The sequence below is a fragment of the Aphelocoma coerulescens genome, unplaced genomic scaffold (genome assembly GCF_041296385.1).
Source record: "Aphelocoma coerulescens isolate FSJ_1873_10779 unplaced genomic scaffold, UR_Acoe_1.0 HiC_scaffold_73, whole genome shotgun sequence".
NCBI classification, from domain to species: Eukaryota; Metazoa; Chordata; class Aves; order Passeriformes; family Corvidae; genus Aphelocoma; species Aphelocoma coerulescens.
In genome coordinates, this window is record NW_027184060.1 from 2,898 (window position 1) to 247,759 (window position 244,862).

General features: G+C 45.7%; 12 protein-coding genes across 28 annotated transcripts; 5 read left to right on the forward strand and 7 right to left on the reverse strand.

Annotated features, from left to right (window-relative positions):
* The first annotated feature begins 1,244 nt into the window (after nucleotides 1–1,244).
* On the forward strand, nucleotides 1,245–19,208 carry LOC138102385 (ceramide synthase 4-like). Its single transcript, XM_069000094.1, has 10 exons — nucleotides 1,245–1,250; nucleotides 1,660–1,860; nucleotides 4,332–4,450; nucleotides 6,394–6,451; nucleotides 8,866–8,916; nucleotides 12,697–12,789; nucleotides 13,419–13,547; nucleotides 13,802–13,908; nucleotides 14,304–14,460; nucleotides 17,124–19,208. The coding sequence occupies exons 1-10, from the start codon at nucleotides 1,245–1,247 to the stop codon at nucleotides 17,313–17,315; spliced, it is 1,113 nt and encodes a 370-aa protein (XP_068856195.1). The 3' UTR covers nucleotides 17,316–19,208.
* Nucleotides 19,209–19,293: 85 nt separating this feature from the next.
* Nucleotides 19,294–36,428, forward strand: LOC138102379 (ceramide synthase 4-like). Of its 3 annotated transcripts, none has more exons than XM_069000079.1 (13): nucleotides 19,294–19,380; nucleotides 21,013–21,113; nucleotides 21,681–22,067; nucleotides 23,488–23,691; nucleotides 26,033–26,150; nucleotides 28,075–28,193; nucleotides 29,381–29,438; nucleotides 29,988–30,038; nucleotides 30,751–30,843; nucleotides 31,698–31,826; nucleotides 32,365–32,471; nucleotides 34,266–34,410; nucleotides 35,489–36,428. In XM_069000079.1, the coding sequence occupies exons 3-13, from the start codon at nucleotides 22,018–22,020 to the stop codon at nucleotides 35,564–35,566; spliced, it is 1,152 nt and encodes a 383-aa protein (XP_068856180.1). In that variant the 5' UTR covers nucleotides 19,294–19,380; nucleotides 21,013–21,113; nucleotides 21,681–22,017; the 3' UTR covers nucleotides 35,567–36,428. The 3 variants fall into 3 exon arrangements, with proteins under 3 accessions (XP_068856180.1, XP_068856183.1, XP_068856181.1); XM_069000082.1 differs by having other exon boundaries at nucleotides 34,345–34,410; nucleotides 35,489–35,572; XM_069000080.1 differs by lacking the exon at nucleotides 31,698–31,826.
* Nucleotides 36,429–39,176: 2,748 nt separating this feature from the next.
* On the reverse strand, nucleotides 39,177–42,150 carry LOC138102381 (kelch-like protein 23). 2 transcript variants are annotated; one of them, XM_069000087.1, is made up of 4 exons: nucleotides 41,929–42,150; nucleotides 41,097–41,721; nucleotides 39,949–40,360; nucleotides 39,177–39,730 (listed from the first exon to the last, which is right to left on the reverse strand). In XM_069000087.1, the coding sequence occupies exons 1-4, from the start codon at nucleotides 42,016–42,018 to the stop codon at nucleotides 39,418–39,420; spliced, it is 1,440 nt and encodes a 479-aa protein (XP_068856188.1). In that variant the 5' UTR covers nucleotides 42,019–42,150; the 3' UTR covers nucleotides 39,177–39,417. The 2 variants fall into 2 exon arrangements, with proteins under 2 accessions (XP_068856188.1, XP_068856187.1); XM_069000086.1 differs by having other exon boundaries at nucleotides 41,097–42,150.
* Nucleotides 42,151–43,911: 1,761 nt separating this feature from the next.
* On the reverse strand, nucleotides 43,912–49,055 carry LOC138102382 (U6 snRNA-associated Sm-like protein LSm7). Its single transcript, XM_069000088.1, has 4 exons — nucleotides 48,958–49,055; nucleotides 48,644–48,734; nucleotides 47,355–47,426; nucleotides 43,912–44,979 (listed from the first exon to the last, which is right to left on the reverse strand). The coding sequence occupies exons 1-4, from the start codon at nucleotides 48,997–48,999 to the stop codon at nucleotides 44,837–44,839; spliced, it is 348 nt and encodes a 115-aa protein (XP_068856189.1). The 5' UTR covers nucleotides 49,000–49,055; the 3' UTR covers nucleotides 43,912–44,836.
* Nucleotides 49,056–49,109: 54 nt separating this feature from the next.
* LOC138102380 (signal peptide peptidase-like 2B) lies at nucleotides 49,110–81,888 on the forward strand. 3 transcript variants are annotated; one of them, XM_069000083.1, is made up of 15 exons: nucleotides 49,110–49,217; nucleotides 57,836–57,955; nucleotides 60,091–60,273; nucleotides 61,489–61,578; nucleotides 61,936–62,075; nucleotides 62,912–63,054; nucleotides 63,897–63,993; nucleotides 64,149–64,265; nucleotides 65,755–65,836; nucleotides 66,636–66,710; nucleotides 66,845–66,907; nucleotides 68,274–68,373; nucleotides 69,338–69,415; nucleotides 71,700–71,860; nucleotides 72,854–81,888. In XM_069000083.1, exons 1-15 carry the CDS (start codon nucleotides 49,161–49,163, stop codon nucleotides 73,139–73,141), a joined length of 1,794 nt encoding a protein of 597 aa, XP_068856184.1. In that variant the 5' UTR covers nucleotides 49,110–49,160; the 3' UTR covers nucleotides 73,142–81,888. The 3 variants fall into 3 exon arrangements, with proteins under 3 accessions (XP_068856184.1, XP_068856186.1, XP_068856185.1); XM_069000085.1 differs by having other exon boundaries at nucleotides 71,700–71,928; nucleotides 72,854–72,939; XM_069000084.1 differs by lacking the exon at nucleotides 49,110–49,217 and adding an exon at nucleotides 49,282–49,303.
* Nucleotides 81,889–88,096: 6,208 nt separating this feature from the next.
* LOC138102362 (transmembrane protease serine 9-like) lies at nucleotides 88,097–113,995 on the forward strand. 3 transcript variants are annotated; one of them, XM_069000049.1, is made up of 20 exons: nucleotides 88,097–88,167; nucleotides 93,995–94,129; nucleotides 98,712–98,863; nucleotides 100,640–100,767; nucleotides 101,186–101,253; nucleotides 101,681–101,859; nucleotides 102,981–103,022; nucleotides 103,988–104,159; nucleotides 104,385–104,659; nucleotides 104,847–104,983; nucleotides 106,182–106,497; nucleotides 107,316–107,487; nucleotides 108,946–109,217; nucleotides 109,920–110,056; nucleotides 110,538–110,895; nucleotides 110,984–111,100; nucleotides 111,733–111,904; nucleotides 112,219–112,484; nucleotides 113,017–113,153; nucleotides 113,639–113,995. In XM_069000049.1, exons 3-20 carry the CDS (start codon nucleotides 98,740–98,742, stop codon nucleotides 113,798–113,800), a joined length of 3,234 nt encoding a protein of 1,077 aa, XP_068856150.1. In that variant the 5' UTR covers nucleotides 88,097–88,167; nucleotides 93,995–94,129; nucleotides 98,712–98,739; the 3' UTR covers nucleotides 113,801–113,995. The 3 variants fall into 3 exon arrangements, with proteins under 3 accessions (XP_068856150.1, XP_068856152.1, XP_068856151.1); XM_069000051.1 differs by having other exon boundaries at nucleotides 112,336–112,484; XM_069000050.1 differs by having other exon boundaries at nucleotides 101,684–101,859.
* Nucleotides 113,996–115,503: 1,508 nt separating this feature from the next.
* On the reverse strand, nucleotides 115,504–116,703 carry LOC138102376 (mitochondrial import inner membrane translocase subunit Tim13). The gene is made up of 3 exons (XM_069000074.1): nucleotides 116,520–116,703; nucleotides 116,307–116,375; nucleotides 115,504–116,231 (listed from the first exon to the last, which is right to left on the reverse strand). Exons 1-3 carry the CDS (start codon nucleotides 116,643–116,645, stop codon nucleotides 116,133–116,135), a joined length of 294 nt encoding a protein of 97 aa, XP_068856175.1. The 5' UTR covers nucleotides 116,646–116,703; the 3' UTR covers nucleotides 115,504–116,132.
* A 1,319-nt stretch (nucleotides 116,704–118,022) lies between these two features.
* On the reverse strand, nucleotides 118,023–154,959 carry LOC138102372 (lamin-B2). The gene is made up of 12 exons (XM_069000060.1): nucleotides 154,723–154,959; nucleotides 146,256–146,392; nucleotides 135,279–135,435; nucleotides 134,464–134,589; nucleotides 131,883–132,053; nucleotides 128,626–128,751; nucleotides 128,207–128,427; nucleotides 127,354–127,645; nucleotides 126,724–126,831; nucleotides 125,785–125,904; nucleotides 124,295–124,396; nucleotides 118,023–123,199 (listed from the first exon to the last, which is right to left on the reverse strand). Exons 1-12 carry the CDS (start codon nucleotides 154,957–154,959, stop codon nucleotides 123,158–123,160), a joined length of 1,839 nt encoding a protein of 612 aa, XP_068856161.1. The 3' UTR covers nucleotides 118,023–123,157.
* Nucleotides 154,960–171,382: 16,423 nt separating this feature from the next.
* On the forward strand, nucleotides 171,383–173,126 carry LOC138102361 (large ribosomal subunit protein eL36). The gene is made up of 3 exons (XM_069000048.1): nucleotides 171,383–171,578; nucleotides 172,313–172,447; nucleotides 172,996–173,126. The coding sequence occupies exons 1-3, from the start codon at nucleotides 171,486–171,488 to the stop codon at nucleotides 173,083–173,085; spliced, it is 318 nt and encodes a 105-aa protein (XP_068856149.1). The 5' UTR covers nucleotides 171,383–171,485; the 3' UTR covers nucleotides 173,086–173,126.
* A 1,115-nt stretch (nucleotides 173,127–174,241) lies between these two features.
* Nucleotides 174,242–193,804, reverse strand: LOC138102359 (lon protease homolog, mitochondrial). Its single transcript, XM_069000047.1, has 18 exons — nucleotides 193,726–193,804; nucleotides 191,655–191,743; nucleotides 191,130–191,249; nucleotides 189,744–189,972; nucleotides 189,163–189,224; nucleotides 188,491–188,620; nucleotides 188,007–188,090; nucleotides 186,048–186,268; nucleotides 184,405–184,543; nucleotides 183,444–183,622; nucleotides 181,658–181,745; nucleotides 180,136–180,258; nucleotides 179,279–179,395; nucleotides 178,855–178,995; nucleotides 178,604–178,769; nucleotides 177,391–177,599; nucleotides 175,941–176,105; nucleotides 174,242–174,622 (listed from the first exon to the last, which is right to left on the reverse strand). Exons 3-18 carry the CDS (start codon nucleotides 191,204–191,206, stop codon nucleotides 174,458–174,460), a joined length of 2,295 nt encoding a protein of 764 aa, XP_068856148.1. The 5' UTR covers nucleotides 191,207–191,249; nucleotides 191,655–191,743; nucleotides 193,726–193,804; the 3' UTR covers nucleotides 174,242–174,457.
* On the reverse strand, nucleotides 193,414–194,115 carry LOC138102363 (lon protease homolog, mitochondrial-like). The gene has a single exon (XM_069000053.1). The coding sequence runs from the start codon at nucleotides 194,113–194,115 to the stop codon at nucleotides 193,414–193,416; it is 702 nt and encodes a 233-aa protein (XP_068856154.1).
* A 1,843-nt stretch (nucleotides 194,116–195,958) lies between these two features.
* On the reverse strand, nucleotides 195,959–234,787 carry LOC138102373 (excitatory amino acid transporter 4-like). Of its 10 annotated transcripts, XM_069000069.1 has the most exons (13): nucleotides 234,656–234,775; nucleotides 220,114–220,230; nucleotides 210,049–210,306; nucleotides 209,084–209,221; nucleotides 208,067–208,271; nucleotides 207,166–207,208; nucleotides 206,253–206,593; nucleotides 203,849–204,082; nucleotides 202,615–202,809; nucleotides 202,053–202,187; nucleotides 200,511–200,614; nucleotides 198,311–198,340; nucleotides 195,959–197,629 (listed from the first exon to the last, which is right to left on the reverse strand). In XM_069000069.1, the coding sequence occupies exons 3-12, from the start codon at nucleotides 210,260–210,262 to the stop codon at nucleotides 198,336–198,338; spliced, it is 1,614 nt and encodes a 537-aa protein (XP_068856170.1). In that variant the 5' UTR covers nucleotides 210,263–210,306; nucleotides 220,114–220,230; nucleotides 234,656–234,775; the 3' UTR covers nucleotides 195,959–197,629; nucleotides 198,311–198,335. The 10 variants fall into 10 exon arrangements, with proteins under 10 accessions (XP_068856170.1, XP_068856171.1, XP_068856169.1 ...); XM_069000070.1 differs by lacking the exon at nucleotides 198,311–198,340 and having other exon boundaries at nucleotides 202,741–202,809; nucleotides 234,656–234,778; XM_069000068.1 differs by lacking the exon at nucleotides 198,311–198,340 and having other exon boundaries at nucleotides 234,656–234,776.
* Nucleotides 234,788–244,862: the final 10,075 nt, after the last annotated feature.

The following is a 244,862-nucleotide window of genomic DNA, read 5'->3' on the forward strand; positions in this document are numbered from 1 at the left end:
AGCAGTCAGAGCCAAACCCCAGAATTCCCAGTGATGGCTATATTCCTTTGCCATCTAGCAGCAGTGCCAGGGTGCTGCTAAATTTCCCTGTGACTAGTCAATGCTTACCTGTGTTTTTGTGATAACTATGTGTCTTGTTGCCAGCAAGCACACTTAGCCCTGGCCCTTCTCTTATGGTAGAAACATATAATTTTTGTTGGTCTTGGTACATCTTTGAATGTTCCTATAGCCAGTGATGCCAAAGGAATTTCCTAGAGATGGTGACAAAGAACAATTGATACACAGGCACGTGGGTTGGCTGTGCAAAAGAAAAGTGGAAATGAGCTGTTATATGAATGAGCAAAATGTGTACCCATTCTGTGGTTTAACAGAAGTTACAGCATTCCGTAGGTAGGGGGTCTTTTTATAAAATTGCTTTTAATACTTGTTAATTAAATTAAGAAATGAGTTCTTGAAAACTTCTAAAAGACCCTTCTGAAGGATGATGGACCTGAAATAGTCCCTAAAGACATGCATATGGAGTATAAGCTCTATGACTAGCAGAGACCACAGGTAACCACACCAGATAATCACAGCCATAAATATATCCTGTTTATATCCCTATTTGGAAGTAGAACACCTTTAAACACCTACGTAGTGAAATAGCTTTTGCAGCTTTTTTAAGCGAAGTGGAAAAAAAAAAAATGTTCTGTATCGAAATCATTAGGGAGAAGTGATCAGAGGACCTGCCTGGACAGCAGCAGTGACCAGGCAGAGCAGGTGTGGGGCTCAGCACTCGCTGCCTCTGTCAGCTCAAACAATCTTCAGCACCAGTTTGCAGTCAGTAACACAGAGACACTTACCCAGTGGTAGTGTGTAAAAGGGAGCAACTAATAAAAACAGCTAATTTTCGAGAAATTCAAGTAGAATTCAGTTGATTTGGGTCTCTTTTTTTAATATTGTTTGACAAGTTTCCTATTTGTGCCATATTTATGCAGGCTCTCACTTCACACCTTTGATGAGGGTGCTTCCTGCTGCTGAGGTAGAGAGGAGTGTCAGTAGTGGAGGAGTTGAATTGTTGAGCATGGGAATTCTCTGAACAGTTTTCCTTGGATAACTTTTTTCTATTTATGCAGATTTCTTTTGCTTTATTTCACTGTGAAAGACTGAAGATGCACAGCTGGTGCAAACATCCATTCCTTGTGACAAGGTTTCTAGTTGTCATGTCCTTATTTTGCAACTGTGTTTGATTTATATTTGGAAACATGGAGGTAAGTTACTCCAGGAAAGACCAAGTGGCTTTCTGTTTCAGCAGGACATTTCTTCTGCATTAATACTACACCTCTGGCAGAGCCTCCCTCTTGATCCCAAGCCAAGGCCTTAGTTCAGGTGAATGCCATGTATGTTCCGTGTTCTAGATCAAGCAGGAAACAGCATTTAGGCTTTATCACCAGTGTGGTACTCCCCATCAGGAGCAAGCAAGCCAGAGACCTGTGATTGGTGATTCAGAAGTTGACAAAGCAGGATATAGCACTTGCCAACCTCGTGTAAATTTGAATATCACAGCACAGAACTCAGAGCAGTAGGGTACAAGTCCAACAGTTCATACTGTAAGTTTGTGATTTTACCTGGTTAACAAGATACTCATCTTCAGATTCACATGTGGGAGGCAGCTGTTAGGTACTGCATCATGTTCTAACAGTGCTGCAAAATCAGAAATCACTGCTCTGGTTTTGGCTGACCCTTTGTGTTTTCTCTTGCAGAGCCATAGCCCTGCCCCTCAGTACCAAACTGGGTGTGAGAGACAAGCAGAGACCAAAAGCTCAGCCCAACCCTGTGCTGGAAACATTCTATAGTACACGCCGCAAGAACCCTGGAGAGGTGAGTCCCTTCTCCCTTTGCTTTCCTTTAGATTTTGTGTCTTTAGCCAAAGAAAATCCCATCTGGGATCCTGAAGTTTAGCAATGCCATTCAGATTTGGAAGCTCAGCAAAGGAAACACTGTAGCACGGGTCCCCCTGCAATGCCATCAGCTCTCAGTTCTGCTTCCGAACTCCTGGGAGGAAACGGTGCTCTCCAAGGAAATAGTGACAACTCCTGTTCCCTGCAGTGCTGACCTTCTACACAGCACAAACTGCAGCACAGGGGGCTCTGCCTGAACGTCAGTGACACTTTCTTACTGTCAGGGTGCCCAGGGTGCCCAGAGAGGTGGTGGAGTTTATATCCATGGGAAAACTCAAAGCTCTCTGGACACAGTCCTTGACACCTGGCTCTAGGTGGCTCTATTTGAGCAGGGCCCATTGGACGAGGTGACCTCCATGGTCCCTTCCAACCCCAGCCATTTTGTGATGGCTTCTTTTCACATACTAGCAAATCCTGTAAAAAACTAGTCACATCAGCTGCCTTGAGCTGACTCCACATGGCTAGTCACTGTAGCTCAGCCAATGTGTCTTGCTTGATCTCCTAGTCTTTGACTGGGTTATTCTGTTGCCATGCAATCCATGAGTTTGAGATTGGCCTTGCAAGAAGCCAGAGTCTTTCTTGGTCATCATCACAGAGATTGTGAGGGGCATCAGAAACCTGCAAACACAGCTGGTGGATAGTTTTCCCCTGAGGGATAAGAAGAGTGATTTTCAAGAAATTGGCAAGATGACCCAGAGTTATAATGGCTGCTGCTGATGGGAAAAACCACTGGCAGGATTGTGAATTGTCAGGCGATACTAGAATTAAATCTGGTCAGTGAAGTCACTGGGTGTGAACTCTGTGGTAGGGAAAGGAGTCTGATTTTCATTCAGCTTATTTTTGTAGGCTATCTCTTGGCCTCAAAGCAATAGCTGTGAACTCTTACCAAGGATGGGTGAGCAGGGGGCTCACCATGGGTTCCGGTCCCAAGGAACAATTCTACTGCAAACACATTGCTTTGACAAGGCTGTTGCAGCATGGTTTGTGCTGCAGTGGGGCATGAGGAGCCCCAGGACATGCAGTACCAGGTTAGAAATAAAGGAAAAGAGGCTAAAATTGAAGTGTAGGCATTGGTCTGGGCAGTGCAGCCAGCCCATCTCTGCAGCAGTGGGAAGGAGTGTTCTCAGGGACACTTGCCAGTGTGGTGGTCCCTGACCTTCCACTTGCCTTTCTGTCCCCAAAATCCAAACATTTCTCAGTATAATTGCTTCTATGGCAGAGATCTAACTCAAGACCTGGCTTTGCCACCAGCTTTTTCCCACAGCTCTCCCTGCACCCCCGTTGCACTGAAGTGGTACATTTTATCCCAGCAGATCTGGGATTCCAGAACAGATCCTCACCATGAGACAGCAGCATGAGATGGAGCAGGAACTGCTGTCTGGCTCTCTCCACTGCCTGGGTACACCTCAGCCAGTGTGCTGGCTTCCTTCCTCTCCCATGAGCTCTCAAACCGCTGCTTGGAGGCAGCTTTTACTTGTCCAATACAGTATGAGAGTTTGTAGTTCTTGGCAGCCTTTTCTTGGGAGGAATTCCACATGATGGAGCAGTTGGAGAATATAAATGAGTGTCTCCGTTTGTCTCCACCACGAGGACAGAACTCAAAAAACAGCATATCTGAAAGCAGCATATCTGAAAATTGGTAATGAGCTTATTTTTGTACAGCATGCTCAAACTAGGTAAGTCACTCTCACATGATACCAATTAAGGTAAATGCACTCCATGAAAAACTATTGCTTTACTTAAAAAATAAGGCTATCCATGATGACACTTCCAAGTAGGAATATAAAACATGACAGACTTCTTTCTTGTCACATGCCAAACTCTTAACAGCCTAAGGACAAGAAGGAAGGTAATTGCAGGATTTCTGTGAGTAATCTATTGAAGAATTACCCCTAACAGGTTTACCAGAACAGGAGAATATCTGGCAGGAAAATGATGTTGCCTCTGCTCATGACATTCATCATGATACTGCATCAGAATGCTGAGAGGCATGACAAGATTCAGTGCAGAACTATAAAATACTATTTAAGCTGCAGTAATCTTTCTTGGAGTGACAGATTTAAGGGATTTGGTCCCTGAAGACAGGGTGAGGAAGTGATTTGACAAGTCACATGAGGAGACAAGACCAGTTTGAAACTGAGGAAGTTCATATAAAAAATGAGAAGTTTCAACATTAGCATTAACAACCAATTGATTAGAGGGGAATTGAAAGATTTTCTGCTATCCAAGATCTTGACAGTAGGAATGGACAGCTTTCAGAAAGATGCCTTAGCCTGAACAGACTTGGGCTTGCCAGGGGCTCCAGCTGGGCTCTGTGGTGGGTCATGTGAGATACTGCCCTGTCTGACCTTTGAATCTGGATCTGAACGTGCTGCCTCACCTGTTTTCCAGCATGAGCTGCTCAGTTTAGCCAAGCAATGTGACCTGCCAGTGAGGAAGGTGGAGAAGTGGTTCCGGCGCCGGAGGAACATGGAGCGGCCCAGCCTGTCGAAGAAGTTCAGCGAGGCCTGGTGAGCAGGAGCACAAGCCATGAACGTCAGGTTTTCACAGGAGCTGAGCTCCACAGACAGCTCACTGCCTCCCCCTGCCCTCTATCCCTACACAGAGAGATCCCAGCTCCCTGTGTGCCCTCCATCCCTGTGCAGAGAGCATCTTGGGTCTTCCCTGACCCACTTGGCTCTGCTGTAATTCTCTGCTGCTGCTCTGTTACAGAAACATTTCTTGCTTTTCCCCCCTTATTTGCAATTCCAAGTCTCCTTTTACTGCTGTATCTTTATTCTTTACTGGGTCCTTGTTTCTGACTTTTCCTGACTTTGTCAGACTGGCATTCTGCTCTGACACACATTTGTACCTGAAAAACTCTCTGCTGTTTACATCTTACTGCTTTGCTACCTACTAAAAAGGCACCCTTTCTGTTGGTTTCCCATAGTTTCCCTTTGCCTCCCTGCAACGAGATTCCTTCTGCTGCACCTTTTCTGCAAATATTTTGCACACTGTTGCTTTCAAAAGCCACAGGGTTCTGCTGTCATTTGACTTCAGCATCCTGAAAGTCACAAACTGGCACCCTTCCACAGGGGTGGAAACTTGTGAACAAAGAACAAAAACTGCCTTGGAAACAGCTGTGTGGAAATCCTCCTTGTTATGTGGAAGCACAAAATAAATAATCAGGTCAGCCAGATCTGAATGTCAGTCCTGGCTCAGCTTTTCACAGAAAAAGAGGATTCTCCACAGCTTGGTTGGAATGCCTTATTTACAAGAGGCTGCTCTGCTTATTTGTGTAAGGAATTGGGTTCTCCCAGGAAAGCCACAAAAACAAAAGAAATCATTAAATACCTGGAGTACTATTCATCTATCTAAAAGTGTGTATCCATAGGGTAGGCATCAACTTTGAGCTCATCAGCTTGTGCTCCATTTAACACTTCACCTCTAATTCAAAACCCCTGCCTAAAAACCCTAATTCAATAAGAAGAAAAGGATATGTATTACTTATTTATAATAGTCTAGATAGTTACAAATATTTACAGAAATAGTGAAAAAGGAGTTGTAAAGCAACAGTGTTTATTCTGCCTCCATCCAGATGAAATGTCAGCTCTCCCTGCACTCTGATGACTTGTAGTAAATAGTAACAGTAAATAGGAAACAGTAAATCCTTTCCTGCCTCTGAACCCACTGAGGATAGTGTCCTTCCACCTGCCCTCTGTCACCATGTGCACTCTGTAGACAGAATGTCTCTCTGATGTGACGTAGCAGCTTTGTAGAGTTTATTTTTGTCTTGGAATTCCTGGGGGTTTCATTGACAGGTGGAATCACTCAAAATGCAGTTATGTGTGAATTGTTACAGAGATTTTTGGAAATTAAAGGACTGGTTTAGACAGTTTTATTCCTTTGAATATTTCCTGTGGTTCATTCATTAATAACTTGTTTATTCTGTTGGGATAAAATTCCCCTCATTCCTTACTACGAGTGTGAATATTCAGGTGACCTGCCTCTGTCCACTGAACTGGGCAGTTTGTATGTACTTCTGTGTGGGTTTAATGTTGGTAAATCGTTACTGGCTCCTGACTGGGCTAAACATGACAGTAATTAGTTACTGTACATGATAAATTTAGCACGCTGGGTCTCCAAAGGCCTAGGAGAGAGATTGGCATTGGTTCACTTTTACAAATTCAGCTGCTACTGCTGGGAAGCTTTGGGATTATTCTCTGAGTGATTTTAGTCAGTGAGATTCTTGTGTCTTCTGCCATCTCTACAGCAGAGGAATTGCTCTTTGTGAAGTCTGTGAAATGTGCTGGTAACATGCAAAGAGCTGCTCCTGTTTTGGTCAAACCTTGAAAATACAAATGTGTCTTTGCCTTAATAGTGTTGTTCTTTGAATTAGTGTGAGGATACACAGACTTTCAGCTCAGGCATTAACTATTGGGATTCTAATGCCTTTTGTTTTGTTTGTTTGTAGCTGGAGATTTACATTTTACATCATTTCTTTCTTCACCGGACTCGCTGTCCTGTACGATGTGAGTACACAAGCAGTCACCTGCTGTTCTACCCAGCCAGTGCCTGCAAGAATGGCAGAATTTGTTGTCAAACATGTCTTTTCAGACCTTCTTCTAGAGGTTTTCCATACAGGTTGGTGTGTGTCCCCTGCATAGCACACTTAGGAGACCACAGACATGCTGGACCATGCTTATTTTAAAGACTCCAGGACCAAGATGTTTCCTCTTCTTCTGGCAAAGCAGAAGACAGCTGGGGTTGTGTAAAAGTGCATTTCTGCAGGGTAGGAGATAGAACACTTACCTAAGCTGGAAGCTGCAGGGCCTGTTTGTGTGTTGTATCCAGTACCTCTTTAAGGTAAAGAAATCAGCCTACCTTAGGAGCATGGACTGTAATTTCATAATTTTATCTGTTAATTTTCTGTTCCTTACCCAGGGTGTGATTGGTTCAGGCTCATGCCTCTGCCTTTTCTCCAATTTGGTAAATAGTGAGTCCTCTGGATACAAATTGAACGGCCTCACCAGGCAGAAATGGTAACAGGAGCCATGGGTATGCTCTAGTCCCTGAGCTGTGGTCACTGACCTGGGACTGGGGGCACCGGCCGTCCTCTGCCTGTGTTTTAAAGGTTCCCTAGGTGAGCTTTGCAAAAGTCTTCTGGTACAGTCTGATGGGTTAAGTGATGGAAAATGTGCACATCCCAAGGCAGCAGGCACAAACTCTCCTTGTAACCCCTCATTATTGTTACAAGTGAAGGACTTCTGAACTTGCACAGACTTTTAAATCAGATTTTAAGGTACTCAAGAGTATGAGGATTATAGGATGAGCTAGCTGAGGAGTGAAGGTATCTGAACCCCAGCTGCAGTGTTTTGTGGATCTGTACGTCAAAACAGAAGGCTGTTCTTTGAGACCAGCATTGAAATTTGGTCTGGATGATCTGCTTAGCATTGTACAATGTTGCCCTGTGGCAACAAGGGGCAAAATCATATTCTTCTGTACATTATCTGTCCATTATATGGATGAAATATAATTTGCACTTTTTGTGGCTCCTGTCTTTATTAAACACACATCTTAGAATTTTCACAAAAAAGGGAGACATCCATCCTACAGACAGCACCTCTAGATCCTGTAGCAAAAATGTTATCCTGTTACCTAAATGGTACTAAAATGACTACATTAAAAAGAAGGACAAAGACTATTACATGACAGGGCGTATTTGCATGTGAGATTTCCTGAATTTCACGTGTTTACTTTGTAACCTGAGTAGCTTTTTAACATTGCATTTGTTTTTGTGAAGCACCCTTCTTTCTTTAGGAGAAAAGCAAATTTTAAATTCTGTATTAGTAGTTTCAGACTGATAGCAAAAACCTCTGCCCATGAGTCAGTGAAACAGCCTGTAACAAAGGAAAGTTATCTTCCAGTAGGCCACCAGAAATCAGCTGTATTTGCTGAGAGTAGAGTAATGATGAAATTCAGGGATCTGGAGTTCCTTTCTAGCTTAGGTAAGCAGTATGCTGTAGTTGTTTCACAGTTTTTGTTTTGTCCTTTCTGGTTCTATATCACACACCTCTCCTGGTTCTGCACATGTATTTGGTGTAAATTCTGCTCCCAACCCCACTCCCAGACTGTGTCTGTTCCAAATTATCACTGCACCTAAAACCACTGCCTCCTGCTCCCCCTCTGTATTGCCCACACACCAGTGGTGCTCAGTGAGAAGAAGAAATGCTGCCTTCTTGCCTCAGCTCTGATACCTGGAGTCCTGTAGAAGTTAGAGAAAATTACCCTCATAGGTGTGAGGCATTGCTGTGTTCTGTGAGCTCAGATCCAGTGTGGGCACAGCACCAGGCAGAGCATGCTCCATGCAGGGAGGACTCTTGGGGACTTTAGTTGCAATGTTTCTATGAAAGTTTCAGAACTGCCAAGTTCTAAACTACCAATTTTCTATTGAACAGAGTAGGATCTTTTCAGAGGTTCATTACTTAACAAACCTCAGCATAACCTTCACTGTTAAAGGAAAAACCACATAACCTGACAGACCAGTTTTCAGCTCTCTATCCACATTGAAGTGTTATGTCTAAATCACAGATATTCCTCATGAAATACTTGTAAGATTATTTTTAAATGCTGAAAACACCACCACCACCTCAAACTTGTAGGAGACTGCAGAAAGCTGGGAGGAGTTTTCTCTGAGCTATTTTATTTGGAAGGCTAAATAGTGTGTGAGATTTCAGGCAAATAGCCACAATTTGGAAATGTCACAAGCAGATGCACGTCCTTCTAGTGGAAATCTCTTGGCAACTGGATTCCAGACAGCGTGACCAGCTCTGCCTGTAATAAAACACAATAAAGTCTATAGTAGTAACAAACTAAAGGAATTAGATAATTGATAAGAAAAGAACTGCTCTGATATTCTCACATACATCTTGCATTTTTGTTGCAGAAGCCTTGGCTTTGGGACCATAGAGAGTGCTGGACAGGATATCCACAACAGGTGAGTCACACGAGGGGAAATTGCTGTTATAAATCTTGTATTGTGTTTCTGTATTTTTTGAAAATTGGATTATATTAGTGACAAAAAGAGGACACTGAATTAAATTCAGACACAGAAGAGCTAAGAATTCAAAGCCAGGCCCTCATCTAGGGAGAACATCTTCATACCCAGTGTCATCTAAACACAAGAGAAGATGAATTGGCAGAGGACTTTGTCACTACCAAGAGAAAGTGAAGACTTAACATTCCAGGGTTTTTTGTCTGACAGTCAAAGCCAGAGCAAGACCCCTTGACTGTGTGTGGAGGTTGCAAACCCATAAAGGGAAAAGTAATGCCCAATTCTAACAGTGTGAGCCACAGGAAATGTAATGGGACAAATGACTGAAGAGTGAGGCAAAGCCTTTCAAGACGAGTTCTGAAAAATCCAGTATTGCTCAAAGGCCAAAATTTTAGGAGCAGATCTGTAGTTCTGTGTAAAAATGAAACCATGCAAACAAGTGGGGCTTGAATAGGAATGTAAGACTGAAAGGATCACTCGGGACCCCCTGTCTCTTGCTCTGCACACTTGCAGTATGTGTCTTGTCAAAAACAGTCAGAGCCTCCATAATGGCACACTGTGATGGACTGACCCTGGCTGGCCAGTGTGCCCACCAAGCCCATTTTTCTCCTCCCTCCTCAAATGGAACAGGGGGAGAAAATACAGCAAAAGGCTCATGGGTTGAGGTAAGTACAGGGAGAAAGCACTCCCCAGTTACCATCACAGGCAAAACAGGCCTGACTTGGGGAAAAATTAATTTAATTTACTATTAATCAAATAAGAGTAGATTAATAAGAAATAAACCCAAATCTTAAAAACACCTTCCTGCACCCCTCCCTTCTTCCTGGGCTTAACTTCACTCCCACATTCTCCACCTCCCCCACTGCAGTGGTGCAGCGGGGATGTGGAATAGGGGTTGTGGTCAGTTCATCACACCTTGTCTCTGCTGCTCCTTCCTCCTGCTCCAGCTCTTCTCTGCTCCAGCAGCAGGGTTCTCCAGTGGGAGACAACTCTCCATGTACCTCTTCACTGTGGGTCCTTTCCACAGGGTGCAGTCCCTTAGGAACTGACTGCTCTATCATGGTTCACCACAGGTCCACAAATGCTGCAAGGAGCCTGCCCCAGCACAGGGTCTCCACAGGGTCAGAGCTTCCTTAGGGCACATCCCCCTGCTCTGGTCAGGGGTCCTCCAGGGACTGCAGGAACTGGACTTCTGCTCCCTGTGGACCTCCGTGGGCTGCAGGGGCACAGCCTGTCTCACCATGGGCTGCTGGGGAATCTCTGCTCCTCTTCCTCCTGCACTGACCTGAGGGTCTGCAGAGTTGTATCTCATATTCTCACTCCTCTCTTCACATCACTCGTGCCCAGCAGTTTTTTCCATTCTTAAATACGTTGTCCTCAAGGCACTGCCACTGTTGTTCATGGAGCCAGTGGCAGATCTGTCTTGGAGGTGTCTGGAATTGGCTCTGTTGGACAGGGGGCAGCTTCTGGCATCTCACAGAAGCCACCCCTGCCCCTACCCTGCTACCAAAACCTTTCCACGTAAATCCAACACACACCCATTTTCCAACATTTGTAACAAACAGAAAAGACCAAAACCAGGGCTGGTCATGTCCCAGTGGAAAAGAGCAAGCCAAGGACAAACCTGTGTATTAGCAGGAACAATACAAATACAACACAAATGTATTAATGACAATTTCTACTAAACAGACCATGACCTATGCTACAGACAAGGACAGAAGAAACACCTATTCTCCCAAACAGTCTGATCTTTGGGGGGGAAAAAGTAGCTTCTGATCCTAGAGGTGATCCAGAGCTCCTGTTTGGATAACCTGGAGTGTGACCAGCACATACCAGCTAGGGAAATGTTCACATCCTCCCTGGAGGGGGATCCAGCTGTGCTTCCTCTTGTGGCCAATCGCTGGTGCTACAAAGGAAAACAAACTAAGATTTATGAAGGCCATAAATAACCAGTTGGTATTTGGGAGCACAATACTCCACGTTCCTTTGGAAATGGTTGCAAAGCCCCTTTAATCATAGTAATTATTTATCAAATAGATTCAGGTTTAAGGAGGTCATATAGTGCCACAACAGCAAAACTGCTGTTAAATAACAAGGTCTTGCAGAGTGGGTCTAAGCTTTCAGGTTCCCAGCTGTAAAAGCCCAGATAATTTACCCAGAAGAATGTGAATTACATTTCCTGCTGGGATTGAATTTTCCCCCCATTAGTTTGATTAAACTGGAAAATCTGTGACAGAGTGCAGGGTATCTGAAGCATCCTCAAGCCTAAAAACTGAATGATTATTCAGCTACTCCTTTTCCACCATAATGAATTGGTTTATGTAGTTTTTAAAGCTCTGTACTGTCTGCTCAGGAATCTGAACAGTGCTGAAGAAATCCTAAAAATATTCATGGGCTTCATGGTGGTTCCCTAAATGTTTGACATGGTGTGGTAAAGTGGAATTTCCCCTGCTGGTTGATTTCGTTGTGTCACAGAGGACATTTAGTAAGTGAGCATGTTGTTCAGTTGAAGTCTTTCCCTCTGTAGCTACAAGAGCTAGCTTTGTTGATTTGGTTGTTGTATTGGGTTTTCATGGCCTGGTTTTGGTAGCAGGAGGCTACAGGGGTGGCTTCTGTAAGAAGCTGCCAGAATCTTCCTCCATGTCCAGCACAGCCAATCCCTGACAGCTCCGAGGATGGACATGCTGCTGGCCAAGGCTGGGCCAGTTAGAAGCAGTGGTAACACTTCTGTGATAACAGATTTAAGAAGAAAGAAAAGAAAGTTATTGCACAGTTGTATTTGCAGCCAGAGAAGAGCGGGGCGAGAACATGTGAGAGGAACAACTCTTCAAGATCAGTGAAGGAGGAGGGGCAGGAGGTGCTCCAGGCACCAGAGCCGAGATTCCTCTGCAGGCCATGGTGAGACCATGGTGAGGCAGCTGTGCCCCTGCAGCCCCTGGGGATCCACGGGGGATGCAGAGATCCACCCACAACCCATGGAGGAGCCCCATGCTGGAGTGGGTGGATGCCTGAGAAGAGGCTGTGACCCCGTGGGAGACCTGTGGAGAGAGGAGCCCTGCTCCCAAGTTGGAGCAGCCTGTCCTTGAAGGACTGCACCCTGTGGAAGAATGACCCAAGCCACGGCAGTTTGGGCAGGGCTGTTTTCCGTGGGATGGACTCACACTGTCACAGCTCACAGAGAGCTGTTGCCTGTGAGATGGGCTCATGTCAGAGGAGTTCATGAAGAACTGTGTCCTGTGGGAGGGACCCCGCAGTGCAGCAGGGGAACAATTCCTCTCCCTGAGCAGCAGGAGAAGCCATGGGTGATGAACTGACCATAACCCCCATTCCCATCTCCTTGCGCCACTGGGGTAGGAGGTGGAGCTGGGAAGGAGGGACGGGCAGGGGGAAAGGTGTTTTTAAGGGTTTGTTTCACTTCTCATGATCGTGCTCTGATTTTGTTAGCAATGAACTTAATTCATATCTCTAATTAGAGTCTGTTTTGCCCATGACTGTATTTGATGAGCTATCTCTCGTGGTCCCTATCTCAACTCATGAACCCTTTGTTGTATTTTCTCTTCTCTGTCCAGCTGTGCAGGGGCGTGAGAGAGCAGCTTTGGTGGCTGCTTGGCATCCAGTCAGCATCAACCCACTGCAGTTGTCTTTTGCCTTGAAAGGAGTTTTCACTTGCAGCCCTTGCACTAATGTATCTGATGGGTATTTCCCTGTCTCTCCCTCTCACAGCCTCTCCAACCCTCCCTGTTCTGGTATTACATGCTGGAGCTCTCCTTCTACTGGTCACTGGTCTTCACCTTGCCCTTCGATGTGAAGAGGAAGGTGAGTGGCAGTCTCAGGGAAGAATCAAGTACAAATAGGACACAAGCTGAACACTCAGGAGAGTGGTCTGTTAGAGCATGTGTATAGTGCTAGTCAGGCTTTTGTGGGACTCTCTCCTTGCCCATTCACAGGAATTTCCACTCAGTCACTGGCTTCTCTCCTCTGGGAAGTGGAGAACACCAACCCTGACATAGAAAGATGCAAAGTACTGCAGAGTTCTCAATCCATACTTAAAAGCCAAACATAAAAATTGCTCTTCTGCAACTCTTCTAGGGTGCACTGATCACAGAGACAGGAAAAGAGGTGGTTCTCTGCCAGTAAAGCTGCTTGTGTTCCTGGTGCCAGTGTCCCAATAGACAGTGCAGCATCAGATCATGGCTGGTGGAGGGAGAGAATGTTCTTTGTTGTGAGATCCTAAGTGTACACCACAAGCTCTTCATTCCTGGGTCTCTTGGTTGCCTACATTTCTAGAATGCGTTTGGTAAAAGAATTACGTGGGTAAGACATTGCAGTGGGAGGTTTCTTAGTCACTGGGTAGAGAGATATCATTGCTACCTGCAGGAACCACACTTGGACTGGGGCAGGAGGTGCACTGTGTATTTTATTCTCTGCTGTTCCCTTTCTCATAGGATTTCAAGGAGCAGATAGTCCATCATGCTGCAACCATCTTCCTGATCAGTTTTTCATACTGTGCCAACTACATCCGCATTGGGACGCTGGTGATGGTGATCCATGATGCCTCTGATTGCTTCCTAGAGGTGAGCCAGGCACAGCCTAATTAGCAGTGGTGCTCTTCAGACACAGAGTGCCCTTCTAACACAACATGGCCAGGCACTGGGATGTTCCACAGATCCCTCGTGCTGCTCTGCTGACCCAGCCGAGGGTGCCCAGCTGAGAGCTGGGCAGAGCTGTGGTTACCTGCATGCAGGTTGTGTTCTACCTGTCTCATTAGCCCCTGGAGTGTGTGCAGATGCTGTCTTGGCTGCTGTTCTATTGTTCTTTCTCCTTGCAGCCAACTAAGATATTCAATTACATGAAGTGGAAAAAAACTTGTGACAGCCTCTTCATGATCTTCTCAGCTGTTTTCCTGATCAGCCGCCTGGTCATTTACCCCTACACGTGAGTCTGCTGCAGTGAGGGGACATGGAAAAGCTGCTTTCTGGAGACAGGATGATTAGCTGGGTGCTGCAGCCTTTGCTTTTCAGTCCTGGAGCATGTGTTCCTGCCCTTTGCACAGGCTGAAGTGCCACATGGCTGCTGCCTTGGGGTAAACAAGGGTGCTCTGCCTTGGAGTTTATAGAGCAGTCTTGAAGCCCTGAAGGGTGTTGCAGAGGAGGAGCCCTGGGCTAGTGGCTCTATCCTGTGTACTTCGGGTGGGAACTGATAGTTGGCTCACATGTAAAGATGGAAGTGGCTGACCTGAAACTTCCTCTGTGACTACAAATTTCTGGGGCTTAATTGTGGCCCTACTAACAACATGCTTTCCCTCCACTGCAATTCCCTCTGTTTTGCAGAGTGCTTTATAACACCTACTATTACTCCATGGAGATATTCCAACCCTTCTTTGGATACTACTTTGTGAATGTTCTCCTGATAATTCTGCAGTTGCTCCATGTCTTCTGGTCCTGCCTAATTATTCACATGGTCTACAAGTTCATCCTCCAGGGCACGGTATGCATCAGTTTGTAAAGGATACTTCCTTCACATCACATGGGGGGGGAGGGTCCACCTAGACTGCTTGAGAACACAGGGGTCCATCTGGCATGGATTCCTTATTATTCTAGTGAAATTGTACATGTACATTACCAACAGTGAGGTGGAAGGAAGCTCATTAATATTAGGGAAAGTTGACTCAAAAAATTTTTATGAGTCACTACAATATTGGGTCCACTTTTGATGCTTATATTCAACAAAAATGCAGATTGGACTCCAGGAGAGGTGTCTGTGAACAAAGCCAGTGACATCTGAGTAAAAATCCCAACATTTTGTGCAGTGTGATTTGCATTTGTAACAAGAATAAGAAATCAAGGCAGATAAAATTGTCATGATTGGTGAGGCCAGTGCAAAAGTGCTTCCCTTATTGTACAGGATTTTCAATTACAGTTGTGTTATAGTACTGTAGATTTCTACACAGTAGGTATTTCTATCTAAACCAGCTGCCTGGGTTCTTCTTGCAACAGTGGAGGGCAACAGGCATGCCCAAATCATGATCCATTCCATACTGTACCTGGCAGTGTTGCTCAACAGGCACAGAGCAACCAGAGATGAGTATCTGAGCTCCAGCTGTGTAAACTGAAGTGAAATGCATCCCACATCCCACTCTTTCTGGCCTATAGTATTTGCTGTGAGACCAAACTGCTGCTCAGCATGACATTCTTCCCAAAATCAAAGCCATGACTGGCCACATGCCAAGGACGCAGTCCAGAGGTGAACAGTCAGTGCCTCGTGGGAGCTGACCTCAGAGCCCAGGATGATTTGTTTTATTAGTATCCAGCTGAGGAATTCTGTCTTACAGGAACTGAGAGCAAGCACTGAAGGCTCCTCTTTATCCGTATTGTCCCCATTTTCTTTATCTGCCTTCCCTTAAGGTAGCACAGAGCAAATTACTTGCAAATCAGGAAATGGGGCCGGAAATGAAGATACAACTGAAGACAGCCTTTTATTGTTTTCCTAGTTTTTGTGTGGGCTGAATTATCACTGCAGTTACTGTAATGTAAAATGATGAGGTAATAAATAGTCTTATTAAAAGAAAAGAACCATCAGGGAGGAAAATCCTGGAGTATGTCCAGAATTTTTCCTGTTTTATCTAAAATCGATCTGCCAGATTTGATGTAAAAATATATTTGAAATATTTCACTGTGTTGAGCAGTGAAAAGCAAAAAAAAAATTGTCCTAAACAGAACTGTTTCAGTGACAATATTCAGTAGCCCAAAGCAGCATCAGGAATACAGGACATTCTCTCTTTGAGAGCCATGAAACTCATGCTACAATCAGTTCATGTTCTTCTTGCAGGCCTTTCTGGTCTCCATGGTTTTCCTCTCTGGCTACAGGATAATCTTTACCACCTTCCCACATGATGTTCCCTAATCCCCAGTAATTAGAACTCAGCCTAGATCCTGAAGTACGAGTTTTACTCCCTCATAGAGGGAGCAGCTTTATAGTTCCTTTGGGAATCTTGCCAGATTTAAGGCCTCAGCCACATTCTCTGGCTATAAATGGATAAACGTAGAAATATTGACTATAATTTGTCCTTAAGCTGCAGATCCAGACTCCTGCATATTTCCTGAACTGTCAGTTCCAGAGTGATCCAAGGTGCAGGTTGTTCACAGCAGATAGCATCTCCCACCCATACCGTCCTTGGAGGCAGATTGAATTCAGTGCAAGTTTAGATTTTTACAAATCCTGTCTTCATCTGGTTGTAATGATATCTGGAAAGAGCATGAACCCAAATAGAGTTCTCAATATGATCTGAGAGATCTCAAGAACAATGGACCATAAATGGAGACTAAGTTTCTGGGCAGTACCTGATTTGCTCCTGAACAGTTTCTAAAGCTCAGGTCACAGGAGGTGTTTGCAGCTTTCCCTCTTTCCAACAAGGAGTGTGACACTGTGAATTTGTCCCCAGTTTTGACATCTTATATGGCAGAGTAGAGACAGCCTGAGAAGCCAGGGAGTGCTGAGCTGCTTTTTCTAAACTGTCATTTTTATCCCATTATTTTTTTTTGCCTTTCTTTTAAGGCAATGAATTAAATATTTACAGAAGTGGATTATAGGTCTCTCAGTCAATAAACAGCAAGAGGAAAAGCCTGCCCATAAAACTGAATGTAGTCAGAGTGGAGTGGCTTTGTGTTGAGCCTTTGGTTTGTTTGGAAGCGTGCGTTTCCAGCCTGTCCCAAGCAGTGTTGTCAGCCTGCAGCCACCCAGGCCATGTGTAGACAGAAGTTAGCTCCTTGTCCCTTTTGGAAAGTGTAAAAGAGCTTGATTAACGGCCCCATCCTTCTCCCACAGGCTGATGACCAAGGGCAGCAATGTGGATTTACTCAGGCTTACACAGTTGTCCTCAGTCCTGGGCATTTGTGGTTTTGTTTTGCTTCTCAGCCCTTTAATTGCTAATGTGTATCAGGGTCACAGGTGAGATTCCAGTGAGACTGCAATCAAAGAGGCAGGGAGAACCTGTTCCCAAGGGTAATGTAAAAGCTGAGGGGACAGAGCAGGACTGTGCTGCGGGTGAGTGGCTGAGGCAGCAGGTGCATGGTCAGCCTGTGGCTCAGCCAGCACTGCTGCTTGTGCAACTGCTGTGTTTGTCTGGCTTCTCACTTAACCTGTTTTTGTAGATGGAAAAGGACATGAGAAGTGATACAGAAGAAAGTGACAAGGATGAAGAAAGAGATAAAATTAGGGAAAAGGAGAAAAATGGGATCACGTATTTCAGCAACGTCACAAGCAATGGTTACATCCAGAGGAATGGGTCTGAGCCACTGAACAACAGAGCCCACCTTGCCAACGGCCACACCAAGGAAAGATAGCTGCTGTCCATGTGCTGCTGGTCTGGCCTCCAGAGAACCCAGGCCACCATCTGTAGATACAGTTTTGCTCACTGTGTAGATAAAATGGAGTGCAATTGCAGTATTGTAGCTGAATTCCTGCTTCCCATAAACAGAAGTGTTTATAGTCAGTGATATTTGAAGGAAGTTTTTTGTCTTCCTTCAGTAAAAGCTTACTATAGGCTGTAGTCTCAAAACAGATAGCAAGGGATCAAAGTGGTTTGACTTGTATTAAGACTGTACCATAATTGTTGTCAAATGTGTTAATCTTGAAAAATACTTTAGAAATAAAAAGGTGGATAAATTCTGGCAGTGTCAAGTTTTACCCACCTAATGTTTGATAGGAATCTGCTTAGCCTGGATCAGCCTCTGGAGGCCCTACCTATTGCCAGTAATTATTATGGCTGACAAGTGACAAATCTTACCACTGGGATACCTCTTCTGAGAAAACAGGTGCCCTGTACACACTTACAAAATTAAAACTGAGCATTGTGAAATGAAAGCTTTGGAAAGGCATAAGATAAAACATGTTCTTCTCAAAGGAAGTACTCTTTGTGCCAGTGACCAGTTTTGTAATGCTGTTATCTCAGTGCCTACTTCTTGCTCCTAAGGAGAGAACTCCAAAGCCCAGGCTGGAGGAGTACCCATGCAAATCACATTGGCAGAGCTAGAAATTCCGGACAGCTGTTTCTCAACTGTCAGGTAATCCTCTAAACCTGTCTTGGAAGGAAGTAGTCAGGAGAAGGGAGGTGACTAGGAATTATATAGTCTAGAAGACAGCACTGACTAAAGTGCTCATGTTTTCACTTAGTGTGACTGGCACAGTGGGAAATGTTTACAGAGTCAGCTTGTGGCAAGAAGGCGATATATTTCCCCTGCCCTCTGAGGAAAAAGGGTCCAGAGAAAATCTGCTGAACCTTATGGAATAATGCTTTAGCATGGCCTTCTAACTCTAGGGCCTTTGCCTACGTGTATCAAGAATACCAAGTATAAAGCAGTGGTCCATGAAGTCATGATGTAGTGCTGATTCAGTTTGTTTAGTTGCCTTATCTTGTATCATGGGTAGTCTTAGATTTTTGGATTGTGCAATCTCTTAAAACATTTAAATTAGTGTTATATGATTTTCTGTTTTATCGGTCACTTAATCTATGAAACTGAAGTATTACCAGATTGACTGTAATGAGTGCAGGGACTTAGACTGCCGAGGCCATGCAGACACTTCTCTTTATGTACCTAGTGCTAACTGGGCGGGGATGGGACGTGGACCAAGTAAATACCTTATTTGAGGAGGTGGTGCACATGTTTAAGTTATAAAGCAAGTGACACCACAGAAAGACGAGGATTTTCATCAATCCACTCAGGTCACCTGAGATGTGACTGAGAAGCTTTGATCTGAGCTTGTGTATGCTCATCTTTGGTTTCAGTCAAAATACATTTGGATAATTGGATTTCTAAACTGGAATTGGATAATTTCAGAAAGGAATAATTGGTTCCAGCATGCGTGAGTCCAGGGCAATAACATGCTGTGGGAGGAGAGCATCTGCTCCTGCATTGTCATTTAAATCTTGATTTGCTGAAGACAGTCTGCCTCTGGAGCCTTAGCTCAGCTGGTGAAAGCATGGTGTTAGGGTTATGGGTTTGATCCCTGTATGGGCCATTCACTTAAGAGTTGGACTCGATGTTCCTTCTGGGTCCCTTCCAATGCAGAGTATTCTGTCATTCTGTGGTCATTGGAAGTTGGAAGCACGTGTTCTGTACGCTGTGATCTGAGCGTATGGTTTCACCTCTCTGCAGGTAGTGTGCTCAGGAGGATGGTTATGTATCATTTTGTACTACTGAATGTAAATGTTCTTTATAAATTACTTTTAAAGGTTTGATCGTCTGATCTCTTTTCTACTTCTTTAACCACCAGGAGGTAAACCTGGCTGGCTGCACCCTACATGTGATGAGGGGGACCCATGTGGGTGCCACTGCCAAGGGGAAGACGTTGCATACACAGGACACACAGCCACACTGAGCCATGCCAGTAAAGAACTGCAGCTGCCAGGTTTGTCTCCTGCTCAGTAATACTGTGTTTGGCCCTGGAACAAGGGACAATTTGGGACATCCCTACACTAGACCTGGGGGCAGGCCAGGTTATTTGGTACTGCCAGGACAGTGGCAAGTCCAAGATGGCAACACTGGGGAGGTGCTTCGGCCTTGCGAGGGTAGGAGGAGAGAAATTATTATCTATTCTTCTTTTCTGTGAGGTTTTAGGAGGCATGGGAAGATCCCTGTTGTAAAATCACACCACCTCTCCTCCAAGGAGCAGAATGCTCCCCAGAGTCTGCACAATGGCCAGTGGAGCCAGTGTATGTTAATGCCTGCTGGATTTGATCCTCAGGGCTTTGTTGTGTCCCTGAAGACTGAGATAAACTCCTTTAGGAGGCAAATCTGGTTCTTGTTAAAGGACACATCAAGGATACAGGAGAGCTGTTGGATTTGAGCAAGAACTACTGAGTGCTGCCTTTAGCTGAGGAACTGAGCAGGACAGTGATGAGTCGAGGCCGATCAGCTGCTGAATTTGTTTACTTGCCATCAACTTGGTAAAGGTCAAAGAAGCATTCAGTTTCCTCCCTGCTCCCTCCTTGCTCCACCTTCTCTCTTTATGTTTGCTCCAGGGCTGGGAAGCTTCTTAGTAGTGTGATAGTGTTTAAGAAGTTAATGTATCCATCCCCTCCTCTCTTCACACATGGGGCCTCACAGCTTCCCCCACAGAGCAGTTGTTGTAGAAAACCTGCAGCAAGTCTGTCACTTGTCTGCTGAGAAACCCAGCAGAGCAGATCATGGAACCACCAAACCCATTAGGCTGGGGAAGGCTTTTGAGATCATCAAGTACAACCTGTGACCAGTCACCACTTTGTCAACCAGAGCAGAGCACTGAGTCCAGTCACTTCTTAATTACCTCCAGGAATGGTGACTCCACCACCTCCCTGGGCAGCCCATTCCAATGTTTAACAACCCTTTCCATGAAAAAATTCTTCTTTGTGTCCAACCCATACCTCCCCTGGCATTGCTTGAGTCCTTCTCCTCTGTTCCTGTCCCTGTCCCCTGGGAGCAGAGCCCATCCCCCACCTGGCTGCACCCTCCTGTCAGGGAGTTGTGGAGAGTGAGAAGATCACCCTGAGCCTCCTTTTCTCCAGGCTGACCACCCTGATCTCCCTCAGCATCTCTCTAATGGAGAGATGGAGCACTGGGCACCACAGCAGGGCCTGACTCTCTTTTCCCCCATACCTGGATCCCCCGTGAGCACAGACGAGATGCACATCACACAATGTTAGTGAGCAGCTGTGGGAGATGAGGCAGCCAGCTCCAGGTGAGCCACGAGTAAAAGAGCATATACTGATGCTTCCAGGCTGCTGTGAGGTGGGTGAGTCAAGGCTGGCACAGTGTGGCCCCCAGGCTGTCCTAGCTCAAAATTAGGGCTAACATGAATCTGCTGACTCCAGTAGATGTGGACATCTGGTACCATTTTGGCTCGTTTTAAAAATAGTTTGGCATAGTTGTTTCCTTCCTCCTGCACACAGTAAATTTCAAAGATCTCCATACATCACATTATTTCACTCAGAAATGTGTGCCCAAGGGAACCTTTTCTTGGGTGGGTGCACTTGGAACGACATTGCTTTTCTCATTCTCACAGGTACAGCAGACACAGTGCCTGCAGATAAGGGCAAGGCCTTGTTCAAAAAGCTGAAGTCGTGTCTAAACAAGGGGAAGGACCTACAACTTTGTCAGATGAATGTAAGCATGTGATAAAGCAGGTCAAAAAACATCGTGAGAAACAACTTGAAAGGCAATACCAGTCTCTGAAACATTGGCAAGACAGCTGATTCAGAGATGATGGTGGCAGACAGCAGGAACACTGAGACAGGTCAGGCTAGAGACAAGAAATGCAGTGAGCTGCCCTGTATGGCTCCCCAGCTGAGGGAGAGAGGGTCCAATACCTGACATCTCACTGAGGCCACATTCCAAGAGGATCTGCTTCAAGCCAATGTGAGAAGCTACAGCTCTCTGTAGTCTGACATGCAGACTGGTCAGAGCAGTAGAAAGTACTGTATGTGATAGAATTTTTGGAAACAGACATGAACATAATAGGAAAGAGTCCCCATGGGGTGGTTTGTGGGGAAGTTATGTCTCACTCTGCTGGAGTTACCCCAAAGAATTGGTGAGCACATGTAGTGGAGAGAACCTGCACCCTGCTCAGCTTTGCAAAGGCATTCAGAAATGTCCCTCACCAGCCTGAGGAAATCCACCTGAGGTGACTATGAGAGACCAACATGGATTGTTTTCAGCTGTGTGTTGTTGCAGGTGCCCCCAAAAAGGGGGAGGGAAAGGCAGATGGCAAAATCAGCCGATAATGAAGGTTCCTCAAGATGGTGTTGCAGATTGGCTGCTGCACTTCACAGCACTGAGAGACTGACAGAACACAGCTGAAGCTGAGTGGAGCAGAGGAAGGTGATGCACAAGAAAAGGTGAAGTGCTGGGCTGTGTGTGAGCACCCCAGAAGTGCTCTGGGGAGCAGTGCCTCAGCTTTGTGCTCAGGACATGATGGTTCAAAATGCAAACAGGATATGGGATGTTTCTGGCCAAGATGAAGGAACCAAAACTGAGACTGCTGGGGCCCTGAAGATGCCAGAAGATTTTAATGGATGTAGACAGTCTTCCCCTAGGACCTCCATCCCCACCCTCAGCCAGGTATCAGTGTTGATTAACTGATGAGGGTTTTGCAGCCTGTGAGGAATAAGACCACTCTTAGTAAAAATTAAAATAATTTATTAAAAACGGAAAAATTGAAAAATTACAAAGATTAGCAAAATATAAAAATTTGGGATCCTAGTGGCTCAGGAGGTATGCCCCAGGAGCGCAGGGATTAGAGATCTTCAGGCTTAGACAGCACTGGACCTCAAGTAGAAGAACTTGCAGTGCTGGGCTGACTTTCAGCTAATCCAAAAGTCAAAGGTAAAAATTATTAAAGGCTCCTTAAAAGGAGTAAGGCTTAAGTACCCAGCATTGACGTCCACTGCAGCTGATCTACAATGGTCTGTGCTGCTCTGAGGCTTGGCCTCGTTGTTTTATAGTGCCTTTGCTCCGCCCCAGTCTGCCCACAGCCCGCCCACAGCCTGCCCACAGCCCGCCCACAGCCCGCCCACAGCACACCCCTTTGGTCCAAAGTGATTGGGGCTTTCCTTTTGACAGATCATCTCTGTCTACCCATGGCTCGTCGTTGTCAGGGGGGTGGTAACAGCTGAAGGGTGGTAACATGCCCTCATTAAGATTCAGGTTGCTATGGGGCTTACTTGAAGAATAAGGGCTATGGGGCTAAAAATAGCAATTGGCTGTTAGGACTGGGGTTTTGGAGTTAGTCCCGAGACTAAAGTGCAAAGCAAAACCCGCCAAAAAAACCATTAAAATACATCCAATACCTCCCAAAACATCCACAGAAACAGACAATGAACATAGGAGAAACAACTCTTACAGTGTACAAGTGGTTTAAAGTTTGAAAAAGGGATTTTTAACTAGGAAACTTTTAACTGGGAATTTTAACTGGGATTAGTGCAAATACACTGTTTTGAACAAGTGAAAACACTAATAATGAAGCTTGATAGTGAAAACCCTAATAATAATAAGGCTTGATTTTTGTACCTGGGTTGATGGTTTAACTTTATCATTCAATTAAAAGAGCTGTTTAACTCAAAATTAACTAATTAAGGCACTTAACATGCAAAGACCAAGCTAATTAGGGATTTCATGTATGACACAGCCTGAGAAGGAAAAGCCTGGTAGAAAGAGGGGACAAGAGAGATGCCCCAGCTGATAGTGTCACCAGGTAGGGACTTCAGTCATCTGTGAAGCAGAATGACATTGAAATCAGCCACCTCCTCAACACCCACTAAATTACTCTCTTGTACTAGGACATCTTACCCCACCCCCAAGCTCACAGGCAGGTCAAAACAAGTGATGCTATTTCAACTAGTCTGACATACTCATGGGATTGAGCAAGAGGTGGGGACAGTGAGTGATGAGCTGTTGAGTTGGGAATCCTGATTTAGCAGTTGAGTTGGGAATCCTGATTTAGCAGTGAGCTTTATGCCTTAGTAATACCTGCTTGCTGCAGGCAGCCTCTGCTTTCTGTGCCCACCATCTTGACCAGAATGGGAGTGTCAGAGGGGTTCTGGCACCATGAATACTGGCTGCCACCTGGAGCTACCTGGGAAGATTTGAAGGAGTCTGCAGACGTACGCTACCCGCAGCCTCAGCACCTCCTGCTCTGCATCCCTGGTGCCCTGCTATTGATCTTTGTCCGATTCATCTTTGAAAGGTGAGTGCAGCACCTCTGGTTTCTCCTGTGCTGGTTGCCACCAGGGCTGCTCCAGAATAATCCTTACCTGCCTCCTGACCACCACAAAGTGTACATGTCCCCAAAAATAATGAATCTTTCTGCTTTTCATAGCACATGGGATTTGTGTGGCAGCTCTTTCCTCTGCCCTCCCTCTCTCCTGTACCTGTAGGTGTGAAAAGTCCATCTCTCAGTCACATCTCAGCTGTGCATGGAGGGTCCGGAGACAGGCCAAGACAGATTAGGGAGCTTGCAACGCAGATAAGGGATTTACTGGGTATGTCAGTGCTGGGAGCCCGTAGCTGAGCCAGGGTTCAGCCTGATCCCAGAGGATGCTCCTGAAGGTGCCATGTGAGCTCCCTACCCTGGAGCTCTTAGGGCTGCTGTGGGACCACTTTGCTCACACCACTCTTTGCCCAGCTCTGCCCTGCTTTCTCCTCCTGACACCAGAGGACCCCAGTTCTGTCAGGGGTGATGATGCACTCCAGCGTCCCAGCTGCAGGCACATCACCCCAGGGGAGCCTGAGGACTGGCTGGCATCTCCCCAGAACTTGTGTGTGGAAGTGAGGCAGTGGCACATGGACCGCTGCTCTCTACTGCCCGGGCCAGCTCCAGCGGTGTGCGGCAGGAGTGGGGAGCAGCCGGAGGCACGGAGCTTTAGAGCTGCTCCTCTGAAGCCTCAGCTCTACCCTGCGGAGCACCGGCTCCGGACACTGTAGCAGCCAGCAGCCCCCGACGAGGGGAGAGAGAAAAAGTAGCGAGGAGGCTCGCCCCGGGGGCTAATCCAAGTTGATGGAAGAGAATCCACCGAGGACAAGCCCCGCCAGCCCCGCGCCCATGCCTTACAAAGGGAGGGTGAACAAGGGGAGTAAACCAACTAGGGACCAATAAACGGATTAGGAGGGAGGGATGCTGAAGGGATGGACTCACATCTGGTCCAATGGTCTTGGTGGGTGGAGGGAGAGGGGTCACATGCCCCAATGGGGCGTCGAGGTTTAGGGGATTTCCAAGAGGGGAGGTATCCGAAGGAGCAGGATCTCGGGGGACTGACGGGGGCCATATCAGGGTAATTAGGGAGGGCTCAGGTGATGGACACCGAACCTTCGGGAACAACAGGAGGGGTTTGGGTGATTGATAGGGAGAGAGCCAGAACAAGGGGAGGAGAACTACCATATAGGGAGCACCGGGGGAGCGGCTTGGGTCTGGGGTAAATCAACTAGGAGTAGGAGTGGGGAAGGTAGGGATGAAGCACTGGGGTACAGAAAACATATGAAACTACAGTAAAAACCTCAGATCACCACAAGGCAGATCCACATTGCTCATCCCATGAGATTCAGGAAGGGCTTTGAGCCCGTTTTCCAGGAACAAGGATGCATGGGGAGGTACAGACCAGCCCTCAGCACGGGAAATTGGAAGCCGGTCAGTTAAAGCAGGGCCGTGTGCTGGTGTGGGCAGAGCTGCCAGGATGCTTCCCACCAGGCAGAGCAGGACTTCAGCGGGGGAAGAGGGAAGGACATGAAGTGGCAAAGCTGTGGTCAGCAAACCTGCCCTAAGCTGGGACAGGGGGTCTCTCCTGGAGGAGCTTGGGGAGCACTGAACCGTCTGCCCTCAGTGCTGGTTCCTGCCTGCAGTGCACAGCCATGTGAGAAGATGTGGCAGATGAGGGCTGTAGGAAGAGCCAGAGTTAATTCCAGGGTCATCCGGTCTTCCCTCAAAGACAGGAAGGCAAGTTACACTTGCCTGGCTTCCTAGAAACAACATGATTTGGAACACAATGCCTCCCACTAGAGCTTAGCTGGGGTTTCCTGCAGGAGCCAGCATATCCCCACGTGTTCTGTCCTTGGCTCCTGCTGCAGCAAGTGGTCAGGTACCCTGGGCTCAGAGCCCATGGGACACTCAGACACTTACAGACTGGTTTTGTGGCATCCTCTGGATTGCTCAGGAGCACTGGAAAGAGGACCAGCATGCACTCCAACACAGAGGCATGCTCTGTGTCCTGTTGCCTCAGCAAAATTAATTATTGCTTATTTAGCCATTGTTACTGTTGTCTCCACTGTGCATCCTCAATTTTGCCTTGGTGCCATTGTGTTTCTGAAGAAAGGGCATTGGCCTGACAGAGCCACCAAGCCTTGAGCGTGTGCTGGAGCAGTACTGGGAGCCTTGGGCTGTGCCTTGGGCTGGGTGTGCACTCTGGCAGTGCTGGAGTGCTGGGGCAGTACATCCAGCACAGAACACGGCACTGGCAGCATCTTCCTGGTGGCTGACCCTGGCTGCCAGTGTGGGCACATAGGTCCTCTCCTGCCAGAACTCTTTCCTCTTACAGGACCGTGGCTCTGCCCTTGGGCAGGGCATTGGGGGTGAGTGACAAGCAGAGGCCCAAAGTTCAGACCAATGCCACGCTGGAAGGCTTCTACATTCTGCTGGGCAAAACCCCAAAGAAGGTGAGTGTCCCCTGTGTCTCATTGTCCCAAGAGCCCAGGCGAGCAACACCTCTTTCTGTCTCTACCCCAGGCCAGGCAAACCAGCCTCACAAGCAAGGCAGTTACTGTTAAACACTTTTCCTGGGAAAGATGTATAAGCAGATATTGCAGCAGCTTCCAACATGTTCAACAGCTGCAATCACAGCACCTCCTGACCTGCTGCATGTCAAACACAGCAGCTGCTGTGAGAGCTGCTGGCTCTGGCGAGAAGGCAGCCACCACCCCTTTGGGTAGAGACTATTACAGCTGCTTATTTTTGGCAGAACTGCAAGTCCTTCAGAATCACAGAATCACTTAGGTTGGAAAAGCTCTCTGAGATCACCAAGTCCAACCATTCTCCCAGCACTGCCAAGGCCATCAGTACATCCCCACGTACCACATCTACACATGTTTTAAATCTCTTCAAGAATGGGAACTCCACCACTGTCCTGGGCAGCCTGTGCCAGGGCTTCAAGTTTTTCCAATCTAAACCTCCCCAGGCACAACTTGAGGCCATTTCATCTTATTCTGTCAGGGACTTGCAGAGAGCAAGAAGGTCTTCCCTGAGCCTCCTTCGCCCTAGGCTGAGCCCTGCCAGCTCCCTCAGCTGCTCCTCATCAGATTTGTGCTCCAGACCCTTCTCCAGCTCTGTTCCCTTCACTGGACATGCTACAGCCCTTCAATGACTTTCTTGTCATGAGGGGCCTAAAATTGAACCCAGGATGTGAAATGCCTCACCAGTGCCCAGCACAGGGGGACGGTCACTGCCCTGGTCCTGCTGGCCACACTATGGCTGCTACAGGCCAGGTGCCATTAGCCTTTTTGGCCGCCTGGGCACTTCTGGGCTCATGTTCAGCCACTATTCACAAGCACCCCCAGGCCCTTCTTTGCTGGCAGCTTTCCAACCACTCTGCCCTGAACCTGGAGTGTTCCATGGGGCTCTTGTGACCCAAGGGCAGGGCCTGGCACTTGGCCTTGTTGAACCTCACACCACTGGCCTTGGCCCATTGATCCAGCTGGTCAAATTGCCTCTGCAGAGCATTCCTGCCCTCCAGCAGATCAACATCCCAGCCAGCTTGGTGTCATCTGTGAAATGACTGAGGGTGTCCTTGATCCCCTCTTCCACATCATCAATGAAGATATTAAATACGACTGGCTCCAAAACTGAGCCCTGGGGAAAACCATTGGTCACCAGTCTCCAGTTGGATTTAGCTCCATTCACCACCAAGATCATGATCTCTGGGCCTGGATCATGACACACTGATGCATGGATTAAAAAAATAATTTAATCTGTATGAAGCTTTGTCAGATTAATTATAAAATGCTCATGAGCTCATCTTTACATTCATTTCAATCACAGTTTATAAACCTTAACTCTTGTCATGTTATTTGGAGTTCATGCAGAAAATGAGGATGATGGAATTGATGGCTTTGAGCCTGTGACTGTGCCACTTCAACAGCTGAATGGTTTATTGACATTATGGAGTGAACCATGTGTCTGTTTCTTTAACTTTACAAGATGAAACTTCTTTTATCTTCAGGTTTTCCATCTGTAGCTGATAATTATAAGCCAAAATTGTATTAGAGGTGGAAAAAAATGTATTTAGACTTCTATAGCCAGACATTGCATCCCATTGTGTACAGCTGGCAAAATGTAAACAGGGAGAGGTTGTGTTTACTTCTGAACCTGCATTTATATATGTCTGAATTGGAGTTTTTAAATGGCCAAAACAATCTGGGATTTCACAAATGCAAATAGAGTTGATGCAATTTTTTTCCAAAGAAAGGTGTTCTTTGAGGAAAGGTGGACAGGCAGAAGCAGCTCCTGGGAGCAGAGCTCTTCCTCCCTCCCAGGGAATGACAGCCTCCAAAAGGCTCAGTCCTTCCTCCCTGCTCTGTTTTGCAGGAGGAGCTGGTTTCACTGGCCAAGAAAAGTGACCTGCCGGTCAGAAATGTGGAGACCTGGTTCAGGCACCGGCGGGCCCAGGACCACCCCAGGCTGATGAAGAAGTTCTGTGAGGCCAGGTAGTTGGGTCTGCTTTTGGTGATGGAGACCTCCAGTGGGTCTGCATGTCATCACTATGCTCTGCCCTGTCCTTTCCCCAAACACGCTCCCAGGGGAGCTGCTGTGGCTGCGAGCAGAGCCTCTGTGCCATGGCTGGGTGCCATTACTGCACACGCTGACAACAGAGCCCCCCACAGCACTGCCAGCTCCCTCCCTCCCTCCTTCCTTCCCATTTTTACCTTTGAAAAGTTAAATTTGCCTCAACAGAGTCTACTGGCCTTACTGGAGAACAGGTTTAAATCTTGAAAGCTCAGAGGGATTATGAACACCAAAGCCACTTGTAAAATGTATTAAACTTCTTTTCAAAGATGATCTTGATACAAAATTAAAATTTTAAGATATTGTCAGCATGGATATGATTGGGCAGAAAATGAATCCATGAAGTGCAGTTAGGAGGCAGTGCAAGCCATGAAGGAGGGAGGTTAAAACTGAAAAACACAAGAAAGCACCAAAATCTTCATAGCTTTCCTTTTTCCCAAGTTGTTTGCTCTCTTATATTAAATCTTCCTGCATATCTCAGTAATACATGGAGTCAGGGTGGGGGGAGGAGTCACCAAGTGTCTTGATCAAGATAATTAAGCTATCTCTGGTTCTCACCTTGAGGTTTAATGCTGTATATGCATAAAGACCCCCATCAGTTAAGAGATCTACTCTTCTTCCCCCTCTGAAAAAGAAATTATTCAGTGCTTGAATCGTGTTATTATGTTTAAAAAATATTCTCCACCTGAAATCTTGTTCAGTGCTTCCTACTGCAGCATTTCTGAAGAAAGTAATAAATCCCCCAGTATTCCTGTGCCATCACTGAGAAAAATTGGGTGCCTTCCACTGTCTGGGGTGTATAAGCATTTGATAGGTGATCTACAAACATCCACACAACAAAAGGAGACAGGGAGAGGCATCTTACTGCATCCTTTTAGACACTGATGGAATGCCCAAGGAATTTGGGCAAAGCGTGGACCTCAGCAGAGCCTCGCTGGGCAGTGGGTACCCTGCTGCCTTACAGCACATGCTTCCATGTGCCAACAGAGCTGAGATTCTGCAAATCTCTGTCCAAACAAGCGTAGGTTCTCCTGTGGGCATCCTGGGCACAGCCTGGGGAGCTGTTTCAGTTCTGGAGGTGGTCTTAATTCCTTGTTTTCTGTTTTAGTTGGAGATTTACTTTCTATTTCACCTCTTTCTTCTCTGGACTGGCTCTTCTGTATGATGTAAGTATGTGAGCAGGGTCATGCTGTGAAGTGACACCTTTCAAGGGTTCTTTGTTCATTGCAAATGAGGCCGATAGTCCCAGGCCACTCTAAAGAACCCATTGGAAGACCATGTGTGGTCATGACTATGGGTGCAAAGCCAAAGAAGGACAAATTCAGGGGTATGGAGCAGAATCATCCTCAATCCTGAGTCAGCAGTTCCTTTTTCCCTGGGTGGACCTGGCTAGGTGTCAGTGATGTTACCCTGCTGTTCTTGTCTTAGATCCTTGTGTAAGTGCTTCCCCACAGGTACCCACACACAGCTCTTGCATCTCAGACAAGAGCAGGACCTGTCCTCACTGTGCCTGCTGCCCACTGCTCCAAAGACTCTCCATATGACATCCTGTACATTCACTAATGATAAATGCATTTTGCCAACCACTTTCTCCAAAGCTCAAAGCCAGATTTGATCTAGCATGGGCACACTGAATTCTTGGAGTACCTCTTCCCATGGTCTTTACATGTCATTAAAAGGCTCTGGGTTCTTACTGCTGCCTTCTCTATACACAGAAGCCCTGGTTTTGGGACCACACCGTGTGCTGGTTGAAATTCCCACAACAGGTGAGCAGCAAATACATGGAATCACAAGATAATTCATATTGGAAGAGAGATCAGGAAGATTCTTGTCTGACCTCCTGCTTGCAGCACTTAGCTGTGAGATCAGACCAAGTTACCTAAGGTTTTTTCCAGTTTAGTTTTGAAAACCTTCAAGCATGGAGACAGCACAACCTTATGACAAAAAGCTTTATACTTACAACTCATTATATCCACCTGTCTTATTTCAACACCCCTCTGGTCTCAGCCTCACATTATGCATCTTGGCAAACAGTTTGACATCTGCTTGATGAGCTCCTCACACGTGCTCCACGTGACAGCCTAAGGAGAGCTCTGCTCAGAGCAGGCACCTCTTCTCACTGAGTTTCTCTGTCACCCAAGTCTGTTTGGAAGTGACTCTCTGTGGTCACAAAAGGTGGTCAGGATGTCTGACCTCTCAAAGAAGGGACAGAGATGAGGTATCTGAACCCCTGGAGAGGGGTTCCCAGCTGCTCCCAGCCCCTTTGCAGACAGGCCAGGGCTAGTCCTGGCTTTGGGCTGACCTTGTCAGTGCATCAGCAAACGGTTCAGTCAGTGGGAACAGGAAAATTTAGGCATGACCAACACCTGCTGTCCCAAACATGGGTTGAATGAAGGGGCTTTGCCCAGGAAGACTCCTCCCCTCTCCTGAACCCAGGGCTAGGCAGGGCTGTCAAACTGCCTATCACTTGTCTTACAGCCTCTATCACCTGTATTGGGCTCGTTCTACCTCCTGGAGCTCTCCTTCTACTGCTCACTGGTGGCCACCCTGCCCTTTGATGTGAAGAGGAAGGTAAGTGTCAGCAGCACAACCACAACCAGATGGCTCAGTCAGCCCCCACCGTGAGGCTGTGCCCCCGTCCCGCTGTCAGCTCCCCAGGGGTGCAAAGGAGAAGGCACAAGTGCTGCTGTGGAGACCCTTGTGCACATGGGCCCCTTCAGCTCTCGTATCCCACCTCTGCACCTTGCACTGGGCCCTGCTCGTGTGTGGCATGGCCTTCCTGCCTGCTAGGCTGGGCAAGTGCTGGGAGCTGACACAGGGGTTCCCATGGCTGGTCAAGGGACAGGCACTGGGTGAACATGGCATCATGGCCTTTCCAGCTCTCAGATGTTGCCTGCACCAGAGGGCTGTGTCCTCCTGATGGGAAGGACCTGGCCTGCCCTGATGAGGGTCTCTAAGTGTATGTGTGACTTTTGCAGCATTTCAATTTGGGCAATTGAAGAGGCATGGGCAGTTGAAGAGCTCCTCCATTATAGCCCATGGATAGGACCTGCCCCAGGCCAAGGGCAATCTACTGTCCTTACAAAAGGTTCTTCAATACACAGAGGACGGATCTGGAAGTAAATAGGGGGTATTAAGAGAGCAGTTTTGGAAGGGCAGATTGATTCATGGAAACTTATAAAAATCTGTCTTTCAGCATGTTTGCACCTACACATATCTCACAGGTATTTGTCTGGGTTTCCATTAACTGGGCATAAAGGAGGAGATTTTCTTCTTAAGATTGTGCAGGACCTCAGAGAGCTGTAGTGTGGTGGGGAGCACTGATGCTTTGTGGACGTGTTTGACACATCCTAGTGAGGCAGGAGCATTCAGGAACAGATGCTGCCAGGGCAAGGTAAGCCTGACAATCTCTCTTCTCATGCCAGGACTTTAAGGAACAGATTATCCACCACATCGCCACCATCACTCTGATCTTTGTCTCCTACTGTGCCAATATGATTCGGTTTGGGATGATAGTCATGCTGGTCCATGATGCCTCTGATTATATTTTAGAGGTGCGTTACCCCCACCTGGAAATCATGGAATGGTTTGGGCAGGAAAGGACATTAAAGCCCGTCTCATTCCAACCCCCTGCCATGGGCAGGGACACTTTCCACTAGATCAGATTTTTCCAAGACCCATTCAACCTATCCCAAGGATGGGGCAACCACAGCTTCTCTGGCCAGCCTGTGCCAGGGCCTCACCACCCTTTGAGTAAATAATTTCTTCCTAACATCTAAGTCTCTCCTAGTTTAAAACTGTTGCCTGTGTAAAAAGTCACTCTCCCAGTTGCAGGCCTGTGCTCATGCCTGTGGGCAGCACTGGCACCTGTGCACGTTGCTACACATGACACATGAGTGGGACACATGTACGTCAGTGACAGTGAATTTAGGAAGTCCTGGTTCTACTGCTCTTGTGGAAAAGTAATTGGATGCAAAGGGACTGGGATACATCCCTACAAGCCTGGTCATCCTTGCAGGACATGGGAAATCCCTCAGCCCCTGGAAGGAGAACACAGGCACAAGGGGTATATGGAAATTTGTTTCTCTACAGCTTGCCAAGATACTCCATTACCTGAAATGGAAGCGGGTCTGTGAAACAGTATTCAATGTTTTCGCTGTGGTTTTCATCATCTCCCGGCTTGTCATTTTCCCATTAATGTGAGTAACATTTTTCTGTCCTCTGAATGTGGGTATTATGGGCTGTTTGAGCTTCTGGAGAGGTGACCCTCCATGCTGAGGGGAGGAAAGGCAGAGAACAGAACACTACAAGTTCAAAGATCAATTCAACTGGAACAGAAGAACCCACAGCAAAAACCACCACCCGGGTTTTTACTATATTAATGAATTAATTCTACTAATTAATCTAGAGCCACAGCCTCTGCCCCTATATTCCCACTCCTTGTGTTATAAGCACTGGTTCCTATGAGAGAAAGAAGGTGCAAACCATACTGGCTAGAATTTCCCAAGAAATTCTTAGCAGACTAAAAAAGGCCTTAAAGCTTAAAGGTCTATTAAGATAAAATTAGTACAGAAAAAACAGCACAGTAAATTTAAGGTGATCCACCACGTATCTGAACTAAAACAAGAAAATCATGAGGGATTCAGGAGATGGGACATTCAACATGTTGGGAGGGCATTGGCAATGATTCCTCCAGAAGTCACACACAGGCACCAGCCTTGGAGAATGGCTTTTATGTACACACATCTGGTGACCCTTCCAGCCTTTAACTGGGCTGAAGTTGTTCTTCTTTCCTTACCACTGCCAGAAAAGCTGATAGTGGCTAACTTCCCATAAACTCATTCCACAACACTTGCATTATAGTCTAAGCTTTCTGTTTTCTTTCAAACCAAACATTTCATTTGTTACACCAAGAAGAATTTTAAAAATAGGACATGCTATACACACATAGGGAGAAGTCTCTGTTGCTGTCCTATGTCCCTGCCCTTGCTGCATACCACCACTGAAGATGTTGAGTTTTGAGCTTTGGTGGTGCTGCCATTTAGTCTGGATGCCTATGAGGCTGACTTTGCATGACAAGTCCTGTATTCGGGTGGTCAAATTGCTGCCTTAGAGAGAAAAGCAATAGAAGCTTTAGGCAACTTTCCCTGAGAACAAGTGCAACTTCAGTTGTCTCTGCTACAAAGTGCGAAGCCCCAGTATCCCAACCTGCTGTCCCACAGTATAAGGACAAAGGTAACAGGTGTCCTGGATCAGATAGGTCCATTGAGATCAGCACCTCTCAGCACCACAGCAAGCAGCAGAGGTGTAGGAAAACAAGTGCAGAGCAAATACACGCTGTGTCCAACATACAATATATGCTAAGATGTTCATGTCATAGGTAACTTGTAGAGGAGGACACATACTAGCACTCATCATTTCTCTCCTATGCTGAACTGCTCTCTGTCCTGTCTGCTTTCCACTTCCAAACCTGTGGTCTCCTCCTTTCTGTTCTCGTCACTGAGGATACAGACTTTCTGTGACTTTTGCTAAAAGTAATTCCATGCCCAGCTGATAATCTGCACCCTTAACTCTTCCCTAACTTCAGTTTAAAAAGCCATGTGTTATCTTTTTATATAAGTGGCAGTGGAGAGGTCCCCTTATGGTCTCACTTCTGTCCATAGTTCCTCTCAAGACTTATTTTAGGGGAAATGTTGCCACTTCCTGCCTCTTCTAGGGAGCATTGCAGGTTTCTGATAACTGACCTGTCTGCAAAGCCTATTGCATTGTTGGTGATTTTAATACAGAGCATCTGCAGGTCCTCTGGGACTTGCTTTGTGAGAGCTGGGCACAGCGTGAAGCCTGGTGGTGCCATCCTGGCTGAGCTCAGCTCTGCCCTGGGAACACATCAGCCAAGCCATTGCCCAGAAAGAAACCTGATCCTTGTAAGTCTGAAGATACTTAACCTGCTTTAGTCTTTTGTCTTCTGATTTACCTCTCCCTCTTTCCCACAGCGTTTATTATTACTTTGTGACAAAAGTTTCGTTGTTCCCCATAAGCTGTCTCATAAGTGCTTTCCTGATGATCCTGCAGTTGTTACACATTTTCTGGTCCTATGTGATCATCCAGATGATCTTCAATGTCATCCTCCGTGGTGAGGTATGAAAAGTCTTTGTCTCCTTTGTGCCACCACTGCTCATGAGAGAGCATGAGGTTCAGGGTGACTCCCACCTGCCTGCAGGAAAGCAGGAGAGAAGTGGGATTGCCCCACAAACAGCCCAGGAGCTTCTTAAGGCATACGTTGGGAGTTGTATGGATAACGAAGATCAGAGCAGGAGCTCACTTCTAGCTTGCAGCTGTGTTCTAGTGACATGGGAGCCATCCACAGACCTGTCTCCTCACTGCCTAATCACTTCTCAGTATGTAGTTTTGGAGAACTGGAACCTGTTGGTATGTCTGAAGTGGAGTAAGGAAGGAACAACCAGGTAAACCTGGTTGATAGCACACTGTGTATTTGCATTTCTGAGTTTTGGGTGCCTTCCACAGGCTCTTGATGCATGCCAGAGTTTGTATAGGGATCATTGGGAGAAACATTGTCAACAGAGAGGGGAGCTCCCTAGCCTGCCTTGCTAATGTAGGCAGATGGCATCGTGGGAGCATCTGAGAAGATTTGTGAAAGCTCTGGGGACCTGTGGCCAAAAAAAACCTCTCCGCAATTTTGGTGCTATGCCTTCACCTTTCTTGAGTTACCCCTTCATCAAAGCTAAATTACAAGAAAAAGCCATTTTTCTGAGGAAATTATGGAGGATATGCTCATGGAGGTTGTAGACAATTGCAAAATAAGGAGCCCAGTCCATATGCTTGCTGGATGAATCTGTGTTGGCTTTCACAGCTTCAACAGTAATAAATTGCATAGGAAATATGCAGAACGACTATACATAGAATAAATATTAACTTATTTTCAGGAAGTCACATTACAAGAGCTTTACTAGGGTGACAAAAAAAAACCATTCAAAAGTTAGGTGAAACCATAACAGAGTTAATATCTGTCAGCTTAAGTCAATCTCCCTATGCTGGGACAATTGCAGCACTGGCTTTAAGGATATGATCACACCTCTTATTTCTATTTTAGCTGCCAGGTTAAGTCCCCAGGGCTATGAATGAAAACAGGACTAGTCCTCTTTAATATACACCATTACATATGTTTTGCAGCTCATTTAAACTTTCTTTTCTTCAGAAAAGACAAGATGCCAGAAGTGACACTGAAGAGAGTGACAGGAGCGAAGGAGAGGATCTGGCAAAGAACAAAGAATAACACAGGGCTTGCTGCAAATCACCAAGATCCAAGCAGTCTTTGAATGTGGGAAGGCTGAACAAGAGCTGGGGGAGAAGCTGGACAGGGCTTCACTGCAGTCTGCCTGAATCAGCATCCAATGCCTAGGTGGAGGTGAATTTCATCACATCTATAGGCAGTTAAGTCTCTTCAGTTTTTTCTATAATTCTTCTATTAGGATTATTCTTTTATTACTACTCTATAATCACTCATCCAGAAAAAAAGGGTCTACAAGCCAAAGTCCCACTGTGTAAGGAGAAGAGGGGTTGAACAAGCTGCTAAAGTTATGACTCCCATCTGGGATTATCTCAAAGCCTTCCCAAAAGGTTCATGAGATAATAAATTAAACTGTGGAAGATTTAACCAATTTGCAGTTTCAGAAGACAGTAGCAGTCATCGCCAGCCACCCAATGAAAGGACTTGCATGTGAAAGGCACTGGCTTAAATGGCAAATAAGTTTTCACTTTGGTAGTATAAAATGGTCAGGCTCTGGGATAAACCACTTCTGCAACTAAGGCCTGGCCAAATGATACAAGCTGTATTTGCTGTATGAATTCTACAAAATAGCTCTAATGTCTAAAAGATTTTATTTACTGAATGTCTACTCTGGGAGAAGTCTCCTAAAACTGAAAGGAACTGAATTCTTCCAAATGCACACTTTTCCACCAGAAATTATACATAATAAATGGAAGCTTTCCATATGGATGTATTAATTTTGTTGAGATTTCATTTTTAAAATTGGAAAATAGGAGTGTTACAACACTATCATCTTAATGGGATAGTTTAGGGGTTGGATGATGCTTCACCTCATAATTTCTTGCATAAGATCTAATTTTCTGAATTTATAGTGTAACAAAAAAAGTAAAGTAAATGTAAAAAATTAATTACATGTAAACAAAAAAAGTCTGTTTTATGTACATTTTGCATTAAATCTTTTTAGATCATCAGATCATATGTCAGTGGGAAAATCTTCTTTGAAACTTGCTGGCAGCCTGACATCATGTAACTCAAAGGCTGAACCAGCTTTCCCTTGAAGGACTCTGGAATTTGGGTTTGCAGGCTGCAATGCAGGAAGGCAGGCAGCCACCCTCTCCCTGTGGAACACCAGCCTTGAGCAGGATGTCACCTCACTCCCACTAGCTGCACTTTGGTGGGGGTACAAGGCCCTTCATTGGGATCCTTGGTGTAAGGGTTTGCCCATGAATTATTGTCCCTTGTCCCTTCAAGTACATGCTTTTTTTTAAAGCCCCAAATGATACATGAGAATCTCAGCATTTAAAAGATTTATACAGCCTGCAGGGCACAACTGGCCCCTGGGCCCAGAGAACAGGCCCAGCCTTTGCTGCTGCAGCCCCATCATGGGATCCCTGGCTCTGGCAGGGGAGCTGGCAAGGAGGGGAAGCCAAACTGGACCTAGAGGGCTCTGTGTCTGCAGGCCTGCTATCCTGACAGAGCTGTCAGAGGGGCAGGGCTGCTTTTAACCAGCACCTCTCAGTTTTTAAGGCCTCTCCCCTTCTCTGGAGATGTTAATCGTTCAGCTCAGGAACTCTCTTGCTGTGTCCCATCAGAGAACAGACTGACAACACAGGTGACAGCAGCAGTTGCAGTGCGTGCAGCCTCCCAGCTTGCTTCTGCTGCACCAGCAGGGCAGTCACTCACTCTCTCTCCACCCTTGGGAGGCCTGAGTGCCCTTGGAGATCAGTCCCCTACCACCCTGCGTCCGTAGTCCTGCTGTCAGGGTTTGACGCTGGCTAAGTGCTAGGTACCCCCAAAAACCTACTCGTGTATTTTCCTCTGCTACAGCTGAGCAGAGGAGGGGAAATTAAAACAAAGACTTCATGAACTGAGATAAGGATTAGGGGAAGAACACTTTAAGACAAAACAGGTTCAAAACTTAAACAGTATAAAGAAAATTATTAACAGATTTAAAAGTAAAAAGGGTAATAAGAACTAAAATAAACCTTTAGAACACTTATTTTCTTCCCAGCCCCCTCTCTCTTTCCCACTGACAGCTCAAGGACAAAAAACATGGGGTTTTGGTAAGTATTTTACTTTCTAAGAATCTTTCTTCAGTTCGTTCAGAGAAAGGAGTTCTTTCTTCTGCTGTGCTGTGGGGTCCTTCCCACAGGGGACAGTTCTCTAAGAATTTCTCTAGCATGGTTTTAACTTTCACAAACAGCAGCCTGGCCGATGTGCTGTAACGTGAGTCCCTCCCGTGGGCCAAGCAGTCTTCCCACAACTGCCTAGCGTGGGTCATTTTAGTTCATGGGGTTTAGTCTTTTAAGGATGAGCTAGTCTGGAAGCAAGGGTCCTCTCTCTCTGGAAGCAAGGGTCCTCTCTCTCTGTTCGAGTTCCTCACTAGATTACAGCTTTTCAGTATCCACATGCTCCAGTGTGAGCACTGTTCCTCACGGGCTGCGTGTGGGTATCTGCACCCCCCAGGCACCTCCTGAATTATAGGGAAACAGTTTGTTGTGTTACAGTCCTCACCACGGCTTGCAGAAGAATTTCAGCTCCGGCACTTGGAGCACTTCTTCCCTCTCCTTGTTTTCACTGACCTCGGTGTCGCGTTGGTTCTCCTCACGTGTCCTCACTTTTCCTTTTTCTCTGACTTGGAAGAAGGTTGGTGTCTGTAGGTTTGTTTGTTCTCAAGTTCCAGCAGTTGAAAAGTTCTCAGAGAGCTTTGCTGCACTTGAAAGGTTGATCCCGCCGGGGCTCCATACCGGGGAACGCTGGCCATGCTCTCATTGCTGGCCACGCCGTCTCTGCGGCACCGCATGGGCGGCCCCGGCCTCGGGAGCGCCCCGGCCGCACCAGGATCGCCCTCGGGGGCCGCCTCACCACCCCTCGGGAGAAGAAAGAACTGCCCGTGCTTTTTTCCTTTCTTAAATATGTCATCACAGAGGTGTTACCAGCTTCTCTAAGTGGGCTGGTAACCTGCCCATCGTCAGAGCCCTCAGCAATTATCTCTGTGCCAGACATAGTGGAAGCTTCGAGCAGCTCCTCCCGCCCACTAAACCCAGGCTGTGTTAAACCAACACGCCTGCCTGGGAAATGCTCTTCCTCATACACAGTCTTTAATTACAGCTGTGTGCAGGACCCTGCTCCTTGCACCCTCATTTCAGTGCTTTGGGATGGGCATTTTTATTCTGAGTCTCTGCAGCTGTGAACCCAAAGAGGACTAAGGAAACTGAAGCCAGATTCTTAAGACTCAGTGTGCAAATGTTTGTCATCACATACCTGAGTGCATAAATCCAGAATAAGTGTCCCTCCTTCTGTGGTGCTCTCCAGCCTGGAATAAAGGTAATTTTAGCTATAATTAAATAACCTGTGAAAATTGCTTATTTCAGGCTGAAATGATACTGATATTGGGTATGGCTTGACAGCAATTGCTGTTTGGGTGTTTGGTTGTTTTTGTTTTTTTTTTTTTGCTCTGTCCTACAGCACTGTGGGCTTATAATCCTGATGAAGATTCCCTTGAGACACATTTGATTTATTTAGATCCTACAATACTTTCTAACACTGCTGCAGTGATTTTCCTGTTCATTCCAGCTGTTCAAAGAACAGAGAGCCACAGAGGTTAAAGGTCAGAACAGCCCTTTATTGAGCATGAACCCTAAGGAATTTATGTACCATAACAATACCATCACCATTTTCAATAACGACTTGCAGCCTTTGTGTAAACAAAGTTTTCACTGGCTTTTGCTTCAAGTTCATTTGTCAAGTAGAAAAAAAAAAGTAAAATTACAAAGGAACAAAAATTTTAAAACGTCACAGGCCAAAGTTGATGCAATCTAACTCCCTTCAGCTGTAAAGCACATGATCTTTCACTCTCATGCCCATGTATCGAATCTTCGCACAGAGACACAGCCATGAATAGGAAGGGGGCAAGGGAGTTTGTTATCTATGACCTGGCACATGTCAAGGTAGGGATCAAAGAGGACTACAGTGGGGAGGGCACTGTTTCCCTTCCTCTGTCCAAGGAGATAAATTTGTCCATTCACGGTGCTGCATCCCATGAAGAACTTCTGGGTCAAGCATTCCTCATTCACCTGGGTCCATTCATCTGTCTCCACATCAAATCGAAAAGCTCCCCCTCCTACAGTGTACAGAGCCCCATTCAGGGACGTGATGCAGAGGTCATACCTGAGAGGGAAGAAACCCTTGATCAGAATCAACAGGAAGATTTGGCCCCTGAAATATTCAGGGTGACCTTGGTCCTCAAATCAGAAGTCCTGTTTAAACAGAGAATCACAGAAGTGTTGCAGGGACAGGACTTCTGGATTTCTACAGAAATCTTCTTGGAGCAGGACCAACACTAAAACCTTTCATCTTCTGCCAGGTCCCAGAATATTATTTCATACCTTGGAAGAGGGGAGAATGAGATGACATCCCAGCTGTCTGTCTCTGTGTTCAGCCTTTGCACTCCATCATACACATGTCCATTCTCATCCAGGCCACAGACCACATAGATCCTGGCTCCCACACTGACCGCATCACCTCTCTCCACAGGCTGAGCCATAGGACTCATGCTTTCCCACTCCGACTCCGTCAAAGCCATGCGCTCCACTGCTGGGATTATCCCTTCATCTGTGCTCCCTCCAAGAACATACAGGTAGAGCCCTACTCCTACTGCACAGTGGCTATTGCGGGACTTCTTCATGGCTGGCCCTTCCAGCCAGCAATTGTCCAAGCAGTTGTAGATGAGCACCCAATCCACACTGTACCACACAAACTCATCCCGGAAATATCCTCCTGTCACAAAAAGGAAGCTCCCTGGGAAGACAGCAAAGAAAATATTAGTCACATGAAGGCTAAAAATTGCTACTGAGAGCTGGGATTCTCCTTTTTCCCTGGGCTGTACTGATAAGGTGCAAGATGAGGAGAGAAAAATCACTGCTCTGTCAATCAGATTGCAGTATTTAATTCCTCATCCACACAGATACACTACGCCTACAGTATGCAGCCAGTCTCTCCAAACCTGCTCCCATTTTTGAACAGAATCATGGAAACACTGGTTGGAAAGAACCTCAGGGATCTCACTTCCAAACTCCTACCAGTAATGGGACTATTACCAACACTAATACAAGAAGCCATAGTATTGAGCTAGCTTGAAAGTCTCCAAGCATGAAGATTTCCCAACACCTATGGATAAGCTTAATGTAATGGCAACTATTAATGAGAAGTCACCTGTCATCTGTCTAAACCACTACAAAAGAGAAGGCCAAAAAAATATACTGCTTAAAGCCAAGTCCTTAGACTAATTCCAGATAAAGCTACTGCAAGGAGCTCAACAGACTGCATAGTTTCTGCTATATGAGAAGAAATAGTGTTGTCTAGCATTCTCCCAGGACTAAGGAAAACAAAACCATTCTTTGAACAGATATGAACACCAATGTGAATGAAGTTTTAGCAATGCTGTGCACAATTTTACAGCAACAGCTGGACTCCCTGCATTTGGGACTCTCAACTTCTGTTTGCATTTGCTCAGTCTCCCTTATCTGTAAGTTACCTACTGCTGCCACTGCATACTGGGTGAGGTTCCTGCGCTGCAGTGGAGAGCAAGCCTGCCAGGTCCCTGTTTTAGGCTGAAAGAGAAATAATTCTTGCTGTTCCTTGTCATGCTTTCCTCCCAGGACATATAAGGTATCATAGCTCCGACCAGCATAAGGACACAGTTTTGGATTTTGCCAGCTGGGTGGAGGACAGCTGTCTAACTTCTTTATTAGTCTGGAAAAGATATCTGTCTCTCCAGCACGCCTGCTGCGTTTCACCAAGATATCGAGGAAGGACAGACTCAAAAAAGTGACCCTGACTTCGCCCACCAAATCCATAAATTCTTCCTCTCTTGTTGCCGGGTCCTCCGTTATCCAAATCATAATACTGTCAAAAACCACATCCTCTCTTGAAACGAAGAGGTCATCACTTTTCAGGAGCTGCATCAACATTTCCTTGGGTAGTGCCTTAAATTCCTCCTGGCATATCACATCTCCCCAGTGAGTGAGAGCCACATTCATAGCAGACACATACAACTCTGTAAAGGCAAATTGCTGTGAGTAAGTCATCAGGCCCAGGCAGTTGGAAATATGCAGTTCTCTCTCCAGAAACTTCTCACACAACAGTTTCACCCTGTCAAACTGAAAAAAATCAGCTGTTTCCAGTAAGCTGGTTACATTTTCTTGACCTATGAGCACTTGGGCTGTGCGAGTGAACTCAAGTAGCGCCTGAAAAGGTGCTGCATCGATCCCTTTGATCACTATGTGCTCTTCAGAGCTCTCTCTTGCTCCTCCAAAAAACATGGCTTCAAAATATCGACTGTGTACTGAAAGCACCCTACGGCTGACCTGGAAGAGTCTCTCTCCAACCTCAAGAACTGTGTCTGCAATCATTTCTGTCTGAGGTCCCAGCTCCTGTGGCTCTTGTGCAGGCTCCATGCTTGTAGACTGCCAGGCAGTTAATTTTAACTCAGTCTTATGCTGCCCTTACCCATGTGAGATCTCTGGAAACATTATCCCCCTAGCTAGGATAAATATGAGATAAGCCAATCTTGTCCTAAAAATAGAATGTTTTCTACTCTCCTGCTTTCATCTTCTGTCTTTCCTGTTGCTTTCTGAACAGCAATAGCAAAACTGCTGTATAACCAAAAAAATGTAGATTTGACTGGTATCTACATTTTACCAGGTAAGGCCACAGCAAATTAGGGGAGCTGTTGCCCAAGCAAAGAGCCTGGGGTAGAAAGAAAAAACAGGAGAAACAACCAAAGCTTCCTAAGCACTGGGTAAATACCGAGAAGTATTGGTATTTACTGAACCCATTTGGAAAAAAGCAACCATTACCTCATCTTTCATTAGTTCAAATTTAATCAAATACCAAAGTGATTACAGTATTTATTATGTATCTAACTTTATACTTTAGTAAGAGAGAAGAGGAAGGAGTAAGCCCCCATTCAAACCCAGATGGCTTTATGTGTTGTCATCTTCAATCTGAACGCAGTAAATAAATACAGATGTAGGACAAGCAACAGCTCACTGATGCCACAGTGAATTTTTCCAGAGCTATTAAGTGAAGAGATTTGCATAGTGACCTTGAAGTAGAGCCCCTTACCCAAAGAGCCCATACCAGCAAGACTCACTCCCAGTTCTTGGCAGAGCTCAGCAAACAGAAACTGTGCCAGTGCCTCACCACCCCCATCATAAAAACTTTCTTCCTTATTCCTAGTCTGGATCACCGCTCTTTTAGTTTAAACCATTATCCCATGTCCTGTCACAACCCCTTGTTCCTATCCTGCTAAAATGTCTGCCCCCTATCGTTTTCATATTCTTCTTTTCAGGTACTTGACTCCCAAGTCTAACCCTGAAGTCTGCACTACAGAAAAGGAGAGCCATGCAGCTCACAATAAAGACCAAGCAACCAATCAGCTGAGCAGGAAATGCTGGGAACATGCCCCTCTCCAGAGCTTACACACTTGACCCATGGCTTCAGGCAGATCTCCCTCCACTGAGAGCCCAGAATCCACCCCAGAGAGCTGTTTCTGATGCTACACTTAGAGTGCAAAGATAATGCAGTATGTTACTGGCATCAACACCAGCAATCTTTATCCCACCTAAAGAACAGTTCAAGACTCTGCTCAGGCTGACGGCAAGCAAATGCTACTCCTCACACTCTAAATAAGGACTCTCTTTGGAATTGTGCAGTTGCATGAACAAGTTTTGTAGCATTAGAAAAAAAACTAAATTGTGAGGAGCACTACTTTATAGACAGCTCTGTGAGCCCCCTGATTAAAATCCAGAAGCATCCAAGTTCACAAAGGCAATACATCACACAAGACACCTGGTCCCTAGTTTCAGAGCCTCCTGGAAAAGCCAGATTCACTGAACTGAAATTTAGTCTAAGCTTCCATCCCTTTCAGAGCTGACCTATGAAAGGTTATGCACGGGAGAACAGTGCTGTGGCCAAAATAACCAATACAACCTGTACTTGCCACGTGTTCTTGCCAACCTTCAGGAACAAAACTGCTGCTGCCAGCAGAACAATTCACTCTGCCACAGCCTCCTCATAAAGAGTCCTCTATAAAGGCAAAAACAGGTGGCAAAAGCAGGTCACATACAGGCTGCAGGTACATACCTCAATCGGGCAGTCTTTGAAACTCTTCAGAAGTGGAACCAGATGCTCTCAGGCCTTTCCCATTGATTCCCTGTCTGAAGCATGCTCTGGTCCCTCCTGATCCTGCAGTGCTTATGCACCTCCTGAACTAACTTAATTTAGTTTTACGGCTGGAGAACTGTAACATCAGCTGTTTTGCACTTTTACAGACTAAAAACCAGACATTTAGAAACAGATTAATTTGTCTTTATTCACTCAAAACTCCTCAAATCTTGCATTTTCTGCAGTATAAAAGAAATAAAAATGTTTACTTACAAATCAAGTTATAGCAAGCAGAACCACAAGTGGATAGCTACAATATAAAAATATGCAGTATTTCCAGACACTGCCTACAAGTGAACAAACATTAGGATATTAAATATTCTTCCCCTAAAATTCCAAGTATCAAATAGATACCTCCATAAGGTTCAAGTCACTCAACCAAGATCAACCACAAGTTAGATCAGTGCTCCTGTAGAAAATGTGTGAGCCTGCTGATACACAGATTACAGCCCACCAGATCTGGAACAAGTGCTGGAAAAGACCTTCTTGGCTACATTCCTTGTAAAGGTGAGGACACTACACAAGGAAGTAATTTTCCTGCACAAAAGAGACTGAACTCAACAGCAGAAGACTACAACATAATGTTTCCCCAGCTGAGTGCTGATATCTAAGAGGAAGAAAAACATGTTCTACTGTATTTAGGCTTTAGACTAATTCAGATTAAATACATTTTAATGTATTTAAAAATGGAAAAAATATAACCAATATTCAGGGCATTCTTAACTAATTTTATGGGGTTGTTTCAAAACTCACAAGATCAAGAAGGTCTCAGACAATTCATGACAATATGTTCTCTCCTGTCAGCTCTAAACAATGTAGTTACACACTTATTTGGGGGTGGGAGGAAAACAAGAACGTACTTCTTACATTCCCCATCCTCTCATCATTTATGAAAGCCACAAAAATAAAAGTTGACTTTTTTTCACACTATCAAATACACATTCAAACCCCCCCTCCTCCCCCCAAACCAGGAAGCTTCTCATACACTGACAGTTCTCTCCAATGACTTGCACCCCTGAAGTTTTCAGAGACAATCCAAAGAAAGCATTAGCCATCTTGCTGCTGAATGAAAGGGTTTGGAATAGCTTCCATTCCATCCTGTGGACAAATCAGAACCACAGAAGTCCCTCTGCAAACCACAAGTCCCAGCTGACGTGTGTCTTCTGTTAATTTGAATTGATCATCTGGATCTAAAAAGCAGAGATCCACGGTTAGAACAGAAAAGTAAGAAAAAGAAACCAAATTCCATCAACTGCAAAAGGCACAGACATGCATGTTCTTTCCTGGAATAACTGCTTTGTTTTATGAACACATGAACTATACAGGTGATGCAGCAGTGACATCTGATGTTTTCAAGACCTTTCTGACAGTGAGCAATACAGTTTGTATGCAACAAAAAGCAGAACACATTTATTAAAGAATTCAAAGGCCCTTTCATTCATCTAACCAGTAGTATACATGCAAGTGATTAAAAAAAAGCTCTTGATTCCATTTCAAATGTCATTACAGACAAACACTTGGGGATCAATGTCAATCAGAAAAAGACCCTGACTTGTAAATGCACTAGGGAAGAGAGCACCGGTCCATTCCCAGACCAGGCCAAACAGGGCTGAATCAGGACAGACAAACACTTACAAATCAGCCAGTTCTATCTTCCATGAGATCGCTCTGTATTCAATAAAAATGAACACCACATTTTAAAACTCCCTTTTAAAGAGAACTCAATGCTTCAGGTATTTCCTTTTAAGGAGGTAAGAGAATACTCTCCAAAAACACTGTCCTATCAAATGGTACATTTTGTTTCAGAGAGGAGAAAGAGACACACTGCTTTAGTCAAGCTTTAGAAGACAAGAGTGGCCAGTAAGATAACTAGAGAGGAGCTCAAACAAGGACTACCAACAATGTTCTATCACAGGGAATGTGCTTAATCTAACTTCTGCTGTAGAATCATAGAATGGTTTGTAGGGGAAAGGACCTTTAAAGGTCATCTAGTACAGCCCCCCAGCAATGAGCACAGACATCTTTAATTAGCCCCAGTTGCTCGGAGTCCCACCTTTGAATGCTCCCAAGGATGGGGCACATACTACCTCTCCAAGCAACTTGTCCCAGTGTTTTTATCATGATCATTATAAAAAAAAACCCCTTCCTTATATCTAAATCAACCCTATTTCAGTTTAAACCCATTACCACTTGCCCTGTCACAACAGGGCCTGCTGAAGCATTCATCCTGTCATTTTCCTTTATGTCCCTTTAAAGTACTGAAAGACCACAATAACATCTCGTAAGAGCCTTCTCCTCTCCAGGTGAACATCCCCAGCTCTCCCAGCCTGGCTCCAGAGGAGAGGGGCCCCAGCCCTTGAAGCATCTCCATGGCCTCCTCTGGACTCACTCCAGCAGCTCCACGTCTGTCTGATGTTGTTCCCCAGGACTGGAGGCAGCTCTGCAGGTGGGGTCTCACCTGAGGGAGGCAGAGGAGCAGAATCCCCTCCCTGGGATGAAACCCCCATCCCTGCTAGGCATGCAGCCCAGGATACAGCTGGCTTTGTGAGCTGCAAGCACATTGTCCAGCCTCTCATCCACTGGCATGTCCAAGTCTCAGCAGGGCTGCTCTCCATCTGTTCATCCCCCAGCCTGCATTTATACCAGGGATTGTCCCAAACCAGGAGCAGGACCTTGTACTTGGGTCTTGTTGAATCTCATGAGGTTCCTGTGGGCCCACGTCAAAAACTTCTCCAGGTTCCCCTGGAGGGCCCTGTCCTTCAGGTGTGTCACCTGCAGACTGAAGGTGAACTTGATCCCATTATCTATGTCACTGATGACCACTAAACAGTACTGGTCCCCACAGAGATCTCTGAGGGACACCCCTTGTCACTGATGTTCATGATGACATTAAGCCATTGACTCTGGACCATCCAACCAATTCCACATTCACCAAACAGTCCACCCATCAATCCATCTCTTTTCAATTCAGAGAGAGGGATGTTGTGAGGGACTATATCAAAGGCTTTACAGAAGTACAGATAAAAGACATCTGTAATCCCTTTCCTTGTCCACTGATGGAGTCACTCCATCATAGAAGGCCACTGGGTTGGTCAGACAGGATTTTCCCTTGGTAAAGCTGGTAAAGCTATGGTGGATGTCTCAATTCACCTCCCTGTCCTCCATATCCCTTAGCAGACCTCCAGGGAAGATCTGTTCCATGATCTTCCCAAGCACAAGAGGTGAGGCTGACAGGACAGTAGTTCCCAGGCTCCTTTCTACCCTTTTGAAAAATGGGTTCAATGTTTCCCTCTTTCCCATCATCTGACTGCTATCACTTTTTAAATGTTTTAGAGTAGCCTGGGAACTACATCGGCCAATTCCCTCAGGACGTTCGGATGCACGTTGTCAGGTCCCATAGACCTGTCACCCCATCTCTTTCTTTACAACATAGTTATCCCAAGCACGCTGCAATTTGGGTGATGTTAATCTACAGTTTCTGCTTATTCACTCACAGAGCTGTAAGATTTCTGTTAAGAAAACCACTCAGGGAGGGGAAGCTTTCCAAAGGCTGTATGTTGCTTACCTCGCATATACTCAATGGTGCCATCCAGCACAAGGTTCAGAAGAGGGTCAAATCCTTTCAAGACACCACTTGCTGTTGAAGACCACACAGAAAACAATGATTAGGACCAAAATAAGGTATACAGCAACATAAGACTGCATGAAAGGTACATTCAGTTCTCCAGCGCTGTTCCCTCCTTCAGGCAAGACCAAGCAAATGAGACCAGAGATACTAAAGAGTGTCCTCTTTCTCAACGGCAAGTACACAAAAGCTGGTCTACATTGTGCCAATTAAAACTTACAGACTTTTCAATCAATTCTTCAAAATGTTCTTCAAGACACTGACATTTCTGCTTTCAGCCAATTTCAAGGGCATTTTAATAATCTTTCTGCATAACAAGTCAGTACAAGTCACGCAAAAAAAAAAAAAAAAAAAAAAAAAAAAAAAAAGCAACCCCAAAACGGAATACATATCCTAAATGAAAGGTTATGGTTAAAAATTAAGCAAGACCATATTTTAAGTTCTTTCCTCAGAAACACCATGTTCCAGCTGCCCTCCTTGCACATCATCTCTTTAGCTTAAGCACTGCATCACGGGAAGGCACTACAGATAAACCAGCACTTTGTCCTAATGCAGGACATGATTCCACAAGACTAGTCACTAAATATATCACGAAATTACACAGAGCGACTTCCCAGTTTGAAAAATACACTTATCAGTAAGGAGTGCAGGAGTCCAAGAACTTCCAAACCCTCATAAGCATTAGGTCCCAGTGGAGGTTTAAAATGCAGCACATGGTTAACTCAGACAAACAAGAGCCGGCGGGTGGCACCAACCGCATTGGGATTATCTTCCCAGCTGGGAAGGGACGGAGATGGAAAGGCATGGTGGCATATATTACACCGTGAACTCCGGGCATGCTTACCATGCCAAGAGATGAAAGGCACGACAGTTGCATTAATTGTTACATCCATAAATGTTTCTTTGTTGCTTTAAGTGCACCCTTGCAATGCAAAAAAAAAAACAAAACAAAACAAAACAACCCAGCCAAAATAAGGCCCTTCAAGACAACGAATAAAAGCATAGATGAGCCATAAAGATAAAAGCGCACCCAGGAGATTAATGGAAAAGTTAAAGAGAAAAGCTTCACAGCGTAACTGCAACCACTAGTAAGTAACAGCACCCGCGACTCCTCGCCTTCCCTTGAAGGGAAGCAGCGTGAGCAGGAGGGCAAAGCCGACAGGCGCTGGCTGAGGGGAAAACGCTGAAAAGCAGAAGAGATTCGTGCTGCAGCCACGCGCCGGGCTCACCTTCCCGCCCGCCCTGGAACTTCACCCGGATGGTCTTGTCGATGTACTTGGAGAGGTCCAAGATGCTCTCCTTCTTCTTCTTCTCCTTATCCTACGGCAGAGCACAGACGGCCCAGTTAAAGCGCGCTCTCCGCGGGGACACAGCCCCGGAGCACTCCTGCGGGATCCCGCGGCGGCGGGACGGGCACGGGCACGGGGACGGGGCACGGGGCACGGGCACGGGCACCGGCACCGGCACCGGCACCGGCACCGGCACCGGCACCGGCACCGGCACCGGCACGCAGCCACAGAACCCAAGCCACCCCACTCCTCACCGCCATCTTCCCCGCGCCGCCGCCGCCGCCGCCGCTCGCCATTTCATTCGGCGCCGCCAGAAGTGACGTCGCGCCCCGGCGGAGCCCGTTGGCGGCTCGGGGCAGCGGGGCGGGACGTCCGGGGCGGGCTCTGGGTACCCGGTGCGGAAGGGCCCGGCCCGGCCCAGGTCGGAACAAAGCGGCGGCGGCGCGGCGGGCCCGGCATGGCGGCGCGGCCGGCCCGGCTCCGCCTCTGGCTGCTCCTGCATCTGCTGCCGCAGGTCAGTGGCTGTGCCGGGCCGCGCGGGCACCCTGGCTGAGGGCGGAGAGCGGCCCCGGGCGTAGCCGGGCCCGGGCGGGCTGTGCGGTGAGTCCGTGCCCGCAGCCGCCTCCCGCGGGCGGGAGCGGTCCGGGCGCCCGGAGGTGCTGCAGCCGGGGCCCCGCAGCGGGCCGTGGCCGAGCCGTGGCCGCAGGAAGGCAGCGGAACGCATCGGGCTGCCGGCCCTGCCCTCCGTGATTTGGCAGTGTTGATGTATCTGTGGGTTTGGGGCTTTTGGGGACTTTTTTGTTCTTTCCATAGTAAACAGCGTTTTCCTCGTAGTTCTTAAAACCTCGGGTCCCCGTGGGCCCAGCCCAGCATCCGCGCCAGGCAGCCCCGAGGAGGGGAGCCCAGCCGAGCCCCCGGGTCCCATCCCCGCAGGGACGACTCTGGGCTTATCCCGACTGACAGACTCCCTATGAGGAAGGATTCAGCAGAAAAGAAGGGATTTCTGCTGACCCTGACCCTATAGTCTGTCTTGAGTCTTGTACTGTCGTTACTAAAATATTAATTAGTTTTGTGGGATACGTTTCTAAGGGTGTGACGAACTAGGCGTGTAATCCTGATACAGGGGAGAGTGGATTTCTAGCAATTGCATTGCATGGTACATAGCTTTTGCATTTAAAGTGGTGGTTTGTGTTCTGAAAATTTTGAAAGGTCATTTAAACTTCTTGCCTGTTTATTAGGTAATTTGCAGCTATGTCTTCTTGAATATTGTTGATGTAACATCTTAACATGGCACTCTAAGTTTTCCTTCTTCTCCATCTGTCTCCTTACTGATTCCTTGCCAATATTTTTTAGTTACAGAGTGGTCTGGTTGCCAGCTAACTTCTTTATTTCTGCATCATCCTCTTTTTTCATCCATCATCTTTTTCTGCATTGTCTCTTCATTATGCCCTTGCATGCCCTGTGCATTTTGTCATCTCCACTGATGCTTCACAGGGACTGGTAAGCCCCACAAATTAATAAGATGCAAGAACAAGTCAAAGACTGGCATAGAGTCAGTTTGATCCATCAGTTTGGAGAAGGTGAGCACATGTCAGTGCAGAAGGACAGCAGGTGAGATAGTCCACTGGTGGGTACTTGGAGGTCTTGCCTCCAGCTCCATGCACTGCAGCACATTCCTGTCTGTAAGCGTTTGGTATATCTGTGTGGTGGAAGTGTTAATGTGCTTGAGTAAGCTTGGGCAGACTGGCCAGGATGCTGAAACAGTCCTACTGCTGCAGTGAAAAATGGATGTGCTCTGTGCTGCCAATATGTTTCTGTTAGCCAAGCTGGCTTTTTAAAAACCTGCTTGAATACCTTGTACTGTGTATTACTTCTGCATCTCTTGTGCTTGCACTTGTTGGGATGGTTTTGGGTAGTACACCCTCCTTACTGTGAGGCAGAGAGGAGTGCTCTGCTGCACTTGTCCTGTTGTGGTACTCCCATGACTGATGGCTGGAGTTACTCCGGGGGGCAGAGCTGACAGCTGTTGTCAGGAGCTGCTGTGTGCCTTTGCTGTGCACCAGCTGTACTCATTATCAGTGCCTTACTCTTGCCTTAATGGTCATGAGCATATACCTTTGTCTCCCTTCTTGAAACAGGATAATAGAAATTTTTTCTTTGTTTGTTTTCCCTGGAGCAAGAGGAGGTAGTGTCCACATTTGCTTCTATGTTCTGATTTAGGGAGAAGGATCAGCTTGGCTACTGAAGCATGGCTCTTCCAAATCTGGGTCCTCATCTGGGAACACTTAAAGAGGGGTGAGATCTTATAGATCCAAGTACAATCTGCACTCAGATCTTGCTTTGGTATTTGAGTTCTCACATTTCATTTAACTTCCCTGGCATTGTTACCTCTCAGTTGTCCTGTAACAGCAGCAGATACACATGAGCCCTTGGCTAGTGACGAACATAGTAACGTGATCTGCAGTGAGTGCGTTGCATCTAGCTCGTCTTCACTATAGCAGCTTTCAGCAGAATATATTGAAATGAAGTGATGGATTTGTGCTTTAAATCAGGGCTCATACTCTATGGTATGGGTCCAAAGAATTGAAAAGACTGAAATTCTGCATTAAGGTTGTGGCTGACAATTTATTCTCCTAGAATTACTGCATTATGAGTATGTAGCTCTCTGCACTGCACAGTGTTTGTTGAAGGAGTGTTTTATTTGTGTGCAGCTTTGCTGCCTGCTGTTGCTGGTCTCCAGATGGATCAGTGCAATTAATGGGAAAGAATGACTCCAGCTCCTGGGAACTCTCACATGGTACTTACTGTAAGAGTAGGATAGCTCATTCGTTCCTTCTTCAAAGAACACAGCTCCCAGTGTCTGTGAAATCCCTCTGAGATTTGGGTGACCAGGTCAGTTAGTAGAGCTACTGAAAGTGGAAAAGGTATATGGGACATCCAGGTGAGTGTGGGGCCAGAGGCAGGGAGGAACAAACAAGGCAGACATTAGGTTGGCTCAGTCACACACAATGAAGTTTCTTGATATATGGGTGAGCTGAATTCTTCATCTCCACCTTCTTCCATCATTTAACTTGCAAGTCCCAGTGCTTGCCTCTGAACTGCATTAATTCACCTAAATAAACTTGCACAGCAAAAAAACTGGGGAGTATTCTGCTCTTTTATGCATTAATCTGTGGAAGGCCCTGATGAGGTTCAGAGCCAACAAGTATGCCCTTCTAATATCACAAACATTAGATTAGCTTGTTTGCCTGTTAAACTCTGCCCTCAGATTTTACATTTCTGTTGTGTGAAAACCTTTTCCAGTTTTGCAGCTTTATAGAAAACACTTCCTTTTGTGTTAATTATACATTACTGTGTGCTTTTTAAGCCATAGGATCAGTAAGAAGCAAGTATTATAATATACCTTATTGTCACAGCAGCTGTTGTTTTTCTGTGTTTGAAAAAGGCTGGACTTGATACCCAAACACTTGGAAAAGAGCCTTTGGGGTTGTAGGAACATTGTATAGGATCTGCACAGGAGAGGACATCTTCTCCTGGGTTAATCTAGGATATGAAGTGGTCTCTAGGATTTAAGATCATCATAAATGTTGCCACCATGCCAGTGCATCAGCAGCACTGCTTTGAACTTTTGTTGTCTCATACTTACTGACATGAATAAAAGCAAAACTGGAAGCATCAAAGTGGATAAGAACAAACTACTTGTGGCTGTTAACAGATTTCAGAACTATGCTTTGATTCTAAGTGATAATAGCTTTGTAAAAATGTCTGTTAATCCACATTATCCACAGATTATATTCTCCACAGAGTTTCTAAAACTCTGTGTTCCCTCTTCTGCTTTTAGCCCTGCTCATATTGCCTTTAATTCATTCCTCTCATGCTTGATTTTTATTTGGCTTTTGGCACACAAATCCACATAGCTTCTAAAATGTTTTGAGCACTTCACATTAGGAACCTTTTACTCCCTTAATATTTCTTTGAAGAACATCCATTAAATAGCTCAGAAAGCAAAATTGTGTGTAAATGTCTCCTGGGTGCCTTTTAGGAATTATTCCTGAGTTCCAGTAACGGTTATCTCCACGGAAATGTAGCAACACACCCTGTACTTACTCTCATTTTAAAGATGTGTGCCATATATCTTATAGATGTAAAACTTCTAACTGTACAGCTTGATTGTTTCCCAAATGCATAAAGCTGTTCAATTACAGGAGTTAGCTCCTGCAAAACTGCCTGAAGATTTTGGAGAGAGTTGTACATGTAATACTCAAAACTAAGATACTCCATGTTTGGTTTGCTTATCTAAGCCCAGTCAGACCATGTACAATAAGCAGGGAACATTCTTTTGTTCTTGTCTTTTGTGTGTGACTGTATTTGCATCTCTGTTGCTTCTTACTCTTGGAAGTCAAATTCAAGGTAATAAGTACGGGTTACTCTTCTAAATTACTTCTTCTGTTGAAAGTAGTTCAGGTGCTATGGTTGGATGCCTGAGATATGAGTTAACAAGTCCACTACGGCAGGGAGTTGGAGTTCTTGTTTCCTCACAGCATATGCACAATAGTGTCTCCCTTTCTCCACAGATATCTTGGAAATTTGCACTGTGCTCAAGTGGCTTTAATCTGCACTGAGCTGATCAGTGTGGCCTCCCGTATCAGCATGCTTCAGGACAAATGTCATTGGTTCTAGAGGATTTAGTTAACACTAATGTTATGAAAAAGGGAAAAAGTTGCTGCATGAATTAACAAAGACCATTTATATGCAGAAGAGCGAAATATAAAGATCTCTACCTCCTATATATTTTTACAATGATGTTTCTTTACTGCTTTGCTGGCATCTTGCAGCAGAATGCCATCATTGCTTCTGAGCACACTGTGTGTGTTAAAGAGCAATTTTACAATGTGAGGGGTGAAACATGGGCACAGGTTGTCCAGAGAGGTGATGGGTGCCCCATCCCTGAAAGTGTTCAAGGCCAGGTTGCACAGGGTTTGGTCTACTTGAAGGTTTCCCAGCCCATTGCCAGGGGTTTGGACAAGGTGACCTTTAAAGGTCCCTTCCAACCCAAACAATTCTGTGATTCTTAAAAGTGTTCCAAAAAACATATTTTTACCACAAGTGTCTCCTAGGGGTGCATGGTAACTTCTGTGTAGTAGTTGAAATAAAGAGGGAGAAATAAGAGTGATGGATTCTTTTAATGGATTTTTGAACAAGCGTGTTAAGATATGACATTGTTGCTGACTCCAGTCATCTTTAGCATCTTGTTCCTCAGCTGCTGCATGAAGAAACAGATGTGTAAGGTGTATTTTTAAGAGTGTAACTGCATAATTATCAAATCACTGGTGTGTTTAGGTTATGAATGTTAAACTAGATGTTGACAAATTCGTTGACAACTTCCTAATTAGTAGCAGCAGTGATTAGGGATATGACATTACATTTCTCTCCAGAACAAAGTTTCATCAGTTCCAGTAGGCACAAAGGGATTTCCTTGGGGAAAGCTAAATCAGAGCAATAGAGCAATTAAACATGTCTTCAGTCAATGACTTCAGTTCTGTTTGAGTGCTGGACAGGAGAAAGAGAGAAGGAGGAATGGAAAGGAAGGAGTTGAGTGTGTGGATAGAGAAGAGTATGACACAAAGGGGGATGATAGAAACATGGTGGGGTGTGGGACTTGTTTGTTTGGTTTGAGGAGATTTTGATTGGTTGGTTGGTTTTGGTCTTTTTCAACTTGCTGCTGGTTGTGAACTGATGGTCTGTCCTCGTCCTGTGTCCTGGGGTCACTAATGAATGAGTGTTCCACCAGAAACCAAACGTGTGAGTAGTTCACATGAGAACCAGATCAATTATTGTACATGTTTTGGATGTTGTATGTATGTTTTTAAACAAACTTCCAAGTGCTAAGTGCTAGTAAGGATTAGGGAGTGTCCTCAATAAAATGGAGAAACTTCCCATTACAATAGGAAACAAATGCCCTGGGAACACAAAAATGATAATAGAATCCAGTTACATTAACAATGTTTGTATTCCTAAGGACTGGATTTCCAAATCACTGGGCTGAAATAGTATTTTGAGACAGCTACATTTAATATGTGGTCAATTTTTTCCTGACTATCTAATAGCTTGTATGAAGCTAAAATACACATATGCTTTGCATTTGCTCTCAGCATCATCCTTTTATAATCTGTTACCAGACAGCACTACTTGAACATTGAAATTGCTCTGTAAGAGCACTGTGAGGCTCCAAAGCAGCAACTGAAGATCAGCAAGACTCTCTTTCAAAAAGAAGCATTGATCTGGATTCATATAATTGAATTACATTTTAAAAGTTAGGTTTTGTCCTGCTTTCTGAGCTTTTTTTTTTTATCTTAATGTATTTTTATCTGAAGCATTAAAATCTTTTTGCAGGAGCTGGTCAGATCATAATCTGAAATTGAATTCTTAATGTGTTGATGTTCAAACCTGACCAGATGGTCACAGAATGCATATGAGCAGACTTTGCACTGAGGTGCTGATGTTCAGTATTTTGTATAAAGGAAAGACTTCTTAACTTAGACTTTTTCAGTGAGTGGAGATGGTGCCTGACAGTCCTCCCAGGACAGAGCCTGCAATCCCAGTGTTGCTGCCCTGAGGAGCACAGAAGTGTCCTGTAGAACTTGATGGCTTGTTGTTAAAGTGATGCTCTGTGTGCCTTCTCATTCCAGCGAGGACAAGAGCCTCTTGTCAGAGAGAGAAGCATTGCAAGCATTGCCACTCAGAAATGGCCAGGAGGATTTATTTCAGAGTCCTTAGAACAGTAAGAAGAGACCCCATTGTGTTTCTTCAACCATTTCCAAGATCAGGCAGGATTTACATTTATTTTGTCTCAGTTAATATGAGAATGAAGTCACCACTAATTAGAGTTAAAGAAAACCACCACTAGTGGTAGGGAAGTTGCACGTACTTCCACTGTTCGTTTGTCTTCCTACTTCCTGATTCCCTGGTTAAACATCTACTAGGACTTGGGATACAAGCAGACAACTGTACTTTATTTTGCAGGTTATGTACATGCATACATACATACATACATATATATGTATATATATAGTCTTGTAGGTGATTTTGGTTCAGCTTTTTGGGTGGAAGATGAGGAATATACCTAGTACTCACAAAACTGTGTCACTGTATGCAGGGAAGGGAAGGAGTAGACATTTAAAAAAACAGAGCTCATCATGAAGAATAAGATTTGTGAAAATGTCTGTGTTAAGGAAGCACAAGTACCTACTTGTGATGACCAGTCACCCTATGCAAGCCCCCAGATCTTTCAGTTTTGCTGAGAAATGGCCTGGTACAATCTGACATAACCAAAATAACAAGGAAATTGCTGTGTTTGCTGTGTGGTTTTGGGGTTTTTTTGCAGGGATGAGAAGCTGAAAATATTTGTGTTAAAATCAGTGCATCTTGCAGTTAGATCTAGTGTGAGCAGTTCACTGAACAAGCAGGTTACATACTGTGTACCACAACTGACATGTCTAAAACTGGTAGATTTGCTGCATGTTACTGCATGTTACTGCATGTTACTGCATGTTACTATGTTTATTTTTGCTGTAGTCCTTGTTCTCTTTCTCCATGTTACTGCAGGATCTGGGTTCTGTTATCTCAGTTTCCAGGAGTTCTTCAGGAGAATTCTAACATGTACATGATGCAAACAATAGCTAATCTCCTTATAAAAATGAACATGACATTCTGTGGGTATGGAATATCTCTGTTAATCATGTGCCTGGTTGTGACCCCTTCCAACCTCTTGGGCATCTATTCACTGGGTGAGCAGAGTGAGAAACAGAGAAGGCCTTGACACTCTGCACACTGTTCAGCAATAGCTAAAACATTAGTTTGTTGTCAGCATTGTTTTGGGCACAAATCTAAAACACTGCACCATACCAGCTGCAATGAAGAAAATTAACTCCATCCCAGCCAGACCCAGGACAGGCCTTTAATTATAAATCTCAGATCTGTAATCTTCACTATGTATATTGCTGCAGATGTTGGAGTCTTGACAACAGTAATGACTGGTCACTGAAGCAGTGATGAGTAAATGCAGTAGGTAGACTTGGGAGTCAACATGCACTACCTAGGACAGAAGAGCTGCTGCTGCTGTGGGGTCTTGCCACATTTTCAGCAAAGGTATCCAGGGTTGAGTTTTGGAGTGATGTGAATCTAGATTTGATCGTTATTTCAGGCTGTACTTTCAGGATTTCAGGTGTCTTATTCACAGAATCATGGAATGATTTGACTGGAAAGGGACCTTAGAGATCATTTAGTTCCAGGCCCATGACATGGGGTGGGCTAGGCCAGGCTGTTCAAAGCCACATCCAACCTGGCCTTGAACACTTCCAGGCATCCAGGGGCAGTCCACTGCTCTGGTGAACCTGTGCCAGGGCCTCACCACCCTCACAACCAAGAATTTCTTCCCAATATCCCATCTATTCCTGCCCTCTGGCACTGGGAAGCCATTCCCTGGGTCCTGTCCCTCCATGCCTTGTCCCCAGTCCCTCTGCAGCTCTCCTGGAGCCCCTTTAGGCCCTGCAAGGGGCTCTGAGCTCTCCCTGGAGCCTTCTCCTCTCCAGGTGAGCACCCCCAGCTCTCCCAGCCTGGCTCCAGAGCAGAGGGGCTCCAGCTCTCAGAGCATCTCTGTGGCCTCCCCTGGAGTGGCTCCAGCAGCTCCATGTCCTCCTGATGTTGGGAGCCCCAGAGCTGAACACAGTACTCGAAGTCTCATATCTGCATAGTTCTGCATTATTCCAGCTTCTTTCCCTTGCTCTGGTTATATACATATGTATACCAGTCTAGTCTACGTTGTTTGAGGTTGACTTTTTGGTTTTTCGGGTTTTTTTTTTCCTTTAAAGACATCCAGTGTGGTTTCATTTGATTCTTTTACCAGTTGTGGTGTAGGAGGGAATCTGCCTAATGTATCTGAAGTCTTTCTTTGAAGCATGATGGAAATAATAACAAATTCCACTGTACTCCCTGCACAGATACAGAAACTTTGTAGACTCTCTTGTTTTTCTTTAAAAATACAAAGCAGGCCAGTCAACAGCAAGTTACTCTCATCACTTCTGATATTTTATGTAACCTAAAATTCTTGTGAAATTTTTGTTACATTTTCAGGTTTACTGTGAGTATGGGATGGTACATGTCCTTTCAGAGAAGGGGAGCAGCAAAGGAAAAGACTACTGTATTCTCTTCAACTCTCAGTGGGCCCATTTGCCACATGATCTGGGTAAAGCTGTAAGTACCTAGCTAACCAATGACAAAAGAATGTATAAAAATGCCTTTGTTACAAGGGAACTTCTAATTTCTTACTTCGATTAGTAGAATTTGAAGCAACTGCTTTGTTTGCTCTGCTTAGAAAATATTTTATCTGTTAAGATCTCTCTAGGCAGTGCTAGGATGGCAATATTAATTTTCAGACATTGTGCAGAGGTAATGACTGTTGCTGGTTCAAAACAAAAATCTTCCTTTTCAGTGATGTGATCAATGAAATTAAAATGGCACATACCTGGGCTTGCAAAGGAGTTTTTGTACATCAGCACCATACAAGAAGATACCACATGGCTTTTCTTATATGCTGAACTGTGGCCTTTAGTGTTTTCTCAGTGTCATGTGTAAGATTAAGTAGTCATAAACTGTGTCAAGCTTTTGCTGCATTATCTAAAGCTGTATGAGCTGAAAATTGAGTAAACTCTCCACTCTTTTCTGTGAGAAAAAGTTACTGTCACTGAATGATGAAATCAGCAAATGCACTTTGAATGAGCTACTAATAGGGGAAGATGTAGTTGACTGATACTTGGTTTATTTTATTCAGCCAGTTGAGTGCCCCACATAATTAACAGAGTTCCTTACCAATGTATGGGCAAGTCTCAGTTACTTCTGGTGGGTTTATCACAAGTGTAGATTAGTCCCTAGATTCATCAGTAGTTGCCTCTGCCTTGTATAGACTCAGCTGATAAACTCTTGCACTTGCCCTGACTGTGGAATGTGTAAAGCACATGCATGACTGACTGTAGTATTTATGAGAGCTGGGGACTGTACTGTAGACATCTTGTTTAAATCAGTCTCATAAAAATTCACTAGAGTTGTATCTCATAGCTCTGCAGGAGCCAATATAGTCTGGAATAGCTTGCACAGACACTTGGGTAGTGTATGCTATATCCCTTGCCTATCCCTGTCTCCTTCCTTGGTTCTTTCCTGCTTTTCCCTTCTTTCACATTCTCGCTCCTCCTCCCTCAGCACTCCAGAAGTACGGTTCATTAACTGAGGTGATGCAGTACACCACTCTGAGCTCACTCTGCATTTGTGTTGTGCTCTGATAGAGGGATAAGCTTACCTGAAACCTGGACAACCAGGAAGCGTGGGTAGGAGCATTTCACTGTCTCTAGAGGTCAGGTTGGAGACAGCAGTTTTTTGAATTAAGGTTGAAGCTACTGACAGCCTGACACTTCCCTTTCCCTCCTAAAACAGTAGAGTCCATTACACAGGTATGGTATATCGTGTACCTGTGGATTTCTAATACAAACTGTTCCATGTGTCATTTTTTCAGGTTAAAACTTTACTTTGACTCTTCTCAAACCTAACAGCTCACCTCAGCAGGGGCTGAGACTTGTTTCTCTTAGCACAGCTGGTTTGTTTGGGAGATAATTGCAGTTTTCAGGTAACTTGCAAATAGAGCTGGGCAAAGATACTGGTGGTTGTTTAGATATTGCAAGGAACAATTTGTGCCAGTGTTATTTCTAAAACCTTGAAGTGTCTTTGGGATGTTCCTGTTGAAACACACCAGATTAGATGTCTTTGGGTCTGAGGAGAGCCAAAACTAAGGAATTTGGGCTTGCAACATCTCTGGATCGCAAGTGGTGAGAGAAGTAGCTTAGAATCCAGTATTCAAGTACTTGGGATGCAGAATCTCAGCTCACTGGACACAGTAGGTTTCAACGTGGAAGTTTATTTTTTTTGCCTATGCTTTTGTACTTTTCCCCAGCCTGTGTTTTGGTTTCTAGCTGTTCATACCCTCCATCATCCCAGTCTGCCACTCTGCCGCCCCAAAAAAGATAAAACTTTGCTGTACTCCTCCCACATCCTGGCTGTGTGCATCAAAACAGCAATGATGTTGAAGAAAATAAATGCAAGTGGAGGTTGTATCCCAAATTTTATTACCAGCAGAATTCTGTACAATAAGGTGAAGCAAGGCAGAACCCTACATGATAGAGAAGGCAGCACTGTTTCAGCTTTCGTGTTGCTCTGAGAATACTCTACCACTCCAGTACTGGAAAGTTTTAAATCACTCTTTTGAGACTCTGGCTTCTGCTCTTGACTTCTTCTATCATTTTATGTTATATATATGTATTTAACTAATTTCTTTTTTTCAGTCACTCTTGCAACTGCAGGATCAGACAGCATCTGTTTTGTGTTCTCCTTCTGACGTACCTGATGGAGGATTTAATAATCAAATCCCCATGGTGATGCGAGGAAATTGCACCTTCTATGAGAAAGTGAGGCTTGCTCAGATAAATGGGGCTCGTGGGCTGCTGATTGTTAGTAGAGAGAGACTGGTAAGTTGCTTTTTATCTTTCTATGCTGATGATACTCCTCTGATGCCAGATATTGTCTTGTCTTTGTGTCCTGGGGTGACGTTATGAAGCCGCTTTATCCCTTACCCACCCTCTCAGTGCCCAAGGACGCTGTGCCTTCAGGATGCACCCAGGCCGAGTGCAGGGCGGTTCAACGGGGGCCCAAGGGCTCGGGGGGTCTGGGCAGGGCTGCTTTTCTGGGTTTCCTTTGTGTTTCAGCTAGCTGGGAAAATGTTCTGTTGGGTTTTTTTTCTTGTTCTTTTTTCCCTTTCCTTCCCCTTGCCTCGCTGCCTCCCTTCCCTCCTCGCGGGTCCGGGCAGCCTGCGGGGGCGGCCCCGGCTGCTCCGAGCCCACGTGTCTGTTCCCTCTCCGGGAATTTGCTGTATTTTGAGGGGCTTTTTAATCCTGTTCTACCCTGGGGTTTTGTTTGTATGTTAAGAAACTGTTTGGTTTGTTTTTCCCACTTTCACTCCTTGTGACCCATTTGTCTTATTGACCAGGAAAAGGGGAGGAACACTCATTCCGGAGTGTTTCCTCCTGAAGTTTTGTCTCAAAAATGGAGACACTTTGGTGCACATTGCTAGTATTTGATGTTCCTCTTTAAAAGAGTGTGTGTGTGTTCCTGCATGTACATACATTGCATGGTTATGTGTGGATCCGAAGGAAGAATGAATGAAACAAGAGGCACTCATTTAAGTAGGAAGAGTCTGCACAGAGCTCATGTGACACTCAAGTTAAGGGCTCAGAATTACCCTTATTCCAAATGAAATGCTAGAGTCAAAGGATGAGGTTGGTGTGTGACTCCATCATACTACCACACTGAATCTAGTGCTCTAGATTCAGCTGGAGCATCAATGGCATGTATTTTGTAAAATTAGTAGTTTTGAAAATAAAATCAGTAGGTTTGAGACCTGGTAAATACTAGAGGCACACATCAGTCGTAAAACTGTGACCCTAATAAGCAAAAGATACTGCTTGAGATTTGGTTGCTGCATTTTGCTGTTACAGTCTTACATTACTTTTGTTTTACTGGGAACAGGCATGTATTTTGACTTTTGAGTGTTTGCTGTCATTAAGTTCCCTTCTAGGATATTTTTCAAATTAGCAGGAACAGAACTTGCACCTTTAACCCTTTCAAAGGAGTAGAAGTATTTGCAGAAATAAATATATTCTTACCTGGTCTGAACTGTCTTTCAGGTTCCTCCTGGAGGTAATAGGAGTCAGTATGAAGAGATTGATATTCCTGTGGCTCTGCTTAGCTATACTGATATGTTAGATATTGGCAAGGTAAACTCGATACTAAAACCTCTCATTTATATTATCTCATGTAAACGAGTCACTGCTCAACAGTATTAAGTCCACCTTAAGAGCTTTGAATATGTAGAGTGTACTCATGAAGATGGTGTTATTGTGTTTTGGGAAAAAAAAATCAAATCTCTTGGAAGGTTATTTCTCATCTTTGGAATAAAATCAAAATACAGCCTGGTGCTGGGAATGAATGTTACTAATAGAAGAGCCAGTAGATGGCTCTTAAGTGTTTATAATAAAGCCTGATTCTGAGGTTGCTTAATGAAAATTAAATAAATGAACCTTTGCTAAGGAGGCTTTTTGGATGCCCTTCATAACTTTAATTTACCTCCACAGAGTTTTGGCAGCTCAGTGAAAGGAGCAATGTACGCACCAAATGAGCCTGTGCTGGACTACAACATGGTGATTATTTTTGTCATGGCTGTGGGGACTGTTGCAATTGGAGGCTACTGGGCAGGAAGCAGAGATGTGAAAAAGTGAGTAATTGAATGGAGTATAGCAGTTTTCCTGTATTTTTCACAGAAAAAAAAGTAGATGGTGTTTATGTAAGGATCACCTGGCAGCTCTGCTAGTGAGGTTAGGAGACTGTAGCCAGAATGGAAAAATGCTGATGTGAAGTTTGAAAGGCCCTGAGCCTTGCATTGGTTTGGTCACTGTAGGAAATCATTAGAGTATAAATAGCATGTAGAGCATTTTAGTATTTTGCCATGTCAAAAGACAAAACATTTGGAAAGCTCAGAAGGAAAATTATTAAGAAATAGGCTTCCTGTTTGGGCTTTTGCAAAAATTCACCACAAAAATACTTTGTAAAAAAATAACAAAATTTGCTTTTACTGGTATAGGGCAAACCAAATTGATTGGATGGCTAACATACGCTGATTTTGTTATCAAATTTTCAATGAAATTTTATTATTACTTTTTGCCAGCAACTGGGGTTGGGAGAAGGAGGTCATTGTGCCACACTTATTTCTAACATTTATTTTGTATACACAACCTGATTTAGGAATTTCTTCTGAAGTCAGCAAATTATTCTGTGTCAGCAAATTATTCTAGTTTTCAGGATTCAGTTGAGTTTTTAGTAAATGAAATAGTGCTCTAGATAAGTTAATGCAGCAGTTACTGGTTTATGCATTGTGTTATAGCTGATGTTCATGCATCCATGGAGAATGTGGTGTTCCACTGACTTGAGTCAAAGCAGGCAGTGGTGTTGTGACATGTTTTCAAGCCCTTGTGTTTTTCACTGAAGATTCAGTCTCCTTGTGTATCTTGTTGCAGAAGGAATGAACTGATGGTAGCCATGTTACTCTTTCAGGAGGTACATGAAGCACAAGCGTGATGATGGAGCAGAGAAACACGATGATGAAACAGTGGATGTGACTCCCATAATGATCTGTGTGTTTGTAGTGATGTGCTGCTCAATGCTCGTCCTCCTTTATTTCTTCTATGACCACTTAGGTACTCTTAAGGTTGTATTTATATTAATACATCTTCAATATCACAAGGCTGCCATCATTTAAAGAACATTTTATTTTGAAAATAATAATCAAACATCTCTCTTCTGTCATGTGTCTTCATCACAAAGTGATTTAAAATACTGTAAGAAAGCTCACTGAGTAGATTTCTAATCCTTCTTTTTGTGAGGTTGGTCGTAAAGCTTCTTGCAAACATTAAAGCCTGCTAAGTAGATACAGACTTAGTATCTTCCACTTTTTATTTTTGTTAAAGGTGTTCTCAGACCTATTCTTTCCTCTCTATTATTGTTCAATTTGAAGTCAAGATCAAGGATCAATTTTTTTATCTTTATAGATGATAATTTTCTATTGATCACTCATCAGATTGACAAAAGACGTGAGAGCCTAATGCACTGGAACTTCCATCTTCACATTTCTGAGGAAGTAGTGAAACATGCATCCCATCTATATTAATTCATTTTGCTACTTAGTGATTTTAATGTTCCCTTATAATGCTCCTGTATACTCATAAAGAGAAGATAAATGCTTTGCCATAGGTTGCCTTTGAAGCTTATGACTTACTTTAAGAAGATTAGGATAGGCATTTTGATTTGTTGAAGTAGGTATTGCATAAAGTACACCTGAGTAAAAGGAACTAGAATTAGATACTTAAAGAGCATGAATCTAATCAATCATTTGAAGTCTCTGAATTTACCTTTCACTGTTGAAATGTAAGCCTTATTTCTCATTTAGTCTTATTGGCTGTCTGTTCTTTATTCAGCCAGGATACAAAAAAAAGCATCTCTTGCCTTATCCTACTTGGACTTAATACTTCTTTTCCCTCAGTCTATGTTATAATAGGAATATTCTGCCTGGCTGCCTCGATTGGTCTTTACAGTTGTCTGTCTCCCTTTGTAAGAAGATTCCCCTTGGGAAAGTGTAGGTATGTGGCAACTTTCAAAATTTTAATTGGGAAACTTAGGTTTTTATACAGTTGGGTAGGTGTGGGGTTTAAAAAGTGGCTTCATGCTTCAAAATGTGATAAAGGAAGAAGGTATCTACATAGACAACTGAAGCTTTGGTGTGTTTCTTTTTCAGAATCCCAGACAACAACTTGCCTTACTTTCACAAGCGTCCCCAGGTCCGGATGTTGCTCTTGGCAGTATTTTGTATCTCTGTCAGTGTAGTCTGGGGAATCTTCAGAAATGAAGATCAGTAAGTATATGTTTTAGTTTCTGTGCTAAAAACTGTAATACGCTTTATAGTGTAAGTAACTGACATCCATAAAAGTCTACATGTATCCAGAATTTAGGAATGACAGGGAAAAAAGTAGAGACACACAGAAATTCACAGTTGTTCCTTATGTACTTCATCTTTTTCTTGTTCATTTAAATTACAGAAAACTGTCTCTTGTTAAGCTTGAATTTCTCTGAGTCCCAGTCAGTATTCTGATCTCTTTGACTTAAGACAGCTTTTCAGAAGTGATATGGAAAGTTGGACACAAGTTGTCTAACTTACTTCTTCATGAGAATAAGAACTGGTAAGATTGTCAGATCTTTAGTTTCTCTCAACTCTCATGTATGAGTCAGTAATTCTCTACGCCCAGTGTTGCTGTGGTACCTAATTGTAGCATGTTCTTACCACTTTTGTTAGAGGTGGATCTTTCATGGACTGTTGTGTTTTGGCTTTTGTTTGGGGTTTTTTACCTCTTACCTCACTCCCAGATATTTCAATTTCCCCATGTGTACAGGATGTGTTCATCTTCTTGGTTCCTCTATCAGGGGCTCAGTATTGGAACTGAAATGCTGGCTTGTGTTTCTGATGATGATACCAGAGATGTCTGACTTGTGCTTTGAATGCATGTTACTGCTTTTGTGGGGTCTGTGTTCCGTGTGGATCGTTCAATGACAGAACTCAAATCCAGGAATCAATTCTGAAACACCTTTTAGAGATATAAGTGTCAGACTGAGTAGTACAGAATATAATACAGTATAGAGATGTTCCAACCTGCAATATGTAGGACTAGGAAATCCATTTTCTGCCTCAGAGCTGGAGTGAGCCTGAGTGTCTCCTGCACAAAGCTCCACCAGCAACTGCACAGGTATTGATCCAACAGCATCATCTCTCATTGCACCTAGACCCTAGCAATTTTTGGGAAACCTTATTGTTGTTTGTCTCAGATCCTACTTCTCTTTGACCCTAGCAGTTGAGAGTAAAGCAAAGAGCACGTCTATACTCCACTTGCAAAACACAACTGAAAAACAGGCCCAGCTGTAAATTTGCCTCAGCACACGAGGGTGCACACCTATATGCAGGACAGAGGACCCCAGCACTTCCTATTTTGGTATCCACTGACCTCATTCAGCCAGTTTTCAGTCTACCTCACTGCTCATTCAGCTTGTACTTCATCAGGTTCTCTGTGAGGGTTTTATGGAAGATTGTCAGTGGAAAGCCTTACTGAAGTCTAGATAGACACTATTGCACTCTTCTTCCCTCATCTCCCAGGCACTTCTTTGTGGAAGGTTATCAGGTTGATGAAGAACAGCTTCCAATTTGCAAGTTCATGCTGACAACAATGTCAATTTCAAGCAAGTACTTTGAATAAAGGGGGTTTTTTTTGTCCCAAGCAGGTCCTTAGTGAGGACAAGGCTTGGTCTCCTTTTCCTGCTGTTTCCTGCAAAAATGTTACTCTCCTCTTTTTAAGGTGGGCCTGGGTTCTGCAAGATGCTTTAGGAATTGCTTTCTGTCTTTACATGTTGAAAACAATTCGCCTGCCTACATTTAAGGTATGAAAGTTAAACAGGTGTAAAGAGAAGATGTTTGCATGTATGTGTTTGAACAGAGGAGTCATAATAGAGTATATTGCCTTGGAAATACACTTCTATTCATATGTAGTGTGGAAAAAAGGGATGCAATGAATATAATGTAGACCAATAAATGTCATGTGATTGTTCTGTAGGTTCTGTAGAGTGTTGACTGGTAAATCACACACCAGCCATTTATTTATGGGTTTGGTGTTAGGGTTTTTTTGATGGGGGTTTTTTGTTTGTTTTTGTTTTGATTGGTTTGGGTTTGTTTGTTTAAAATTGACATACAACTAATGCATCAGTCTAATGTTTTTTTCAAATCTTTATGAACTCAGTCAGTATCCTAAGACAAAAATCTGTATTAGTCATTTAGTTGCCCCTTAAGCAGCTCTTCAAACTCCTGTTTGAAATTATCTTCACTTATAAGTTTGTATAGACTGACAGGATATGGGTGTATAGTGTTTCAGGCTATGCCTGGCATCCTCCAGTGCAGAGCTTCTTTGTGTTTCCCAGCAAACTGAATTCGTACCATTTCCAGATTTTACATGATAAAGAATTTTGGGCACTAACATGTAATTTTGTGTTTAATAATTACTTTCTTTTATATGATGAATGCAAGACCCTATTCCTCAATCTGAAATATTTAGGAATTAGGAAGAATACATGGATGACTTGTTTTAGTCTTTATTAGCTTTTTCTTTCACCTTCTAATTCCTGATTCTTAGCTGTTTGCTAATGTATAGTGTGTAAATACCAAATATCTTGTCTCTTCCTTCAGGGTTGTACCTTACTCCTCCTGGTTCTTTTTGTGTATGATGTATTCTTTGTATTTATCACACCTTTTCTAACAAAGGTAAGTAAAGTGCTTCTCTATTGCCTGCTGCCCACAGAACAAAGTGTAATAACTTGTTTCTCTGTGTCTTCCTAAATGATCCCAGAGCTGCTGAGTGAAGTGTTAATTTACAATTTTCCTGTTTTTTTCTTTAGACTGGGGAGAGTATAATGGTGGAGGTGGCTGCAGGCCCATCTGATTCTGCCACTCATGAAAAGGTACTGCATGTAGTCTGAAAATCTGGCACTAACTTTCAACTATTACAATTTTCACTTCTCTAAAATTCAAGACCCCAAAGCTGAAATAGAGATGCCAGTCTGAAAAGAACTTAATGTGGGAATAAGTGCTCCTGAATGTTTATTCTGGAGGGGCAAAGCAGACTTGTAGTGGTTCATCACACCAGCTTTGGTTTTCCTTTATCTTTTTTTTGACAGGGTTTCAATATAAGAAAGCTGGTTAGCTCAGCTTCACAAAAACATGACCACATCTGTGAATATTAACTTACAGCTAATTAGACATAAGCATCTTTTCCTAAAGAGATAAAACATATAATCAGTCTGTCTCTTCCTTCTCCTTCCCTTCTATGATATTTGCTTTATGAAAAGCTGAGGCTGTAGGTAAAGGAGAGAAACACAAATTGGAGACAGAAGAAAACAGAAGTCAGTGTTCAGTGGGTTTGCACCGTTGGACAGCAGCCAATTGCATGAACACCTTACAAGATGTGGCTGACTCAGGGAGGAAAGTATGTGAGATGTAGGAGACAGATACAGTGAGCAAAACAAAAAAACTAATCTGTAGGAAAACCTGGTTTTGTTAATTTAAGGAATAATTGGATCTATTTCAGTAATGAATGTAATAGTGTCACGTGGGAAAATAGCAAAGAAAATTGTTGTTTGCAGGACATGGATCAATCCATACAGTCTGTACTAATTTCTTTGACTTCTTTTGTTTTTCTCTCCTGTACCCCTTTAGTACCCCTTTGGATTCAACTTTATGCACAGAATGAATTGTATAAAACAGTAATGAAAGTATAAGTAGATAAAATTATTTTGGCACTAATATAAGAAAAGAAAAAATAAAATAAAGTTTCTTTAATGTACTATAATAAAGAGAGTACAGGTTTGCAATGGACTGGGGCATACTGTGCCTCAACATTGCAAATTGTGTAATAAATAGGAACACTAGGGGCAGGGAAGAATCTTTAAAGTGATTTGAAAAATGACTTTTTAAAATTATTCATGTCTTGCTCTTTTGAAACTTTTATTACACCCAGGTGAATGAACTGTATAAATTGTTATTTCTTATGCACGTAGCAGCTTACCTAAATTTCTTACATACCTGCAGTTAAAGCAGAGTTGATACCTGATTGTATGTGAGCACTTTGAAATTCACATAGTATTTAGAAAGTATTTCATCGCTCCCATCTTAAATGCATTCTGTTAGTTATCAGTAGTATTGTATGTAATTAATGTATAAAAAGATACATTTTCTGTATTTGAAGCCTTCAGTTTGAGTGCAGCAGAAACAAATTCTGGTAGGTAGTGTCACTATGCTTTTCATCAGACATGTCTCTCTCATTCCAAGCTCCCAATGGTCCTGAAGGTTCCACGACTGAATTCCTCACCATTGGCTCTGTGTGACAGGCCTTTTTCTCTCCTAGGATTTGGAGACATTTTAGTTCCAGGTATTGTTTAGCATGTTAAGAATTTTACTTGTTGCATTGTCATATTAGTTTATTCCTCTTGTACTTCTGCTTCAAGTGGTAGGTTTGATTGGACTACTATAAACATGATAAATTTTTAAGTATAGGGGTTTTTTGTGCACTATTCACCTTTTCAACAAGAAAAATGCACGTTAATCTTACGGTGCAGTTTCACATGGAGTGATGTCAAGAAATGTAGAGAAATTGCAGGAGTTGATTTAGCAACTGATTCTATACTGTAAAGCATCTTTAATAGTGTGGCGATAGAGGAAATTATTTGTCCATTTGCACATGGTTTAAGTACAGATGCCTAACCACTCACAACTTCCTGATGTTGTTAGTCACACTACATCCGGTATGTCTATCACACCTTCTCTCAAATTTGGTTTTAGATAGTATGTAGAAGTATTCCTGGCATCACTGCAAGTGAAATATTATGCACCTTCTGGCTTTCAGATTTCTTCGGAGAAATAATTTGTTTTACTTTCTAGTATTTTGGGAAATATGAACCCTGTCATCTCCATTAGTGTCCCCTCCTCCCCCAGTCCTGCAACAAGCATAGTCATTAACCATAAAATTATACTGTCTTCAATAGCAGCTTGAAGGGCTGAACTTACTCTTGCTCTTGTTGTGAACACTGTATTTTTAAAAATGTTTAGTAGGGATGGGATGACATTTTAATCTGTGATCTGCATGTTTGTAGCTGTTTATTTTACTTTTGGAGTGCTTCTGATATATAGGGCTTGTGCCATCAGATAACTGGTTTGTAAGTTGTGCAGCCTACTGGATGTGTTGTCATGGTGTTTAAACACAGGGTGCCAAGGGAGTTTTGGGGGGTGGGGGAAGAAAAATTCTTGAAAGTTCCAGCTGGTTTGATGGTTTTGTTTTTATGATGTAGTGCATGTCTAGGTTGAAAGCATATTGTAACTGTTCTTTCCTTTCCTAGGCTTACTGGTAGCCTATTGCCATAGGTTTGATATTCAGGTGCAGTCATCCAGAGTCTATTTTGTAGCCTGCACGATAGGTACGTACCACAGTGCCACCTGAACACGAGACCTACAGGAGTGGCTCCCTCTAAAAGCGTGTCATCAGTCTTACATGGCATAGTTTGGGGTTTTTATCCTGTTCCTCCTTTTATTATTGAACAGAAATATTTAGCAAAGTGCTTTCAAGGCTAGATCTTCCATCACCAAATTAGCTGATGTTGCTTTTCTGAGCTGTCTTGTCTGCCTTACGTAAGGGGAGCTCCTTGTTACCATGGCTGCCAAGGGTCTCACTCTTGTAGTTACACTACCTTTACACATGCTCAGCTACTCATTCTGGTTTCTTGATTCATGAAGCTTTGAATTTATTGTGCATGAGAATTCAGGTTCAGGGATATCATCCTTTGACTTTGTTCTTAACTTCTTGTGTAGTCTGAAAATCCATGACCTATGATGCAGGGAATTTTATTATGATGACTGTAACACCTCTAGATAAGTCTTCTTCTTTAGTTTGTAAAATCTACAGAGTTACATGCCATGAACTTAAATACTCCTCAGGAATAGGATCTGACAGATTCCTGTTGTCTTTCTTACAGTGTACTCCTGCTAGCAAAGATTTCCAATGCTTGCAGTAAATTTCATGAGAAATTTTCATGATCAACTTCTTTAGAAATTCTTTTGAAAAAATACGTAGGTTCATGGACACTTCTAGCAGGGGTAGAGAGATGCTTTTATTTCAATGTTCCAAATCATTTTCTCTCATATGTACTTAAACAAAATTGTTGTCTTATCTGGTACTTTCAAAATGTGTTTGCAGAAGTAGGAAAACGTTGTATTGATAAAGAGTCAGCAGTGTGCTTTTGCAGCACAGAGAATGAGCCACATACAGGGCTGAGTTAGCAAGATGGAGTCAGCAGTTATGAGAGGAGTGATTATTCCTCTCAATTTGTCACTTAAGACTGAGTCTTAACCTGGATCCCTGGTGCCAGACAGACATTGACATACTGGAGTAAATCCAATGGAGACCATCAGGATGGCAGAGGGCTGGCCTACAGGGTTGTAAAAGAAGAGAAGGCAAAGAGGAGATTCTGTTGCTGTCCACAGCTACCTAATGGGAGACTGCAGAGGACAGAGAGACTTTTCTTACAGGTGTGCACATAAGATGTGAGGCAATGGACTTAAATCACATTAAGAAACAGTAAGAAATATTTTAACTAGATATAAGGAACTCTCAGTAATAACAGAATATGCCCCCCCCCCCCCCAAATATTTTCAAGAACTGTAAAGAAGTACTTTTTATTTTAATCACAGCCCTCTGAGATCATCAAGTCCAGCTGTTAACCCAGCACTGCCAAGCCCACAACTAACCATGTCCCCAGATGCCACATCCACACATCTTTTAAATCCCTGCAGGAATAGGGACTCCAGCATTGCTCTGGGCAGCTGTGCCAGGACTGGAAAACCCTTTTGGGGAGGAAGCTCTGCCTAATATCCAACATAAACCTCCCCTGGCAGAACTTGAGGCCATTTCCTCTCGTCCTGTCCCTTGTTCCCTGGGAGCCCACCTGGCTCCACTCTCCTGTCAGGGAGTTGTGGAGAGCAAGAAGGTCCCCCCAGAGCCTCCTTTTCTCCAGGCTGAGCCCCCCAGCTCCCTCAGCTACTTCTCTCAGCCTTGTGCTCCAGCACTTCCCCCAGCTCCGTTCCCTTCTCTGGACACGCTCCAGCCCCTCAATGTCTTTCTTCACCTTCTGAAGAAAAATCAGTTGGATTAACTTCATTGTCTTGAAAATGTAATTGAAAATAATTACATTATGAATCCAAGCTGCTTCTGTTCTACTAAATAAATTTTTCCACATTTATGCAGAAATAGAAAATAATAAAAACATATAACCTAGAGCAGGCTGGCTTTTTTTTTTTTTTTCAGCTGTGTGGCAGGATAGTAAGAAACAGCCAAAGCCAACCCAAACAAGAAGCACATTATAATGGTCAAAATATTTGTCTGTATCTGCTGAATTCATAAATATAATATGAGGCACAATATTTCTTATATTTATTTTGCTTAAGGTAATTATTTAATTGCACGGTATGGACTAGGCCAATCACACTACTTTCACATGTTATTATCAATAGAAACGCTGTAGTATTCCAAGTTTACATGACGTAAATAATGCTTCTCTCTAAACAGGACTGAAAAGCTTCTGGAGATGTTTTACATATTACTTGAAAAATGTTCCAATGAGAATGTTCCTTTAGCTAATTATTTAGTTGTGCTTGAGCAAAGCTATATCTGAGTAACTGGTTTTTGCTGGGTTTCTTTTCTTCCAGCATATGGCATAGGCCTTCTTGTGACCTTTGTTGCCTTGGCACTGATGCAGATGGGGCAGCCTGCTCTCCTCTACCTGGTGCCCTGTACTCTCCTCACCAGCTTCGCAGTGGCCCTTTGGAGAAGGGAGCTTGCCATGTTCTGGACGGGCAGCGGCTTTGCGGTGAATACCAGTTTGATATGAGTGTCTTCAGGAAATGCTAATGTTATAAAAACCTAACTAGAATTAAAGTTGAGTAAAATATTGCAGTATTATCACACAAACACAAAGATTTTGGTTTTGCTTGATTGTTTGCTTTTTTACATACCTTTTTTTGCCTCAGTAAGGTTTTCTGGTTTTTGCAGTGTTTATGGCCACTTAAATCAGACTACTGAAAAGTAAAGTAGACCTTGTCTATCCTTGATTCTGCCAAAATGTTACTTGTTTGATCTCTCTTGGAAGTATCAGTAGTAGTAAAAGCTTACAATATTATATATAATGTGGAGTTTAGTACTATATAAAATATACCCTTAAAATATTTTCTTCATATTTTTTCATAGCTTACTGTTTATGAAGGTGGAAATGTAGTTCAGTATAGTAAATTACCACTTTGTTTCAGTGTGCTGAAAGTGAAATTAACTTGTTTCAAAAAGGAATCATTTCTATCATCATGCATGATTTTAGTTTTTGAATACTTACTAGAAGGCCAAATCTATCAAGCTAGAGGTAGCCCCAGTGAGTTCTGTTTTATTATTCAACTATTTGTGATAACCTTCACAAGCTTCCACAAGAGAAATTAATTTAATTGTTAGATAAATATTTGAGATCATCTGAAATGTTATGTAAAAGTTGCCAGTTCTTGTGCACTGATAGTAAAGGTGGGCAGAACTGGACAGTGGCCAAGGACCAAGTGCCTGTTGCTGCCTTATCAGCAGAGCACATCTGAAACTGGTGAGGAACAATCACTCAGAAAGCAAACACTTTTCTGGAAGGAAAAATTCCCCTGATGTCCTATAAAACACAAAGAAAGGATAACTGTATACATCTGTCCACTGCTGGAGAATGGTAACAGGGATGATGGACCTTTAATCTTCACCTTGTATGACCATTACCTCGGATAACTGGACACAATAGTTCTTGTTTTCCATCATTCTAACTGTGATCTTCCATTTACAGAAAGACCTACCTCAGCCTCCCGTGGTGATAGCTCCTGTCAACTGCCCTCAGCTTCCCAAAAACAGCAGTGTACCAGCCTCTCAACAAGACACAGAGCAAATGACCAATCCCACCCTCCATGTGAAGGAGCTGCACGGCTCCACGTCAGCTGAAGAGGAGCTGGCTGATGCCAGCGCAAAGACAGACCAGTCAGAAATCTCTATTGCCCAGAGTGAGGAACCAACTGCTCAGAATAAGGATGACCTTGAAAGCAAATGCCTAAATGCAGAACAAAACCAGCTGGAATAAGTGATGTGATAAGAACTCCTTACTTTCCCTCACAAACATATCTATATAAAACCAGTATGTATTTAGGACTGGTTTAGTAGGGTTTGCTTTCATTGAAGAACCTCACTGGGAGTCTGATCATCAAATCCAGCAAGGAATGTTCTGTCTCCAGCTTCGGTACAGCTACACTTCAAACATATTTCTGAAATATGGTGCTCTCCAGGAGTTCTGATGTGTGGGTTTCTCTGATCACTGTTAGTGAATGCCTTTGACCATTTGTTCCATTTGCATTATAGCGAGGTAGCATTAAGAGTCTTTATTTACTCAGTACTCTGTGCTTGTGTGGCTGTTTCACTGCTTTACCATGGTGTAGGTTAACATGGAGGAAAAGCATTGAACAAGTCTGCTACAATGCTTACTTGAGAGAAACATGGTCTTTTTCTTTTTTCTTTTTTTATTTTTTTTGGCACTTTTCTTATTGTCACCTTTTACTTTACTTCTCCTGACTTGTCAAAGCCATTGATGAAAGGGAATGCATTATTATAAACTGACATTCAGGAAATGCAGAGAATGGTTCAATTACCATTACTCCAAAAGGCTTTATACTACCATGGTGCATTAAATGCATCTCTTAACTTTTTTGTCTTTGTTTTTACTTCTAGGTACCTGGGCTACTAGTCTAGTTTAAAAGGCAGGATGAGTAGAGCTCCAGGAAGCTTTCTAGGCATTCATGTGAACTCTTAAGGGCTGTCTCTGATAATAAACAGGGTTGGTCACAGAATGCTGCCTGGAAGCAAATGCTTATTAAGAATGTTTAGAAATAAAATACAAGCCAAATAGGTAAAAAAAAAAAAGGTAGTAGCACTATACTAAGCTTAACAGGCAGTATTTTCATTGGGAAAATGTTAAAGTGCAGATGTTCTTATGTTTGGGGCTTTGAGCTTCTATTTGTTGTTCATTCAAGGAATATAATTGTGATTTCTGATTTTGAAGAAAATAGTCTGTTTTTTCATTCCCAGCAGAGCACATATGGTGCTAGAGACAGTTGTAACTTAAAGCTACTTGCTGCTCAGTAACTTACCAACTGCCTAAGTCATGTTTTGTCTTTGCCCCAAGAGTAGTAGCCAAAGCGTGGTCTGTCAGGTTCTGGAATGAGCCTGGGATCTCACCTATTATTTTGCATCTCTTGCTACATTGTGAAGGAATTTGTGAATTTAAAAATTTTGGGGTGCAGCTGGTCTTACTTCACATTCCTGAAATTGTGTGTTTTCCTGTATAACATGATTGAGTCTTTTAGGCATCAGCTTTTGTACATAGAAAGATGATGGGATTTGTGTATTACTTGTTCCATCTGAGTATATTTGGCTTTATCAGAGGAGTCTGTTCTGCACTTAAGTTGCAATTCCAGAAAGCCTCAAACACTTCACACAAAAACTGAAATCGAAAATTGAAGTATTATAGGATCCTTAGATATGATTCCAGATTGCATGGAAGAAATACTCCCAAGTATTTGAGAGCCCAAAATGTCATTTACAAAAGTGTTGTCACAGTGATGCAATGAGAGGCCTTGCTGTTGAATTGGAGTTGAAGGGCTCTCTTCTCCAGTCTGTCTGTTAAATATCAGCCATTGTCTTTTTGGCTAGGTCTTCCAAAAGTTTGCCCTGTGCTTTTTGGATGATAACTTCTGTGGGCAGTGGTAGCATTCTTTCTCTAGAATGTGAGCAGCTTTCTCTAAAACCACACTGTGGCTTCAGAGTTTGGCCAGCTCCCGCTTAAAGACTTGAACCTTGTCTGATAGGATGATACTGAGTTTTTTGGAAGGCTCCCTGAGTCCAACGGCCAACACTGCAATTAATTTACAAATTGCCCTAATGGAAGATAATACTAAAGTGATCTGGTTTTCAGTCTCCTCTTTAATGGACTGTTATTTTGGCCAGCAGTAACCCGAACCAGTTCTTACTAATAAAAAGCAACAGAAACATTTCACTGAAAACTTCAATCAACTGGATTATGCCTTAAGTCATTGTGTAAGTATGTGTATTAAATTAAGAAAGCAATCTTGTGTTTAAATAATGAACTTGACAAATAGCAAGATAAATTGGAGACTGACTCAAAGTTCTATTGGTTTTTGCCTTGATCATCTCTTAGTCATAATGTTGTTTGGAGTAGCTCTCTACATGTTTAAAAGCCAGTAACTTTCTGACGATGAAGCATGAGGTATTATCTACTTGAAAGTGTATTTAAGCATTTGTTCTCCTGTGTGGTTAGGAAACAGTTTATATCTCAGATTGTTCATAGCTCAATTAGAACAGAAGAACTGGTGGCACTGAACTTGTAGGCATTTCACAGTTGCATTTTGGACCCAGGTTTTGGGGAATTTCCATCTATTTTTACATGTCACTTTTTTTTCCCACAAACAACAAAGAATGCAGAAAAAAAACCACCAATAGCTTCTCAGTGCAGTTTAAAGCATGTGAAGTGGCAACAATTTACAGATTTTGACTATCTCAGTACTGTACGAATCAGGTGACCCTGGTGCTCCAGTTTGGCTGTGACTGTTCAGACCCTGATCCTGGGCAGTTCAATTGCTTCCATCAAAAACCAAGGCTGTTTTTTTATCTTTAAAAAACCTCCCTGATCAGCTTAATTTAAAACTTAATGTTGTATAGGAAGATAATGCATATCAGTTCAATCTGGCTGACTCTGATTTTATTTGATGATTTCAGATACACGTTACACACCAAACTTGAGTTTTAATATTTAAAGTAATGAAAGTAATATTAATGTTAAAAATAATGTTGATGGGCTTCTTGTTTATGTTTTTCACGTACTAAGCCTTATCTGTCTAGAAATTCAGTAAGGGTTCTGTTCCTGAGAACTTGTATGTATTCAGGGGAGGCATTTCTTTTAGTCAAAAAAAACCCCAAATGAACAGAAAAACCCCAACAACAACCAACACCACTGAGAAGAAAATCCATCTGAGAAAACCTGACTCTTTGGATCACAATAGTGAGAATCAGATTCCTTCAAGTGTTTGTTTTGGTCTGTTCCCTCCTGAAGGATTGCCCAAATGCAGCTGAAAGTAGAATGGAACATGAAAGACATGGGTGACAAGAGGGTGACAAGAGAAAAGTATCCCAAACCTTCTTTAAATTTTGTGGATTTTATTTTTCCTGTCACAAATGAAAAACATTTTAAATGAAATATATAAAATAGAAACTGAAAAGAATAGATTTAAAAATATATTCTGGTTTTACCAGTGGCACCAATAAAAGCACATCCACATATGTAAGAATTACACTTGCAAAAATATTTAATGTTTTCTCTAAACTTGGACAGATGCGAGACAACAGAAAATCTGCAGCACAGCCTATTTTCCAAAAGGTTTATTAATGTGTTTCATAGAAAACTTCATTTAGAAAACTGTGGGTTTCCAAATTTCTTGAACATTTTCCATGGTCTTAGATAATCAGTCAAGCTTTTCCTTCAGAGGATGCTCTTTCCTTACAGTACCCCTCAGTATGGCTGTTGTTAAGGACGTCTTGACAGTACTTTTCAGCCATGCACATTTCTGTTTCAGCTTTGGTTTTGGCATTCCTGATGCATTGTTCCAACTGGGAACAGATCATGACTACCATGGTAGTGCCTAGTGACTTCTGAGTATGCTGGAAACAGGCACAGACTGTGGAGCCAGACAGAGCCCAGCAGCCTGTGCTGAAATAACAGCATTGTGAGCTTGCAGCCTGTGGCCGCAGTCATTATCGAATTAATCTGCCTCTGGGAGATGCTGTGAATTACCTGCAGCTCTTTAAAAAAGCCAGTATTGGGTGTTTGAGAGCAGTGTTGCCTTGAAGTTCAAGCTGACATGAGCTGTTTCCAGTGCAAGATCTAGTAGTTTTGTTCTTGTCTTTAGCCCCATGGCTGGGTATGTGTTTCTGGTTTCTTCCACTACACAGGCTGTATAGGATGTAAAGTCCATGATATTTCTTTTCAACAGCAGCTTCATTCAGTCCAGGAACAAAACAGAGTATTTTGTTCATGCTTCCATCATTTGCTGTGTTACCTGCAGTACACTGAGGGCTGAATATGCTGGCCAAGCAGTAATGTGTACAACTAATGATTATCAACGCTTAGCACATAGCAGATTGACACAAGTGTGAAATACAGACATACCAGTAGATCCAAATACTCATCCAAAGCTTGCAGAGATGGTGCTTTTTTCCATGCCAAGTATAATCTCTGGTGTTTTAAAAGGAAATCTATGTAGGGCTGTGTCTCCAGGCAAATGAGGACAGGAACTGTGGTCAGAGGTCCAGAAAACATCAGCAACAAGGAGCAGTGAATCTTTAGGTGTTTTAATCTCGCGTGTCATTTCCCGGCTGGGGCAGGACATGAAGAACAGAGCTGTACTAACAGCTTTTCAGTTCAGGTTTTTGCCAGTGGTGCTGGGTAGGGTGGAGAGAGGGAGGATAAGAAAAAACTGAAGATGATTCAGAAAGCATGAGGAGACACTGAACAAGAAAGGCAATGGAAGAGTTGACTCCAAAGAGAAAACCAAAGGGCATGATAAATATCCAAAAATCTGAAATGCTGCTGGAAATTGGTTTGTCATTTTCAAGTAGGGATGACATTAGAATTAATAGACAAATTACAATAAGGAAACTTTGGCACTGGTGGTAGGAAAATTTAGGAGTGGATGACAGGTGAAGGGCTCAGTGGGGCAGGGCAGTGCCCAGTGCATGAGCTCCTTTGGTTCTGCAAGGAGAAAATTGAACCACACCAACCAGAGTCATTTCATGCCACTGCCCCTTGGGGCCAGCCAACAAGCCCTGGCCTACCTGTCCAGGTATAGTCTGAGGGTCAGGATTCCCGGGGTTTAATGATGTTATAGCATGAACTTTATCCTGGAGTACTCAATTTATATATCATGAATGCTGTCAGGGTGTTCTGTAACCGCTGTGATGGATAGTTCAGCTCTTGTGATACAAAGACTGTTTTCTGCTGCTTAAAAGTGATAAATCCTCTGGAAAGAAACCACATCAATTTTACTCTTTTTTGTCTATGTTTAATTTGTTAAATTGCTTCTTGCACACTGGAACATTTTCAGAACACGACAGCTTTGTGTGCTACCAGAAGCTTCCTTTGAGCACTGGCATAAAAGAACATTCTTTTCACTGATCCTCTCTATCATCTCTATTTATCAATTATGTGCTATTCTGTGAGGGCTCCACCTTTTCCAGTTTTGCAGTTAAATATTCAAATTACATGGAGTACAGACAACATTTTGCCATCTGTAGATTAGTGATAGGTGATGAATAATGTGTTTAGATTGGATTTTCTTGAGTTGGGAACTAGTGTACTGTATACAATCATCTATAATTTTGGGAACTAGCAGAGGACTTAACTTCGTGTGACGCAGGGGCTCAGGCTTGGTTCTGTTTCCCAGAAGCTGTTGGTGAGTCCAGCAGCCAGGGGTTACAGGTGCCCATGTTCCTATGATTATTTGGAGTCACCTTCCTTAGGTGAAGGTGGCATTACAGTTTATCCAGTTTTCTCATAATACTTTTCTACATGTCAACATGCAAGTTTAGCTCCAGATGGCAAACTTCATCCAGGTGTTTGTTTCTGAGAAATTCTGAGATGATCTGCAAGCTAGATTTTTTTGGTTGACAACTGCTTCCTGCTGACATGTGCTGTATGTTGAGAACTGACTTTGAGTGTTTCATGTAAATATTGGTCAGCTGAAAATATGCAGAGACCTGGTCTCAAGCCAGCTCATCACCAGCTCATGCCCCATCCCTGGAAGTTCAATGCCAGGCTGGATGTAGCCCTGAGCAACCTGAATCTAGTGGACAGCATCCCTGCCCATGGCAGGGGCTGGAATGAGATGATCTGTAAGGTCCCTTCCAACCCAAAATATTTTGTGATTCTAAGATTCTGTCATAACTCTTAAAAAAATTGGTGGCTTGGGCTGGTAGGAGCCCTGCAGCAGCAGACAGCCAACACCTCATAGTCAAGAGCTGCTGAAAGGTCTCCAACCCTGAGAATGTGACACTTTGCTCAAGCAGCAGCACCGTGTTCCGTCGGTGCAGTGAGGTTTCCCGGAGCCCGACCTTTGGGGTGGGGTTGCACACAGGAGTTATAGCTGATGTTATTTCCAATACAATAACTTCTTCCTTAAGCCAGAGGTTCAGAAAGGATAGAAATAGCTCTTTTCATCTGAAACATGTATGTGTAGTCAGGAAATTGCAACAAACCTGGAACTTCTTCCATTGTGGATCCAAGCTTTGAACGCTGGGATGGTGGGAAGGTGGTGATGTCTGGGGAGGAGCACAGTCCTTTACATGCATTCCCCAGCAAGGAACCAGAAGAGAATTTTATTGTTCTGCTCTGACCGAAGTTGGTTCCAATTTATGTTGAACAAAAACTTCAAAACAGTGGTTTAGTTTGACAAAATAAAAAGCAACCCACAGTGGCATAGGTTTTTTGGTTTGGGTCATAATCTCCTTTTTCATTATCCAGTAGTGGAGACTGCAGAAAATATATATCAGAGATGTTAGAGCAGACCCTAAGTTGGCAGCGAGCCCATGTGGAGAACAGGCTGATGGCTCTGATGGCCAGTTCGTGCAGCAGCCTGCCTGTGCTGGGGTGAACATGTCGCTTGTTTGTCTTCATACTTTGCCACTTGTCTCTTCCACCAGCCTTTTGACTCTCAAACTCTCAAAGAGCACTGGTTGTGGGAGAGCAAGAAGGAATCTCTGTGTCACGGTGCACTCCCGGTGCTGTATGAAAGGCATGAAACAGGGAATTGACCACTGTGCTCAGCCTGGGGCCTGGGCCGTGCGCTGCGTTCCTCAGGGGGCTGAACGTGAAACCTCTTTGATCCTAAAGTCAGTGACAGTAACTATGAGCTCTGTACTTTCAGCCTAGCAACATAGGAAAGCAAAACCTAAGAAAAATCTGGATTTACAGCCCTGCCCATGGACGCTCTGCTCATTGCTGACCATCTTCCTTCAAGGCTGGAGGAGCTGGGGTCTGATAACCTGCCAGCAATCCACGAGCCCTCTGTGACCCCTGCTAGTGTTACTTTACTAAAACTGAATCAGAAGTGCTTTGGGTGTGGATTGGTAGGAGGCTGGAAGCAAAACTTTCAAACCATATAAAGGGGATTTACAAGATAAGAGTTAAGACCCATTCGCTTAATGCGCATTTCTTGGATGCTTGACAGTCGCTGCCTTTAGAGAGGAAGTTGATTCTTGGAGGTAACATTATCAGTAGAACAGTCTTAAATGTCTGGTGTCTTTGTGGAAGGACTTTGTAATGGTGTTCAAATAGTAGTGTGTAGGATAGTGTTATGAAGAGTGCAGACTAGAAGATTGTTAATTTTAGCACTTGCAAATGCATGTGTTTACATATGTACGCATGAAGAACAAATTTTAAGCTCATTTCAGGTACTGAAGGAAAGATTTTCTCTTGAGCCAAACGTATTACATGTTTTTGCTGTTTTAAGATCTTCTATGCAGTTTGGCCCCTTAATAAAATTTTTAAAAATTAGAGACAAAAAAAACCCCCTATAAAACACTAAAAAAACAACCCCTCCCTCCAAAAAAAGAACAGCTAAGAAAGTTAGCCAGTGTAGGAAGACTGGTATGAAAACTTAGTTGGAGTATTTTTCCTGCATGGGGCTGTTATTTCCAAACAGACAAGCTATGGTAATGAAGTGCAGATGGGACATAAAGAATGAGGAATTTATTTCTCTGTAAGGATGTAGTCAGTGATGCTGATAAAATGAATGTCTTTCCCCAGTTCCCTGGTTCCTACCTTGTCAGTCAGTCTGTCAGTGTATACACCACACGGATCAGTTCCACAGTTGTAGCTGACTGTGGGGTTGTCGATCCCCCATGAGAAGAGGGTCCCTTTCCCCCCACACAAGCTGGGGAAGGTGTAGCATTTACTACTTGATGACTTGCAAAATTGTGCATATTGCATGATATCTGCAAGGATAGATAAATCAGTAATTCTGTGACTTTTGTCTCTGATACAAGTATCTTATATCTATGGTACAAGATATTTTTTCTGCTGTTATTGTTTGCAATAACAAAGAACTGACTGTGTCACCTTGCTGATCCCTTCCTGTGCTGACAGTAGGAGAGAGCCATTGCGAAGACCAAGGGAAAAAGCAAGTTTGTTTCTAAGTAGTAAAAGACATTTTTGGCAAACATTTCTGTTTTTCCAAAACTGTAGGTCTTACCATAGTACATGCATCAGATTTTCAATTCAGTCTGGGTGGCCTTTTCCCACCCTATGTCTGTATGGATCTTTAAGGTTTTGATACCAGCCCTCCCTCTGAATTACAGCCTTGTATCCAATTGCACAGCACATCATAATATATATATTTTTATATATGTAAATACATTGTAATACATAGGATTTCCAGTGACTAGATGTAGATTAGCTTTCCTTCTGTGATGTAACATGGAAAAAACCCTATTTCAAAATTAACAGGGATGGCAGAATCTTAGGACAAAGACGTGAGAAATATCCCAAGGGTTTCTGTAGAGTGCATTTTCTGTGGAGTAATGAAGCCTGTTTCGGGCATATATAGATACGATGAAAGAAAACAAACTTGAAAATGTCAACTATTGTGTTCATTTGGTTTTTTCCTTTTGTTTTGCTATCAAAAAACACTGGAATTTCCTTTAGTCTGTTTTAGTTTAAAACTGTAAAAATTTTCTAGAAGTGTCAAATAAAGATACTTAATTTTTGGACTGAGTTTTGCTATTTTATATCACCCTTAAGTTTGAAACACTTTTTTTTTTCTTGTTTGCTCTGGGATGTGATAAAATGTCTTGTGGAATTTATAAAGATCACCGTGTACAGCTCCTATGAGCTGGATTCCGTGCAAAATTCTTAAAACTTGCTCAATACCAGAAACAGTGTTTGACATCCGCACACAGTTCACACAAGTAAATCTCTTTCCCTGGCCTTTTTAACCCTGGCAGAATCCCAGAACAGTTTGGGTTGGAAGGGACCTTAAAGCTCATCCAGTTCCACTGCCCTGCCGTGGGCAGGGACACCTTCCACTGTCCCAGGCTGCTCCAAGCCCTGTCCAGCCTGGCCTTGGGCACTTCCATGCTCTGGGCACCCTGTGCCAGGCCTCACCAGCCCTTTAAAGCTGTGTGATCAGCTGTACTGATAAACTGGGTTTGACTGCTCTGTTGCATGCTGAAGTGCTGTTGCTTGGGAAGGCAGGTGTTTACTCACAGCCCCTCTTTCTAAGAAAATGCTGAATATCTACTGAATTACAAGGCAAGTCATGGCTGTATCCAGGAATGGTACAAACTGACAGCAGGCACAATTCCACTCCTGCATTTCACTTTTAAATACACAGTACAGCTGAGAAAAGAGAAACTGAGAAATTTCTTGTGATATCTGACTCTAAAAAACAACAACAAAAACAACAAAAAAACCCAAACCAACAACCCCCCCCCCCAAAAAAAACCCCAAACAAACAACAACAAAAACAACCCAACCCGCCAAAAAAACGAGCTGCAGCAAGAGAGCGTTTCTGTCTGGGCTGTCACTGGGGAACTGAGACAGCTGCTTCCATTCAGACAAGGAGAGTTCAAAACCAGAAAGATTGGGTTTGTTTTAAATAGAGGGTGGTAAATACTAAGAGACAACCTGGACACGAAGCTCATCCTAAAGTGTTGTAAACCTCAGCCTGTATTAGTTGAAACAGTGCCTGGTATGCTAGATTTAGACATACATCTGCATGCTGGAACAAAATCAGCTTAATGAACGAATTGTGTGACCATTATATTCTTGTACTTGGCTATTCCTGTATCTGTTGCATAGACAAGGACAGAGCATTTGTTGTTTGTGGTTTTTTGGTGGGTTTTGTGGGTTTGGTGGGAGGGGGTTTTTTGCCTTTTTTTTTTTTTGCGGGGGGGGTGGTTGTTTGGGTTTGTTTTTTTTTTAAAAAGCCCATATTTTGGGTCTTGGCAGAAAGTAATGCTCTAATGCAGAGTGACACCATTCAAACAGGAGGAGGTTGACTGAACTGCTGGTTTGCTGAACGCTTGTGGTGGAGCCCACAGTTCTCCCCACAGTGCCACAGGTGCAGATCCATCACTAGTGAAAATCTTGACATTCCGAGCTTCTCCTGACTACCTTGGGCATTTGCCAAAGATCTGTCCTACGTGACCATTTCTGCATCTGCAGGCACAGTTTGTGCGGACTATTTACAAGCATCTTATCTCTGTACACCTTGCTCAGTGTTGCAGCAAAACCCCCTCGGGCAGCTCTGGGAGGAAGGGCTGGATTCTCCACATTCTCCGCCCAGGATGATGGCTCAGTTAAGTACAGGGATTGCTCTATGTTCAGGTGCTGCCTGAAGGTTGGTTTCAGGGCACACTGAAATTCCCACCTGGAGAGCTCCTGTGCCCATTGTTGAAATGTGTTTTTGCAAATGTGTTCAGTCAATTGCCGACTTTCAAATCAGCTCATTGCCTCACTTGTGCAAGTGATTAACTGGGGAGTTCTTGGACCACCTGGGGACTCCAGGACTTGGCTATGCTGCAAATCTGTCCTATTTTTCTTCTTGTGGGAACTTTAACGAGGCATAGACAGTATTTTGATCTGGATTTTCTGTTTAAATACAATTCCCATATTCACGGTTTCTCAGTTTCACCTCCAAGATAGATTTGACTCTCTAGATCACCTCTGCATACTGCTCTCAGTTAGAAGAGCTCCTTGGAAAGAGATGCAGCTTTCAGAAGAGGGGTGCTCTGTTGTCCTGGGGTGACGTTATGAAGCCGCTTTATCCCTTACCCACCCTCTCAGTGCCCAAGGACGCTGTGCCTTTAGGATGCACCCAGGCCGAGTGCAGGGCGGTTCAACGGGGGCCCAAGGGCTCGGGGGGTCTGGGCAGGGCTGCTTTTCTGGGTTTCCTTTGTGTTCCAGCTAGCCGGGAAAATGTTCTGTTGGGTTTTTTTTCTTGTTGTTTTTTCCCTTTCCTTCCCCTTGCCTCGCTGCCTCCCTTCCCTCCTCGCTGGTCCGGGCAGCCTGTGGGGGCGGCCCCGGCTGCTCCGAGCCCACGTGTCTGTTCCCTCTCCGGGAATTTGCTGTATTTTGAGGGGCTTTTTTTTATCCTGTTCTACCCTGGGGTTTTTTGGTGTTAATAAACAGTTTGGTTTTTTTTCCACTTTAATTTCTTGTGACCCACTTGTCTTATTGGTAGAGGAAAAGGGGAGGCCCTTTTCCCTTCAGAGTGTTTCCTCCTGAAGTTTTATCTCCAAACCTGAGACATCTCTGTCTCCAGTGGCTCCTAGGATCACCCTGCTCCCAACAGATGCTCCCGAGCAGGTCATGTTACGGTCAGGTATGTCTGCATCCTCTGCAAGTGCACAGCCATCTAGCCCAGCCATTCAAATGTTCCATGTTTTCCTCTGTGTGGGGCAGGGAAAACCCCCTTTTACATGGAGGATTACAAGGAAACACCACCTGAGCAGCAAGACTTGGCCTGCTGCCCCTTCCTAGGTCAGCCTGCTTCACAACATGGGGTTGGACTAATATGGACAGAGAACATTAAGGAGCTTCGTGGACTCTGTGGTGTGGGGGTTAATCCATCCCAGGGGAAGAATTTTATAGTCTTGTTGATCTTGAGGAGGTTTCTTTTGCCCTGTCAGCTGTACTCCATTACATTGTTACAGTCATGTCAGCTGTAGTCTTTAAAGCTGGAAAAAATACCCACACCACCTACTACAGTGATTAGGGCAATAGTACTATTCACAGAAATCGTTATTTCAGGCTGTATTTTCAGGATTTCAGGTGTCTTATTCACAGAATCATGGAATGATTTGACTGGAAAGGGACCTTAGAGATCATTTAGTTCCAGGCCCATGACATGGGGTGGGCTAGGCCAGGCTGTTCAAAGCCACATCCAACCTGGCCTTGAACACTTCCAGGCATCCAGGGGCAGTCCACTGCTCTGGTCAACCTGTGCCAGGGCCTCACCACCCTCACAACCAAGAATTTCTTCCCAATCTCCCATCCAGCCCTGCCCTCTGGCACTGGGAAGCCATTCCCTGTGCCCTGTCCCTCCATGCCTTGTCCCCAGTCCCTCTGCAGCTCTCCTGGAGCCCCTTTAGGCCCTGCAAGGGGCTCTGAGCTCTCCCTGGAGCCTTCTCCTCTCCAGGTGAGCACCCCCAGCTCTCCCAGCCTGGCTCCAGAGCAGAGGGGCTCCAGCTCTCAGAGCATCTCCTCTGGACCCACTCCAGTAGGTCCATGTCCTTCCTGCTCTGAGGACCCCACAGGTGAACACGGTGCTCCAGGTGAGGTGTTTCAAATGAAAAATTCATTCCAAATTACCTCCAGAAGTCCAAATGAAGAGTATATTTATTTTGTGGCTTTGTACCCCCTGGATGGGACAAAGGGCATTTCAACTCTGTGGCCATTACAGAGCTGTTCAGTAGTTGCATACTCTGAAAACAATTCCAACGAAGTTCAAGCAACTTTCATTAATAAGAAGTTAGTGAGTCACTCAATATTTCTGTGATATTTCTGTAGGGAAAAAAAGAGAGAGAGGGAAACTCTAGCGGAAGACAGCCATATAACCATCAGTTTTGTATATTTACAAAAAAGAATAGTGCAGAATTTAATTTTATGAAAAAAGGCTTTTTCTTCTGAAATGTCTCTCATAAAGTTATGTAGGAGCATTATTCTTTTCTATTCCTATGTTCTCTTATATCATGATTGGTTTATCACTCTGAAATCAAGACTTAAAATTTAATTAAATTAACTAGTACTTTTTTTCCCCTTCAAGCATGAGAAATGTCTCTTCCCAGTGCAGAAAAAGAAAATGAAACAAGGAAATCTGCACTTAAAATGTCTTTTGGGGGCTGCAGTGTGTGTGACATACGTCTTGATGTGTCAGGATGGGGTTCTCATGATAAAAAACTCTTCATTTCTGATCAGTTTTCATAAGCTGCTTTCTGTCCCCATTCCATTTCTTAGCTGTTGTACCACAGGGAAAGAACTAGGAGACACAACCATTTAACGTCATGTTCATTTTTCCATGCCCTCAGTAAAAGGATCTTCCTGGGAAGCAGAATGAAGTGAATGGTCTTTGAAATCCTTCCATTTAAAGTTCTTCTCACTCTGTTTTTAGCATCTAGAAATTTTCATGACCATGGAAATAATTCCATATCCCATGCACAGCATTTTCCAACACTCCAACATGAAATGTAGCAAACCTGCTAAATACTGTTAAAGACGTTTAAATCCTTCTGGTGCACCACAGTGTTTTTCTGATTGTTCTATTAAATTTTGAGTATTATATTGCTTTAGTGCAGTGTTCATTTTATCTGTACGTTGCAACAGTGTATGCAGCAAACACAAGAGACAAGGGTGGTCCCAGCTGCCCCTGTAGAGTTTGGTTGCCAGAGATCACATCCCTAGTGACTTGACTTCTCAATTAACTTTGAAGTGTTTGCTCCCAGCCCCTTCAGCAGGAGTGCAGACTACTGCTCCTAATTTCTTACTTATTTGACCACTGACAGATTTTGTTGGTTTCTTCTTCTATTGCAGTCCTATCTCTCCTCCTCCCCTTATTACTTTTGGGCTTTGATTATGCAGTTTTGCATCTCCATTCAGTCAAAGATACATGCAGATTCTCTTTATCTGGTGAACTATTAGAAGGATGTCAATCCCTCACTCAGCTGTTTCACAGGGATGTACAGTCTGTCTGAAAGAACAGGAACTGCTTGTGGTGTTCACTGGCTCACAGCCAAATGTGTTCAGATACAGATATTGCAGCATTTTTCTGGTTATTAGCTTGGTGCTAATAAGACCGAGGTTCTGGGTTTGATCTTCATATGGACCATTCCCTTAAGAGTTGGACTCAAATGATCCTTCTGGGTCCTTTCCAACTCAGACCAGTCTGTGATTCTGTAATCATCCAAGTCTTCATTATCGATGCTCAGAAGGAAACCTAAAACAGATTTCAGTGGTTGTTGCTTAGTCTGGAGAGATCCATGGGACAACAGATGTTAGGAAGGAAAGGATATAATCAAAACAAAATCAACTTCAGAGAAATCTCTGTGATAATTTTATCATTTCAGAATCCTGTGTTCTTTCATTGCTTTGATATCAAACACATGAACTGCTGAAGTTTGCTGTTCATGTTGAAGCTACTTAGGGACAGAAGTGGGAGTTGGATGAGAGCTGACCGTGTCAAGGAGCAGGCAAAAATTCAGACTAAAGCAAAACAAGTTCTCGGTTTTACACGTATTTTTTGTCTTTTCAAGATGGCAGAAGGGTCATCTGTGGGCTTAAACATGAACTTCAGCGCAAGGAACTCTGTCCAGTTTTGGCCTCTGCTGTGGGTATGTGTGATGTTGGATAATCCCTGCCCGTTCCTGTGCAGCAGTTAGGCTGTTCTAACACAGAGATTGTCAGGATGGTAAATACAGTATGAATTGGAACGGCTATGGATGGCTGACTGAGGAAATTAGTAGGTTGTTGGGGTTTTTTTTTAATACTGCTCCTTTTATGGTTTCTGTGTGCACGGGTCAGTGCTGGTTAACACGCCATCCCCGTGGCTTCAGTGTGGGGGGCTGCCAAGTTCTGGTGATGGGGGGAAATTCAGTGTTGCGGGTATGAACCACCCCACTTCAGGCAGCTATTTTCCTTTCTATCCTGCTGCTGAAAGGGATGGGAGTTGTACAACGACCTGCAGGAATGTCCCGTGACTGGGGAGAGGCAGGAGCTGGGGCATCACTGGTCCAGTTCCCAACTCAGGCAGCTGGGGAGCGGGAGGAGGAAAAGTGCTTAATTCCAAAGTTCAGTGAAGCAACAAACCAGCTCTTCAGGCTGAACCGTTCCTGTCTCTCAGCCTGTGCCTTTAAGCTCCGCCGCGAACTCCCCCAGTGCCTCCCACCGCCCCCGCCGGCGCCCCGCGGGCCCGGGGGATGAGCTCGGGGCGGCTCCGCTTGGGGAGAAGCTGCCGGGGAAGGCACCTGGCGGCAGCGGGAAAAGCAAAGCAGGTGAGTCCCTGCTCCTTCTTATGAGCCCTTTTTACTTTCTTCGAGGTGCCGGGGTTTCTTGGCTCGGATGGGAAGAGAAAAACCTGCACCTTTCCCGACAGCTGCACCCACCCGTGGATGCTCCTCGCCACGCGGCCCCACGGCCCAGCGCGATCCCTCCTGCCCGGCTGGGGCTGGGGCTCGGGCAGTCCTCCTCCTCCTCCTTCTCCTCCTCCTTCTTCACCACCTCCTTCTGCTCTTGCTCCTTGCTTCTTCATCAGGGTCAGACAGGTTTGCTGCCTGCACCTGCAGATTTTCAGACAAGCAGGAGTTTGAAACTGCTTCTCCACGCTGGATTTTCCCCCATGCTTGGGGAAATCCCTCGCGGTTTGCTGGCTCTGAGGAAACGGCCTGTTTCTGAATTTATTGTCTGTGGGGAAAACAGCTCAACTCACCTTTTATTGAAAGTAATAGATGGAAACAAATTCCGTGCTTTCTTTTAGTCGCTGATGGCTAAGCAGCTTTCCTTACGTAATGCTGGAGAGCTTTTTAGTGCTTTTCGATTCCATGTAACTCTTAACGTGATTCAGGGGAGGTTGGGAGCACTTTGTGCAAACGGGTGGGTAGTGCTGGAGGGGATTCGTTCTGCAGCAAAGGAACCCACTGGCTACAGAAATGGGCTCCCCATTGAATGTCTGTGGAAGTTTGACCCTTCTGCCAGTTGTGCCCCGCAGCTGTGTTTCTGTAGCACGTTTCATCCTTTGCCTGTTAACCAGTGTGGGTTCAACCACCGCATGTGGGACCTAATGGATGAGCCTTGGTCAAAAGCGACCTCTAGACTCTTCTCTGAAAGTACTGGTTAAGAGAAACATCTTAGTTTCTTAAACACTTTGGAAACCAAATGCAGAGAATGGTCTATATTATTTGAAAGCTATAACAAATTAGGAAATATTCTAGAAAGAAAGCTCAGGGTACGTGATGGAAAACAAAAAGTGCAACTTCAGCAGTAATGCAGACCTAAATGCTGAAACAAGCAACATTATCACTGTAGGAAATACGAGAGCGAAACAGCCGTGGCAGTGGGCAGCTTAGACCTCGGCACGGGACAACTCTTATGAGCAACCTCTATGGGCTTGAAATAGCCTCATTATTTGAGCTTAAATAAATGTTTCTGTAGCTGAATGGTTCTTTGTTCCCGCGGTGGACGGGAAGGGCTCGAGAGTCACGCTGCTTTCACACCCACTTGTCTTCCAGCCCTGAGGCTGCCCTGCAAAGAGCTCCGGCACAGCCCGTGTCCTGCTTGAGGGAGGCCCGAGGTGTCAAACAAGGCAGAGCCGCCCGGGGCAGGGCTTGAGCAGCCCGTGTGTGCCAGAGTCCTGCGGCCTCTGCCCGGGCATCGTCTCCTCAGGCAGGGGTCTGGCCAAAGCTGTGCATGGCCACACAGCATCCGCGCTGGAGTTTAGCATGCCACACTATCCCCTATCGATACACGCACAGTTTCACTCCGCGGCCTCTCATGGGTTCAGGCGCTGTGAGTTCACTGCTTGGCTGATATCTTTAATCACTGGCTGGTTTCTCTGGGTGAGTTCTTCCTTTGAGGGAGCATCCATTGCAGGTAACTGATTTCAGGGTAGCTTGGGGGTTTTGTGTCCATGAATACTAATGCCTACCTGACAATCTGTAATAACAGCTGAAGCTAGGTAAAAATGTAATTTACACATTTTTTCTAATGTATGTAAGCTGGTAAGAAAGAATAAAATGTGATTATTTGCAAAATGAAGACCTCTACTTTAGCCCCTGTTCCTCCAGGAACCTCTGGTGCCAGTATGTCCATTAGCTTCACTGGGACCAAGATTTCTCCCACAGCCTCTGCACAGGGCCAGACAGTGTTCAAGGGAGGTGAGTGAATGTCAGTGAAGGAAATGACATGAGTTAAGCATGTGAGTTTTTCTTGGCCATTCATAAGCTGAAAAGTATCAAATTATATAGTGCTCCTATTGTGGAAAGCAACCGGACAAACATGGACTTCCTGGCTTACTGGATACTCCCTATGTGTATTCAGTATTTACTATCTGCACTGAGTTTTCAAGCCAGCACAGTTGGGGGTAGGGGGGAGGAAGCTGCCTTTATTTTATTGTGTAATCCATGGCTACAAGTTTAAGAAGTAATTGCAGGTACAAATCTGCCCAGTACTTTGTTAGCAGAGGGAGAGCTCAGGGCTGAGTGTCTCCAAGGTGGAAGTGATGTTAGAGTCTTTGTTACCAGTGATAATACGAGCACTGGGAAGCTCAGCTTGTCTGTCATGCCCCAGCTGAGACTGCTGAGCTGGCAGGCAGGGAGAGGATCTTCTTACTTGTAAATTGAGAGACATTTGTAGATCAAGAGGGACAATAAACAAGGCTGGCACAGTGTCATTTGGCTTGCTGAAAGCAGGACTACAGCTGAACCAGATGCACCTCCATGATGAGTGCTGCAGGTGAGCAGGGACACGGGATCCTCACTGATCTGAGTGGCAGGGACTTTCAGATTCATTCACTTGCAGGCTGTGCATGGTCTGGGGGCTTGCAGTGTCAGGGCTTTTCACTCAGCTTAATAACAAGAGGTGTCCTCAGCTCAATCTGCAGTCTCTTACGTCACAAGAGTTTCTTTCTGCTTGAAAGTAGGGTCTAGCCTTTCAAATGCAGCACAACCTCCTCTAAGTGTTAACCTACAGAGAGATGGGGACATGGACATGCTCTATACATCCATTACAGAAACTGGAGATGGGTTAAATCAAAAGGATTAGAGAAATACAGTGTTGGGTGATCCAGGGAACCAGTGTCATGGTAGGTGAAGCTCATGTCACACAAAAAAAGATCACGTAGCCAAACCTGTATCTGCTGGTCATGGGATGGTTTGCCTTTGATGCTGAGCTCTGTCCTGTATCTGTTCAACCAGCTGCTGCTGTCCCTGCATGGGCTTCTTTTTCATGACATAAGATCATCTCATCAGAAGGCTTAAGGGGAAATATATGGGCTAAGCAGGAAACAACAGTGTTGGAATAAGTTCCAACACTCCTTTCTCTGGAGCCCTACTCAGAGAGTGGCTGTGGGACACCCTTGAGCCATAAGGAGGAACTGGCAGGAAGTTTTTGGCCTCTCCAGACTGACATGTCCTCGCACTACCCCACCGCCCAATAGATACCACTGGTTATAAATCCACCCCCCTATGAAAGCATTCTACCCTTCTCAGTAGCTGTTGCCACAAGTTCTGAGCCTCATTTCAATACAACCAAATCCCCAGCTGTAAGGAAAAATCATAAGGCTTGACCCCATTTTAATGGAGATATTTGAGGTCGGCTGTTCCCACTGCCTTGCTCTGCCAGCAGATCTGTTTGCACACCCACATCTATCTCCTCTGGTCATGCTTCTGATTTCACTTACAGCAAATGACCATCTTCTCTCCTGCTCAGACTCATGGTTTGGTGACATAGATATGGTTTGTTGTTTTGGTGGCTGTGATTTTGGATGGTGAACCTACCAAGTGAGGCATATTGGAGTCTGCTTTCTGCTTTTGGGCAGAATAGAAATATTTCTCCATCTGGAGAAATATTCTGCATCTGCTGTATTCCCCCTCTGAAGTGCCACAAGTCTTGCCTTGGTGATAAAACTTGCCTTTGGCTGCAGGCTCATTAATTGCTGAGACTGCAGGCAGATCTGCTGCTGAGCTTGTGGTCTGCCTTGAGCAAGTGGCATATTTTTCATACCTGTGCCATCATTTTGCAAAAGCTCTGTCTGCGTGAACATTTACAGGTCACAATGAGTTTTACAACCCCTGTGTCTGAAGGTTCAGTAGACACAGTATTGTTGTGTTAAGAGCCACACTACCCCACTATGGGATGAAGCAAATACTTTATTAACACTTGGTTATTCAAATGGTTGCAGCATATTGGCTGCCCTTTATAATCACAGTGTGGGAGAAACCCAGCATGCTAGAATACAGAAATGCAGCACAGAGACCCCAGAGCAACCCAGACTCACTGTCAGGGGGTTGGGTGGGGGTGGGGGGTGGTTTCCTTGCATTATCCCTTGGGGGATATCAGGGTTTCTTCACATTTGTTGTCTGTAAATGAAGCCGACTTTTGAAAAAACGGGTACCACTGTTTCCTGTCTTTCTTTCCTCTGGCCAACAGTTCAGAGCGGGGCATCTCAGCTTGTGTCCCTGTAGTCGAAGGCTGCTGGTAGGGGCTGGCAGACTGGGAATGGGAGAAGTTGGAGAAGAGCAGGAGTGAGCCTAGGGCAGTGCAGTGCAAGATTGGCATGCCAACCCTCCTATTCTGAAGGGAGAGAGACTGGAGAGGGGTAGGAAGGCAGAAGAAAAGGCCTCAGGAGGTGAAAAAATGAAGAGGAAGACACAGTGAGGTGAAGGAAGAGAAGTATCAAATACTGGAAGAAAGAAGTCCAGGGTATGTGGAGGTAAATGAAGAAAACCAGCCCTTTTGCTGGGCAGCAACCAGCACGGTACTGGGAGGTCACCATTGTGCTTCAGACTCAGGAGCTGTGGCATTTTGCAAGAAGACAGTTTCTACCTGAAAACAGGAGCCAGCACAATTTGTGCTGGAGAGCGCCGTGCTCTGGGCCAGTCCTACAGGTGTGTATGGCATGGGATCACCTGAGCTGGAGAGACACCTGCCACGGTGAGCCTGGGTCTGTGCCCAGTGCATGGACAAACAACCAGGGTGCCTCTCTCGTGGCCCTGCCTTTCCCCCTTTTGCTCCTGAAGGTGATATTCCCCCCACATGCTGCACATGCATGTTCTCACACACACACATGTGAGATCACACACACATGCTATTTGTCCTCTTTGACTACAAGAGTGGGTGTTAGTGACAGTTTGGCTAATTGGGTAAAGGAATATTTTTACCACATCACTTTATATTTTACAATTTCCCTACTTGAACCAGCTGAGAAATAAAATCCATCTTCCAAGGAAATCCTATGGAATGGCTCGAGGCTGCCCTAGAGCAAAATTCAGACTTCTGTGGAGAAGAGAAACCCTGGGCTGCCAAGCAGCAGCAGAGCAGTGGCGGTAGCCACCACCCAGCCCCGCGGCAGATCCTCAGGGACAGCCAGAGATGGTGGCAGCCTGCAGGACCGCGCTTGCTGCCTCTCTGCTGCACATCAGAGGTGCCTTCTCTGCTAAAATGTAACAGTGAAAAGACACCCCACTGAGACTGGACTGAGAGGACGCTCTTAGGTCAGAGTTCCCCACATCCCACTCTCAAGGGCATCATATTTTATAACCACTCACAATTTATAAGCTGACAAAAAACCATAAATGTGCTTTTACTTCTCAATATTACTACTGGAAACTCATGACTGTTAATACTCTCCTAATTTCTCCCCCACTAGCAAAATTTACTTTTTGCTCAACTGATTTTATGCCACAATATTTTTCACTGCGTATAGCTTCTTGCTACAGATCTCCACTATGCATTTATAGATGATCCTTACTATCTTTCAGCAAAAAAAAATTACAATCTCTATTTTGCTCTTGCAAAATGGGCTTTCCATTTACACATCCTTTCAACTCTTTTTAACTCACACCACTGACACCAAAAGAAAATAAACTTTCCTTATACTAAAAGGGAGAACAAAGACAAGTTTTGATTCTTTTGGGAAGTAGAAAGTTTCTCTAAACACTCTATTTTTTCCAGTTAAAATGCCTCTGCAGTCACTAATACGAGCTTCTTTCTGGGGTTCCAAGTACCTTTGATTGTAATATGACTTCTACATGCAGCTAAGATTGTATTGTCAGAAAAACAACCAGCCAGAGCCAATTTTGTCTGCAATGTTTATTTTTTTCTCAGATGCATTTGTCCTACCTTTGAAGTCCATTGTTGCACTGGTCAGCACACCTGGACTAGATTCCTGAGTGCCCACATTCAGCACACTGCAAGAGAGACGGTGACTCCAAATCCTACCAAAGGAGGGACCCCTCATCTGTATGTATTCAGGTCACAAGGACCACTGGAAAAAAAGTTCCCTACTTGTCTCCCCTTTGATGCCTGAAGTGGCCACCTAAAAAACAGAGACTAGACAGGAATAAGGGAATAAAGGTATTTATTGGAAAGGCCTTCAAAGATACACCCTGGGGAGCCAGAGGCTACTGCCAAGATGGACCCCAAGGTGGACAACAGGTCACGAGTTCTTCGCACTTTTATAGGTTTGGTTCATTTGCATATCAGGGTTAATCCTCCAGTTAAAGCCTCAGTTAATGATGTGTCTTCCCCAAGCTTCCCCCCCGCCCCCCCCCCTTTAGAGGCTTTTGGTTTATACTTTTTGGGCCTAGGACAGTCTGGGTGTCCTTGAAGAGCAGGCCTGGAGAGGCTTTGTTATGTCTGCCTGGCATGAGAGAGCAGAAGTGAACCGGCTACAAGAAACTTCAGAGTTACACACTGGGCAGTACAGGATTTGAAAAATATAAAAGTTAAAACCCAAGGCATCACCTTAACCAGAGCTGAATTGTCAGAGATATTATTAGCAGAACCCAGGGGCCACAGCGCTGATCTGTGCCAGGCTCAGTTACAACTGGAAAAGAATATTTGGATGTCTGCTAGAAAAAAAGAGGCATCTTGGACAGACCCTCCCTTCCTCTCCCCTTTCTCTCTGTTGACTCACAAAGGAAGTGATCTTTTAAAATCTGTTATCTAGAAGCTTCATTTTAAAGAGCTGCTGACGCCTCTTGGAAAACACTGAAAAGCTCTTCTGAAACAGGGAGCTGCTTCTCCCTGTGTGCCTTTCCTCCCCTCTTCCTTTCATTGCTGGATGCATTTACATTAGAAAAGGCTGTTCCTCTGCAGCTTCTCTGAAGTCACAGTCTGATTTACAGCAGTAGTGAATCGATGCTGCGGCAGCCCAACCTCTCACAGCACCGTCTGAGTGGACAGGAAGCAACCAGGTGAGATGTTCCTCAGCAGGACAGATTTTGGAACAGAGGAAGGAAGACCTGTTGAGGGTTTAATACTCTTGACGCTGTTGATATCAAGCCAGAGTAAGTTTGAGAGGTAATAGTGCCTTGGCAAGGCTTTTCTGGTGTCTCCTGTAAATCTGAGTTTCCCAAGTTAGAGGTTGAGTCCTCAAAAAACGCACTCTGAAGCTGAGCTCTGGACCCTTGGCCAAGAAGGTTGGACTTCTGTGGATTTCCACTCTGACCACACAATTTTTCTGAGGCAACTTTAGCCTGCCAGCTGGAACAGAAAGATTGTGTGTCTTCTTCCTGCCTGTGATGGAGAAATAATAATCCAGTAATTTATTACATTTTAGGACTACAGGAAATCAGTGTCCTTCCTTGTCTCATCAAGCTTGCTGCAGATACTAGGCTGTCTGAATGATAGAATAACAATGGATATTCCAGGCTGGTTTCATTCCTAGTGATACCCAATTGTTGATGATGTGCAAATAAAGGCCAAATACAGTCTGGCTTGTACTAGCAAGACTGCTGACAAAAAAACCCCCCCAAGATAGATGTTTCTATTTTTGGCATTTTTGAATTCACACTTGGAGCACCATATCCCATCTGGGCATCTTCAGTGCATGGAAAAGAATTGACATATTGAAACCAGTCTAGCAAAGGCCAGGAAAAGGTGGAGGCAGGAAAGGTGATGTGAAGGGGCTTTGCTTCTTTTGCAGGACCACTTGAGGTAAAATACTAGAAGCACCAGTGCCAGTGCTGGCCACAGGGAAGGAGAATCTGCTCATCAGGGTAGCATAGCTACAATCAAAGAACATACTAATTGCTCTGCATTACTATGCATTGGGAGCTCTCAGCTAAATGCTGTAGTGGGCTTTGCCACCGTGATTTTATAATTCATCCAGAATTCCTGCAAAAAATATGGAATAGCATTGGGCTATATGAAACCTCATCCTGGAATCTGCCTCATAAACAACTGTTTTGTTGAGGGTGAGGTTTATTACTTAGAGAGTTTTAATCTATATAACATGCACCTTGGGGATACAAGTAGCCTAATGCCAAGACTTCCATAGCCAGGTCAGAACGGTCCAGCAGGAGCAGACAATGATTTCTGATGATTTCAATGCCAATTAGCTCTGGTCCATTCACGAGCCAGATTCCCAGGCAGGTCTCTCTCCACAGCTGTCTATTCAGACTGCAGTTTCATGTTTAAGGATGTGACTGCACTCTAGTCGTGTTTGCAGACCTCTAAGATTACTCTGAGATAAATGTTGAACTTTACAGCTCAACTGTTCTGCCTGTTACTGCAGCTCCATGACTCCTGAGCAGCACCAAAGCATCCCCTAGTGACACTGGCTGGGTTTAGGATCTTCATGAGGGGTGATGTCTAAGACACAAGGAGCAAGCCAAGATGTCAAGCCCCTTGCTACTCGGCCCTTGCTAAGAGCTGAGGTACCTGTTCACCCTGGCATTGTGGGCAGTAGGACCTTGAAACCCTGCTGCTAAGCAGGCCTGTGTTACTGCCTCCTGAAGAGCAGGTACAGGGTGCTGCTGGGCAGGTTCTGTGCTCCTGGGACACTGGCTAAGCATTCATCCAGAGCCTGTGCAGAACATGGAGATGCAGGCATCAGGCTGGTTCATGCTCACATCAGCCATAGCCATTGTGAGCATGAACACATTGGACACCACCACTCAGTGGTGGCCTCCTAGGAAGACAGAGAAGGGGAACCAGGCAGGGAGGAGCCACTATGGTTAAAGTGCTCAGGTCCTACAACTTGAATCTCCTGACTGCAGCCTGGGGTATATTCAGAGGACACAGTGTGTATCTACCCTTTCCCTTCTTGTGGCAATGCACTGAGAAATATCTTGGCATAAGGGTCAACCCCTGGACTGGTTTTGCTGATTCAGGTTTATCTGAGAAAATGGAGGATTGGCTCCATCGGATTGGTGATTCACCACTCAAACCTCTTCAGAAAGTCAATATACTGAAGATGTATACCATCCCAACATTGGTACATCTGGCTGACCGCACCGAGGTAGGAGCTGGGCTCCTCGAATCCCTTGACCCATTAGTTAGAACTTCAGTCAAGGAGTGGCTTCACCTTCCACCAAATACGTGTGATGCCACCTTGTATTCGAGTTGTAAGGATGGTGGACTAGGTATCATCAAACTGGCGGTGCTTATTCCAAGCATACAAGTGCGAAGACTGCACAGATTGGCTCAGTCTTCAGATGTGGCTTTGGTAATGTTTTTGAGAGGGGAACATCTGGAACTGTTACATGAGAAATTATGGATGTGAGCCAGGGGTGAGAAAAAGTCCATCCTGCTGATTTGGGAGCCTATTCCAATGTCAGAAAGTCTTGACGGTGGTGGTGAGAATATATCTGAATGGGAGGCTCCCATTCCCAAAGTCCACTACCCGAGACCTTGTAATTGGCAGAGAGTTTAACAACTGGTTGCCCAAGGCCACATATTGAGAACTTTGAGAATGACAACATCAGTAATGGATGGTGAACATGGTATAGAGGCCTACCTCACAGGAAGTTGATAACTGCGCTGCAACTGAGGGCTAACGTCTACCCCACAAAAGAGTTCCTGGCCAGGGGTAGGCATGATGACTGTGTTAGATCTTGCAGACATTGCGGTGCTGATTATGAGATATCTGCCCACATAATCGGGACCTGTCCAGTTACTCTGGATACCAGGACCAAGAGACACAACTCCATCTGTGAGACCCTTAGCCATGAAACTAAGAGAGAGAATTGACTGTGTTCCAGGAACCGCATATAAGGGACGATGACAATGAACTGTAGAAACCTGATTTGATCTTCGTTAAAGAAGGAAAGGCATTCGTGGTTGACATGACAGTTCGATATGAGCACTCTAACCCATCACTGAAGGATGCTGCTGTTGAGAAGGCTAGGAAATATCAGTGCCTTCTCAGATTCGAGACCTTATGAATGCAGCAGACATTGAATTCATGGGCTTTCCCATAGGAGCACGGGGGAAGTGACACGATAAAAATTCTGAGTTGCTGTTGGCCCTAGGTCTCTCTAAGACAAGGCGAGAGAAGACTGCCCAGGGGCTCCTCTCCTCTGTTGGTATTGTACATATGTTCGCTAGCAAAGCCTGTTCAACTGTACCCGCTTAGTAAAATATATCTTGGCTGTTGACATCGCTTGGACAGTGGGTTGGACACATGGGAAGGGTCTGTTCTTTCACTCATACTGTGTTGCCCATCACCCATATTTGGGTCTAAATTTTTCAGTTTGAACTAGGTGGATGTGGCACCCTTACTTAACCTGGAAAAGAAACGTGTAATTTTATATGTTTATTTAGTAGCCAAATGCCTCGTCATCTAATTAGTGATGCGCATGAACAGATGAACGAGATTCCCACTGTCCCTACCTACTATCCAGCAAAACCACAGCCAAGGGAACGGGCTTGGCGGAATCAGCAGGGAAAGAAGACCCTGTTGAGCTTGACTCTAGTCTGGCGCTGTGAAGAGACATGAGAGGTGTAGAATAAGTGGGAATATCCTGGGGTAACCTTAGCTGGCATGACAGATTTCATCCCAGTCTTGTCATTTTCCTCCTCTTCTTTTTAATCACAGAACCCATCTGTAGAGCTGCTCTGAAAGCATGGACCAGATAAAGCCAGGGCAAGGCACCCAGAGAAGGAGACTGGGGGCCTGCTGCTGGAAGGTAACCGCTGCTGCTGCCGTGGCGGGCAGCGCAACAGCCCTTTGCCTGGGGATCCTGCTGGGTGAGTGTGCAGCCAGGTGCATTCTTTCAGTTTATCAGCTCCAAAAGAGAAGTGGTCTGCACTGCTTATAGCAAAAATCCTCAAAATCCTCCTACTGAGGACAAAGTGCAGACACCTTTCTGCATGTATGCACAAAAACTGCAAGGGCTGTAGTCAGCTCATGTTCTCAATATGTGAGTTTGGAGCACTTTGTCTTCAGTGCCTCATGATACATATGCTCTATTCCTTTTCTCCTTGACCAGTCTGATGTCCTTCTACAACAAGATGACCTGCCTAGTGGATGAGGGAAAGGCTCTGAATCTGGCCTACCTCAACTTCAGTAAAGCCTTTGGCACCAGTTCCCATAAACATTTTCTTGAAGAAACTGGCTGCTTATGGCTTGGATGGGTGTGCTCTTCAATGGGTAAAAACTGGCTGAATGACCAGGCCCAGAGAGTGGTGGTGAATGGAGTCCCATCCACCTGGAGACTGGTGACCAGTGGTGTTCCTCAGGGCCACTTTGGGGCCAGCCCTGTTTAATACCTTTTTCAATGATCTGGATTAGGGGATCAAGGGCACCCTCAGTCAGCCCCAAGCTGGGTGGGATGTTGATCTGCTGAAGCAATAGTGTGGCCAGCAGGACCAGGGCAGTGACCGTCCCCCTGTGCTGGGCACTGGTGAGGCATTTCACATCCTGGGTTCAATTTTAGGCCCCTCATGACGAGAAAGTCATCGAAGGGCTGTAGCATGTCCAGTGAAAGGAACAGAGCTGGCGGAGGGTCTGGAGCACAAATCTGATGAGGAGCAGCTGAGGGAGCTGGAGGGGCTCAGGCTGGAGAAAAGGAGGCACAGAGGAGACCTTCTCACTCTCTACAACTCCCTGACAGGAGGGTGCAGCCAGGTGGGGGTCAGGCTCTGCTACCAGGGAACAAGGGACAGGACAGGAGAAAACAGCCTCAAGTTCTTCCAGGGGAGTTTAAGATTGGATATTGGGAAAATATCTTCACTGAAAGGACTGTCCAGCCCTGGCACAGGTTGCCCAGAGCAGTGGTGGAATCCCCATCCCTGCAGTGATTTAAGAAACATGTGGATGTGGCACTTGGGGACATGGGTTAGTGGTGGCCTTGGCAGTGCTGGTGGAATGATTGGACACGATGATCTCAGAGGTCTTTTCCAACCAAAACAATTCCATGATACTATGATTCTATCCTCTAATCTCTCCCTGTGACTTTGAAATTTCTTGTCACTGGACCTTGCTGCCTCTGCCATTTTCTATCACAACCACTTGCAGTCACTGATCACTGCCTGTTTGACTGTCCCACTCCAGAGCATGACCACCATCTCCTTCCCTCTCCCACCTCTGTCCTGCTGCTTCTGCTGCCCCATGGCCAGATGCCACCTCAGGCCAGCACCCTGGTGAAGACCCCAGTATGACATGAGTGACAGATCCCACCTTTACAGTCACAGCTTCTGAGCTGGCTTCAGTATCCAGCAGAACTTTACCGAGGCTGTTCCTGCCGCCAACCTCACGTTGCCAGGCTGTATCCATCTGTTCATGAATATCTGTCTCAGGCTTGACAAAAATCCACTATTTTCAAGTTCAAACAAGTTCACTGCAAAATGCTATTACTGCACATGTGCAGGGTATCCCAGTTCAGTTATGGGGCACCCCTGAGGCAGCTGGGATGGTCAGGGACAGTCAAGTTGCTAAAAACAGGGGGTTTAAAGGACATGATGAGATTCATGTTGCAAAGCAGTGAGGAAAGCTGCCTCTGACAGACCTTCCCTCTCTGGCAGCCTGCCATTCCGCTGGAGAGGCCAGCTTTGAGCACACAGTGGAGCTGCAAGGAATCATATTCAACAGCAGCTTACAGATGGAGAACTCGGACTACTATAGGGTGCTGACACCTGCTCTTGAGAGGCTGGTGAGTTGATCTGGGCCTTCTGAAAAAGACTTGTGAAATACTGTGGTGGTAGCACCAGCAGAATCTGTTTGCCAAGTGCAGGAGGAAAACTAGGACTTCTTAAACGTCAGCAGGGTTTGTGACTGTGGGGCTGAACTGCACTTCGAGAGGCCTTGTCAGGGCCCTGAGAGACATTTGTGGAGTGGGAAATGTGTGTTCAGGCCTGTTCCTTGCAAATGAGGTAAGAAGGCACAAAAAAAGGGTGCCCTAAAGCCAGGGTGGGAAAGAGGTTACACATGAGCTGGACATGGGTGCTTCTGCTGCCTGCAGAGGCAAAAGACCATGCATCAACAGCTCCAGATTCCAACAAAATCCCAGGTATCATCTATTCCCACCTCCTTGGGGGTCCAGTGTGTGACCATCACTCTCTGCTTTGCAGTTTCTGTCCAGTCTCCAAGAATCCCAGCTGGACTGGAGTTGCACCGGTTGCACCATCCTGGGCTACAGGTGAGTGTAGGCAGCTATCTCTGCAGACCCTGCAGCTCATGTTTCAGGGCATTCTGACAAGCCTCACCAGGAAGGTGAACTCACACCTGTGCTCTTGTTCAAAGCTAGTACAAAGAAAAACTGGTTTTTGGTCAAGGCTGGATTTTCATCTGGGATTGCAACAATGTTCTGGATTCTTTCATTTGGAAATGCAGTCAGAAAGGCAGAGGAAAACAATTTTGTTCAACCACAGCTTTGGGCCAAAGGAAAAAAGAATTCAAATGACCACTTCAACACAGAGCACAACTCCAGAGAAACCTTAAATTATTAAGAGTCAAATTACTGAGAATAGGGTTTGTTTCCTTTGAGTTCCCTGTAGACTAGCACAGGAACCTGTCCCTTGTACTGATCATGAAGCCAAGGTCCCCGTTAATTCTCTGTCTCCCAGTAGGAACGGAAACTCCAGTGTGATCGTCCATTTCCGCCTCCTCTTCACTCCCCAGGATTCCCAACCCCTGAGCTCTACCTTGGAGGAGGAAGCTCTCAGGCATGGGCTGGCGGCTGCCCTGCACAAGCAGGGGCTCTCCCTGGCTGCCTACGGGACCATCTCCTCAGCTTCTCTCACAGGTATGGCCCTCCTGCCACTGCCAGGCAAGCAGAGCAGGGTGCCCTGTGCCGGGGCTGCTGGCACCCAAGCTCACACAGCTAAGCCACCATATGTCTCAGCCAAACTGCTGCAGGGCTTCAGCTCTGGATATCCAGTCAAGGCTTCATGCCCAGCAGCAGTGTTAGAAATGGGGGTGCTGCCAGGCACCCAGCAAACCAATAAAAAGGTCTGCCTGGCTCCCAGCTGCTCCAGCTTCACCAGACAGCAGCAGAAACCAGCCTAGATCTTGGCTGCTGCTTAACAGACATTTGTGGGGTCCCCAAATACCCCTCCAACACTACTGCTGTCCTGCTGCTCTGCCCTGCAAGAGCAGCTTGAGGGGCCACAGCAACAACAGAACCTAAAGCAGAAATTGCAACTGCTTTGGCTTTTCTTGCAGCACCTGGAACCATTCTGAGGGACAGGGGATGAAGCTCCAGGAGGTTAATTGCTGGGTTGTCTGTACCTACCTGTGCACAGCAGCCCTCAGAGCTGTAGCAATAACTACAGCTCAGGTTGCTATTTCTCATACTTGAATTACTCTCTGAAACCACCTGATAAGAAATTCTCCTTTCCTTCTGTGACTGTGGAGTTGTGTGTGACCGTAGGACTTCAGGTCCAGCCAATTTAAAAAAACATGTGCCTGGGAAACAAGAAGGTGTGGGCCCCTCTGCAGCTCCCTCCACACCCTCTGCCACAGTGGGCAGGATCCCTGGATCTTTGGGAGCCTTGTGCTGCCCAGATGGAAGGTGCCTAGAGTCCCCTTGGCTTTAGGCAAACAGCCTTGCATAGCTTCAGCCCCAGAGTCTGCTCCTGAGAGGCAGCTCACTGCCACAGCTTTTGGGAATTTCCCTCTGCATGTGGAGTCACCCCAAAGCCTGCAGGGCTGTAGGGGGTTGCTCCTCCCCTGCCCCATGGCAGAGCATGGGTCCCCAGCAGGGACCTTGGCCCTGCCTCACACTGGCCATGGGTTGGCAAAGAGAGAGCTTGGCGGGAGAGGAAGATGCAGCAAAGCCTGTGGCAGCCCCAGCCCAGGAACACAGCTCCAGGAGCCGGGGCTGGGCTGCCCTTGCTGATCCTGATTCCTTCCTCTTTGTCTCAGGTCCCAACAAGGTTTCTCCCCACAGACCTGGACTGAAGTCAGGTAAGAGCCAGGCAGCAGGAAGGGTCACCTGCACTCTGCAGCCTCCTCCTCCTCTTCCTCACCAGCAGCCTGGATCCAGATACAAAAGGTGCTTGGGCCCCATCTTGTTCATAGCCTGATGGCCCAGGGCCCTGCAAGCTCAAAACAAGCTGCAGCTCTGCTCCCAGCACCATCCTGCAGGGACTCTGGCCCAGACAGGGAGCAGAATGACAAGGATACGGTGGTGGTTGCCCCTGGGGAAGCCAGGGGAGAGTTGCTGTGTGGACTGCAGAAGACATGAGTGAGTAAAGCCTCGCTGTCCCCAGGGAGCTGCCCCTGAGACACAGGCAGTCACTTGCTCCCAACATCCAGTATGTGAAAAGAAAGCCAAACAGCTGATGCCTCTGATGGAAGGGGCTGTGCTGAATCTCTCAAAGCAGGTCTCCTGGACATGGGGGCCAGCCACAACCCACTGCTGCAGACCTTGACAGGTGGGACACCATTGGCTCTCAGGCACTGAAGAGAGCCAAGGATACGGCATGACTTTTCAAGCCAATAGTAAATGGCTGCATCAAGAAAGGGAAACTGCCCTGGAAACACCTTGGTCTCACCAGCTGTGATGGGTTGTGACAAGATCCACCTTCCTGGTGGGTTGGCACAATGGACAAGAGCCACATGCCCATGAGCTGCTGGAAGCTGATCATGAGGCAGTAGCTGAGCTCGTCATACTAGTCAGGATGCTGCTCTACAGTTTCTCGCCCTAGAAGAGTTTCAGGGAGGATGCTGTGGTGGGCCAGTGCTTTGCAGTGCTCTTTCCAAGCCTGCAGGTTAATAGCTGCCCTGTGACATCCCAGGTACCATCCTGCTGTTTGAGCATATGCAGCAGCACACACAAGCTGAAGCAGCTTTTCCCACTTGCCCCCAAGAACGTGTTGCTGGGGTGCAGTGGCAGGATCCTGATGCACTGGCTTTCTCCTCCCTTTCAGACTGTGGGAGTCGCCCTGCCATGCAGACTGCCAGCAGGATAGTTGGAGGCTCAGAGGCGTCCAGAGGAGAGTTCCCATGGCAAGTCAGCCTGCGAGAGAACAATGAGCACTTTTGTGGTGCTGCAATCCTCACAGAGAAGTGGCTGGTGTCTGCTGCTCACTGCTTTACTGAGTAAGTTTTAGTCACTCCACCTTCCACCCTCCATCCCCATTCCAAAAGCTGCCATATCTGCTCAAGCTCCCACTGCACCACTCTGCCCCATCACGGGGAGAATGAGGAGTTTCCATCACTCCTGGAGTGGATGGCAGGATGGGCAGGATGGGCAGGAGGCAGCTTGGGTTTGCAGGACAGTGTTGTGGCTGCAGGCTCACATGGCCCGCACTGTGTCTCCTCCAGGTTTCAGGACCCAGCCATGTGGGCAGCTTACACAGGGACCACCTCCCTCAGAGGCTCTGACAGCAGTGCAGTGAAAATGGATATTTCACAGATCATCCCACACCCCTCTTACAACGCTGACACAGCTGACTATGATGTGGCTGTGCTGGAGCTGAAGAGACCTGTGACCTTCACTAAGTACATCCAGCCTGTGTGCCTGCCAGATGCTGGCCATCACTTCCCCACCAGCAAGAAGTGCCTTATCTCTGGCTGGGGCTACCTCAAGGAGGATTTCTGTAAGCAAAGCATGGCAGCCAGCAGAGGAGACATGCTGGGGTGTGAGCAGGGCAGGAGGCATCGGGGAAGGGAACTTGGACCTTGCTCTGGCCAGCCGGGGTGGGCTGTACCCTGAGCTGCTGATCCTGTGCAGGGCTCCCTGCACTGAGCTCACAGTTTGAGCTTTCTCACGTCTTTCTCGTTCAGTGGTGAAACCTGAGTTCCTGCAGAAAGCAACAGTGGAGCTCCTGGACCAGAACCTATGTTCCAGTCTCTACAGCCATGCTCTCACAGACAGAATGATGTGTGCTGGCTACCTGGAGGGGAAAGTCGACTCCTGCCAGGTAAGCTTTGCCCAGAGAAGATGGCACAGCTGCCTGCACAAGGCTTTTCCCTCCCAGTATGCACCAAATGACACTTGAAGAAGCAGAACTGACACTATGGTCACTGTTTCCCCTTGATGTTTGAGGCCCTGCTTTGGACACAAGCACAGATCAATGACTGCAGGGGACACAAATGAGGATATGTTCTCTACTGCTTAGAGCAGGGCACTGTTGTTTAAGGGGCTCTTTCAGCTAATTAACTACTTTTCTTCCTGAGCTGTCATCAGGGCTGGCCATACCAATGTTCCACACATGTCTTCAGATCAAAATCCAGATAGGCACAGGACAGCAGTGGAAACTAAAACATACACAGCAGTTTTGGTGACCAACAGTGGTTTTTTACTTAGCCTTTATCCAACCTGGAACTGCAAGTGATCAGCTGGTGACAGGCCTGCCTTTCATAGTATGGAGAGAGGAGAACTGTGATGTGTGAGGAGGACTGTGATTTCTAGGTCTGTCTCTGTGGTTTGGCAGAACCATTCAACAGAAACCAGCTAAACAAAACTGCACTTTTCTGGTGGTAGTGCTTCATATTTCTGCACCAAATACAGCACAAACACCAGAGAAGGGGCCAAGAATGGAAGATTCAAGGTTGGGTGATGAGCATGACCCATCCAGTTATTCATTACTGGTCTAGAGCAATCTTATCCCCAGAAGGCATTACCAGCTTCACAGACACCACGTGTCCATCAGTGATAGTCACAGGGCCCCACAGTAACCAAGAATTGACCAGGGAACCATAGACCAAATCAAGAAAAGCTGATGCAAACATTAACGTGGTGTCCCTGGGCTGTGTATCAGGCAATGAACACCCATCATCTGGCTGTGTACAAGCTTCTAGGATTAACCTTTATGAGGTTTAACAAATTATTAAAGCAGTAGAAATGCTAAATCCTAGATTTTACAGATGGTGTCCTTTGTTCTTCTGGCATATAAAGGGCACAAGGCTACTGCATAACAGCAGGACAGTGTTCCCACATGGAGGAACACCCAAAGGCCAGCACAGAAATGCTCCACTCATCACTAGGTTGGAGCAAATATGAAGTGAGTTAGGATACACAGGGACAGAGAGACCCCAGCTGGCAGAGGGATGCTGAGGGTGGCCAGGGCAAGCTCAGTGCACCCCCAGGGAGATCTCACCATCTGGCTTTTCTTGCAGGGTGACTCTGGTGGGCCCCTGGTTTGCCAAGAACCATCTGGCAGGTTTTTCCTGGCAGGAATTGTGAGTTGGGGTATTGGATGTGCTGAAGCCAGGCGGCCTGGGGTTTACACACGTGTTACCAAACTCAGAGACTGGATCTTGGATGCTATTTCTGCCTTCCCTACCTCCATAGCCCATACTGTCCCTCCAGTACACTTCAGTACTAACAGTAACATGGTCAGCGCTGAAGAGGTCAACACCATCACCGGAGCAACCCCTACCACCTCACCAGCCCCAGCTGCCAGCAGGCCAGTGACTGCAGCAAGACCACAAGGTATGAGCACCCACAACGAGTGCATTTTGGCAGGCAGAGTGACAGGTACAGGTCCAAACATCAGGTTTGCTCCTCTGCTGAACTTCTGTAGGGTGAGCCACACAACTCTGCCTAAATGCTAAGGCACAAGTGACACTATAGGGCTGCCCTGGCTCAGTCCAGAGCAGCCTGGCAAAGTCACTCAGTACCTCTGCAGTTCCATGCGCTCCTTTGCTTATGTGACTGTCTGTGTAATCTTGCCTGTGTAACTGGTCTGCTCTGGCAGGGCCAGAACAGGTCACTGAGGCACAGCAGCATCTGACAGTATTTAATCTGTTGGTCGCTTACTTTTGCTTGCCACCTGAGGAACTCCCAGCAGTTCAAAACTGATGGCTGCCCCTTCACAGCAGCCATGCATCTCTCCCTGAAGGGAAGGAGGCCATGTGTCTGCAGGATGACCTGTCCACTCCAAGGAACCCTCCCAGCAGCTTTGCAGGGAGATGCAGATGAAGGGTATTTTTCTAAATCTAGAATTAATATTTTATCTGGAATGGCAAGGCTAAGAGGCACAGAGCTGCTGATTACTCTGCCTTCAAGAAGGGCCCAGGATTGATGACTTTCCAAGAGCAAGATGCAGAACAGCAGCTTGTGTGAAAGCTGTACATGGCCACCATCAGGCACTGCCACTATCAGCTGGCAGGGCTTGGGTAGATATCTCACACCTCAGCCCTGACCTGTCCCTGCTAAGGCTAACTGGTTAGAGAGCAAAGTCTCCCCTTGCTTGTCTTCTGCTATTCTTGTGAGGAATACTCACAAGTCCTACTTTGACTTTTGTTCAGAGTGTGGAGGACGACCTGGGTTCTCTAAACCCAGCAAGATTGTGGGAGGAACAGATGCTTCCAGAGGAGAGATCCCTTGGCAAGTCAGCCTGAAAGAAGACTCAAGACATTTCTGCGGAGCCACCATCATTGGGGACCACTGGCTGCTGTCAGCAGCTCACTGCTTCAATGAGTAAGAGTCCATCCCTGCCCCTGCTCCAGCTCACCTGCCCACCGGCACAGAGCTGTGCAGCCAAATCCACAGTGAGGCACTGGAGTCAAGAAATGGAAATCAAGAACACATGTGGGACATTAATTTTTGCTAACTAGACGTTCACAGTAAAAGGAGTTTGTGGGGAGCTTGGAATGAGGCAGAGAAAGGTTAAAGCAGCCTGAGCAGGGAGCAAGGACAACACATCTAAGAGGAGTGGAAAAAGGTGCAAGAAACAAGATTACAAGACAATAAATTTATTAAAGAAACAAGAGAGTTTCTTTAATAAATTTAACCTTAAAAATTGTCTGGAATATATGAAATAGAGACATGTGGTCAGCTGGTAAAGGGAAAATGGTCAGTTCAATCCTGCATATTTCTGCTAAACTGCAAGAGCCCAAGCTCAGATTTATAAGTAGCCTAGATAAAGAAATGAGTACCAAGAAGATAATGCTTGTCAAGAATAAATTCCTGGAGGCAGAAAAGGTGGGTGACTAACTCTGAAGGATTTTAAGACAACCTCATGTAGGCAACAGATGGGCAACAAAGCAGCAAGTGAAATGCAAGGTAGACAAGGGTGAAATGAGGCACACACCAAAACCAGCAGTGCTGTCTGTGAATGAGGATGAGTCTCCATCAGCTGTTGCAATTCAAAACAAGAGGTCAGAAACGTGTGGATATTGCCCTGAGAGCAGCAGTCCTGTGGCAGGGACAGTTAATGAGCACAGGAATGCAGTAAAAACAAGGGAGATGAGCAGGATGTTGCTGGTAATGCACAGCACACCGACTGCTCCAACATCACAGGGAGGGCAAGAGTAACACTCACTGTGTGAATGTGCACACAAGGCTCAGGGATGAGCTGGGTGTGGAGCAGCATCATAACAAGCACAACAAAATAGATCAGACTAGACCTGGGAAAAAAAACAACTGGTGGGAAGACAGTGTTTGATGGGACTGTACAATAATTAAGGGTACAAAGAATTTAGGGAATGCCTTTTGACTGTCTTTTTAAGATAGCAAATAACCACCAAGAGCAGGTGGAAAACAATCAAAAGGAAGCAGTTTTTAATAAATGTCATTAAACTGAATATTAAAAATTCACCTAGGGTTAAAAAAAAAGAATAAAACACAACTTTAGAAAATTCCAAATAAAACCAAAGAATCCAGCAAGACCTACTGAATACAGAGACACCACCTGTGTGCCAGAACACTCCTGAAATCAAAGATTTCTGGAGATTAAGAGAGGATTGTTATTGCATGTTTACTTTCTCTTCAGGTAATATCCAAGAGGTGCCACTGCTGGAAACAGTTCTTTGGGCCTGACTTAGCTGGGCTGCTGTGCTGTGTGCTGATCATGTAAAGCTGTCTGCAATTTCAATGTCAGAATTCATGCCAGGCATAAGTGTGTGAGTATGCACATTTAGGTTTATGCATTTGCAGGACAGTTCCAGAAGAGATTGAAGCCTACGTGGGAACAACATCACTAAATGGAACAGACGAGAATGCAGTGAAAGTCAATGTAACAAGAGTGATCCCGCATCCCCTCTTCAACCCCATGATCCTGGACTTTGATGTGGCTGTACTTGAACTGGCAAGACCTCTTGTCTTCAACAAATACATACAGCCTGTGTGCCTCCCATTTGCTGTGCAGAAGTTTCCTGTTGGCAAGAAATGCCTCATTTCTGGATGGGGTGACCTCCAGGAAGGGAATGGTAAGCAGTAATGCATTACCTGCTGATTTGCCTTGGAGCAGTGATACCCTGAGCAGCAAAGTCCATGTCACTGTGACCCACAGTCCTGGGAACGTATAGGACAGGGGTCAGTAACAGGGACCGTGAGGAACTGACAGAAACACAAGGATAAGCAAGAACAAAGGCACACAGAGCACTACCTTAAACCACAGTTACCTAGGAGTCACCAGCAAACAAGGAAATAGAGAGAGCAGCTTGGTGGGAACCAGGAGAAACCTCCTGGACTGCCCTCAGTAGCTCTACCATGCTAAGCAAGTGCCAGGCGCTTGCCTCAGAGCCTGCTGCAGCTCTGGCAGGACAGTAGGCCAGCCACAGCAGCCACTCTCAGGCACAGAGATGTTCCAAGCAATCAGCGTAAGCAAAGGTCCTGCTATAGGGAGAAGGCCTGAGAGGGGCACATGTGCTACCAAGGAAGTCCAGCTGACAAGAAGCTCACAAGCTCTCAGGACCACGGGACACAAGCTGCATGCAGAATCCTTAACACAGACTAAACTGCACCCTGGGGTGAGCCACAAGCTTCAGGGCCGCTGAGAAAACAGGTTATATAGGACTCAATTCCCATGTGGGATTAGACCTGTTTTCCCAAAGTACATGTTGAGTCAGTCTAAAAGCCACTAGTTCCTTCCCTCTGCTGCACTCACTAATTCTGTGGTTTTCATGCAGACACCAAGCCTGAGATCCTGCAGAAAGCATCTGTGGGCATCATAGAACAGAACACCTGCAACTTCCTCTACAACTTCTCCCTCACTGACCGAATGATCTGTGCTGGCTTCATGGAGGGGATGGTAGACTCGTGCCAGGTAAAAGTGTGGTATTTCTCTACTCTCTAGATTGTTCTAGAAAGCTGGGCTAGCTCTGCCTTCAGCAGATACCTGTGAAATATTTACTGAGCTGCTGTAACCCAGCTGTGTAATTCCCATGTACCTGAGCACAAAAAAACCTCAGCCCACTACTTGGGAGATTTAGAAAAGTAAATAAAGCTCCACCAAGTTGAGAATGACATCCCACCATTCTGTCTGGCCAGACAAATCCTGGACGAAGCAGATCTCTGGTGGCAGTGAGTCAGTGGCAGTTGGTGGCAGCTGTGGAAAGGTGCTGACAGGAGCCAGGTTGAGCCACTGACCCTAACTTCAACCTCTGCACACTCATGCCCTGCATACACACTGCGTGACAGACCCACAGGGCTGGAGAAAGAAGAGCTGGGGGTAGTTAAGTCCTTCTGGTGTGACTGAGGGGCAGAGCTGATTGGACTGAGCAGCCATTGTCTTGCTTCTTCTGCAGGGAGATTCAGGTGGGCCCTTGGCCTGTGAGGTGACCCCAGGAGTGTTTTACCTTGCTGGCATTGTGAGCTGGGGATTTGGTTGTGCCCAGGCTATGAGACCTGGTGTGTACTCCAGAATTACGAAGTTCACAGACTGGATCCTGGACACCATCTCCCAGTTGCCCAACACTGGCACAAGCATCCCTTCCAGTTCAGCCATTCCTAGAACTTCTACCACAGCCATTTTTATCCAGCCCAGCACAATGGCTGCAAGTCCAGCCAGCAGAACCACCCTGGGAAAAAAGATGAGCACAACCGCCAGTGAAACCTCCACAGCTCTGAGAACAACCGAGACTGCCAAGCCCACCCAAACTCCAGGTAAAACTGGTAACTGATGCGTTGACATGTTGGTAGGATGCTTCCAGCACAGAGGGTACTGAGCAGGCCATGGGTTATTGCCTTCCAGTGGTGCCTTGTACCAGCCTCACTTTCAAGTGCTCCAGCAAGGTGTGTATTGGAAAAGAAAATCCTGAATGTGACGGTGTTGTGGACTGCAGCAATGGCTTTGACGAGCGCAACTGCGGTGAGTTCTCCTCTGCAGCCCCTGGCTGCTGCCAGCTGTGCTCTACATGACCCAGACTCCACAGTGGCACCCACCATATTCACACCAGCTGTCTTGGGCCCAGACACTGGGGGCCTGGACCAGCCCACTGTGGCCCGGATCATACTTGCTCTGCCAGAGCCTAAAACAAGATAAAGCTGGATGACCCAGATCCAAACTTACTGCCAGAAAGTGTGGCCTCTTCTACTGTGCTACAGACACCAGAACCTATTTCCCAGCACATTGGGCTTCTGGCCAGTCAGTCTGGTAGCCCAGAGTGGCAAGACAGCTCTGCACAACATGGCAACCCAGAAAGTGTCTTGTCAACCCTGGGACTGCTCTTTGGGCTGCACATTCCTTGCCATGTGACAGCTCAGCCAGTCCATCCAAATATCCACTCCTCACATACCACATCCCTGGAAGGTGTGATCTGCGATAACAAGTCCGCACAATATATTCTGTCTGTCAAGCCTTGCCTCAGCTGGGGGAACTGAATTCATCACATGTACATGCTCTCCTAGAAGGTTGTCCCACAGCACAGGTTATGGAAGGCAGGCAGTCATTCCTTTCATTTAAGGTTACTTAAAACCACGGTGCTTCTTCCTCTGTTCCAGACTGTGGCTTAACAACTGCTCTGGCCTTCAGCAAGATCGTGGGTGGCAGCAGCGCGGCTCGAGGAGAATGGCCCTGGCAAGTCAGTCTCTGGCTTCGGCGGAAGGAGCACAAGTGTGGGGCTGTCCTCATTGCTGACCGGTGGCTGCTCTCTGCAGCTCACTGCTTTGACATGTAAGTCTGAGATGAGCTAGTTAAGCCAGCTGGCTCTTGGCCTCAGTCCCATCAGCCCACCTGCCCTTCCCCCTGCCTCGCAGTCCAGCACCCTGGCTGGGATGCTGTGCCCTGCAGGAAGCACACACCCCCTATCAGAGATATGGCCCTACAGGTAAGTGTGAAGAGGAACGAGTGGAGCAAAGCCTGAGTCTACCCACTGTTCTGGAGACAGGGGTCCTGACTTCCCAAGGTGTGGCCAGCCCCACAAGTAGAGGGATGGCCCTCCTTGTGAGGCTACGGTCCTAACAGCCAGGTTTGCTGTCTTTCTGCAGTTACGGTGACCCCAAAATGTGGGTGGCCTTTCTAGGAACACCCTTCCTGAGTGGCATCGATGGCAAAATGGAGAAAATATTCCGTATCTACAAACACCCTTTTTACAACGTCTACAGCCTAGACTATGACGTGGCACTACTGGAACTGAGCACACCTGTCACGTTCAGCAGCACCATCAGACCTATATGCCTCCCAGACAATTCTCACATCTTCCATGAAGGGGCCAGATGCTTCATCACAGGCTGGGGCTCCACAAAGGAAGGAGGTACTGGCTGAGAGGGCCCTCCCACATCCATGATGGCTAAGCTCAATGCCACCTTACACTACAACACAGCAAGCCCAAACATCTACAGTTCCCACACCAAGCACTCCCATCCCAGGCCATATGCTGCAGAGGATAACAAGCTGGGCAAGGCCTGGTGTCACCATCATCTCCTCCCCGGCTACCATGCATTCTAATCCTCCATTTGGTCACACCTCTGCCCTCCTGGAGCCTTGGCAAGCTTCCTACATGCCAGCCACTGTGCTCCCCACCCCCACAGCAGCTGCTCCAGCTGTGCTCCTGCAGTACGAGGACCACCCCAATACCATTTGTGTCTGGTCAGTCAAACTGCCTGACAAACTACACACCCAAGGGACCTTCCTGTGTTTGCTCTGCTGAACCAGGCCTGATTCACTCACCCAGAGCAGGTCTCTCCCTCTGGCAAGCAAGTAAGGCTGCAGGGACCCCACTTCTTCACATGCTGCTATTTCTCATGTGCTCTTCAGCCAGCTAACAGCAATACTTGTCTCCTCAGGTCTCATGTCAAAGCATCTGCAAAAAGCAGCAGTGAACATGATCGGAGACCAGGACTGCAAAAAGTTCTACCCTGTCCAGATCAGCAGCAGGATGCTGTGTGCTGGTTTCCCACAGGGCACCGTCGACAGCTGTTCAGTGAGTGCAAGAGCAGCAAATGCTGTGCTTGGGACAGAGCAAGGTCGTGCCAAATCCCTAGGCTATATTCTCTCAGGAGGGCCCTGCCCTGCCTCCCCTAGCTCAGCTGTCTGTTCATCCATCAGCTGGCTGCTGCTTCTATCCACATCCATCCTGCACACACCTCATGCTGCTTGCCCCACCAACCTGTGACAGGTCAGGGAAACACAGAGAGGTAATGCTAAGCGAGAGACCACAGGGATACCACGGAGCCTATTCCATAACCCTATTGGACCTCCAAACACACTCTTCTATGTTCCAGAACCCCAGTCTCAGATTGTTCATACAGGTACATCACTGAGCAGTCCTCCAGCTTAGAATGAGGCTCCTGGGGAAGTGGGGAACAGGACGGCAAATGCCCATGACCCAGAGAGAAAGAACATTTCACAGCTGGGGGAGCTGCACTGCCTGTGGCTTGATACTGGATCCTTTTCCTCTCTCTGCAGGGCGATGCAGGTGGGCCCCTGGCATGTAAAGAACCCTCAGGGAAGTGGTTTCTAGCAGGAATCACAAGCTGGGGCTATGGCTGTGCCAGGCCATACTTCCCTGGTGTCTACACCAAAGTCACAGCTGTCCAGGGCTGGATTGCGCAGAACCTCAAGCTCTGAAACTGCATTTCACCACTCAGGGAAGGTGACGAATGAGAGGAGTAACTGCCAGAGGATGAACTAACCCCTCAGCTATTGTACATTTTTCTGATGTTGCAAAGGGGTGAAGATGGCCTTGCAGGTATTAAGCAAATGCCAGTTTTGTGTGAACCGGTGGTTGTGACACCAAGGCATTTGATAACTGCTTTGCATAGAAAGGTACAAATTCTAGACATTTTCTATAAATAAATGAGGCCTGTCCCATCTTAAGACCTGGCCAAACATACTGTGCATTAAAACATGACCTTTCTAGCTGGATGGGTGCCGGAAACATCTGCCAAAGATTCATGGAATTTGGCTGACCTCTGCCTGTGAGCTGTCATCCCAAAGCCATGCCAACAGACTCGTGAACTTCACCCCAGCGCAAAGTTATGCCCTTGCAGAAGCTTCAGATCTCACTGTCTTGATGGAGCTGTGCTGTGCAGTGGCTTTTGGGAAGGGTGTGATGCTGTTTCCAATTAGTGCACGGTACTGGAGAGCTCAGTGATGACCTCCTGGCTCACCATTTGATCCCAAGAGAATGCAGGACTAGAACAATTAGGAATTTAGACTGCACAGGCCCTCATCGGTACTAGAGTATTAGGACAGGCTTCTCACACAGCCCCCTGCAGCTCCTTTGCATTAGGTAACAGGTGGTGGAACTAGCAAAGATTAAGGCATGGCCACAGAGACCATTGTCTACCTAAGATAGGTCGGAAAAATTTAAATTGCTGAGATAGTGGTGCCAAGTATACTTGTCAGGTCCCACCAGCCAGCATAAGACATGTAGACAACTTTGTTCACAAGAACTGCTGCAGAGTTCATGTGCCGAGTCTCAGGCAGAGCAGACTTAGACAAGTCCCCAAAGATTCAGCCACCAAAAGTGAACAGCTGCTCATTCCCCAAACCCCTTCCTCATTTGTGGTGCTTTAAAGTCTGCATCTCGGTATAGCAAGAGGTTTCTTCTGTCCCAACCCAGCTGGCAGCGAGATCCACAACTTTCCCAGACAGAGCACCAGGCTAGGTGGGAGACCTGGCTTCCACACATGGCTCAGCTCCAGATGGGTTCAGACCCATGGCTGGAACACTTGTGGGATGTTCCCATGAACAAAATGGGACTACTGCACAGCCAGTGCCACAAAATTCATACAGCCATAAAGAAAAGTAAAAAGCCCCCTAAGCAAACATGTCTGAAAGCACTTTATTTTCAAGTAGTCATTCTGACAGTCTGGAAAGGAAACTCCAGTTTCAGTAAGTCCAAATACCCAATTATCTCCTCACAGTTTACCTTGTGTGAGAACGCTTTAGGTTCTATCACATCCCTCTGAATGTCCTAGCAGGTATGGAGATGTCATCCTTCCAGTCTATCTCTGGGTCTGGCAAGCAGTGAAATCTTTTTATAAAATACAGAAGATTTCAAAAGAAGGGACTTGAAAAAAACTCACTACATGGGTACTGTTAATCTCCAACACTCTCCTCTTCCAGATGTTGTATCCACTGGTGACCACATAGCACAAACCCACCTTTTCACGAGTGGTGTTTAAGCAGAAAACAATAGAGAGCTGCACCCCAAAGCAGACCCACATTCCTTGTTGCAGACATGCTCCTCCATCAAAAAAATGACACTTAGAATGTAGGCTCCAAGATGGACTGTATGCCAGAGTCAAGCCAGAAACTACAGAGTATCACAGCCACACAACACGCTTTATTCCATACAGAAATGAACCTAAGTACTTCCCAACATTGTTCATCCCTCGCCGTGCTTGCACAACTATTTGCAAGGCTGTCCTGCTCCCCAACACTGTGACTGAGCTGAGTCAAAGCCCACAAGCCCAAAGATAGCCCACATAGTGCTATACAGATACAAGGAATGAAAGAGCCAAGGTTGCATGTGGAGAATCTTCTGGCAGCTTTTCCACTCATGAAAAGACACTGGGCAACTTCCTGATGGATAGGTCCATGCTGGAATCCCGAGTAAGGGCATTGTGCTGCTGGCTTGGCTTGGCCCCTGTTTTCCACAGAAGGCTCCTTGCCTGTCGCAGCCCTTTTGGCAGGGATTTATCAATTGATATAATGCCTTGGGCCAGTATGGACAGTTGGGAAGGGCAAGAAGTAAACCAAGCAACTCATGGAAAAAATCACTCTCTCCTGGAGCTGGTGCTAATAAAAGCCAATGGATGCAAAAGGTTCAGCGAGGTTTTATTGCTCTGCCATGGCAGGGGCTGGGAAGGCAGCAGGATTTACCCCTAACCACCTGGACTGGCCGCTCGTCCCTTCCCCACATGGTCCCTCTCGGCCCGGAGGCTGGCAGGCGTCACATGTTGGCTCTCTCCCGCTGCAGCCGAGAATTGTAGGCTCGGGAAACTGTGTTCCAGGAGTCCATGTACCGGTCCATGCACATGGCGATGCACTTCTGCGGGACACAGAGCCTTAGCGGCCGCCCCGAGCTGGGAAGCCGCGAGTCCCCACTTCTCCCGCCCGTCCTTACCTGCTCGGAGTTGTCCAGGGCGCCGCCGGGCTTCCCGATGCACTTCCGAAAGCACTTGTCCGTCATCCGCTGCGGAGAGAGCCCGTGAGCGGGACCGCGGCCCGGGGGCTCCGGCCGCAGCCGCCGCCCTCGCTGCGAGGGGAGCGGGGCGGCCTGGCCGCGACCCGCACCGGGACCGAGCCCGCCCCTGCCCGCCCCGCCGCCCCTTCTGACCTGCAAGAGCTCCTGTGCGTTGGCCACGGCGATCTGCACCTTCACCTGCTCCATGATGAGCCCCGGGTCCAGCTTCCCCCCGCCGCCTCCTCCGGAGCCGAAGTCGGAGCCGAAGCTGCTCTCCATGCCCAGAGACGCCGCGGCCCGGGGGCCCTGCGCTGCCGAAGGGAGAAATGGCGGCGCCCGGGACTGCGGTTCCCGGCGGGCCCCGCGCCGCCTCCGCCCCCGCGCCGGGCGGGACCGAGCGCCTCAGCGGAGCCGCCTCAGCGGAGCCGCCGCACGGCCGGGGATGCCCGTCCCGGGATGCCCGTCCCGCCATGCCCGTCCCGCCGCCGCTCGTGGCCCGTGGCCCCGAGCGCTGGTGTCACCGCCGGCCGCGGAAGAGGCGGCCCCGAGCGAGCTCCCAAGGGATTCCCGGGCGCCGGGCCGGGCCCGGGTCAGACAACAGCATTCGAGTACTAGGGCTCAGCTCAGCCCCACGAACTGAGGCAACGGGAAGGGGCTTTAAACCGGCAGCACCCGAGACACAAACGCTGCCCAGCTGCACCCCGTGGTGAAACACCGGCTCTGCTGGGATCCCCGCAGAGAGAAACTCCCCTGTGAGTTGTCTCCGGAATTCACCCCTCTGTTCTTCGAGGCTTCCTTCTGCCTTACATGACTCAGGTGAGAGGCCCATGCCCTTAAAGTCTGCCTCAATTCCATTACACTTACCTCTGTTAAGTAAGAATGCTGTGGGACGAGGTAGAAGCAAATGGAAGGGGACAATGCTACGGAGTTCTTTTTCATGGGTGAGATGTGATGTGCAGGTAGGAGATGGCATGAGAGGAGGGGACTGAGTATGACAGCAGAGCTAAAGCCAAAACTGGGCTCATCTTCACTAGCTCAAGCCTACACTCCAGAGTATTGCAAACCATATCATCCCGTCTTTGGATCTGCCCACTTCAAACAGAATTCATTCCTACCACCTTGCAGAAGCATCATCAGCTAGCACTAACAATGGGACAGCTGCCTAAGATACAATTTTAAAATGAGTACGGACTGGAAGGTGGGCTGGAAGCTGAGCCAGGTTGGCAAATGCGTTAGCTTGTGGCAATGCTTCTGGGGCATCCCTAAGAATCCATCACTGCCAGGGATTGGTATCTGCTCTCATTCTTATTTAGCATCAAGTAAGTTAAATCGAAAAACCCCTTCAGTGCAGGGGTGATGAGAAAGCAAGGGAAGGTTTATCTGCTCCAGCTCCTGATATTCTTCCCCCTGCTTTTGTTGGTACTGATCAGAGAGGACAGCACGTTCTACCAGCACTGTGTCACATTTACGGAAAGCGTTCGCTTGCTTCTGGAGTGCGCCCCACGATCCCCAGATCCCCTCCGTGATTCAGCTGATCACTGTTAGGAGCACAGCTCTTTGTGTCCTCTCTCCACACTTACTAAAGGCCTCCTTGGATGAGTCCTCTCAAACAGCCCACATGACCTGTGTGTTTGTTAATAGACAGAAGGAAACCAATAAAATGCAAAACATTTATTCGAGTGTGTTGTACAAAAAGTTTCCAGTCATAAAATGTATATTACAAATCATTGAAAAAGACAAGACATTTGGCATGCATATTCTAAAAAGAAAAGAAAAACCACTTTGAAATGATAAAGTCTAGATCATGATGTAGATTTTCTGAGTTTCAAGTGAACATTTTATAATTTTGCCTTTGTGTTTCTGTTACCAATCTTTTTAATAATTCCCTATTTAAAAAACTTGAACCTTCCAAAAACTCATCTGCAGCAGCTGACTGGAGGTGGTTACTGCAGTGCCCTCAAGCCAGACCTATCTAAATCAAAATTTTGTTAAAAAATAAAAATCATAATTCAAGTCACAAGGCATCACTGCTATGAAAATAAGAGATCAACTGTATTTTGTGCCCAAATGGAAAGCAGTTTGGCTTAAACTTGCTCAAAATAGATTATTGCTTGTAATTTTAGTGTAATGATCTGGGTAGCTGAATATACAGTAACATCTGCCTTACCAAGATGGACTTGTCACTTCAGTAATAGCTAACTAGAAAAGCTGGAAGTTCAATAAACCACATCTTATTATCTCGAACTCCAAGTCAATTCACTGCTTGTGCTATTCTGAATGGAGGCTTTGAATATCAAGCATCCTTTTCACTCTAGACCTTAGCATTTCAAGAAAGGCATGTTTACAAATAATAATTGCATGTAAATATGATCTTGTATAAAAAAAACCAACAAACACCTTTAAATAATTTTAAAACTGGTTTAAAGCTAAGCATATTGAAGGGCAAATAAAAATTCTGTTTCCCAGGCCATTTTAAATGAGAAAACAATCTCTCCAATATAATTTGTCCCGACATTCAGCTAAAACAGTGCTTTGAAAAATGCAATCACTATCTCACCTTCCGCTCACTGGTTCACAAGGCTTTGCTCACACAGTTTGGACCCAACAGTGTCAATAAAATGCAGGATCAAATATGGATATGCCTTTGTTTAGAGATAAGACTTTCAAAAGAAGATACACAAAGAAGAGATAGAATGGTTTAACAGTGAAGACATGAGAGAAGTGGCTACAAGAGATCTAGAACATACAGCATGCATGTTTTCCTACAGCATCAAAACATTTCTGATGCACATAAAAGGAACAGATTCTCCAATGTCCTGGGGTGCAGAGAGGATTTTTATAGGTCTGTTCTAACCTGCAACCTCTGTTCAGGTTGCAGTTAAAGGGCCTTTATACAAGATGACCATTAAAAAAGAAAAAAAAAGGTGTATAAAAGCCAGTAAGATCCCTGAACTGAACATGAAGTGTCCCGTTGCTCAAGGACAGACACCACACGTAGTGATCTTTCACAGTATAGTACTGCTTCACACTGCAGTACAATTCCCACATTACTGCCAGCTTGCACACATGCTCAGCTGGCTTTTACATCACAGGAAGCAGATATTTATATTCTTCCTGAGACTTTTGGTTCCTGCTACAAACACAGACTATGCAGCCAACTCCCCATCTAATGGCAACACAGAGCTGAAGACAAGTGAGCAACATGTCAGTGCAAATGATGGGTTCTGTCAGAGCCAAGCTGGAGCCCCGTGTAGGCATAAAGAGACCTGCTGGGAAATAGAGCTGTGAAGCAACAAGGGAAACTGGAAATACAGCTGAAATGCAGCAGCAAAGGAACCACAGGAAACATGGAACAAGGGAATCCCAGCCACTCCCGCTCCTTGCAGTATGTCACTGCAATGCAACAGTTAAAAGGAACAAACGCAGAAGCAAGGGAGACAAAAGTGGCATGAAATGCCAGGGACTCTGAGGCTACACCTCACTCCAGAAGACACCACATTCCTGACAGGTCTGCAGATGGATGGACTTGTTCTGAGACAAGTATTTTCATGTGGCATGAGCTTAGGAGGAGGCAGGATGCATCTATTGTATTTTATATGATATTCTGTTATGATCTACACATAGGAAAAACTATTTACTATTTCATCCAGAATAAGGTTGTATTTCTGGAATAAGAACATCCATATGGATAGTTATGCTCAAGTAACTACTCTGATAAAATCTTCATTTCCCTCATCAGGGACACCTTAAAATCATTTTTCTCCAGACAAGTCAAATCTATTTCTCCTTCAAGCTTTATGCCAGGTATCAGCACTGGAGTAGAACTGCTGTCCACGTTCTAATTTCGTCAAGACTGGTTCATATACAGGATCAAAGAGAAAAAGGGGGAAAGGTGACACTGGATTTCATTTGGACAAAAAGCTTTAAATATCCTGAAAATTGAAAGAAATCCTTGAAAGATGGAAAAAAAAGAAACAATGCTTTTTGGGCTGGTAAAGCTACAAAACTGCCTCCCAGTCTGGCCAGGACAGTGCTGTTAAGACTGAAGCTCAGCATCAAAAGCAAGAGGCCGGGATGGTGGCTGGAGAAGGCGACACACAAAAAAGAAATTACATGGAATACAGTAGTTCTTCTGTATCTTGTAATTTACAGCCAGGAGTTATTTATCATATTTTTAGTAGCCTATTAAAAAGCACTGTGGTAACAGAATCATCCACATTCAGACTGTTGGCTTTTCCCACAGTGTCAATAACAGGTTTATTTGACCTGTATATACCTAAACATGGTCCTGAAGAATCAAATAAACTGTTTCCAAAGTTAAAGGACACAGTTCCAATTCTAAGGACAAATTCTGCAGACTGTTACTCAAGGGCACAGTGCTCATCACAAGAGATCTGCAAGCACCAGTTCTTAAGGCTACAGGAAGACACATTCCCCATACAGTAGCTGTTAAGAAAACTATGGCTCAGGTAGCAAGAGGTTCTTCATTCGAGCTGCCTTTCTGAGGCCATTCTTTACAGGAAACAAACAAAGAAAAAACCACAGAAAAAATGCAAATTAACTGCATGTTCATTGCTTTAGTATTTAAGATCACAAAATAATCTTAAATTTACAGGACAATCATAAAGGAATAAGCAGTCTGAAAACTGGCCGATGTAAAAAAATAAATATAGATCTTTAGGGAAAAAGCAAAAAGCCTCAAACACTATGTCAGTAGAAGCTGTGGGTCAGAAAGGGAAATGGTGTCCAGTGGTTGGAAGGTGTGTTGCAAAAATAAATTTACATTGATTGCATTCATTTGCATAACAGTGAATTTAGAAAAGGTAATTGTAACAGTATGTCTGAGAAACATAATTTCACTAGATACATCTTACAGAGAAAGAGACATGATTTACTACATATTTAACCTTCTACTCAAGCAGAGTGGGAAAATTACATTAGAAAGATGGCCAAGTACATCAATGCAGTTATCCCATCAGCCCAAACAGCCAAACCTTCATCCTGTTTTTTTGTAATGGGTCTTCTGATAATGGATTAAAACATAATTCTAAATGTCTATTCAGCAACTCAGTCATCCCATTCAAACAGAGAAAAGTAGCATCTTTGATTTATTTTTAAATGGTAAAATAAATCCTGAAGCTTAAAGCCCCTTTTGTTCCCACCCTGCTTGCATAACAAAGCCATCAGCCAGAGCCACTAAACTGACTTTCTAGGTTATATCTGTCAGTCACGATACTGTTCAGAGAACATAATGTCCGAAAGCCACCGAAAACATCCAAACCTTGTCACTTGTCTGATGAGTCTTAACTATTTGAATGACAAGATCAGAGTTCAAGAGTGCAGGTAAAAACAGGATTCTATGCTGGAATCAAAGGGTATCCAAATTTTGTATCCAAACTAGTAGCTGAAAAAACATTTGCATTCTTTGGAGCAGTCAAGTATTTTCCCTCGTGCTTAAGGATGAACACTAACCCTTATGGGACTCAAGAGTTATCTCCAGAGAAATGCAGCAGCAGAAACCTTAAGCTAAATGGACACTGTCAGATAAAAAATGCATCCTATTAAAATAAAAATCACGTGCTGCCCATACAACACATATAGAAAATGTGTTTTTTATTATTCTCCTTTCACTCCTTGTTAGACTTTGCCTCGAGCACTTGAACGCTGCATCACTTGCGTCCTTAACAGAGGCAGTTCCTTTGACTATTTAAAAGGCATTGAACTATTTCTGCCCTATTTTGCAAATATTGCTCCTTAGGATATCTGACAATGCCCCTTTGAACACAAGAGAAGTATGAACAAGCTGTATCTAGCTCTGATTAACAAAGTCAACATTTACATGGGATAACCTTTAAAATCCCCAATATTTATCATTGCCAAAAGTATAAATATGTTTTACTTCTAAAATCTTAATCAAATATCCTTAAAGCTGAATATGTCAAAAGGATTAAATCATAAATACTGAATATCACAATTTGTGTCCATGATTTAACTTGTGACAATGGCAAAATCCCTAAAAATCAAACATTGCAAACTCTGGGTTTGACACTTCCAACTTAGGATGGTGTGTATGTTCAGGAAGCAGAACCCACCATTCTCCATCTTCTGAAATGATGACATGGAGGTCAGGTGTGACAGACCCAGATGTTTTACCATTAGGCTGTCAAATCTTGGAGAAAGACACGATGGCAAGGTCCTGAGTCAAAAATGCCTACAATGAAGCTTCCCTGTGTCATTGCAATTGTGGAGCAGCACTTTAAATGAATCTGGGGTCTAATTTTCCTAAGCTGGGAATTGCTGAGGATACCAGGCAGAATACTAGCATTTCTACAACTGTGGAGGAAACACTCTGTGAATCTCTCCCAGGGCCCTGCAGATGAACACACTTCATTGAACTTCTTTTCTGGGGGTATTATACTGGTTGTATATGTAATTATCCATTTACCATACACTCAAGGAGTCTCATCTCATTTTAGCTAAAAATCTCTTTTCTGCTTTAGGTTTCTATGTAAGACTTTAAACTCTGTATGGGGAAAAATATTGTATTCCAATATAGCGTTTCAACGAAGAGGGAAAAAATAAAGAAATCTATTAAAAATTCTGGCAGTTTTGTTCAGTAAAGTTTTTTTCTGAAATTTTTTTTATAAAAATGTACCAAGGAGTAAACTTCAAAGAAATCAGGTGATGCATATAAAAATAGTTTTCAGTGGCTCTGGAAGGAAAAAATAGCAAAAATAAAAGGAAATAAATGAAGGGGAAAAAGCGCAAATAATAGTTTCTTTCTTCTTTTTTCACATCACTGAGCATCCTCTAGAGGTTGTTCTGGGATCCCCCTAAAATAAGATAGGCAGAGTTGAATTCAATTCTTACCAGCTATTCAGATTGCAAGCCTAGACTGGTTATCATCTCAGATGTCAAAAGCACTTTTTAGTAGTTTAGTTATATTAAGGGAACATCAGTACTCTAGAGGAAGTAGAGCACATGCCCCAGTCTGCTGCCAGGACTGACATGCTGCCCCTCGGGTTGTGCTTTCCTGCAATGGGTTGACTGGTTAGTCCCCATTTTTCCAACAGTGATACAGATGACAAATTAAATTGTGATGTCATTAGCTCGAGACCAGCAAGTTCCTTTATTTCAAATGCTGATTCCATTTGAGAGAGATCTCTGCTCTACAGCTGCTTTTTTGGGTAAGAAAAGTCAGTTGCTTTATACTACAAATACACTGCTCAATCTCTTTGGGACCAAAAAGCTTTGAGAACTTACCTGCAAACCTGCACAGAATGGGTTCTTTGTGAAAAGAGCTACTGATGGCCACTGATCAGAGGAACAAATCCCTTGAATTTCAAATTTAAAATATTTTCTGATATCACCTATACATCTTTCTCCTTTTTTTGCTCTGTCAACTGCTGGTCACTTATTTCACATTATTAAACTAAGGGTTATCAAAGCATTGAGGTGGTATTATTAAGAAAAAACAAGTTTATTTCAGGTGTAGAAGATATATTGTATCAGAAAATAAACCAATAAACTGAAGCTTGCAGCAAGAGAAGTACCACGCATTCCTGGTTTTCAATGGTTATCTGGTAATATTCTGCTTCCAGCAAGAATGTCCCAGCTCTGTTGTACAGAGCAGCAGACACTGAACAGGAGGAACACTGCCTGCTAATACTGCAAATGTGTGATCTGAAGCACAGATACCCTGAGCTGGCATCGGCCACTGCCTGAGCCGTACCAGGATGGATCCCAGCAGTAACTCCTGGCAGCACCGCTCACATTGTCCTCTCTCTGTGCACTGCAATGTTGCATTGGAAGAAAGGACCAGGAAGCTCAGAGCTGACAAAAGTTGAAGGGGACCCCCTCCTAAATCTTACGCCCGATTGATCCAACTAATGAGGCACAAGTTAAATATCTTGTCTGCATCTGATTACCTGTTGGTTGAAAAGGTCTTCTTCTCCATATTCTGCTTCGTCTTCTTCCTCTTCATTCTCTCGCATGACTACTGATTTAGTAACGCTTCTCACTGCAACTTCCTACACAAAATGACAGATAAGGAGATGGCCAGGAGTCATTATCTATCCATTAAGTTTTTGCTATACCATCAATATAATATCCTTATTAAATTTTGGAGAGTTTAAAGCAACTTAGCCTAGATTTAACACTAGCTATGCAAGCAAATACTGGTAATATCCTGCAAACCACAACATCATTCCTATTTCTGTGCACTAAAAGGCATGGTAATGTAATTCACCCAACTTGAATTCTCTTTTATTACCCTGGGATTTAAGAGGAAGCAGACATGTTTCAGGTGATTAGTAGTCAGTTTTACACAAGGTCACAGCAGACACAGGTAAGAGCTGACTGAAACACAGTGTAATGTGAGAAACTAAACTTTCTCAGTATGATTACACAACATTAAGAATATTTGCAATTTCTAATAAATATTTAGTATCAATTGCATATGTTGGTTATCAGCACAGTCTTACAAGCCAGGCACTAAAGAGAATTCAAAAAGCCCAGGAAGCTTCCTTTATTACTAAATTCTTTTTAACACTTATAACTAGTAAGAAATTCTTCTCCGTACTTGCACCATGGAAATCACGAAAATCTCTAGTTGTGGAAAATGTTGCCCTTAACATACACTCCTAAGGTAAAGGTAACCATAGTGAAAACAGACATGAATTTGAAATTTTTTCAGATACTAGTTTGACCACACAGTTTGGATACTGAGTGTTAGCTTTCTATTTGTACAAATTACCCCCACTCCTACTTCATCCTGCACACAACGTTGTTCTGGAAAACTGCCAGCGAGAAAGGCAACACAAAAACTGATACAACTGTGGTCTGTCTCCTTTTCCTAGTGCTATCAGATTGCTGGGATAATGGCATGGTTATGAGTAACAGCCAAGGCACGATTCTCTCTTGCAAAAGTCATCTGCAGGGATGGTTTTAAAAAAATTAGCTGTGAGCAGATGTAAGACAATGCAAAATGCTCAGGAACATCTGCCCAATGAGAACTTATGATGTGCTTCTAACATGGAAAGGACAACTATCTTCCTACATTTACACTGCACCTCAGAACATCATAGCAACTATATAATGGAACTTCAAATTGCCAGAAATGTTTCTTTTCTTTGTCTCTTTTGAAACTACATACTGCAATTCCAAACAAATTCTCTACTAGCAGCATATTCTTCTAAAACAGGAAAAAAGTGCCTATGGGCATAATCATGACGATCACAGTCTTCAAAAATATCCCAAAAATGTCAGAGATATGTACAGACTTAATTATTTCAGTGTTATAAACTGTCATATTAGAAGACAATAGGGGAGATCTTACAATCAGGATCTTGTCATTGTGTCATGTCACCCCACCCTCAAATTAAGAGTGGGAGATAACGAGCCCATGGACACAACCTACCTCTCCTTCAGAGTTTACGAGGTAAGTGCGGATATTTCCACCAGTGCCCCAGCTGCCTTGATTCTTCCACACGAGAACAGAAGGGGGGCTGTGAGATACGCCTGCATCTGCTCCCCAGATCTAGTGAGAACAACAATCTGTAATTAGCTGTTTATCCAATTTTTTCCTTTAAATATACATATCCCCCTAATTCTCCTACTTCACTCTACGTACCAAGTTTTTTTTTTCTGAATTCCAATGGCAGTTTTGCCCTACTTTTAACTACACTATTACTTGTAGTAAGGTATTTAAAAAATCTAATATTGCAGTCATCAATTCTTTTCTGAACAAATTTCTTCTACCACTGTCTCAATAACCATACTTTATGGAGCCAAGGCAAAAAGCAGCATGTAGTCTATCAACCTAACCTTTTATATGTATATGAACAATTGATACTTAAGTAGAAATAGCTGCAAGTGATTAAAAGATACATTTGTTTCTCCTTAAAAGAACATGCTGCAGACTGAAAATAAAATGTAAAATTATTGAAAAGCAGCTGTTCTACTACAGTTAATGCTGATAAAATCCAGTCTTAGCTACAGTCTACTAGTCTGGATGAATGCTCTGAACTATTCCCATTTCTTTAAGAGGTTGACCAGGATTAGGGTTCCAAACCTGGGCAAAGTTGTTTGGAAACAAATAGTCCTTGATTAATCCTCCAAAATATCTTTTTATTCAACTTTCTCTGTGTCCAAAAAAAAAAGTCTTAAATACTTAAGTACTAATACAGAAATTCATTTTTTGTTCTGCATTTTTATAACTGAAATCCTGCTCCTCTAAAGTGAGATCCATGAACCCCAAAGTTACACCCCAAATCAGGCTGTAGCAAACTTCAAGATTTCCAATTGCCACAGCATCAACAGAAGGATATGTTGTTGACATACTGTAAATACAACTTACTGTAACAGTCTGCCCAGCTCTGAGGACATACTTAGGAGTAAATTTGTAAGCAATTTCTTCTCCATCTCCAATTTGTCTTTTCAGTCTCCAGTTACCCAAAGACTGATCCTAACAGAGAGAATCAGAAAGTTATTCAAAGCGAACAAAACAGAACGAACAGGCATCAGAGTCTAGGTCTTTGTTATTACAATAATGGGAATATAAATTTATTTATATGGTTGTTAGACATTTGCATTCTACCTTGAAAGTATTTGGTTATATCCAGTTAGTCTAAAGTGTAAATCCCATAAGGTCATTCAGCAAAATTTTAAAAGCTATTCATTTCACACAACAAAGTTCTGCTAGACAGCAGGCTGTTTCTGTGAGCAATGTCCCAGCACACATTTACACATTTGGGACACAAATTGTGTTCTCTTCCTGCAGCAAACATTACACTCATGTTAACCAACCATTATGTTCAACTTTTCAAAAGTTGATTCCTGGAGTTGATTCCCATTAATTCTTGGAGGATGCTGCACCTTGAGATGCTGCTCCTGCTCTCCACATGGATGTACCTACTCATGCTGCAAAGGGCTGTGTAACATCTCAGTTTAGCTCCTCCTTGTTTTCTATAAGATCTGTGATGCTCACCTTCTCCGAGTTGTTCTTAAGCTGAACATATTTGCCCTCCAGGTCTATCTCTTCTATGCTGATACTTCCTGTAGCTGAAGCTTGCTGGGACATTTGAAAACTACTGCTACTGCTGCTGCCACTGATGCTTCCAGTGCCGATCCCACTTGTTCCACTGCCGGAAAGCTCCTCTGCTTCAATACGTTTTCTCTTGCCTCGAGAAGAGCGAACAAGTGAAGTGCTGCTGCTGCTGCTGCTGGAGGTAGCCCGAGAGACTGTGACACGGGAGGAGGGACTTGGAGAGAGCTTCAACCTTAACACAACCAAGAATGCATTTTAATGAATTCATCCAGAGAACCACAGACAAAGCTACAATATCCCCAAGTAACCAGACTGTAATGTGCTCTGAGGCTGACAGCAGCCTCACTCTCTAGGTCAAGAGGACTTCATACACAACGAGGAGGGGGCTACCCATCCCTGAGGAATGTTCTGGCAGTATGACCATGTGACACAGAAAGCAATGCTACTGAGAGCAACACAGATCACTTAACCCCTCCCTCCAGTACAGCTACTACTAAACACACTATTCTCAGGCCCCATGATTTAAAACCACAGAAGTACAAGCACTTGAGTAAAAAGATGATATGAAGACCAAGCACAGAATGATATATTCCACTGTACTCCAAGCCCATTATAAAAACCCAAAATAAAGACAGTGTTCAGTTGAGAACAAGTGTTCCATGCAACTGTGGTGTGAAGCCAACTTCAGTGAAAGGAAATCTGGGCATTCCTGCACAAGTGGTAAAAAAATAAGTGCAAGAAATGAAAATAACACTTGTAAGTCCTGAGAAAAGAAAGTGGAATCTGTACGTACCTTTCCTCTTCTCCTTCCAGGAGTTTTCGGTAAGCACTGATCTCCATGTCCAGTGCTAATTTAACATCAAGCAGTTCTTGGTACTCTGTAAGCTGAAGCTGCATCTGGTCCCTCATGTCTGTCATTTCCCTCTCCTTTGCATCCAGCATCTTCCTAAACTTCTCCCGTTCACCAGCCATCATTTCCTCCAGTTCCCGAATGCGATCTTCTGCTGCACTGGCCTAGGCACACAGCACAAGAGAAAGACCACTTGGCATCCATGCAAGTCCACTCAAAAAGTTAAAAGCCTTCTCCCTCCCAAATGAACACAACAAAGATTTCTCTAGGTAAAATTCAGAAAATATGAAGGGTCAGAAATGTTAATATATTCACACAAAACAGCTGTTTGTTTGACCCAAAAGCAAATTTAGTCCCTTTACCTGTTTCTGAAGACCAGAAAGCTGGTAGCTGAGAGCTTCTATCCTCATGCGAGCCTCCTTCAGCTCCTCTCGAGCTGCACCAGCAGCTTTGTCATTTTGGTCAGAGGACAATTTGGCATTCTCCAGCTGGAAGGAAAGTTTTATACAGCTCACTTGTACTGAGTTAGAAATCCAGCAATATACTTTTGGTAAAAAAATAGCAACTGTTTAATTTTAAAAATTTTAAATGGTCTGGTAAGTTTAGGATAAGAAGTGCATAACATTAAGAAATGCTCTGAGGACCAGGAAAATCTATTTCAGATCTGTTCCTAGAGGATTTGCTTATGCTGTTAAAAAAATACTCTATTAGCCCTTCCATTATACAAGCAACCTTAGTTTCCAAAAAACTGACCACGTGCTCTGCTTGTTTGTCCTAAGGCAAATCACACTGGGTGACAGCAAAGGCTGCCTACCTAATTCCTGTCCTGGTCCAACAGTTCCCTGGATGCCCAGAGACTAACTCAATAAAATATTCCACAGGTATTATGTCTCTGCTGGCCATTTGCAACTCAGGGACTTCCTAAGTCAGAGACAGTATTTTGCTCCCTACTACCTCTCCATGGGTTTCTCAGGCAGGAATTTGTCTCTGCTTTTTGAATTTTTGGGGCAAAGAGTTTAGCTCTATATTAAAGAACAATCCTTTTTGTTTCTTCTCAATCTGCCATGGACATTCACTGTTCCTGCTCCTACTGAAAAAATAATAAACCATCACTCCCCATTCACCTTCCCCCATGCCATTTATCCTTTTACAGACATCCACTCTATCTCCCACTTCTCTCAACGTGTCTCTTTTCCAGGTGAAGGTTTTATTTAAAGTTTTCTCATGCATGACTTGTTTCCCACTCTACATTGTCTTTGTCAGTCTGGTCTGTATTACTCTGTAGTACCTTTGAAAGAAGGAATAAAACTACCCACGGCACTCCAGACAACATCCTGTCCCAGAGGCAAAACAATGGGTTTGGTTTTATTCTCTTTCCCGAATAGTTGTCAATATATGATTTGGTTTTAATTTTTGTTAAATTCACCTAGTGAACAAGCTTCATTTCTAGTGGTTAATTTTAACCAAAACAGAGAGAGCAAAACCAGAACTGTTACATGGTAAGTTTCATGAAAGCAGAGAGCTAGAAAAAGCATCCTTTGCCATGCCCTGCATCCTTGCATGCAGCTGGACTTCAACAATTTTGCCACACTGTGGAATCCACTCAAAAACTAAACCGATCCAATTCTAAGAATAGTTCCAGGGAGAAGATGTTCTTTAGCCACACAGCACAAAGCTTTATAAAATCAGTCTTCATTAGCTCTGCTATTCACTAGGTTCTGAGCAGCACACACAGAGCCTTCTTTAGGCTACAGATTTTGAAGGAACTTCAACTACACACTCCATTACTTCTTGTAAAGTTTAATATTAAAAAATATTTGAAGTCTGACAACCATTCACTATCTTACAGTCATGCTGGCTAGTGCCAAATACTTGGAATTTCTATTGCTTATTATCACAGATCATGATGATCTTTCTTAGAAACCCGTCTTAAGTATTCAAAAGTCACGATAAAGTCTCCCTGGAGAGTTCTCCTGTCCAGGCTGAACACCCCATCTCTCTCAGCTCCCTCCATAATAGAGGTGCTCCAGTCCTCAGAGCCTCGGAGACCTCTATTATTTTGTGGCCTTCTCTGGACTTTCTCCAGCAGCTCCACATCTGTCCTGTACAAGAAGTGAGCTTTTACCCAAGACCGTCTCATCCTGGAGCTGCTCAGTAGCTAAACCTAATGATTTGCTTTGACATCATATTCCTTCCCAGCTTTGGTTCTCCAACAGGGACACATCTTTGTTCAGAAATCACAGAATGAAGTTCACAGCTAAACCCTTCCCTTCATATTCCAACTTCATCCATAACAACCATCTTTTATGCAGGGAAAAAGCAGCTTAATTTGTTCATTCCCCTATTCAAAGCTTGCACTTTTTCATTCTCTAAGTCTGTATATTGCAGCCTTTTCTTAAAAATTTTCTTCTAAGCATCTTCTATCCTGGATCCCCTTCAGACTGTGACAAGTCAATCCAAATAGCTCCTTGTATAAAGTATTACATGTTCCAGAGTTCCGTGAATAATTCCAACACTGCCAACTGTACTTAATTTTGGGGTTTTAGTATCTATTATCTATAGTGTTGCTGCTGTAAGTTAAATATTTGTAGATCTGTGTTTCTCAAACCAAATAATCAACCTGAAGAATTCAGAGGGAGTCTCAGTGAAGGGTGGGGAGAACAATGTTAGCAGTACCATCATTCTTCCAGCACAAGAGAACAAGAAGTGGCTCTAACTATTGACAACAGCCAGAATTGCCATGATGGGGCTCTGAGCAGCCTGGTCTAGTTTAAGATGTTCCTGTTCAAGGCAGGGGGCTGGACTAGATGGCCTTTAAAGGTTACTTCCAGCCCAAACCACTCTACAATTCTATGATTTCCAAATTATATACCATAGTTTTCATCACCAAAGCTGGTCAAGAAAGGTCTGATGTCTTGCCTGAAGTTTCCCTGTCACCAAAGAAATCACAGCTGCATCTAGTAATTTTCCAGTCCAGAACTAACTTAGATCATTGAAATGTAGCCAGGCTTAGACATATTCATAAGTGTATTGGCATGATTAAGAACACTGCAAAGACCACAGTAAGAGCAAAGTGACAATGCACCCTTAGACAAGAAGGCCCTTCCAATGTGTCTATATTAGTTTGCAAGCTCACTGCATCCAAGCAAAAGCCCATACTGAAACACACCTATTCCCAAGCTCTCCAATCCCCCCCTCCAGCTTCTTATGCACAACATATTGCACATGTTGCAAGTCTTCTCTACCCCCTCCATTTGTGAGGAAAAACTGGATCCACTGACATAATAAAAGAACCCTTATAGCAGAAGACATTGTCTAAACAGCTACTGCATGACATCCACTGTTCCTACTGTGTCTTCTGCAGAGACCAAAAACAGCTACACGTTTTCTCACTAACTGACCTCTCTTGGCTAAAGCTATTGCTTGCTATTACCTCTGGCTATACCCTCCCTGGAAATGCACCAGCACACAGGTCCCAGGGAAGGCATTTGAACACTGGGACAAAACTTCCTCAAGTTACAGTTACTGGTCTCCTTAAGAGCAATAGAGCTGGTAGAAGTGGTTTTTATCTCACAAACTGTGCTTCCAGTCTGACAGCGCTGTGGACAGCAGTTGTTACCTTAGCCTGATAGGTCTGCTCCAGCTCCATCTTATAGAGTTTGACTTGTTCATCGTGTTGGTTTCGCAGATCCTCCAGAGCCTGAGTCATTTTGGATTCATACTCCTGTTGGCGGCTTGTGTCCACCTCGATCAAACGATGTTCATGTCGTTTTCTTGTTTCCCTTATTTCCTACACACACACAAAAGAAGAGGGACAAATTCCCAGACTAAGGTAAACAGTACAAGCAGTTAGAGTCAGACAACAATTAACTACTGCAGCACTAACTATTTAGTATAATGGAGCTAAGTACTACAGGCATTTAAGCCTGGGAATTGCTGCATGCACTAACAGATTCAAGTATTCTCATTTGTCAGGATGTAATTCTTAAAAGTGATCCAGCTTAAAACCAGCTTCAGAAATAGCCATGTACTGTCTAAGTAAGGAGCTGGTTTATGCTACAAAAGTCAAAATGGGGGGAAGGGAGGTGAAAAAACCATCAAGTTTTACATAGCAAAGAGATTCCATATGCTGCACTACAAACTCTGTCCTTCTTAATAAACATCCTGACATTACAATAGCAGTCTACACAGAGTCAGATGAAAATGAACACCTTTTGTGAACATTATATATATTTTAAAAAATCATTACAGAGATAAACTGCATCTTCAAACTTCACTCTTAAGCACATGCTGATCTCATATATTTTCTATATACTTGATGACCCTTCTCATAAGATTTTGATTAGAGTATTAATAAAGTAGCAACCCAAGCAATCCTGAGAACACAATTTTTTATGATTAGAGTTTGTACTAAGAAATTTTCATTTTTAGAAATGTATGAGTTTTCTGTGCCTAAGAACAGTGGTTCCAAACTAGTAAGGTACTAGTAAGTACTCATGCACTTATTCATGCAGAGACCTGGCCAGGTCTGAATGTGTGGTATGAGAAAAACAATTTCTTCCTTCAGGGCAGGACAAACAACCAAGGAATGGTTCTGAGTACTGGGAGGAGGCCTGAAGTTAGCAGCAGGGCCATGAGGAACAACAGCAAGTGAAGCAAGGCTCAATTTTGCCAGACTGGAGTCATAACAGGCTAACACAAATTCAAAGCAACTTTACTAGCTGTTTTGCAGAAATGCTCTACCTCTAAAGATAGATCGTGAGAAACATGTCCTTTTACTGGCAGCAATGTGCTCTGAAATGATATGGAAGAAGCTTTCCCTCTGTGGTTAATTTTTACACCAAGAAAACTAGCAAGCAGCAGTCTCTCAGTAACTGCAGGCAATGACAGCTCAGAAACTGAAGGAATGTCGTGGGGGACTACAAAGGATCAGGTGAAGGGCTGAGCTGATCCAGCAGTTCAACACCACTAGAATAAGCAGGCCTCACTTGCCACACTCCCAATCACAATGTCTTAATTCTAATGGAGATTTGGACCCTTCAGTGAACCAAATCAATTCACTAACGTCAAGGAAAATCAATTTCCTGTAAAGCAAATCAATTTCTTTATTGCTTCGTGTGTTGAATTGGTGCATACAAGAAACAAAGAGCTTCAGGGATGGCTAAAGAACACTCACCCTTGGGCACAGCAAGCTTTAGCAATAGCTTCTGCTGTTTCATTTAGCTTCACCTTCAGTCAATAGTGACACATTCTCCCCAAGAAAAAAAGTTATTTTAAGGTCCTACAACCAAACAAGGGTCTGTCACTGCAGTCAGTGTACCAATTCAACCACTCCAGGGGCATGGAAGTGAGACAATGGTCAGTACATCTCAGGGTGATCTTTGGTTTCTTTGCCCTGCTCCAGCCCCTGTCCCCTGTCCTTAGCCACACAGCCCTGTCCCATCCCTTAAACCAGTCTGAGCACTCCTTTGGATTCTGTGGTAAAACATAACTCAGCCACTAAGTGGTCAAAAATTCAACTCAACCAAAAAAACTTAAGTATCCTCCTAGTTAACCTGGTTGAAATGGTTTGGTGCATGGTGAGCCAAGCATCACACCTAGGTGAGATGAATGGCAGAAGCATGTGGAGACTGCTCAGCAGCCACTCATTAAATGAGCTTGCAGAACCACCAAAGATGGAATAAACAGACATAACACTTTGCATGTGGTACAGAGAGAAGGTCAGGCTTCCCTTTCCCAATTCCCACTATTACAAAAATTTTGGTCTTCACTAGAACCATTCACCTAACAGGCAGAAAACTATCTCTGCAATAAGCAAGGCAGTTGCATCCTGCTCTTGTCAACAAAAACAGGTTATAATCAGGTCCAGCAACCAAAGCTGGTGCAAGTAAAGAGCAGGGCCATGCAACCAGGTCCAGAGAGAGAGAACAAGAACAACCCTTTCCCACAGCAGTTAGCTGGCTCCATGAGTTCACCTGCCCATAGAACAATACTCTTGTCAGCTGGCTCTCATACTGACTCCACCACTGATTTACCACGTAAAAAGGTGTAAAACCTTTAACTATTTTATTACTCAACCCATTTATAGGAAGGATAATACTGATTTTCTCTACCTGGACTAGTTACTAGCTGCTCATAGTCAGTTTGATTAAACACTACATTAACTTTGGACAGTGGCAAGATTACTATGTTGATAATACCTCCTCAAATACATTCTTCCTGAAATCCAGATCCTCTTGCAAGCTCTGGCACCGATTTTCCAGGTCCACACGCATGAGTGTCTCCTTCTCCAACTGCTTCTTTGCCACAGCATGACCATCTTCAGCCTAGTAAAGAATTTTAAAGATAATTTTGTCTGGATTCCTATCTTCCATCCATAAACCTTTTATGGTCTTCATTTGATGTCTTTGGACCACTTATTCACAATAACAAATCTAATGTCAAGCCACTGATTTAAAGAAAACCAACCCACACCACCACCACCAGAAAGAAACACAATAAACAAAAGCCCCACCAAAAAAAAAAAGAGAGTGTGTGTGTGTGTGATATTTAAACCAAGCTTGTATGTTTGCATACCAGCTACTTAAAATGTAGGATTAGTTTAATACATTTTGATACAGGAGCCAAGGATTATTAATTCCTCAAGCACAATATGTTGCACTTTCTTTTTCTTGCTAGCATGGTCCCACTGGGTACTCCAGCACAAGTGTAAAATTATGCAGGACCTTACAAAGGACAACATTTGATAACCCAACATCCCATGAGTATAGAAACACCAGACATTTTTTAATAAAAGCTTCTGATGAGCAAAATGTCTAAAATAATGTGTTGATTTGGTTGTTTTACATAGATTTTTTACAATGTAGTTTTGTATCCAAGAGGGGCCAGGCAAAGGTTCAGCAGTAAGCAAGGTGGATCATTGATATTCAGACTATAAACTAACTGCAAAGAAAAAAGGGAATTTACACTACACAACCTGTCTTGTGCTAAAGCAAGAGAGCACTCCCCACCATACCTTAGCAAGCTGGGCACGCAGATCAGCCACCTCTGCTTCCAGACTGCGTTTCTCATTCAGGACAGTATTGAGTTCTGCTTCACTTCTGTGGAAGAGAACTTCCAGATCCTTGATGCGACCCTGAGCCACAGACAAATCTGCATCTTTCTTTTTGTAGCTGGAAAAACAAAAGTACATTATACTTATATGTGGGTGCACAGCCATCCTGAGCATGTCCTGGTTACAGCCACAGGTATTTTGTTATCACACACCTTTTATCAAGCCCAGCTCACCACTACATGGCTCCTGCAGTAACCTGCAAATGCTGCTGATCATTGACCTGGAACACCCCCAAAACAGTACCATGTGCAGCCAGTACCACGTTCTGTAAATGCATAGCATGGTAAAAAACACGTCATGGACAGACATGGGAAAAACAAGTGGCAACTCTGGCAGCCAAAAGATGGTAATACACACAAGGTGCAAACAGTACTTTTGCATCTGGCAGCTACACAGCTGATATCCTTTACTTTGGAGTACAGCTCATGAAGCAAAGTACATGCAACAGCCAAAGAGGCCTGAACATCCCCAGGGTTTCATATCTGATGTGGTCAAGCCTATTCCTCATTATATATTCCCACACAAAGTAGTAAAATAAAGCAATCCACTATGGAAATGTGTTCACCTTTCAGGAATAAACCAGTATTTCTTCAGCAGTATTCATTACAGCCAAAGCATGTCCAAGTGCTTTAAATACCATTATTTGAGCTGTTATATCTAACTTGCAGATATCATCAAGGTAATCTTCCTCCTGCCCACCAAGTATTCATCAGTCTTTTCAACTAACATAGTGACTTTCTGCAGCTTTTCTCAGCATGTATCATTATGTTATTAAAAAACTGTTTTGTTATGTGCTGTAATCCTTGTTGCTGCTTAAGCTCGCTGTTCTAGTCTCACACCACATGAGATGCAGGGAACAGGTTTTTTATTTTTTTCTGTTAAGACATCTCAGACCTAATTTTTCTCCTTTCCTTTCCTCAAATTTCTAATCTATAGATCTGTAGTTTGCACTGTGGTACATAAGCTGCTTTTAAGGGCCCACAGAAATAACTTTGAAGAGAATTCCTACTACATATAGGCTCTGTATTCAACCTGCAACTCCAAACATGGAAAAAAACCATTATGTTTGCAAAGAGAAGAAAAAAAAGCTGAAACCCAATGCTCTAGGTTTTACAAACCTTAGTGACCGGCCCAAATGCTGAGGCTTGGTTCCCAAACTCCTCATCACTTGTACTGTCTTCTTGAATTTCTAATTTGCCTGAATTGGCTAGAATTATTTTACAAAAATCCTCCATTATGGGGTATTGGTGTGCTCTACATACAAAATTTCTTTACATGGTTCAGCATGATGTGCACATTTTTCTAAGTTAACACCTTTATTTTGTGATGCATGCAGCTTGTGTTTTCTCTCTGCATTTCATGGTGTAGATCTTGGAATTTGTTTTCATTTAACTGTAACCAATTTTTCTTATCGGTCCAGTCTGTCACTGTGAATTCTGTTCTGCAACGTATGTGCAGTGTCTTCAAATTCAGCAGCTTGCTGGAGGCATATAGACAAAACATGGCTTCTACTTAAAAGACATTTATTTAGCAGCCATCAGAAGGTCACAAGCACTGTATTACACATGTTGTGATGTAAAACAAGCCACTGTGCCTGTGTCACAACCAGTCGGACCTGGGAGCCTTCTGCCTGTACAGGACCCAAAGGGCAAATGCCACTTCACTGTGAGCATGAAGAGCAGTATGTGCTCACACAGCCTCCTACTTCCTCCCACCTGCAGAAGCCAGGCAGCAAGCGAGTGCTTCCAGGGATGGGAATGAATAGAAGTGTTTGATGTACAGCCTGACAAAGAGCCATAGAGAATTCTTGACAGTGATAAGTAACTTTGGCCCCCCTCAAGGACACTAACAACATTGCAAGCCACTTTCATTCACATTTTTATTTTCACTTATAATTTCAGCCTGGTTTATTGCCCTCATGCAAAAATGTGACAGGTTTTACAAAGGTAAAACTGCTTTTGGGGGTCTCTGAATGTTAAAAAGTTCCCAAGAGCAGTCAGCGCATCTGGTGAGATGTGACAATGCTTCAAGGAACACCACATTAGGGTAACTCTTGAGAGTTCTTTGTTTCCAGAAAGTGCGAAGTTTGCTCAAGGGAAATGTTTCAGTGACCACAGAATCACAGGATTGTTTGGGTTGGAAGGGACCCTAAAGCCCATCTCATTCCACCCCCATCATGCTCCAAGCCCTGTCCAACCTGGCCTTGAACACTTTTAGGGATGGGGCAGCCACAGCTGCTCTAGGCAACCCGTGCCAGGCCTTTACCACCTTCACAGGGAAGAATTTGTTCCTAACATCAAATCTAAACATACTCTCTTTCAGTCTGAAGCCACACCCTGCTGTCCTGTCCCTACACGTGGGGTAGGTAGCAGGCAGAGGAAGTCACAGCATGACATTCACCCCTCTCAGAGCTGGGAACATGCAGCTCCAGCAGAAGACTGCTACACCAAGCAGAATGATGACACCTGACAGATACTGACCTTCAGACCTGGCTTGACCTGGGGAAAAGTGATGCCGGTAAAGATACAAACAGACACTTCATGAACACCAGGACAGGAGACTTTCCTTAACCAGGCCATCAGAGTTACCTCTGCTATCAATGAATGGAGCTTATTCACTTCACCAGACCTGGTTCAACAGTCTTGTGGGAGGATGGCGTTCTACCCAAGCAGAAATGTTGCACACCTCATCATCCATACCTCCTCCACTTACCCCCTCCCTCCAGCAGTCAAAAGTTTTGTCAAACAGCTGAAGATGAAAACACAAACACTGGAAGCCATTACACAGCATATAGGACAGAACCATACCTGCTACAGAATAATATGAGAATGGCTATTTTTACAATAATATTTTAATTCTAGCTTTAAAAATATGTCCCTACTCCTGATACAAACATCTTTAAAAGTTAAGCTGTTCCTTACATAATATAAATGGTGTTCAAACATCCTAAAGATATTTAATTTTTTATTAAGTGAAACTACCCAACTGCTTTATGAACCTAGTTACAAACTTGGTTCAAAGGAAAAACTTTTACATTCATGAGTTGCATTCAAGGTACAAATAGCACATATATGTATGTATTGTATATGTTATAAAATACACAGAATCACAGAAAGGGTTGGGTTGGAAGGGACCTTAAATCTCATCTTGTTTCACCCCTCCCATGGGCAGGGACACCTTCCATTAGACCAGGTTAGCTCCAAGCCCCATCCAGCCTGGCCTTGAACACTTCCACACAGATGGGGCAGCCACAGTTTCTCTCAGGGCAACCAGTGGTTGGATGTTATGTTCTTCCCCCAGAGGGTGGTGGGGCACTGAACAGGCTCCCCAGGGGAATGGTCATGGCCCCAAAGCTGCCAGAACTCCAGGAGAGTTTGGACAAGACTCTCAGGCATAGGGTGGGATTTTGGGGCGTCTGTGCATGGCTACGAGTTGACTTGATGGTCTTTGTGGGTCCATTCCAGCTCCAGATATTCCATAATTCAATGATTCAGTACCTCACCACCCTCACACAGAATTTCTTTCCAATATCCCATCCAATGCTACCCTATGTCACCCTTGTCCTACCACTATCTGCCTTGTAAAAAGTCCCATTCTGTCTCTTGGAGCCCCTTTAGGCCCTGGAAGGGGCTCTGAGCTCTCCCTGGAGCCTTCTCCTCTCCAGGTGAGCACCCCCAGCTCTCCCAGCCTGGTTTCAGAGCAGAGGGGTTTCAGCCCTCAGAACATCAGAACACATGGCTGCTGGGGTTTTAGGAGTTTCCCCTCCATTTTCTTTTTCTGTTAAAGAATTTTCCCCATACATGTTGCCAGGGGGACAAATTACTGGGTACTTAAGAAAAACAAAAGACCTGGCCACAGGGGGAGGGGTCCATCGGGCTACTCTTTTTCACCTGGGTTTGTGGGCTGTTAGTTCCCGGGCGTTTGGGTGGAGAGAGAGGCTTGAAGGAACTCCTCAGCACTGAAGACTTCTGCTTTTTCGGCTGCCTGCCTGCCTTCCTTCTACCGGAGAAGCCCCAGGATCCCAAGCTCGCCTTCCCTGCCCCACTGGGAGCTGGGCCGTGGCCGCCCTGCCCCGCTGTTGTTTCGAGCCTTCGCTGCGTTGTAGCCGTGCTCGTCCTGCCTGCCCAGACCTCCAGGGGGTTCCCACTGCAGTTTGGATACATCTCGTCTGCCACCTGGGATTTGTGCTCGTCCCTGCCGTTCCAGCCTGCTGTTCCCGAGGGTCCGGCCGGACACCGGGATCGGCTGCCCAGCGGTTTGTGAAGCTCCTTTGTCCCATCCCTTCCCGGATCCCAGGGCACCGGTGCCGCTGCTCCCCGAGCTCGCTCCGGAGCGCCCCCTGCAGCCGCGGGGGAACCATCGCACCTGCCCTGCTCACCGGGAGCCGCCAGCGCCCCTGCCGGCTGCGAGCGGAACTGCACCCGAGGGGAAAGGGCCCGACAGCCGAGAAGGCTGGGACTGGGTTTGGGATTGTTTGCTGTTACTGCCACAGTTATTGCTGTTTGTTTGACTGGTTATACACATATAGATGTATAATAGTAAAGAACCGTTATTCCTGTTCCTCATATCTTTGCCTGAAAGCCCCTTAATTTCAAAATTATAATTCAGAGGGAAGGGGGTTGCATTTTCTTTTTCATTTCAAGGGAGACTTTTGTCTTCCTTGGCAGACACCTGTCTTTCAAACCAAGACAGTGGCCTCCTCTGGACTCGCTCCAGCAGTCCACATTCTTCTGATGTTGGGTCCCCAGAACAGAACACAGTACACCAAGTGGGCTTGAGGGGGCAAATCACCTCCCTTGACCCACTGGCCACACTTCTTTTGATCCAGCATAGGATATGATCAGCTTTCAGGGCTGCAAGTGCACATTGTTAGCTCAAATTCAGTTTTTCATCCATTGATTGGTTCTCCTCAGGGCTGCTCTTGATCCATTCCCACCCAGCCTGTGTCTGTGATGGGAATGACCCAACACATATGCAGGACCTTACACTTGGCCTTGTTGAACTTCCTAAGGTTCACACAGGCCCACTTCTCCAGCCTGTCCTGATCTCTCTAGGTGGCATCCCTTCCCTCCAGTGCATCAACTGCACCACACACATTTTGGTTAACTGTTCTTTCTCATTAGAAGGAAGTGCTTCCTGCCCCTTGCCCCCCTCACCCCCTAGACTCACACTCAGTTTCCAGTGGGTACTCTGAAAGTCTAACGGAGATTATGAGCTGGTGGCTCCTGAGATAATAGGAACCCATAGGGAAACACATGTGAAACACCTCCAAGAAATTAACGGGCATTCATCTAAGAAGATGACACAGCCGACAGCCCAGCTGTATATCTACACCAATGAATGTAGGGTGGGCAACAAACAGGAGGAGCTGGAAGCCACTGTGCTGCTGGAAAGCTGCGACCTAGTCGCCACTGAAACTTGCTGGGATGAATCTCATGGCTGGACTTCAATTATCAACAGCTACAGGCTGTTGAGAAGGGACAGGTGAGGAAGGAGGGGTGGAGGGGTTGCCCTCTCCAAGAAGTGGATTGAATGTGAAGGGCTGTCTCTGAAGAACAGCCATGAGCATTTCGAAAGCCTGTGGGTAAGAATCAGAGACCAAGGCCACAATGGGAACCCTTGTAGCTGGTGTCTACTCCTGGCTGACTGATCAAGTGGAGCCTTTTTTCTCCAGCCACAGGAGGCATTGCACTCGTAGACTCATCCTGCCTCAACCATCCCAGCATCTGCTGGAAAAGTAGCAGGTGACCAGAAGGCTATTGGAAAGCACTGAGGATAGCTTGTCAAGCCAGGTAATAAACAGCTCTACCAGATGGGATGAGATACTGGACCTGATGGTCATCAATACAAGTGAGCCAATCGGTGATGTCAGGACAGGAGGCAGCCTGGGCTGCAGTGATCATGCAGTCCAGGAGTTTGAAGTCCTGAGAGACATGGGTCAAATGAAGAGCAATGAAGAACGAATTTTAGGAAAGCAAACTGCCTGCTGTTCAAGGAGTTAGTCAATAGCACCCCCTGGGGAACTGCCCTCAGGGACAAGGAAGAAGATCTTTTAGGAAATTTTCTAGAGCACAAGAGCTCTTGATCCTCAGGACTAGAAGGCAAGAGACCAGTATGGATGAGTTGAGACCAGCAGGTCAAACTAAAAAGCAAGAGGATAATGCAGAGGCAGTATTCGTATGGACTGGTATCCTGGCAAGAGTACGGAGACGCTACCTGGTTGTGTAGGGATAGGGTCAGTAGGGCCAAGGTGCGGCTGAAGTTGAACTTGGCAAGGGACACCAAGAATAACAAGAAGAGCTTCCACAGGTATGTTAGTCAGAAAAGGAAGGTCAATGCAAGTGTACTTCTTTGATGAACAAGACTGGCAAAGTAGTAATAACAGATGAGAAGAAGGTTGATGTACTTAACAACTATCTTGCCTCACCCTTCAGTGGCAACCTCTTGAGTAGATGGACCACAAAACAGGAACTGGGAAGGCAAAATAGCTCACCCTGTAAGAGAAGGTCAGGTTTGTGACCACCTGAGAAACCTGAATATACCCAAGTCTATGGGACCTGACAAGATGCACCCCAGAGTCCTGAAGAATTGGCTGATGTAGCTGCCAAGCCACTCTCCACGACATTTGAAAAGTCATGGCAGTCAGATGAAGGCCCAGGTAACAGAAAAAAGGGAAGCATTGCACCCATTTTTCAAAAGGGTGGGAAGGAGGACTCTAGGAGTTACTGACCTGTCAGCCTCACCTCTGTATGTGGGAACATCATGGAGCAGATCCTCCCAGAAGCTCTGCTAAGGCACATGGAGCACAGGGAAGTGATTCAAGACATCCAGTACAGCTTCTCCAAGTTCTGTTTAGCCAACCTAGCGGCCTTCCCTTGTCCACTGGAGTCACTTCATCGTGGAAGGGCTATGAATATTGTCTGTCTGGACTTCTGTAAGGCCTTTGATAAAGTCCCCCCCAACATCCTTCTCTGATAATTGCACAGGTAAAATTAGACAAAGGCATCAATGAAGAAAAGTAGTGCACATATGCATAAATAAAAAAGAATTCAAAAATTCAGATTCAATTTGCCTTTTGAAAAGGAAGGCAAGGAGCATAAGCAGGGGTAGGAACCCTGCACAGAAGGGCTCTGAGAGGGCCTTACTTCACCTCTGCCCAAAGAGGCCACAGCAAATCTGGTAACCATAAAACACTTTTGAGTTCTGTAGCATCCCTGCCACTCACTAGGGCCTTGGGAGACATCTCTGACTCTGATGTAAAATACTGTCTGGAGCTTACCCTTCTTCACACATCAGCAGCTCAGAAGCACTCAAAATGCAACCATGTTTAAGAAATTATTCATAAATAAAATAGAGAACAAGACATTGAACACTGTTATTGTACAGCAGCATCTTGAATACTGGCTGAAGTTCCAATTCTGCAAGCCTTCCTTCCCAAGAGGATACACTAAAACAGGAAAAATTACAGAGGGGATAAAATGTTGATTGAAAGCACAGAGCAGCTTCAGGAACAGAAGCAGTAAAAAGTTTCCACTTGAAAAAACGAGATCATTAAAGAGAAAAATCCTAGGAGATATGAAGGAAAATACAAAAATAAAGGGATAAATGAACCAATGAAACTGGGCAGGTGGATTGAACAACATGTTTATACAATATGTATACCTACAATACCTACAATATGTAGGTAAGCTCAGAATCCCCTTGCTATGTCTAAGAACTCCACAAACAGCTGGTCTCAGGATACTGGTCACACTTTGAAATGCAAACCTATTATGGCTATTATACAGAATCCAGCTGGACATCAGGAAGTCCCTTAGCTGAAAGGAATTGCTGAAGACTGGAAGAGTATTCCAGAGAACTGCTGCTATGCATGTTACATTCTTTTCTTCTCTAGACGAATGGCTTTCAACAGAGATTGATTAACAGGCTAAGTAGACCTTTGGTCTACAAACTACTCTAGAAAAAGCTTTGGGATGCTTCTTGTTGACTTACTAAGCAAAATTATATTCAATTATCCCAAACACTAAAAATCCTCCAAAAATGTTACAACATCAGTAACACAGTAAGAGAAAAAAAATCTAAACTAAACAAAATATGTGCCCCAGAATCCAAACCCCGGGAGTTGAATCTGCACTCACATGGAACCCTGAGGTAGTGTCATCTGTCAGTATCTGAACAAGATACAGAAAGACATAAGCAGAAGTGCTTGCTCTGAAGTCCATTACACTGACAGAAAAACCTTGTTCTTTCCTAGACCACAGACACTGCCACAAATCCTTGTGTTCCATCCAAGGCTCTTGGATGCATCTTGGTCAGCTGCTCCATAAGTTGAAATTGTGCAAGTAGACAGCCCCAAGAAGGAACTAAAAGAAGGGTAAGCCTCAAGCTCCTTTGGACACAAACTAGGCCTGATGTCACCACCTCCAACCACACCCCGTGGCCTCCCTGGAGTATCTTCAGTGCCTTCAAGGCTTTCCATGCTCACAAACCCAGGTTTTGGGAGAAAAAAAGAAAGGCGGAATCTTCTTTTAAAGCAGTAGCTTGACTGTTTTTGGATCCTATGTCTTGAGGGAAGTCTATTATCTCCTGTCCCAGCAACCCAACCTATTCCAAGCAAACAACGGAACGACAGTGTTTGGGATCCCTTCTGGCCAGACTGTGGTGGCATCCTTAAATCTCTCCTCTGTAATCAGCTTGAAAGAGAGACAGAGGTAATAGTAGTGAATATAAAATTATGCAATAACCTACTCTTCCACTACACACAGTTCTCAAAGCAAGTTTGGTCTGAGAGAAGCAACATCTGACCATCAGCATGGACAGGGAAGCTTCAGTAATGAGCTAGATGTCAAGTGAACACAGCAAATCAGACAAAAAATTAAAAGTTGCATTTGCAAAGTCATACTTAAAATGTGGCCATATGACAAGCCAGACACCCTGAGAACACTCCAAGTACAATACAAGCATCTCAATGGACTGGAAGGAATTTGGTAGAAGAAACTCTGAAGCTGAAGAAGAATTCAACTCTACTGCTATGAACTGTAAAAACAGAGAGAAACCCAGAAAACCGGGTATTTTTTCCTCATCTATTGCAGAAGACAAACAAAAAGTTAAAATCAATTTAGTAGAATTGGTCATTGAAGTGACTGGTAAGGGACAACTCAGTTGTCCAAACAAATGATGAGGGAGGTGATCCAAGGGAAAACACCATCACTTTACATGCACAACTTTCTACAACAAGGTATTTGTAAAATCTCTTACAGCTATCAAAAGTCTAAAGAACAGGAATCAACTGGATTCTCATTACCTACCAAGTGAAGATACTTCTTACAAGGATACCTTAATCAAAAGAGAGAAATATCATCTTGCAGAACACAAGAGGTGAACCAAATTACCAGTTACTACTGTTGCTCTCTTCTGGAGTTTGCTTTAAAAGCCAAGCAAGAAGAGCACTTGCTATCCCGAGACAAGAGAAACAACCCTAAAGACCACGTGATGCCAATGGCCATGCAAAATATACTATCCAAAATAAATGCCAAGACTGCTGGCCTGAGGCTTTGAAGGGGAAAAACAGTCCTAACAGGAACATCCCAGTAGGGCTGGGTGGGATTCACCTCACTGCACTTCAGGGGTTTTATGGCTGACCTAGTTACCAGAGGGGTTTTTCATGGTTGACAAAAGCTGAGCTAAGCGAGTCCACAAACACCAGTGCACAGGTCGTCTGGCCACATGCAGGCCTATGGTATTGGCCGTGCTTCAATAGGCTTTACACCGACTCACCCAAATGCAGATGCCTACACTACTCCTATTTCATATTTGGACAGTTGTTTTAGGGCAAAGTCCAAAAATATCTCCGATAGCTGACTTTAAAAAGAGGGCCCAGCATAGAAAATGAGTATCCAGTGATATAGCAAAGTTTACAGAGAAAACATGAAATACTTTATCATAAATCAACTAACTAGTCAGGAAAAAAAAAGACAAGGGAAGGAAACACTTAAGTCCTTTTATAACCACTAGTTGCAAATGAAGAGAAATGAGAGACTTACACAGTAGGCCTGTAGTGGCACCGACAGATTAAAACCTATTTTATGGCTGACAACATTGATAAAAAGGTGATGTACATAATGACCTGCTCAGGAAAAATCTGTAATTCCCAAATCTTATCTATTAAAATAGGTACCAAAATTAAATTAGAAGCAAAAATTGATTTTTGCCACCACATATATTAATTTTAAAATGAAGTTTCTACTGCTAAACAGTATTTGATTACAAAAATTCCCATGGGAATTGAAATAACGGCTACTACTTGGCTTCAGGAACTGGTTCATTATGCCAGTTCTCTGTGAAGCAAACTGAACAGCAGTTTTTAAAAATTTAATCAGTACAAGGTCTTTTCCCAGCACATTTGCATTGTAGCATCATGTATTTTCAAGGCAACACTGCTTCCATATTCCCAAACTGCTCAGGGCCACCCTTTCCCTTTTCTTCCATTTCTCCCATCAGTCGTGCAGTGAACCAGACTACAAAAATGATGAATTAACCCTCCTTGGATGGATCAATTTTAATCTAGATCATTTTCTCAATCCAGTTTACCAAGCAGCTGCACACACGCATGTCCACGTAAGGGGAGGTACAACAGGACAAAGCAGGCACAGCCATCTGTTTGAGCCTCAAATCACATGATATTCATCTTACACCTACAAATATACTTGTGTATATACTGCTGGAATTATGTGCTCTGACCAGCTCTACCAACAAGCTGAAAGATTTTCCCTGTGACAAGCCAGTATCTTCTCACTGATCTGCTTCCAAAAGGCATTTTAAGAAGCATCATTTGTATAATTTCCACAGCAAATATATATAAAAAAAAGGAATCCTCACCTTTTATTGAACTCCTCAAGTTCTGCTCTCAGTTTTCCTATTTCAATTTGTAATCTAGCCCTCTCTTTGGCAGTTTCATCCAGAACTCTTCGAGCATCAGCCAGTTCAGACTCATAGAGACTCTTGATTCCGCTCACCTAAGGGGAAAAAAGAAATGAGAACATCCCAACGACTATCAAAGAACTGAAACATAGGACCAGGTTACCCATAAGTTTCTTTGAAAAATGGTGTACGATATGATTTCTGCCATTTAAGAACAATCTATATTGAACATTTTCAATTAACGAGCAGTCCCAAAGATTTAGTTTTTATTACTATTGCAACAAAACATGCTATGTTTGAAATGTGCAAGCCTTCCCAAGAGATAAGCTGAACTAGATCAGTGCACCCTACAATCTTAGCTTCAATTATTTGCCCTCATTCCCAATACTGATGCTTTGAGAGATTGTTTTAAACACTTGAGGACAGTTTGTGGACTATGAGGCCAAGGGCCCATTTTGATTCTGCTGCTCTTGCACTACAAAGCTATGAAGAATCTGAAACCAGATGAACTAGAGAAATGGGATATGTTCAGAAATGAGCTTCCACTCTTGTTCTCTACCTCAGAGGATGAAGAACTACAGACTTCTCCCTGTCCCAAAATAATATATAATCAGTGATACAGACTGTATGAGGCACCTCAAAGTCTTCTATACCTTTATATTTTTTAGAACACAAGATTATTTGAAAGGTGTATCAGCTAAAATGTACAGACCATGTAAAATTGCTGCTTTTGCTTCTGTGAAAAGATACCAGAACAACTTTCACAGAATCAGAGAATATGCTGAGTTAGGCCTGTCAGGAGCATCGAGTCCAACTCTTGGCCCTGCACAGGGCACCCCAACAATACCACACTGTGCCTGAGAGTGTTGTCCAAATGCTCCTTGAGCTCTGGCAACCTTGTGAGCACTTTCCTGGGGAGCCTGTCCAGTGCCCAACCACCTCCTGGGAAAAAACTTTCTCCTGATATCCAGCCTAAACCTTCACTGACTCAGCTTCATGCTGTTTCCTCAAGCTCTGTCATTGGTCACAAGACTGTACAGACTGGTACCTGCCCCTCATGAGGAGGGTGAAGATGGCATTGAGGTGTCCCCCCAGTCTCCCCTTCTCCAGGCTGAACAAACTGAGTGCCCTCAGCAGCTCCTTTAGACCCTTCCCCATCCTTCTGGCCCTTCTTTGGACACTCTATTAGCTTGTCTTTTTTATACTGTGGTGCCCCTCCCTCGCCTGGCTGTGCCTGATGTCCCCCAGGACACGGTTGGCTCTCCTGGCTCCAGGGCACTGCTGACTCGGATCCAACTTGCCGTTGACCAGGACCCCCAGGTCCCTTTCTGTAGCTCCTCTTCAGCCTCTTGTTCCCCAGTCCATCCACACAGCCATGGCTGCCCTGTCCCAGGGGCAGTATCTGGCACTTGCCCTTGTTAAACTTCACATGGTTGGTGATTTCCCATCTATCTGATTTGTTGATGTTTCTCTGGAGGGCCTCTCTGCCCTTACAGGAGTTGACAGCTCCTTCCAATTTAGTGTCATTGGCAAACTTTCTTAGTATTCCTTTGAGTCCTGCATCCAAGGGTCATTGATAAAGATGTTGAAGAGAACTGGGCTGAGGTTGGAACCCTATGGAACCCCACTAGTGACCAATGCCAGCCTGACATCACCCCAGTCACTATAACCTTTTGTGCTCAATGCCTGAGCCAGCTGCTCACCCACAATGTGACACGGCTATCCAGCTGTATACTGGACATTTAGTCAGGTGGATCCTGTCTCTCTGAAGCAGTTGTGAATCCTGAAAGACAGTTCCATAGTCACAGAATTACAGAACGGGTTGGGTTGGAAGAGACCTTAAAGCCCATCTCATTCCACCCCCTGCCATGTGCAGGGACACCTTCCACTATCCCAGGTTGTTCCAAGCCCCAATCTGACCTGAACAATTCCAGGAATGGGGCAGCCACAGCTTCTATGGGCAACCTGTGCCAGGGCCTCACCACCCTCACAGGGAAGAATTTGTTCCTAATACCCCACATAACCCTGCCCTCTGGCAGTGGAAGCCATTCCCACTTGTCTTGTTATTCGAGATCCTTGTCCAAAGTCCCTCTCCAGCCCTCTTGGAGCTCCTTCAGGCACTGGAAGGGGCTCTAAAGTCTCCCCAGAGCCTTCTCTTCTCTAGACTGAAGAATCCCTACTCTCTCTACCCATCTCCATAGCAGAGATGTTCCAGGTATTGAAGCATCTCTGCAATGTCCCCTGGACTCCCTCCAGCAGCTCCACGACCTTCTGATGGTGCTCCCCAGGGCTGGGGCAGCCCTGCAGGTGGGGTCTCACCTGAACAGGTCAGAGGTGCAGAATCGCTCCCTCCCCTGCTGCCCACGCTGGGGGCTCAGCCCAGCAGAGGGGGGGTTTCTGGGGGTCAGTGCTTATGGCTGGGGCAGGTTGAGCTTCTCACCCACCACCACCCCTAAGTCCTTCACTCCAAAGCTACTCTCAATCCATTCTCCACCCAGCCTCTATTTGTGCTTGGGGTTTGTTGTAGAATCCAAAACCCTGTTGCCTCCAGCAGTTGTGCAATCCAGAGCTGCTCTGCAGGATCTGCTCAGCTATCCTCAAGCCCTTCACTCTCCCCACACCACCTGGGCCCTGATGCCACTGACAATCACTGTCTTGGTTTGAAAGACAGGTGCCTGCCAACGAAGGCAGGAGCTTCCCTTGGAATACAAAATGTGACCCCCTTCCTTCCAAATGATTGTAACTTTGAAATTAAGGGGCTTTCAGGCAAAGATCCGGGGAAAGGAGTAAGCGTTCTTTGCTAGTATATCTAGATCTGTACAAGGAGATGAACCAAGAGCAGCGGCAGCACCGACGAGCAGCAGCAGAGCCCAGCGCCAGCCGCTCCCGGCTGCCGGCGCCTTCCCCTCGGCGCAGCTCCGCTCGCGGCCGCCAGGGGCGCTGGTGGCTCCCGGCCGGGCAGGGCGGGGGCGCCGATTCCCCCGCGCCTGCAGGGGGCGCTGTGGCGCGAGCGCGGCCGCCTCTCCACACGGCAATGGCGGCTGAGGCGGCGGCACAGGGAGAGAAGGGGCTTTCCTTTACAGACTCGCTGGGGCGGCCGGGCTCAGCGGCACTCGGGAAGCGGAATGGACTGCAGCAGGAACCTCGCAGCAGCAGGCTGGAACGGCAGAGGCGGGCACACGCGGGTGGCAAACAAAGTGTAGCAAAAAATCTGGAGCTGTGCCAGGAACTGCAGTGGTCAGGCAGACCCAGGGTGTCATGTTAAATCATCGCAAAACGCAGGAAGCACCAGCAGAAGGCAGCGAGGCTGGGTAGAAGCAGCCGGGAGATGCTCCCTTGGAGGGGCTCAGGGCCCCGGGTTTTCCCCTGAGGCACCCACGTAGATGGTGAGGGCCCTTCCCAGGGAGGTGAGGCATTGATAAGGTCCCAGTGCAAAGGCTGCTCTTACGAGCAAAGGCTCACCCACAGTAAGGAGAAAGCAGTGCAAGACAGAGCTCTGCAGTGGCAGTGAATTCTCCCCGCAGTAGCAGCAGCCCAGCCATCTCCCCTCTGATCCCAAGAGTGAGCAAGGAGCTGAGCCCAGCCCCTGATCCCCAGCCAAAACCTCGCGGTATCTCTGCATTTCCCAAGAGAAAGCCCCCCAGCTTAGAGACTCCAGCCAGCTGCACCCCTTCCGCCCATCTTGGCCACATCTTTTGTCTCTCAGGTATTTATCATTCTGGTCTCTTAGGAAACAAATGGGAGAAAAATTCCCTAAGAGAGAGAGAGAGAGAAAGAAAAAAAAAAAAAAAAAGACAAGTCCTAACCTCCAACAACCAGCCAGAGCCATGTAGTTATGTTTGATACTCTTCAGGTCCCTCTTGTCACTAGCACTGGTCCCTTTGTGGAAAAGCAGAAAGGATAAAATCCATATGGGCCATGTGAGCCTCAGCAGCCTCTCTACAATGTCCAGAACACAAGCCCTGGGAAGCAGCAATGAACCTTCCCAGGTGACAGGTTCAGCCAGCAAATGGGTCCCTCCACTGTGAAAATGTAAACCCCATCTGAAGATGATGGAAAAAATAGAACTAAAACCTGAAAATGGAGTTCAGCAGAAAACAGAAGGACATGCTGCAGCCCAATCCACTTCATGTCCATGTGCACCCAAACATAACTCTTCCTGCAGAGACCAACCTCAACACCCATATTGCATTACAAATGTTGCTTTCACTTTTCCCCCCCTCTTTTGCTCTCACGTACCTGTGCCGGGAGCATTCAAAGCTCACTAGGCAGTGGGTCAATGGCAGACACACCAACACAGACGCTCCCAAAGCAACTGCTTGAGAAAAGCTGCAAGATGTCACTCAGTGAAGACTTGAAACACGTCAAGAAGGCACTGAACCAACGTGCTAGGCAAGAAACATGCTCCAGCCAATCACAAGTGACTCCAGACAAATTTGGTGATGAAACATTAATCTCATTAGCACACATTAATGTGTAAAACAGAAGTATATTCCCACCAGGTGTGGCTCAGTATGGTCTTATTTAGCCAGTTATAGATTGACAAAGGACTGCCAGTCAGCTATGGCTCAGACTCTCCAAGAATATCAGTCAAGCTCTCAAGAACAACGAAGATGTGCATGTCACCTCCCAGATGATGTCTACAGTGCCAGAAAACCATTTAACCCAGTATTTTAGAGGCTGCAACTTGAGTGACCCAACATCCAGAGCAGCATCTGAGCATGTATTTTGCAGGTGGCAACTAGGCAACATCAGACCCTAATATCCTGGTCATGACAGTAGTTCTGGTCACCACACATGGTGCACACTAAAGGGCACGGTAGCGCCAACACTGGCAGGTAAGAGGAAACCAGGTGAGATTGCAGCCACCTGCACTCACACCCACAGAGCTGGGAAGACACAGGCAAGGAGGGAACCCCCATAGATACTGCTTTTGTCACAAGGGCAATTGCTGTCAGCAGCTGACATTCCCAGGGATCTTATTTTTCTCTCTAATTCTCCTTTCAGAGGGTGAGCACAGTGGGGTGTCCTCGGAACAGTGCAGTAATCCCTCCCATCCCCACCAAAACATCTGTTCTGGAAGGCTGCAACCATAAGCACTGCAGGAGAGGACAGGGAGTTAGTAAAAGGGAATTGAGGAGAGCTCTAGGACTCTCCTCTTAGCTCTCCCAGTATCTCCCGTCCCAGCCTCACAAATCAGGTTATTGCAACAGTGACCCCAACAGTGAGAACAGCATCAATCATGTACTAGGGATGTAGAAAAACAAGGGGATGAATTCAATTTCTCTTCTATCACAGGCCAACCTACACAAGGGCAGCAACCTACACAAGGTTCCCCCAGCTACATCTGCAAACTTTTTTTGCATTTGTCTGAGGGCTTACTGCATACACTTTTTATTTGTCTAGGCACCTATTGCATACAAGTAAAGCAGCATTGGACAGGGTAGGAAAAAGGCTATAATTGATAAAGAACTAAAGATGAATCAACTGCAAAACTCCTTTTCTCTGCTATTAAGAGATGGCAGCCCTGTGTTCATCAAAAAGAACAGGAATAATATTGTTGAAAGGCCATGCTGAGACTGCCACACGGAACAGCAAACGGCTGCTTTCTGCAATCTTGTTCAAATTGGTGATTGAAACAAGGAGAAAGAACATCCTGATCAGCCAATGATTAAAGAATCTTTGGCAGAACAGTGACTACAGTCTTTGCCTGAGCAGCATCAGTAGAACTTCTCTCATCTAGAAGACACTACCCTAAACCAGAGCTTTGAGCACAGATCAAAACTGTTCCCATGCATGTAGGGTGGGGGCAGGGAGTGTCAGGAACAGTCACCCGTTACTCAGGACATGTCACGTCAGTCAATAATGGTCTTACCCAGCTCAAGTATGGTCCCCGTGAGATACTGGAGTGACAAGCAAAGGACAAACATCTCTCTCATGGTACCATGGTTCTGTCTACTGCTAGCTATAGCTATCCTCAGCCTTGAGAAATTCACTTTCGATCATGGACCCCATCATCTGCTCTCTAGGCAAAAGTCTCAGGTAGTAACCAAGAGCCCATTGGTGTGCAGTCCCTCCTGCCTGCCTCCCACAGCGTGCATGATACCACCTACCCCAGTGGCAGATTATGTTTTCTGCCATTACCAAAGATAAGCCAAAAAATATAGAATATTCAGTCAGCTTTTATAAATAATAAATAAGATCAGACTCAAATTTACACATAGCTGAGGACAAGCAATGGGAATTTTCATCTTGAACACTGTGGAAAAAGAAAATGGTCTCCTATAAGCATGTAGAGCTTAGACGCTTGTGTATATAAAGATATAATATCGTAGAGAGAACTGTATGCGAATTTCACTGCACTATGTTCAGCTGTGCTTCTACACAGAAGTTAGAGCTGCTTTGGGGTTTGTTGGGAGGGAGTTGTGGGATTTGGAGGGTTTATTTTTAATTAATATCTTATTTCACACTAAGCCTAATCATTTTATGAATGCAAATTCCAATGGTTAATAAGAAAACTGAATTGTCAGCAGAAAATCCAGTTTACTAGGTTGGTCCCAAAAGTGAAAGGACAGTATTCTCCCATTCCAGTAAAACCAAAATCTGGCAGCTATGTGAAGTTTTACTGCTTCCACAGTCTTAAACCAATGTCCGCTATCCAGCACTAAAACAATAAAACTACAAAGTTTCATTTTGTGGATATATGTAAAGAATAAATAAACCTTCCTAAAGGGATGGGGAAAGTATTTAATAAAGGTGGTCCAGTGACAAGCCAAACCGTCAGTGTCAAAGAAGAGCTTGATGAAACCGATGAAGTTTGTTAGAATGTGTCTAAGGATTAAGACCTTTTTGAAGTCTGGATGAAAATACCTGAGAAGGAAAGCTCAAGGGCAAAGAAACCAAAAGGTTCCTATCAAAATTCTCAAGTTTATTTTCCAGTTACTGCATCAGAATACTTTTCGGAGTTGCTAACACACAGAACTGCTGTTAGGAGCTGGTTTATGCTCACGTTAAAAGTCTAATGAGATTATATCTACGTTGTCTGCTTGCCCTCTTACTCTTGCTACATGTGTACTGTCAATAGAATTACATTCTGCCTCTTGCATTTCAAAGGGATACTCCTTCTAGCCTCCAGCGATATACAGCTTAGAAGTTCCGTAAATTAGATGTGGTTATTTTGTTTATAGCATGATTTCACACGGCAAGTGATGTTTCACGCTTAGAAATAGCTAGTGATTTGAAAGCGTGGAAGTTACAATGTATCATTAAGTGACACAAAAGGACTTTAAAGGTACTTCGGTTTTGGGCATACATGCACTGATGGCAGGTACTCCAACCACTCCCCAGATAAGACATTATCGTATCTGCTCTGCTTAAACTAAATTAAATCAAACCTTCCTCCCACCACCCCAAGCATCATCAAATCAACATCTTAAGGGGTAAAAAAGGAAAACCAAAAAAAAATTAAAAGCTACACAGTGGCACAGCAATCCACCACATCCCAGAAGTTACAGTCCAGCATGTTTACTGATAGGCTTTCCACAGCAGTTTGACATCATCTCAGCGCTGGGACACCGCACCTTGCTGAGGGGGTTTGGTCTTGCACAGGACGGGACCATCCCCAGTGTGCCACCGACTACATCCTTCCGCCATAAGGGAAGGAGAGTCCTGGGGGCGGCAGACACCACAGAATAGGGAAAAGCAAGGCTTAGGAAAAAGAATCATCCAGTTTTGCTTCCAAGATTCCAGGAAACAAATCAGTGTCGCTTACAAGGATTTGATTCCGAGTATTTATGGGGTCTGTAAAAGATTTCCTACGGCGAGAGGCAAAGGCAGTCTAAACCCTTTCTACATCTTCCATCCCATCGCATCAGCCGTCAAGAGAGAAGCCGTAGGGGACACCGAACACCCCGGTACCAGGGTACGCGCGTGCTGTGGGCGCGGGGCATCGGAGGGCTCGGACCGCCCACGGTCCCGGCCGAGCCCCGCCCGCGGCCGAGGGACCCGCGGCGGCTCCACGCTGCAGCCCGGCCGGCCCGGGAGCCGGCAACACCGCCCGCAGCGCAGCGTCCGCCCCGCTCCGCTCCCGCCACGGGCTCCTGCCGGTGCCGAATCCCGGCCTGAGCCACCTTGAATGTGTCGCCAGTGGCCTCTCAGCCCGACACCGCGGCCAGAGAGCCCCGGCAGCCTCGAGGGGCCGCGCGGGCAGGCGCTGGGTCCGCACAGCCCCCGCTCCCCGCCCGGCGGGACGCGCATGGCGCGGCAGCCACACGGAGCCGCCACAACGCGCCCCGAACGCGCAGGGAACGGGCGGGAACTGGCCGGGCGAGCCCCAGGCCGCGGACCCGCCCCGGGACGGAGGCGGGGGGGGGGGGGGGGGGGCACCCCACGGGCCGTCGCTGCTCGTCCCCTACTCCGGCCGTACCTCCCGGGTGGTGACCTCCTCCTTCTCCGAGATCTTCAGCAGCAGCCGGTCGTTCTCCAGCTCCAGCGCCCGCACACGGTCAATGTAAACGGCCAGGCGGTCATTGAGCTGTCGCAGCTCCTCCTTCTCCTGCAGCCGGGAGATGCGGGTCGGCGAGAGCGGGGTCCCGCCGGGGGTGCCGCGGCTCGGAGTGCCTGACATGGCGCTGGGCTGGCGGGCGGGCGGGCAGCGACTCATTCAATCCCGCCGCACCGGGGGAGGGAGCGCTAAGATGGCGGGCGGGCAGCCCCTCCCGCCGCGGCGCCGCCTGGGACATGCAGTCCCGGCGCCAAGATGGCCGCGGGGCGGAGCGCTGCCCGCCATTTCGCGTCCTATCAGCCCCCCCTACCGCGGGGCCGGCTCGGGCAGAATCGGGCGCGGGCCCGGTTCTGAGGTGAAGAGGTTTTGGTGGCAACAGCGGAAGGGACCGGAGCGACCGACAGGACTGACCCTCATCCGCTCCCGGCGGAGCAGCAGCCCGGGTCCACATACGGGGCTCAGGCCTGTGGGGTGATCGGTTCCCTGACAGGGTGTATTTGTGTGTTTTCACTGTAGTTCCCTAAAACATTGTCCACAGCCGCCTGTGGGCTGTGTGATTTTGTTGTGCTTTGCTGTCGGCTCTGCGCAGGCCAGGGTCCAGCTCTGTGCTGAAATGGAGAAAACATGGATTGGACGTTCCCAAGGTTGATGTTTTAGGAGTGCCTAAAGAGTGATGTTTTTTGGCTATGTAGTCAAACTTTGTACAAACTAAAATCCACTGAGAAGTTTTCTCTTCCTAAATATTTGGAGTAGTATTTTTCCCAAAGTCCCCAAATTCTGTCAGTTCTTGCACATTAACTACTATAAACTGGATTACCATTCCCAAAGCTGTTCCTGGCCTTGTGCCTTTCAGCTACAAGGGAAGGCTGAGAAAAAGGAGAACTCGGTAGAACAGACTCAAAAGTCTGTCATCTGTATGAAGAGCAAAGAGAAACAGTAGCAAGAGCATTATGCAAAGATCTGGATAGAGAAAGGGGAAGACAGCAAGAAAATACAGCATATGATGTGAAAACTTATGGACCCAGGGTGAAAAAGTAGGTGTTTGGCCTCAAAATAGAACTAAAACAATCTTCATGTGAAATCCTAGTATCAAGTACACCTCAAACTGGAAAACCTTGGAATAAACCCAGGAATTCTGGATGGTCAATATCCATGTGGGCAAATAGCTGTAAGTCTCTCAATCACTGCATAAATCACAGGTTTTCACCTGAATGCATTTGTCTCAAAATGTGCATCTGATAGAAAAGGATTTGTCCCGGCTGCTGTGAGACAGCGGAGTGCCTGTCTCACCTGCTCGGGCATCACCTCTCCTGGGACAGCACTGAGCGCCCCTTCACCTCCGCCCGAGAGCGGGAATTTCCACACCCAGCTGCGGAGCTGTTGGTATCAGTGGGTTTCCCCAGGGCTGTTTATGAGTGACAGCTAAAATGGAAGCAAGATCACTCCCCGTGCGCTTTCTGAAAGGCACAACCTCCCTGCATGAGGGTCACTGCCGGCAGGGCGCTGCCAGTGAGATCTGATCATACAATGTGCGACTTGGCGTAAATCTCAGCTTTCTGACTGAATCTGGAGAAGGAAGCAGAGAGGAGACTACAAATCCCAGGGTGCTGTGGTCGCTGCTCGCAGGGAGGTCGGGTCCTGCCCCATCCGCCTCCTGCTCTTTGTTCCAGCCACACTTGGGAGTTGCAGTACAGTGCAATGCGTGTTTTGAATTTTGGCGCCCGTCTGCAAACTGTAACCCAACTGCTGCTGGACCGGCTCCAGCCCCAGCCCCTTGTCCTGCCCCTTGTCCTGCCCCACGCAGTCCGTGTCGTCTCTAACGGCACTGCCTTCCCCGGAGCAAACAAACAAACAAAAATACCCCTGAGCATCAAGCCGTGTACTTAGAGTGGACTTTTTCTCTCTTTAACATTCAATTTCCAACAGTAGCAAGTTCATGGAAGACCAGCTATAAAATCTGGTTGCGTTAAGACAGGAAAAAATATTTTAAAAACGCTGAAAGCCTCTGTATAAACATTTTTGGGTTAGGTCATTTTTACTCTTCTGATTTGATGTGATAATCTCTGCATCTGTCATATTTTTGAAATTATTTTAAGCTTTTTGCCTAATTGTGATTGATAATGTAAATCGGATGTAAATCCCCTTTGTTCATGAAGTTTAGCCCTCAGATTTTTTTAGATAATGGCTTACAAACTTTTAATGTTTCAAGAGTTTTTGTGGTTTGGGGTTTGGTTTGGGTTTTTTTTTTGCCTTCTAGTGCTACTGGGTATTTTCATAGTGCTGCTATCAATTGTATTACAGTAAACTATTTTTTTTTTCAAAATATACTTCCTGAAATATGCATCAATAATAGTGCCTGATATTTTCTACATTTTTTAAAAAGTCCTTTTCTTTAGCAGTAACCCGGACACTTGCACACTTTCATCCCTGACACCAACTTCCCCTTGTTTAACAGAATATGTATGTTCACTTTTCCAAAGAGAATGGTTTGGCAGTGAGATGGGGAGAGGAAGCACCAAGGAAGAAAGGGAAGTGCACAAGCTGAGTGCCCACTCACCAGCTGTGTTTTCCAGGGGGTGCAACGCATGTTTCAGTTGTGGTATTGGCATCTGTTCAAATACTGGTCCTCTTGGATCCCTACTATGAGAGGGATTTAGTATTGAACCAGGGTCAATATGGTTATTAATCTCTTAATATTTAGCAGTTGGTTTTTCATTAGAGACCTTGACAGGTCTTTGCTACCGTAAGCAATTTTACAATAAACCCCTTCTGTACAATAAACTCCTTCTGAGCAAGTAGAATGGATTTATCCCAAGACAGAATATTTTAGTGTTTGACAAAGGGACAATATAGGGATGTGTCAGCCTTACCTGGCTGGGAAAACAGAGGATCCTGGCAATTCCTGGGGCTGCATTCCTGGGCATTCAGATTGGGAACCTGTTCAGAGTACACTGAGGCTCCTGCCTTGCCCACTCTCCCAGAATTTCCACTTTGTGGAAAGTGGAGCAGAGGAGGAAGCTGCTGCAGGTACAAAGTCAGGAACTTGGAAGAGCCTTGGGCTCAGTATTGAAGCTCTAGCTCAAAGACACTTGCAATATATCTGACTGTCTGCGTAGGATAAGAATAAATTTTTGGGATGTCAGACACAGACAGTAGGGACAGGCTCTGTTTAGCTCTGCAGTGCTTCTACCACCAGGTAAATGAAGGAATTGCTTCCAGTACATAATAAAGACAAAGGAAAACCTTGTGTATCCTTTGATACAGAGCACCTTCTCATTTGTTGACCAGTTTCCTGTACATTTGTGTCTAACAAGTTTTCTGAGGCTATCTGGGATTTCATAACGACTCTGACATTTTCATAAATCTGGAGATACAGGCTTTCCACTGCTATTTCTTAACTGCTTTGGTTTCTCATCAGCTGCTGCCATGCTCTCCTCTTTCTCATTTTACACTCTTTTATTTGTATGTCTTTAATAGAATTATTTCTATATTTACTGTAGTCACCTAACTCCACCTCTGCATCATGTTCTTCACCTTGCTTGAACAGCCAGACAATGTTTCATTGATTGTCTCAGATATTGTCATTGATTTCAGGAAGGAACAAGGACTGAATATATATCACATAACATTTTCCTACCAGTCCAAATTAAATTTGGCCTCAACATTAGTGTTCAAAAAATTGCTAGCAATGACTCCAAGTCTGGAAGAAGCACTCATACCTCACCATGGAGTTCTGCTCCTGAATTTCATCTTTCATTGAATAAAATTGCTTCCAGCAGTGTCAGGACAGAAAGCACTAAAGCAAGTAGAGAAAATGAATGGTATGCCATGAGTCATGGATGAAACCTTCCTCATCCACTATGAGAAAGTTTGCTGAGATGTAAAAAAGAGCAAAGAGGAATGTGGCGCACAATTGTGGGGTTAAAGCAAACAGACAGCAGACTGTCTGTAGGACAAGGGGTTTTTTCAAGACAAGACATCACACTGTAATGTGTAGAGAGTGTATTTATTTCTGAATCCAGCATCTAATGTTTGACAGGAGTTTTGAACAATAATAATCTTTTGCTACAGCATTTACCTCCTTACTGAGGCAGAATTCAAGCTGTTATCACACTGAGAGAAGTGTTAACAGGTCTGGACAGAGAGAATTCTGGTCTGTGCTTGGAATTGTTCACTCTTTTGTGGCAGGAAGGCGAGTAACTTCTAAGCGTGGCCCTTTAGACTCTTGTACTGGAATGAGACCCTGGTCTCATGTGATCAGAAAGAAATGAGAATTTAATTCAGAAAACACTTCATATTTTCCCCCATCTCAACAGAAAAGGGGCAAAAGAAGATGCTGAGGGGGTCAGTGCTCAGGGCCCCCCGACTTCCCACAATTCCACTTTGTCATTTTTCTACAGAGTGATTTGCTTATAATAGCCCATGCTAAAAAGATCCCCGTCTATAACGCAGGAGCCAAAGAGAGGGTTCCTGCTCCTGCAGTACAGCTCATTCACAGGCTTCCCTAGGCACAGGAGGAGGTGTATGGTGGGATACATCAGCCTTCAGGGTAGCATCACCTACTGTGTCTCATGCCCACTGGCTCCTGAGGACTCAGGAATTCTTCCAAACTAATAGGAAAACAGATTTCTTGGTAGTTGAATACCGTGAAAGCACCACTGAAAACAGATGAGCTGGCCAGGTAGGAAAAATACCACTGCTTCCTTCTAGTCAGACTGTGGCCAGCCAGAACTGTAGGTGTGCCTGTGCAGACCAGATGCTGTTTAAAGAGATAAATAGCAACATTACACTAAGATCAAGGAAGGGATTATCTGCCTCACTTTTAATGAAATATTGGGCCAATAATCTCTAACACTGTGAGTTTTCCCTTTCACATACGGAGCTGGATTTTATTCTAGTTACACTTTCAGGGATCCAAAGACAAGAGTGTCCTCTGCAGCCTGCCAAGGTAGCCCCAATTCTCAACACTCCGTGGAGTTCAGGTTCCCTCATTTCACATGCAAGCCCTTCATCGTTTAGCCATTTAGTAGTTTGGAGAGCACAGTGAAGGAGGGTGGGGACTGGCTCTGAATGCAGTTCCTCTGAGTTCACAAAGCTGGCGTTATCAGCCAGGAGCAATCCCAGCTCTGCTCCAAGAATCACTTAAATCATTGCTACACCGGTGGAGCTGTGGGAGGGGAGCACACAATGCTCACACCCCTGCACTATTATTATATAAAGCCTGGCACTGATCTCCATGCTAATGAAAACAAACCCAGAGGTTTTTTCAAAACAACCATTTGGCGCTTAGTTTTCAAATCCACAGCCCAACTGCAGCTGGCTGGGTGCCCATCACCATGGAGTTATTTACATATTTTCCTCCAGCAGCTGCAGTAACCTGTTCTGTTCCTCGTGTCTGGCCAGGCTGGCTCAGCCTTTGTCATGGTCTCATTGGAGGGAAATATTTCAGTCTTGTGCTATTTAACAAACCAGCTCCCAGTGTGTTGGGAGTTCAGTTCTTAGTGCAGAAAGGTCAAAGCAGAAACCTTTGGCTTCCCTTTGAAAGAGAATTATCTACTTATCCCATCATACACTGTAACATGCATTTGGGAGTGCTGATTCCTTAAGCTGGAGCTTCTGTCAAAGGTAGAGTTTACAGAGTAAACATATGTGAGAAGGAAGAAGACAGGCATAGAGAGATAATGAGGTATGTGCATGGGATCAGTCTCTCTTGGACATATTACATGATTAATCAAGGAGATGAAAGGAATGCTTTCTGCAACTCCAAAGTGTGCTCCACCCAAGATCTCAAAGTACTTTACAAAGGATAATTCATTAGGCTTTATAATAATCTTGCAACAAAACTAAGATGACCGTGAAGCTTATTCAGTTAATGTCTGTATGTCTTGAGTTTTATGGAGTCGCTCTTTGAACTTGGCTTTCAGGTCACAGAATAATAGAATCACAGATTGGTTTGGGTTTGGGTTGGAAGGGACCTTAAAGCTCAACTTGTTCCAACTGCCTGCCGTGGGCAGGGACACCTTCTACCTTCCACAGGTTGCTCCAAGCCCCATCCAGCCTGGCCTTGGACACTTCCAGGGATGGGGCAGCCACAGCTTCTCTGGGAACCCTGTGCCAGGGCCTCACCACCCTCACAGGGAACAATTCGTTCCCAATATCCCATCTATCCCTGCCCTCTGGCAGTGGGAAGCCATTCCCCCTTCTCCACACCCTTGTCCAAAGTCCCTCTCCAGCTCTCTTGGAGCCCCTTTAGGGGCTGTCAATACATCTGTCTCATTGGAAAACGTTTTTCCAGTCCACGGCTGGGGACAACAGTGAAGTGCTGGAGCACTGCCTCAGTTAACACTTGCATTGGAGCTGCATGTCCTTGAAGAACAGCCCCAGCTAAGCATGAACCTACAACAGGAAGCCATTTCCTGTCTTGAGTTTGGTACAGTCAGGAGAGATCCTGCCCTACCCCACTCTCCTGCAGCCTGTGCCCTATTCTGAATTTTGAAGGCTAGCAGTATCACATCACTTCTTTCTTTACCACCATCACACTGAGGATGCATGTGAGTGGGCAGGTGCAAGAATCAGATGTTTTGGGCAGCCATTAAAGAGATTTGCTTGGATGGAGTAAATGGGCAGGAGCTACAGCAAATGAGGAAAAGCTTTTGTTTGATGGCGATATTTGCAGGCTTCCTCTGCACTGCTAAACCCCAGTTCTGGGTATGAGAATAGCACAGATTTGTAGGATTTAATATGTTTTACACAGTCTGCAGAAATCTTGAATGTTCAAGAAAAATCAGCTTCAGCATGGCCCTATGTTGTGTAGTGTGACAGGCTGGCATGCAGAAAACTGCACCCTGGAAAGATCAGGGCCATTGCTCAGGGGATGGATGGATGTCCTCGCTCGTTGGGTAATCTGCCCAAGTGCAGGAATTTAGGGCTGGGCCTGCTCTGGCTGAACCTCTGAGCTTCTTCAAGTGCAAAAGGCATAACCCAATGGAATCCAGAAAAAGCTGCTGGGTTCAAAGTGCCAAGCTTCCCAAACTCTAGAGAACTAACAAGTGGCATGGATTCACTGACAGTCCTTCCCTTGTGCCAAGGAGGCCAGGCCAGTTCTCCTTCAATATATCAGGAAATATTGCCCCAGTTTACAGGCACAGTGTCCACCTCTGTCTCTCCCATCTGTGATACTCCCATCATAAATGATTCAGAACATCATCCATCTCTGGGGATTTACTCACACCACTAACAGAGATGGTTCCCAGCCCAGTGCAGGTGTGTGCAACCCCCATGGCACATGTGGCCACATCCTTAAGGCCTGCTTGAGGTCTAGAACCCATTTGGCAGTTGTCTTGGAGAACGGACTACCTGAAAACACCTGTCTGATGTGTGAGACATACTCAACTTCAAACAGTGGGATTAATCTGGTATTTGCTGGGTAATAAGGAAGGAGTTGATAAACCACGATGCAGCTGTCGCTTGGTTTGCATTTTTATAGCAATTTTGCTATAAATTTCCCCCCATTTTGGAGTGGGAAGCCAGCGAGTGCTAGGAAACTGCAGACACTTAAATGGCCTCAGAATGGAGGAAGGCAGAGAGATCAGTTTGAGGTTACAATGGTCAGTGAGGCCATTGGCAGCTTATACTGATGATTTAACATAAAAAGCAATAAAGAGTTAAGTCAGTGATGCATGGTGGACATTGTGTAGACAAGCCTCCATTCGCAGGAGTCAGAGTGCCGATGGCTGGAAGTGTGCATGCTCTCTTCTGTGCCAGTACTGCGCTGGTCTGAACTGGTCTGGAGAAGCTCAGATCTGCTCAAGCCTGTCAAGTTTGCAGAACATAAATCACTCTTTGTCCTCTCTACCCCTGCTATGCAGATATGTTTGGATGGTACACCACTAGCTGTTCTGGTTCAGTGGCCATCCCACCCAGTGGCAGGGTCTGGAGGACTGGCCTGTGGCCAATGGGGAGAATACCTCCACCCTACATCCAGCAAGGAGCTGGGAGTTCTTCCAGTGTAGTGCCTGGGCACCTCAGGTGCCTAGAGTTGCTCAGCCAGCCTCAGGATATCTTTGGCTTCATGACTAGGACTCCCACAAGGAGAAAATTCTGTGTGAAGAATCCACACTTCTGTGGGCCACCCATGGGCACTGTGACTACTGAGCCCGTTACTTTTGCTCTGTTGTTACACAAATCTCTTGAATTTTATTTACTTTTCATTTAGTTTTTTCTTCTCACCCTGTATGTTTCTCCTTTGGTGTCAATGACAGGCAGCACCCTGGCCATGCCAACTAATCATGACCAATTTTCCTGTTTGTTCTTGTCAAAAATACCTTCTCATGTAAAAGAAATAGCAACATTTGCTTTCTACAGGACTCTGCTGTTGGGCTATATACAAGGAAGGATCGACACCTCCTTGGAAGGCGGATACTCCCATTACTCTCATCTTCCCAGGAAACAGTCTTGCTGGGTTGTTCCTGAAATCCCTGGCCCGTTGGTGAGTCTTCTTCTGAATCAACTCACCCTAGGAAGGACCTCCCCTTTGCAGTTCCCCCATCTTCCTCAACCTTTGCATCATTCTTGCTGCTTTTCTGACTTCTTCTGGCTCGAGAACCTCAGTGCCCAGTGGCTACTCCCTGCCCTGCAGGAGGTCACAGGTATGCCCCAGACTCTGCAGATGCCCTTAGCCTGCAAGGATAAAGTGTGGGCAGGTAATCTATTCATGCAAGATAGGAGCAAGAAATGTTAGAGTTCTAAGCCTTTGTGAACCATGTTTTGTCATGAGATCAGTCATGGAAAACTGCTTTGTAGCTGCCTGGTGGGATATGGTGCAAGCAAACAGCACAGCAGAGAGCCAGCTCACACACAGCTGCTCCTCTGGAATGGTGTCACTGGAGATTGAAGAGGAGCTCTTCTCGCCTCCACCGTGGACACTCAAAGCCCTCTTGGGATGGGTAAGAGTTGTGCCATTGCTCAGCGGGACTCAGTCTGGGCAGGCAGTGTCCAAACAGCTTCTCTTACAAAAAGCACCTGGGGCTGCTCAGGTAAATGAGCCCCGTTCACCTCGGGGCTGCAGAAAAGCTTGTGCCAGAATGGTGGAGGATCCTTCACACAGGCACTCTGCCTCTGCAGACATGCCTCCTTCCTCTGCAGCACCTACATAGATCCTCCTGCACAGGGCACAGCAGTTTGCAGCAATCGCCCCCTTCACTGGCTGTGACTGCTGCCTGTGTCTCTTATCCGTGCCACAGACTGAGCACCTCAACCCACCTTCCCCTCCGACCTCCCTTTCCCAGTCAGGTTCATGCTGGCAACCCCTTCTCCTGTGTCCTGTTCCTGCACAGCAAAGAGCTCCGTGCTGGGCCTGGAGGAGCGCTCCTGCCTGGGCCCAGAGCACCATGCCTGGGTCAGCGAGAGGTGTGGGGGGCCAAGAACACACCGAGCTAGAAATGAGGGCCAGCTTCAAACCTCTGTCTGAAACCTGAGGTCCTCACAGGCTCCACTGAGATGCCAGTTTGTGCTCCTGCCTCTCTCTGGAAGCTCTTTATGGCTGGACAGCCCAGGACCCCACTGGCACATAGTGACAATTGGGTAGAGTCCATCCAGCCTCCTGGCACTGCCCAAAGGGGCAATGCCCCCTTGCTGCTCCCTCCACACCCTTCAGCCTGCTCCCCCTTGACAGCAGTGACTTTCAGCTGGCCCACCAAGGGACTGAGGCATGGGCTCATCCCCACAGAAGCCATTCCTAGCTACATGGCATCCAGCCACTGCAAAGCATCGGCCTCCTTGTAAAATGCAGCAGGAATACAAATGGAACTTGCTTTTGTCCAAAGTGACTGCTTCTGTGGGTCTGTAAATGGCCTTTCCCACCTGATAAACCTTTCCATCCCCAGCAAGACCAGCAAGGAGGACAGATCAGCATCACCATGGTCCCACCATGCAGTGGCCATGGGGCGCAGCAGTGTGAGACCCCCTGTAGAGTGGCTGTAGGAGAAACCACTTTTGTGTGGGTCCCTAAGAGAAGGCAGGACATTGGCTTCCCAATGACAAAAATAAAGGTCGTTTACCCAAGGACATACTTTTCACTTGGAAGTGATGAGCAACTTGGAAGACCAAAGCTAAGGCATCTATAATTGCAGAAGTGGATACAAAATGAAGGAATTCCATCGCATGGCAGCAGAGGTGAGGCTGTTAGGCTATAAAATCAGTGTTGTAAGGCCCAGGGAAGGCTCAGAAGGGTTAAATCCTTTCCTTCAGCAGACAGGAGCAGCCTGCCTGAACTGGCAGCTGCAGATGGTTCCTCTGCTCAAGCGAGCAGGCAGTTGGACTGGTCAGGTGGTCAGAAACTATACTTCAGCAGAAGGCACAGGCAAAGATTGTTTTGAGGTTTTTCCTAGAGCAGCTGGATTTGGGAACAGTTGCTGTCTGTGGCAACGTGGGTGACAGCTTTAGCAGTGTGCATGTGCTATAAAAGAAGACCTTGCACTAAACAGAACATCAGAAATACAGGCAGTTCATGGGTGTTGCATGTGGTGACCAGGGAGCTGCTGCAGGGGCAGTTGCCTTTCTCCTCCTCACAGGAGGGCAGTTTCATGGCTCCTCTGTGTGTGTCTGTGTCCATGCACATGTGCTGCTCCAGAAGGGAGACCATGGCTTGAGCAGAGCTGCTGGTGCCCTTGCTTGTGGGGTGATGTAGGAAAAGGATTTAGCTTGCTGTCTCTTCTCCTGGTTTTGGTAGTATAGGCTGTTGGTTTCAGATCTAGCTGCAAAGTCTTGCAAGTTATCAAATACTTCTGGGGGATACTGTCTGGACCTCGGTTTACTTACTAACAGCAGCATGTTCTTTAAAGTCAGGTTCAAACTATTTCACCTGGAAGAACAAAGGACCAATGTGAAAACTGTTCTGTGATGTGATGTGCAGAGCAGTGTTTTGTTTAAAAATGTGCTAACTAATAAACCATTACCAAAGACAGTAGTTCAAGTCTCTGATTGCCTCAAAGAAGGGCTTAAAAACTCTAAGAGAGCCAGTGAGGAACACAGTAGCCATGCGGCACAAGGCAACTGGAGGCTGGCCTGGCTGAGCTGAGATCACTGCAGCAGCTCTCCATGCTGCAGCAAACACCGTGTGGGAGAGAGACAGCATCCAAAGGCAGCAGGATCATTCCAGTGGGAGAGGGCTGTTTTTATCAAAAGAGGTAGTAGTGAAGACTCTGCGGTGACCTTTACTTCCCTATCAAGGAGTTTAAGCAAAGAAGCCTCAGTTTGGCTCCAATTGCTCCCTGGGTGGTTCCATTACACACCAGGGACTCCTCCACATCTGTCATCTCACCAACAGAGGCTGAACAGACCCTTGTCCAGCTCTGTCCTGCCAAAAACAGGACAACAAAAGAACACAGTGGGCATTGGTGGCAACTACCATCAAGTGCCCAAGCAGGGCCAATACAGCACTCCATGCCCATGAGAGAGGCCTTGCTCATCATCATCATCACAGGTTTTGTGTCTCACACAAAAGAAGCCACTTCTTAGCTGGTAAAGAGAGATGTTATCATTTCTGTTGTCCCCACATCCTCTTTTCAGAGCCGTGTTCTGTCGTGGTGCATGGGAGTATTTCCATCCCTGACTCAGAGGGCCACAGTTGCAGAAATACTGTGTATGATGAACCCCATGCAGAGATTTTTGCTGGCTGCTAATGTAAGTAATTATATCCTGGAAGACAGAGAGGCTCCACCACTTGGGGAAACACCCTGCATGGACATGTGAAGCACAGGGCAGAACCACTCAGCCCTGAGCCTTGCAGAATTGAGTGGGGCTTTCAGCTGTTTGAGGTCCAGAGGCCTGAAGTGGTACAGCCAGGATGCACTGGGGAAGGGGCACTTCCAGAAGAAACCAGACATTGAGAGCAACACCATCTCAGCTCAAAGGGAAAGCCTCTGGCTACCTATGGGAATGGTGCTGAAGTTCTTTCACGTTGGTTGCTATGCATATTTTGTAAATTAACATAAGATAGTAGCCTCTGAATTTAAAGTAGCCTGGATTTAGGCATGAGGCTGAGCCTGTCTCCTGCCTGCCTCCCCTATGACCAGCCCCTACCAGCCTCCTTGGGGCTGCTGGCTTACAGGGTGACCCATACTGCCTGCTGGAAGACATCTAGCAGAAAACCACATCCGGATCTTGGCAAATGCAAATACTTGCATCTTGCAAGGCCTTGGCCAAGAAGGGGTAAGACAGGAAGGCAGAGCACTGCTGAGCAGCATCAGGCTGCTGTCCTGCCTGTCCTCCTCCCTTCTGGGGAGATGATTCAGTTAATACTTGGAATAAATGGGTAAAGGGTTTCCCCCACTGTGCCAGCTATGGGAGCATATCCTGTGAGAGCATCTTTCATCCGATGTTACACAACAGCTTGTTGGTGGGTACAGGCTTCACAGTGACCCTCTGGGAATTCTGGCTCCCCTAGCAGAAGGGAAGGGAGCTCTGCCTTTCCATAGCTGCAGGTGGTGGATCTCAGAAGGTGTGTGTGGCTTTTTGGCCATGATGTCATGAAGGGGGCTGGCTGAAAGAGGAATGTAGTCAAATGGACAGGTGGAAATCAGTTTGTACCTGGTATGTCTGCCTGCCTTAAGAATGCATACCTCTGCAGTGAGCAGGATAAGCTTCAGGTTCAGAAGAAAATGGAGTCCCAGGTACCACCACTCAGCTGTGCATCCTGTGCCTCTGTCAGGCAGACCATAGGTTGTGCTGATTCTGTACTTGGAAAAGAGGAAGGACACTAAAATAAACTTCATCTATCTCGTGACAGAGAAAGGCTCTGTCTTGGTTTGAAAGACAGGTGCCTGCCAAGGCAGGCAGGAGCTTCCCTTGGAATACAAAATGCGACCTCCTTCCTTCCAAATGATTGTAACTTTGAATTTAAGGGGCTTTCAGGCAAAGATATGGGGAAAGGAGTAAGCGTTCTTTGCTAGTATATCTAGATCTGTGCAAGGAGATGAACCAAGAGCAGCGGCAGCACCGACGAGCAGCAGCAGAGCCCAGCGCCAGCCGCTCCCGGCTGCCGGCGCCTTCCCCTCGGCGCAGCTCCGCTCGCGGCCGCCAGGGGCGCTGGTGGCTCCCGGCCGGGCAGGGCGGGGGCGCCGATTCCCCCGCGCCTGCAGGGGGCGCTGTGGCGCGAGCGCGGCCGCCTCTCCACACGGCAATGGCGGCTGAGGCGGCGGCACAGGGAGAGAAGGGGCTTTCCTTTACAGACTCGCTGGGGCGGCCGGGCTCAGCGGCACTCGGGAAGCGGAATGGACTGCAGCAGGAACCTCGCAGCAGCAGGCTGGAACGGCAGAGGCGGGCACACCCCGCGGTGACAAACGAAATGTATCAGAAACTCCGCAGCTGTAGCAGGAGCCGCGGGGTATCCCGGCAGGCAGGTGTGGGGTTACAGTGAAGCGAAAAACCCGGAGCAGTGGGAGGGAAACGGCGGGACTGGGCAGCGGCAGCCGGGCTCCCGAACACGGCAGGAAGAAGCTCCCTCAGAGGGGGAAGGGGCTCGGAGTCCCGGGTTTTCCCTGAGGCACCCCAGTAGATGGTGAGGGTCCTTCCCAGTGAGGGAGGGTGTTGATAAGGTCCCAGTGCAAAAGCTGCTCGTACGAGCAAAAGCCTCACTTACTCTAGGATAAAAGAGTAATGGGCTGGACTCTGCAGTGGCAGCAGTAGGAGCAGCTCGACTGTTCCCTCTGATCCCGAGAGGGAGAGAGAGGAGAGCCGAGCCCAGACCCTCATCCCCCAGCCAAAATCTCGCAGTATCTCTGCCCTTCCAAAAGAAAGCCCCCTCAGCTACGAGAGTGTAGCTCCACCCTTCCTCCCACCTTGGCCACTTTTTTTGTGTCTTAAGTACCGGTCGTTATTGTCTCTTAGCAACAGACAGGAGAAAAATCCCCGAGAGAAAAAAAAAAAAGGCACAATCTTAACCTTCAACAGGCTCTCTTCATAAACCTGGAGCAGCCAGGGAAGGGTAAGGTGCTGCACTTTTCCTTCTTTCCTTGGTCTTTAGCCAGGTCAAGATGAACTCTGGCTTTTCCAGTTCTGTTCCTGATGTCCATGCAATGCCTGTGTATGTCTCTTGGGTAGTTTTGATGCTGCTTCCACCCCCCACGTTCTTAATTTTTGTATTTAAACGTGATCCAGAATTCTCCACTCAGTCAGTCTGGCCTCCTGTTGTACTTGCTCAACATTGGGATGGATCGCTCTTATACTTGTTCTCCATTGGTTAATCAGAAATTCAGGTGGCTGTTTTACATCTACCTCAGCTCACTTCTCCTCCAGGCTGAAAAAGGCCTGTTCCTTCCAGTGCTCCTCATAGGATATATGGTCCAGGCCTCAGACATCTGCATGACTTTCCTCTGAACTTACTCCAGTTAATCAAAGTTTTTCTTGCATTGCAAGGCTTGAACACAGCACCACTGGTGTGATCTAATGAGTGAAAGGTAAAGGGAACAATCCCTTCCAGGCCCCTGCCATGTGCATCTGCCACAGCAGCCAGGACACGCTGCAGATGTTCAGCCTATTTATGGTCCACTGAGCCCTCCATGTCCACCTCAGCAGAGCCAGTCCATCCCAGCTTCGGATTCAGCTCCAATCCCAAGGCTTCCTCTACCTTACCTACTGTTTTTCTGCCCCACTGTCCTCGGGCTCACCTGATGGGTGACCTGATCTTGCTTGTAACGTCTCTAAGAAAGTAATAAGGCAAAGAGTGAACAGATATAATGCAGAATCCAAAGAAGGATTCAGAGAGATGCAAATCATTTGCAAATGCTGGGAATGTGGGAGAAGGCATTTAGCAATGTTGGAATGGGGCAAAATCTTCTGGAAACTGAAAACCTGGATCTTCTATTAGGGACTTGTGCAGGCAATGATAGGAGGCAAGAACACTTGTCTTAGGGAAAAGGCAGTTTTGAGGGGTGTCCAGTGCAGCATAGAAAGGTCAAATGATGAGAAACCCAAGGGGAGTTCGGGAACTGTAGATCCATAGGTTTCTGTGTGAATGGAAAAGGTGTCCTGAGGGGAAGGTGGCAATAGTCAGGGTGTGAGAGGGAAGAGCCCCATGAAGCTGCTGCTGGTGGGTTGGTGCTCACAGACCAGGCAGTGGGAAGCAGCAGGTGCCGCCTCCTCCTCTTCCAGGCAAGGGTTTATTTAAGGGCCACTTGTACCTGACGAGGTCACAGAGCCAGAGCAGGGGAGGGCCCTTCTCCAGCACACCCAGAGCTGAGTGAGCAGCCACCCTAAGGTGGCTCCTTGCACATCGGCAGCGGCAGGAAAGGTGACGGGAGAGGTGACACCTCCTTCAGCTCGGGGCTGCGGCAGCTCCTCCTGTGAGGAGCCCAGAGCTTGTGGATAGGGAGACCTTTAGCTGTCCTGTGTGATAGTTCTCAGTAGCAAAGATCGTATCAAACTCGTGTTGATTTTAGAGGTGCAGACTGACAACAAATTTGGCATTAATAATTTTTATTTGTTGACTTTCAGGAACATTTGGAAACATTTCAGAAAGGCAGCTCCTTCTGCTGTGTAGGACAGTCACCTCCACCCTGCGGACGCCTGTTCATACTCCGCCCTCCTGTGGAGAAAGGCATCGGAGTCAGACCGGTCGCACGAACATTCCCCACTGCTGGAATCCGAGCCGGGAGGGGGGACACAGTCCAGCGGGCCCGAGGCTGTGAGCCGGGACCGCTGCCCTGCGATGAAAGGAACCAGCCCTGCAAAGGCGAGCTCTACAGCAGGATGGAAAGTTCTGTAATTTGTTTTAAAAGCCAAGATTTTCAATTTTTGAACTAATACTTTCAAGTCAATATTTTTATTTTCAACAAATTAAATAGAATTGTCTTTAAAACCAGAAAACAGTTGAGTTGCACATATTCACCTCAGTTCTCATTCAGAGGTAAGAAAATCCAGTATCTTTTATTCCAACAAAATCGTTTAATCTATTCTTTTAGATTTGTCTGTCAAACCTTATCGGATCCCTGCCAAGCGATACCAAAGTTATAATTTATGGGGGAAAAGTCCGTGTGTGCGGGGCTGGGCGGCCCTGCGGGGTCTGTCCCCACGGACGCGCCCCGAGCCCCCGGCCGCAGCTGAGGGGTACCAGCAGTCCTGCCGGACCCTCCGCTGCGGGGTGACCCCTCCCCGTCCGCGCTGTCCCCTCACACCCACAGTGACCCCCGGCAGGCTGACCGACCCCCGGCAGGCGGACCCCCGGCAGGCGGACCGACCCCCCGGCAGGCTGACCCCCGGCAGGCGGACCCCCGGCAGGCTGACCCCCGGCAGGCTGACCCCCGGCAGGCGGACCCCCGGCAGGCGGACCCCCGGCAGGCGGACCGACCCCCGGCAGGCGGACCGACCCCCGGCAGGCGGACCCCCGGCAGGCGGACCCCCGGCAGGCGGACCGACCCCCGGCAGGCTGACCCCCGGCAGGCTGACTGACCCCCGGCAGGCTGACCCCCGGCAGGCGGACCGACCCCCGGCAGGCGGACCCCCCGCCCCTCATAGCGCACCGCTCCCGCCGCCAGGGGGTGCCCGCGGCCTGGCTCGCCGCCGGAAGCGGCCCCGTCCCGGCGTCCCGCGCGCGCTCGTTCCTTCCGGTGCGGCGCCATCGGTGCGGCCCAGGTGAGGCCGGGCGGGTCCGTGTCCATCCGCGTCCATCGGCTCCCGGTGCCGCAGCCATGGCCATCCGGTACCCCATGGCCGTGGGCCTTAACAAGGGCTACAAAGTGACCAAGAACGTGTCCAAGCCCCGGCAGTGTCGGCGCCGCGGGGTGAGTACGAGATTCTGCCGGCGCGCGGTGCCCCGGGCCCGGCTCTGTGGCGGGGGCTGAACCGGCCCGCTACCCCCGCTGTGCAGCGCGGTTATGTTGGTGTGTCCGGCGCGGAGCCGCCCAGCGCCTCCGGCCCAGTCCCGCGGGGCTGCGGCTCGGCGCTTTCGCTGTGGGGAGACGGGAGGGCTCCGAATCCGCGAGCTGCCCGTGGCTGCGGGACGGGCGGGGCTCGGCCGGGCAGGGCAGCGGGGGGCTGTGAAAGATGTGTGCCTTCTAGAGTCTCTCCTGTTGTTCTTCTCTTGGTAACAAAAGGCAGTCCCCACAAAACTGCCCGGAGTTTCCCTCCTCGGAGCTATCTAGGTCCGATAGATGCGTGTATTGTTACGAGACATAAATGCATCGGGGCCTTTTATCCACTCTGATTAAATGCTCCGTGTAGCTGTGGTGTCCGATGTGCGTTGCAGTGCAAACCGTGGGTCCTGCTTTTCCCAAAACTGCTGGTCCTCGCCAGTGTGTGACACATCTGGACCCGAGGCTGAAGCCAGACTGGCACAGCTGGTCAAGCTCACGTGCTCCGTAGCATCTGCCAGGGATTAGGTGTCTTTGGGACGTGCCAACAGCGTGGGCTGGTTTTGGGGCCCAGCCGGGAGTGTGCCACAGCCCTTTGCAGTCCCCTTTGCATCAGCCAGCGCGTACGTGCCTTGTAACCTGTGTATTCCCTCCCCTTCCCACAGCGCCTGACCAAACACACCAAGTTTGTGCGAGACATGATCAGGGAAGTCTGTGGCTTTGCACCCTATGAGCGACGTGCAATGGAGTTGCTGAAAGTGTCCAAGGACAAACGTGCTCTGAAGTTCATCAAGAAGCGGGTGGGTCAATCAACTAACAAGGATGGCAGAAACTGTCAGCTTTCTGTTTTCTGCCTTCCTTTTGGAATATTTGGCTTTTTAATTAATTTTTTTTTCTGTTGTTTTGGAAGTTACTGGTGCAATATGATGGAGTGGAGAGAATGTTCCTTGGGTTGGGTGGGAGAGCAGGAGATGGATACAAAGGTACTTTGCCAGAAAGGGCCTGAGCTCAGGGATTCAGGCTTGTCATGATTTACTCCATGATTTGTGTGTCTGGTGTGGGGAAGATGAGAGCTGCACTGATCGAGGTTGGGTGCCATTAACCAGGAGACTTTAAATGGGGTTCCTTGAGTTGTAACAGTTATGGGCTGAAAGCAGCCCCTTTGGTGTCCCAAATAACTGTGCTGAGGTACTACTGAGACACGATGGCAACCTCCTAGCTGGAGGTTGAGTCCGTCTTTCCAGGACTTTACCATTCTGCCTGGTTTTGAGGTGTGTTGGCAGTGACACCTGCAAAAACCCCAGCCTGTGCTGGGTGAAGACTTGAGTGCTCTGCTCTCTCCCTGCAGGTTGGCACTCACATTCGGGCCAAGAGGAAGCGGGAGGAACTCAGTAATGTCCTGGCAGCCATGAGAAAAGCTGCTGCAAAGAAGGATTGAGTTGCACAGGCTGCAACACAATAAAGTCCTTTCTCTCAGAACCAGGGTAGTGAGTATTCTTGGTACACACACTTCAGTGGGCACTGCTGGGGGATGCTGACAAGGTCCTGAACTTCAGTGATCAAGAACTTGGGTCAGTGGTTTATTGTACCTACAGCTGGAGATGCTGATATTGGTGCTGCTGGGACTACTCCAGAGGGGAATCCTCTGTGACTTATGTGGAGTCTCAGGACTTGGAAATCTCTGGAATAATACCTTCTGTTTCCTACTCTGTCTTCAGACCTAGATGGTGGTAGGAGGGAAGTGGGCAAAACTGGCTTTTGAAAACACTAGCTACTTTACACTCCTTCCCAGGGCACATCAGCCCATTCCTTATGCAGCTTAACCTGCTCGTGTTTCCCTCTACACCCTCTATTCAGGCCTGTTTTCTGCAGTGTGTTAGCAAGTCATGAAAGACAGCTGGAGTCAGCAGAACTGCTTGGACTTCAGTAGCTGGGTTCTTTATTCTCTCCTAAGGGCTCCCTTGCTGTGAGATGACAAGGGCTGTTCTTCCTGGCTGAGAAAATATTTTTCAACTAAACTCCATGCTATTACTCTTCCCCTCTTTAAATTCCTTTTTCTTAGAGTTCATTGGAAGATGAAGTACTCAAGTTCTCTGGTCCCCAAGCCTCTGTTTACTGATGTACAACAGTCATGTCAAGACATTTAATTCCTTTTCTCACTCCCTCAATATGATACAGCTGTTGCAGAGGCACAGGCCAGCTGTGGTGCAGCACAGTGCTCACTGCTGATCCTGAGCATGTTGCTGTTTGGCCTTGGTCTGCTCTCTTTAAGCCTGGAGTTCTGTCTGGTGGTACTGACCTGGTGACTGAACCTGGAAAGCCACATCTTGATCAGCTGAATGTACCAGCTCTGCTGAACTACCTTAGGATTTCAGTGTCCTTTCAGCCTAGCCTAGGCTTCTAAGCAGAGACAGATTCTGAGAGCTACTTGCCTTCTGCCACATCAGGAATAACAGCTGTACATCAGCCTGGCTCTGGGTGTACTGTTCAGTCCTTTTCCACAAACATACTGAAATTTACAGTGAAATACCTGAAACATCTTCAGTGAGAAGAGACCAGACTAGCCCCACTGCTGGTGGCTGATAACATGCCTGTTCCTTTGGCAAAATTGGAAATCCTTTATTGTAGGTCATAATTCAGTATTAAAGACTGAGAAGTATTTTATTCTAGCAGAGCCATAATTCATTTTGGCAGCTGCGCAGCAGCAATAGCTTCATGTCCCACTTCAGGATTGCCCCCAGTCATTCATCTCTAGGCAGGGGCTGAGTGCTCAGGGATAGACCACCTTCCAGCCATCAGGGCACGGGCTGTCATCCTCCAGTGAGATCCAGCTGTGAAAATGCTATATCAAATACCTCTTTGTAGTGCTCCACAAAATGCACTTCCAGTCCTTCTGTAATGAATCCAGCAAGGTCATAATAATCCTTTTTGTTCTCTGATGGCAGAATGATGCAGGTAACACCTGCTCTCTTTGCCTGTGGGGAGAAAAAGTTGGGCTGTCTTTTGACTCCTAGGAATCCTTCCATGTACCAGAAACACGCCCATTTCTGAAAGTAAGGAGTTATTTAGGAGCATGATCCAGCTTTACTCTCTTTGGAGAGCACCAAGGGCATTCCTGACAGGTATCACCAGGGTGAAGCATGTTCTAGATCCTCCCTCAAGCCCCAAAACACATACTCTCCAGTGCCATCTCAGCTGCAGGGACAGATGATGGGGGAGGCATTTTAGTTGGACTATGTCAGCACATTGGGGGATTGTTTAAAACATCCGTATTATATTACAGAGTTTTAAGGGTCTGTTCCAGCTTGGGTGAGGATAAAGCCTAAGATGAAAGCAAGAGTTGGAAACAGCTTATCAGACCAACCAACCCCATCAATACCCTTAGCACAATTCTACAGAACCTTTTGCTAAGGACACCTTCCCTGGAAGGAGTATGGAAAGCAGAGCTGCTCCTCCCCCAACAGGTTTGTACCCATCTGCTTTAGGGGTGATTCTGCGTTGAGGCCTATGGCCACTCACACTGCTGCAAGTGCAGCCAGTCAGCGCCATCGCACACGTTAGTCCTGTACTGACTGCTACAAACAACTGCTCATTTTTAAGTCATACAAGGAAAAGAAATCACATTGCAGAAGGCTGTAGCCCAAATATATCTGGGGACAGAACACGATGTGGAGCCCCAGCTCAACAGAGGACGTAACATTCTTGACAGAAAAATTTGTGTGGTGCAAGGCTTATGTAGGCCAGAATTGTGCAGGTGAAAAGTAGGGAGAGAGATTCAACTCCTGGAATTCTGAAAACTGCAAAGGGTTGAAACCAAAAATACAAGACACTAAGTTCCTTTCATCTAAAACAGACAATTCACACTGGAACTAGGGAACAGAGCCTTGATTTTAAGAATGTACCTTAGAGATGCTGTCAAATCTCCACTGGATGCCCTCCTTAAATAGGCAATTCAACACAGCACAGGTGATTGAACTGTGCTAGTCTGACAAAGCAGACAGCTCTGACTGCCAGTTAAAGCTGTCAGTCACCTTCAATTCTGCCAGTCTAGGTGGAATTGAGCTAGGCCAACACAAAGCCTGCACAAGCCTGAGGTTCCATCCCTTTCCTCACAGCCAGAGACGGTCAAGATTGCCGTGTTCCCCTGCAGAACGTGTCCAACCTGTGTATGCAATGAAATCACTGCCTCTCCCAGTTCAAGGAGCCACCTCTCTGGCTGTCCTGTCCCCCCTGAGCCCAACCCAAGGCTCTCTCCCATGGACGATGCACAAGAGACAAGAGAAGAGCTCTTACCGCAATAGTCTTCTCCTTGATCCCACCAACAGGAAGAATTTTTCCAGTCAATGACACCTCTCCAGTCATGGCTACATTCTGCCTCACTGGGCAATTCATGGCCAGCGACAGCAGAGCTGTTACAATGGTACATCCTGCGCTTGGTCCATCCTTCGGTGTTGCTCCCTGTTTAAAAAAACAAAAAGCACAACCCCCCTGCTCATTCAAGAAGCAGCACAGCCAGACAGTACCCTTGCCCTTGTTTTAACATTGTCCCCGTTTCATGAAGCCTCACAAAGGTTTTTGCATGTGTGAGTGATGGAATGAATCCTGGTATTTGAATTGGCTGATTTATTAACAACTGTGACATTCCTCACCTTATTCATGAGGAATAATCCATGAGTCCACAATGTGCTTTCTGGCCTGATGCCACCACCATACTCATTGGGCTCAGGTCTTTGAATAAGCAACATCAGTGGAAAAAAAGAGCACAAACACTTTGAAGCTCTTTGTTAGACCTAGCCAACCATGGAAACAAGGAACAGAAGTCAACATCACAAGGGGAAGAGTGTCAAGAGCCACAAAGTAGTGGAGGACAATACCGAAAACCATTCAAGGCAGAAAAGATCAGTATATAAAGCCCCACAAAATCCAGGCCTGAACTAGTGAGTCTGGATGTATCTGAGATCAAACCTCTTTGAGGTAAGAGCAGAGGAAATCAGTGTTTGAGAGGCAGTAGAGAGAGAGATCATGTCTGCTGTTTTCTCATCTTTCAGGCAATGAATTCACAGACAACAGTGCAGTAGCTGGACAGACACACAGCAAGTTGCAACAAGGACACTGCGCACAGAGCACTCAGTAGTCCAGAAGGAAAGCTTGGGCACAATCACAGTTCAAAATCTGTCTTCAGTAAAGCACCTGCCCAAAGCTTGCTACACAGCATGTGAGCCACTCTGAGCACTGTGTGCACTTATTTTCAGCCCCAAATATTGGACAAATGCAATCACTGCCATTATGTGGACTAGGAAGCATGGCACAGAGATCAGGAGTAGTATTTCCAATTATGTGTAAATGACTTGAAGCCTTTAAGAAGGCCTGGTAACACAGAGACCTAAACTTTGGAGTCCTTGTAACTTAATACAAGCGTTTATCCAAATAACTTATCTCTGTGTCATGGTTTCCCCACCTGCACAACAGGGCCAACAGCTACAACAAAAACTTAGGTTTCCTTAGAAAATTATCCAAGCCCCTGTATTCTTGCCACATGCTTGCTGTAGAAAGGAATGGAAACATGGCTCATAAGAAGACCTTCACAGGAACCTGAAGAAAATGCCTTCATTCCTGGGTTTTACTGCTAGAAGAAGGCATTCTGCACAACATATGGACAATAGAAGTGCCTTCCAGCTTTACATCCAGGGGAGCAAACCAGCCTGGCTGCTGTGCATGCTCTGTGAACTCTGCATCAGTTTACCTCTGGCACATGCAAGTGAATATGAGAAGACATAAGAAAGTCATTGTTGGGGTCCTTCTGCATCAGAAAGGCTCTTGCAAATGTGTATGCAATTTTGGCACTCTCTTTCATTACATCTCCTAGTTGCCCTGTTACTTCAAGCGACCCATCCTTGTTCTCCTTGTCTTTGGGTCGCCTCAGGGATGTTTCAATAAACAGAGTGGAGCCTCCTAAAAAAAAAAAAAAAGGAAAACAACATCTGAAAAAAAGTTAAAGGAAAATTAAACCAGAAAGTTTTGGTGATGCAGAAGCTATGTCAGGCATTTGGAACTGATGCTCACTAATGAGACACTAGCCCTTGGGTAGAGAGCAGCTGAAACCTGTTCCCAAATACCTTCAGGAAGGCCAGCTAGAAATCTCAACAGTCTCCATTCATTGCTTTTTTGGACTTCATCTTCTAAGAACACAGATGCAATCCCTACTTAATGGAAATAATCAAGTTCTTATAATGGTTTCATGTTCTTTGTTTCCTCCAGAGAGTAAGCGGAGTTCATATCATAAAACACTTTTAGCCACTTCAGTTCTCCAGTGCCAGGAACCTATTTACCTTTTCCACCATACTGATAATTTCCCTCTTAACCACCTTAATTCTACCAAAGGTCAATCTGAATACGCAGCAGTCATCTCCTTTGCTGTGTGCTGTTATTTCCATCCTGTAGTGCACAAAAGCCCCCAAGTTACTAGGTGAGTAATCCAATGAACGGTAAGCAGCCAACTGCACCCACCCCACAGAATGCTGGAACACCTGTACCTGCCCTCCACATCAAAAGTCAAGTCAGTGTTGCACATCACTGACGAGACACAGCATTCCTCAGCTGTGCTGTGTGTCACAGTGGCACCTCCTGCTGCTGTTAAAGAAGCAGACCAGATTTTGTCTTCTCTGTAAAGCCTTATGCTTTTAGTCACTGCTATTCCTAATGTATGTCATTTGTATGGGATATGGAGCTTAAGGAGAAAACATGCTGGCCCAGAGCTAAGATAAGCTTGGGTAAGGGCATAAGAAAGGCTCCCTTCTTCAAGGAAGTAGTATTCAGGATCCAAAAGCCAAAGGAAGTTCCTTTTACTGGTGCCTGTAGAAGAATGTCACTGGACTCAGTTCTGTTTGACTGTCACATTCAATTTTTGAAAATGATACAGAAATGTAGACATTAACCCAAAATTAATTTTGTCTCACCCATAGCTGTCCAGGCCAGACCCATCACCACTCCTGGGGGAGTGGTTTCATACATGCGATCCACAGTGAAGATGGGCTTTCCTACAAAGTCCTGCAGGTTTTCAGGTGTTACTTGGACCGTCTCTGCTTCTCCACTCACAATTTTATAGGCAGATTTCCTCAATACCTGGGTGAGACAGTAATTTATCTCTGTAGAAAAAGCTGAGAATGCTGATGCACAGTGGTCACAGTTACACATAACTTTCCCTCACCTTTTCTACTTGTTTCTGCAGATTCCTCACCCCACTCTCTCTGCAGTACTGTTTGATGAGAACAGTCAGGACATCCGATGTGATCTGGGCTTTGTTTTCATCCAAGCCACATAGAACTCGTGCTTGAGGGACCAAGTATCTCTGAAAGAAATAATGTCCCACATCCTTCTCTTAGTATTTGTGACAAAAGCCTGGTGGTTCCAATTCACTCAATGCTGTTAGCTCAATGTTGCTTTCTGGTGCCCACAGCCTATGGAACACTGGAGTTATGTTAACTGTGTGTTCAAATCAAAGGAACTCTGTCCAAAATACCATGTGCCTAATTTTTTTGGACACAATTGGATGTAAATATGTAAGCCTTAATCTGCCAAAAAAAAATTTATCAGATGTAATTCACATAAAGCACAACAGTGATTTCTCTTACCTCTGCAATTGCAAGTTTCTCTTCTGCTACATATCCTGACACGTTTATCACTTCCATTCTATCCCGCAGCGGCTCTGGAATGGTTTCTGTTACGTTGGCAGTACAAATAAAAAGTACCTGGAAGCATTACAAGATCCTATTAAGCACTTTCATTAACCTGCTGCTTTACTCCAAGTACTAGTTCTTAAGTTCTGTCTTTCTCTGTCTGAAGGGCTAGAGCAAGATCATCTTTTCTGTGGAATTAGTTTTTATTAGAAGTTTTGGATTTTAGAACTATGTAACAGCATGTTCCCTACCCCCAAAATAAATGTTTAGAAACACACAATGCACAAACTGGGAAATCAGAATGGTTTGATAGGGACCAGGAAACGGGAGATCTACATCTCACTCAGAAGTTCTTTCTACCTTCTAGGAAATTAGCACAGAATGACCCTATTATCTATACCTATTACTAATATGTCAATTCTGCAATTTATGTCAGCTGCACAGAAAGTGCAATGGTGTCTAAAGATGACAAATTTCAAAAGCTTCATAGCAGCATTAGGCCACCTCCCTTGACAGCAGCTCTGCCAATCACTATGTAAAGGAAAACTCTTGCCTTTTCCAGTGGACACCACACGTGTTTGTCCCTGGCTCTACACGGAGTTAGGGCTACAGGACATACGCCAGTGATCATGTTCTTTCATGTGCAGACACTTCAGTTAAAGCCAATTCCTGCAGAGACAGCTGTGTACCATTTATTTTCCATCTGACTTTCCAACCGAATAAAATGTCAGCATCTTTTCATGGACAGGAAATCTCTGCATTGATACACATTCATACATTCTGGCTCTACAGCCTCTGCAGAAAAGAGATACCTTTGATAAATCGACAGGAACATCAAGATAATGATCCAAGAAGTTAGAGTTTTGTTCTGGATCCAATAGTTCTAGAAGGGCCGAGGATGGATCCCCTTGATAGCCTCTTCCTATTTTATCTACCTGTGGGAGAAAAAAAAGTAATGCTCTAAGAAGTTTCCTACCACGATAAATTCTCAAGCAAGGTTTTTTTCAAGGCTCCATCTGAAAATCTTCATGAGTGTTCATTAACATCCAGTACCAGTTTACCACTTTTCTGTGCACTCATCCAAGTCCCCATGACCTTCCTGTGAGCACATGACACACCTGAGAAGACACAGGGCTTTTGAGTGTTGCAGAAAATCACTGTGAAGTCTCAGGCAATGTGCATACAATAAAAAGCACTACTACTAGTGGGCTACTACTCATTAAACTGAGATAAGCTATAGGCACAGACCAGAACACTTACTCCACCAGTGGGAGGACTGGGAGTGCTAGCTTACACCACTTCCCAAATATATAAACTCAGACACTCTCCTTACTCTCCCCAAGGTGCAAAGTGCCTACACACAACCATTCAAGCAGAGCCCAATTAGTGACCTGTGCTGTTGTCACAGTCATAAGTTAATTGAGGCTCGTGGAGATTTCTTGAAGTCATCTTGACCAACCCCATTGCTCACACAGGGCCACTAGGGCCAGCTGCCCAGGACCATGGCCAAGGTCATTGACTCTTCCAGCACTGCAAACTCTCCTTCTAAGGATACAAACAGGGCCACGGCTTCTCCCTTAGGAGTAGTGTTAACTGGATGGCCTTAATGAAATTTGCTTCTACAGCCAAGGCAGGGCTTCTGGCCAACACCACTCAAGTGTCATAGCCTCCAGGTTCCATTACCTTTCAAATCAAGATACTCATTGGTTACATCACACTGCAACAGATGACAGTTTATCGGTCCCCCATACCATTCCCAAGACATCTGCTGTTGGTCCTTCCCAGGTATGGCACACAAAAAGGCCAGAAAGACCTTCAGTCTATTCTGAATACCTGCTATTATATCCTGTCCTTATTTGCTTTTCCACAAAGCATTAGGCTGGTATCCCTGACTCATTTATTCTCAAATAAGACCACAAATTGACAGTAAGCATCTTATTCCTTATAGTCCTGCTTTAGACCTACTGAGAGTGACTCCTGCTAATAATCACACAGGCAATAGTGGATTTGTGCACAGTGATGTGCTCACACCTATGCAGGAAACACAAGAACTACGGAAACCTCTGCATATCCAGTCAGGTCCATTAGGATCCAAACAGCTGTAATTTAATCAGAAGGACACAACTAAAATTTTAAAGTTGGAGTCTGTTATAAGGAGAGAAAACAAAGCATCTAAGGTATCAGTGTCACCCAGAGAACTTGAGAGCCCAGCTTCATTTAAACAGAAAGAACCTGGGATTTTTAGGAGTGTTACTGCTTCACCTTTTCTACAGTGATCAAGAATTGGTACAAGTCTTTAAGAGCAAAACCTAGAAGAAAGACCAAATACTTCACCTCATCAATCAGTATAAGTGGATTCTCTGTCTTGGTCTTCTTCAGACACTGGATGATTTTTCCTGGCATTGCTCCAACATATGTCCTCCTGTTTTACCAGAGATTGTATTTAGAGAACCATTGCAAAGCACAACACATATCAGAGCATACACTATGCAGCTGACAGAATAAGTATATCCTGCTGGGAAACAAGTCTTTATTTCTTCAGTATCTATCAAAAGCATTCTCCATCACCATATTAAGCACCAAGACCCACCTAGTTTGTTTCTAGTAAAGAACTGACATGAATTTTGGCAAAATACTCCTGGATGGCAGTTTTTATCTTTAGTTTTAACCACTTCTCAATTAGAGGAAAGCAAAGAGGTAAGGCTGAGAATAGAGATGTTTGAATTTTCCCATGAAAATTCTTTTGGCTAAGAAACGTTAGAAAAGGTAACGTGTCCCTTCCTCACTTGATAGGAACAAAAAGACCAGTGTAAATCAAAAAATACTGGAGGAACAAACTGTTAATAGCAAAACATAAACTTCCTGCTAGAGATTGTTTCTGGTTCAGAAACAAGCAGAAGCAGAGGAAGAGGGTAACAACAGAGTGAATGCCAAGAGGGACAGAACAGAGAACATCTGAAAAGCATAGAAAATAGTTCTCTCTGCTTCTGTTTAGGGCAGAGCCTTGCAGGTTCAATTTACTCCGCAGAACGGCTACTCTTACTGGTTTGAAAACACTGCTGGTTTTATGTTCAGATGCTGACCCTCTCCTCTGCTTTGGTGAGGCCACATCTGGAGTGTCGTGTCCAGTTCTGGACTTCCCAGTTCAAGAAAGATAAGAAACTGCTGGGGAGAGTCCAGTGGAGGGCTATGAAGATGATGAGGGGACCAGAGCATCTCTCATGGGAAAGGTTGAGGGAGCTCAGCCTGTTTAGTCTGGAGAAGGGATGACTGAAAGGGGATCTTATCAATGTGTACAAATATCTGAAGGGTGGGTGTCAAGAGGACAGGGCCAGACTCTTGCCAGTGGTGCCCAGTAACAGGGCACAGGGCAATGGGCACAAACTGAAACACAGGAAATTCCACGTGAATATGAGGGAAAACTTCTGTACTTTGAGGGAGGCAAAGCTCTGGAACAGGCTGCCCCGAGAGGCTGTGGGATCTGTTTCTCTAGACATTCGAAACTTGTCTGGACACCATCCTGTGCAACCAGCTGTAGCTGAACCTGCTTTAGCAGGGGAATGGTCTAGATGATCTCCAGAGGCCACTTTCAATCCCAGCCATTCTAAGACTTTGTGTGTGTGGAAGAAAAATAAACCTATGGAAGGGTCACATCTACTGATTTATGATTCACTTCTTGTTCTCCCCATGAATGTTCTTGTTTCCAAGTTTTCCTCATGCAGCACCTCCATTTTGATTATTCGGAAACCAAGTCTCAATCACACTTGAACACACATGTGAATGACCCTGTTCAAACTGTCACCATTCTCTAGTTCTGACATTTACAGACAGGCATGTATTAGCATTTGGCACCAATCCAATGGTTCTGGGTAGCTCACTCAGCTTTTCAAAGCTGAGAATACACAAGAATTAGGGAGCAACTGCACTTAAAAACACAAATATAATTACATTCCAAACTCCACCCTTTGCTATCTTTTTCACCTCTTTCTGTATCTCAACTCCTCTCAGCAAGGGTTAGCAGAACAGAGATGAAAATTACACACATTGTCCAACTCCAGTTAGGTTCCTATTTACATTAGTAAAAACTGCTGGATAGACAAACTGCTTAAGTTACACTGACCTGTGTCCTTTTATTTCTGCTACATCAGTCATCCCTCCAACACTGAAGCGGAAGTACTCTCTGTTTAGGGCTCTGGCAATCGAGCGGGCAATACTGGTTTTGCCAACTCCAGGGGGACCATAAAAACACAGAATCTTCCCCTGGGTGGATCCTCGCAGCTGGCTGACTGCAATAAATTCCTGTAAAACAGATAAAGTACCAGCAGTGAACAGAAGGGAATGTCAGCAACACCAAAACACATTTGGTATCAGGTCAAGCAGTGATTACAAAACAAGCATCATACACAAAATTGGTCCTCAAAGGATTTGGGGAGAGCAAGGGGAGAAGCTAAATCAGGATGCACCTGTTTTCCCTCTGGTTATTTACATACTTGGTTGTCCCCAGGTTCTGTGCTCTGTATCACCTCACCAGAAGAAGCAGTCTCTCTCTCCACTGCCTTGGAGTGAGAAGACAGAGTTCTAGTTCTTCTCCCAGCTTCCCTTGTTCTCACCTGAGTCTCTCAAGCTACATGAGAGCATCTCCTACTGTACCACTCCCCATGGGCTAAGTTAAGCTTGCTTCATTTCACACTTCTGTGCCAGACAACCCTCAATAACACTGAACAGTTGAGGAATCAAAAGATCACAGTTCAGAACTGAAGCCTCAACTGGCTATACACTTACAGTGAAGAAATGAAGGTGCAAGTGGGGAAAAAAATCCAGAGACTGCTTCCCTTGGACACTTACTTGCCCAGCATTAAGTGCAAACCAGAATATTGCAGTTTGAAATGAGAATGTGACCTTCGTTGCCACAAGTAATTAAGCACATTAACCAGTCACCAGAACATTGGGTCTTTCATGCAGCTTTCTGTTTGATGCATGAATTAACACCAATTCAATGGAGATTGCAATGTGAAACACATCCAAAATGCCTCATGCTAAGCAGAGTGTGAAATGGGACACACTGCCTACTCCAGCCTTACCAGAATTCGCTTCTTGACATCATCCATTCCATAGTGATCCTCCTCCAGAACCGCCTGGGCTCTGGCCAGCTCCAGGTTCTCCTCGCTACACTTACCCCACGGGATGGATGTCAGCCAGTCCAAGTAGTTCCGTGTAACACTGACAGAAACACACGAATGAGAGTGATTTGACAATCATCAGCTCATGTCTTCCTCAACCAACTTCCAAAACAACCTCATCCAGAACAAGTGGGATGTAAAGTGAGGCTATGAAAAGAACATCACTATCTGGCAGTCACTGCTAACCTTTTTCACAGTCTTCAATCCCTTGTCCCTCCTCCCACAAAAAACCCAAAGCTTTTTTTCACAGCTTTTGCTTTTCTGAAACAAAGAACCTTCAATATACCATAAAAAGACTTAAATTTCTGCACACAACTTCCCTGTAAAATTGTTTTGGTGTGGGGCTGGCTCCTGTCTGAAAAGGAATAGGACTGCTTGTACACTCTGCACCACATCAACTGTTCAGATGGGGTCACGAAACTTAAAACTAGAAAAAGTTTTCTGTCTCCACAGTAAACTAAGACATGGTAGAGATTCCTGGCTCAGAAGCAAGGAAAAACAGCTGGATGCACAACACCACAGAGAGAGATTTAGGACTGGGGTAATGATGTCAATATGGCAGTTTACAGTAGAGATAATCAGTATAAACACACTGAAGAGACCACAGGTGTATCAAAGCACTACTCACTGTTCTAAAACTGTGCACTTAGATCAGGAATTCAAGTGTACAGGGAGGTCTGCACAATGCAGTAACTAGTAAGTTGTGCAGGACACAGGGAAGCACAGCTGGGCTGTCTGGGCCCAGGATTCACCTGATGGCAATTGCCATGCCACCAGAGCTTTGGCTTTTTTCTCCCAAATACATCCTTTGCAAACTTGCAACCACTGTTACAGCTCTGAAGGAAAGGGAAAGGCACTAATGCTGGCTGTGAAGCCCAGTATATCTTTTCTATGATTACCATGACGCTGCTCATCCAAAGGCATGTTTGCCCTCAAACAGCCTTTTATTCTGTAAAAGATGTTTTTAAAAGCAGAGACCCAGAACATTAAGAGAGCTGATGAGTACACCAACTGCTGTATTGTATAGCACACTCTGACTCAACAGACAAGAAATGTTCAACTCAACCTCAGTTTCTGACAATTCACGTCACAGAACATATGTTATCAACTATTCACTCCTTAGCAATTCCAACCCTGCTCCAATAATTCAGGGACCACTTCAGGTAACTTAGCCAATGTCATGTATTAGCAACTAGCTTCTCTTCCCTCACATCTACTGAAAACACTGAAGTACAAGGAAGAAGAGCCAAAACTGAGGGCAGAAAAAGAATCACTGCACACTTCATGAGGAACTAACTGCACATTTTGTACCTCTAGTATCAGACTGCAAGAGAAGACAGAAGACATAAAATGATCCCAAGAGGTAGACTACATAAGTAAACACAGGCAATTTGGAGAAAATCCTATAATGTGATGATATGCTACAAGCAGAAAAAATGAGAGGGGAGAGGAGGGGAGAAGACTAAGGTAAGTGCTTCACAGAACTGCACTGATGTCTCATTCTGCAAACGAACCCTGACAGCATGACATGGCCATGCACTCACTTGAATTCTGAGGAGTGATTATCCAACAAGCCCAACTTGTTCAACTCTTCATCAATCACATCCATGACATGTTTTGGCACTACCAGCTCCTTTAGTCGCTCACGGAATTTCTCTTCTATAGCATCCTTGTCCTCTTTTTCCAGACCTAGTTCTTTCTTAATGATCTTCAGTTGTTCTTGAAGAAGATACTTGCGATGTGTTTGCTTGATCTTCTCCTCAACCTAGACAAAGCAACAAATACAGTAACTAATGAGTTCCTGGTACAGCCCATCTAACATCAAATACTTCCAAATACTTCTCAGTTATGATGTTCCCAGCAACTGAAAATACTACTTGGAACTCATCTGCAGTGTATTCTAACACAGGAAGTGACTTAACAACATTCTCCAGAACCCTCCATATCTTGGTGGCCTTCACTGGCCATGATTCAGTGCTTCAATGTTCTATTTGTGCTGGGGAGACCAAAAGCTGAGTAAGACAGATGTGACCTCTTTAGTACCAGACAGGGCTAACCACTACTCTCTACCTGCTGCCTGCACAGGGCAACTGAAGCCCAGCATGCAGTTGGCCTTCCTTGCCACAAGGACAGTCTGCTAACTCAGGGTCAGCTTCCTCCCCATCAGGGCTTCAAAGTCCTTTTTTGTATGGCTATTTTCTATCCTGGTTATTCCAGGCCTGGTCTGGACTGTGAATTTCTCTTGGCAGAACTTAAGGAGGTTCTTACTGACTCCCCAAGGGGATACCACTAGTAGCTGGCTGAAGTTAGACTTTACCACACTGATCACAACCTTTTCTGCCCATTAGTCTAGCCAATTTTTTCACCAACCTCATACTACATACTTCCAGAGTGTAACATCCCAATTTGGTCAGAATACTATTATGGTTGACCTCAACAAAGCCCATGCAAACATCAAGGTATACAACAGTCATTGAATCATAGAATCATTTAGGTAGCAAAAGACCTCTGAGATCATTGAGTCAAACCACTAACCCAGCACTGCTAAAGCCCACCATCAAACCATGTTTCCTTCTCTTGCTCTGGGCCTTCTCATAAGAGAAGACAATTAGGCAATTTGCTTTTGGGAAATCCCTTCTGGGTTCTCCAGATCATGTCCTTCTTCTTTTGCCTGTACAGGACTTATTGGAGAATTTTCCCCATAATCTTCCCAGCGACTGGGGGCAGGCTGACATGCCTACAGTCGTCCCTGATTCTCCTCCTTGGAGATGGGCATGGCATTTACCTTTTTCTGGTTTCCCAGGAACCTCTCCTGTGACCACAGTGTTTTACAGATGAGTGAAAAAACAAAATAATGACATTGATAAGCCCTCTCAGCATCCTTGGATGCATATCTGGTCCCACAGACTGCATCTGTTCAATTTGCTTAAGAAGTCTCCGACAATTCCAACCCCAGTCCAAAAGCATTTTGCACTTAACATTAATTCTAAAAGCCCCAGTTACTGGGAGTTAACAAACAAAATATGACTCAGTATACTCAAATGTTTGTACTTCATATTCTTCATATTTCATTTCCATATTTTTTCATCTTTCATTACCCTTTAGCAGTTACTGTATTCTGATTAAATCTTACAACAGACAGGAACTACTGCAGTTCACAGGAGTTAGCAGAGGGTCTTTTGAAATAACATTGTGCTATTTACACTAGTACATGATATATACAGTATTATGCTGTATATTGTTACACAGATGCTTGGTAAATTGCAGACCTCTAGATTTATCTGCTTGCATGAAATTACAACTTGGACACAATTTAACAGCAGATGCTGTAGCCTCATGTCTTGTTACTTCTACCATGTGCAGGAAAAAATACATTTCTAACAGAAGAACAGAAAACCTTAAATATAAGTAATGTACCCTTTAGAGCATGTACCCATACTAAGCATCACAGTGGTGGACACGATATAAATATACAAAAGGCATTTGTTACTCCAGGAACTTACCTCTCTTCCAAGACGCTGCTGAAGTTTGCTCAGCTCATATTCCTTTTTCAGAAGGGAAAGAGCTTTGTAAAGCCGTTTGGGAATCTGGAAAAGATAAGACACAAAATGAGTTTTGAGACACCATACCCTTGTAAAGTAACACATTATATATACTTTCTCCCTCCCAGTGAGAAAGGCAGAATAAAAAAATCCAACAGGTTGTGTGGGAGAGCTTTACAGCACCTGCAGATGTGGAAAGACAAACATGTAGCAACTTCACAGCATGCAAAGAAAATTATTTGCCACCAAAGATGCAGAGCACTCTGATTTACCCACAATAAATCAGATCTACTATATCCTTCACAAGGAATCTAGTCACTGATACTAACATATCAACAAAAGCAGCACTGAAGTCTCTTCTGTACTGAGGCTGGTAAAGAAACTGTGACATACAACAGATGTACCGATTCTATTTGCATCGCTTGAGTTAAAAACTTCATCTTACACTGGTTTCTTCCAAGATGTCCTGAAGTTCATGTGACTCTGCCCCTGTTAGGGCTGCACCCATGTCACTCAGATAGATAGGGTTATCCACCACACGCTGTCCAGCCTGCATCATCTGAAGTACGGACTCTCTGAAAATAAAAGGTAAAAAAACCCAAAATGCTCTGTAAACTTACATTCAAACTGAGTATTCTTATTTACTGTTATGACAGTGCAATAAAATGAAACACAGCTGTTTCATAGTAAAGTAACTATTTTTGAAATGTGACTATATCAATACTCAGTAACAAACAGATAAATCACTTGGTCAGAGGAATGGTCACCGATATATAAAACTAAGTATCTGAAATGCTCTTCAAACAGTTATGTAGGATTTTTTTGTGCCATTATTCCAAAACTTTTATCCTGCTCATAAGACATGGATCAGATCATGATACTTACTGCAGTGAGTTTCACTTAGACGCAGATCACCTGCCTTAGGACTTAATAGTTCTATCTTGCTTCTAAATTGCACATCAGGTTTTCAAAACTTTGTTTCCAACAATGGATGATAGAGCTTACATCCTAAACCAAAATTCTAGGTGACAATTCAGCAAATATCTCTACTTCACTAGAGATGCTCCAGCCTGAGAACACACTGTTCCCACAGCAGGGCAGCATGGGAAAGACATACCTGTACAAGGGGTTCAAGGCAATGATGTCCCGGATTGTTTTAACAATTTCTGCAGTCAGTGCCTATAAACACAACAAAAAGTTAATCACCAAAAGAACGGAAAAGGATAGGAAAGATCTCAGTACAAATATGACATTCTCCAGACCCCAGACACTTGCTGCAGTGGTAGCCTGTTCTTGGTGCTGGGGCAGTTCCTGCTCACAGGAAAGGCAACAGGGCCTACATGGTGGCTTTCTGCATGCACAGAACTTCACCAGCTCTTGGCCAGAAGATACGCTCAGGTTGTACACTCAAGCCACCTTCAAGCAAACACTCAGTTTGATAGAGGTCATCACACAGATTTAAGCACAGCCCAGCCTCCTCATTCAGCAACTTTCTGAAGTCACCAGTTCTAAGGAACTGAGCTTTTGTAATGAAAATTCTTTACTTTCCTATAATCCCCTTGTGCAGTGACTGTGAGAAGACAGAACTAGTTTCTGCAGCCTGAAATTAGAGCCTGATTTTAAAACTCTTCCTTTTAAGTGAGAGGTGTAGGTGCAATTCTACAGGACAAGTCCAGGCTTGTAAACTAATTCACTTACTTTAACCTCTTCTGTGATCTGAAAATCTTCATGAACCACATTCTCTACTTCTACCATGAGAACTTCCTGTGAAGAAGCAGCTACAGGATCTAGTACCAACTCCACAGCTTGGTCCTTTGCTCCAGGCTCCTCTTCAGCCTCCTTCTTAGATCGCTTCTGTTTCCTCCTAATTTTTTGTTTGTTCTCAGGCTCCTCAGGCTCAACCTCTAGTTGCTTGTTTATACGAATCCTGAAAGCCAAAAGAAACCAGCAACAATCAATCCCCCCGTTACATGTGATTTCAGCTCTTCAGCATGAAAAAGAGAGAGTCCAAGTTGTATTTTGAACAAGTTAAAATTTAGAAAGGAGAGGACCTATGTTTGCAAGACGCTAAGCTTCATTATTTTGGCTTTTATGCAGGAGTTTCCTTTTCTAGGTGTTTCCCTATAAATGCTCCTCAAATCTGATATCCACTGTGGTTCCTATGGAGATGACTGACCAGTGCTCCATGTCTCAATCAAATATAAAGACCAATTCCCAAGTCATACCCTAGGAATACCAAACCCTTCCAAGTTACAGGGAAATTTTTCTATTCCAAGTAACCCCAAACCAGTAGCTTATTTCCAAAATGCAATCAAACATGGCTGTGCTTTGATAATGCAGCAGGAGGTCCAAGACTTCATTTGAAAAGGATGTGACTTGTGAATTCACATAAATTCAGCTTTGACAGTACTGCTCATTCTTTGCTGTCCAGAACAAATGCAAGTGAAGAAAAGTGAGGGGAAGGAAACAAAAAGCCATGCTTCAAAGCAAAACTTACCCTGGATCTATCTCTTCTGCCATGTTTCTGTCCTTGTATTTTTCCTTCTAATGGAAATTACTTATCTGATGCTTTTAAAAATACAATTTATTAACTGTCTTGCTAAAAATATCTGGCATAAATGGCTAAAGTTAGATTTTCAGCAATAATCATATTTTCTTCAATTCCATTCTGGGGCAAAATTATGTAGGCAAAACATAATTAAAGTTCTGGACCCCACACCTTTTTTTTAATGCAAAAATACTGGCCTGAATTATTAGTTCCAGAGATTTTCTTTTTTCACCATTACTAAACCTTGCTGTAGTTGTCAGAATAACTGCTAAACTTCAGCTTAATGAATGTTTGCTTGCATCACATCACAGTTGATATGACAATGACATGCACTGTCTCTTTTGTTTTGCAGCTAACCTGTCACAGCTGTGACAGTACATGGAATATCCTGACATTCTCAGGATATGGTGTGGTAACAAACAAAAACTTGCCATACACAAGTTGTGTAGAAAAATGCACGTATGTGCATCCCTGATAAGGGATGTCTCTGTTTATACTGAAGTCTGGTGAGATGCAGTAAAGTACGAGTGACCAACCTTCGGTGTCCCATCACTATCATACGCAACTTGTCTCCAAGGTCCTGCATTTCATGAATCTGGACAAAAGTTCCCATTTGGTATATTTCATTCAGATCCTCCACCACATCAGATTCATTGCTGTTGAGCAAAAAAATTGGAGTAGATATTCAGAAACTTGAGATAGCAGTTCAGATTAACAAAGAAAAAAACAATCACTGGTTGCAGAACTTTAAACTGGACTTAGGAGCAAAGACACTTAATCCCCATTGCTACCACCATGCAGCCCCTTTCCAAATCACCCAAGTACCTGGACAGCTCATCTCCTTCCCAAACAACAACACCCTTTTCTAAAGCATGATGCCAGCTCCCAGCAGTGCTGGTGGTGGCAACAAAAACTGTCATAGCATGAGGATGGTCCAAGACCAGCCACAATTTCTGCAATGCTATCCAAGGCAGGGCATTTAGGATGATAGCTTTTAGTGTAAATGCAACCTGGGCAGCTTATTTTTGTATTTTTTAAAAAGATCAAGAGAAACAACTTACTTGTCATCCTTTTTAAGAAAAACACCAGCATAAGGCTGGGCAAGACGAACTTTCCTCCTCAGCAGCTCAACCAGCTTCTTATTTTTCACCTAGGACAACAGGTATGCGATCAGAGGTGGATTTTCTGTAATCTTTGCAGTCCCAGGGTGTAAGGCCAGGCATGATGACACCCTATAACTAAATTATGAAGTTGGAGCTTGTATTGTTTTAGTCTTGTCCCCATTAGAGGACAGTAATATAGAAATGGAAAAAAAGGTAGAGAAACATGAAATTTAAGTATTTAAAACAAGTCACTTCCCAGTCAAAATAAGACAAGCTCCAAGGCTAGGGGAGGAACTAGACCTAATCTGTGCAAGTCTTACAAGCAAGAAATCTGAGTTACTTGAACAGTACCTTGTAAGCTTCTGTTGCTATCAATGTTCTCTTCCCCTTCCCTACCTGTATATCCTAGCTCTCTGCTCCTGATGGAGAGCTAGTTCACCCTTCCCTATCAGTTGCTTGAATTCTGCCCACAAACTCTAGTTAAAATCCTCTTCTCCAAAGCCTCCTCTGCTCAATTCCTCTCCTACCCATGAGCCTGAGCTCCTGCTTTGAGTTTCAGCCAGTATTTCTTCCTGATTTACTTTCTTACTCCCCTCTGCTCTCTAGATGCCACACACCTAGACCTTCCCCTGGCAGATCTCCCAGCACCACTGGAATGGTTATCACAGCAGGCTGAATCCTCAGTGACCAAGAAAATAACTCCTTGTGAATTCTGCTGTTGCATGAAGTCACCCTGCCAGCCATGGAGTGCTCTTCAAAGTGATGGACATAGGCTGCATTGCTCAACGCTTTGCTAACAACCAGCGTGGTTCTGACAGAACAGCACGAGCAATACCACCACTGTTGGCCTATTCTAATCTCGACACACTTATTCTAATTTTGCACAATGTTTAGCAAAAATATGCTTACCAATGTCACAGACATTAACAGGAAGAAAATTAATAATTCTGCAGGCACTGTAGAGACTTGACTTTGTCAGGCAAATTGCAGCACAATGAATTCACAGGATAAGAGAGAACATTTAACAATTCTGTGAGACATTGTTGACCTGTGCATTGAAATTGATGACTTTTATACATGCCTCACGACTCCATGCTCTTAATAATATATAATCTTCTCCTTCCCCTGACACATCTATAAAGACACTAGAAGCTGCACATAGTAGATTTGGACATACAGAAAAATACTATCGTAGAAATAACATTATGATAAATAATCCTACAGGAACAAGAAAATATTGATTTATTTCGTACTACATTTACTTCAAAACCAGACTGGCAATATACCAGAGAGGCACAAAAATGCAAGTATTTGTTCAAGAATGGGCTTCATTTCAGGAAGAAAACGTATCTCTGGCCTGTGAGCTCACGTCACACATCAATGATACAATTTATAGCTCTTAAAATCCTTGTGGGGTTCAGAGGGAAAAGATCACACTGAAATGGTGATTGCCACCCCGTCCCTCAGCACCCTCTCCCAGCGCAGCTGTACTGTTCTACACCGCATTCCTTCTTTTTCCTAGCAGCTCACAGCTTGCTGCCTTCATCAACACGGGTCTCGGTGCTCTTGACACCAACCCACGGCGCCGGAACAAGGACACGTTTGTTTAACCTTCATCAGGGAACACAAAGACAGCGAGCTTCGAGAGAGTGTGTGTGACTGATTCGCCGACCTTCTCTATGAGAAGCAGAGCTTCTGACGCAATAAGCGTGAAACTTCAACTGGCCCAAAAGAAACCGCTATCCCGATAGGAGCCGGTTACACAGCTCGAGCTAAAGGCCGAGCAGCGGCTGCCCCTGGAGGTCACGCACGCGGCTGCCTTGCCCCGCAGTCCAAGGAACCTGCCGAGGCACACAGAGCGGCCCGGAGATGCGGCACCGCCAGTACGGCCGGGGGCGATCCGCTGCGAGCCAGCGCAGAGCCCTCCCGCCCGCGGCCCCGGCACCTCGCGGCAGCGGAAGCTCCCGCCCAGGCCTGGCCGGCGGAGCCGAGCCCCGGCCCCGGGACCGAGGGATCGGGGGCAGCTCACCTCGATGATCTTGATGAAGCGCGGGAAGACGGGGTTGCGCGTCACGGCGATCAGCGGGACGTTGGGGAAATGCTCCGGGACGAGCAGCGGCGTCAACGCCGTTATGACCGGCCCGGTCCCGCTGCCGTCCGCCCCGCCGCCGCCGCCGCCGCCACCGCCGCCGTCCTCGCCGCCGCCTTCCAGAGCGTCGCCCCCCGGCAAACCGCCGGGGCTGCGCTGGTGCCACCGCGGGCCGGCGCTGAAGGCGGCGCGGGGCGGCGGCGCGGAGCCCAGCGGAGCCGGGACAGCGGCGGCGGGGGCCCAGAGGCGGCGCCGCGCGGGCCCCAGGGCGGGACCGGGGACCGCAGGCCGCCAGCGCCCGCACAGCCGCCACCAGCGCGCGGCCGCCATGCTGCCGGCGCGCGCGGCACTTCCGCCCTCCCGACAACGCCGGCCCCGCCCGCACGGCGTCGCGTGGCGGCGCGCACGTCCGAGCCTGCCTGAGGCTGCGGGTTCGAGCCCCGGTCCCGGGGTGCCAGAGGGAGGAACGCGGCCGGCGTGAGTGTGGCTTTGGCCACTGCCCAGCCTTCCTTTTCCTCCTTGGTTCCCTGCAGTCGGCTGCCCAGACAACTCTAGAATATCTCTGAGGATGGAGACTCCATAATCTCTCTGATCACCCAGTGCCGCTGCTCCGACACCCTCTCAGTAAAAAAGTGTTTCCTGATGTTCCGAGGGAGTCTCCTGTGTTTCTTTTTGTGCCTATTGCCTCTTGTCCTGTCACCGGACACTACTGAGAAGAGCCTGGCTCTGTCTTCACACCTGCCCTAGGTAGGTATTGCTCTACGTTTACGACACCCTCGAGCCTTCCCTTCAGCAGGCAGCAGTGCCGGCTCCGGCAGCCTTTTCTCAGGGCAGATGCCTCAGTCCCTCCATCATCTCTGCAGTTCTTCGCTGCACTCTCCATGGTGTGTCCGTGGCTCTCGTAGTGAGGAGCCCACAGCTGGACACAGTACCCCGGCCTTGGCCTCACCAGTGCTGAGGGGAGGATCCTGTCCCTGAACCTCATCAGGCCGGGACAGGCAACGGCACAGCAGTGGCCGGGGTCAACTCAGGGTCCGGCAGAGCCCTCAGGTCCTTCTCCACAGAGCTGCTCTTCAGCAGGTTGGCCCCCGGTGTGTCCTGGTGCATGAGGTTATTCCTCCCCACGTTCAGGACATTGCATTTCTTCTTGTTGAACTTCATGATGTTCCTGTTAGCCCATCTTTCCATCCTGTTGAAAGATTAAATTAAATTTAAAGATTCAAGGGAGCCTTGAGGCTTGTCTCAGTGGTATTTGGTGAAAAGACAATAGGCAACGGGCACAAGTCGAAAGACAAGAAATTCTATTTAAACAAAGAAAAGCATTTTTACGATGGGGAAGATTGAGTGCTGGAACAGTGTGTGGAACCTGCATCCTTGGAGATGTTCAAAATCCAACCAAAGTCCTGAGAGGCCTGCGCTAGTCGCTCCTGCTCTGAGCGGATGGGTTTGACTGGGGATCTCCAGAGACCCCTGAGCCAAGCTGGTGGTACCACACAGGAGTCTGCATGGCTGGGAGGACAGGAGGGGTGGACTAGATTGCAGATGCACCCCAAGTGGACTATTCAGCCTTAATGGCCCTGGGCAGCTTCCCTTGGGACCCACACCTCAGACCTGCTCATCACCTACTGTTGTCTTATGGTCTGAATTCTGAGTCTGTGATGTTGCCTTTCTTGGGCGCTGTGGGACTGGGGAAACCCTTTCCCCAGCAGCCCTCTTATTTAGCTTGATTCTTGTCCCTTAGGATACAGAAGACAAGCAAAAGGGATACCAAGGGGAGAACAAACAGCTTTCACTTTGTGCAGATGCCATGCCATGCCATTAATGCAACATTTTAGCAAGTAATGTAAACCCATTATTGTTTAAGCCTCTGAGACCTTTTCCACATAACCTTTTTTGGGGGTGAACTTTCCAGATGGAAGTATGTGCCTATGTGCTGTCTGCTGCAGATGAAGCAAACCTCATGTAGCTTTGTCAGTTTATGGACATATGCCAAAGATGGCATCAAAGAAGAAGCTTTAGGGAAAGGCCTTGTCAAAATCTGAGATTAGTATTTGACCCATGAGGTAGGCACACAGAGATAAGAAAGTATGATACATCATGCGAAAAGTAATGTCTGACTTTGGAAGGTCACAGTCCTGAGGAAAAATAATAGAAAAAACATAATGGAAAAGTATTGTGGAAAAAATTCCCTTTATTTTTCAAATATGGAAACTATCTGTATTAACACTGAAAATCACAGCATGAAGAAAAAGCCATCAGGAATTAACAGAGTCAAATTGCCCAAATGCCATGAACACACTGTACAGTACTGATTTCCAGTTCTTCTTTGGGCAGAACAGGAGGACATACAATTTCAGGTCAGTTTTCATGGGCAGCTCTGACTCCTCGAACAATGTGCATGTATCACATACATGAAGTGACGTGTGGCCTAACTGAAAACCCATATTCTTCCCAGATTTTTCTCTCTCCAAATTAGTATTGAAGAGATGTGTCCTAATCCAAGAACTCCTTGTGTATTTATGCATAGAGATAGCTCTCTGTTTCATCCCCTTTGTAATCATTAGGAAGAGATCTGTTTGCAAATAGGAGAAACTTAGAAAGTTTCTGCAAGTAGAAGCAGCAGGACTGCAGTAAAGACTGCATAAGCTCCCAAATATCTGGTAATTTTAAAAGACAATGGAAAAATTTTAAAATACCTTTCAATTATCCAGTTTTGAAGGCTGAGTTGGCACAAGGTCAGAACTGGATTTGGAAGGAGTACAAACACTTTAGTATTCTTGACTGAGCTCTGAAAGCTTGCCCCTTGCAGACAGATGCAGTGGGGATGGGGGTCTTTGGGATGTGTACAGACAAGGACAGTGGAGAATTTTCTCTATACATTGAGAAGTTCTCATTTCATCACCAGCAGGTACAAGTCAAAATTGGCATGCATTGAGCTCCTTTCTGGGAAATCTGTCTTTGGAAGACTCATTTCTGGAATGGAGTAGATCAGCCTCAGTTTTTTGTTTTAAGGATGGGGTTAAATGAGTAAATCAAGGTGGGCACCAAAATGAAATATGCAGCTTTATACACAGTGAGACTGTAATATTGGCTTTCCTTCTTGGATTAGTAACAAAAAATTTGACTGTGTATACATATGCTTGCACACATGCACTCCTTTCATATATATGTGCATATATATATATGTAAATATATGCAAATATCTGACAATACTTTGATGTTCAGGTACTGTAAACAGATAATCCCAATCATAATCTGGTTAACGATATGGGTAAACATCAGAGCTAAAAGCTATCAAGTGAATTCTGAAATTCCCAAAGGAAGACTGGTTTGCATTGTTGGAAAATGAGGCCTCTACTTGTTTGTGCTCTGTTAATCTTGTGTGGAAAGCAGGAAATCACAAATGGCAAGGCTGGGTGTGTACTGCTTTGTGGGAACATCTGCAAACATGTGGATGCAATGGGGTATAAAGAGTCCCTTTTGTGATATGTGGACATGTCTGCTAACAGCAACTGAAAACAGGTTAGACTCCTGCTGACTTTAATAAAAGTATCATTAGGATCCTTCCAGATAGCTTTTAGAAATGATTGGGCTGGAAAGACCCTTTGCAATATCTCTAAGCCAGAAAGCACGTGCATATATTATAAAGCCAGAAGGGACCCTTATGACCATCTAGTATGACATTCTGTGTAACCCAAGCCATAGGACTTCCCAGAATTAATTCCCATTTGAGCTAGAATCCAATCCAGCAATCTTCTGATTCATCCTTCAGTTTGCCCTTTTTATACAGGAAGTCTCTTCAGGATTAGAATTCAATGTTTTCTTGAAAAGTTGGACAAGTAGTCTGGAAAAAAACAGAAAAAGAAAGAAAACCAAGAAGCAGTTCAATATGGACAAATTGAAATTACTATACTTCAATAATAATAATAATCAACTGCACAAACACAGGCTGGGAAATTGCTTGATAGGCAGAAGTTCTGCTTAAAATGATGTAGTAATTATCATGTATTACCACTGGAGTAGGGTCAATGCTATCATGCTGTTGTTAAAAAATAAAGCACTTCATTGGGTTCTATAAGCAGGTCTGTTCTTTATGAAGGTTTAGACTCATGTCAGCTGAGCGGTGTTATTGATAAGCTAGTGCTGTCTTAGCTCACTGTAGATACAAGCTAACGCAGTGTATCTTAAAACTCTTTGATTAAGATCCAGTCCTTAGATAGAGCCATCTCATCAAAGTAAGAGTCTAACCTCACTAAGAGTTAGGATAAGATGAACAGACTTGAGTTTGCTGTATGTATGCGTCAGGGACAGTTATCCTGATCAGCCGATGCACAGCATGCTAACAACCATGGTAACATGAGTACAACGTCTAAATCTTAATGTACAGGAAATATTCTTTCCTCAGTGCTCAGTAATAATAAATCTTCAGTTGGATTGTTGTGTCAAATTTTAGTCATTCCACTTCAAGAAAGATGTGGAATAGCAAGGAGAAAGTCCAGAAGAGAGGAACATGAATGATTATTACCTGTGAGGGTATATACGGGATCTGTTTAGTCTAGAAAGGAGAAGAGCAGACATTATAAAGTATTCAAACAAGATTATAAAAGTGCTACAAAGAGGAGGACAATCATTTGTTATCCAGCTCACTTGCCTCCTGCTAGAGTAGATCTCTTGTCAAAATAAGCAACCTGCCTTCCACAGTCAGCAAACAACTTGCTGCCTTACAGTCTGGAGCCAGCCACTGCTAAACAGAACTACCACACACTTCTAGTTACCCTGTTCTGCTACCAGTCTTACGTGAAAGAGAGGCATTTGTGCATTTATCTCAGGTTCCCAATAATATGTCCAGCCCATAAAAAAAGAATACTCTGCCTACAAGATGTGGAATGTGGCAGCATCAATATATAACTCTGCAGTTTCTGAACAACTAAAAAGAGCTTCAGGATCTGGCTTTGAACGTCTCAAGAAATGTGTTTGAGGAAGCTTTGTTAGTGCTGGGGAGGGCAGCATGGTGTGCAGTTGTGATTGGCAAAGTCAGGTCCAGCAATGCTTCTGAGGTCTTCCTTCCATCATGTGCATCTCTGAGTGCATGGCTGTGGTTAGGGATGAAAAACATCAGTGTGTAAAGCCAGGGTAGAGGGGTGTCAGTGACATAGTGGGTTGCGAATAATGAGCAGACCTCAAGTGAAAGCTGCCCAGTTTAGATAGTTCTTTGGTGGATCAGGAGGCTGCTCACTCCTGTTCCTGCTCTTAGCCATTGTCAAAAGCAGGACAGCTACACTGCAGCAGCCCCAACACTGTGGATCATTAACATCTTCCTGGCTGAGTATGGACATTCATTTTCTGGATGTTCATTTCTGGATGTTATGGAGCAAGTCCTAGTAGTCCTGTTCACTGGTGTGAGAGATACCAGCTGTATTCCTGGCCATGCCAAGGAAGGGGGAGAGAGCATGGATGAAGCATGTCCCTACTTCTATCTTTAGCCTCTGAGATGTTATGGATGTAATTTGGGCTTATGTCCAAGTGCGTTAAACAGAAGCTGAATTCCATTTGGTAGGAACTGAAAAATATATCCTGAATTTTTAACTTTGGGGTCTGGCAAACTTGTGCAAGCGCTAAGAAGTGGTTTGGCTCTGCCTATAAAAGATAAGGAGCTGTAGAAAGACAGAGGTATTTGAAAGCACATTCTGGAGCAATGTGACTGAGGGGAAGTCACTTCTGAAAATAGGCACAGATGAGCACAGGAACCATTTGTGATGAGGAGTGAAACTGTTTCCTGAGCATATCTGGCATGGCAGGGAGTCATTCCTGGCATGTATGTACCACTTGGCTCATGTGGGCAAATTGTTCTAAACTTTGTGTTTCCCCTCCTGGTTTCAGCAGGAGGAGAAGAGCTTGCTAAAGAGAAATGAAGTTAACTGGGTTTTGGCAGAGCTTGGTGGAGGGAAGAGCTGTTTCAAGACTGAATAATGGATATAATAATTTTTTTAGCTGTTTGCTTCTTTGACAATCCTTTAGGATTTTCCACTAATGAGAAACCTGTTGACCCCTACTGGTGCTACCGGCCATCTGTCCCTGTTGTATGATCCCACATTCCTTCAGGAGGTGGGTGACTCTAGTATCTGCAGCCAGACAGGTTGCCAGAGGAGCTCTCAGGAAGCATCAAGTGCATATCTGTGCAAACACCAGGACTGTGAGCAAGGAGGTCAATGCTAAAAGCTTGTTTGGGTGAAGGTACTAACCAAGTGAAGACTTTGCAGCTGTATCTTGCAGGACAGAGCTATGGCAACATTTTGGTACCAGTCCACAGATGGTGGTGTTCCCGACTCACCTGGCTACTTCAGAAATAAAGGAGCTCCTAGTCCAGCTCCTTCACTGAGTCTTCTTTACTCAGTGTCTAACTATTGGGCCTCATAAAAATGACTAAATCAGGCTTTCTTTGCAGTTTAATTTTCTCCTCTTTAATGCCAGTCAGAGAGAAATGAGGGAGAAACAGGATTAGGGAAGACTGCATATGGCAGAGGCAATAGAAAAGTGAATGTCTTGCACAGTGGGTCTTTGTCCTCCACTCTGGACTTCTGTTTCAAGTTTTGGCTTTTACAGCATTTATCTCTGCTCTGCTGCCCGATTTCACAGTGCTGTCTCCCTCCTGGAGTGCCTGTGGGTGTCATTCTGTGGGCAAACCAGGTGAGAGAGCTGTTGTTTCTCCTCTATCCCAGAATTACCAAGTTCGCAGTCTTGCGCATCCAGCTCATGCCGGGAGAGATGCTCCACAATGCCAGCCCCCAGAGAATCCCCCAGGACATTGGTAGTTGTTCTAAGGCGGTCCCTGAAAAATCAGAGAGAAAAACAAAATATAGTTTCATAGTAACAGCTAAGGGGGTGAAGACTATTTCAAGAAACATCTTCAGTGAAACTTTTCCTACACTCTAAGAGTCACTCAACACTCAACTTCAACATTGACAGGAAAATGACTCCCAGAGAGCCTTCCTTGACTGACATACTTGAGCTCAAGCTTCACATTCATTCCTGTTTTATTGCATTCCCAATTTCTTACTGAAAAGTTTTGGACTTGACACAAATCAAGAGGAAGGTTGCTCTGTTTCTATGTGGACACTGTCCTTTCCAAAGGCCTTGCTGCAGACTCAGATGGCCTCACCACATCTGTTTCACTTAAGTGGCATTTGGTTTTACAAAAAGTGTTGAAATTCTGGTGCAAACCTATGACAGCGCTGCTGTGGACTCAGATTTCCTCAGCATGAACAGCATGTGCTAAGACGAGGCACCCGATTCTTTGTGCAAAACAGCATATCTAAAAGACCCTTTGCAATGAGATATTCTCCACAACTACAACAGTATGTCAGAGCTGTTGAAGCTGTCACCAGTCCAGCGCCCCATCAGGTCCTTCAGTGGTAACAACTGAAGTTACCACTGTTTCAATCAGTGGCATCTGATTGAAATAATCTACTCTTGAGTAAGCACAAGAAGTAACTTGGCATATTAGGAGGCAGGGCTCTTCCCAGCCAAGGCTGTTCTTATGCACAATCCACAGGAGAAGTGGAGGTGTTGGGCAAAACTGTTTCCAACTGGTCAGCCATGGCTAGGAGCAGATTTTGGTTGCTTTGGCTACAAACCAGCAATACAAGATACAGAAGAACAGAGGAAACATTGACAGTGTATCCATCTGTCAGGATTTTGGTGTTTGAGAAGACAGAGAGGTGGGACTGTGCACAAATGCATTCTTCAGTCTGGTTCCTAAGAGCACTCCTATAAAATCACTGGTCCCAAGTGATTTTATTTAAAAAGGAAAGAAAGCTGACATGTAGCAGTGTGGCTGAGTAGCTGCACCCATCTAAACACTCTTCAACTTTGTACAGCCCAGTCTCATCCCTCTTTCAGTGTTTGGTAACCCAGAACTATCATTCTGTAGTGTGGATTTGCTTATTATTGGCACAACCTTTCCCTATGACTCTGCAGATAATTTCTGGGTTCATTTAAAGATAAAGTGAATGGAGGACATTCTGTTTGGTCACCAGGCTGATCAGCAAGCAACCTCTGATCCCTTGGGTCACTGAAGCACATGGCGAAAATTCCAGCATGGGCAGAGAGGGCTACTGTGCGAAGGTCTGATGGATAGAGGCATGTTTTAAGCTTAATGGTACAGGCTACTGAGCCTGCTTTTAGCAGAGACATTGGGAATACAGGTGAGGTCTGTAAGCACTGGCAGGAGTGCACAGCAGTCCATGCCTGCTGAGCAAGGAACTTACAGAAACCAGTCCACAGCGATGATCAGTGTAATATCTTCAGTAGGCAGCCCCACTGATGTCAACACTATAACCATTGTCACCAGTCCTGCCTGGGGAATACCTGCGGCTCCAATGCTGGCTGCTGTGGCAGTGATGCTGGAGGGAACAGGAAAGCAGAGCTATCAGCAAAGGGAAGAAAAGAGGTGGTCGCATTTGCAGAAATGTCAGGAAGTAGCTCAAACTCATCATCGTCTTGGCAGCCTTTCTGCCCTGGTCACCAAGAAGGATTGTGGCACATGGGACATCAACACAATGCCAGGCTGCCCCTGCCAGACACCCCCTCATAACAGACTGCACACCACAGCTTTTCCTAAGACCTGGACATGCAAAAGGGCTCAAGTGGAGCCTCAAAGACATGGTGTCCATATGTGCTTTGACACCTGGAGCTGTAGTACAACCCTTCTTTCCCATACTTTTGCATACTAATTGCATCTTCTGAGCAAAAGAGGAACCTGCTCACACCTCAGATAAGCCAACAAAACTGAAACCCTTTCTGTAGTCCCAAAACTCTTTCAAAAGTCACCTTATTGTGATGATTTGCCCAAAGTCAAGTTCATAGTTGTTGACTTGTGCAATGAAGATGGCTGCAAGGGCCTCGTACAGAGCAGTGCCGTCCATGTTAATTGTGGCTCCCACAGGCAGTACAAACCTCGTGATGCGCCTGTCCACACCATTGTTTTCTTCCAGGCACCTGAAGGTTATGGGCAGAGTTGCTGAGCTGAAACAAATACAAAACCACATGAATTGCATGTATGCTGACTTTGTAAGAAGGGCTAAGCCTCTGCCTGGTTTATGACCTTACCCACCTGCTTTTTCACCCTGCCATGTGAGCCAGAGGCCAGAAGCTGCTAGGATAAAGAACAGTCTAAACAAGGCTTCCTCAGATATGATGCAAGCTGCAGTTGCACATTCAGACATGGCTTTCCTCAGGGGGTTGGGACAGGGGCTGTATAACCCTGAGGCTGATGATGCCAGTATAACACCAAAAGAAGGAGGATTCAGGGTACGCAAGAACTCAAGACCAGAACTCCTTTTTCTGCTATTAAAAAAGCTTGAGCCCTTTCTCACCCCTCTCAGTCCATAAGACAAGAATGACATGTTTGAGAATATATCTGGCAGAGAAAGCAAAGAACTGTTTCTGAAAGAGAACACGAACAGAAAAAAATGCTATGTGTTTTGGTATGAGAATGTATGTGGAAGAGCCTGCTATGTGCTTGCCAGGAAACAAATATAACAAGAAGCATAGCACTCAGTGAAACAACAGTTACCTACCATCCCTTGCTTTGGCTGTGTGACATAGCAGTGTGAGTCATTGAACATACCAGTGTTGATGCCTTTGCCCATGTCTCTGGGAGGTTTAATGACAGCTGCATATAGTCTATGTGCCTGGGAGAGAGAGATGTGAAAATGTGTGCAAATACATGTGTGTGAGAGGTATGTGCATGTGGAATAATGCTGTGATTCAGAAGGATTTGACATTTGTCCTGAGTTCAGCATTTCAGTGGTAAGCAAAATCACCCTTGTGTTTGGTCAGGAGGAATATGGGCCATTCAGTGATGGTCAGAGCTGGTCATGTGACTAGGGCTCCTGAGCAGGCCAGTGGGAACCTTCCCACTCCCAAATGAGTTTGGCTGGTCCACTGCAAAAAGCCACTAGTGCTAGAAATGGTGAGACCACAGTGCTGCATTGAGAGCAATGAAGTGCTGAGGTGCAGTATCTACATCAACCCCAACCCCACTCCTACACAGCCATCGTACCTGGAGGAGGTGCCCAGGGCTGTGATGAGAGCCTGCAGGAGCCCTGCAATGAATGCCCAGGGGTTTCGGTGAGTGACGATGAAGTAGAGCAGGGGCAGGATGCAAAGGGCGTGAATGAGGAGTCCAACGATGACAGTGAGCGTGTACATCCCCAGCTGGCCTCCCATCACTGCGAGGTCATCCATCTCCAGGATTTTGCCCGCAATTAAAAACATGATCCCAACTGGAGCATACCTGTGACAGAAATACAAGGCCGATGTTCAGGACTGGCTCCCACACTTTCACACCAGCTTTAACGCATGCTGTCTGGATAAATCCTCATAAGCTAGCGTACCATAAGTGCTCATTGAGCCTAATCACTGGATGATACTGCTGGTTTCTTTTCTAGAAACCTGGAGAGAGCTGGGACTTGTTCATCCCATGGTCAAAAATCAGCTCTTGGTGCACGCCTGGGGACCACAGCACTCTCTTGTGCACGCAGCTTGGGCACTGGTGGTTTCCTCCTCCTTTTGGGTTTTTTACATTTCTACAATACTCCTTGTAGAATTGATGAGGAAGGTTATGTAGAGAAACCTTCGGAGTCCCTTCCTTTCCTAACAGAGCTTGGGCTGAGAATGTGTTTTTTTTTCCCCTGAGAGGCACAGGAAAGTACAGGAGGAACAGGGAATCAGGGAGTAAAAGCAAGAGTGTCCTATAGGCTCTGGGATATCAGCCTTGCTGTCTTCAGATGCTCACATTTAAGGAATATGAACATCTAGGGATTCCAGACCTGGTGTAACAAGGACTGGGCACACCAACACCTGTAAAAGCAGCCATGGCTTGTCTAAAACCCCATTTTGAGGTACTCTGCTATCTTTTCCATTCCTTGTGTCTTTTTTCCCCCCCTCCATAACAATGCAGCTGACAAGCAGCAGTGAGACTCCACAGAAAAGACATAAGACAGATATGGAGAGAATCATGGGCACTAATATAATAACCGGACCAAAGAAAATTCCAGCTCCATGGCCACACCTCTCAGGGCTGGGCCTCCACAGCTCAAGAGCTCACATGCAACTCATGCACAAGGCACAGAGGTCCACATGCCAAACTCCAGCTTAGCCTGGGAGGTTTGGAAAAGTTTCAGGAAAGGATTTAATAAATATTTCATTTCCTCTGACCTTCCTATTAGAACACATCCTTGGCTGCAGCCAGTGACCAGATCTTCCCAGGAAAAACAAGCTCCTGGGAGATGGTCTGCAGATTGTGGCTACAGGAAGGCATGCACAGGCAGTCTCCCAAGTGTAACCAGTGTTCTATACTAAACACCCTGCCTTCCTTCATCTAAAGGGAGGTTTAAGGAGGGGTGTCGAAGGTCTCTGGAGTAGTGCGCAGGTCTACTTGTTCCACTGTGCTCATGCTCTCCCTTCTGTGCCCTCAGGCAAGTCTTACCTCTTCTTAGGAAAGCAAAGCCCCAAGTTCTGGTTCAGACATGGAGTAAAAGGGGCGTGGGGCTTCCCAACATCTGCTATGAGCTCAGAGATATTCTTTCCCTTTGTGCCTTTTTCTGTAAGGCCTGTCCTGCTGTGCTCAGGATTTTGCTCTGAGATACAAGACTATGACTTACAAGGAAAGAAAGCTGGAGTGATCCAAACTGGGAGAGGGTGTCGGGCTGACAGATTTCTTCCCTGTCAGACATTTGCGTGTATTTTTCCAGACCTGCATCTGTCCTCTTTTGCAGTACCTGACAAAACTTTGACCCCTAACTGGGTAAAAAGCTTAAAATAACAAGATTTGGTAAAATTCTGTCTTCTAGATTAAACTTGTCTCAGCAATACCTTGTTTGTCTGGATCATGTGTCATAGGCAGCCTTACACAGAGAGCAGTGAGCAGCTGAGCTCCAGAGGCATCAGGATCTGGGAGACCTCAAACTGAAAGGCAGTAACTTTGAGCTGATCCTCTCAACCCAGCTCAGCTGTCAGAGCTATTGCATTACTGCATACAGCTGCCACCCTGAAAGCAGGAAGGTAGCAAGGGGTTACTGGGATTCATAGCTAAGTCAGACTCCTGGAACACAGCTGGAAGGAAAGCTTTTGGTGAGAAAGCCTCACACCCTACTCCTGTTGGTAAGGCTAAGAGATCTTCCACTCCAGCTCTCTGGTCTTCCAAGGATGTTTCCAGAAACCTCAAGAAAAGCAAGTCCTGGTGTACCTGATATTTCTAGGGTAAAAACAAAAAGAACAGGAAATGAAATGTGAACAAATATCCCATCCAGACTTTTCCCTCCAGCTTGATGGAGCCAAAGTAGAGCTGTGCCAATCTGCTTTTCCTGTCTTGTGCATGAAATCCTTAAAGCTACCCCACTTCTCATCATGTCAATGGAAACTGCACCTGCAGACCTCCTGCTCCAACCGGCCGTGCTCCTCACCAGATGATAATGGCCACCAGCCTCATGATGGCTTCGTTGAGGCAGTTAAAGAACTCCCGCAGGGCCCGTCCCTTCTGCTTCATGCTGCCGATCACCAAACCGAAGCACATGGAGAACACTACCAGCCCCAGCGCGTTCACCCCATTGGCTGAGCCCGGGATGGGAATGACTTCTTCAAAGGTCAGCACCTCGGAGATGGTTCCCAGGGCATGAGTGACGTTCTCCATGATGCTGGTGAAATTCTCAGGCACAGGGATCTGAGTGGTTGTCACACCTGCTGTGACATTGCTGCTGTGGAGGATGGTTCTGGTGAAGACCCTGGTGCTGTACTGCGTCTTGTACTGAAAAGACACAGATTATCAGATGCACCTACAGGTCCTAGTTCAGTTGCTCAGGACACATGCTAGGCTCTTACATCCCTTCTTAAAGAAAAGACAGTACTGCAAGTTGCTGTTGACCTGTGTGGGAAACTTGCTTTGCCTGTTCTTAAGGTCCCCAGTGTAGTGCTTTCATCAGAAAGTTCAGAAAGTTCATAGAGGGGGAGGTCAAAAGCATCTCATGTTGCTAGGACTGAGATATTCTGGCTTCTCTGAGAACCCTTTGTGCTGCTTCTAAGGGCACTAGCACTGCAGAAGAGACAGCTTCTTGGAGACTCTGCTCCATATCACTGCCAGTCCAAGCCTGCTACCTGAGATCATGCAAACCCTTCCTGCCTCTGTGGGATGGGATGGAGGTTGAAGCTCCCATCTACAGACAGTTTGAAAAGCTTGCATGGGGGATGCTATAATACAGACTAACATCTGCAGTGCTTCCTGTAGCAGTCAGACCTGGGGAATAAAGTACTATTCCATCCCTCAGAGAAGTAGATAGGACCATGGTCGAGGGCACAGGGCACAAAGATGAGATTTCATACCTGTTTGAAGCAGGCTTCTACCAGGTTGGGCGGGAACATATTCCTGCAGTAGATAAAACATGGAAAGAGTTATTGTCCTGTTGAACTAGGAAGAAAACATGGGCTTCCTGGCCAACTTCTTTGTCCTGGGGCAGTGTCTGAGGTCACAGCTTTCACAATGTCCACTCAAGCCCTTTTGATCTGACTGACAGAAGAAGGGAATACACTGATGTGGACCCAGTACCTCTTGCATCTTGTCAGACTCCTGCTGCATGTTTTCAGACTCCAGAAGTTTATTCAGGTATGTGGAAAGAGATGACACACATACCGCCCTCGTATGTAGTTACGTTGTAAAATCATCAGCAAACCCAGCCAAACCTTGAAACAATATATTACAACTCTTTAATACACTGCCTTGCTCTCAGTCTCACCTCTACAGCTGTCATTTGAGCTCTCTGTTATCCTGTACCTCACAAACATGCCTTTATACCACTTGAGATGGTACAGCTTTGCAATTCACTGAGAAAGGTCACAGCAAGGGAAGAAGAGGCAATGCCTTGGGAACCACTTCCTTGATTTCCTTTGGTCATTGAAGATGGATATTTGGAGTAGCCTTTGCTGGGTGAATTTCTGAAAGGTAGGTAGCCACTGGTAGTTTTCATTACTTGTTTTGTTGAGCACACCTTGACCTTTACATTAACACCTCTGGAGAAGGGCTGGACTCCGGGCCAAGCACTCAGTCTCAGAGTGACAAAGCTAGTTCACTAGACTAGGCTAGAAGTAGTAGGCTTGCCAAGACTCAGCCATTAACCTCTTTCCCTAAGATTAAATGCCTAAAGCTGTGAAACTTCAAAAGGACACTCCATGGAGGAATGTTATCTCATTGATACGGTCTCAACATGAGACCATCTTGTTCACCTACCTCACCAAATCCATGAAGGCATCTGTGGTCTGCACCTGCTCAATTCTGCCTTCCCGGTGAAGTTTGTCCTTAGATCCTTTTCCTGGGTGTATGATGATCACCATGAAGATGCCGATGAAGACAGCTATGATTGTGGTTACCATGTAGTAGATGATAGCCCGCATGCCCATCTTCCCTGAGACTCTGCTATCCAGTGAGGCCATTCCTGGGGTGTCACATAGAGAGACAAGGTGAGGAAGCCTATCGTCTTAGAGAGAAAGGGAAAGCTTGAGGAAGATTCAAAGGGTGCAAGGTACATGCATGAGTTGGACAGGGAGCTAGGGTCTCTAGGAAGCACAGCCTACAAGGGACAGAATTTGGAGTTCCAAGATGATGTTGATATGGAAGAATGTGGCTTGTGGTCATGAAGAAGCATAGCATTGGTGGATCTTAGGCCACATTTGGAAATGTAGCAATTTTCTTTTAAACCTCTCAGAAGGGAAATAATCCCCTCCTAGTACATTGGGCCTTTCAGTCCCTGATGGTGGGATGTTTCCGCAGGTGGAACACCTTGCAGTCCCTTCTGCTGTCTGAAAGCTTGGCTGTCTGTCATGTCTTCCTTGAGGATCTGGGTGAAACAAGCCCTCTAGCTGGTGATCAACTTCAACCCTTTTGGACTGACATAAATTAACCTTCTCTAGGCTGGAGGAAACCTGAAGTTGATTTGGGGAACAAACTTGCAGACATTTGAGGTTATGTAGGATTAAATCCTTGTTAATGCTGAAGTGCTGGGCATTGGAACCACAGCATTGTGTTCTCCCCAGTCTTCTGAGAAAGCACAAGGTCTTCTGCTTCTCTGTGCTACTACTGAGCCAGCAGGGGTCTCAGTGTGGATCATGTTCACTATGGCTCTAGGTTTGGGCTTGTCACTACTAGCCAGGCTAATCCAAGCACCTCCAGCTGGGTCACGAAGAGGTACCCGAACAACAGCTTTGCTGCCCATTGTCTTGGCTGAAAGCAGCAGAAAGCACTTCTCACCTGTAATCAAGCTAGAGACAATGAGAGGAAGAACCAGCATCTGCAGCATACGCATCAGCAGCTCGCCAGGGAAGGAGAAATACTTGATCTGGCGATAGGTCAGCTGGTAGGGCCGGAGGGAGAAGGCCAGGATAATCCCTGTGGATCAGCAAGGGATGAGAATGGAAGTGTGTCAGTGTGAGCCAGTGGTCTGTCCCTCAGTCCTACAGTGCAGCTTTTCTCTTTCTCATCTACTCCCAGCTCCTCCTCTTCCCAAAGGAACAAATGCTCATTTTCTAAAAGGCTGTGATCCAGTTTTTACTGTATGCTCTCTCTCCCTCTGACATATTTATGTGCACAGGAGCCTTGTGAGAAACCACAGGTCTCCTTGTTCCCTGTCTCTTGCTCTTCTAGGGTCTGTTCCCAAGAAGCTCATGAATACAAAATGCTGTGATGAGAGATATGATCTCCCAGACTAAAATAAGTGTGGCTACACAGTTCAGATTCTCTGTCTACCCACCTCTTAAAGCTGAGTTCAGCCAGTTAGAGACATATAGCCTGGATCAAAAGCTAGGACCAACCTGCTATGTGCTAAGCAGATTTGGTGTGCATTGTATCACAGCCATTTGCAGCAGTTCTGGTCCTGTCAGGCTAAAGCTGTGGGAGGAATCAGAAAAGTCCTTGTGCCTACAGCTGCACTCACAAGATCCCTCTGAAGAAATCTGGATGATTTGTACAAGAATTGGTTGAGTTGGACCATCAAACTCTTTCTGTTGAAGACTGTTTCTATACTGCAGCCAGAAAGGATCAACAAGGACTCCCTCCCACATACACACTCTCTGTGGGGCCTCTTGTTCTTGCACACAAAAGTACTCATGATGTGGCAGCACTTTGAGCTGTCATCCCATAAAATAAAATCTTTGTAAAATAAACAAACATTTCCCCATATTTATAAATGGTGCCTGGTGTTGCCACCAGCTCCGTACCTAGTAGGACCGCAGCAATGGTGAAGAGGACAAAGGCATTTCTCCTGAAGAAGCTTTTAGCACTCTCAGCAGTGATGCTGTGCATCCGCTTCTTGGCCCGCGCCGCCCGCTTCTGCACAGCCTGCCGGAACCGCTGCACCCGGCTGTCGGCGTGGAGCCGCTTGGCTGCATCCTCATTGAGGAACAGGCTGTTGACGTGGCTCTGCTCGCTCATGGTCAGCACAGCTGCTCAGTCCTCCAGGCACAGCTCTGCCTACCCTGGCCAGGGAGAAGGACAGGCAGGAAAGCACAAGCTGTGGCACATCTTGCCTTTGTCTTTAGGTCATTTCCCTGGGGCCTGCTTAGGAAGGTTTATTTAAAGTTGATTAATGAGCTCCTCTGACCATCTACATGGAGCAGACCTTGGGGAAGGCTATCTAAAGGACTGCCAGGGTCTTGTCACTACTGCTTTGGTGCCTCTAGAGAAGCTCTGGCCTCTACAGCACCCAACCTGCACTGAGGAGTGGCTTATGTTGGCCTGGGCAGCCAGAAAGGGCTCCACAGCCACCCAGGCTCGTTCTCAGGAGTTTGAGCACTTTGGAACGGAATTTATTTTTCTCACCTGCAATAAACCCCTTTCCCATATACAAACTCTTCCAAACAAAGCCAAGCAGCAAACAACATTTCTGACATACCTCCAAGGTGGACAGGTCCCTACCACAACAACTTTCCCCATGACAGTGAGTGGCGCTGGCTGTTTCTATAGAAAGGAACATTACCCCCTTGCTTTCCATGGAGCCTGAGGATAACACTTTATTTACTGACTTTCCTTTGAAACACAACAGGAGTTTCAAGTAGTATCTCTTTTCAAACTCCACTGATGGGATTAACCTGATGTTCTGCCTTCATAAATTCAGTTCATTAGACTGAAATCAAACCTACTCCAAAGATATAAATAAAGAACAAATGCTGCTCTATTACCAATTGGCTGCAAGACCTGGACAGTCTACTGTACTTTTTTACTGTTATTTCCATATTCCTCAGAAAAAAAGAACAAGGGAGCTACACAGGCAAACCAGTCTCTAGAGTGCTAGAAGGCACCAGCCACCCAACAGTTCTCATAATGAGGAAGATTATTGCCTCACTATGCAGGTGCCATTTTCCTTCTGTTGCTGTGCCTTGATAGAAGGAAGGTCTGAAAATGATTCTTGTTCCCAAGAGTTTGCAAAGATAATACAATTCTAAATGAAACCAAAGAAGAAAAAAGTCACCTTAGCACATCAGCAAGTGCTGGAAGACCTTCTTTGGTGTTGCAAGTCAAATTAAGAGCTAGTCCATTTGTAATCCTAAATTTAAATCAAAGAAACCCTCACAAATGAGACTATATTCTCTATAAATTACACACCTAGTATCTTCCATCTGGATCCAGATAAATGCCTATCATGAACTGAAGACATTGCCTTAAAGAGGAGCTGCTTCGTGGTACAAGATTGCAAGGTCATGTGCATGGAAGCTGGAGAAAAACCTCCTTTCTGAGAGAAGGTATGTTTGTATAGATGCTAATGCCTTCATGAAGTTCAGAACAGGAGAGACACGCCTGAGGTGGCCCAGCCAAGTCACCCTAAGCCCTCCCAAAGCTGAGCTGTGCAAAGGCCACTGGCAAACGTGATGGTTATTTGCTGCAGAAACCTTGCAGTGCTGCTGTGGTCACCCCAGCTTTTGGATCAGCAAACAGCATTCCATGGATTTTGATCCATTCATTCCAGCTTGATCAAGCATTCCATTCCTTACTATACCACCCCACTTTTATCTGCTGATGGAGACAATACACACCAGACTGTGTGAAAACTTTGCCTTTCTTCCGTCTTCTCACTGCCAGTCCTGCTTTTCACAGCTACACATGAGAAAAAGAAATTGCAAGATTCTTTCAGTATATTGAGATTGTGCCTCCTGAACCTGACAGTAGGTTTAGAAACTTAATTCAATCCCCTTGTGCCCCACAATAAACTTGTATCATTTATAGCCTTCCAGATATAGAGTTGAACAAATAACCCAGAACAGGTGACACAGGAACACACCCAGCTGGTTTGAATGTCTCCAGAGGGAGACTCCATGACCTGCCTGAGCAGCTGTTCCAGTCCTCTGCCACCCTCAATGTAAAGAAGTGCTACCTCACGTTGAAGTGGAACTTTTTGTGGTTTCGTTTCAGGCCATTACTCCTTGTCCTGTTGCTTGGGCATTCAAACGCTTCCTAATGTCCAGTCTGATCCTCCCCTGGCACGACTTTGGACCATTCCCAGTTGTGCTGTCCTTGGATCCCAGAGAGAACAGTCCAGCACCTCCCTCTCCACACTCCCTCCTCAGGAAGCTGCAGAAAGCAATGCTTCTCAACCTCCATTTCTCTGAAGGGAAAGCCCAGAGTCCTCAGCTGCTCCTTGTAGGACATGCCTTCCAGCTCTTCACAAGAAGGTTCACCCTCCATTCCCTCCTCTGGACATGTCTGAGGACCTTCACATCCTTCTTCAATGTTGGGGCCCAGCCCTGCACACAGTGCTCCATGTGAGGCTGCAGCAATGCTGACTGCTATGGGATAATCCCCTCTCTGGACCTGCTGGTCATGCTGTATGTGATGTCTCCAGCATGCAATTTGCCCTCTCAGCTGCCTGGGCACACTGCTCACTCCTCTTGAGCCCGCTGCCAATCTGCACCCCCAGGTCCCCCTCTGCTTGTCAGCCACTCCTCTCCCAGTTTAGACTTGCATCCCGTGTTACTCCCTCTCAGCCACAGAAAACAGCACTTGGACTACTTCCATTTCATGCCTGAGATAGCCCAATGCTCCAATCCATCAAAATTTTTCTTTGAGGCCTCTTGTTCCTCAAGAAAGTCAACAGCACCTCCCAATTTGGTATTGTCAGCAAGCTTGCTAATGGGATATTCAATTCCTGCATCTGGATCATGGATCAAGATACTGAACAGTACCAGCGCCAGGGTTAAGCCCCAAGGACACCACCAGTGACTGCTCACCAGCCAGACACAGCCCCATTCACTACAACCATTCAAGCCCTGCCATCCAGTGGGCTCTTCACACTGCACACCATCACCTCACTGCTCCCACAGCTGGACAGCTGTCCAGAAGGATGCTGTGAGAGACAGTATCAAAAGCCTCACTAAAAGCCAGGAAAACTGGATGCACCACCTTCCCTTTGTCAACTTGGGATGTGACCTCAACCTAGAAGGAAATCAAACTGGCTAAAGAGGATTTTTCCTCTGTGAACCTGTGTTGAAGACTGCATTATTCCTCAAATGCTTTTCAGTAGTATTCAGTAGGATCTTCTCCATAATTTTTCTAGAAACTGACGTTAGACTCACAGATCTGTAGTTCTTTGTGTCTTCCCTCACACCTTTCTTGTGGATTAGAATAGCATTGGCTTGCTTCCAAGTCAGCAGGGATGCCATGAGGCTTCCTACAGTAGAACAGATTACCACCTGAGGCAATCACTTCCAAAAGGAGAACCATCAGAGAAAGTTTCAAACCCCAGACACTTTTTTTCTTACTCCCAAAGCACTCACTCTTCATCAAACGATCCAGCACACATTGGTAATGTGAAGTGCTGCCTTACTTTGATGTGGAAAGCTCCAAACTGTTCAGTGAAGAGAAAAGTCACATTGATGGCTCTGAAATCACCCACGACAGACTTTCTACACACAAACCAGACTTCTCATTTGCTCTGGTGACCTGAGGAGACCCATGTTGAGTAGGGAAATGTGGGCTCCCCCTCCTCCAAACCTTGCCTTTCTTAGAGCTGGACCATACCACAGCAATGGCAGAAATTCCTGTACAGAGAAGGTAAGAGCAGAACCCACAGATATAAAGGGACTCACCCAATCTTTTCTCTAGATGTCTCTCCATCTACGTGCACTGGAAAATGTATTTTTGTCCAAAGAAAGTGAAATTTCTATCTTGATATGGGAAAGTACAGGATTAATCATTAGATCCCATGTTGCACCATGTGTTCAGCTACCTTCTTAGAGCAAAAGTTATTGCACAGAAGGAACTCACCAGCAGATCTTGCTCCTTTGATGTCCCCACCCTCTTGCTGACTTGCTCCCTTTTTCTATCTGCATATTTTGCAATAGAGCAGCCCCCTCCACAGCACATTCTCTCTGCGTCGCTGGTCTGGAATTGTGTACATATTCTCTCTTGCATCAGCTGGAAGTTCTCAGACTGCTGCACTAAATCACCAAAATTCTCTTGTCAATGGCTTGAATTTTCCTTTTTGTGAGGAAGAAGATGGCTTCGATCTCTCAGTGAAGGTTCTTCTATCCGTGGGTGCTTCACCAGTCTCCACTCTGCCAGAAACACTGAGATATTTGAGAGCATTTTTGGAGGTAGCTTCAAGGCTTGAGCAGGGAGCACAAGATATTTTGCAAGAAAGTTCAGTGTTGCAAAACTAATGCCTAGTTCCTGGCAGTGAGGTTTCACATAAACAGAGGAATTTTGGCTATTTTAGGGGTATCAGTCAGATGCTGGTGAAAGAGAAAAATGGGGAAGGAAGACTTCTGCACTACATTTTGTCCTGCTCTTTGCAGATTTTTCCATGATTATCTCCCCATCTATCCAAGGAGATTTCCAACATGAGGGGAGGAGTCCAATAGAGCTTAAGGACTTATAAAGAGCTAGAAAACAGGGAATCTCCAAATCAACTGAGATGCATCTGTTCCAACTTGAACCGGACATTAAAGAACATTTGTCCTCTTTATCTTTTGTCTGTGCTAAAGCAGCCAACATCAGAAAAGCTGGCACCACCCAATGTGTAGCATCTTCCCATGAGCACGTTTTAAAGACAAAAGATATTAAAATTCTGGTTGAAGGGAGGTTGGAGATAGCCGTGGCACACTTACAGTGCTGGAGAGCCAAATGTGGGAGCATCAGGGCAGGTTTGCTTCCCCTTCTCACAAATTGTATAATTTTGGCCCCACAAAGTTCTACAAAAGGTTAGAATCTGAGAGTAAAATATTGTACACAGCAGAAAAACTTCCTGAAATAGTATCTTGAATGTAATCTTTGACTACAGCCTCTGTAAAGACACACAGCCTCTCACATCTTTGTCCATGCTCCTCTCCCAGAGAAAAGACCAGCTTGTTTAAATGGAGAAGTAGGGAGAGCAGGGGAAGTAAAAAGCAATCTTCAAATGCATCTAGTTGAAGGAAAACCCACATCAATAAGGACACTATCTCAGTGTCAGATTAGTCAGGGTTTTTAACAAACTTCTGTCAATGATCATGTATGAAAGGGTTTTAAAGCAATGGATATGAAAGGGAATGAAAGGGGAGATCCCCTTTTCATCATCACTTGTGGTGCCAGGCCGCCAAAAGAGATTTCAGTTGTGAGGTCCAAAAAGAAAGTGTGCAGAGGGCTGAGCTGTCCATCTGCTCACAAGTGACAGGAAGAATGATCTGCTCTATACATAAATGAAAAGCACTAAACACAGAAAGAAAAACTCTTGATTCCAGCGACTCACAAAGAAGCTGGAAAGACCACAGACTGACAGAAAAAAGTACTAGGAATTATTTGGGAGACATTCGGGGACAAAGAAGAAAATACAGAGCATATTCCATCCCTGAGAGGATGAGTGGCAGCTGGGACAGAGTTAATTTTCCTCCTAGTGGTTGGTACAGTGCTGTGTTCAGAATTCAGGGTGAGAGTAATCTCAGACTCTGTCTTGTGATAAAGTGAAAGTGCCAAGACATGAATTGCACTTGTGGGAATGATACAGCTTTCACGTTGCAACATTAAATGCTTGAAACTGTTGAGATTTTTAATATTTGGAAACCCATATGCACATCTTCAATATTGCTACATCACAAGAACAGAAAAAAAAAGAAATTTCAAATTTCAAGTTGCTTGCTGAAGAAATTTTGCATTTAACTCAGATTCTAGGAAAGTTGTGTGAAAGTCTTCAATGACTTACTTTCTTTGTTGTGCAGGCTCAGCTTCAGAAAAAACCCAGCCAAGTTTGACTGTTATAAAGCTGTCATCACTGAAATGTTCCTGCACTCAGTTATTCGAACATCAAGAGGCAGGCTGTAAGTATTTAAAAGTTTTTTTTCATGTGCTGCAAAGTTTTGTACTGTCTATATTAAGACAGTTTGCATCCATGGGAGCCCACAAGCAAGCTCCTCCTGAGGCATGCACGTGTCAGGCTATCAGCAGAGGTGAAGGGCAGACTTTCCTCAGAAGTGCACAGGTCACGAATCCAGTCTGTCCACTGGGCAGGCAGGTAGACTCTCAGTCTACATGTTCCATGGTGCTGGGGTAGCCCTGCAGAGCCCCACAGGAGCGGTGCCAGTGTTGGCAAGAGCAGAGCCCAATGCTGCAGCAGTAGGGCTGCACCTGGCAGCAGGATCTGGGGGGAGCTGGAGGAGATAGGTTGCATCTGCATCTGCACATCTACACAGCTTGTAGATCTGCAGAGAGGGCACAGTTCCACATGGAAAACATCTCAAAAGAGGTCAGGGCAGTGGTGCTGGCCAGAGGAGATCAGTTCTGTGTAGCAGTGATGCACTGAGTTTCTGCCAGGGAGAATAGACAGTTCTGCTGCCTGCAGAGAAGCTGTTTGACTGGAACCGAAGGGGACAACTCTGTTTCACGTGAGCTGCTCATGCCTTAACACCCCTTCGTAACAAGAAGAGAAAATACACCTAGGGAAATAAATCTACTTCATGCCTATGTGCAGCTCTGCCCTCATTCCAGAGACATGCAGCAGCTCTGAGGTCACAGAGCAGCGAGTGTTCTGAGCATGGGGGTAAGCTGCAGAGAGCTCTGGCCTGGCTTTGTCCAGGTAATGGTCAGAATAAGGCTGTGGTGGATGAAGAGGAAATGTATCTGACTACTTTACATGGTCCAGACAAAACTCAACATCAAACCCCTAATAACAGTTTCTTAGGGCCTGCATCTGGTACATCACCCCTGGGACCACAGAACTCCCGGGACATCCCAGGTGGGACCAGCAGCAGAGTCCAGAAACTTTGCTGTGCTTGTGCCAGCAGGTTGAGAGAGGTGATCCCACCCCTCTGACTCAGCACTGGTGAGGCCGCAGCTGGTGTGCTGTGTCCAGATCTGGGCTTCCCAGTATCCACACACTGAAGAGAGTCCACTGAAGGACTGCAGAGATGATGGAGGGACTGGGGCATCTCCCATGAGGAAAGACTGGGAGATCTGGGACTGCTCAGCCTGGAGGAGAGAAGGGGGGTGGGTCTCATCAACGTACACCTGTAGGGAGGGTGTGAAGAATTCAGTGCCAGACCTTTCTCAGTGTTGCACAGTGACCAGCTGAGAGGTGGCAGACATGAATTGAAGTACCAGGAAATTCTTCTTAAGCATAAAGAGAATCTTTGTCACTGCAAGACAGATTGAACACTGGGACAGGTTGCACAGAAGGGCTAGCGGGGGGTTCTCCATCCTTGGAGATATTCAAAAGCTGTCTGGACACAGTCCTGAGGAACCAACTGTGGCTGACTCTGCTTTGGGCAGGGGATTGCACTAGATGATGTTCAGGGGTCCCTGCCAACCTCAGCAATGCTGTGACCTTCCTTCTCCTGATATGATATGAGACAAAGCTTTACGGAACTTCAGACAGCACTGACACATCCTGTCCATGGAAGTGTCCTGGAGCTGATTTACATTTATAATTAGCACGGGGACATGGTCGGTTCTCCACTCTTCTCACCCTCTGACCCCTGCACAGCACTTCTGCACCACACTGAAAGACAAACAAGAAAATGCTGCTTCATTGAAACAGCCAAGTGCCATTTGTGGCTGTTGGACAGATTGTGAGGAACCCAGGGATGTCTCAGTAGAGGGGGAGCCATCAGTCAAATGGATCCACTGTGAGATACTTCTCTGGGAAAGGGGGAGGTCCTGACCACTGGCAGGACATGGCATTACAGAGTGCTCTTGCCATGGTGTGTGGGATTGGAGAAAGTAACAAAAATTTCAGATGAAGACTGTGTCTGCTTTCTAGCCCTGTGCTGTGCTCTCTCATGAGGCAGAGCACAGTAGTTATCCCATGCTTGCTTCCTCTGCCTTCATACAGCATGCTGGCGCAGCTTTCTGATTGCTAACGTGTCCAAGAGATATCAGCCAATGATCAAATAACCTGCCCCAAGGGAGGCAAAAATCTGCATGGCCAGCACAGCAGAGGAGAGCTCCATTCTTCAGAGGGTTCAGGCTCTTGGCTGGGACAGGCCCAGTTGTCAGTACACAGAACAAATAGATGGGAGACAACGACTGAAATGGGGCTGCTTTACACCATTGTCCCACTATTGCTAATGTCTGTGTAGAAGAACACAAAAGGGATTAATCTAATTAGCCAGTTTTACTCCTGGGACTGGCAGAAGTCAGCCAAATTAGAAATGCCCATCGCAAACCCTCTCCCAGGTTTACCAGCCTCCAGGGGCTGGTGGAGGAGAGGCACTATAATCCCAAGACAGCAGTGTTTGGTACAGCATGTACCATCACACCCTGCCACAGGCACCGCACGTGGCACTCGGTCAAGCCATGCTGCTAAAGGGATGACACTGGAAAAGCATGTCAGGTGTCCCCCTCAATGATGGCTGCTCCAGGCTCCCTCTTCCCTTTGCTAATGCAAGTCCCTTTTTAGTTTTCATTGCTGAAAGCTGGTCAGACTGTGAAATAATCAGCACTTGGAGCCCACTGTTTCTCTTGTCTCCAAGGAAACTCTGCTTTATGTTCAAAATCAAAACCAGAATTTTCAGTCAGGGAAGTCTCTGCAGGTAGCAGCAAGGAAGCACCCTAAGTGGGAGAAGAAGGAGAAATCTCTGCAGAAGGAGAGGTTTTGGAAAGAGCTGTGCAGAGTTAGGCAGATATGGAAGGGCAAGGCAGGGGGTCACTGAAAAAGCTGTGCCAGTCTTTCCGCGGTGGACTTCTGGTGCTGGGTCACCAAGGGAGAGGAGTTAAATAGCCCATCCTCACACGGTGGGAGGGGAGGCTCAGTACTTGCAAGAAAGGGACATGTCACTCTGCTCAGTGGTCTGAAAGTTGCTGCCAGCAGCTCTCAAGTTCTACTTGCTTTCGGGCAGACCATGGGCACTCCAGAGTGGGAAGCTACAGTCCCCCCATTGCCAGCTTACTAAAACAGGTGCTTTGTGGGGATTGTCTTTGCAAGGATGGCAAAGGAGGAGTAAATGTCTCCACTCCCACCTGACTTCCCCCCATCAGTAGCTCAGTGCCTGTGATCAGGAGCATTAAGTCCAGCCACTGTGCTATTGGCTGGGCTTTTTTTTCACTCCTGAGGGCCAGGATCTCTATCTTCACAGGGTTCGTAGAACCCCCCTTGGCTGCAGGCATCCTCACCCCTCATACTATTAGATCCTTTGCAGCCTGGCCCATTGCTTGTCCTTGGGAAGGGAAGTACAAGCTGAAAGCAGAGCAGCCAAAGAGCCTAGGTTGAAAATTTCCATTCACAAGCCCAACTCAGCCATCTTTGCATTGCTATAGCAGCCCCTGGAAGGGCTTTCTGCTCAGTAGGGCATCTGTGGTTTTTGATACCAAAATGTCAGCCAGCCCCCTCCCAGACAACTCCCACCACAACAGTGGGCCCAGGAGGAGAACAGATCTGCTCAAGGCCTAGCCACTGACCCATCTCTGTGAGAGAGCACCAGCTAAAGGGAGAGGAATCGCAATAGGCAGTAATTTCAGCCCAGCTGAGCTCTACAATGACAAAGTGATCACCAACTGAGCAGTGGGTCTGGGGCCTAAGTCCAATACTGGAAGGACAAGTGCCACTCTCTGCAATGCTCCCTACTCATGCCAGCTTGCTTACCACCTCCTGTGGTAAGGTTGTCTTGCTCAAGCTCCTCACCAGGCATTTGACCCCAGCCCAGGACACAGAGTCCCACTTTTAGAGCACCCTCCACTGGGCAGACCCCTGTCCTAAAGCAGATGAGAGCTATCCTTGCCACTCTCTCATGCACATGCCCAAGGAAATCTCCTGCCCTGCTTCAGCCCCTGGTACTGGCACCACTCTTATTCATGCATCCGGATTCACAGACAAAACCACTCACCTGGAACCAGTGCAGGCTGTCAAGCAGAGAGGGCAGTGAGTTGATTTCGTCTTGGGGGATTATTCTGAGTTGTTTTGTTCTTTAATTCTTTCAAAGGCAGGAAGCAGGATTTTCTCCCTAGAAAGGTTCAGTGTTAGCAGAGAGCTCTGAGCAGTACCTCCTGAGAGAGGAAAGGAAGACTGTAATATGCTCAGGATACATGGCAGTAAGGGGTGGGGGAGTGGCATGTAGGAGGAGACAGAAAAAATCTTTGATGATTGCACCAGACCAGAGCACAGAAAGCACCTGTCACCAGGAGGTTGCATAGAGCCCTTACTGGGTTTCACAGTACCAGTGGGTTTGCACTTCTTCTGCCTCCTCACACAAGCTTCAAGAAGAGTTAGCAGTAACAGACAGCAGGGCAGCTGTTAAATGAGAGTCAGATCTCATCCCCGTTCCACTCCTGCCCCTTACAAGGGTTCCTTCCACAGGGGAGGCTGCATGCATAAATCAATCCAGCAGCAACAGCTGAGTGCTGGACAGGCAGGTCCTTCACAGGTCCAGTCTGTGTGCACAGGACCTCTGAGGTCCAGACAACCCCTGTGGTTTATCCAGATCAGCCTTAGGGGATAGACATGTGTCTGTGCCTCAGCCAGACTGCTGCAGTTTCCCTTCGATGTATTAGGCACATCATAAAGAGGAACCAGTTCACTGAGCGTGCAAAGGAAATACACTAGCTGTACAGGCTGTCAGGGAGACAGGTTCTGATTTCAAGGAAGCAGGCGAAACTTCCACTGCTGACTGATTTCTTAAATATTGATTCCTCATGCAGTTTCTTAGATAAAAGTCCCACATTTCAAATTTTTGATCAATGCACTATGTCAAAACCACAAGTCAGGTTGCAGATGTGAGTACCACACAGCCCATGCTGGCCTCTGAATGTGGCAGAGTGAAAAATTATATTCAAAAATCAAGCACTGAAGTTACAACAGCACCTCTGTTTCTAGCCCTACCAGATACATGACTCACAATGGACATATCATGAAATGATATCATTTTAATGAAAGTAGCCTTCTCCTTAATTCAGGTGGCCCCAGAGTAGGGTTGTGCTCTGTGCTCTGGCTTTGGCATACCAAGGCTGATATGTTGTGTCTTCAGCGGGAGCTTGTGACAGAGTTTGAACTCATCCAGGAGTAGGTCAAAGCCAAAGTGTCATGCTCATTTGACAGAGGACCTTGGAAATTAAATCCCCCCAAATCCTGTGTCTCCATCGGCTCTGTAGGAAGAGAAGAACTGGACCTCTTCAGCCCAGGTTACAGAGAGCAATTCCCAGCACCAACTGGCTTTTTCAGACATTGATCATAGAATTGTTTAGGTTTGAAAACAACTTCAAAATTACTGAGTGCAACCATAAATCAGGATGGTAATTTGATGGGACTTCACTCAATGAACCATTTGGAGTCTGGGCTCTTGACTATCTCTGCCATTCTCCCTTGTTGCTTCACACAAGCCATCGCTGCGTCAGGAGACAAGGACACACTTTCTGAACCAAATAAATTGCTTGGTCTTCACGCTATTCCATGGCTCAAGTGGCACTAATGGCCCTGATCTTCCTATTGAAGGTTCAACAACATCTCAGGTCATGCAAGTGTCAACTGGACATTGGAAATCCAAGTACTGTACCCTGCAAAGTTTCAGTCATCTTTCCAGCAAAACACATATTGGAATGGGCTACACAAGAAAATATTTTTATTCCAAAATTAATGTTTCTGGGTTTGGGGAAAAGGTGTGCTCTGCCTGTACCACGCATCAAAACCCTCCTGCAGAAATGTGGCTGAGAGCCAGTCCAGCCACAGAGGTAAAGGGAGACAGATTGTGGCAGCCCAATCTGGTACATGGCTGATCTTCTTTCCTGCTTCTGCTGGTTCACAACATCAGCCATTGCTGGAGCAGTCCCAGAGAAAGGACATCTCCTATTCCTCATGCCCCTACTTCTTGCATAGCTTGGCCAGAAGCTGGTCTTGCAGAAGGGCCCTTGAGAGCACTGCTGGCTACTGCTGGGGGCTGATGACCTCTACCAGAGCACTCCTGACCTGGACAAATGCGCTTCTGGTGCTACCCAGAGAGTGGCAGAGCACCCCTCAAATGCTGCTCTATTCCCCAGTTGCACCTCAGGCAGCAGTGAATGGTTGTCCTTTTCACCTCCTATGCCTGAAGTTCGGCTTGGCTCCTAGAATCTGTGCTAATTCCTACCCTGGTTTTTAATCCCCTGGTTAGCAGCCATAGGCCTTTACAAGCCATAAACTTGCAGTGACAAGTCCCTTAAACCTTGTCCTTTGGCAACTTTTTCTATATTTCGACTTGTACCTGGCAAATTCCAGACAACTTTGAGTTATTAAATAGGACACAAAGCAGCAGCCTGAAGCTATGGAGGAGGTGAAGAGCTCTGCTCCCTCAGGATGGAGCTGCCTGATGCCCAGACAGTCTTTCCAGGGTAGGGCAATCCTTGGGGAACAAGCCCCATGGTCAGCTAAATCCCCCAAGTCTCTCCTTGTTCTATGAGTGCCAGGTACACTTGATCATCCACATCAAACAGAGGCCACATGATACTCTATGTTTTCAACAATGGCTAAAAAGGAAACTCACAATGTCAGCTTGTGAGAGGCAACAAGAAAAGACATGACAACTGCACCTCGTCATGGAATCACCTTACAGAGGGTGTTCTGATGCTATCCTTGCACAGCTGCTTGAAGATAAAGGAAGGACTTGATGGGAAACAGCCTGGAACAGCTTTCCAAAATCAGCTCCCTGGAAATTTCCTCCACAAAACACCTTTCAAAATGATTTATGCTAATTCCACAAGTACACTAAAAATGTTACATAGGGACAGGGCACTTTGTTTTGCACCCATTCCGTCTTTAAATGCATCCTCAGTATGTATTGATGCCTTTTTCTCTAGTCCTAGAAATATGAGCCAGACACAGTTGGGGTGATAAAAAGGGGTACCTTTATATTAGAATCCTTAGATGCACAGTCCGTTGGGTGGAAAATGCCGAAGATGCTTGCCCCGTGTGACACGTGTACAATTTTTATAGATTTTGCAAATTGAAATATCTGACAAGAGCCCCCCAATTAGAAGTACACTCGATGAAGTCATGCCCCCCCTAGCTCTAGCACTTTCTAAATCCTCCACCCTCAGATAAGGACCAGGCCCTGTTTATAAAAATATGTCTCAAAGAGCTGTTTCGAACCTTGGTTTCTAAGGAGAACCAAGATAGCATAGGGGTCCTGGAATTTGTTTTGTCTTTCTGCCTAGAAAAATACTAAAGCTAAGTTACAATAATAGACTATAAAGCTACAAATATATGTGTAAAGAATACAGAAAATATATAAAAGAAAAAAGGTAAAAATTCAGACGGCATCAGTATCTCTGCCCAAATTGGAAAGACTCTAGTCCTAAACAAGTGAAGTTCTGGGCAAAGGACTCTAGAGACAAATTTTTACAAAGGGCTTGTGTATCTAAAGGAGAGGTTTGCAGCTCTAGCAGAACAACTCCTTTATCATCTCTGCCTTTTAAGAAAGACTGACTTCTATTGGATCTTTAAAAAGCAAAACACCTAAAAATGGGCTAAGGGTTGACTCGTAACGAGGTAAATCTCCCATGTCAGTCTCTGTTAGAATGCAGTTAGAGTGTCCAGTTTGGACACACAACCTGGAGGAGGCATTGAGGCTGCGGGGCTGGGACACAAAACCCAAGTAGATGGTTGTATCCACTCTCCCATGGCTTTCCTGGCTTCCAACAAGCACTTAGCATATCTGCCTTTTGAAAGTGCTTGATTTCTCTGAACTGCTGGAAAAAAACCCCTTAAGCACCATGATGTAGTGAATGGCAGGTAAGTGTGACAGCCCTGTCAACTGAACATGTGGTGACTGGGAGGATGGATATGGACCATCCATACCTAGGCCTGTCCTAGGACATGGATACTTTCTGCTGGAGTGTAAAAAGCCACCGGGATATTCCCTGCTGCTAATTATCGTGGGGAAAGATGTGATTTCTTTGTGTGTTAAGCAATCCTTCAGCCCTCCCTTCCCTGGATTTTGCAATTCTATAGTCTTGTTCTCCTTGTTACAGTAACCTTAATTTGGGGGTTGGTATTAATTCTGTCTCCTGCATTGCTCACTGGCCCTGGGAACAGAGTCCAATTATGCAGCTGTGACCTTCATTACAAGTTAGCAGACTTTCTGCAAATGAACTTCCTTCATGTTTCACAGAGCTGCTCAAATAATGGAATTTCCTTCCTATGGGAAATGCCAATCTTTCAACATCTATTTTTGCCCTATTTTTTAACAAAATGTCAAAATTTCAACTCTTACCACACATGAAGCTTAGGAAAATTTAGAAATGTAAAGAAATGTTTTGGTTTGGATCACACTGATGCAAATCTACTCCTACCTGAGCTATAGTATTTCTTCATGTAAGTGCCTCTCATAATTTTTTTACCTCATTTTTTATAGACCACAGGTCTCATGGTGCTCTGCAGCGTCCCCGTGTAGCCAAGCTGCTATGGTGCATTTTCCTGGATGTGGCCTGGAGGGAGGAGCAAGGGCCAAGGAGAACAGGGCCCAGAGAGCTAAAAGAGAAAGAGCATGTGATGCCGTTCCCACTGACAGCACCTGCCAGGACATTCAGTTAGAATTTCTGATGGGACAACAAAACAAAGAGGGTGAAGTTAAAAAATGTTATATCTAATGACAAAAATTATTACCCCCAAAATTTGTCTGGGTAGTTTCAACTGATGAGTGAGACAAATTTTGTGAGTTTCTGAAGTTTCTGTCATTCTAAAAGTGCCCTCATTTTCTTCTTGACTCTGCTGAGAGTGTATGTGACTGAGGCATTTTAGCTATTTTGAATCCCAGCTCATGCTCCCTGCTTCTTCCAGGTGCACAGGGAACTTGAGTTGTGCACTCCTAGGAGGAGTTCTGTGCTGGGAGTTTGTGTGATTTGTTATGTACATTTTGCTTTTAGCAATCCCTGTAAATCACTATACAGGCATAGCCAGTGCAAACTGCAGATTCTTGTAGTGGTTACTCTGAAGCCTGACTTTTCAAAAGCACCATTTTCTCAAACAGTTTGAGAAACTACACTGCCAGTGCCACTGGAGAATAAATCCCCTGCTCCCATCCTGAGAGGTTCTCTGATGGAAACTCACTTGGTTCCCACAGCATGACAAGAGGGGTGAGGAGTAATTTTGATTTTCTTCCCTGCCCTAATCCACCTCTGACTCTTCCTCCCAGCCCCATGCTTGTCTGCTGCACTACAAACCAGCAGTTGTTCGGCCTGACCTATTTGAAAGAGACTTGATTCAGGTTTCATGCCATAAACAAGTTCTTTCTAAAGACCTTTTTATTTTCACTTGCCTTACTGTATTTGTACATTTAATTCTACTGTATTTTGTGTTTTACCCATTACTTGGGAATGCAGCTTTCTTCCACTGCCTGTGCTGCACAGAGACAATTCCAATGCCAATGTGGCACTGACTTTTCTTCCTTTCCATGAGCAGGCTGCATCTCTCCTTCCTTCCCACCTCTGCTCTGCCTCTTGCAGCCTGTGGTTGGCTGTGCTTTCTACTTGCACAATTGGCCTCCTGGTTCTCAGGCTCCCAGGTTTAGCAGCTCTCTGCTCTACACTGTTGCGGTTTCCATGCAGAGTGGAGTTTCAGTGAAGATGCCAACAGTCATCAGCTGCCTGGCTGAATATCAGCACAGAGTTTATGTTCTTTGTCACAGCGGCTGAAAAATCACTTTCTGCTTCTGCAGTAGATCAGTTATAAATGCAAAATACCAGAGCTGCCTTCTATATGCGTTATTGGCATTTTAATTATTAAACAACTCTTTACACATATATGAGATTCTTCTTTATGGTAATAGGCAGTTTTCTTGCACTCACTTATAGATTTGGACAGCTGAACTCTACATGTGCCCAATTGCTCTGGCTGGTCTACAGAGGGATGTGCAATGCAACCTCACAAATGAATTCACAGTAGGTAGAAGCATTTCTCAGGGCCCATCATTGTACACCCTTTGAAGCACTGTGAAATACAGTCTGCCAGAATGACAGGTGCCATGGCTCCCATGGATTGCCCTTACAAATATATTATTTCTTCTTGAAACTCGGGCAAAATCTTCCAATAAGAGAATTTCCTGCTATGAAGAAGAATAAACTTCAGTACAGCACAAGGTGGATGTGCCTTGCCACAGAGGCCGGAGAAAGCAGCGTAAATACGAAGACTGGGCCATTCCCTGTCCCTTTCTCCAGACTCGTATTTCTGAAAACCGCTATCTGTCCAGGAAGAGGCTTTTCAGACTGGCACATTAACTGAATACCCACATATAGTGACATGAATGCCATCTGACTTTACCTCTTCATTTCCTGCCTTGTCTGATCTCACTCCATTCCTTCTGAGTCATGCTTTCAAATAGTGAGGATCAAACCTTATGTGTTTTTTTTCCATGGTCCAGGGTATTGTTCAGTTTGAAAAAGCCCTCTGAGATCATCAAGTTCAGCCATTCCCCCAGCACTGCCAAGCCCACTACTAACCCATGTCCTGAAGTGCCACATCCACATGGCCTTTAAATCCCTGCAGGGATGGGGACTCCACCACTGTCCTGGGCAGCTGTGTCAGGGCTGGACAGTCCTTTCGGTGAAGAAATTCTTCCAGTCTGAATCTCACCTGGTGCAACTTGAGGTCATTTGTTATTGTCATGTCCCTTGTTCCCTGGGAGGAGAACCCAACCCCCACCTGGCTCCACTTTCCTGTCAGGGAATTGTGGAGAGTGATAAGATCACCCCCAGCCTCCTTTCTCCAGGCTGAGCCCCTCCAGCTCCCTCAGCTGCTCCTCATCAGATTTGTGCTCCAGACCCTTCCCCAGCTCTGTTCCCTTCACTGGACATGCTACAGCCCCTTTAATGTCTTTCTTGGAGTGAAGGGCCAAAAACTGAACCCAGGACTTGAGGTGGGGCCTCACCAGTGCCCAGCACAGGGGGGACGGTCACTGCCCTGATCCTGCTGGCCACACTGTGGCTGATACAGGCCAGGTGCCATTGGCCTTTTTGGCCACCTGGGCTCATGTTCAGCACCCCCAGGCCCTTCTCCACTGGCAGCTTTCCAACCACTCTGCCCCGAACCTGGAGTGTTCCATGGGGCTCTTGTGACCCAAGGGCAGGGCCTGGCACTTGGCCTTGTTGAACCTCACACCACTGGCCTTGGCCCATTGATCCAGCTGGTCAAATTGCCTCTGCAGAGCATTCCTGCCCTCCAGCAGATCAACATCCCAGCCAGCTTGGTGTCATCTGTGAAATGACTGAGGGTGTCCTTGATCCCCTCATCTAGATCATTGATGGGCCCAAAACTAAGCCCTGGAGAACACCACCGGTCCCAGCTGCATGTGACTCCATTCACCACCACTCTTTTGGTTCAGATGTCCAGACAGTTTTTACCCATCAAAGAGTACACCTGTCCAAGCCATGAGCAGACAGTTTCTCTGGAATACAGTGGGAACCAGTGTCAAAATCTTTACTAAGGCTGAGGTGTACAGCATGCATAGCCTTTCCCTCATCCACTAAGCAGGTCAGCTCCTCACAGAAGATGAGGCTGGTCAAGCAGGACCTGCCTTTCATAAACCCATACTGGCTGGGCCTGATCCCTTGGTTGTCCTACACATGCCATGTGACAGCTTAAGACGATCTGCTTCACGACCTTCTCTGGCACTGACTGGCCTGTAGTTCCCTGGATCCTCCTTCCAATCCTTCTTATACATGTGCCTCACATTTGCTGACTTTCCATCATCCAGGACCTTTCTGACTGACCGGGACTGCTAGTAAAACGTGGGAGAGAGGCTTGGTGAGCTCTTTTGCCACCTCCTGCAGTATCCTTGGACTTATGCTGGTCTAAGTGGCATAGCAGGTCACTGGCCATTCCCTCCTGGATTACAGAGTCTTCATTGTGCTCCCCATCTCTGTCTTCCAGTTCAGTCCTCTGGGTACCTTGAGGATAACTGTTCGCGCTATTAAAGACTGAGGCAAAGAAAGCATTAAGTACTTTAGCCTCTTCCTCATCCTTTGTGGCAATGTTTCTCACCGCATCCAATAAGGGATGGAGATTCTCCTTGGCCTTCCTGTTGTGATGTGTCTATAGAAACACTTTTTGTTATCTCTTACAGCAGTGGCCAGATTAATTTCTAGCTGGGCTTTGGCCCCTCCAACTTTCTCCCTGCAAAACCTCCCAACATCCTCATAGTCCTCCTGAGTTCCCTGCCCCTTTTTCCAGAGGTGATAAATGCTCTTTTCCTTCCTGAGTTCCAGCCAAATTTCTCTGTTCAGCCAGGCCAGTCTCTTCCCCACCGGCTCGTCTTTTGGCACATGGGGACAGCCTGTTCTTGTGCCTTGAAGGTTTCCTTCTTGAAGAATGTCCAGCCTTCCTGGACCCCTTGGCCCTTCAGGGCTGCTTCTCAAGGGACTCTCAATCAGTCTCCTAAACAGACCAAAGTCTGCTCTCTGGAAGGCCAAGGTGGCAGTTCTGCTGTCTCCTTTCCTTATTTCTCCAGTAAAAAACTCATTATCTCCGTGTCCAGACAGCCTCAGCTGTCACATCCCCCACCAGTCCTTCTCTGCTCACAAACAGCAAGTCCAGCAGGGCAGCTTCCCCGGCTGTCTCACTTTCCAGCTGTGTCAGGCAGTTCTCTTCCACGCACTCCAGGAACCTCCTAGACTGTTTTCTTTTTGCTGTGTTGAATCTCCAGCAGACATCTGGTAAGCTGAAGTCCCACACAAGAACAAGGACCAGTGATTGTGGGGATTTTTCCAGCTGCTTATAGAATGTTTTATCTGCCTCTTCTTCCTGGTTGGTCAGTCTATGACAGTCATTGACATTCCCCCTTAACCATAAACATAAGCATTCAACCTTATCATTGTGATGCCTTTATCAGACCCAAATGCACACGTGATATAGGGCTATGACACTTTTATAAGATTAGCGTATTAGCATAATTGACAAGAATCCCCAATTAGAAGTACAGTTAATAAAGTAATTCCCCCCTTGGTTCAGCCTCCTACTGAAGCCTTCCCGCCTTGGTTATAGCCCCACATTGTTTATGTCTACATACACAGGAAAGCAGAAGAATGCCCTTGGTTCACTGAAGAAGAAAGATTAGAATAGGATTCCAGGAATGTGTCTGTCTTAATAGACTACTGGAAAAGTACTGAAGTAAACTAAGAAATGATATAACTATGCAATACAATAATCATCTACAAAGCTATGACTATATGAAAAATATATAAAAAGAAAAAATCTTGTGGCATCAGTTGCCATCATTAAGCTCGAGGCAGTCAAAACACTCCCTCACACACAGGGTTACCCCAATGCTTCCCCTTCCTTGCCTGTCCCTTCTGACAAGTCTACAGCCACCCATTGCAGCACTCCAGTCATGCGAGTTGTCCCACCATGTCTCTGTGATGGCAACTATGTTGTAGTTTTCCAGATGCACCGTGGTTTCCAGCTCCTCCTGTTTGTTGTCCATGCTGCAGGTATTGGTGTAGGTGCACTTCAGTTGGTCTATTGATACCACCACCTTTTTGGAGGGAGAAGCCCTAATTCCTATGTGACCATTCTCAGATGATTCCATGGTTTCTAACCCATCAAAAATTCTTGCTTCTTTGCTGCCACATCAATCTCCATCCCTTTGCAAGCATGGAGATGACAGACTGAAGGACCTCACTAGCACACCATCTCTCAAACATCAGCACGCCACCCCCAGGCTTATCTCTAGTGAGCCTGGGTTATTCACCTTGGTAGTTTTTCTCACTTTGTCTTTTCACTGCTCTGTTCCCTCCTCAGCAGCACTTTCCTGCTGCTCTTCCCTAACTCCCCAACCTCCCTGCCACCACAGGTGGGTGATGATGAGGTAACAAAGAAGGGTTAGGGAGAAGGAAATCCCAGGCAAGAATAAGAGGTGGGTTCTTAGGAAGCAAAGGTTATTGAGTTGGAAGCAATCGCTCTGAAACAGTTTCTGGCTTGATTGTTGTTAGAAGCTCCCTGGTAACCCAAGAATCTTCAGTATAGAGTGATGTTATCCCATAGGACAACCATGGTAGTAGGAAGGCCAAAACTGGAAGAGCAGCTGTGTTGAGAAGAGCTACATTTAGGTTGCACTATATTGTTTGAATGCATTTTTTATGTAGCCGAGCAATTTTAAAAAAAAGCAAACAATCCTTGGCAGCAGCAGCAACAGTCTTCTGAACCGTAGTGGACACAATCATTATTTGTTCTGAGCGTGGTTTATTTCTGTGGCTAAGACTCTGCAATAGAGCACTTTCATGTACACCCTGTTCCATGTTAATAGACTGAAATGTCTGAACTGGCAATTAATTATTTCAGGGGAATGGCTTGCATGATATTGCAACAACAGCACGTGACTTTCATTTGGATATCCTCTATTAATACAACCAAAGGATGTCACAAAGCATTTCTGTTGCTTCAAGTAGCTTGGTCTGATACTGCTATGGGCTGTCTGCCTTCTCTGAGCTGGGAAAACAGGATGGCAATGCTTCACTTCTGCTGCTCTGATGATATATTTGTCCAAATTTAACTTGGCCCATTTTCTTTGGCATTCTCCATATGGTATTACCATTGGCATTGTGCTCTTCTCCAACAGCACCCAATGCTATGTATTTGTATATGTATTACAAGGACAAAAGGGACCAAGTGTGATCATCTAATCTGACCTCCTTTTTCAGGACAGGAATAGTCCTGTGTTAATTATTTTTCTTTTAAGTAGAATATACTATTTTAAAAAAATTTTGGAACCTGCATTACCACCTTCTGGTGGTCATGAATTCACCACAGTTTCAGGCAGATTATATAAGCCTGGGTCTACCTGACCCTGGATATGATGCATAAGCACTCAAGGAGGAAGAAGCAGTCAGCTGCTGCTGTAGAGGAGCTGAACCGAACCTGCTAATGCTGATGGTAATGCTGACATTGACACACCAAGAGGCTGTAGCTTAATCCCCATGGGTAAGCAAACATGCGTGCATACAGCACCTGCAGGCAGTCTTAGAGGCTAAAATGCAAATGAGGTCGGTGGTATGAAAGTCTTAGGCAAGGTGGATGATCCTGCAACTGTCACTGGGACAGCAGCACCTCCAAGTTTTTTCCAGATGCACCCTCAAATCAACACTTCCCTCAGCATAGATTCACATGGTTCCTCTTCCTCTCTTTCCAAGGGAGATCTTAAACTACAGACTGAAGTGTTACGTTGACTTCTGGGGTCTGATTTTGCAATTTGCTGTCCATTGGGAGTCTACCCTGTTATTCAATGGCTTTCTGGAGGAAACCACAAGACTTCAGAGAATGCAGACAGCTCTAGAGGAAATCTACACCATTGGCTTTCCTTTACTGAATTGCAGAATCCCCTAAAACCATCTGCTTACAACCATTCCTCATGAACTTTGTATTTCACTCTCTCAAGTTCTCTCTAGAAAAAGCACCTCTCTCTTCTTCAGAGACTTTATATCACTCTGTTAATGACACTCTTCTGTCACGTTTCTTAGGCTCCTAATTTTGACAAAACATCTGTTTACCTTGGGGTAGAGCCTTGCTGTAAGACCCCCAAGCAGAGAACTCAAAGGTTCCCAGATCCAGCAGGAATCTCCAAATCTTCCTCACTGTGGAGCATCTCCTGGAAGCTGTATGAGAAAGATACAGGATCTCCTCTTTCAGACTGCAGGTGACACTACATGCATCTCCTTGCCAAACTGCCTTTGTTGTCAAATGGTATCTTACACCAAAGGCATAGGTAGCTATGCCTATCTTTGTATCTTGTCCAGTCAGCAAGATTTCTGCCAGATCACTCTTTTATAGATTAATATGTTAATGCAGTCTGAAGTCAATAAACCAGCTTTCAGATTAACCATTGAACAGGTTCAGCTTCATAAGCTTTGCCCTTTCTGCTACATCTTTGAAGTATTACAGGGGAAGCATGGACTTATCTTCAAACAGTTCTCCAGAGCTGGTGTCTCAGGGATCGGTTTGCCCCCTTTGGTGCTACAGAAGGGTTTGCCGAGCACACTTCACCCACTGAGACTGCACAGATCTGGTGCCTGGATCTCCCTGGCCCATGAAGGAGGCATGCACAGACAGTACAGGGCTGTGATTCGGAAGGTCTCCATACATGGGAAGGGTGCACCAAGCTGGCTGTCCTGTGCCAGCACACAGCACAGTTGTCTATAGGCAGTCACACTATATGGGATCACTCCTGCCTCCAACCAAGCATCCTTTCCAAGTTCCCAGACAGGGAGTTTTCTCCCCGTTCCCTATCATGGGTCATAAAGCAGATGGGTCATGAGGTGGCCCCAGATGCCTGTGGGTGTTAGGCTGAGCTCAGGCAGGCATGTGGGGCTCAAGTCCTTGCTCAGGAAAGTGTGGAATGGTGCTGTGCTGGCTGCACACTGTCAACAGAGGCAACACAAGCTATCTCACAGCTCATTACAGAAACTGAGCCAAAGGGAAGACACGTTCCCAGCTTATCAGGCCACCTCCTCTGTGAGCTCTCTGATCTACTTTTCCAGTGATTGCTCCTGACCTAGGAGAAGCCCCTGAGAAATCTCACCGTTCATAGCCTGCAGCTAAATGGGCATCTGCAAGCAGCCATGGTGGGGAGACAGCAGCATGGCATGCAAAGTCTGATTAACCAGATGGAAAATTCCACTCTTCTTCGTCAGAGCATACCATGCTGAAGAACTTGGGAAGCAAACCAGCCCTGTGTTTATCTGCTTGCCAGGCTGCTGGTCTGCTTTGGTCCCATGAATGGTGTACATTTGCCAGGATACCTGCATTATCTGCTCAGCCCTCTTTTAGCACTATGATAAGAAGTACCTCTGGAACAGCATCCTGCATACTTTGCTCTGCTTTGAAATATTTTTTTAGCACTGCTGACAGTCAATGCAGTGCAACATGAAGGGTGAGGCTCCAGCATGGGGACCAGCGGAACCGACCCCTCCTTCAGCTCTGGCCATGCTGAGCACAAGAAACCCGTTCCCCTGACGCTTGCACTCCTTGCACCTCTGCTAAGTGATCAGCCTGGACATGTCCTCACCCCAGGTTAACTCAAACCCTGCTACCTCGTGTAAAATTGGTCAAATTTACAGACTCTTCTTACTTAAAGACATGAATGATAAAGTAACTAATGAAAGCCAGCCTTTCAACAATTCAGGAATCCCGTCTGAAAGCCTTTGTGTGCTCCCAGCAACCATCGCTTTGACTTATTTGCCCTTCTTCCCAGTGCTTTCCCACACACAAACACATCTTACCTCCCTGATCTGCAGCTGTGCTCACAGCAGGTTAGTTTAGCTCCCTGTGAAGAGGTGAGAAACGCGTGCGAGTGTCTGGGCAGAAAAGCCTTGTGCTACAATGTCACTCAGGTCACCAGTGTACAGCCGGTGCTAACCAATGGGATTAAATCCCATGGGAATTACACAGCTGTAAGTCCTGGAAACTGTTATTCACACTGAATGCACTATTGCTAGTTCCCTGGCAATGAAATTATACAAAACCAGCAAGTAAAGAAATAATTTTTAACATACAACATTATTCAGACTCTGCCCTCTAACACTCCTATACCATGGAGTGTCTCACTTGCTAATGGCCCCAAGGCACCCGCTGCCTCTGATCGCAGCAGGGAAGAGGAAATGCAGAGCAAGTGGCTGCACACACGATCCCAATCCCGGCGGGGGGGGGGGGGGGGGGGGGGGGGCGAGGCCAGTCGTCCACCTTGTAGCAGGAACATGCTTAGACACTGCCAAGAAGGGGAACGAGCCTCAGGAAAGAAGTGATCTCTAAGGGATTTTACTTAGGTATGCAGCAACAAGGCTATTTAGTAAGGCTTCAATTCCATTATATGCTTCCCTTGGATGAACTTTTATATGCATATATGTTTCATCCACATGTTTAAAACATTGTCTGAAAAACGAGTTGATGGGGGAGGTCTGTTAGCACCTTCCAGATCAGATAATTTAAAATGTGGTGTCAGAAAAGAGAATGAAATTTAAAGAAGTGGTGCTTGCTCAGTCTAACCAACCAGGCATCTAGCACAAAAAATTACATACTGAGTTCTGGTTAAAATGCATATTTTGCATAGCTGTCAGGGAAAATGTAAAAGACCAATAGAAAGCAGTGACATAGCCAATATACTGCATTAGGCAGCTCAGCACCTTCACAGTCCAAGAGCAAAGCTGCTTTTTGAAGGTCAGAAGTGTATGAACGTCTGTTCACAAAACCTGGATTCACGTAAAAACTGTAAGGACAAATTATATTAGTGATATCCCATTCCCTCATCCCCTCTTCCTGGGATGGTGGGAAACGCACTAAATCTCTGAAAACCAGAAATAAAACAGAGTATTTCTGATCCTTTCAAGTCCCTTAACATCTTTAATGCTTCCCTGGATCGGGAATTTGGGATCTCCTGTATGATTAACAAAGTCTTCATGCAAAATTGAGCAGAGTATTACCTTTACAGGGTGCTCACCATACCGTCACACTGTAGACCTGGAGTAAAGGTTGTGGAGGGCTCGGGGGAGGGGAGGGGGGGTAGTTCAGACTGGCTCAGGAACTAAGCTCTGCCGGTTCAGATCGAATGACAGGCTCTGCCTACTCCCAACTGCACAGTAACGCCAGGCACTGAGCTTTTGCGGATGGAAAGAAATCCTTTGGAGAGGAGGGGTTAGCCACAAGCATCATATCCACAGCTCGTTCCTTATTCCTTCTTTGTGCCCGTGACTTCCGCTGGCTCCACCACCCCCAGCCAGCACGAGGCCGCTGCCCAGGGCCGGGGGGCATGGGGGGCAGGGCAGGCTGTGGACAGCGGGGTCCGGGATATCCCCCAGGGCTCTGTGAAGAATGGCATGGCTGGAACAGGCACTCGTGGGGCTCTGGGAAATGCCGGGCAGGGGCGTTTGAGAGCCGCAGGGGCTGCAGCGGCAGGACACAAGGAAGAGCCAGGAGGCCTGGATAGGGAAGATGTGTGATAATGTCTTTACAAACAATTCGATGGGTGAGGGCACGGGTGCTAACGTCTTTGGAGGGGGTCTTAATGTCTCTACTGACTTCAAGCAGCAGGTTTGTTACAGAGCCCAGGGAGCTCGGCTCCTGAAACAGACACGTGGGTCTGCACAGGCCTGAACTTCTGAACTTTGGGATAAAATGCCAGGTTCAAGGGGGACTGTGGTAGGCGGTTCGGGAAGGCTGCACCTTCCTGGTACCTCAGCCAGCGGGGAAAGGAAGAGAGCAACCTGCGGCCGGGAGTTCAGGATAAAAGGAGGCTGCGCCTTCCGAGACCTGGAGAGAGAAAAAACCCCGCGGGCGTGTGCCCCAGGGCACTCTCTCCCTTTATTCGAATACAGTTGCAGGACTCCTCTGTCTCTTTTATGGACACTGGCTTTTCAGTGCGTGATTTTCAGTACAGCCTGAAGTCAATCTTGCAATGCTGAGGGCGACAGAGTCTGCCCTGGGGATAATGCGGACTACCTCTGATAATCTGCTGCTTCATGAGAACAACGAACCGTTTTCAAACGAAAGGCTGTGTCCTCTGAAACCTCCAGAGAGACCTCATGGGGATGTGCCCCAGTGGATTCTCTCCCTTTATTCGAATAAAGTTGCAGGACTCCTCTGTCTCTTTTGTGGACACTGGCTTCTCTTAGCATGATTTTACACACAATTGCTTCTTTGCCAATTTGGAGGAACCAGTTTCCACAGACCTGATTGTAGGTGAAAGCCATTGAGGCAATCTGCCACATTACTCTGCACTTTTCATAGCCTGCCTTCGCTATTACAGACATCATTTGCAGCCTTCCTACCTCCATCAGGATCACACTATTAGCAAGGAAGTGATGGCTCAGTCATTCAGCAGTTTTGTATTTCTATTTTAGGCCAGTGAAGTACAAGGCAGTCAGCAATGCTGCTCTGCAGAGAAGAACAATACCTGAGGAAGGTCCACCACTGCCTTGCATCTTACACACCTAATTTTCCACTTGAAATATTTCCTTTCTGGCTCTAGAGACAAACAAGTATCAGCAGCATGGGCCAGGTGTCATAAACATGCTTGTGGCTCTGATATGCTTGCAACCTGATGGACCTCATCAGCAGAATAGCAACAATAATCTGAATAATCTTTGTAGAAGATGCTCACTTCTACTGCTTTAAAACAAGAAAAGTTTGACTACTGGAGACTGATACTGGATTTGTACAGTGTTGCTGTGAAAGTGTGTGTAAGGTTGTTTTGCAAAGCTGAGGAAGGAGGCTGATAGTACATTTTGAGAGTGTTTACATCAAGCTTTAAAAGTCCTGAAAGCTTTTTTTATTAAAAAGAAGCAGCAAAATGTGTTCCCTTTGAGTTTTGTTTACATCAAAATCCATGTTTTCATATTTCAGCAAACTTTTTGTTGTACAGAGACAGTTGCCTCCTCTGCATAAATCTCACATCTAAAAACTTCTGTTGTCCACCCTAGCACTTTCTCATTTCTAGTTTGCACCTGAGCACTTAGCTTGGAAGAGGGTGACTCATCTTCCTTTAATCTGAGACAGTACCCAGCAAACGAAATGCAGAAGGAAACAGACAATTGTTCATGTCCAGCATGGGAAGTGACAGCCCCGTCCATGTGTGGCAGTGGGAGCAAGGAGTGCTGCTGCTACGGGCACTGATGTGCAAAGCATGCAACTATATGGGTATTTGTGATATCTACTGAACTGCCGAGATCAGGGTACTTTTGCTGGAGAATCAGTCTTTGTGGTTACAACCACTTCCCCCAGCTCTTAGTCCCAGATAGGAATGCAAAAAGCTATGCTGTCTAACCCTGCAGCTCCTCCCCTAGGGAAGCCTATTCCATCTTTTAGAGCCTTTTGGAAGCTTCAGTGGAGCTAAGGGGCTCTTTGGTGCTAAGGGGATTCTCTGCAATGACCCCTCTGCTTATGGTGGCAGACCCCTCTTCAAGGGTAAGTTGCAGGGAATTGTCCAGTTCAGCTCCCTGTAATGTGCCGTTTTCTGGCAGAGGTGGCAAATGCAGTGTTGCTGGTTTCTTAAGTTTTCACTGCCTGGTACAGGAGCACAGGGTATAAATTGGCCAGGAATATTTGGTGCCATCTGCCCTGGGTAGTGCAAGGTGCCTGCATTATTCCATGTGGCATGTTGCTGCTATGCCTCTGCTTGGCCCCAGAGTAAAGTTTTAGGGGCAGGGAGCTGGAGCTGGTCCCAACTTGTCAGTGAGGCTGGTGTTGTTGCTTGTCTGTGTCAGTGCAGGAATTTCATTACTGACCATATTCCTTTCCTGTACAGCTCTGATAGGCTGATATTCCCCCATTGCATCTCCAGCATGACATCTCTTGGACAGTGCCTCCTATAATCTTCCTGAAGGTAAGATGTGCTGGTGTAAGTGGTGGCAGGAGCAGCGTCAAGGTAGACTTCTGAAAAGTTATCTGGGCTCTCTGCACTTGCCTTCTCCAGTGGCCATAAAGAACACTGATTTGAGAAATGAGGGCAGGCATGCTGCCATCCTGGTACCTTGGGATCTTCCCCCACACCCTGACCTCAGCATTTTCAGCACTCGGACCCTTCATGCTCCCTGGTGTGAGAGCATGTGCCTAGCCTGTCCACTTTGGATGAGCAGAAAGTTGCTGTGTCCATGCCTAATGTCCCTCAGAGGCTAAGCTCACCATGGTGTTAACCAGGGAGGAGTGTGTTTGAATTCATACTGGAAAATTAGAAACATGTGGGAAGCCTGTGCTGAATTGCAGCTACTCAGGGAGGGTCCTGAGAGGGGTCAGGGTTGCTCAAGTTCATGGCTAACAGGTCTAGCACCCTGGTTGACAAAGGTGTAGTGCCCTGCTTAGCATGGCCAGAGGACCAAACACTGTGCCTGAGATAGAGCCATAGCTGAATATGCAGATCCCCATCCTTAGCCAGATGCCTTCAGCTGTGTGCTTCATGCTCTACTTGCTACAGATGTTTCTCTGACATCTCAAGTCTAGGAAGGTGCCATTTAGAATAAAAGAAGGAATTCAATACCCAGTGATTTCCCAAGAAAATATTCTAACTGCCTAATCACAAACTTGTCGTGGCAAAAGTCATGCTGGATAACCCCAAGTAGTAACAGCCTTTGGGACAGACAGTGATTATGAGGCACATGAGAACCAACACCTAAAACTTATTTCCTCCTTAATATGCACCACAGTTTTAAATGTCCACAGTCTGTAATTCCAGTTTTCCAAATTGTTGATGGTATTTTTCAAGTACTAGATTGAAGCTAAGACAGGCTTCAACTGCTTTTGTTATGTTCCAGGCTGCTGAAGGATCTTTAAAAACATAATGAAGGTAAAGATTGAAGATACCCAAGGTACTGATTGTTTGCAGGTGCATCAGCAAACCTGTTTGTTTAATCATTTTCCTGTAAGTCATTCTCCTGCTGTACAACCTGCGCAGACCTGAACCCATGCATGACCTTGCCTCAGACTCCACTGGCCACCAGACTTCCTGCCTCTCCCAAGTTGCTGAACCTCCAGGTGAAGGTTGGGGGACAATGTTCCTCCCACCATCAGCAAAGAACAGGTCCAAGACCATCTGATGGAACTGAATAGGCATAAATCTGTGGAGCCTGATTAGATGCATCCCAGGGTCCTGAGGGTTGATGTAGTTGCCAAGCCATTCTCCTTCCTATTTGAAAAGCCATGGTGGTCAGGTGAAGTCCCAGTGACTGGAAAAAGGAAAACATCAATCATACTTTTAAACAGGTGTCATGCTTTTAAGCCCAGCTTGAAATTCAGCCTTAGGCAGCTGCTACCCCTCCCATAAGAGAGAAACAAAAGTCAGAGATAAGAGCAATTTACTGGAAACAGTAATGCAATAAGAAAACCAACAGTAACAATTTTAATAACAGAAGTATACAAAAAGAGGGTGATTTACATTCAAAAAAGTGCTCACTGACTGACCAACCAACCAACCAACCAACCTGGCAGGTGCTGCATGGTTCTGAGACAATGAAGAAAATGGCCCTTGGGGCCCCCATATGCACCTTTTTTCCCCTTGCTTCTCAGAAATGAGAATCCCTCATTTCCACCCCACCTCCCCTGATGTGATGTCAATGGTATAGAATAACAACCTGGGCACACCCACAGAGCTCCAGGTTCTGCCCCCTCATGGCTACTGCGAGAACATTAACTCAGTCTTGGCCCGTGGAGCTACATACCAGTGACTGTCACCTCTGCGCCCGGGAAGATGTTACAGGTTCAGGAGGATGCTCGTGCACAAAAAACTCAAGATGCACTTAGAACTGCAAAGCAAATTAATTTTATTAGTCGCATTAGCCATTAATAAATACTGACCCCTGGATTCTAGAGAAGCTGCCGAGCAGGAGAAGGAGATGGAGCCTGGCTTCTGAGCTGGAGGGGTAGGAAGGCAGCACACCTTCAGGGTGTCCCCTGGATGAAAGCAGCATGCATCTTTTCTTCCTCTCCCCTCCACCCCAGGGCCACACCTTACATCTCCTCCTCAGGAGTAGCCAGTTTCAACATCATCTCATGTGGGGCCAGCATGTGAGATACAGTCATAACAGCCCATGATAACACCTCCATGCCAACAATGGCTTTATTGTGTATTATTTCCCTTTCACAGGTTGAATCCTACCAGGTGACCAATACATAGTTTCATTTCTGAAGGTTAAAGTCCTACCAACTAACAATAAGGTCTTCTTCTACATTATCTTGTCGATGTGCACAACAGCGGACCAAATATGGCCTTAGACACGTCTTTGGTCCCTGACACAGAAAGTGCTGGAGCAGATTTTCATGGAAGCAATGTTAAGGCACATACAAGACAAGGAGTTGACCTGAGACAGCCAGCGCAGCTTCACCAAGGGCAAGTTGTGCCTGACCACTTTGGTGGCCTTCTGTGATGGAGTTACTGCAACAATTGACAAGGGAAGATGACCAATTTTATCTACCTAGACTTCTGTAAAGCCTGTGACATGGTCCCATGTGGCATCCTGTTGGGGTTTTAGGAGTTCTCCTTCTGCTTTCTTTTTCTCTTAAAGAATTTTCCCCATACATGTTGCCAGGGGGACAAATTACTGGGTACTTAAGGGAGACAAAAGACCTGGCCACAGAAGGAGGGGTCCATCTGCCTACTCTCTTTCACCTGGTGTTTTCTGGTGTAGGGCAGGGGATGCCTCCAGATTTGAACTGGGAAAAAAGGGGTTGGGTACAGCCCCTAGCTTTTCTTGTTCTCCTGGTGTTCAGAGGGAGAGGAGGGCTGCCGTCATTGTGGAGAGAGTTCGTCGCTGCTGCAGGTTTCTGCTTTCTGTTGCCTTCCTTCTACCGTGAGTGGAGCTTGCTCACTGGAGTGGCCGTTGCACTGGGACCCTAACAGCCCACCTTACTAAAAGAGGGACCTTTTCACCATCTGCTCGGGTGCCTCAGGGAAAACCCTGGGATCCCAGGCCCACCATTCCCTGCCCTGCTGGGAGCCAGGCCGCAGCTGCCCTGTCCCCGCCATTCCTTTGCTGTTGCTTTGAGCCTTCGCTGCACTGTAGCCCTGCATGCCCTGTCTGCCGAGACCTCCGGGGGTTCCCACTGCTGCTCCGGAGTTTGATACATCTCGTCTGCCACCTGGGATTTGTGCTCATCCCTGCTGTTCCAGCCTGCTGTTCCCAAGGGTCCAGCCAGGCACCAGGATCGGCTGCCTGATGCCATGATGATTTTTTGCCTTTTCTTTTATACCCCTGCTATACCTTTTTACAATGTATGTATTCTTTAGTGCTTTTGCCTACATTCTTGGACTTGTTTGTTCAGCTAGGAGACTAAACATTTTAGAAGCTTCGTAGCTAGGGATCAGTGTGCCCCTGACCCCAAGGTCCTCTCCAGAACACATTCTGTAAACTAAGATAGAACCATCCAGGAGAAGGTTCCTTGGGGAGGGGGGCTCATTCAAGCCTCCCACTGGGAAATTTTTAACAGATATGCTAATTAGTAAAACCTATAATGTTATACCAGATCTTTTTGGGGGTGTGCATTTTGGTGTGCATTTCGGTGCGTTCAACCTGGATGTAGTGCACCTAAGGATCCTTAAAATCCTAAAAAAATTTTACCAAGGTAAAATCCGTTTTTCCCTTCTAACTGTGTTTGACTCTTGATTTTAAGACCAGGAAAAGGCATCATGCCCAGGGGTTTGTGAAGCTCCTTTGTTCCATCCCTTCCCGGATCCCAGGGCACCGGTGCCGCTGCTCCCCGAGCTCGCTCCGGAGCGCCCCCTGCAGCCGCGGGGGAACCATCGCACCTGCCCTGCTCACCGGGAGCCGCCAGCGCCCCTGCCGGCTGCGAGCGGAACTGCACCCGAGGGGAAAGGGCCCGACAGCCGAGAAGGCTGGGACTGGGTTTGGGATTGTTTGCTGTTACTGCCACAGTTATTGCTGTTTGTTTGACTGGTTATACAGATATAGATATATAATAGTAAAGAACTGTTATTCCTGTTCCTAATATCTTTGCCTGAAAGCCCCTTAATTTCAAAATTATAATAATTTGGAGGGAAGTGGCTTACATTTTCCATTTCAAGGGAGACTCCTGCTTTCCTTGGCAGACACCTGTCTTTCAAACCAAGACACATCCTTATCTCCAAACTGGGGAGACATGGATTTGAAGAGTGGACTATTTGGTGGTGTTGTGATTTTGGAATGGTATTCTCCAGTTTAGTACTCCCACTAATGCCATGAGCTGCTTCTCCTCCAACTGGAGGCTCAAAAGGCAAAGATCATGGGTTGACATAAGAACAATTTACTGGAAACAGCAATGAGATAAGAAAACTAACATTAACAGCAACAATATTAATAACAAAAGGTACAAGAAAAATTAATTATTTTCATGGAAAGCCCCCCAAAATAAAAAATACCAGACCATTCTGTCCACCATGTTTTCTCAACTAGACAGAACCACTTCTTCCTGGACAAGACAGAGAGGGAGTCCCTTTTATGTCAAATAACATCTGGGCCTTAGCCACACCCCCTCTTGGCTACTGCAAAAAATTAACCCTGTGCTGTCTGAAACCAGGATAGGTGGCTAAGAAATTGGCTGGATGCCACAGCCAGAGATATATGGTCTGTTGAGGACTAAAATAAGTTTACTTATAGAATATTGGAAATTATTTGTGTAGGTTGAAGTTTAATTGTAACTTGCTTACAGTTTAACATGACTGGGCCCTGCTCAAAGCTTGGCTTTGAGGTGACCTGTAATGAACTCCGTGAACATGAATGGCTGAGCAGGGGAGGAGACAGCAGTCTGGAGAATGGAGATCTTCAGATAAGCTGAAACCCTGGAGGGCCCCAAGGTTGCCCCAAGCTGGAAGAGAAGAGCAATTAATTATCTGCCCACATGGATATGGAGAAAGAATCCAATGAGGTTTTAGAAAACCCCAGATCATAAATTGCGATTGGACCAAGAGGCATCTGCAGAGCGTATGAAGAGCGTGTGAAGGTCAGGTGCACAGACTGTGAGCAGATAAAGGCCCAGGGGTTACACTGTTCAAGGTTCTTTGGAGGCACCAGCTCAAGCTGAAATAAACTGGCTGCCTCATAACCTTCTCAGAAGAGAAGGCTCTGGGGTGACCCCAACTGCAGCCTTTCAGTGCTTAAAGGGAGCTTATAAGAAGAGGGAGAGCGACTTTTTACACAGGCAGATAGTGATAGGACAATGGGGAATGGTTTTAAACTAAAAGAGGAAAGATTTAGATAATGCTGAGTTATGAGGAGGAAATTCTTCCATGTGAGGGTGATGAGGCCCTGGCACAGGTTGCCCAGGGAATCTGTGGCTGCCCATCTCTGGAAGTGTTCAAGTCCAGGTGGGACGTGGCTTGGAGCAACCTGGTCTGATGGAAGCTCTCCCTGCTCGTGGAATGGGATGGAATGAGATGGCCTTTAAAGTCCCTACTAACTCAAACCTGTCTGTGAATCTATAACTATACACCTCCAGATTTAGAGTCTTGTGGTCTTGTGCAGAGCCTTCTTTAAATTTGGATAGGCTGAAATCCTGAGGTTGGATGCTACAACACAAGGTACTAAAGCAGGTACACATTCAGAAATGGTAAACAGAGAGGCAATAATTGTATAAGCATAGCCAAAACCACGGAAGTACAATTTTTCAGTAAGAAATTGTGAAAAATCAAGTGCTTGCTTCCCCATCTAGTGGTTATATTCAGAAGGAAGAATGTTCCAGTAAATATAAGCTGCTAGTCTCTGAAGGCTGGGGCTATGTGCATGCACTAAGATCAAGCACCACAAATGTGGTCTTATGTGTTTTTGCACGTTGATCCTATTTAGATGGACAGAGTTGCAGCTATAACTGTCTACATCCTCTTTCCCTTCTACCTGCACAGCTCATTTCAGAGAGTCTTTTAAGAATGAAAGAAATAAAATATATCATAAAATCATAGAAAGGTATAGGTAGGGCAAGACATTTTGTACTTTAAGTTGCTGCTTGAAGCAAAGCTGTCTTCAAAGCTGGATGAGGTTATTCAGTTGAATTTGATCCAGCTAAATTTGAAACTCTCCAAGGATGGTGATTCATCACCTCAGTGAATATACCATCTCAGTCCATATACCAGTACTGTTCCACCAGCTTGGGAAAGCACTTGAAGAAAATGAAGTCCTAGCAAAAAAAAGCTCCCAAGTCCTGCCAGAGAATGAGTGTGCAGGTCCCCTTTTTCCTGCACACTGTGATGTCTTCAGAGGAAGATGCTGTTTGCATTACAGCTCTTAAGTTGTGCCAAGAACAGGCTCGAACTGCCGGGGTCTCCCAGCAATGCAGGGTGGTGAGTGAGATTTCTAAGCCTTTTAGTTTAGCCCCTGAATAGCCCTAATTACTGACAGCTTTGCTCATGCTTTCAGGGTCTAGAGTCCTGGGCCAGTGTGCCTGGAGAGTCACAGCTCAGGAGCAGCACTGACATTGCAAGTGAATTAGAGATGTGAACTCAGACCATGAATGCTTCTAAGGCATTTCTTTGTATTTGTGAGTGGACTTAGTTGCCCTTGCACAGGTACACTTTGCTAGAAGCAAGCCACAACTTGTAACAACCCAGCTTGCTTCCTCTGAGAGAAAATATCAGGAAGGTAGCTTTAATGACCATCCCATAGTGTTTTTAGCTCCTTGCCCCCAGGTCTAGTATTTTGACAAATCCCTTCAGTCCCTCAAGGCAAACAATCCCTGCTCCTTTGCTCTCGGGGCCTCATAAGCCTCCTTCTTGTTATCCCAGACCACCATCTAGTGGGTGCTGGAGATCCCTCCACAGCCAGGGAGGAGGCTATGCCATGGCCTAAGGACACCAGGCTGCTCTTCTGAGCAGCCCTTAAGTGATGCCTGGATGAGCAGAGCTGTGTGCCAGCGGGACATCATTGGAATTTTGGAGTTTCACTCAGCTGTGCTGTTGGTTATCTGCAAAGAATTTAAGAGAAAAAACCTTTCCCTTTGTGCCAGTAGTACCTTGGCCCATGCTGTTATAAGATCTGCAGTTGAAATTGCATACAATTCCTGGAAACGCTGAGTAAGCCCCCAAATAGCCCCTTATTTTTACAAAGCCAGATTCAGTTCTGGAATGTGTTAAGCATGTGAGTAGCTTCACTCATGAATCAATTCACTGATAGGACATATTGGTCATTCCACTTTAGCAAGTATTTTACCCTGTAGATA

Bases quoted from the DNA above. Each gene is read 5' to 3' on its own strand.
- LOC138102385 (XM_069000094.1), top strand. The intron at 4,451-6,393 runs GTGAGCAGGAGC...GTTTGTTTGTAG, and splicing joins AAGAAGTTCAGCGAGGCCTG to CTGGAGATTTACATTTTACA. The intron at 14,461-17,123 runs GTATGCATCAGT...CTGTTTTTGTAG, and splicing joins AGTTCATCCTCCAGGGCACG to ATGGAAAAGGACATGAGAAG.
- LOC138102379 (XM_069000079.1), top strand. From the start codon at position 22,018: ATGGATGTAGACAGTCTTCCCCTAGGACCTCCATCCCCACCCTCAGCC. The intron at 28,194-29,380 runs GTAGTTGGGTCT...TTTCTGTTTTAG, and splicing joins AAGAAGTTCTGTGAGGCCAG to TTGGAGATTTACTTTCTATT. The intron at 30,039-30,750 runs GTGAGCAGCAAA...CTTGTCTTACAG, and splicing joins GGTTGAAATTCCCACAACAG to CCTCTATCACCTGTATTGGG.
- LOC138102381 (XM_069000086.1), bottom strand. From the start codon at position 42,018: ATGGAGCCTGCACAAGAGCCACAGGAGCTGGGACCTCAGACAGAAATG. The intron at 40,361-41,096 runs GTAACTTACAGA...CTGTCTTCCCAG, and splicing joins GTATGCAGTGGCAGCAGTAG to GGAGCTTCCTTTTTGTGACA. The intron at 39,731-39,948 runs GTATGAAATAAT...CTTCCCTCTCAG, and splicing joins TCATTCTCCCCTCTTCCAAG to GTATGACCTCTGCATCACGT.
- LOC138102382 (XM_069000088.1), bottom strand. From the start codon at position 48,999: ATGGCGAGCGGCGGCGGCGGCGGCGGCGCGGGGAAGATGGCG. The intron at 48,735-48,957 runs GTGAGGAGTGGG...GCTCTGCCGTAG, and splicing joins GCGGCGCGGGGAAGATGGCG to GATAAGGAGAAGAAGAAGAA. The intron at 47,427-48,643 runs GTGAGCCCGGCG...GGTCTTCAACAG, and splicing joins GTTCCAGGGCGGGCGGGAAG to CAAGTGGTGTCTTGAAAGGA.
- LOC138102380 (XM_069000083.1), top strand. From the start codon at position 49,161: ATGGCGGCGCGGCCGGCCCGGCTCCGCCTCTGGCTGCTCCTGCATCTG. The intron at 49,218-57,835 runs GTCAGTGGCTGT...TTACATTTTCAG, and splicing joins TCCTGCATCTGCTGCCGCAG to GTTTACTGTGAGTATGGGAT. The intron at 68,374-69,337 runs GTATTGTTTAGC...TTCCTTTCCTAG, and splicing joins TGGAGACATTTTAGTTCCAG to GCTTACTGGTAGCCTATTGC.
- LOC138102362 (XM_069000049.1), top strand. From the start codon at position 98,740: ATGGACCAGATAAAGCCAGGGCAAGGCACCCAGAGAAGGAGACTGGGG. The intron at 101,254-101,680 runs GTGAGTGTAGGC...TCTGTCTCCCAG, and splicing joins TGCACCATCCTGGGCTACAG to TAGGAACGGAAACTCCAGTG. The intron at 106,498-107,315 runs GTATGAGCACCC...ACTTTTGTTCAG, and splicing joins GACTGCAGCAAGACCACAAG to AGTGTGGAGGACGACCTGGG.
- LOC138102376 (XM_069000074.1), bottom strand. From the start codon at position 116,645: ATGGAGAGCAGCTTCGGCTCCGACTTCGGCTCCGGAGGAGGCGGCGGG. The intron at 116,376-116,519 runs GTCAGAAGGGGC...CTCTCTCCGCAG, and splicing joins ACGCACAGGAGCTCTTGCAG to CGGATGACGGACAAGTGCTT. The intron at 116,232-116,306 runs GTAAGGACGGGC...TGTGTCCCGCAG, and splicing joins CCCTGGACAACTCCGAGCAG to AAGTGCATCGCCATGTGCAT.
- LOC138102372 (XM_069000060.1), bottom strand. From the start codon at position 154,959: ATGAGTCGCTGCCCGCCCGCCCGCCAGCCCAGCGCCATGTCAGGCACT. The intron at 135,436-146,255 runs GTGAGGATTCCT...TTGTTTTTCCAG, and splicing joins CTTGAGGAGTTCAATAAAAG to CTACAAAAAGAAAGATGCAG. The intron at 124,397-125,784 runs GTAGGTTGTGTC...CATTTTGTGTAG, and splicing joins TCGTAAACTCTGAAGGAGAG to GAAGTTGCAGTGAGAAGCGT.
- LOC138102361 (XM_069000048.1), top strand. From the start codon at position 171,486: ATGGCCATCCGGTACCCCATGGCCGTGGGCCTTAACAAGGGCTACAAA. The intron at 171,579-172,312 runs GTGAGTACGAGA...CCCTTCCCACAG, and splicing joins GGCAGTGTCGGCGCCGCGGG to CGCCTGACCAAACACACCAA. The intron at 172,448-172,995 runs GTGGGTCAATCA...CTCTCCCTGCAG, and splicing joins TGAAGTTCATCAAGAAGCGG to GTTGGCACTCACATTCGGGC.
- LOC138102359 (XM_069000047.1), bottom strand. From the start codon at position 191,206: ATGGGAACTTTTGTCCAGATTCATGAAATGCAGGACCTTGGAGACAAG. The intron at 189,973-191,129 runs GTTGGTCACTCG...TTTGGCTTTCAG, and splicing joins ATAGTGATGGGACACCGAAG to GATTCGTATAAACAAGCAAC. The intron at 188,091-188,490 runs GTAAGATGAAGT...TATCTTTTCCAG, and splicing joins ACATCTTGGAAGAAACCAGT to ATTCCCAAACGGCTTTACAA.
- LOC138102363 (XM_069000053.1), bottom strand. From the start codon at position 194,115: ATGGCGGCCGCGCGCTGGTGGCGGCTGTGCGGGCGCTGGCGGCCTGCG.
- LOC138102373 (XM_069000067.1), bottom strand. From the start codon at position 210,262: ATGAGCGAGCAGAGCCACGTCAACAGCCTGTTCCTCAATGAGGATGCA. The intron at 207,209-208,066 runs GTAGGTGAACAA...TATCTACTGCAG, and splicing joins GCCTTCATGGATTTGGTGAG to GAATATGTTCCCGCCCAACC. The intron at 202,188-202,614 runs GTGACTTTTGAA...TGTTCCCTCCAG, and splicing joins GGGCAAATCATCACAATAAG to CATCACTGCCACAGCAGCCA.